The sequence below is a fragment of the Armigeres subalbatus genome, chromosome 3 (assembly GCF_024139115.2).
Source record: "Armigeres subalbatus isolate Guangzhou_Male chromosome 3, GZ_Asu_2, whole genome shotgun sequence".
NCBI lineage: Eukaryota > Metazoa > Arthropoda > Insecta > Diptera > Culicidae > Armigeres > Armigeres subalbatus.
Window position 1 is genome coordinate 399,823,965 of NC_085141.1, and position 288,358 is coordinate 400,112,322.

Sequence of the window (288,358 nt, forward strand, 5' to 3'; positions counted from 1 at the left end):
ATGCCTTCAAGGCTTTCCGTAAACACGGAAGGTCTGAGCTTTTTGAAGAGTATTTGAGGCTTGAAAGAAAGCTCAAAAATCTTCTCAAGGCTAAAAAACGTAGCTACTGGCGACGTTTTGTCGAGGGACTATCTCGAGAAACCTCAATGACAACACTTTGGAAAACGGCCCGCAACATGCGGAACCGCATTTCCACCAACGAGAGTGAAGAATACTCCAATCGATGGATATTCAACTTCGCAAAAAGGTCTGTCCAGACTCCGTACCAGCAGAACCGCTATTTCGAGAATCAATCACTGATCCCGGTTCTTTGGGTGGACCATTCTCAATGCTGGAACTATCTATGTCTCTTCTTTCATCGAACAACTCTGCTCCGGGATGCGATAACATCAAATTCAATCTTCTTAAAAACCTCCCAGATATCGCAAAAAGACGATTACTTGACTTGTACAACTGTTTCATGGAGTACAACATTGTGCCACCAGAATGGCGACAGGTCAAAGTAATAGCTATTCAAAAGCCTGGGAAACCAGCGTCTAATCACAATTCATACCGACCGATTGCCATGCTATCATGCATGAGAAAATTATTGGAGAAAATGATCCTTTCAAGAATCGACCATTGGGTCGAGCAAAATGCATTACTGTCAAATACTCAGTTCGGTTTTCGAAAAGGTAAAGGAACAAATGATTGTCTAGCGTTGCTCTCTTCAGATATACAGCTGGCCTATGCGCACAAGGAGCAACTGGCTTCAGTCTTCTTGGATATTAAGGGCGCTTTTGATTCTGTTTCCATAGAAGTACTGTCAGAAAATCTGCACAGTAGTGGATTACCCGTTATTTTGAATAATTTCTTGTACAATTTGTTGTCAGTAAAACATATGAACTTCACACTCGGCACTCTGACAACTTCCAGAAATAGCTACATGGGCCTTCCCCAAGGTTCATGTTTAAGTCCCTTGCTTTACAATTTCTATGTTAAAGATATTGACAATTGTTTGGAAGGACAATGCACGCTTAGACAACTTGCAGATGATGCCGTGATCTCCCTAAGAGGTCCATGTGCAGCTGTCTTGCAAGGACCATTGCAAAGTACCCTAGATAATCTGACTGTTTGGGCCAGACATTTGGGGATCGAGTTTTCACCGCAAAAAACTCAGTTGGTTGTGTTTACTAGGAAGCGGTACCCTGCTCAACTGAAACTAAAGCTGTTGGTTGAATGATGACATCAATCAATCTTTATCTTCTAAATACCTTGAGTCTGGTTTGATTCCAAATGTACCTGGAAACCCTATATTGATTATTTGATAGAGAAATGCCGGAAAAGGATCCATTTTCTACGCTCTATCTCCGGAACATGGTGGGGTGCTCACCCGGAAGATCTCATCAAACTCTATAGAACGACTATTCTCTCTCTGTTTTAGAGTATGGCTCTTTCTGCTTCCTCTCAGCAGCTGATTGCCACCTGATCAAATTGGAACGAATTCAGTATCGTTGTTTGCGTATTGCCCTTGGTTGTATGCATTCCAACGCATAACATGAGCCTGGAGGTACTTGCTGGAGTCACTCCTTTAAAGCACCGTTTCTGGGAACTCTCACTTAGAATACTGATCAAATGTGGAACAAGTAACACACTTGTCTTGGAAAATTTCGATAATATGCTTGATCTGATTCGTCAGTCAAGATTCCTGAGGGTCTACCTCACCTACATATCGTCAGATCTTTGTCTTCCATGTTATAATCCACCTCGAGCCCACTTCATCAACGACAGTTCCTCAATTGAATACGATCTGTCCATGAAACATGCTATTCAAGGAATACCAGATCACCTTCGACACATATCTATTCCCCCTATTTTTTCCGAAAAATATGGACATGTCAATTGCAACAACAGATACTTCACTGATGGTTCTCGCATTAACGGATCCACTGGCTTCGGTGTTTTCAATGAAAATTCAACCACCTTCCGAAAACTTCAGGAACCGTGCTCGGTTTATGTTGCTGAGCTGGCAGCAATTAACTTCGCTTTGGGGATAATTTCCTATCAGCCCGTAGACCATTATTTCATCTTCTCGGATAGTCTTAGTTCTATCGAGGCACTCCGGTCGATGAAACCTGTTAAGCACGCATCTTACTTTCTTACAAACATAAGAGAGCAGATGCGTGATTTGGTCGAAAGATCATTCAAGATTACCTTTGTATGGGTCCCGTCCCATTGCCTAATCTATGGCAATGAGAAGGCGGACTCGCTGTAAAGGTGGGCGCACAGGAAGGTGAAGTTTATGATAGACAAATCTCGAACAACGAGTTTTTCCCATTAGTCCGTCAGAGTACTCTCCAAAAATTGGCAAATGAATTGGTCACACAATGAACTTGGACGGTGGCTATTTTCCATAGTTCCTAAAGTTTCTGCGCGAGCGTGGTTCAGAGGTGAGGACTTAAGCCGAGGCTTCATTCGCACGATGTCGAGGCTTATGTCCAATCACTATTCACTAAACGCACATCTCTATAGAATTAACCTGGTCGATAGCAATCTTTGTAGGTGTGGAGCCGGTTACGATGACATCGATCACGTAGTTTGGTATTGCACGGAAAATGGCGCCTCAAGAGAACAACTATTGGATACCCTTGTGGCCTGAGGTAAACAACCCTTCCGGGAACTAAGAGGTGTTTCGGGAGATCGCGATGTGTTTTATTTGCAGACCATCTATACCTTTCTTTGCTCGTCTGACATCAAACTATAATACTTCATTTTTTTTCTCTCTCAGTTTTGTTTCATGTCTCTGTCTTATTATTCCGTGTACCTTGAAGCTCTGGCCATCCGGAAGATGCTCTTTGAAGAACCATAACCCGAGCACAACGCTACGCCAAACCTAACATGACGTCAAATCCCCGGATGAGCAGCTGAAATACCTCAAACCTAAATCCCAACCCCGTCCATCCTCAAATTACGAAATCTAACCTTGAGTCGCCACTAATATCTTGGTCTTTGTCCCTTTCCCTTACTAACAGTTGATAATAAGATGATATCGATTGTAAATATCATTAAGAGTCTCGGCTCCGTTAAGTGTTATACACGCCTGAGCCTGCCAAATAAATACAATAGTTAAAAAAAAAAGTAACTGATGCTTCTTGAGCACAGGGCCAGCGTGGCCTTGTGGCGGAAGGGTAACACTCCCGCTTCAGCACATGCGATATCCGCGGGGGTGGATGGTAGTTGTCCCGAGACAAGTCGAATCGACCGGTTATATACCGGCGCTAGGGAGAGAATTAATTCGTCGAAGTTACCTGATGTTATCTCGAGACCGTACAGTAACCTGCTGGTTATGACGGCGTCCGCTACCCGGAGCCGTGTGCGTCGATCGCTTCGGGTGCGCTTCCTCGAAATGAGTTTAATCATATTGGTACGTGTTCGGCAGGCTTTCTTTATGTTGTTGAAGTGGGTTTTGAAGGTAAGTTTTCGGTCGAAAATCACTCCTGGTAACTTGACGCTTTTCTTCACTGGAATAGTGTTTCCATCGAGGGTGATCGGACGTTTGGGAAGGTGATGATTGGACTGGCAGCTGTGCACCCTGATGCATTTTTTGGCAGCCATTTGGAGTCCCGCAGCTTGTGCCCACTTGGCGACGCGATTTACTGCCGCCTGCGCCTTCCTCCTTACTACCTTCGGGTGCTTGCCGACAGCTACGAGTACGATATCATCGGCGTAGACGTCCTAGACGATGATGTAAATGTCCTTCGGTAGGTTGATGAAAACTTCGGCCATGGCGACGAGGAAAAGGGTCACGGCTATTACTGAGCCCTGGGGGACGTGATAGCTCCGAGCTGCACTCGGAACGATCGTTCGAGCAGAAAGTTCTTAATAAAAAGTAGGAGGTTACCGGAAACCCCCCAGGACGCCAGTTTTTTTAGTACTCCCGGGGTCCACGTGCGACTGTAGGCCTTTTCGATGTCTAACGAGATCATCTCAATGTGCTTACCCTTGTTGTCCTGTAGGATTTGGGCTAGCGATGCCAGGTACGTATTGGTACCACGGCCGGGACGGAATGCGTGCTGCCTACTGTCTAGACGGCCGGTGCTTTCCAGATATTCCGTCAATCGCCTGTTGACTAGCCGCTCCATAATTTTCGACCCCACGTTTGTCAGTGCGATGGGCCGGTAACCGCTCGCCTCATTTGCTTTTCCGCTGTTTTTGGGGATGGGGACCACCATACTGGATCTCCATTCATCCGGGAAAGTACCGTTTAGAAACTCCTTATTGATTGCCTCCAGGAGGGTTATCTTCCCGCTCGGGGGGAGGTTTTTGAGCATGGGGTACCCCATGCTGTCGGGCCCAGCCGATTTACCCTTACCTTTCTTCAAGACGAAGTCGAGTTCAGCTAGAGTGAAGGGTTTGTTGAACTCGTCCCCGTTGGTAGATGAGACCTGGAACGCTTGTATCTCCGATGATGGGTTGGAATGTTTCTTCTTGAAGGCCTCCGGGTATTCCGCGAATGAAGATTGTTTGCCGAAATGGTCGGCCAAGGCGTCGGCGATGATGACTGGATCCTGCTGTACCGAACCGTTGATGGAAAGCGTAATGCCCCTGGCTCTGAGTTTGCCATTAAAGCAGTTAACGCGTCTCCAAAGTTCGCTGATCCCGTCGAGGAAATCGACCCAATATTTCTCTTTTGCTTCGCGGATAACTTGCCTGCAGTCGTTCCTAGCTTCCTGGTAGCTGGTGCGGAGACTCTCCAATAGGGGGCTGTCCGGTGCTAGTCGCTTTTGGGCCTTTTTGTACGCACGGAGTGTTTTGCGTCTGCTCTTGATTGCAACCTTGGTGGTCTCACTCCACCAGTGCGCAGATCTTCGCCCTGGGTTAGGGCTAGTTTTTGGTATGGCCTTCTGCGCCGCTTGGAGGATGGCTGTGGATAGCTCGATGACGGTAGCTGGCGGGTTAGCTTCGAGCTGTTGTTCGACCTCTCGTTGGTACACGATCCAATCGGCCTTGTCATATAGCCAGCGTAGTCTGTAGGAGATCTCCGTAGGTCTGCTGTTGAGCGCCACGATGATCGGTGTGTGATCACTCCCTCGTGGATCACCGTCGGTGGACCAGAGTAGCCGGTCAACCACCGAGTTCGAGGCTGCGGTTATGTCGATGGTTGACTCAACTCTTCCACGGCAGAAGGTTGGGGAGCCGTCGTTGAGCACTGTAAGGCCAGCGTCGAAGATGGCAGTTTCCCTGGCGTTGTTGAAACGACTACGGTGCGGATAGCTTGTCCAGGATTTTTGTTACCTTAACTTTCAAGTTCTGGAACTTTCCGCTGGGAAGGTACGTCGAAACGATGGTAACCGGAAATGGTCACTCGATACGTACCGCAATCATTGGGAATTCCGCGACTACTGGGATTTCGGCAGCGGGGATGTCTTCCAGGATACCTACTGCAGCAGACTGGTATATGTTTTGGTTCACCTTGGTGAACCAATTGTACCGGCCACTTAACGTGCGGTTCATGGCGGTAGGTGAAGTCCTGTGGATCTCCTGCAGTGCGATGGCCACGGGTTCGGAGCTGGCTACCAGAAGCTCCAGATCGCACAGATTGTTCATATAGCCATTCATGTTTCATTGAAGGACCAGGGTGGTGGAACGATGACTGAGACTTGGGTTTTGCGGTGTCTGCTGGTGGTTGCTGGTGGGCGGGGTTGCGGGTCCGGAACCCACAACCAGCAGAGATGAGGGAGGCGACGGGAAAAAATTGGTGTTGGACCAGGTTTGTGGCGGAGGTGTGCTCCCCCCAGAGCTCTTCCGGAGGCAGGTCCCTCGCCGCGGTCAACTGTGGTTGTGGTGGCGATACTCACGTGGGAAGTACCAGGTAGGATGACGGCATTGGGGCCGTACCGTTTTTTGTGGAGTACGTCATAGAGATCGGCGGTTATATCAGCTTCTAATGGAGGGAATGCTTGGGCTTCGTCCGAGAGTGCGGCGCTTGTGCTTTGCTCTTGACTTGGGCTTTGCGCTTGCATTTGACTTCCCTCGTTGTCCGTCGGGGGTGCACTTTGCGGCCCGAGTACGCCAAAGGTATAGATTTCGCTTCCCACGTAGTCCTTTTTTAAAGCAGGGATAGCTTCGGAGCGCCGGGGGTTGTCCGCCAGTTCCGGTTGGGGTGTAACGTCCGCACTGGCGGAGCCCCGACTACCCGGGTGCTCGTCTGCTGTTTGGACGGTGTCCTCATGATGTTTGGCTTCGTCCGCAGTTGCGGCACTTTTGCTTTGCGCTTGATCTTGCTTGGTTGGTTTACAGGAGGATCGAACGACGATGCTTCCGGTCCCAGTGGTTGGAAGCAATCCTGGGCAGGGATGACATCCGAGCGTCGAGGGTTGTCCGCCGGGAGGGGTGTAACGACCGCACTGACGGGGCCCCGGCTACTCGGACGTCCATCTGCGGCTTGTGGACCACTCTCTTGGACGTGGGACCGGGAGGAGATGGGCAGGTTGGTGGGTGCTAGGTTCGTGTTGATGATTCGAGTAACTGGTACTCTTGTGTGAGACTCAGCTTGCTCAATTCTATGGCTGGGATTGTTGGTAGGGTGGGGGTTGAAAAGGATGGTAGGGAGGGGTCTTGTTGGTTTTAGCTGTAGAATTCGGATGGCAAAGCTGAGCCTTTAAATCACTTACTTAGAACTTTTGGGCTTTGCACCACGCTTAGCCTTGGGGTTGGCTGTAGTGTCGCTGCTGTCGCCGGAATCACGAGACGTCCAGTCCCGTTTTGGCGTTTGTTTGGAAGGTAGCGTGTCCATCGTGTCCGATCCGTCACTGAAGATATCGTAGGAATCCGGTGGGCTTTGCGTTTGGTTGTGCTTTGGCTTGTTCTTGCTGGGTCCTTGCTCCTGTTTCGCCAGGATCCGAAGTCTTGCGATCAGCTTGTCTTTGGTGTCGAGATTTTCCTGCATCTTGATCATTGTCTCGGTAAGGAATGCCACTTTCGCAACCAGATCCTCGATTGTACCGTTCTTCTGGGTTGCTTCCAGGCGGCCTCCAACGCCGGTGGGTTTGGGTTTGGTAGCTGCTTGTAATTCGCTTACCTTTTTCTTCAGCTCCTCGATTTCCTTGTCCTTGCTTGAAATGGTGACCTTAGCGAAGGTACCAGTTTGGCCGGAACCGGACAACGCTTCAACTTCACGACGAGCTTGGGGGTAGGAGATTCCCCGGTCAACCTTAACCCGTTGCACCTCAACCTCTTTGGCGTAGAGGGGGCACTTACGGCTGGATGTCGGGTGGCTGTTGCATTTGCAGAACTTGCAACGTTGTTGGTCCGGACATGGTAGACGAGTCGCTGTGATGTTGTCTTCGTCGGTTGCCATGGCTGATTCTTGCTGGTGTTGTTGTCCGCAATTGCCGCAGATTTGTACGGCGCTGGAACATCTTCTGCCTGTATGCCCAAATTCCCAGCAGCGGAAGCAGCGCATGGGGCTGGGATAGTAGTTCCTTGTGGCACAGCGAGTCCATCCGAAGTGGATGTGTTCGGGGACTTGTGTACCGGCAAGGGTGAGGACGATGGCTGGGGTATTAACGAGCTTACCTTCGGCGTCCCTACGCTTGATGCGGTATACTTCCTTCACTCCCTGGTCGCGGAGCTCCGACAAGACGTAGTCATCAGGTAGGTCTACCGCGTCGACGCATGATACCACACATTTTGACACATTGAGTGTGGGATGTTCAACCACGGATACTGGGGTCTCGTCGCATAATTTCGTCATCCGTAGTAAGCGGCCGAATTGTGTTGCGCTGCGCACTTTGAGCGCGTAGGACGCTCCACGATTCTCCTTCGTCGCGCCGTCGATAGCTCCGCCGAGGTATGACTCGACCGAGCGGCGGATCAGGAACGGGTTCGAAGGTAGCGGTTTGTCGATGCCTTGCAGTCGCAGAATTTGTAGCGGTCCGGATGTGCCGGCGGGATCCATGTATTCCGGTAGTCTCCGGCCGGTGTATTCGCCGTCACGGCGATTTGTTGCTGGATGGTTGCCATTATCTAAACCCCCTGTGTCTCCTAGGCGGTACCGTCCGGTCGATTGTCCATCGATTTTGCCATTATTGGGGCCCCCTGGGTCCCCTAGGCCGAAGGAGAGGCCCGTGGCCATCTCCGTGAAACCGCGCACGCGCCGCCAACGGGCACGGGCGGTTGAAGCACACTTTCAAATAACACACGTGGCGTGTGTGCACTGACGAGTCGAAAAATCGAACGCGAAAGCACTAACTACCACGCGTCTCCACCACGGGGCGAGAAAAAGTATGGGAGAATTGTCACTCACCGGATCTCGGATATCTCCGATGGCCGCTGTCCGATTGGGCCGGAATCGGTTTTGGGCGGTTAAGTACTTCGCCCTTAACGCACTTCACCGCACTGAAAATTGTTCGAAAACACGCGTCCCACCAGCCGAACTGGAGCGTCACCAGCCGAATGACGTCACTGAAAAATGGGATCTCCGGTCGCCGCTGGCCGATTTGTCCGGAACCGGGATCACCCGACGCGGCACTTCGCCACCGGTGCTCCCACCGATTTTTAGACGGGGCTGGTCACGGGAACGGCTGTTATCGCGTTTTTTCACCTGAATTTTTTTCGCGTCCTACCAGCCGAAACTGGTAGCGTCACCGCCGAATGACGTCACACGCGAGACGGGAAATACGGAAAAAAGCACGGATTGCGTCCGGGACCTGTTTTTTTGCCAAAATATGGCCGAACACTGTTCACCACTTCACACGCGGAACGAATACTTTTGGCTGACTGTCAACCGAATTGCCAAAAAAAAACGCTCGGAAAAAACTCACGACGGGAGGAGAAGCACGTCTGTACTTGTCGCTTGCTTGGACTGAACTGAAATGCTCCTCCCGGCCAAACTGAGCGATTAAATCTCCTCCTTAGGCAGCTGCCGTACTCACGTTCGAGCTGCGCGTAGAATGCGCGCTTCTCATCATTAGTGCTACCGGAATGTAGGCTATGGACGTTGATTATGCTGAAGTTGAAGAATCGGCCTTTGATCCTCAACCTGAACATTCTGTCACTGATCGGCCACGGTGCGTGTACTTCCGATGAAGTTGCAAGATTGCCAGTTCCACAAACCAAGTATCCAATCGCTAGTCCCTTTTTCTCGCAGTGGTTTTCGCCGATTGTTCCTGTAAGTATTCTATCGCTGATTGTTCGTTGTTTGTTTTTTTTTTAATGTTGGCTTGCGTTGCATGAAACAACCCCCCTAAATTTCCGAAGGACCATGGTGTACTTTTCACGGGAGTCCCCATTTGGGTCTCTATCCCTATTTCCGGGCCCCATATAGGGGCCCACTTTTCTAAACCGGAATGTAAAATAACAACGTAACATAAAATTAGTCGCGAATTTTCAAATTTAGCGCCCGCTAAATTGTTACACTATATCGTTATTTTGTAAAACGTCACTCATAATGCGTACCGGCGTACAACCAGAAATACCTATTAAAAGATTAAATCTGAGTGGTGCAATCAAAAGCTTTCATGTTGTTCTGTTGATTGCGCTATTTGAATTAATTCATGAAAAAAATGTTACTTAGGTCCTTTTGAAAAGTTAAGCGAGATTTTTTGTGAATGAAAATCCTATTGTTTTTCTTCTGTAAGGTACTCCAATAGAGGTCTTCCAGAATCCCTCAGCAGAGAATTCCATTAACGATTATGCTAGCGGGCCCTCCTTAGCCTAGTGGTAAGACGCGTGGATTCAAAGCAAGACCATGCTGAGGGTGGCTGGGTTCAATTCCCGGTGCCAGTCTAGGCAATTTTCGGATTGGAAATTGTCTCGATTTTCACGATTTCATGGTGTAAGAAGGCAAAAATGGTACCTTGGCTTAGAAACCTCGCAGTTAATAACTGTGAAAGTGCTGAATGAATGAATTCTAAATGTGATACTAAGTTGAGTGGCTGGTCAAGTTGGAATGCACAATCATTGAGAAAGAAGAAAAGAACATAATACATATGTTTATAAAGTCGCTATACCTAAAATAGAAACCACCGTTGAAAAAAAGGGGCGCTATTCTAAACCACTGAGAGAGCACCTGAGCGCTAAAATAAGAATAGCAATGAGGACTCCCATGGAGGAGTTAATAACGAAGAAAAATCCAGCAACACCATCTGGTAATCTCCATCTTTGACAGTGAATTTATAACCAAATTATTGCAAGTATTGTTATTTGTAACACCTATTGATATAATTGTTATACAATTTTGTTATGACTAACTGGTCGGGATGCACTTAACCTTTTGTAAATCAGAATGATGTAAATTATAACAAACCATTAAATTAAGTAATTAGCCTTGAACATTAATCGAATCATGATATGAATTTCTATTGTACAATTTTTGTCCCATGTTCCCTATATCTGTTGCGTGTATGCTCCTGTATCTGAAACGCTATTGTTCTGAATTTAAAATTCTGTTTTCACACATACCTACAATAGCAAAACTTACAAAAGTGTGAAAGCGAAGAGAAGATCAGTGATTCTTTGTAATCGGGAATTGCGACAAGTTCAAGGTCACTGAGAATAACACTATCCAACCACGTTGCTTTAGTTTAGTAGATCTTCATCTTTTATAAAATATGTCGTGTTAGGTCGTAAAAATGTATCTTTTAGATTTTGTGCTTACACTGTTTTTACTAACGGCAGTAAATCTATCGAGCCACAATGTGCGATGTGATTTATCAGCTGAAGAAGGCAACGATTCCCAAATTGGTGACGATGAACTGGATGGGTTGAAGGAGGTATTTTACCGTAATCTAATGGCAGACATGCGCATGGAGCCGGGAAAAATAGCGACAATCACCCCAGAGCTCGAAAACCGCATGGAAGAACGCATTCAAAGTTTCCTCAGGGCTACGGATGGAATGGCAAGCAAAGTACGTCGGCGTCGTCAAGTCGTTCATGATATACCGATGCATACCACGATGGAACAGCAAGCAAGAGCAAACGTTGCTTCTCATGAGGAAATTTATGCCGAAACTGCTGAAGGTAAGTAAACTCTTTAATATACAACATACATTATTAAAAATACATCCGAAAACAAATTGAATATTTTTAAAACAATATAACTACTCATGCATACAATAAATCAACTACACTACATTCTCTGGTAGATCAAAACCGAACAGTTCTTTTCTAATGTATCCGCTATCGTGTTTGTCCAAAAATTTCATGAACAAACTCATACTCATAGGAACTTGCTCATCATTTTGACCGTCAACTTCGGTGAACAGTTCCTCGCGGAAACCTTGAAATCTCCGTTTTTCATCCACCAAAACATCATCACTAGATGATTCCAGTTGCTCCAATTCCGATAGCTTTAGCTGAATGTGTTGCCATTTAAGAGGTCTTATCGTTCGCCAGAAATCTTGCGTATCCTTTTGATGACCCTCCACGCAAATAATCGCCGGTTTTCCTGGTCTAGAGAATCCGGAAAGATCGAGATCTCGTGCTGTCTTTAGTATCGTTTGTCGCTTGGTTTTGCTCTTGAGATGATGAGAATAAATCCAAAGCCGTTCAAAAACGACGCCTCGCGAACTTTGTGATACGTTGCTTGATGGTTGTCCAAGGGACTTTGACGGATCATCAAATTTGGTTAACTCTTCGAAATTATCTTGAATCCATGAGACTATCTGGAAGACGTATGGTTCGCTCTTATCCAACACTTCTTGATAGATGTATTGTTCTATTCTCTCGGTGATCGATCTTTCTTGATCTCTGGGAAAACGGGCCGAACGAACCACGACCAGTGGAATTTCTATAGCAGGATAGAGATGAGGTAGTTCTATACGGATCTGCACCTTCTCCGCGTCCAGTAAAGGTAGATTTAGTTGATAGTCCAACTTGGCGTTCAGTCTTTTCGTTTCACCCTCAATGTACGCGTTGATGTTATCCACGAAGCTGTAGTTATCGACATGCAGCTCGCCCGGATTGCAGAATATCGAGGATAACATGTGGAACTCATCTAACTGCTGGCGAAGGCACTTCAGCAGCATTTCTTCTTGTAACCGTTCGGCATCCATTCTGTGGGATATATGAAAAAAGCTGTATGAGATAGATAAAATATGCAATTAAGAAGTATAATTAATGACGTCGTGAAATGTACAAGTTTCTTTTTCAAACCGGCCTAATAGATTTGGAACTAGAAATTAATTACACTTAAATAAAAATGAAATGGTTTGTGTTCGTATTCACATAACTCGATAACGGCTGGATGAATTTTCCTTATTCCTTCAGCAGAAATCTTCGTTCTAGTTTTCGACGGGTTTATATGATATTTCATCATGCGAAAATCCAGAGTAAAGTTGAGTGAAACGTGAAAAACTAGAATTAAAATTTGTATTCTTTTTCTTACGGGCAGTTTACAACGCGCATTTTTGCCTACTATGCATGCCAACGTCTGCTGGGTCAACTAGTACTAGGCTGACCAGATCATTTTGGTGAAAAAAACGGGACAAACGCGCTTGCAAAAACTTGTGATAAAATTTAAGAACTGTGGAAATTTCATTTTCATTTAGAAATATTTTAGAATGAGTCATTCACCACCATAAAATTCTATTGTATTAAGTTAGTTGTGGAAAAATACTGAACTACAAATATTTCACTATTCATAGGGACGCTTTCAATATTGAAAAAAGTAGAATTTGGAAATTTCATTTTGATCACTCTTAGTTATGCATTGAAGATTTTATTATTGATCAATATCAAAAACTTTTCCAATTCTGAACAATTGAAAATAACAAACAATAGTCAAAGTATCCAGCCTAAGGTTTTGAAAAAATCCCTTTTTCATGCATATAAATATGTAAGCGGGAAAAAAAAATCTGCGGGTAAGAATAACGAGAATCTAAACAAGAGAGGAACATTCATAAAATGTAATTTTAAACATTTCCATGAATATGGTTGGCGGATGAGATATAAATGTCAAATCTAATCAATTCGCAGTCCTTATTGATCGAAATTGATTTAAAAGATGCTTAAAGTAGCCTCACATCTTGGCAATCTTGTCCATTGATTTTTCTCCCATGTGCTCCCAAAAAGGCGAGACTCATGCGATTTCCGCCGGATTGTATTTTAAATCAGGCCGAATTTCAAATTTTTCATAACGGAATGTCATAATAAATCCCGTCCACACACATGGAAGCGAAATTTGCAGACATGCTTCTGATTTGTAAACTAGCTTTGAAATACGTGATGACCTTAAATCTGGCCTTTAATCCGACCAAATTTTCCCTCGGTTTGAAACTACCTTAAACTCGATATTGTTCAGTTGATTTTTAAATTATTTTTGACGTAAACTACGTCTAAGGGGAAGACTCAGATACAGGGTGTAAAACCGAAATTTCCAAATTCGAGACCGTCACGAAATTAGGATAGATTTCAAACGCTAATAGCGTCTTTATCTTTCGATGGATTTTCGACATTTGCTTATCAATCGATTCAGAAACTCTCCAGCAATTTGCCTATTATATTGATACTATTGATTATCAACGTTAAACTATTGAAAATGTTGTTTCTTTCCAAACCGGGTGAAAAATTCAATTCCGTTCATAAATCCCCAACACGGACATCAGATTGCAGTAAGGTACGGGCCTTTTGATCCACTGCTTCGTTTTCCCTGTGTATAAAAAGCCCCGTGTTTCGCGTGCGCGCGTCATTTTCATTCTGGATGTCACGGCGAGCGGACCAGGGCGTCCAGAAGCGGTCCCAGTGACAACGGCTGTCTCAGCGGTGTGGTGGTGCGGATGAAATTTTTTCGGTCGGTGGTGGTGGCGGTCGTGGAAGCAGCAGCACATCATTTTCATCCGTGTCCCATCTTCGGCGGATCTGGCAATCGACGGCGTTCGTTGAGTCGAATCATCGGATGGCGGTCGCGCAGCCCAGTGGCTGCTGTTAATAAGGCACAAAAGTGGCAATTATTCGGTTCTTTTCAGGACCATCATTATATTTGGGAGAAAGGTTAAGTTGAAATAATTTTCATAAAGTGCAAGTGCAATTCTTCGGTGAAATTTTCTAGCGTAATTCGGAGTTATATGAATTTAGTGATTGAGAATGTTGATATTAGACGAACTTTCTTCATAGAACAAAGCATAATTGTTTGGCATCGGTAGCGGAATCATAGCATTAGTGCCGGTCCGAGCATAGGCTGTCATCGGAAGATTGCTACAGCAATTTATTCACTAATGTGGCGTTTGCAACGATTTGGATGTTGTCGGCACAACATGAAATTTTCCCGCGAGACTCTAATTTTGTATTTTTCCTGTTGATGATTGAAAAAGAAATCGGTTCCGAGATGAACTTTATTCAAAGCGCAACGCTAACGTCGGTAGTTGAATCCCAAGCAAGTATCGGAAGAAGACCATGCAAACAATTGATTCGCATTATGACTGAAGAAAATTGTATGGCGTCAGTATTGATGCTTGCTACAGATTTTTTGACGTAAACTACGTCTAAGGGGAAGACTCAGATACAGGGTTTAAAACGGAAATTTCCAAATTCGAGACTGTCACAAAAATTAGGATAGATTTCAAAGGCTAATAGCGTCTTTATCTTATTTTCGACATTTGCTTATCAATCGATTCGGAAACCCTTCAGCAATTTGCCAATTCTATTGATACTATTGATTATCATTAATGCTTAATTTTTTTTCTACAACAAATATGATTTTGAAAAAGTATCACCGGCGCGTGCTTACTCGCAATCTACATGCTGATACATTTACAGTTACATCAAACAACTGAAAACCGAAATACGCCACTCCAAAATTACGAGGTGACAATGTTAGAAAGAGACAAAAGATAGGAAAAATAGCACGGTGTGTAGTGCCTCCCCGAGTCACCTTAAGGGAAGATCCTTTACCTACGTAACGCAAAAATTGGGCATTTTCAACCCCCCCTTCTTATGTCACACTTTTTGTATGAAGCATCTAAAAATTATGTATGGGTCGTCACACTTCGCCCAACCCCCTCCCCCCCTTTAAGCGTTACGTAATTTGTGGACGCTCCCATGAGCCACTTTCATTGATGGTAGTCGATCGTTAGTACCTCATTTCAAACATCATATCATATCATAGCATATCAAAGAATATTGTGGCCAAATTTCATAAAATTTGGTCAACAAAAACCCCCTGACAATAATAGAACAAAACCTGCCAAAGCCGTCATTCCCTATTTTCGGACAAGAAAATTTAATCTGAACGCTGCTAATGTTGATAACGACGACCGCGCGACCCACACCATCGCCGGGAATAACATTTCCGGTAGGAGCTCCGCCGATGCCGAAGGTGGTACCACGGTCTGCTCTCCGCGACACCTCGAACGAAATGGCTCGCGCGCGAAAGAGCTGCTTTCTTGTAATCAATAAAGTTGAACCTGTAGCCACGCCCCTTTGGGGGGTGTGTGACGGTTACACAATATTTGCAGTCATACCGGACAACAAAGAGGCGGGACTAATGAGCCATCTTTATTGATTATAAGAAAACTGCTCTCCCGCGCGCGCGTGGCCCATTCCAGTTCGAGACAGCAGCACGTACGGACGTGTTTTTTGTTCGCGCATTTTGACGTTAACTACGTCTAAAAGAAAGCCTCGGATACAGGGTGCAAAATGAAAATTTCCAAATTGGGAACCGTCACGAAATCATGTAAGATTTCAAACGGTAATGGCGACTTTACCTTTCGACGGATTTTCGAGATTTTGTTATTAATAGATTTCGAAACTTTCCACCAATTTGCTAATTGTATTAAAACTATTCATTATCAACGGCAAAATATTGAAAATGCTATTTCTTTCCAAATCAGGTGAAAAATTCAGAAATTATCAATCCCGTTCATAAATCCCCAACACGGACATCAGATTGCAGTAAGGTACCGGCCTTTTGATCCACTGCTTCGTTTTTCCTGTGTATAAAAAGCCCCGTGTTTCGCGTGCGCGCGTCGTTTTCATTCTGGATTTCATGGAAAGCGGACCAAGGCGTCCAGAAGCGGTCCTAGCGACAACGGCTGTGGTGGTGCGGATGAAATTTTTTTGTTCGATAGTTGTGGCAACAGCAGTACATCTTTACATTCATGTTACAAGCAGCATTTTTGGATCTGGCAATTAACGGCGTGCGTAGATCCGAATCATCAGATGGCTATTGCGCAGTCCAGTAGTTGTTGTTGGTGAGGCACATAATTGGGAATTAATCGGATCTTTTCAGAACCACCATTATGTTTGGGAGGAAGGTTAAGTTGAAATAATTTGTCTATAGTGCAACCGCTAGGAACTAGAAAATTTTTCAGTGAAATATTCTAGCGTGATTCTGAGCTCAATTATATGATGTTTGTCTAGCACTTAACTACTCTTCTTGCTGTGGATTTAATTTTAAACAATGATTCAGTGATTGATAAGTGATTGAGAAAGTTGATATAGAACGAACTTTTTTCATAGAACAAAGCATAATTGTTTGGTATAAGTAGCAGGCTACCTACTAGAATTATAATCTTGAGGGGAAATTTCACTTGACTGTTACTGCTATCCACGCGAATAATTATCGGCAGCGTCTTTTTATAACGCGCGCTTGTAATTCTGCTACCGATGGAAAACAATCTGCCATCACCAAGCAATTAAGTTTTACTTTGAACAAAATTCATCTCGCCTCAAGTTGTGACTTAAGAGCTACTTTCTCTGATGGTAGCCAATCATTAGTACTTCAGACAAGAAAATTTAATCTGAGCGCGAACGACCGCATGAACCACACCATCGATGAGAATGAAATTTCCGGTAGCAGCTCCGCCGAAGCCGATGGTGGGACTACGATCTGCTTTTCGCGACATCTCGAACGAAATGCCTCGCGCGCGCGGAAGAGCTGCTTTCTTGTAATCAATAAAGTTAAACCTGTAGTCACGCCCCTTTAGTAAGTGTGAGACGGGTACACAATATTTGCAGTCATACCGGACAACAAAGAGGCGGGACTAATGAGCCATCTTTATTGATTATAAGAAAACTGCTTTCCCCGCGCGCGTGGCGTTTCATTTGAAATATCGCGGAGAGCGGTCCCAGCATCGGTAGAGATGCCGCAAATTAATCGATTACTTCGATTAATCGATTATTTGTTGTGATAATCGATTAATTTTTAATCGATTATTTCCCAACGATTAATCGATTCAATACTATTAGATTTCGATTACTTCAATTAATCGATTCATCGTTATGATAATCGATTAATTTTGATTCGATCGAACGTTCGATCAAGAATTGAGAGTAATCGATTAGTTACTAATCGATTAATCGAGATTTTACGACATCTCTAAGCATCGGCGGAGTTGCTGAGCAAATTTTATTCCAAATACATCAAGCTCTATCTGGTAAAAGGGCGAATGTCGCAAGAGAGAATTCTCTTCGTCGACTTCCCCTCTTTTGAATAAAAGTGACAAGCAGGGGATTTCTTTGCATTTTATCACCTCAGAATGCAAGTTCGCATTGTTTTCTGTCGTTCTGAGGTGAAAAACCAAAAAGAAATCCGCTGCTTGTCACTTCCATTTAAAAGAGGGCAAGTCGACGAAGAGAATACTCTCTTGCGACATTCGCCCTTATTCCAGATAGAGCTTGACATATGAGATATTGGAAAATCGGTTCTTTTCAGGACCTCCATTCTATACAAAGGAAGATTGAGGCGAGGCGAACTTTTTTCAAAGTGCAAATTAACCGCTTGGAGACGCCATAAAGTTGCCTGGCGTCCGTAGCAGAATCACGAGCGCGTCGGAGGGAGATGCTACAAATATGTATTCGCATGGATGATTCTTATTTGGTTTTGTTATTCCAGCCTATGGCGTGGGTCGTGTGGTCGTTAGTGATTCGAAATATGCATTATTGGGAATTAATCGATTCTTCTCATGGACACCATTTTAAACATAGGAAAATTGAGGCGAGACGAATTTGTTCAAAGTACGACGTCGTAGCAGAATTACGTGGCCGTTCGTAGCAGAATAACAAGCGCGTATTGTAGAGAGCTGCTGCAAATATGTATTCTTGCACTGGAACTAGATTTTTTATTTCACCAAACTGTTTTACGTAGTTTACGTCGGGCGGTCGTGTCTTGTACACAACCCTTATGATTTTTTATGCCGTCGTTTTTTTTCAGTGGATGATTTCGAAATATTCAGAATTATTCTGAAAGACTTTGAAAGAATCAAATGATTGAAAGATATGTGGTAAAGCAGATTTGAAAAAAATGATTTTCCCACTTCGAAAGATTCAAAAAGAATTGCTTACCAAGTTACTGATTCCGTTCAATCCACTGATGAAATTGGCCAAATTTTAATGCCTCCGGAATAAGCAGAAAAAAAATCATTGAAAAAAAACTGTATGAAAAAATCTCCCGGAGAAGCACCTGTTGTCATTAACTGTTAATAACAATAATTAATAATGTATGTAAAAATACGGTGATCAGCGTTGACAATGGGTCTGGGGTGAGAATGGTTCAACGCCCTCACCGAAAGTCTGGAGGTCGGATAAAAAATTGTTCAAAAAGGCTCTTATAATTATTTTTTTCTTGTCCTATTCTATTCTATTCTACTAGCATTCCATGTAGTTGGAACCAGGGTTGAAATATGCCAAAGTCAATTTTTTTTACTAGTACATTTGTTTGGTAGGCTCAGTCGTGTGTGACACTTTGCGGAGCCGCAATTCTCAAGTATGGTATTTTTACATGGTATATCATCTTATCTTAACAAACAGTTAGTTGGGAGGGACACAGACCATAATACTCGTGGCGACTCAAGGTTAAAAAACTTAATACAGGACGGACGGGGTAGGAATTTGGGTTTAGGTTATTTCAGCTGCTCATCCGGGCGTTTGACGTTAAACGTTGAAAACGATTTTGCGTGGCGTCGTGCTCGATTTTGGTTCATCAGGGAGCATCTTCCATAAGTCTCGACATCGTGCGAATGAAGCCTCGACTTAAGTCCTCACCTCTGAACCACGTTCGCGCAGAAACTTTAGGAACTATGGAAAATAGCCACCGTCCAAGTTCATTGTGTGACCAAATCATTTGCCAATTTTGAAGAGTACTCTGGCGGGCTAATGGGAAAAACTCGTTATTCGAGATTTGTCTATCATAAACTTCACCTTCCTGTGCGCCCACCTTTGCTAGCGAGTCCGCCTATGCCAAAGTCAATGCAGTGAAAACATAGTATACGGTCAATCTTATCTTTTGTGAGTAAAAATTTATGTTGATAGAGTATAGTAAGTTAAAATAATTTTCATCTTTGCTGCTTATCCGATACACACTTCCTATAAAGCTTGACTCTCGTACAACAGTGTAAAATTGGCACATTTTAGATAATAGGGAAAATTTTATTGGTATTCTATTAAATGAATCAAGATGGGACAGCAAATATTTTTAAATTGAAAATAGCTTTAATTAAAAAAATATATTTTCGATTGCTAACTCTTTTTTTCGAAGCGGGTTTGGTATAAATCTTTAAATATAAAATATGTATAGGGGAAAAGGTATCGTTGTGGTATGTTCTATTGTTGTGGTACTGTTAAAAAAGCCCAGTCTGGGTATAGATAAGATGTACCAGTCGTGGTCACAGCACCAGTTGTCGCATTATGTAGTGCATTATACACCAAGTGACACATCATATCACCAGAAAACATTTTCTGATCAGTAAACAATATTCATTTGACACGATAAAACTTTCAATCTTCTCCAAAACAAACAAAACATAATTGTTAAAAAATATTTTGCCTATTTTTTTCTTCCTTTGCACCAGTTTTCGCACAAGTGGTCCTATTATGGCCAAACCCAATCCCGTAAAGCTGGTAGATCACTTTTACGTAGTGTTTTACGATGTAAGATCTACCAAACCGAGCCCTAGCTTAATCCATTTTCAAGCTAGGGCAATAAGTTGTGCTATTTCAAGGATTTATCGTATTTAGTCCTCTCTACCAATTGCAGTTTTTGAATTATAACAAAATTAATTTTACCCTGCACATGGTTGAAATACTCAAATTACTCTCGTTTGAGGCTAAATGCAGAGGAAACAGATTTTCTAGCAATTAGTTATAAAACCAGGGCCCATCGACCTAGGCTGAACTAACTGATGGAAAAAGTTCGAGTGCGCAGGGTTCTATAGATGTACTAACTCTTCATGAACTGGTAAACAATGGTAGTTCGAGGAACACACGGAGATTCTTGCTACTGAACAACTTCTCCAGATTGAAATGGTCTTGTAGATGGAGCTAAATCCCGAGTTTTTAGCTTTACTGGTGATATTCTAGAAGCAAGACAATGATGTGGCTAGGGCTCCGATGCATGGTCAATTAACAGTATTACTGTTCTGTTTTCTCAAGGAGAGATTTGATAAGGGGCGCGCCTTCAATGAGATTGTTCTCTGTGAAGAGTCTAAATAGCGGGACCGTGTCATGTACTATTGGGAAAACAAAACAATAACTGTATCGAAACCGATACTTCATTGCTTCTCAATAGTAGTGGAGTAATCCGACATGCACTTGAACACTAAGGATACGGGGAATGCTACAATAGGTCTAACAACTGGTCGCAGTGGCACACCCGAACAGGGAAAAAATGGCCAAACCCATGAGAAAACAATGGAATTTGCCATAATAGGAACCAAAATTAAGAATAGTGCCACAACTGGTACATGCGTTCCTATTATTTTTATTTATTTATTCAGACTAAGGCCGAAGTGGCCTGTGCGGCGGTATATAAGAGTCTTCTCAATTTGTCTCGGTCCATGGCTACACGTCGCCAACCACGCAGTCTACGGAGGGTCCGCAAGTCATCTTCCACCTGATCGATCCACCTTGCCCGCTGCGCACCTCGCCTTCTTGTGCCCGTCGGATCGTTGTCGAGAACCATTTTCACCGGGTTACTGTCCGACATTCTGGCTACGTGCCCGGCCCATCGCAGTCGTCCGATTTTCGCGGTGTGAACGATGGATGGTTCTCCCAACAGCTGATGCAATTCGTGGTTAATTCGCCTCCTCCACGTACCGTCCGCCATCTGCACCCCACCATAGATGGTACGCAGCACTTTCCTTTCGAAAACTCCAAGTGCGCGTTGGTCCTCCACGAGCATCGTCCAGGTCTCGTGTCCGTAGAGGACTACCGGTCTAATGAGCGTTTTGTAGATTGTCAGTTTGGTACGGCGGCGAACTCTATTCGATCGGAGCGTCTTGCGGAGTCCAAAGTACGTACGATTTCCAGCCACTATGCGTCTCCGAATTTCTCTGCTGGTGTCATTTTCGGCAGTCACCAGTGATCCCAAGTACACAAATTCTGCGGCAAAACTTCCTCCTTCCAAATCTTGGTAATGACCCAGTGCAGCGCTCTAGCCAGTGCCTCACCACCGTGTTTAAATAGCTCTCCTGGTAGTTGGTCAACCCCAGGAGCTTTGTTCTTCTTCAGCCGGCCAATCTCCTCCTGGATTTCCTGGAGATCCGGAACAGGTAAAATTATGTCCTGCGCGCGTTCTACCAGGTCCATCACCATACCGCCATATTCGTCTGCCACATCGCCATTCAGGTGTTCTTCGTAGTGCTGCCGCCACCTTTGGATCACCTTACGCTCGTTCCCTTTTATGTACTTACACATATCAGGCTGTGGCACGTGGCCCTTACGTGAACGGTTCAACTTCTCATAGAACTTTCGTGCGTTATTAGCGCGGTACAGTTGCTCCGTCTCTTCACAGTCTCGATCTTACTGTTGGCGCTTTTTCGGAAAATTAAGTTTTGTCTGTTCGCCGCTCGTTTATATCGTGCCTCGTTCTCCCTCGTCCGGTGTTGCAGCAATCTCGCTTATGTTGCATTCTTCTCTTCCACTAACTGTTCACATTCGCCGTCATACAGTCGTTTCTCTGATCCGGGGGCACCGTGCCAAGTGCAGCGGTTGCGGTGCTACCAATGGTGGATCGAGTATCTTCAAGAGACGCTGCGCCTAGCTTCCGTTGGGAGTGCCACTTCCAGCTGCAGCGCGTATCCTTGGGCTAGTCTACCGTCTTGTAGCCGCCCAATGTTAAGCCGCGGCGTCCGACTTCGACGCGTGTTGTACATGTAGACCGTCGAGAGTTTTGAGCGCAGGCATACTGTAACGAGGTAGTGGTCGGATTCAATATTCGCACTGCGGTAGATGCGGACTTTCGGGATGTCGGAGAAGAATTTACCGTCGATTAGAACATGGTCGATTTGGTTTTCCGTTTCTTGGTTAGGTGATCTCCATGTGGCCTTGTGGATATTTTTGCGGGGAAAGAAGGTGCTTCGGACAACCATTCCGCGGGAGGCTGCGAAGTTTATGCATCGTTGGCCGTTGTCATTCGATACGGTGTCTGGAGACTATCCGTTCCGATTTTTTTTAAACCTATTTATATGATCTAAATATTTTTGAAACTAACTTGAAATATTTACAACATTCAAAAAACCAAAAATTTATTTCCAGCTGAACGTCGCTACCTCAAAGGCTTTCGCGAACGAGGATCCGTTCCGGTTAGCTTTCCACTTGATATCTGCCTTTTGAAAGTGGGGCGATCCATCTTTGCTGCGTCGTTACATCTCCGAAAGTCGAAGGACACCTACACCAACCACACCATTGTGACGTTCTACAAACGGCATAACGGCCAGTTCCACAAGTACATGGAGTACACGGCTGCTCAGGCGCGTAATTTCGATTGCATTTCGCATGCCTCGCTCGGGTTCGTTGCTGTGGTTAACTACTACAATAACACCGACAATTTGGACTCCCCGGACGCTCATCCCGGGTTTGAGGAAGGGTCACCCGTATTCAAAATTCAGGAGGATGGCACTACCGAGATCATTCAAAAATTTCGTCAATCCAACCAGAACACTGTCCACATGTGGACAGCTGGTAACCATTTCTATTTAACTCACACGTACATTGACTTGAACGAGAATGATGACAACGTTTGTCCACTGTACCGCTGGACCGGGTACCACTTTGACGTGATCGATGAACCGGCATGCTACAATTCGATCCACATAGAACCATTCTCGATCGAGCAGACTTTGTACATGGCTATCGCCAATCAGATGAATGACGAATCCGTCGAAGAAGACACATTTTCCGATATTTATCGGTTCAATTACGAACAGCAGAAATTCGAATTCCATCAGAAGATCTACATCTACTCGGTGTCCGATATAGCATATTTCTTCCTGGAGTTGGGGGACACTCGTGAGCATTATCTAATAACGGGGAACTCCCGTGCCGGCAAGGAAACCGAAACTCATAAGCTTGACTACGATCAGCACTCGATCGTGTATAAATACGTCGATGGATATTTCGTTCCGGTACAGAAGATCGAACTGCATCGAGTAAAGATGTTTCTTCCGGTTATGGTAAGTAATTTTATGTTTATTTTTTCACATCACATCAATCAATGATTATTTCAGCATGAAAATGGTGAGTTTCTTCTACTGATTCGCTGCATTGGGAAGCCACTACTAATCTACGAATACGATGGTTGGAAGTTTGTACCTTCGCGAATTGATTACACACGAAACGCATTCAGCACAGGAGTTTCTTTTATGCGTGTCTATCGGCATATACTGAACACAAGCCTAATCGTGATAGCCAACAAGCATAACTTTGGAAATACAGCAAATTTGCTTTCCCCGATCTACGGCGTTGAGAACAATCTCAGGGATGTCTACGGGCAATTCGTTTCTTGGTGTAGCCAAACAACCGATCAGTTGGAGAACGTCAATTTAGAAGACATTTACAACAAGCTTGTTGCACTACCGAAAATTTCTGGTAATGGTGCAACGATCAACAAGGATGTCGAAATAAAGGGATCAAGTGTGGAAAAGATGATGACCAAAGTGCTGCACACGAAGGAGTTTATGTTCAACCAAGAGGCGTTCGACTATTTAAACAACGTAAATAGACAACTGCAAGCGCTGAAACAGAAGGCGTCACAGCTGCGCAATTTAGTTGAAGGCAGTTTGAAGCTCAGTGAAGCGATGGAAGTGCGGGGCGATGTAAGAGTACCGCAGGTGATCGCGTCCGGTGGATTAGTGAGAGATCTTCAAGCGAAGAATGTCAACGATGAGCGAGTGGTTGCTAGAGTTGCGAATCAAACCGAACACGAAGATGTTATCAATGTTGATCGGCTGGTAATCGAGGACAGATTGGCTGTGAAGTTTCTAAATGGCTATGCAAGCGAAACGTTAATTCGTACGACGGATGATTTGCGGTATTTGGAGGGATTAGATTTGCATGCAAAGGAGGTTGAAGTACACGGAGAGTTGTTTGTAGAAAAAGCAATCGATGGAGTTCACGTATCTACGGATAATGTTCTACTTCGTGGTGTAGATCAAGTATTCCAAGGAAGAACCTTAAGGGCTACAAATTTGACGGTAGGAAACCTTATAGCAAAAACACTCAACACAACAGACGTTGGATCGATTATGTCATATCTGGATCGAGCAACAGAGTATGATGTTGCCCAAAAAAGATCAGCGGAAAGTTATCCAAAAAAATTTAAAGAAATTAGAGTAGAAGATCTTGAAATCAGTGGTCTTGTAAATGATGTTGACATCAGATATATAGATAAAAATGCGTTAAAAGTCGTAGGTGATCAAATTATCACTGGAAGCATAAACTTCGATAACATCGTGACGAAGAAGCTAGAAACACCTAACAAAAGATTATCCGGTGTAGACCTAAATTACCTAGTCATGACCGTACCAACTGCCGAACAACAGGATTTTACCGTCCGGCAAGATGTGCAATTCATAAGCCCGGTTTATATGGAGAATCTTCATGTTGATGAACGCATCAACCATATCAATGTAGTCGACGACCAATTGCAGGTTTTGTTGAAAAATCCCAAGGAACCGCAGCTCATCACTGGAACCAAATCTTTCGAAAACGTACAGCTTCAGGGTCCTATTCACTTGCAGGGAAAAATTAACAGCAGTAGTCTTAGCAAATTGAACCCGGTTTCTACAATCACTCAGGACCTGTATCTGGAAGGTGACTTCGAAATAACCGGAGATGTAACGATTGGACGCCTTTTGAATACTTCTAACATATATGGGGCTAGTCAAACGTTCAATTTCTACGATTTGTACCGTCATGGTCTGCCGCTGAGCGCAGTTGCTACCAATCAGAACTTCGTCTTCAAAGAACCACTCGTAGTGCATCACGCTTTTGCTTATAATCTCAACGGCGTCAATCCCAGCGATTTTGTTCCTGTCCCTTCCAACAAACTCCAGATAATCACCGGACGAAAGATATTCAACGGTGATCTAACGATTCGTGGTAATAGGATAGATGCTGCCGTGATCAATGATATCGATTTGAATCTTCTGAACCAGACGATCCTTAAAAAGACTGGCGATCAGGTTGTTGAGGGATCAATCCATTTTAAGGAATTAATTGCATCCACTGTGGCGACCAAGAAAGCCCTGTTTGAGGAACTGCCTCTGAGCACGCTTCTCACTGTTAACACGAACCAAAGAATCAAGTCGAAAGTACGTTGCGTGAATTGCAAACTGACAATTCATGGTGACTTGAACGTCGGCAGATTAGTTCCACTCAATAACTCAAGGATATTCGGCTATGATCTGGATTCAATATTCTCCGACACACTGCAAAAAGGCTATGCTCCGGAGGAGTACGTTGCCGTAACTGCCGGCAAGAGTTTCTACAATGTGAGCGTCGGCGAGCTGATTCTACTCGATCAAGCAACTATCAACGGAGTTGACCTCATAGGGTTGAAGAAAATCAACGATCCTTTGGAGAAGGACGTCATTGTAGAGGAGACTTTGATATTGAAGAATCCTTTACACGTTCGCAATGTGTACTTTAATGGATCGATCAACGGAATCCAGCGAGAAGAATTCGGTCATACGTGGCTTTTGAATGAGTACAATCAAACGTTTACCACACCGCAAATATTCGAACATGTTGCCGCTGAGGGAGTGATTGTCGATGGTTATTTCAATGGAATCAAGGTGGAAGAACTGGTTCCAGATCTTTACTTTTTGGATCGTAGCGAACAACTACCAGAAGCTATTTTCCGTAAGAACTGTACTGTGTACTTTTGTAGATTGGTGTACAATAATTTGTTTCTATCCCGCAGACGAAGGAATTGTATCCTATCAGCCAATTGTCGTCAAAGGGTTGGTTTCCGGGTTGAACCTTGCTACAGATGTCCTATTGAACAACTCCCCAAAACGGCAATATCTGAAGGACGTAAGAATTGATGGCAATCTGATTTGTTCCAGTCGAATTCACGTTGAACATAATTTAAATGGAATGAACTACGCCAAGATGCGTGAGTTTGCAACATCGAGCGGCACCGACAAACCGATAAATGTGAATGTTCAAGGGAATGTACACTTCCAGTTTCAACCGCTGGTTGCACAGTTGAATGGGTATAACTTGGAACAACTTCATCGGGATGTCTGGTTGACGAATCGGGAAGAAATTTTAACGGGTTCGTACCGTTTTGAGAATGTTAACTTTGCCAACTATGTTCATACGAAGGTAACATAGCACCACGTCATCTCGATATACTACATAATTTATTTTAATGTTATTCATTTATTTATTAGGGTCCAGTGAATCAACTAGATTTGGAGGAGATCGTGCATACCTACATGAGTGTGTCGAAGCTACAGAACGTGTCCACGCCGATTGTTTACAAGGGACCGGTGGAGTTCCAGAAAATAGCTACTTACGACAGTATCGTCCTTGAGGGACTGCTAAAAGGGACGAAAGAGTGAGTAATTGTTATTATTTTAAATTTAATGAGACTAATCATTAATCCAACAGAAAATATTGAGCGATTTGAAACTTCTTGAATAATTAATTAGAAAATAACTGTACTGGTGTCAATGTAAGTGAAAAGTACAGGTTTGTGATTTTGATTATACAATCGACTCTCTACATCTCGATGTTCTATATCTCGATATCTCTCCCTATGTCGATGGTCGATTGAAGGGACTGACCCTTCAATCTACATACATTTGAGCTTTCTACATCTCGATAACCTCTCGATGTGTTCTGATCATATTTTGTTCAGGATTCACTCTCCTTATGTCGATATGTTCAAATTTTTAGGCTACTAAGACCATCTTTGGACAATAACAAACACATCAACAACAGGAAACGACATTTGTTTTGCTTTCGTTTTTCATAGCAACGAGCTTTCTTGCATCTAGTACCCATTTCAATTTTCCTTCCATTCCTCGATCTCTCCCTTTCTCGAAGGTTCCTTCAGTATCGAAAATTTCGGAAGAAAAAATTTCGAAAAGTTTCAAAAAGATAATTATTTTCCAATTTTTTTTTAGATAACACCAGATCTCGACGTTTCATGCATTTCTAAGACATTTGGCAACAAAAAAAATCGATATCGAAAAAACTTCAAAATGCCAAGCTATTCAAAAAAAAATCGAAATAACACCAGATCTGACGTTTTCTAAGACATTTGGCATAAAAAAATCGATTTCGAAAATATTTCGAAATCCCGAAGTAACTTTTTCAAAAAAAATGAGGTGGCATCAGATCTCGACGTTTCATGTATTCATAAGACATTTGGCATAAAAAAAATCGAAATCGAAAAAACTTGAAAGCATTAGCATTAGCATTGTTACGGTGTAATTCGTAGATTGGACACTAGTGATACTCATGTTTTACTTTTGAGATCCTTATCTAGAATGCTATCAGAAATCAAGAAGGGGAGTGGTCCTTGATTCCAGTCTTAAACAAAAATAACAAAAGCATGAGGATTACTACTCCTGGCCACGCCCATCTTCACCGTAACTAGGGAGAGGAAGGAAGTGTTGATGTAGTACTTACTTAACGAGAGGCCACCGACTTAGCGACACCCTCATAAGTACCACGGATAATGAGAAAGGTAATCGTTGGATCAGGATTTGCCTGAAGCAGGAAATGTAACCATGGTAGATCTTACCCCGTAACGAAATCGAAAAAACTTCAAAGCGCCAAAAAGCCATTTAAAAAAAATCGAGTAAACACCAGATCTGACGTTTTCTAAGACATTTGACATAAAAAAATCGATTTCGAAAATATTTCGAAATCCCAAAGTAATTTCTTCAAAAAATATGTTGAGATAGCATCAGATCTCGAAGTTTCATGTATTTATAAGACATTTGGCATAAAAAATCGTTTTGGTCAAACACTTGACGAAGTCCGATTGAGCTGAAATTTTGCATTGGAACTTTTTTCGAGGAGATGTAAGTTTTGAGCACTACCCGTTTTTTTTTAATTTGATGGTCAAATTTTTCCCATACATTCCATTGGCACTCAGCGTTACGGGGGGCTTCCCGGGCTTGGGCAACAGCACCAGTTTCTACTGTTTCCAACGGTCTGGAATGTTCCCTTCATCCAGGCATCGCTTAAGGCAACTCCTGAGTCATCCTACACAGCTCCTCATAGCAGGCTCTCTTACTACGTTTGATCTCGTAGTTTAGAGCTCTGCTCGCTGTCTTGAACACCTGGAGTCTTTCGATCCTGTCCACCTCGGTTCTAGCACGTCGCAATTTTCTTTTAGTTCTAAGACAGGTGCAGCGAAGATCAGCAATCGTGTTCGTCCACCAATAAACCGGTTGGGATAGTCCTTCTTGGCATTTTTATGCCACTAGCTCGTGTCAGGACATTGGATAACTCGTCTTGAGCCATTATGGATTATGCTTAGGCCAAGAGTCCGATATTCCCATCGTAATGATTCCAACAGTTTCGGGTTGAACCTCTCGAATCTCTGATCAAATAGGACCACGTTCAGTCTCGCTAGCGACTGTGGTAGGATATCCTCAGACTCAGGCTACTTATAGCAACACCCGGTGAGAATTCAATATGTTTATGAAGTCGCTTACCTAAAATAAAAATTCCGTCGGAGAGATAGAGCGCTATCCTAAAATAGATAAAACGCAATAATAAGAATAGCGATGAGGACTTCCGTGGCGGTGAGCTAAATCTTTAAAAAAATATTCGTGCTTGCCCACGCATTGAAGTCACTTGCTTCTACTAATGGTTTCAGACCAAGTGCACCTACAAGACTATCTAATTCTAATATCCTAGTAATATACTGCTCTGTATTCCATCTAGAAAGGCAGTAGCAGCTACAAAAGTAAACACCGTTTACTTTGACTATTAGGAAACCCTCATCGCCAGGAGATGAAACTATTTCCTGGATTGGGTGCTTCCCGCATGTCCAGATTGACACTGTTCTGGACTTGTCCGCAATCCAACTGCCGTTCCCAGCAGGGATGCAATACGGGTCCGATAGCAGGGCAACATCAGTCTTGTTCTCATATACCGCCCGTGTTAGCAACGCTTGCGCTGCCTCGCAGTGGTTGAGATTCAACTGAGTTACCTGCATGTCCGAACCCGTTTGGGAGCCGGACAGACCAGCCCACCGGATGTGTGTTTGTTATCTACGCCATGTGCGTAGATCAAACACCTCGGTGCAGCCTGCCAGATGTGAGCTTTGTGTCCCTCAGCTCCACACTTTCGGCATAGCCTACTACGATCTGGATTCCTTGCAGTCATATGACTTATGTCCAAAATCGAAGCACTTAAAGCTGGTTTATGCTCACTGACCAATCCACCTTGAAATTGGCCTTATCTTGAACCTTTTTGGTACTTGTAATGTGGCAACCTACGTTTCTGCTCGACCATTCTTTAACCGAATCTCCTAAATTTCGACGCCACACTGATCTCTCAGTGCAGCCACCAGGTCTCCGGCTTCAGTTATTTCATCCAGGCCCCGACACTGAACTACTTCTACCATTAGCCAGCACCTCTTGTCAACTTTTTATACGCAGCACTCTTCTGCGCAGCATCCCGCTTCAGGACGAAAATCATCTCACCCATCTGGGTTCTGAGAATACAGTTGACGTCCTCACCCATGCCGGGGAGTTTTTCATCGAGGCCCTAGTACATCGGCGTAGCTTTTGTCCTCGGATTTGACAACAATTGTCTCGCCAGTTGAAATGTAGTTCCATTGAGTACTTTTAGCAACACCCGGTGATAATTCAATGTGTTTATGAAGTCGCTTACCTAAAATTGGAGAGATGGGGAGTTATCCTAAAATAGAGAAAGCGCTATAATAAGAAAATATCGATAAGGATTTTTTTCATGCCTGCTAGATTTTTTAAATAAAAATATGTTTGATTTGTTGAGTTAGAATTTGTACATTCTCAAGAATATCTTCTTATCAAGAAAAATATGAAAGTCGAAATAACTGACTCGAGTTAGGATTTTTCCATCAAAAGTAACATGGGACAATTATGCGTAGAATCGTGTTAAATTTCCATTAATATATTTTTTCTCTCGGTGGCAGCTAGCGGTATTCACCTCCTATATACATATCTCGTGTAAACCGCGATTACGCTTATAAGCCAAAGTAAATAAAGCCTTCTTAGCTGATTTCGAGCCCAAACTATGGCAAACTACCACGGCAATCATGTAGCGGAAGCCTTCATCTTTCTGCTAGTGATGTTGGCACGTGAACGAGCCAGCATGAGCTTAGAATAGTCGATACAAGGCTTTGTTTACGTTTGACTTGCCCTAATCATATGTTCAATGTTTTCACATGCATGCCTCCAATGTTTTCATTCAAGAAATCAGCAGCTACGATAAGATATTGTTCATATATTCATCTAAATATTCCAGTTCACTGTTATTTTTACTTCTTAGTACCTATATCACAATTCTTAAGCATAACTCTTTCTAATATTTAGAATATAATGACAGCACCGCATTTTAATAACTTTTTTATTACCTGGAACTTTTACTAAATCCGTAATCGACTTCTAGGACGTTGGTAGGCTCGAAGATGTTTCACGTAATGCAATAAAACGACACTATAATATTGATTACATGAAATAAACATAAAATTGATAAAGATCCTTCCCCAGTAGATAATGCTTCAATTCGATGTGCTTCAGTAAAGGTGTGGGCCAAAGTCCTCTAAGTCTGTATTAGTCGAAAAAATAATGTAAACATTGCCACCCACAGTGGGCGGGCGGAATGAAACGTCACGTCTGTTATAAAAATTGTACTGAGTATACCAGACGTGACGTCACATTCGGTCGCCTTCGGCCATCTTCGGCAACCCAGCTGAGAGTTTCTCTCTCAAAAGAGAGAATTTTCGTTGAACAAATACTACTTCAGGGTTTGGGCCACACCTGTAGTAAAGCACATCGGCTTCAATTCATATACAGATAACAGAAAACAAGAAGCGCGTGTCGATCTGTCAAAATTGTGTGTTCTCTGAGAGTCTGCGAATGTTGAGAGTTTGAGAGTGCCACGCTAAATATTGTCGATTTACTTCGAAATATTTAACAACTACTGTGGACCCCCGATAATTTGCCCGATTTTAGTTTGAACACTTAATCCACATTCTATAACACAGTGAAGCAATGGGTTGCAATCAAAATTAAGTTTCAATGGAATCAGTGTGATGAACAAACGGAGGTTCACTAAAATAAAAAGCTATGACCGAGATGTGATGTTCCCTAACGTTTTCACCACGCAATTGGGATTTTGCAACAAAACTCATGTTCATCTGAAAACGACCACAAACCGGTGTTTCGGCCCGAACGTCCGGTAGCGTACAGTATGGAAAGTGCTGTGGAGGAGGAACTTCTTCGGTTGGAAAGGTTGGGAATCGTGAAGCAGGTTGAATTTTCCGATTGGGCTGCCCCGATTGTTGTCGTCAGAAAAACAAACGGGACGGTTCAAATAGGCACTGATTTCTCAACAGGCCTGAATTCAGCATTGCAATCGAAATGCTACCCTCTATCATTGCCCGAAGATATTTTCTCGAAAATGAGCAATTGTAGGTATTTCAGCCACTTCGATCTATCTGATCCCTACCTACAAGTCCCAGTTGATGAAGAAAGTCAGCAACTTCTCACCATTAACACCCACAAAGGTCTATATCAGTTCACGCGATTATCACCCGGTGTGGAATCCGATCCGGGGGCCTTTCAGCAAATAATGGACAATATGCTTGCTGGTGTCGACCTGTGTCGACTCTGCCGTTGGTTATTTTGATGACGTTTTGGTGTGGATGACGTGGACGGACGAAGGAGGAGCATCAACAAAATCTGCAAAAAGTGAAGTGAAATATTTAGGTCAAATACTGGATGCAGAAGAAGAGAGAACCATCCATCGTTCACACCGCGAAAATCGGAAGACTGCGGTGGGCCGGGCACGTAGTCAGAATGTCGGACAGTAATCCGGTAAAAATGGTTCTCGACAACGATCCGACGGGATTAAGAAGGCGAGGTGCACAGCGGGTAAGGTGGATCGATCAGGTGGAGGACGATTTGCGGACCCTCCGCAGACTGCGTGGTTGGCGAAGTGCAGCCATGGACCGAGCTGAATGGAGAAGACTTTTATCGTCTGATAATAAAAAAAACTGGATGCAGAAGGCATTAGACTTGACCCAGATAAGGTGGCAGCTATTATCAGCATGCCACCCCCACACGATGTTTCAACTCTACGTTCGTATTTGGGCGCCATAAACTATTATGGAAAATATGTTAGGGAGATGCGTGCGCTCCGGCAGCCAATGGATCAATTACTAAAGGTCGATACCAAGTTCGATTGGTCTCCCGCCTGTCAGAAGTCTTTTGATCGTTTTCGGGAATTGCTACAATCACTGCTGCTGCTTACTCATTTCAATCCATCCATGGACATCATTGTTTCGACAGATGCATCATCTGTCGGTCTGGGAGCGCGCATTGTTCACAGGTTCCCTGACGGAACCGTGAAGGCCGTCTACCATGTGTCCCAGAGCTTGAGTGCAGCTGAAACAAATTATAGTCAGATCGAGAAAGAAGGCCTAGCGCTCGTGTTTGCAGTAACCCGGTTCCACCGAATGTTGTTTGGGCGAAAATTCATTTTGGAGACCGATCACAAACCGCTTCTGCAAATATTCGGTTCGAAAAAGGGCATACCTATCTACACAGCCAACAGGCTCCAGCGGTGGGCCCTTACCCTTCTACTCTACGATTTTGAAATCTACTACGTGTCGACGGACAGTTTCGGTCATGCCGATGTCTTGTCGAGGCTCATCAATAATCATGTCCGCCCCGAAGAAGATTACGTGATTGCCTCACTTGAACTAGAGCACAATGTTAGAACCATCATCAATGAAACATTGCAAACATTCCCCCTCTCATTCAAGGTTATTCAGGGTGCAACCAGAAGTGATGCATGCATACAACAAGTCATCCGCTATGTCAACGAAAATTGGCCATCAAAGAAAGAAACCATCACTGGTCCTGGAATCCAGCAGTTTTTCCTACGTCGTGAATGCCTTTCCGTCGTCGCTGGATGCCTCATGTATAGATTAGTGATTCCGTTAGCCTGTAGAAAGAACGTGTTGAACGTATGCGGTGTTGAACGTATGCGATCCATAGCTCGTCAGCATGTATATTGGCCAAACATCGACGTCGATGTTACAATTTTTGTGCGTTCCTGCAACGAATGTGCAAGTTCAGCCAATACAGACCGGAAAACCAACCTAGCATCGTGGCCCAAATCAGCCAAGCCATGGCAACGTTTGCATTTGGATTATGCTGGTCCCTTAGATGGGAATTTCTTTCTCATTCTGGTTGATTCCTTCACAAAGTGGCCGGAAGTAATTCGAACGAAGGACATCACTACTGCAACCACCGTACGACTGCTCCGGGGGATTTTCTCAAGGTACGGACAGCCAGAAACTCTGTCAGTCAAATGGACTTGCAGAGCGATTTGTAGATACGTTCAAACGATCAATAAAGAAAATCACCGCAGGGGGGAAAACCCTTGACGAAGCAATCGATAGCTTTTTGATGTGCTACAGGTCAACACCTTATCGCAGTGCTCCGGATGGAAAATCGCCAGGAGAACTCATTTATGGAAGGCCGATGCGAACATTCTTGGAACTACTTCGACCACCAACGCCGTATAACAAGCCAACTAACGACCAAGAGATGCAGTTCAACCGCAAACACGGAACGAAGGCTCGTAATTATCTTCCTCAAGATCTCGTCTGGGCTAAGGTTTACTCAGCAAATAAGTGGACTTGGCAACCGGGCAAGTAATTGAGAAACCAGAGTAATATCCAGCAACAATCGATTCCTACTCGTCAGTCTTCAAGAATCCGAAGGCTGCCTGTGAGGTACGAACCGTACAGCCTTTATTAACAGGGGGAGGTGTTGGGAGGACAACCCTATCTCAATGTCGAACGCAATCGAACCCAATGAGGCTCTACCGCTGACAGCCGTTAGCGTGTGACAGATGTCATCAAGCGTTTTGGTATGCGCCGATTCATCGTTGGCAACCGTCAGAATAGTGCGATCGTCGGCTCGTGTAAACCACGTTAACTTTTAATCCGTGTTGAACGTTACTGTTAATAAATAAAGTTATATTTTAATCATATTCGCGAGTCGTTACCGAACAATATCACGTATCGCAACATATTGAAATCTTCTCTCACAGGACAGGCGTTCCTGGCGTGAGAGGTTCCACCACAAATCATGCATTTAGCATCCATGTGACAATGTTTGGTTCCATGACCCCACTTTTGGCACTTACGGCACTGAGTGGGGTTTTGGAAAGTTCCCCCAGACCTACACATGAGACAAAATGCAGGCTTTTACCAAGCTTTTCATATTATTTAGTTCACTTTTATTGAAGTGAACCACATAAAATTCTTGAGAAATACTTTTTAGAAATTCTTTTTCATCTTAATTACTTGGATTGGTGAAAATCCAAGTTGAGAAATTTCAATTTTAATCTCATCCAGTGATTTATCATCACTAGGGAGATCTTTCAAGACGACTTTGAACAGTCGCTCAGTTTTGTCGTCGTACGTGAAGAATCATGCCTCAGATAAATACCGAACAAGACGTTTGCGATCGTCAAAGGATCCCGGCAAAACGCGGCAGTCACCCTTCCTAGCAATCTGAAATGAAACCTTGATCCCCTGGAGGTTACTCAAAATCTCATTCCGTAAGCCAGAAAACTCGGTAACAGATACCACAATTGGCGGAATCCTTTGCTTTTTTCGCATGAATCGAATCACCTGGGCTAGAGGTTGATTCAATTTGCTCAACTTCGTCATGAATCAAATCAAACTGATTGCTCAGTTCGATAGGAGAATAATTATTTTCAATGTTAGAGTTATAATGAATATCTGAAATCTCCAGCTTCCTTTTATTTTTACGCGCTTTGGCAGGACGGTCTTAAAACCTTGTTTCTTAGAAGATGTAGATGTAGCACGTGGCCCTTGCATGAGTGTGTCGACCTGCTGTAGCTTTTTATTCTGTAAAAACGATTTTTGACCTGTTCAACGCTCCTCACAATTTCTCTGTCTTTCAGATCACGAGGAATCAACATTGAAGAATTCGACAAATATGTCCTCAAAAAAGACGTTGATCAAACCATCACCGGCAAATGGGTCTTCCACGATGCTGAAGTTTACGGTAATTTGCATGCCATTTTCTTATCATTTAGGTACCCATGAATTTTTTGCACATTCTAGGAAACCTTAACTTGAGCACTCTCAACGGACATGACCTCCGAACGGACATTCTCTTGAATCATGCTGATCAGGTAACCTTCTCTGGTGTCAAACGGATTGATAACCTTCGGGTCCACAACCTTCGATGCTCTGAACCGTGTTTCATCCAAGGGGTGGACTTCGCCGAATGGTTCGCCAACTCAGTACGTCTGGATCGGAATCATACCGTCGAAGGGATCACCTACCTTGAAGGGACCACCGTCCTAGGAGGCATCGAGTCGTACGGTCCCGTCAACAATGTTACTTTCGATTCGCAACATTTGCTGCTCAAATCGATTCCACAAACGCTGGAGGGCTCCGTATATCTCAAAACCAAATTTCCAGAGTATAATTTGATTTACCCATCGTCGATTGAGACGCTTGAAGTAAATACGATCAATGGCAAAGATTTTAATCAATTTATGGAGAACTTGGTCCGCAACGAAAAGGGCTCGATCACAATAGATACTCCAATAACATTAGTTCAAAATCTGAAGGCAAAGAATGTTGAGACGGGGGATAGTAAAATCTTCGGCGTGAACATAAACCAATTGCTACAGGAAGTCGAGTACGGCGATCAGTTAAGTAAATATGAATCTAAGCTGCGTAGCCTACATATGGTTGGTCAATCATTGGTGGAAACATTTAGAAGTATGTTCAACTTTACATTCATTATTGATAGCATTTAGCTTTAAAGATTTCATGTATTTCAGCCAAAACGCCTTATCTAAGTCACTATCAGCCGATGAAGATTCTGCCTGGATTTTTCCGCAGCTTAACAACCATTACATTACCTCTTTCACCGATGCCAGTAGAACTGCTTGCAGTACTTGTGGATGATGGGAACCGTACGGCTGTTGATTTCTATAGATGGAATAAAAAGGAATCTAAATTTAGTATTGCTAAAGGTAATAAAATAACTTACTTTTCATGAAAAACTCAAATAATTCACTTCTTTTCTAGGTTTTCCGTCCATTTCCTTCCCAACCCTTCTGATCACCAACATGAAGCGAATCATCCTCAACGGGGTACAGAATTTATTCGTCGAGTACTACGACCAGCATCGTCAAATCTATCGACAGTCTATTCTTGACCTAGAAGCACCAGACTTTCTATCACCAAAGAAGACACCTAAGTTCACCTCTATCTATGAGTTCAACAGTTCACGTCCCATGGACATTGTGGCGTTCAAAATACTGGACCTGGATTGCGTCGGACTCTACACACATCATATCGACGGAATGAACGTATACTGTCTTCGCCTGGAGAATCTGGTGTACTACCTGAAGTTCCACCAATTGCTCGCTACCCCTGCTGTCAAACAAGCTCTACACCTGGATGGGCGATTGATCGTGTTGAGCAGAGACAATCTGTTACAAGTGTGGCGGCCCCGTGCCGAATACAAGTTAGGTTTGGTTCAGTTGATTAAAATCGCTCACCCCACTTCTCTGACTGTGGCAAAGTTCGAGCAGCAATTGTTCATTGCTATAAACTCGGAACAAGCATTGACGGATGCGTACGCACATCACGGCTCGATTGAGATCTGGCGAGATCTACGACCGCAGCATCCCAATAGTACCTTCACCAAATATCAAACCATTCTGACTAAGGTGCCGAAGCAGATTCAGTTCTCAGTCCTGACAACCACTTCGGAGCTGATGCTGTACACCTTGACGGAGAATCCGTTTCATCCGTTGATGATCTACCGATACGAAGGAGTTGCCGGATTCCGCGAATATTTGACTAGTAACGCTTTGCGAACCAGTAGCAAGAGGTTTACGGTGATTAAGATGGATCGCAAACAGCGGGAACTGTTGGCACTGGTTGGAGATCGAGAAGTTACTTGGATAGAAGCGGTCATTAAAGGAAGGTAGGATGTTTTAACACGTTGTAAATGTGTACGCAAAGGCGTACTATACCGTGTTTCGTTAATTAGTGTTGTAATAAAATTGTTTATTTTTTGTTGAATATATAAATATTATCTTCATTACTAAGAATACTGGAAAAAGGACTAGCAGCAAAAAAGCATGAAATGTATGATTTTTTTTTATAGAAGTGAGGTGACGAACCAACTTTTTAGCAAAACCCAAGCTAAAACCCAAAATAAAATAATGTTCTGGTGAGTGTCAGGGGCATTTAAATGCTTTCGTAAGGTCTAGTTAGCTCATTAAGCACGTGTTCATAGCCAGCTTTAAAAGCATATGATCCAGGCTAGAATTTTTTTTTCTCGGGCCTATGGTGCATTTTAAAACGGAACAAGTGTTAGCACTATATACCGGGGATATATTTCGGATGGAAATCACATTTGCATATAGTTATTCTATTGAACAAGTTTATTCTTTTCTAAAAATAACACACCAATTGCCTTGGTCATAATAGCTTTCCTCCACACTGATTCCAACAATCTCCCGACACAATCCAGACAGTTCAGGCTCTTCAAACACATGGTAATATCTAAGAAATGTCACTTTCGTTTCCTTCTCCTGCCGTTCCACGTCACGCAACTTCCAGGGCACCAACACATCCTGATGCTGGAACTGCGTCCTATTGGTGTGGATCGGTAGACCTGTGTTCCCTTCCATGCTATGCTCTACAGAAGTCGGAACCGTTTCTAATTGGACGCCCCGGGATATTTTATTGTTTTGCTTGTTCTGGCGCAGATAACTCGATTTCTTGGCATTAGCTTCCTGGTTCTTGGCCCAAACGTAGATCAATGCCCGTCCTCCAGCTCTCAGAACCCGACACATTTCCTCAATCGCCTGTTTGCGGCGTTCCAACGATGCCAAGTGGTGAATAACGGCGATACAAATGCACGCATCCGCACATCCCGATTTGAATGGCAACGCAAGGCAATCGCATTGCACCACGTTAAATCCTCGTTCCGTGCAAACCTTCAATAATCCATCGCTTCGATCGCATCCCAAGCCAATGACGTTGGTATTCAACCCCAGATATTTTCCATTACCGCATCCAATATCCAACAAGACCGACCCAGGGCGCAGTGATTCAAGAAAACTAGCAATCCGTGGCCATGGTGAATGTCTCGTTTCACTGAAGTGTTTTGCTATTTCGTTGTAGACTCTGTGAACATTTTCTAATTCCAGCTGGGCGGCGTTTTCTTCAATCTGGTCAGTCCTGTCCTTAGTTTCTTGCTGATAGGTGTCACACAAGAAGTGGAACTGACACCGACAAGGACTATCTTTAAGCTTACGAAATGTAAAAGATATTCTAAGTTCACGTTTTCGAATCGAAAGACCGTTCTTCGAACGAATGGTATCTGTCTTTCGAGGCGTTATAGCGTGAGTCCATCCTAACCGACTTTCACCGGTCATTAATAACAGTGATCTCCTTGGAAGATTCACATTTAAGCTTCGTCCTTCGTTATTACGGAAGTCCATTACGATATCACTGCCAAGGGAGAGTGAAACGATTGGCTCGTGAAACGCACTGTGCGTATCAACATGTGGAGGAATGCCTTGTCCCGGTTCGTATCGATTAACCGTCATTTGCTCCGGCACATGCCATTCCAGTTCTGGGTGAAGTTCCTTCAATTTCACCCACAACTGGTCGCAAATGGAAGGAATTTTACGGTGTAAAGGTTTTGTACGGTCTACGTTATTCGTTCCATAAAGAAACTCATATCCGAAGTGTTTGACACGGCGATGTTTCAGGCTGTTGTCCATTTCGCCCCAATCAACTGACTCTAGCAATTCAATTTCGAATTTTTCGTCAACGAAGTCCGGAATCAGAAGTAACCCAGGTGGACAAACATCCTTCACTGATTCAATTGCATTCTCCGGAAACCCGACACAATATGACAGTAGCAGAACACATCCATCCTGACCAAGAGTTGCCACCCCATTCATGGACTCGTAAACGGTTCGGGATTGCTGCGGTGATCCAAACCGGAGAAAGCAATAGGACTTACCAGCTGGAAACAAGATGTCTTCTACGTTCGCCTTACCACACTGAAGTATCTCCTCCAGGAGCATCTCCTGCTGTAGACCGGTTGACAACCCAGCATTGCAAACTATTATGCACTAAAATATAAAAGTTTGGTCAGTTTTTTTTTTACTTTGTTTCGAAAACAAATTGTAAAACCTCCGTTGGTGCATCACTAAATTTTAAATTAATTTCGCGCTCTATCAGAAACTGACACCGTTTGATTTTACGATGAATCTTTTTTTCTGCATTTTTAGACAGTCCCATTTTGTACACATTCAATTTGTTATAAAATTTAAAAATTACAAAATAAAATTTATGGAGTCTTTATGCGAGTTTTGTTTACTTCAAAGTAAATAAGAGAGCATCCATAAATTACGTAATGGAACGTACACACGCGGTCAAGCAGTTATTGCACGGTAACCGCAAAATACTCAATAATTAGTACAAAATACGCATTTCGGTGACCAACTTGGACTACCCAATAAATGGGTATAACTAAAAGATATTTTAGTTACTAGATAAAGATTGTCGCTTCGGTTCCCTTTGTTCTGCTGTCCGAAACATGTGTGGTACATACCTGTCAAATCGTATGGATTTTCCTTCTTTGACATTTAGCTCCCCTATCCTCGCCAGCAAAAGATGTTCCGGACAGCGACGACAGCGACAATCTTTATCTAGTAACTAAAATATCTTTTGTATAACTCTTTTACTCATTAATGCGTATTCCAGCTATACGTCAAAAATTGCGTACTTTTAATTCCTCCACGAAATACGCTCATGAGTGATATTAACGCATTTTCTGTAAACAAATGCATGCATGGCGAGGCTGATCATCGTCCGAGTGCCAGCGAGGGACTCTAAGAGAAACTGTGCACCATGGTCCACCGGAAATAAGGAGGAATGGTCCTCCGGAAATTTAGGGGGTTTGGTGTCAGGCCCTGCAAGCCAGCCTTTAAAAAATCATAAGCAACGAACAATCAACAAGAGAGTACGGATCGGAACCATCGGCGAAGACCACTGCGACGAAAAGGGACTAGCGATTGGAAACTCGGTTCGTGGAACTGCAAATCTCTCAACTTCATCGGGAGCACACGCATACTCGCCGATGTGCTTAAGGACCGTGGATTCGGCATCGTAGCGCTGCAGGAGGTTTGTTGGAAGGGATCAATGGTGCGAACGTTTAGAGGTAATCATACCATCTACCAGAGCTGCGGCAGCACACATGAACTGGGAACAGCTTTCATAGTGATGGGCGATATGCAAAGGCGCGTGATCGGGTGGTGGCCGATCAATGAAAGAATGTGCAGGTTGAGGATCAAAGGCCGGTTCTTCAACTTCAGCATAATCAACGTCCATAGCCCACACTCCGGAAGCACTGATGATGATGAGGACGCATTCTACGCGCAGCTGGAACGTGAGTACGACAGCTGCCCAAGCCACGACGTCAAAATCATCATAGGAGATTTGAACGCTCAGGTTGGCCAAGAAGAGGAGTTTAGACCGACTATTGGAAAGTTCAGCGCTCACCGGCTGACGAACGAAAACGGCCTACGACTAATTGATTTTGCCGCCTCCAAGAATATGGCCATTCGTAGCACCTACTTCCAACACGTATCGGTACACCTGGAGATCACCACTGCAGACAGAATCACAAATCGACCACGTTCTGATTGATGGACGGCACTTCTCCGACATTATCGACGTCAGGACATATCGTGGCGCTAACATCGACTCTGACCACTATCTGGTGATGGTTAAACTGCGCCCAAAACTATCCGTCATCAACAATGTTCGGTACCGACGACCGCCGCGGTACGACCTAGAGCGACTGAAGCAACCTGATGTCGCCACTGCATACGCGCAGCATCTCGAGGCAGCGTTGCCGGAAGAGGGTGAGCTCGATGGGGCCCCTCTTGAGGACTGCTGGAATACAGTCAAAGCAGCCATTAACGACGCAGCGGAGAACAACGTCGGGTATATGGGTCGAAGTCGACGGAACGATTGGTTCGACGAAGAGTGCAGACAGATTCTGGAGGAGAAGGACGCAGCGCGGGCGGTCGCGCTGCAGCAAGGTACCCGGCAGAACGTGGAACGTTATAGACGGAAGCACCAAAACCATTGAAAAAACAATTGAAAAATATTTGAATCTCGTGATTCAATCGTGGTTCAAATCTGCAGAAAATAGAACGGAGCGTTATACCAGTTTTATTTTTTTGACAGTTGACTGGTATAAAAACTGAATCTACACACTTAACCAGGGTTCTGTTGTTCGGTAAAAAAATTTACAGATCTTGCTCAGTAATTTACGATTTTACTGAGATATCAGCAAACCTAATGTCAAAATTGATATTTTTACCGGTGACACAGTTTATGGGAATAAAAGTACTGAAGACCGCAAAAAAAAACTACTGACTGCTTCGTCAATTAGTTTTTGTTCGTCTGTACGGTAAAAAAAATACTGAGACTGACCGTAAAAAATGAATTCTACTGAATACCCCATCAAATATACTTCCAAAATTACCGAGCACAACTGTTAACCAGCAATTGCAACTTGATTACAAATCTATTCGCCATTTGCAATATGTTACGGTTTTATTCCTAGCGTGGTTTTGCTTGAGTTTACATATTTATGATATTTTCAAAAGTATTTTCATCTTTGATTCAGAATAAAATAATGTTGGAACATTGTGGAAGGATGGAGGAACATAATAGAATAACTATAAATATTTAGCAACATTTAAATAATGTTTTCCGGCATTTTGAGTGAAAAAGTGAATCGTAAATTCTTAAACCTTGCGATTCAAAGATCGCAATTCCTTCTTCCTTTTTTTCTATTCTTTCTTAATTCCTTTCCAAAGGAAAAAGACATTGCGATTCTAGAACTGCGTCATTTCCACCAAGATGTTCACATTAAATATCCCATTTGTTGTTGAACATAATACTTACTTATATTCTATTTATAATATTATTTTCTATTTTGAATTTCGATACAAAAAAAAATCATCTATTTACCGATCGATCGGTAATACATTTAAAGTTTTACCGAAAATATTGTTAAACTTTTACCGACGTCCTGTTAGTTTATTGACATTCACGGTAATGAAATTACTGAACACGTCGTCAATTTGTTACCGAACAAATTGTAATTTTTGACAGTTCATGTTATTTTTTAATTACTGAGCGTTCGGTAATCCAAAAAATTACTGGGTTGATTACCGAACGTTCAGCTGTTTGAAAACCCGGTAAAATTTTACCGACCCCAGTAATCTGAGTTTACTGTGTAGAACAGCTGCTGGGAAAATTAATGTTTCAGATTCATATTCAAACTGACAGCCCCGAACGATTTGAATCACTGCTGATTTTACTCTAACAGTAGCGCGACTGACAGGTGACCAAATTTGGTAGCGCGATAAGAGCGCTGCTACTTGATGAACTGTCAACTCTCAAACGTCACCGGTACGGAATACAGCAACCAAATTGAGAGCCGAAAATAGTGACCGATACGAAAGTGAGTGACGAAACTAAAATGAAACCCGAATAAAAAATATTATAGAAAAGCAATACAATTTATTGTAACATCACTATAAAACACAATAAATTTACAATAGATTTTATTGTATATGAAATAATAGAAATACATTAGAATGCATTGTTATGAACCATTCATTAAATTGTAAATGAAGTTTTCGCATTAGAACGTACGGGTTGTTAAGTATCGTAACTATACAAAATCTGAGATTTTTTCATACACTTTTTTTTGTCAAACAATCCAGCTTTCCATTTTTACCATAATGGCGGATGCTATAAATTTTTTGACAAGAACTGCTTCCAGACACTGAACTGAAATTCCCATTTAAGCAAACGTTGATATTCTTGTTACCAATGACATCCATTGAGTTGTTTATTTCACTATCAGCAAGCAAAATTTGCGCAAGATTGAATTTAATCAGATTCGAATAATTTAAAATTTGCTAATTTTCTTTTTCATTTCAGATTATATTTCTGAGTATTCCGAGTATGCTATGAGTCGAACTGAAACTCAACTAAATTTCAACAGTTTTTCATATTTTTGATACCAAAATTGTATGTGATGACAGAAAGTTTCCCGAAGTGGAGTAGGAACCCAACAGAAAGTTCTATTTTTTCACCTCTTTAAAATCAAGGCTTCCATAAATCTTTGCGCCCAGAATTTTCACAATAGGGGAAGTGCACCGGTTTTGGCCAACTTAGTGCCTAATTTGGCCAACCCTGGAAAATACATATTTTTCCAAAATAATCGATCAGTTGAGAGCAGCGTTGAACCGTGAGGGATATATCTTTTGATGGAACTAATAAAACCCTCGCGAATTGCTTTATTTTTTAAGTTATTCGCAAAATTGGCCAAATTATATGCACTAAATGTTCTAAAAACAATTGGAAGCAATGTTACATTAGAGAACTATGTTGACGTATTATATCCACGGTGTTGATACAATATGGACATCCATCAAGAAACTATATATCCCATTGTATACCGTAGAGCGTATGGTAATTCAATTGTTTACACTGTTGAGCCTTTGGTACACTTTTATCCGGGAAGCGCTGCGCGGGTGATTAAAATGCTCGCGACCGATAATGATGCTCTAACAAAAACGATTTTTTTATGTCAATTTTAAAGGTCAATTAAATACGATCTTATGATATTTTGCGCGAGATGTCGGTAAAGTAGATTGAAGTCGGTTTTGCCTTTTTTTGGGTTTTTGTCATTTTTGGTTTCGGTCATCTTCATCAAGATGAATACACCACTAGGTGTTCCAATCTGCCAAATTCACGCTTCAGCCATCTTGGATTTTAGTTAGGAGAGCCAGCCGGTTTGTTTATGTTTTGCGCCGAAAATGAATTTTTCACCCCCTTCTTCTTCTCGCCCATAAATTGGGCAGGCTGCAACACCTAGCTGTGTATTCATCTTGATCTTCATCACTTTCGTCAGTGCTTGTTTGTGGTTTTGTGTTATGCTTGTCCGATAAAATTTGAAAGCAAAGAAAATAAATTGCCTCGTATAGAAACTGATATTTTTGCTAAAATATCGCCGAAAATCAATCAGCAACATGCAGAACAACACAAAGAAAGGTATTTTACATGATCTCATCCATTTAAAGTTTCGGAAATCATTGTCCACCTCACCCCACCAGACAGTGTGAATAATATCCTGCTAAATGTTTTGGTGCTCTGCCACCAGGAAGGTATGGTTACGGAAGACGGTAGTGTGCTAGCGGAGGTCGTATTTCGTCGGTTCACCGCCGAAGTGTTCCGGCAGTATCGCCAGGATGTACGGCTGCGGGAGTTTCATGCATTGATGAATCGAACGAATTTCGTAGCGGAAGCCATTGCCGACCGAAAGGAGTACCAGATCAACGTTGCGAAAATGTTGGCTGAACAAGAGAAAATGCTTTCTGTAAAGCAGGAAAAGGCTAGTCAAGGTCAGTATTATGTTGCTACTTACTAGTGTAAAAGGACCAAAAGTGGATACCCTAGTAGTTGAATTATGCATAATTGGGCGAAACTATTTTCCAATATATATTAACGCGCATAGTACCTATATAATAAGTAGTATTGTTCGTAGTATAAAACATTTAAGTACATATATGACATTTTTCGTGGAAATCAACATTAAAAAGTCTGTGTTGAATTTGTCCAATAGTTGACCCTAAGGATCCATAATAGGAAATTAATTCTCTATAGAAAATCCTCCAAATGATTTTCAAGTTCTATTCTATTGCCTATATTCCGGAGATTAACCACCCGACTTGGACATTAATTTACAATGTTATGAAAACTATGAAAATTTATTATATTTAATATGAAATATGTACATTATGCGGAAGATATTGATTTGAAAAATGCATTGGAGATAACCACTTTCCCTTCGATAGGACCCAAACCCACTGAGGGTCGTGGGTTCGAGTTCCAGGTCAGATCGGACTATGGGCTCGGAAGTTATGGCCAAAATACCACTTTTTTATAGAAAAATTGAGTAAGAAAATGTCACTCATTTTTCAGGCACTTATCCTTGACCGATTTACTCGCAACAAGTTGCATTCAACGCAGACTACTCTCCCATTGTTTCCTATTTAAAATTGGCCAGATCGGACTATGGGCTCAAGAGTAATGGCCAAAATACTATTTTTATAATGCACGAGAAAGGCACCATCACCGCTAGGTGGATTAATCAGGGTTTTTTATTATTTTTTTTACAGAGTTGGAGAATGATGCAAGAAAAAAGCCTGCTACTGACAAAAATCCCTTCATTGCTAGTTTTCAGCATTATTCATTAATACGTGATGACCCGTACCTTGAAAAAATAACAACAGGTATTGAAATGACCTACGCGATCACTGTCAGCCGATCTTTGGATCCATCCTATTTGGTACAGGGCTACAGCTGCCTAATTTGCCGACAAAACTTCCTAAGCGCCATGGCTTACATACATCACATTTCCACGCATGGATCACCGTTGACTATCCAGGAAAGTGCTGATCTAAAGCGAACGAACAGTGCCCTCAACGTGACACTGCTTCATGATGAATGCCAACTGACGTCCACGTTGAAATTGGCTAATTTACAGAGTGAACAAATTATTGTCAGCGGAGTCTACATGTATCATAAACATTTCGAACTGTTCCCCATCAGTCTGCAAAAGGTTTTATTGGAGCCTGGAACCAACCAAGGTTTTCATATCCGGAACAGAATGTTGATCAAATCACATGACATGTACTCACTGCTGATTATGTACCGTTGTGGTGAGGAGCAGCGGGATTTGCTGGAACTGCACTATCTGCGAGTATATGAAATAAAGCGAGGCGGCTTCAAGTCTAACCACCGAGGAAGGTAATGTAATGTTTGATCAAATTGGTAAAAAAAATGGAAAATAAAGCGTGCACAATGATCAGTTTGTAACGCCATAATAATTGTTTTTCCTCAGAAATGATAGGGCCATTCGTGCGGGTTTACTTGGAGACTATCATCCACCAAAAGATTTGTGCACACTAGCGGCAAACAATTTTCAGCTGGTCTCGTCCTATACAAATACAGAGAAAAAGCTCCATGACGATATCCGGTAAGTTGAGTCTATTGATTGATGTCTATGTGTATTGTAGATTGATTAATTGATGTCCTTTTGTGATAGCACTTTCTATCACGCCGATTCCAAAACACGCCTGAATGCATCCAACTATACGCCAATGCTAGAACTGCTGACGCACATACAGGATCTTAACGTGCAATGTGACTTGGCACAGTATCGAGCTGATGATGCCCTCATCATTCCAACGTCAATGCCTCGATTGTATCGAATAGATACGAAGCAATTCACATCGCTTCCGGTAAATCTAGCTGAAGGTGATATCATTCAGCTGACCGTTAAAACATCTGGTACCAACAACACACTACAAGGTACAATAGCAAACATATTGTACGACCACATAATTGTTGAACTAGAAGATCGGGTGCAAGCCAATTGTCGTTTTCAAGTGAAACTGCAGGCTAGTCGGGTCGTTTGTCGTTTGGAGTTGCAGGCCTTGGACATCGTTCGACGACATGAGCTGGCACCACTGTTATTTCCTAGCAAAGCGCCAAAACCGGTGGCGCAGACGAAAACGATGTAAGTATTCCACGCACGGGATATAAACGTTTTTTGTCAATCGGTGCCCTATTCAAATGATTGAACTAAGTCGTTGAAAGAATAAGACAGTACATATAACTTTATCTACGCAGTAATAATAAGAGCCCACCTCTTTCCAGCACAACTTGGATGAATACCTGCATGGTGAACAATGAAGAACAACAAACGGCCGTCAGAAATATTCTGAACCGAGTATCGGATCCCTTGCCGTACATACTCTTCGGTCCACCAGGGACTGGCAAAACCACCACTTTGGTAGAAGCTATCGTACAAATTTGTAGTATCTGCCCATCGGCTCCCATCTTGGTAGCAGCACAGTCCAATTCTGCATGCGACGAGGTGGCCCTTCGACTGATGAAGCATCTGGCCCCGAACAAATTGTACCGATTTTACTCTCGATCCAGTGAAAAGCGACTTGGTGAAATTCCCGCGAAATTGCAGCAGGTGTCCAATCTGGCCAGTGGGAAGCACAGCTGGCCGACCTGGGAGGAAGTTTATGGAACAAGGGTTCTAATATGTACTCTCTCGGTTTGTGGACGATTGGTTCAGAGCAAAATTAGAGGCAACCATTTTAAATATGTGTTTATTGATGAATGTGGAAGTGCTTCGGAACCGTCTGCCTTACTGGCCATAGCGGGGATGGTTAGTTCCCGAGGGAAGCTGAATGCTAGCATAGTATTAGCCGGAGATCCATATCAACTTGGTCCAGTAATTCGAAGCAATCTTGCTGCCAAGATGGGCCTAGGGGTCTCCATGCAAGAGCGGTTGATGAACCTTCCTGTGTATCAAAAAGATCCATTAACAAACCAATATAACAATCAATTGATAATCAAATTGGTGAAAAATTATCGTTCACATGAAGCGTTGATTCGGTTTTCCAACAAACAATTCTACGATAACGAACTGTGCTGTCTGGCATCCGCTGAAGCTGTGACTTTAGCAGAAAATTGGCGTTGGCTACCCAACAAAACGTTCCCCATCATACTGCATACTGTTTTTGGATCGAATGAACGATCATCGAAAAGTAAAAGTTTTATGAATCAAACGGAAATCGATACGGTTGAGTTCTATCTCGACTTCATACTCAAAGCAGGCATCAACGAACGAAAAATCTCTCAAGAAGATATCGGAATAATATCGCCCTATCAGCTGCAGGTTCAGCGATTGAAGCAAATGTGTCTCACCAAACAGTGGCCGACCATAGAAATCGGGTCAGTCGAACAGTTCCAAGGACGCGAAAAACTTGTGATAATTCTCTCAACAGCTCGCTCCCATACCCCGGACGTGGGCTTTCTGAACAACGTGAAACGGCTGAATGTGGCACTGACTAGAGCGAAAGCGCTACTAATTGTAATCGGCAACAGTAACACGCTCCAGACTGATCCCAATTGGTACGAGTTTATCAAATATTGCACAACGAATCAGGCGATTGTTGGCAGATGTTTTGGCTTGGATGCGAAGCGAATCGTTGAGCAGACTAATCGTGATGCGATGTTCGATGCACTGTTCAATGTTCTTGTGTAATTTTAAATCATTTGAATTCTGGGAGGAAAGAATAAAATGATAAGTGTCAAATGTCAATTTTAATCAAAAAACAAAAAATATATTCATTTCCAATTTGTTACAAGTTAAATCCACCAAACGATAATATTGCAAATAATATAAACCGCGAACAGATACTAAACGCCAACTGGTACACCGCAAAATGTCGTAAAATCGTTTTGCCCAGGCTTTTGTTGAAACCCATTTTTCATGACTTTTTTTGTGTTGTCTGTAATATCTTCATGCCAACTCACAGGGAATGCATCTACGGCTTAACAAAAAGTTTGCAGAATTTGTGTTTTTTCTTTTTCTAATTCTTTTCCCCTTCTTGTCCCATCTCAGCAAATAATCTATCACGTAATCAATAAGAAACTCGTTCACTCACTTTTACCAGTTGATTCAAAAGTATTTATAAGATTGCTAATGGCGTTCAAGTTCGGGTGATTAACATCTAGGTTACTTCGACCTGGCAGCTAAAGTACCGGTACTACAAGTGTCAAATCGATGTTGGTGATGAAACCAAACATGCACTACAACATGATGCATAAATTATGGCCAGTTGAAGCTTGTTGAAGCATAAATTGGCAAAATAGTTTAAATGACTACAGCGCCACTAGTATTCTAGTACTTATGTTTCTACTCTTTTACCCTTTCAAATCATGCGGTAAAAAGTAGTGCAATAAAATGGGGGGTCGGGGTGTCAAACCAAAGTTGGTAATAAAACGAAACATGCACTACAACATTATGCATAACAAACCGACAAGTTTGGCTCGTGGAAGCATATTTTGGCAAAATACTTTTATTGACTACAGCGCCACTAGCGTTCTAGTATTTATGCTTCTACGGACCACTCCGACTTTTTCGGAAAATGACTCATACGACTCATACGACCTAACCTAAGTGGCATGCAACATAAAAGCAATAAGGATAACTGCGGGAGAGTGTTCCCAAACCGACCCCCCGTTCTATCTCACAGATGGCGTTGTCGGCGAGAATGCCTGTATTGGCAGTAGAATACTGCCGCAGCCTAATTTGGACGAAGGGAGCCATTTTCCAAGGTTGTGTTTTTCGGAGTTTTCGAGCCATATTGTGTTAAATTGATTTTTGGCTGCAGGAGATATCGGTAAAATATTTTTAGCGTGAGAAATTGAACGATAACAGTTGGACTATGATAAGCTTCGTAATGGATCGTTTTTGGAAGCGGTGGTTTTTGGAATATCTTCCAACGATCACAAGAAGGTCCAACTGCAATTGAATCATTTGTTTGAGAAACTGCATAAGTCCATTTTACACTATTTCGAGAAAACAACAAAACACTGTTTTTGAACAAATTTGCACCGAATCTTTCGATTTCTTCTATACAGATCAATAGTTTTTGGCAAAACTCAACACCCTGGGGCACTTTCAGTGCAAAAAATGAAAGCATTACTCCACAATTGCTCTTCAAAGTACGTGAACATATGTAGTTTCTCAAACAAACGAATTTTTTTTCATACATTCCTGAACAAAATTTTTTTTTCCTTTTTTTGCCAGAATACGTATTTTTGGACGAGGATTCAGAATATACAAAAATCTCATTTTGGCCAAAAATGTTACATATGCAGTTTCTCAAACAAACGGTTTAATTGCAATTGCATGGTTCCAGAATGTACGAGAGATGGAAGTTGGAGATGTGGTACCGTGCGGGACCGAAATCCGTCCACCTCATGAGATATCAATAAATTAAAGGAGGTTAAAGGTAATTAATGTAGAAATAATTAATCTTATCCTGTTCAGATACTTGACAGTAAGCTTCTAGGGCATAGAATTGGAAAGAAGGCTTTGAAATTAAATCTTGTAATCTTGTAATATCAACGCACCCTCTGACCATAGCCTATCTGCGTTGTATTTAAATACCGCTGAGCGATACGTCTACCGGGTAACACGTCCGGTGTGCACTGCACTAAGATCTCCTTAGATGCAACCGGACCGAGATCTTACTTAAGGCTCCGAAGGGTCCCGTTTCGTTGTGATATGTTGCCATAAAATAGTAATTTATACACTTGCTTTTCTAATCTACGGGAATATTTAAATTTACTAATGATATTGATTATTCACGATGTATCTAAATATGTGGCAAGTCAATTCATTCACCGAACAGATTAGAACGAGCTCAGTGCATTTAAAATATAAACGCAATACTTATCTGCAATTCACAGAGGATGTTGGGATTGTCCTTGAAGTAATCTCGTTGTGAACACAGACTTCCTGTATTGACGCTGGTTGTAGGTAGTATTAGTTATAAATACCACTCCTGATACCGGAACTATGAGTTTTTCTTGAAGTAAATTCTTCATCATTGGTCGTCTGGAAAGAGGTAGATAAAAGAATTGGGCCGCTTTCACTCGCCGGCCGCTTTCACTCGCTGGGGGCAGCAGGGACTATGTCCAAGGGCTTGACGATCCCTCCCCAGGCCATCTGCGAGTTGTGGGGCTTGCCTAGGATGTGGTGGGGTTTGACAGTGGGCCCTGTTAAACCTCTATAAAAGCTGCATGTATCCGCAAGTAGGCCCCACCAAAGCGACCGTGTGCCGCTCAAAGCGCACAAGCCCAAGTCCTGGTGTTAGGTGGGACGCTAAACAGCCCTGACACGACGGCCCTCCGACGAGACAGGAGGTTTGCGCTGGCCCAATAAGCCGCCTAGAAAACCAATCATTACGAACAATATAAGAGATAATGCGACTCGATATAATCGGCAAAGACCTAGGCGACGAATACAGGATCACGATTGGAAGCTTGGAACATGGAATTGCAAGTCGCTAGGTTTCGCAGGTTGCGACAGGATGATCTACGATGAATTACACCCCGCAACTTCGACGTCGTGGCGCTGCAGGAGATTTGCTGGGCAGGACAGAAAGTGTGGAAAAGCGGGCATCGAGCGGCTACCTTCTACCAAAGCTGTGGCACCACCAACGAGCTGGGAACCGGCTTCATAGTGCTGGGTAAGATGCGCCAACGCGTGATTGAGTGGCAGCCAATCAACGCAAGGATGTGCAAGCTGAGGATTAAAGGCCGTTTCTTCAACTATAGCATCATCAACGTGCACTGTCCACACGAAGGGAGACCCGACGACGAGAAAGAAGCGTTCTACGCACAGCTGGAGCAGACATACGATGGATGCCCACTGCGGGACGTCAAAATCGTCATCGGTGACATGAACGCACAGGTAGGAAGGGAGGGAATGTATAGACCGGTCATCGGACCGGATAGTCTGCACACCGTATCGAATGACAACGGCCAACGATGCATAAACTTCGCAGCCTCCCGCGGAATGGTAGTCCGAAGCACCTTCTTTCCCCGCAAAAATATCCACAAGGCCACATGGAGATCACCTAACCAAGAAACGGAAAACCAAATCGACCACGTTCTAATCGACGGTAAATTCTTCTCCGACATCACGAACGTCCGCACTTTCCGCAGTGCGAATATTGAATCCGACCACTACCTCGTTGCAGTATGCCTGCGCTCAAAACTCTCGACGGTGTACAACACGCGTCGAAGTCGGACGCCGCGGCTTAACATTGGGCGGCTACAAGATGCTAGACTAGCCCAAGAATACGCGCAACAGCTGGAAGTGGCACTTCCAACGGAAGAGCAGCTAGGCGCAGCGTCTCTTGTAGATGGCTGGAGAGATATTCGATCCGCCATTGGTAGCACCGCAACCGCTGCACTTGGCACGGTGCCCCCGGATCAGAGAAAAGACTGGTATGACGGCGAATGTGAGCAGTTAGTGGAAGAGAAGAATGCAGCATGGGCGAGATTGCTGCAACACCGCACGAGGGAGAACGAGGCACGATATAAACGGGCGCGGAACAGACAAAACTCTATTTTCGAAGGAAAAAGCGCCAGCAGGAAGATCAAGACCGTGAAGAAACGGAGCAACTGTACCGCGCTAATAACACACGAAAGTTCTATGAGAAGTTAAACCGTTCACGTAAGGGCCACGTGCCACAGCCTGATATGTGTAAGGTGTGTGAGGTGATCCAAAGGTGGCGGCAGCACTACGAAGAACACCTGAATGGCGATGTGGCAGACGAAGATGGCGGTATGGTGATGGACCTGGGAGAACGCGCGCAGGACATAGTTCTACCGGCTCCGGATCTCCAGGAAATCCAGGAGGAGATTGGCCGGCTGAAGAACAACAAAGCCCCTGGGGTTGACCAACTACCAGGAGAGCTATTTAAACACGGTGGTGAGGCACTGGCTAGAGCGCTGCACTGGGTCATTACCAAGATTTGGGAGGAGGAAGTTTTGCCGCAGGAGTGGATGGAAGGTGTCGTGTCCCATCTACAAAAAGGGCGATAAGCTGGATTGTAGCAACTACCGCGCAATCACATTGCTGAACGCCGCCTACAAGGTACTCTCCCAAATTTTATGCCGTCGACTAGCACCAACTGCAAGGGAGTTCGTGGGGCAGTACCAGGCGGGTTTTATGGGCGAACGCTCCACCACGGACCAGGTGTTCGCCATTCGCCAAGTACTGCAGAAATGCCGCGAATACAACGTGCCCACACATCATCTTTGGAAGGGGTAATACGAAGAGCAGGGATTAACACGAGTGGTACAATTTTCAATAAGTCCGTCCAGCTATTTGGTTTCGCCGACGACATAGATATTATGGCACGTAACTTTGAGAAGATGGAGGAAGCCTACATCAGACTGAAGAGGGAAGCTAAGCGGATCGGACTAGTCATCAACACGTCGAAGACGAAGTACATGATAGGAAGAGGTTCAAGAGAAGACAATGTGAGCCACCCACCGCGAGTTTGCATCGGTGGTGACGAAATCGAGGTGGTAGAAGAATTTGTGTACTTTGGGCTCGCTGGTTATTGCCGAAATGATACCAGCGGATAAATTCGGAGACGCATGATAGTGGCTGGAAATCGTACGTACTTTGGACTCCGCAAGACGCTCCGATCGAATAGAGTTCGCCGCCGTACCAAACTGACAATCTACAAAACGCTAATTAGACCGGTAGTCCTCTACGGACACGAGACCTGGACGATGCTCGTGGAGGACCAACGCGCACTTGGAGTTTTCGAAAGGAAAGTGCTGCGTACCATCTATGGTGGGATGCAGATGGCGGACGGTACGTGGAGGAGGCGAATGAACCACGAATTGCATCAGCTGTTGGGAGAACCATCCATCGTTCACACCACGAAAATCGGACGACTGCGATGGGCCGGGCACGTAGCCAGAATGTCGGACAGTAACCCGGTGAAAATGGTTCTCGACAACGATCCGACGGGCACAAGAAGGCGAGGTGCGCAGCGGGCAAGGTGGATCGATCAGGTGGAAGATGACTTGCGGACCCTCCGTAGACTGCGTGGTTGGCGACGTGTAGCCATGGACCGAGCCGAATGGAGAAGACTCTTATATACCACACAGGCCACTTCGGCCTTAGTCTGATTAAATAAAATAATCACTCGCCGGCCCGCAAAACATTAGTATGTATGTATGTATGTATGTAGTTAGCCACCATCTTGGCTGGAGTCTTGCTCTGCATGCGGTTTCACTTGACAGTAAGGTCAAATTTCAATATGATTTTGAATTCAGCATATTGCTGTATGAAGGGCCAAAAATGGGGGTGGTGGACCTGTAAGCAGAGACACTTACACGAAACCCACGGTAAAATGAGAATCTCCTTACGAGACGAGCCAGCTTCGGGCTGAAAGTCTCGATAATAAAGATAAAAAAAAAAATTAAAAAAAAAAAAGAATCTCCTTCCAGCAGAATGATCCAACAAAAAGAATAATGAAATTTGCAATACTTGTCAAGCTTTCCACGGGATGGTTTGTTAGAAGAAGGGCGCGTCAACTGGTTAACAACTGTTGGAGATAAAAGTAATAGCCGCTAACGACTAAAACTTTTCCTTCCTTGACTCCGATTGGCTACCACTTCATTGTCCAGTTGTAACTTCATTGATGCCCTGATGCACCCTTCCAACCCCGTCTCATATATTTAAAGTCAAATCAGTAATATTGTAAAGAAAATTTAGGCATATGTAGAAAATATATGAAATAGTGGTCTGGCAGATAATCCTGTAAAGCTACTGTGCTCCTACCAGGGACGGGAACGGTTGACATTTCTTTTTATTATTCATTCTGCCACACAGTCACAGAAAAACAAAACCACGGCAGCCGCAGCAGCAGCCACGACCAAGCAGACGACAGTCAGCACATGATTTTATTATTTTCTCTCCCCATAATTAATGTTTCTGTACGCTCATTTCACGACGTATGACTGTTTTAGGTGGTAAATGATTATTTCATTATTCCTTGGTCATTTTAGAGACTAGAACTAATGAATTAGTAATAACGGCTAGCATTCTTTCTAGGCTTTGCACCACAGGAAATTAAACTCGATTTTGTTCTGTTTGCGCTGCGCACGAACCGAAACAAGAAAATCTCATGCAAATGCTGATCGCACCGACGGCTCGACTATCATGCAGCAGCAAACAAACAGTTTGCCTCATCGACAAAAAATGTCACAATGAGGCGTACATTTTTTTTGGAAAACCGTTTCGGTTTGTGCGGGGCGTGAAATTTGACCGGATAAAATGTAAACATTCGCATAATCACAGTGTTTTACTGTACATTTCCCAACACTGGCTCCTACACCTCACACTGAAACATAAATTTCATCGTTAATTTAGGCTACATATAACTATTTCCTGTAAGCACAACTTAATGCGGTGGTGTTTCGTTTGAAGAATGCCGCTATACGGGACCTGGGGCCTATATGGGAAAAAATATCTCTGACGGCATGAGCATCCATTGAAAAAATGATAATAGATAATAAAATGAAACTTATGCATAATAAATAGAATTGTGATGAGTATACAATAATAATATTAAATATTTAGAATATAATATATTCAATAGCTTTGCAAGGCGACCAAGATTAAAAATTGCTGTTGTTAAAAAACGCGTGATTAATACAAAGTATACAGTATTATAATGAAATATCACAGACAAACAGACATAACACATTGAACATGCCGGCCCGCAAAACATTAGTAAGTAATTAATTTTACTACAAAGACAAAAATACAGTTCTGATAATTCTGCCTCATTAATGGTTATCATACATGCATATCTGCTATTTAACTTAACTAAAAACATATCCTCAATGTTTTATTGTGTGGCTTTCTCAGTCTAATTTAGTCAAAACGATTCGTTTTGTTTTGCCCGACGTTTGGCCTGTATTTTTGGCCTTTTTCAAGGGTGAAACAGTCTACCGTTTTTCGGTAGTCTACGAAAAACGGTAGACTGTTTCACCCTTGAAAAAGGCTAAAAATACAGGTCGAAACGTCGGGCAAAACAAAACGAATCGTTTTGACTAAATTAGACTGAGAAAGCCACACAATAAAACACCAAATCTTCCAGTCGTATTTCTTTTGCATATCCTCAATACTTAATAAAACGATAACTGTATATAGTTTCTATTATTGTCCATATATACCTACTATTCAATCTAGGATTCCAAATCGGATAAATTCATTCAGTTCCTAACTAAAAGCTTATCCTCAACGCTTTGGCTGTCAATAGTCTCCACAATATGAACCCTGAAGGTTATAACTTTGTTCAATCCTACATCTGTTTATACACTATACCCTTACAACGCAGAGCTTACACCCTCTCCTGGACTGTGTGACGCTGAAAACATGCTCCTAACATGTGATGCTTAAAAAATAAAAATAATTAAACTAATTACACTAAATCTTACACTTTGAGCGATCCCGGCTGACATTCGCGTCAAACAATGAGTTCCATGAGTGCTGATCACTCATGCTAACGCACCGAATCGGGGAAAAAATGCAATGTAACGCAGAGTTTAAACTCTCTCTTGCGCTAAGTAATGCTGAAAACCTAACTTCTAGGAATTTGATTCGTAGAAACAAATTATCTATACTGAAATTGTTGCGTGGCAAAATAAGTTATACTATTAGCAAATTTAGTTAAACCCTGACTACCCCACATTATACTGGCCCGTTTGGAGTCATCCAGTGGCACTTGGTCTTAACATTCGTTTTCTTTTTAAATTCTACAACATTTCATCACGCTTACCCCCCATATTAGTCATATGTACAACGAATGCTTGACCTATAATAAAAGACCGGAAGTAATCATGGGGCCAGCCACCACCAAGAAGGCTTTGAAATTAAAACAACAAAAATCAAAAACAAATCTCCACCCACCAAACGAGGAGTTTGTGCCGCCATTTTGTTTTCGGGTAGAGCATAATAAGGCAAAGACAAAGGTGCTGTTTGAACGAGATGGCGCCACAACATTTAAAGTAAAATGAATTTCCTTGTATGGACAAATCATCCGTTCTCATTAACTACGCATCGCATCAATATGAAACCTAGGTCAAAAAGCAACAAATATTTTTTAAATTTTTTGTTCCCACGACTTGTTTTACAGTTCTAAACAATAAAAGAGATTTCATTGTACCTCCATACTAAATTCTAGCTGTATACTTTCAATTCATTATTGGCAGTGGCTGATTTTCTACCCGCCGCAGCCACATCCAGGCGCTATAGTATATGCGCAAAATAGCCAGCAAGAGTTAGCCGCCAGAAATTTGTATGGCGAAAGACATCTAACGCTGGTTTTCTTAAAATTAGGAACTTTTCATGAAAAGCTATTTGGTACCGGTTATGTAGGAGGATGTCCGCTACTACGCCTACCAAATATTTTTTTGATGAAGGTGCTTAATTTTGAGAAATCGAACCTTAGATGCCTTTCGCCATACTGATTTCAGAAAGTTAACTCCTAATGTGCCGCTGTAAGCACGCTCAAAACAGGCGATTCATTTCTTCAAGACTGTTCTTCACCTCGTGTGTGTGGAAGGAACATTGAAAGCTTACGATATCGAACAGCAGATGTCATAAGTGTATATGCAATATTACATTGATACAAACACACACAGCAACACCACCTGTCGCCTGATAATGGAAATATTGCAATTATACCATCAGGTGTAGTGGCTGTTGTTAAAATATTTAGGAAGGGCCTCAAGCGGAATTTTTGCTAGAATGCAACTGACGATCTCCTATTGCACCAAAATTAACTGTTTTAATTTTTAATAAGGGACCGACTGTTTACTTCGATGACATTTACTTCCAGGGTGCAGCAGCCGTAAAAAGTGTAGACAACAACCTTCCGTGCACCATGTTTACGGTACTCGTCACTGAGTGGCGATACCGGTGTTTCTATCTGTGTTGTTAAGCCTGCTACTCTATGTTCTGAGATTTTCACATTTTCCACCATGAGCTCATGGAAGAATGGTAGTTGGAAATCGATAAAATGTATGGGAAAATCAAGTATTTTGCAAATTTATGGAAAATGGTGGTGTTTTTGAAGAAAGTAGTGATAAGGAATGAAGTATGAGGTGAAAAGATTGTCTCCTGCACTTAGATTGCACTGATTAGTAGTCTAATAGTGATGAAATTTCGATTTTACTACCATTGAAAAAACGCCATCTCTTGCATTAATTGTTTTGACTGGTACCTTATTGTGTTGTGGTAGTGCTGAAGAGTGCGCGCTCAGAAATAAAGAGTGGAATATGTAAGAGAGGAAAAGAGAACAAAAAGGGATATTTTATGGTATGCTTGTCAGAGCTACAAATAAAAGATCAGTTTCTGGTTATTCGTTGACTGATACAGTTGTTTCTTTTTTATAACGTCCAGAGAGATTAGTCCATCTGTGATTAAGTTTTACAGTCCACTCGATGCTGCTCCGCCTTGCTTTTAAATAAGTCTAGATTATTACAAATTGCTAATTGCAAATCATTACATAAGATAAGCGGAATACAAATCGAAGGGATCGCTTCTCAAGGTGCGTATCGAACTATTTACAGTGGTAGTTTCAGGGGTAGTTTAGTCAATCAGACTGTTTCAATTTAACCCTTAAAGGCGCAAGGCGATTTTTTTAGAATTCGTCGGAAATATTTTTAACGTAAATAACCATTGGAATTATTAACATTAAACGTATTTTCGGTTTGTTGTTTTAAAACAACATTGCGCATTTAAGGGTTAAATATTTAGTTAATAAAGTATAGTTGATTTAATTCATTATTTTATCATGTTTTTGTAGTTTTTAATGAGTAAATGTGAAACACTTCAAAAGTAGAAGCCTTCATGAGCCTGTGTCAATGACAAACGTTTTACATTTACATTCGATTCCTATTTTCTAATGACTTTGCTCAAGTGTGCGGATTTCGATGCCCCACGGTAGTGATCGCCGACGAGAAAGTTCGCAACAGCTGGACTAGAGGACGTGTTCTACGAACTTATACAGGAAGAGATGGTAAAGTGAGAAGAGCAGATATACAAACTGCTGGAGGAGTCTTGCAGCGCGCCGTGGCCAGACTTGCGTTGCTGGATGTTGGACAGTCTGATTACGCAGAAACGGAACTTCAGTCGTCATGCGGGGGAGGATGTTCCCAAAAAATGTTGCCCACGATACCCCTCGTTTGATCCAAATGAGCCAACGTAATTCCTCTCGGTCTGTCATCGACAAAATAAGAATAGGCAACAGTGGACAACAAGAACAGTTGGGAATAAAAAAAACAATAATTTTTTATCAACAAAAATGCAGTCATAAAGTGAATTATATATGTTTTTCTATTTCGGTAAATTTTCTCTTTGAAATAAATTTCTTATTTACTGAATTTATGATTATATGATAATATTTCCTACATAGATGAATTACATATTATATTTACATACTGAATCGGTTCTGTGGTTCAGTATTGCAACACTATTCCAGACAAATTGTAGGACAGGATATCTGATATGATTTGGTATATATTTTCATGAATATATTTATTTTTAGCTTTTTGGCTTCGAGCTAACTCAATCCAAGAACGAGTTTTTTGCTACGCGGATTGTCCGAAAAATAGTTTGACCACAATAGGGTTGAAAGTATGAATCAAAATTCGTCCTTCGCGACCCACCATTGATCAATCCACGACCCCCCTGGGGGTCGCGACCCATAGTTTTGGAACCCATGGTCTAGCGCATGTTAACAGTGAAGGCTGAAGATGGACGGACGGTGTCAGCCAGAGTACAGGCTGATAAATAACAATTACAACAAAATAAGGATTTATTGTGACCATTTCAGTTATGCATAGATTGGGATTTTTTGTCATTCTTCAAATAATTTAAAGTATTAAGTACGATGGTGGATACCAGCTGTATCGACTTGGACTAACATGAATAAGTTTCTTTTATACAATGTAACGACGAATGCATATTGCTTATTAGTTGGACAAGAAGTACCGCTCAAGCAAAAGTTTCCAGCCAGGCCTGTTTTATTTTGGTCTGTATTTTCATTTGGCTTCTCTTTCATATCGGCACGAACTGATTTCTTCGGATCCGAGTTAACTCTGACCTACAACCTTTTCTTCTTTTCATCACGCCTGTTGTTTCATTTTCTCATTCGCTTTAGCTTTGTGCGCATATGATTACTGCGTTCCCTTTCATTTTGCTTTGTCTTTTTCTTTCCGTTGTAAGATTTAGCATTAAGCGCAGCATGCTCGTGCACCTTTATCGATTTATCTAGTTGCTTATTATTTTTGTCATTCTTTCTGTCCAACTTCTTATTGTTTTTAGCTATGTCAGCCTTATTGGATTTTTCTTCACGTATCACAAATTTGTTAGCGTTTCCCGGTTATTTTGCTGCTGTCTGACTCCTACTTTTATCAATGAAAGCATTATTGCGTCGACAATATGTGATGAAAGTTTTCCAATTTCCATTCATCTGTAACGTGGTAGCATGACCAACAACAATCAACAAAGCCCTGGCTCGAGTGATCATAACGTTTAGTCGCCTGGGATCTGACAAAAATCCAACATAGGTGCAGCGTGATCGCACGGTTGACAGGATTATTACGGGCTTTTCCCGCCCCTGGTACTGCTCTGCGGAACCTATTTCAACATCTTTCCAGCCACGAGTATTACAGAGTTTTCTCAAATGAGACACTTGACCGGCGTATGGCGATATTACACCGATGTCGCATTGACGTACTTGGTGTCCGTTGATGCCGTGAGTCAGAATATCGTTCAGATAATCAAACACCAGTGCTGCTTCTTCGAGGTTGACCAAGCTAAAACTGTATTCTACTCCTTTCATGTAACCGGTGATCGAATGGAAAATGAGAGGACACTTGGGATTTGGTAGAAGATGCCATCCCAAAGCCCAGTGCGTAAGTTCTGGAGATGCTTTTGCTCGAAGTTGACCATCATAAAATGCATTGTTTGGGAAATTTAACAACATGGGATGGGACCGGAAGTTATTTCGAAGTTGTGTAATATATTGAGTGTCATATTTTATGGTTTTTCGATTCTTTGTGTATAAATCCAATGTCATCAAACGTTCCAACATTGAGATTTTATGATTGGTGTGTTTCAAAAAGTCATACATTATTACGGGACCTAATTGTTTTGGGTCACCGGCAAGGATAATGCTGGCATGAATTTCATCGTTGCAGGTTGCAAGTCCTCCAATTGAAACCATTGCCGTTATTTCCTTGGCACTTCCACATTCATCTAGAAACACATATCCAAAATGTCTGTCTTTGATATTCGCCTGTACCAAGCGACCAGAGGTGATCATTGTAGTCACTACAATCCTAGAGTGATAGATGTCCTCGTAGTAAGGTATATCGTACTCTTTGTCGGCGAAGTTTGAGTTTTGTAGAATGGTCTCATCGATGTCATCCACTTTGCGGAAGCTCATGCGAGAGAAGAATCGAAATACATGCTTCTCGGGTACATAGTTCAAGATGCGGGTTGTTATTTCATTAGCGGCAAAGTTGGAAGGTGCCACAACTAGAATATTTGTCGCTGGACGATGGATGTATATTTGAGCTATGGCTTCCACTAGTGTTGACGATTTCCCAGTGCCTGGAGGCCCAAACAGAACATACGGAGCAGGGAATGAAGTACGATTCACTATGCTTCGTACAGCCGTCATCTGTTCCTCATTAGATGCAATGTTAATATTAATCCAATGTAATCTGGAAATATTTAAAATCATTAGTTATAGTAGATCTGAGAAAAATGAAATTGAAAGACACTTTAAAATAACTTACGATGTAATCTTGTCTATTTGTTCTCCTTGAACTGCATTAGACCTAGTTGGAAACAGAATCATTTCTTTTCGACATTGAGCTAAACAATTGAGTGCTTGCTGTTCTAACTGGAACGTTACTTTGTTGAAAACAAATTCTATGCTAATAGCGTTTGCTACAGCCACGTTTGCTTCTTCAAACAAAATTAATATATCCTTTTCCTCAATTAGTTCCACTGCGCCCTTGTGTATTTTCGTTACATCACCTATCTTAACGCTCAATGTCACGTACTGATCTTCATTGATCAACGATGGTCGTATTTTGAATTGGCTAATCTGTAGATTAATAAAGCAATGTTAAAAAGATTAATCAATTGATCAACTAATTGAAAACCCTACGGATAGAGAGTACAACGTCTGATCGTATGAACTGCCATCATTGCGCCTCTTCACTTTCGTTAACATCTTCAGTTTCGGTTTGTCGATTCGATATTGTTCGAATTTACATATCAGATGTTCAGCTTCTATGCTATTCAGTAAACTAAGCTGTTTTTTGTAGTTATTGCTGTTAAGTGAGAATGGATCTTTGGCTTCCTGTAATTGGCGCAAGATTTGAAGTTCACTGGAACCATATGCACCTCGTTGCTTGAAATTATTTGCATGTAAAATTTTGATCGGAGTTGGGATGTTGTAGGAATTTAATTTTCGTAACCTAAGCGGAGTTCTGAAAAGATTTGTTCAAAATATTAGACCGTTGAATAATGTCTTCAAACTTCTAATAAAAATGCGAAAATAAAGACCCTTCTATTAAATATTATACTTACCCAACAGTTCGAGTTCGCTTTGCGCTTTTTCTATTGATGTGGTGTTGCTCAACAACGTCATACGGCAAGCGCGCACCTTCGTTAAAGTTTGCCGTTAGCAATATCGAATGAAAACAGTCACCTTCCGCCTGCAGGTACAGTTCATCTTGGTAATGAGAGCCCGGTCTCATTCGCAGTACAGCTCCTTCGACGAAAACTGGAGTCAATGAACAATGGCCATCGAAAATGTATGCGGATTTCAGAAGCAGCGTTATCGTGGAGGTATTTGTAATCGTTAATAGAAAGGTAGATGTGCTGTGATAGGGGCTTTGCTTGAGCTCCACTCGGAAGACTTCCCGTGAAATGATATAATTTCTAATGTCCATCTGCATAAGCGGCGCTAGCGAAAATACCGCACCATGTGAGTTTCGGAAGTGTTCCTTCAAAATGACATCTGATTCATAGGAAATTCGACAGAAGGGGCACATTGTTCTGATCTCATCCTCTGAGATGCATTCATCCTGTTTAGATGAGAATCGGATAAGTGTGGTAACCGGCTTAACATCCACATCGATGACAACTTTTTCAAATTCTTTTTTCGATGTGCTCCGTTTACTCAATTTGCGTTGCTTCTTCGATTTATTATTTCCTTTCTTTGGCCGTTTTTGAACTTCGTTCGATAATGCATCTGAGTCATGAGCTTTTTGGCTGGATTTCTTACTCTTTTTAGAGCGTTTACGGCGAGTTTTCGATACAACCACCTCATCTTCATCGTTTATTTCACGGATTTGAAGAAGAGGATCTTGCTCGCAATCTCCTTTCAAGCTAATTGGTTCCAGAATGATCATCTCATCACTCTCTCGCTTATCAGTTTTGATTGCGTCCCTTGAAGTAATGACCTCTGCTTCTGAATGGTCATTCTGTTCCTTAAAGGTTTGAACTAAAAAAACGGAATTAATGTACATACTTTACTATCCAAAAATTGTAGAAAAAAGTGGGTTTAGGGTTCTCTGGATAGGTACTACAGATATGTTCCGTTTTTATCAACACGGTCCGTGAGTTTCAGTTGGTAAAATCGGAACAGTGACAAAATCGGAATAATTTCCTTTGAAAATTTTTTTGAGCGAAGATTTGAGTAAATATTAGATATTGCTGGGAAAATGTTAGATTTTAAGGTTCTAACATTTTTAAATGCTAAGGGACTGTCCATAAACCACGTGAACATGCTAGTGGTGGCAAGGGTTAGTGAAAAAGAGATCAAAGTTATTATACATAGGTAATGTATTTTGATCATCAATGGTGACCGGTATAGACACTATAGGTTCCACAGACATGAGACCTATAGTGCCTATAGTGACCGGTTGACGTTCCTGGAAAGTAAGGAGTGCATCAAGGGAATATCCATAAATTATTGTGAGAGGCTGCTTGATAACCCTATCGTACATGCATAATGCATAGTGTTGTAGTCAGTACTGGAATAAGTCGTGATCGTCATAAGACAGAGAGCAAAGCGCCTTTTTCTATTTCAGGCGACCAAATGAAAGAATCGTGGGTTCTTTGATCAATTTCGCATGAAAGGCAGTCATGAAAGGATGGTGCGCTTTATTTTAAAATTAAAATTTCTAAATTATTGTTATGGATATATGCAAAGAATAGTGACTAGTCGATAAATTAATCATATTCCTTTAATTCACCGAGTTGAAAGTGGTAATAAACACAAAAATAAAGCAGATGTTGCACGCTTTCATGCCCTGTCACGGGACAAATATTTTTTGAGATTTTTATAACATGCCATTCATCCTTCACGTTTCTATAGATATTGAAAGGGGCAGATATGTAAACATCGCGTGACATCTCTCATTGAAAATGAGAAATTCCAGTACTGGTTGTAGTTTGTTTGGCGAAGTACTGGATTGGTGTTATATTTAGGAGTGATGCAATAAATTACACTGAGAGAAATTACTGGTTTATTATAATCAATTCAATCTTATTCAATCCTCAACACATAGTAATTATGCACTCTTCGTCCTCGATACATCCCTGATCTCCACGCATCAAAGCAGGCGTTGCTTTGAATGATGAAGAGTCATCCTCTTTGGTGTTCGAACTGAGGGTGAGCAGGTTGTGTGCTGGGCGACAGTGCGTGCTTAATACGGATTTCACAAATGGCGATCCTGCCAGGAGTCACTTTTTTTTCTTCTTCCATTTCATTTCATATAGTTGTTACTGTCACCCATCACACACAAGTGCAGTTGCAGTTAAATTAGTTACTAGGCAAAGGAAAACTACAGGTAGGTTTACGTTTTCAAAAACTGATACGCAATGATACGGAGTTTTTGATTTGCACGGGGGAGTTTTCCGAGAGCAAGATTGCTCACTGGTTCGATCCGGCAAAAAGGTACGGAGCCACTGGTGGTGGTTTCTCACAGTTGGAGAAAACCCGAGCGAGCCATATGGCTACTGTTTTTGATTTGCACGGGGGAATTTTCCGAGAGCAAGATTGCTCACTGGTTCGATCCGGCAAAAAGGTACGGAGCCACTGGTACTGGTTTCTCACAGTTGGAGAAAACCCGAGCAAGCCAGGGCTACTGTTTTTGATTTGCACGAGAGAGTTTTCCGGGAGCAAGATTGCTCACTGGTTCCAAAAACAAGGTACGGAGCCACTGGTGCTGGTTTCTCACAGCTGGAGGAAACCCGAGCGAGCCAGGGCTTCTATTTTTGATTTGCACGGGGGAGTTTTCCGGGAGCAATATTGCTCACTGGTTCCATCTGGCAAAAGGTACGGAGCCACTGGTGCTGGTTTCTCACAGTTGGAGAAAACCCGAGCGAGCCATAGGGCTACTGTTTTTTATTTGCACGGGGGAGTTTTCCGGGAGCAAGATTGCTCACTGGTTCGATCCGACAAAAGGTACGGAGCCACTGGTGCTGGTTTCTCACAGCTGGAGAAAACCCGAGCGAGCCAGGGCTACTGTTTTTGATTTTCACGGGGTAGTTTTCCGGGAGCAAGATTGCTCACTGGTTCGATCCGGCAAAAAGGTACGGAGCCACTGGTGCTGGTTTCTCACAGCTGGAGAAAACCCGAGCGAGCCTGGGCCAGGGACAGAAAAAATCATTTCAACTACACTCAAACAGCTGACATCCAACACACAACCAAGTTGCTAGCAGGGATGCCAGATACAATTTTTAAATGTCTGTGTTAATCTCAGTAAAATGTTTGTATTTGTCTGTATGGGGTTTCAGAGGTATACTGGAAATATAAAATTACTTAAGACGATCCCCACCGATGTGTATCCAAATGAGTGTCTAGTATAGGAACGAAATGCGTTCATATTTTATTTATGCATTTGTTCTCGCACCGGTTGTTTCTATCAAGGTTGTTGAAGTGCAATCATGCTTCGCACCGGTGGTGAATATCCGGTTGCTATTGAGGCAAACACGGAAATAAATAAAATCAGGAAAAAATTATTATTTATTTTCAAATCTTTTAGAACGCGCTCCAACTTTTGTAATATAAGTATGTGCGTAATGCATTTTGTGATTATCAGATTAGCTAGACACACATCTGCAAGGTGGCGCTAGCTTATATGCAATAATTTAGTGAAATGGATATCTCGAGATCTATAAGACTTAGAAAGATTTTGTCTTCTACAAAGTTGTTCGGGTAGCCATAACATTTATGATGGAGACTAGTTTAGATTGGAATTCATACGCATAGCGGCACTAGTGTATGAGAAATAACCTGTTAGGTTAAATATTTCTAAATCCGTTAGAGTTAGAAAGTGGCCATCTTCTACAAAGTTATCCGAATTATCTGTTAGGTTGGTTATTGTACGTGGATTTCCCTATTATTGGACCCGACCGTTCGAAATAGTAGCTCCTTGAACGGTCGTTGAAATCGCCGTTTTCACCTTCACACCCGTCTTCATAGTAGAATCTGTCAAAACTGACAATTCTGCCACATGATTTTTGCTGTTTCCCTCGGACTTCTCTTTCTTTTTCCGATGTTTTGATAGACAAGGAGCAAAAAACAAGGTAATCTATAAAACATTTATTGAGTTTGGCAAACCTTCCTGTAATAGGTAACGTTTGAAATAGGCAAGTGAACCGCCCTTCGAATCTATTGGTCAAGTAAATCCACAATATTATGTAAGATTTAAAAGGTTAGTCAAAATCAGAAGTTTAGTTTGAAACCGCAATACTCGTTGGCGCTCGAGTTGAGTCGAATCGAGTAAAGTACGAGACACTGAAGATGGCCTTACTGTAGAAGTCGAAATAAGTATCTGTCAAAGGTACAACCAAGTGGTGGAATTAAATGGAATTGTACGAACTCGTCTTATGACAAGGAACTATAGAATACGACAATATTCTGAAAATTCCAGATTTTGAGATATTTAACCTATCAGTTTGTTTCTTATACACTAGCGCCGCTAAGCGATTGTGTTTAAAACTAAACTTGCTTGCATCATGACGGTTTTCACCACCCGAATAACTTTGTGGAATACGGCAATATTCTAAAAAAAATCAGTTTTTGAAATATCTAACCTAGCAGATTATTTCTTATACACTAGCGCCACCAAGCGGTTATATCTTAATCTAAACCTGCGTTGGTCATAATGGTTTTGACCACCCGAACAACTTTGTAGAAGGCAGCAATATTCTAAAAATTACATATTTTGAGATACCTGACCTATCAGGTTATTTCCAATACACTAGCGCCGCCAAGCGGTTGTATTACTAACTAAACTTGCTTTCGTCATGATGGTTTTAATCATCCGAACAACTTTGTAGAAGACGGAAATATTCTTAAGATTTCAACTATCGAAATATCTAACCTTTTAGGTTATTTCCAATTCACTAGCGCCGCCAAGCAATTGTATTTCAAATTAAACTTGTTTTCGTCATGATGGTTTTGACTAGCAACCCTATAACCACACACTTAAATCATTTCACAAATTTCGGTGAATTTTGCTTCAATTCACCGAAATCTCAACAGCAGATTTGTTCGGTAATCATTTCACCGATTTTCCGCGGTATTTTCCTTTGTTCAACTGTCAAAACCACCAAAAAATCTGTAAAATTTTTACCGAACAGTTCTGCTGTTGAGATTTCGGTGAAATTTCACAGAAATCTGTGATTTATTTTAAGTGTGCAGAGACCGGCGGAGTGAAAAACTGTCGAAATGGCAACGTATGAAAATGCAATCGTGAAAATGATACTGGCAGCACTTGAACTTTTTGCTGGCTTCTTATGGATGCAAAAAGTAAACAAGTCGAAATGGAACCGCTTTTGACTATAGATAGTAGAATCTATAGATGAGCGAAAGCATGGCTGAGTTGATTTTTTTGCCCGTGCACTCGCGCATATGACGTCACAGCCCTTCACGTTTCCATTGAAATCGTGACGTCATGCTCGTTTGGAGACACGCTTGACAGTTAGTTTGGAGACAGTGGATTTATCTTCGCTCATCTATATATTCCACTATCTATACTTTTGACGGTTCAATTGGAAACAAGATGGCGTCTTCGCCGATCTCTTATTCTAGTATTTCTAGTTTTGACCACCCGAACAACTTTGTAGAAGCCGCCAATATTCTAAAAATTCCAGATTTCGAGATATCTAACCTATCAGGTTATTTCATATGCACTAGCGCCGCCAATCAGTTGAAATCCAAACTAAACTGGCCTACATCACAATGGTTTTGATGATGAATAACCGAACAATTTTTCAGAAGACGGCACATTTTTTATTTATAGTAGTTAATTTCACACACTTAAATCATTTCACAAATTTCGGTGAATTTTGTTATTCACCGAAATCTCAATAGTAGATTTGTTCGGTAATCATTTCACCGATTTTCCGCGGTATTTTCCTTTGTTCAACTGTCAAAACCACCAAAAAATCTGTAAAATTTTTACCGAACAGTTCTGCTGTTGAGATTTCGGTGAAATTTCACAGAAATCTGTGATTTATTTTAAGTGTGTATATTTCCGTGTGATGGTTTGGCAACGGTTGGAGCGGGTCGCCAAATTTGCCAACTCGCTATTCACCGAAGGTTGCGTTTACATTTCCCAAACCCGTTTACCAACGACCGGTGCGAGTTCGCGTCATGATAAAGGTTGCTATTTTGGCTTTATTTACGCACTGGTGGGGATCGTCTAAAACCATACATTTTTGATATCATTGAATATCAAGGCTTCAATAATCTGAAATTAGAAATAAGTTTTCGTTCCATGAAATAATTAATAATGTATAATAAAAATAATTGTAATTCATTTAGTTTCCGTTAGCGATTATCCAGCTGAGATTCAGCGGCCACTCTCCGTCTTTCGAGACCCCCGGATTCACAAAACGCTAATTTCAATTCTGCGTTTTCCGCCTCAGAGCTGCCTTCGCCCTCTCAATGAGTAATGGAAAATCATCAGGTCTCGATATGGTTCGTTATTTCATCATCAAAAACTTTCCCAACTCCGCCAAAATCTGGTTCTGGGGTTGATCAATCAAGCATGATCTGATCAAATCTTTCTGGATGAATGGCGGAAAAGCCTCGTTGTACCCATCCACAAAAACAACATTTCCTCTCGAGACGTCACAATGGACCGGCCTATTTTTCTGACAAGAGGTGTCTTCGAAGCCGTGGAAAGGTTTGAAAATCAGCGGCTGTAAATTAGAAGTCGATATTAGGTTCGGCTTTCGCTAACAAGCATTCCGCCCGGAATACGGCATTGGCACATGTTTCGCATATCTGGAAGATGTACTGCACAACGCCTACAATGATGGCAAGCACGCGGATCTAGAATGTTTCCAAGCCTTCGTCAGGACTTCTAACAGTGGCAAGAACGGGGATTTTCCGGCAACCTCCTTGCTTTTGTCCGGAACTTGGTAGACTCTGACAACCAGCAATAGCGCTCGAGGATACGTCCTCATTCCGCAGGTTGGGTGCCTAACCCATCTCAAACAAAAAGATTGTGGAAGTTCTCAGAGTCTCAATTGATCGGAGACTCTCGTTCCTTTCGCACTTCCGCGAACTCTAAGTAAATTGTGTAACGGTTTATTCCTGGAGTCATCATAAAATTATCAAAATAGTGAAGACGAACGAATTCTGCTTAAAAACTTGTCTTTTGCGCCAATTCCTGGAAAGGAATTGCCAAGATTCATTTTAATTTGCCCAGCTTGCTAGTCGGCCACGTCGTGGTCCGAAAACCGTTATTGCGGAATCTGTTCTCTTCACTTTCAATTTAACAATCGAGCAACATTCACTTTATTCATTCCTCAAAACTATTCCAATTCAAACTATCTCACCACATTTATACACAAAATTAAGTTGACTCAGCAAAACCAAAGAACCGACCGCATTGCGCTGCGAATCAATAACAAACACTAATTTTCCGATCGCATTTACACAATCTCACTTTAACTTACGTCGGTTCCAGTTGTGCGTATGATACCACTCGCTCCTCTCAGCCACACCACATGTTGCAAAATTATTTAATTCGCGAAGTCGAAGCAAATTCTGCTCTTCCCTCCTAAACATGGCCGCCATCTCCTCCTCTCTGTTGCTCTACTGTAAAAACCCATAAAGAACTGTCATTGTTTGTGTGAAGAATTTTGCTTCGACTTCGCGAATTACTCTTAGGCTGTGAACCGTTTCACCGATTCGTTTAACTTTTAGTTAAAATTTGACAGTTTGATGGTTATTTCACCGTGGTTAAAAATAACTCTGCTCCGGAGCATGGTTAGATTTGACAGTTCGATAGTTAAACTTTGTTCGCGAGAAAATTGGCGCCAAATCCATTTCGCTCCAGATAACCATCAATCTGTCAAAACTCAAATGGGTCGGCTTCGGAGTAAAATTTTAACCACGATGGGAAAATAACCATCGAAGTGTCAAATTTTAACTAAAAGTTAAACGAATCGCTGGAATGGTTCACAGCCTTAGAATTTCGGGCGTAGTGGGGAGGAGAGTGAGGAGGAGGAGTGAGGAGACTACAAGTCCCGACTCATGTTGATCGTTGGTGGTGGGCAGGTACACCGCACGACGGCTACAGCACGGCCAGCTGCGACTGCAAATCAAGACAAAATTTTCAAAACGACTTATTTGCTTTTGTAAACAAAGATTCAAACGACGATTTCTCGCTTAACTTTTCAAAAGGATATAAGTAACATTTTTTCATGAATTAATTTGAATACCGCAATCAAATGAACAACATTAAAGCTATTGATTGCACTATTCAAATTAATTCATGAAAAAATGTTACTTAGGACCTTTGAAAGTTAACGAGATTTGACGAATCTGATATTTCTCGACGCAACCAACATCATCAACAGGTAGCGGAATCCTTCCCTACCTATTGATGGTGTTGGTTTGCGGGTGAGCTATCAGATTCGTCAAATCGTCGTTTGAATCTTTGTTTACAAAAGCAGATAAGTCGTTTTGAAAATTTTGTCTTGAAATCAGCCTCCCATGGTCGATTGTCCTGACGGCAAGCAGCAAGCGATGATGACCAGCGATCCAAACCCATCTTGGGCTTCTGCTGCTGCTTGCTACCGCTGCTGCTAGTCGATGTTTGCCGATCGACGGGAACTTTCTGACCTCGATGTGACGAACGGCGGCTCTTTTATAGTGCATAGATAGAGAAAATGCGCTCTACATTGCTCGGTGGCAACGTTTGAATCGAATGTATTTTTTATTTACTTGAATGAGGATGGGCAAAATTGCACTGTGGCTTGAAATTGAAATTTCTTGAAACAAAACTGTTACAATTGTCGGACCAGATACAACATGGTTCGGACCTTGTCTCATCCTCATCGAACCAACAACAGGAGGTCTTACAATTCCTACGTTCGAGCCGCCTCAGAATTGTTACTCGCAGCACCAGCCGAGTCTGCCTGTGCCGAGGCTGGTGTTCTGTCTTTTTACCACCATGCGCTGGTGGCCATCTGCTGCTAGCCGGCTCGTTCGTCGCAGCCACTGTTGGAGAATACAAGATCCCTATCCTAGCTGAAGGGGGCCGGAATCGACACACTACGGCTTGCGGTGAATATAAATAGTTTGCAATTTCCGCAGGGGTGACCGTGGCTTTTAGAAGGTCGGTGTGGTTGAGTCACAGATATTTCCACAAACATAAACACAGGTTTATAGATGGGTAGTAGTAGTAGTAAAATTCTTCTTTATTGTTTCATTTTCTGTTCTACAATTATTTTTTACATGTACAGTGCTCGGCCGGCTTGGCCCTCCAACTTCAATTTTAAATTTTTATGTTTACATTGTTATTTAAGGGTTAAGATGATATATCATGACGGCGTTTGGGAGGCGCTGGTGTGTTTTGTTAAGTTTGATAACCTAGCTACTATGTACACTAATATTTACAAGAAGAAATTTGATAACCTAGATTGGAACTAGCGCCCTAATTGGAGCCTGATCCGAATGCAAGCAACGGACCCTAAACTTTTCTTTACACTCACCAAAGCGTTCATGTAAGGTTTTTATTCCGGCCAGACGGTGGACCTCGGATGTTCTTGTCCTGGGAGGGATGTTGAGGATCATCCTCAGGAATTTGTTTTGGACCCGTTGAAGTTTGAGGTGGTGGGTTTTAGCGCAGCTCTCCCAGACCGGCATGCCATATTCGATCATAGGGAGGATGATTTGCTTGTAGACAGCAAGCTTATTTTTCAGGGACAATGACGACCGGCGGTTGATCAAAGGGTACAGTAGTTTCAACAAGACGTTACACTTTGTCACCGTTTTGTCAACCTGTTGCCTGAAAATAAGCTTGCTGTCGAGGGTCAAGCCAGGTAGCTGGCCTCATTGGCCCATTCCACGGTCGTGCCATTGAGGATGATTTTACAGTCCCCAGGCGGAACAAGTTTAGGGGATTTGGAGTGGGGGAAAATGATGACCTGGGTCTTCGCCGCGTTGATACAGATCTTCCAGCTGGTGAGGTACTCTGTCAGGGCATCCAGGCCTCGTTGGAGTTTTGCCACTAGCGCTCTGATCACTCTACCGTTGTAGACGATGGATGTGTCATCTGCGAACAGAGACAGAATGCCGCCTTCTGGAGGTTCTGGCATGTCGGAGGTGGACAGATTGAAAAGCAGGGGCCCGAGGATACTGCCCTGGGGAACGCCTGCGACGATGTTGTGCGCATTGGAACTCGCTCCGCTGATTGAGACCCGGAATGTCCTTGCCGACAGGTAATTGTTGATGATTTTCACCAGGTAGCTGGGAAGATTGTAGCGTTGTAGTTTGTACACCAGGCCATCATGCCATACATTGTCAAATGCCTTCTCGACATCGAGTAAGGCCATGGCGGATGTTTTCGAGACAAACTTGTTCCGTCTGAGGACGTTGGTAACTCGGGTCAGTTGGTGTACAGTTGACCGACCGCGTCGGAAACCAAACTGTTCCTCGAGCAAGATGTTGAGATTTTCGGCAGACTCAAGTAACCGATGATGAATAGCTTTTTCGAATAGCTTGGATAACCCTGAGAGAAGGCTGATGGGTCGATAACTTTTGGGGGAGGAAGGATCCTTCCCAGGCTTCCGGATGGGGATGACTTTCGCTGACTTCCAGGACGATGGGAAGTAGTTAAGCCGGAGACACTGATTAAAGATCAGCGAGAGGTGCTTAAAGAACGGAGCACTCATGTGTTTGAGCTCGAGATTCAGGATGCTGTCGAAGCCTGGGGCCTTCATGTTCTTCGACGATTTGATATAGGCCGTCAATTCGTCAGCTGAGATCTCCGAGAAGTCGTTGGGAATCAAATGGATGTTGTTAGCATGCTCGTTGACGGCTGCTTCGTGTGGACTGACGATGTTCTGTCCAAGATTGTGTGAGCTGACGAAGTGACGACCTATTTCAGCGACCTTCTCTGCAGGAGTTATCAAGCGATCCTTAGAGCCATTATTGTCTAGTGGGATCAAAGGTGGAATGGGCCGAGGCTTGGATTTTAGAATTTTGGTCATTTTCCAGAACGGCTTAGCATAATCTGGGAGAGTGCGGATCTTATTCGAGAAGTCGTTATTTTGAGGTCCACCATTCTGGCTGATATTTTTGTGATTCGATTGCAGCGTGTTTTAAGCTCAGGCAGTCCAGTACGCTGAAACTGCCTGCGAGTGACATTCCGCAATCGAATCAAATCTTTGGTGAGTGTATCGATGTTTAAGGAGTTGCTTACCTGCCGAGCCGTCGGTACGTGTTGCTCTCGGGCCGCCGTGATCGCCTCCTCGATAGCGCACAGCTGGCGGTCGATACTTTCCGGCGTCTCCGGACGCACCTCGTAGTCGACGGTGTTATCGACGCACTGCTGGAAACGCTGCCAGTTCACTCGGTGGTAGTTCCGCCGTAACTGCTGGTGCCGATTGACCGAGGAGCCCAGTTCCGCCACCACCGGATAGTGATCCGAACTGAGCTCCTGGTATACAACCGGCTGCGAGACGTGGTCACCAGGTTTGTTACGTAGAGGTCGAGCGTTGCGTGGGCACCGGACCGACTCAGCCGAGTGGGGGAATCCGCCTCAGGATCGTGTAGTGGCCTTCATCCATGTCGTTGCTCCAGATGGTGCTGTTTCGATTGCCGCGACTGTTGCCCCAGGCTTGATGTTTAGCATTCAGGTCGCCGGCAATGATATACTCGCCTTGCCTCCGCGTAAGCTTTACGATGTCCCTCCGAAGGGCATGATCCATCGCCGGCTTTGGCTTGCGTTGGACAGTACGCCGCGATGAGCGCGATTGTGCCGACCGAAGTGGTGATTTCGACACCGATGGCCTCAATGACACTGAGCTGGAAACTTGGAAGCAGACGACAGTTGATGTTGTAGCGAAGAGCGATGGCCACACCACCTCCTCTGGTCGGCCGGTCGAGTCGCACGATGCGGAAGTCCGGGATGTTGATGTTCACCTCCGGTTTTAGGTGCGTTTCGGTGATGAACGCCACGTCTATTTCCTTCTCCTCAAGGAAATCCTTCAGCTCGATTGTTTTGCTCTTTAGCGAGCAGCAGTTCCAGTTGACCAGGCCCACCCTAGCAGCCATTTTCAATGATGAACATGCCAAGTGTGAAGACCTGGTCGAATCGGGTTTGCAGCCGCGCAGTCGAGTGGCGAGCTGCGCGAAGATCGGCATCAGTTGCTCCGGAGTGTACAGCGGGGCAGATTCTTCCGGTGGGACGGCTTCGTTCTCCGACTGCCGACGGAACCCAGGAGGAGGAAGCGGGGCCATTCGCTGGTGGATGGTGCCGACGATGCTGGAGCTTGGACCGATGCAGCTGCCGCTGCCAGTCGCTTGTGCGGCTGTAGCGGTGGGAGTATTGGAATCACACGACGGGGAGCCGGGATAGCTGGAAAGTTTACCTCGTTGATTACAGGAACACGGTTCTTCTTCGGAATGGTCCTGGTGGAAGCCTTCTTCCGGATTTCCAGGAACTCGGCTCGCTTTGGGCAGCCCTTTGTGGTGGCCCGATGTTTGTCGCCACAGTTGGCGCATTTGGGATCGGCCACCCATTTTGTCGCACTCGTCAGTCGGATGGGGTTCGCCACACTTGTTGCAGCGCGGCTTCATGCGGCAGTTCCTGGTGCCGTGCCCGAAATTGAAGCAGTTGGTGCATTGCGTGACATCGCGGTGCACTGGCCGATATCGCTCCTAGTCAACGACGGTGTAATTTATAACGCCAACCAGCTTCAGGTCCTTCCAGGTAGTGGAACCGTGCCCAGATGGATCAGGTAAAGCTGGTCGCGATATTTCCTCGCCTTGTCGTGACGAGCGATCTTGTGGACGGCTACTGGCTTCAGTCCGCAACTTTCAAGCTCTGCTTGGAGCTCTTTCTCCTTCATGTCGTGAAGTCCTCGCAGCAAAGCCTTGAGCGGCTTCGTGCCGGGGTGGTCGCGAGTGTTGTACTCATACTTGTGGACCTCGAGGAACTCCACGACGGATTGATGATGGTCCCTGTTGGCCGGCATCACTTTCACGCCCTCGCTGCAGAGCCGAAAAGTACATTTCAGCCCCTTAGCGATCAGCTGGCGAATTTTTGGGCGTAAATCCGGCGGATCGCCCTTCACAAACACGGGCGGGCACTTCTCCTTCCGCTCCGGTTGCACCTGCGGCAGCTGCGATTGCTGCTTCTTCCTCTTTTTCGGCGGATTGCCGGCGTCATCAAGCGGCAACGGCGAGAACACGTTGCGGGGGGGGGGGGTGCTTGGAGGGGTTACCCGCGCCTCCAAGAGCAGTGCGCTTAGGCACTTTTCCAGCGACCGAATCGGCCACCGAGTCTCCCATGACGGGTCCGGGAGAAAATAACGCCAACGCGACAAGCGAAAACGTAAACAGCGAAAGAACGAGAAAAACACTTCGAAAAAATGCTGTTGCTGTCTCGAACTGTGATTATAGATGGGTGGAGTCGGCAGCGGGGTCGTGGGGGGGGGGGGAAACCGGGGCAGTGATCACTGGGACCGGTTTCACTATCTCGGACCGCCTCCCAGATATGTGCTGTATTTTTTCGGCTGAAGCAGCCACGGCGCGTCATCTACTCGTCCAGGGAACCCATTCTCGTACTTTAAAACTCTGCCAGCGCCACATTCCAGAGTGATAAGCTTAAGCACTACATGATCCAAAGCATCTTAGCGAACATGCTCTCGAACATGACCTTCCCTTGGAGCGCCTGGCAACAACAAGGCGGATCTCCTTGCCGAAGTCGGACATCAGGGCCATCATTTTACGACATGCATCCCGTTTGGTGATGTCAAAACTTGCATGAAGAAAATCATTTGAGAAAACTGGGAAAAACTGGACAACTACATCCGTTTACCTCCGAAAAATTAAAGGGACCACATCGGCGTGGGCATAGGTTCCCTATTTTGAAGAACAGCAAATCATCTCCCGGCTTTGAATCGGACACAGGCGGCCCTTGCATAATTTCGCCAGGAGCCCTTTCTGTACTATCTGCAATGTCTGTGACGTTAGAAACTCTTTGGAGCATTTTGTCAGCGGATGCTTGAAAAATCAAGTGCTTCCATTCAAGTGTCCAAGTTCACCTTCGAATTACTAATAAAATCTTTATGAAGATTGTACAATTATTCCAAAGAATATCTTCTTCTTATTGGCATTACATCCCCACACTGGGACAGAGCCGCCTCGCAGCTTAGTGTTCATTAAGCACTTCCACAGTTATTAACTGCGAGGTTTCTAAGCCAGGATACCATTTTTGCATCCGTATATCATGAGGCTAGCACGATGATACTTTTATGCCCAAGGAAGTCGAGACAATTTCCAATCCGAAAATTGTCTAGACCGACACCGGGAATCGAACCCAGCCACCCTCAGCATGGTCTTGCTTTATAGCCGCCCCAAGTAACACAGTTTGTTGTATGAGAGTTAAAAATGCATCTTTCGAGCATATAGGTTTGTTATGTGTTGGTATGAAAAATCAGAAGGGTTACATACAAGATACGACCGCCCGACGTAAACTACGTAAAACAGATCATAAGATAATAATTTTGGTTAGAGCCTAGAGTAATTGAAATGTTGGCTTTTGCGCTCCCCTATGCTTGAACGACAACATTTGCTGTTTTGGTGAACCTCCTAAAAATTTCAACTGAATTGACTATAATTTAACTAAGTACGAGCAGTTTGAAGTTTGTATGGAAATTACTATAGAAATCGCCCCGTATGTGAAAGATCGTTTCGTGAGGCGGATCATTAACTATTTACGGGGTAAGGGGAAAGGGTATAGACCAAGATACTCGTGGCGACTCAAGGTTAGATTGCGTAATTTCAGGACGGTCTAGGTTGGGATTTAGGTTTGATGTATTACAGCTGCTCATCCGGGTATTTGACGTCATTAACGGTATGGCGTAGCGTCGGGCTCGAGTTGTGGTTCGTCAGGGAGCATCTTCCGGATGGCCATAGCTTCGTATTGCACAGAACAATAAGACAAAAACAAAACAAAAACGAGAAAGAAAAAAAAATAGGGGAATTAGACTTTTATGTCAGACGAGCAAAGAAAGGCATAGATGGCAATACCAAACTACTGATCGATGTCATCGTAACCGGCTCCACACCTACATAGGTTGCTATCGACCAGGTTTATTCTATAGAGGTGTGCGTTTAGTGAATAGTGATTGGACATAAGTCTCGACATCGTGCGAATGAAGCCTCGGCTTAAGCCCTCACCTCTGAACCACGCTCGCGCAGAAACTTTAGGAACTATGGAAAATAGCCACCGTCCAAGTTCATTGTGTGACCAAATTATTTGCCAATTTTGCAGAGTACTCTGACGGACTAATGGGAAAAACTCGTTATTCGAGATTTGTCTATCATAAACTTCACCTTCCTGTGCGCCCACCTTTGCTAGCGAGTCCGCCTTCTCATTGCCATAGATTAGGCAATGGAATGGGACCCATACAAAGGTAATTGTTAAGTACAAACTTGGTACGTCACAGCACCTACACAGTGTTATCAGCGAAGTGTCTACCTGGACTTCAGAACTTGCGCCAAAGATGACAACGCTGTCAGGGGAATTGTCAGCAATCGTAAACACAAACTAATGTGCACATCATGAAATCGCAACGTGAACTTCAACATTTATAATTTGTTATTCTGTTATTAAATACACCGTAATTTGTGCAATTAATCTGTACCAACTAGAATTGGCAGGTATATGAAGCCCTGTAGAAATTATGAATTGTGCCAATTATTAAATTAATTTCTAGATTTTCTACTGAGATCGAGGCTCGGATTGAGGTTACAAAACCCATATTTATCCAGGAATCTTAATTAATTTTCTAAGCAACAAAGGTAAACTACTTAAACCTAAAATGTACTTATTATCTAATGCTCAAGTACCCTAGATACATCGCTGTGCCCCTAACAAGTCCCATACACGAATTCAGGTCACGGGAAATTAAGTTTACTTGAACTCATGAAACGTATGTATAGAATAAGCCGCATAATCAAATAACCTATCCGATGTAAATTTCATTATAGGAATTTTTTAACCGTCCCTGAATAAACGAGTTAAGAAATCGGATATTGTCTATTATTGTTACTGCCGTAACAAATTAAAAATTCGTTTCCGTGCAAATCAAAGTGGGACTGAAATATGGCACTGCTTGCACCACCCGAACATAACTGTCCGCTGTGTCAATCCGATGACGATAGCCATATGGTTAGCTGCGACCGATGTAACGAATGGTACCACTTGAATGCGTCGGAGTGACGGACGATATCGCCAACCATTCTTGGGTTTGTCCGAAAATGCACGAAAACAGATGCCTTAAATCCGCCATCCAAATCTACTGGTGCAACGTCCAAAGCTTCGAAGCCTCAGGAGACTGAGCAATTAGACGGCCCTCGAAAATTGGCCCCACTGGTCGCACCCGCTCAAACATCACAACCTCTCCAGTTATCAGTAGACTTGCAGCTAAAAATGCTCGAAGAAGAACGTGCCATTGAGCGAAAATATCTTATGCGAAAATACCAGCTAATGATGGAAGCTTCCAGAACCGCGAATCATCCTACACACTCTCACTCGGATGACAGTTTTACAATCCACCATGCCACTCCTCTCCACTACGACCAGTTCCATCCATCGCACCCGAGCTCCATCTCCTTGAAGGTACAAGAGGAGCGAACGAGACAGCATTGCTGAATTCTAGCCAAATTGCTGCTCGTCATGCAGTGTCAAAAGAGTTACCCGTTTATAGTGGCGAGCCAGAGGAATGGCCACTATTTATCGCTACATATGAAAATACAACCAAACTATGCGGATACACGCCGGAAGAGAACATGGTCCGGTTACAACGATGTCTTCGCGGCAAAGCACTGGAGGCAGTCAAGTGCCAGTTATTACACCCGGCTAATTTGGAACACGCGCTTGCATACGCTACGAATGTTGTTTGGTCGTCCGGAAATCATAGTTCACAGCCTTATCGAAAAGATCAACAAAATTCCGGCGCCTAGAGCAGACAGACTCGGCACGCTCATAGACTTCGCCCTCGCAGTGAGAAACATGGTTGCCACCGTGAAAGCTTGCAACTTGGAGGAGCATCTATATAACATCACCCTACTCCAAGGCCTAGTGGAGCGATTGCCAACAATGGTTAAACTGAATTGGGCGACACACCGGGTACGGCTTGGAACAGTATCACTTTTAGAGTTCAGCGATTGGTTATATACCATGGCAGAAGCAGCAAGTACAGTCACGATGTCGCCTGCTACGTCTGTTTGTAACGATGCAAGATCCCGTCGAAGTGGCCATAGAGAGGATGGATTTCTAAACGTCCACACCGAAAACCAACAAAGGTATGTATCGCCACAACGACCGAGAGGTAACTGTGTCGTTTAGAACGATCTTGCAGTGCTACTGAAATTTGCCCAGAGTTTCCAAATATGAACCATTCCGATCGTTGGACTACACTACGCGAACACAAGCTTTGTAGAACTTGCCTTGGAACGCATCGAGGACCTTGTCGATGCAATGACATCTGCGGCAAAAATGGCTGCACCTACAAGCATCATCGTTCATTACATAATGAACGCAACGAAGCATTCAACGGCGCTGCTAGGAATCCTGTACAATCCTATGTAGGTGAAAACCCAACAACCAACATCAACTTTACCCAACAAAACTGTAATACTCACAGGCTAAACGAGAAATCGGTGTTGTTTCAATATATTCCTATTGCTCTACATCACAACGGAAACACAGTACATACCTACGCATTCGTGGACTGCGGATCCGACATAACATTACTCGAAGAGGATTTAGCCGCTGATTTGAACCTGCATGGTGAAAAACATCCTTTGTGCATCCGTTGGACTGCCGATCACTGTCGTTTTGAAAACTCTACCGAGCGAGTTTCACTCCAAGTATCCGGATTAGGAAACAAAACCCATAAGTACATACTACCTGATGTATTTACGGTAAAGGACCTGAAACTACCAACACAGTCACTCGACGCAAACAAACTGCGTAAACGATATAGTTACCTCAGAGGGCTATCCGTTGAATCTTACTTCAATGTTCGTCCCCGACTGCTTATTGGAATGAACAACATCCGGCTCGGTCATGCTTTGATAGCAGTGAGGGTAGAGAAAACGAACCTATCGCAACTAGAACACGTCTTGGCTGGACTATCTTTGGAACCTGTTCAGATGATCACCCCAAACCAGTAACCGCACCCTACAGCTTCCACATATGTTTGCACTCAAACTTCGGAGAAGATACGCTGCACGACGCGGTCAAAGATTATTTCGCCCTTGACAACGTAGGCATTACGGCACCGACAAAGGAACTGTTATCGGTAGAAGACGAGCGTGCTATGGCGATCCTACGTTCTAATACACACTTTGAATGTGGTCGATACACTACGCGCCTACTATGGAAATATGACGACATACGATTACCGAACAACAAAGCTATGGCACTTAGACGCCACGATTGCCTCTTGAAAAGAATGACACGTGAACCAGCCTTAGGTGAAATACTGAAGAAGAAGATAGCCGATTACGCGCAGAAAGGGTATATCCGCAAACTTTCGTCTGACGAAATACGGCAACGTGGCAATCGTACTTGGTAACTTCCGATTTTTCCTGTCTTCAACCCGAATAAACCGGGCAAAGTTCGTATCGTTTGGGATGCCGCTGCTGCTGTAGCTGGCACGTCGCTGAACTCCGTACTCCTAAAGGGTCCAGACCACCTGGAACCTCTGCCATTCGTACTGTATAAATTTCGTGAGCGCCGAATCGCTCTATGCGGAGACATCGAAGAAATGTTCCACCGTGTCAAGATAAGTGAAGAGGGTCAACAAAGCCAACGATTTTTGTTCCAGAACAATATGGATGTAAGTGAACCGGATGAATACATTATGACCGTCATGACGTTCGGCGCTACTTGCTCGCCTAGTAGTGCAAATTTCGTCATCAATGAAAACGCAAATCGTTTTTCGGAAGAACTTCCTACAGCAGTCGGAGCTATTCGGAAAAACCACTATGTGGACGACATGCTAGTTAGCATTAACTCTGAAGCGGAAGCTATACAACTGGCAAAGGAAGTCCATTTCATTCACCGAAAAGGGGGTTTTAACATGAGAGGTTGGATCTCCAACTCTCCAGCAGTCATGCAGGCACTGAACGGTAGTGACACCCCCGAAAGAAGTTTGGACTTCAACAAAGCAACCGCCATAGAGAAAGTATTGGGAATGTGGTGGAACATTGAAGCAGATCAGTTTCAGTTCAAACTTCGCACAGAACGCCATGTGGACCTGTTATCTGGCACAAAACACCCCACTAAGCGAGAAATACTCAGCATGCTCATGTCTATCTACGACCCTCTCGGTCTGATTGCGAATTTTCTCATGCCATTGAAACTGTTACTACAGGAAATTTGGCGATCAGGAGTAACCTGGGACGAACCGATTGAATCTTGTCACCTACATAAATGGAAGTTGTGGTTGAGCTACCTTCCGCGAGCTGCGTCTGTACGAATTCCTCGCTGTTATATCTCGAAACCATCATACGAACTAATGCACATCGAACTGCATACATTTGTGGATGCGAGCGAACTCGGTTATTGTGCCGTGTCTTATCTACGGGTTGAACAAGCTGACTATATTGAGTGTGCGTTAATAGGTGCCAAACAAGGGTTGCGCCGCTTAAATTTGTCTCTCATTCCGCGCCTAGAACTTCAAGTGGCTGTAATCGGCACCCGCCTCGCTAAGAGCATCCAAGAAGGACATTCCATTCGTATCGCACACCGTTATTTCTGGACAGATGCTGTAGATGTACTGTGCTGGTTGCGCTCAGACCATCGTGCATACTCAACATTTGTTGCATATCGTGTGAGCGATATTTTGGAGCACACTGATATCGCGGAGTGGAGGTATGTTCCAACCAAAGAAAACGTAGCGGACGAAGGCACGAAGTGTAAACGACAACCAAGGTTCGATGCAGAAAGCAGATGGACAAGAGGACCATCGTTCATTTGGAGACCAAGTATAGCCTGGCCCTTGGAACCATCTCTAAAAACACGACAGCATCAGAATTGCGACGGTGCATGCTGCATCATTCAGCAGTTCCATTTCTTCGCGATTGCTTACAACCAGAAGCTATTATTCTAATTGGAATCATTTGAGACGAGTAATTGCTTTAGTGACAAGGTTCCCACATAATCTAAAATGCAAAATTTCAGGTGAACCCTTTCTGTTGGCCCATTAACGCGCACAGAACTTCTGAAAGCGGAGCTGTTCCACTATAAGCGCGCACAAGAGGACGTGTATGCTGATGAAATGGCCTTTGAGAGCTCCTAGGACAGGTGACCAAACACTCCTGAAAAGTAATCGGCTATTCAAACTTGGCTCTACTATTGATGACGATGAAATATTACGTATTCATGGTCGCATCGATGCGTGTGAATATGTCGGAACCAATACTAAATATCCAATTATATTACCACGAGGGCATCCACTCACAAAGTTGGTGCTCCAAAGTATACATGAAATGTACCATCACCAATGTCACGAAACTTTTGTCAACGAGGCACGCAAGAAATTTACATCCCCTAAACTTCGTATGGAAATGCAAAAAGGTCCGTTCTGAGTGTCAGCGTTGTAAAGTACGCCGCGCGCAACCAACACCACCAGCGATGGGGAACCTTCCCAAAGCACGCTTAGCAGCTTTCATCCGGCCCTTCTCATACGTCGGAATTGGACTATTTCGGGCCCTTTCAAGTGGTAGTCGGACGTCGTATCGAAAAGCGTTGGGGAGTTCTAGTGACATGCCTTACAGTGCGTGCCATACACATCGAGTTAGTTCACAGTCTTGACACAAACTCGTGCATTATGGCTATGCGTAATTGTTTATGCGCGTCGCGGTGTCCCTGTGCAAATAATCAGTGATAGAGGCACTAACTTCATCGGTGCCGAAAAGGAGTTAAAGAAATCTTTAGCGGCGATTAACCAAGAGTCTATTATGAGAGAGTTCACAACACCGTCAACGTCGTGGGTGTTCAATCCTCCAGCTACACCACATATGGGTGGCTCGTGGGAAAGGCTGATACAATCAGTGAAAAAGGTCCTATACGAGATTCAGCCAACTCGCTTACCCAGAGACGAAGTTCTTAGGAACAGCTTGATAGAAATTGAAAACATAGTGAACAGCAGACCACCTACACACATGTGCCAATAGAGGGATGAATCATCGCCAGCGTTAACTCCCAATCATTTTTTGGTAGGATCCTCCAACGGACTCAAGCCTCTAGTGCCATTCGATGCCAGTGAAGCTGCTTTGAGGCAATCGTTCAAGACATCGCAAGTTCTCGCCAACTATTTCTGGAAGCGCTGGATTAGTGAGTATCTCCCGATTATCACTGGAGAACCAAATGGTTTGCACTAGCGAAACCTATCTCGGTTGGTGATATAGTCATCGTCGTCGATCCCAAGCAACCGAGGAATTGTTGGCCAAAGGGAGAGTGTTAGCTACGCTACTGCCAAGGATGGTCAAGTCCGACAAGCAACTGTGCAGACTTCTGGAGGATTTTTCAAAGATCAGCAGTTAATCTAGCGGTACTTGATGTAGGTGCAAATACAAGTGCGCTGGACCAGGGTCCAACCACTGGGGGAGAATGTTAAGTACAAACTTGGTACGTCACAGCACCTACAGTGTTATCAGCGAAGTGTCTACCTGGACTTCAGAACTTGCGCCAAAGATGACAACGCTGTCAGGGGAATTGTCAGCAATCGTAAACACAAACTAATGTGCACATCATGAAATCGCAACGTGAACTTCAACATTTATAATTTGTTATTCTAAGTTATTAAATACACCGTAATTTGTGCAATTAATCTGTACCAACTAGAATTGGCAGGTATATGAAGCCCTGTAGAAATTATGAATTGTGCCAATTATTAAATTAATTTCTAGATTTTCTTACTGAGATCGAGGCTCGGATTGAGGTTACAAAACCCATATTTATCCAGGAATCTTAATTAATTTTCTAAGCAACAAAGGTAACCATTTAAACCTAAATGTACTTAATATCTAATGCTCAAGTACCTAGATACATCGTTGTGCTCCCTAGCAAGTCCCATACACGAATTCAGGTCACGGGAAATTAAGTTTACTTGAACTCATGAAACGTATGTATAGAATATGCCGCATAATCAAATAACCGATGTAAATTTCATTATAGGAATTTTTTAACCGTCCCTGAATAAACGAGTTAAGAAATCGGATACTGTCTATTATTGTTACTGCCGTAACAGTAATCTTGAATGATCTTTCGACCAAATCACGCATCTGCTCTTTTACAGTTGTAAGAAAGTAAGATGCGTGCTTAACAGGTTTCATCGACCGGAGTGCCTCGATAGAACTAAGACTATCCGAGAAGATGAAATAATGGTCTACGGGCTGATCGGAAATTATCCCCAAAGCGAAATTAATTGCTGCCAGCTCAGCAACATAAACCGAACACGATTCTTGAAGTTTTCGGAAGGTGGTTAAATTTACGTTGAAAACACCGAAGCCGTTAATGCGAGAACCATCAGTGAAATATCTGTTATTGCAATTGACATGTTCATATTTTTCAGAAAAAATGGAAGGGATAGATATTTGTCGAAGATGATCTGGTATTCTTGAATAGCGTATTTCATGGACAGATCGTATTCAATTGAGGAACTGTCGTTGACGAAGTGAACTCGAGGTGGATTATAACATGGAAGACAGAGATCTGTCGATATGTAGTTGAGATAGACTCGCAGGTATCTTGAACGATGAGCCAGTTCAAGCATTATCATTATCAAGCATTATCGAAGTTTTCTAATACAAGTGTGTTACTTGTTCCACATTTGATCAGTATACTAAGTGAGAGCTCTAGTAACGGTGCTTTAAAGGAGTGACTCCAGCAAGCACCTCCAGGCTCATGTAATGCGTTGAATGCATACTGCCAAGAGAAATACGCAAACAACGTTATTGACTTCGTTCCAATTTGATTAGGTGCCATACTCAGCTGCTGAGAGGAAGCAGAAAGAGCCATACTCTAAAACAGGGAGAATAGTCGTTTTATATAGTTTGATGAGGTCTTCCGGGTGAGCGCCCCACCAAGTTCCGGAGATAGAACGGAGAAAATGGATCCTTTTTTCGGCATTTCTAATAAATAATCAATATGGGATTTCCAGGTACACTTGGAATCAAACCAGACCCCAAGGTATTTAGAAGATAAAGATTGGTTTATGTCATCTTTCAACAGCTTTAGTTTCAGTTGGAGCAGGGTACCGCTTCAGCAAACACTACCAATTGAGTTTTTTGCGGACAGAACTCGATCCCTAAATGTCTGGCCCAAACAGTCAGGTTATTTAGAGAATTTTGCAATGGTCTTTGCAGGACATTTGCACATGAACCTCTTAGGGAGATCACGGCATCATCTGCAAGTTGTCTAAGCGTGCATTGTCCTTCCAAACAATTGTCAATATCTTTAACATAGAAATTGTAAAGCAGGACTTAAACATGAACCTTGGGAAGGCCCATGTAGCTATTTCTGGAAGTTGTCAGAGTGCTGAGAGTAAAGTTCATGTGTTTTACTGACAACAAATTGTACAAGAAATTATTCAAAATAACGGGTAAGCCATTACTGTGCAGATTTTCCGACAGTACTTCTATGGAAACAGAATCAAAAGCGCCCTTAATATCCAAGAAAACTGAAGCCAGTTGCTCCTTGTGCGCATAGGCCAGCTGTATATCTGAAGAGAGCAACGCAAGACAATCATTTGTTCCTTTACCTTTTCGAAAACCGAATTGAGTATTTGACAGTAATGCATTTTGCTCGAGGATCATTTTCTCCAATAATTTCCTCATGCACGATAGCACGGCAATCGGTCGGTATGAATTGTGATCAGACACTGGTTTCCCAGGCATTTGAATAGCTATTACTTTGACCTGTCGCCATTCTGGTGGTACGACGTTGTACTCCATAAAACAGTTGTACAGGTCAAGTAATCGTCTTTTAGCGATATCTGGGAGGTTTTTAAGAAAATTGAATTTGATATTATCGCATCCCTGAGAAGAATTGTTTGATGAAAGAAGAGCCATAGAAAGTTCCAGCATTGAGAATGGTCCACCCAAAGAACCGGGATCAAGCGTAGATTCTCGAAATAGCGGTTCAGCTGGTACGGAATCTGGACAGACCTTTTTTGCGAAGTTGAATATCCATCGATTGGAGTATTCTTCACTCTCGTTGGTGGAAATGCGGTTCCGCATGTTGCGGGCCGTTTTCCAAAGTGTTGTCATTGAGGTTTCTCGTGATAGTCCCTCGACAAAACGTCGCCAGTAGCTACGTTTTTTAGCTTTGAGAAGATTTTTGAGCTTTCTTTCAAGCCTCAAATACTCTTCGAAAAGCTCAGACCTTCCGTGTTTACGGAAAGCCTTGAAGGCGTCAGATTTCTCGGAATACACCTTAGTACATTCATCATCCCATCCAGGAGTGGCTGTTCTTCTTATGACAGATGTACTTGTAACGCGTCGTTTCTGAGCTTCTAGTGCGCTTTTATGAATCAATTTGGTAAGGAATCGATACTCATCCAGTGGAGGAAGAATATCAGTTGATTCAATACCAATTTTACCGCCGATGAATTTTTGCCAGTTAATGTTTTCGTGAGGTCGAAAGGAACATTTACTGGCACTGATCGTTGATAGCCGCTTTTGATTGTGGTGACTATCGGCATGTGGTCACTACCATGGGGATATTGGATTACCTTCCACGTGCAATCTAATGATAGTGAATTAGAGCATAAAGACAGATCTATTCGACTTTCCTGACCTTGAGGTCCTATTCGAGTTACTTCGCCTGTGCTCAAAATATTCAAGTTGAAATCATCGCACAAATCATAGAGCATAGGCACTCTGCTGTGGTCTCTAGTTTCCATGTACATGAATATCACCCAGTATTAAAATTGGGATGATAAAAGAACGATTGCGCTCAAAATATGTCGACGATTATGAGGCATTTGGGGGAATATACACTGAAGCTATGCAAAAGGTCTTTATTCTTTACATTTACTTGGCAAGCGACGATTTCTAAACCATTAACAGTCGGAATGGGAATTCTGTAGAAAGTGTGACATTTTTGATTCCCAAAAGAACGCCACCATAATGATCATTCCGATCTTGGCGAATAATGTTAAAATCGTGGAAGTTGATTTCATCTTCAGAAGAAAGCCATGTTTCACAGAGTGTAAATATATCGCAATCGGAGTTGCGAATTAAAAACTTAAACACGTCCAATTTATGTTTCAGACTATGACAGTTCCACTGCAGCACAGTGATTGTATCTTGTATGGCCGTATTATCCATCGAAAGATACAAGTCCTGCAAGAAGGGCCATGAAACAGTCAATTGCTTCAGATAACTTTCTACTGTTGGTATAAAGAGGTCAATGAGTGGCCTCAATGAATTCGGAATATTGAACAAATTAAAAATGCGATCCACAAGGTCCTTAAAGGATATCAATCCTCGCTTGGACGATATTCTTTTCTTGGATGTGCGAGTAGCAGTTTTCTGCTCAGAGATATTCCTTGACTGATGTTTCTTTATAACATCAGTTTAGGCAATGGCGGGAATGTTTTACTGCAACATGGGTCAAAAGGAGCAGTAGAGACAGGCTGCTTCGGAATGTTAAATAATCCCCCATTACCATCAGATTTAGGCAAGCTTCTAGGGATGATTTTTGTTTTCTTACGGCGCAATCCCGGGGAAGACAGTTTCTTCCTCTTTTCGGGTAAAATATAGTTTGTATGAATCATCAATGGTCAATGATCATATTTTGTGTATCCTTCTTCTATCTATTCTTCCTTTGAGACAATATAACTTACGAAGAGGATGACCGATTTGCAAGATTTCCTCATTAATTGATTCGTATTGTAAATTTTAAAGGAAATGTTGGGGAAATTGTCAATTGTTAGGTGAGTTGGGAGAAAACCTAATGCGATCGCTCGACCGTTAAACGTAAAAACCCGAGCAACGCAAGGTACGTTCTGCTAATAAGGTATAAGAGGAAACATAATCCGGATAGTCTGAGTTTTTTTGTTAAATGGCTTATGTGTAGTAAGTGTAGTCATAGACGAGTTCAGTGGTGTTGAGGCTACCGCTTCTGCCTTATAAGTGGAGGTCAATCCCAGGATCGTCTCTTTCCTACTTAGTATTTCTATCTTAGTTCTTTCTGTGTTTCACGTTCTACCAAAACGATTCCTACTGTTATAACCTTCCACACAATTCTAAAACCTCCCGTGGCACCTATGAGAGGTCGTAGAGTTCTCTGCATCTTTCTTAAGTAGGTGTCCAACTAACCATCCTTCCCCTTCCTCAGCATTCGCAAGGACGTGGCCAGGACAGATCTCGAATATTGGGAAGAACATGGCTTCCATCCAAGTCATAGTAATTAGTCCTAAATCATTGTCTGTGGTAACGGATGAAAGTGATGCTACTCTCGTAAATAGTCTTGGCTTGTACCACCTACGAATTTGTGTGAATTACTCAATGCTAATGCTAATCACTAGTAAGTGTAGTAATATATAAATGGAAATAGTGGAGTATGATTATTAAATATGGAGAAATATTATTTTGAAACAAAAATCTCTACGATTGATATCAATAAGAGAAATTCGACTAATTTTTTGAGAGTGCTCATTGATGATGTCACACGATGTTCTTCTCAATGTCCGGGGCAAATCCTTGAGTCGAGACATCGTTGTTAGAGAAGGGATAGTTGGATTGTCGAGTACGACAAAGAAGCGCGGGTCGATAAAACCCGGTCGCGACAACTAGAAATCAACATATGCTAGCCATCCCAAGCAGCACAAGTCTAATGAAACTGGTTACAGTAACTTAATTGTGACTAAATCGGGTCACACATGAGCATTGTGTTATTTTATTACAATATAACTCCCACTGTCTGAAAGTGGCATTATGGATACAATATTCGTGCAGCCAGTTTATTAATACAATTGCAAGAATCTTAGATCCGGGAGCTAGAAGGTGATCGATCTATTGTAACTCTTATAGTCCGTTTCAAGAACGTATGCGTTCCGAAGCTGTACTGCCGTCATACGACGCATATTTGTTCCATGTTTGCTGGGATTCCCTTTATACATGGGACAGTTATGCGTATAACGGTAGTATAGTCGTACACAATAAGCCCCGCATGATTGATACATATCATAAGAATATTTGAAGTGCATTAACACTTCCTGAATCAAGATTGAATCCTTTTGATCCTGGCGCGAATTCTATAATAAAAATATAATTAACAATTTACAGTTTGTCATAAAATGGCTTATCATTTTCATAAGTTATATCCTTTAACCGAACCTGTTTGTTCATTTACATTGCGATATCGCATAATCACATTGCATTGCCCTTGCTTACAATCGATCATCCTATGCTTGCACAAACATGCGCGTGTATGTATATCACTTTTTATGCACTACATACCTATTCACTATACGTTACACACTACGCATTTCTTTTGACCGCGGTCAATGCTCCGGCTCTACTATTTGTACCAAACTGGTGCGAAACACCGCACAAAAAGGAGAGCCCAAAAGCAACCCCGCTGGACGACGACCGTAATGAAACTCACGTTGCGGACGGGAATAGGATGTGCTGCCAAAATGGTCCGATACCCTAGTTTAACGTTGTTAATCGGAAGATCCAATACAACTGGCAAATTGGTGGAGAGTTTCCGAGTCGATTGATATATAAATCTCAAAAATTCATCGAAAGATGATTGCGCTAGTAAACGTTCAAAATCTTACATGATTTCATGACGGTCCTCAATTTTGAAATTTTCATTTTACACCCTGTATCAGAGTCTTCCACCCCCCTGGCGTCCTATACTATCACAAGGGGTTTGACAATAGCCACCATGTCCACGGACGGTAGCTCATTACCGTCCGTTGTTATTGTACGAAAATAAACATCATGTGTTTTGTTTACTATTTGTTTTGGTTAAATCTGAAAATTGTTTTCAAAATAATTTGCAAGATTTACATCATTGACCATGGGAATTATGTTATTTGATGATAAAATATAATAAACTTACGAATTGGAGGGAATCTACAGGTGAAATCAAACGCTACACGAAATCATATTTCGTAACTTGTTCTCCCGCTCCGAATCAAACAAAAGATATTATTATTGTTTATACTGTGACGAGCATCACAGTTGAAATGGTCCGGGGATGCAAATCGAACAACATTCATTAGTGAAAATGAAATGAAATAAATAGTGTGCTGAAAGATGTTTTAGGATTATATTGACATGCCCATAATAACTGGTATTATTTTAGACCAAATTGAAAAAGTGTAGCCAACAATATTTTGGATAAAATCCAGTTGCTTGTAAAGGCACGATTCGGGAGAAGTACTTTTCAAAATGTATGCTGGACATATTCATGAAGATGTTCGCTACGCTGAGAAGCATCCCTTGCCACGGGGCTGGAGTCTTCCCCTTAGACGTAGTTTACGTCAAAAAATCGGGTGTGAATCGGGAAAAAGCGGTAACGCAGCGTCGCTGCGCCGATGCACACCTGCGTTATTTAACCGCTGCGTGCACGTGGCGTTGAAAAAACGCTACGTGGGCATCGAGCCTTAAAGTGATCGGAATTCCCATCGGACGTGGTAAAGTGAGGCTATTGCTGCTTTGATAGCACATGCTATTTGCATTGCGGCTAAATTTTGCTAATCTAAGAGCCTTAAACAATGATAACCAAAGTAGTTATTTTAGCAAGGTACATTATCACTGCTTATCGTAGGAGATTGGACAGTTTCGTCTTTTTCCTCATTGAACTTGTGCCGTATAAATTTCTGGTTTGGTGGAATCTGAAATGCCGCCAGGTTTTCGTCTTAAATGAAGTTCTGGATGAAACAAGCTAATTTATGTTAAATCTACACCATCTTTACCCTTACCCATTAGGCTTTCAGCGATCGTTTACGTACACGCACGTTTCACTCACACTTTTACTCGGTTTGTTTGCAACCACGAGCAGCTTTCACGGCAAAATCAAATGGGATTGTTTGCAATCACGACCTGCGTTCGTGTTGGTGAGAAATGTCGGCGAGACCCTAATACCCCTCTATATTAGAAATACTAGGATAAGAGATAGGCAAAGACGCCATCTTTGTTTCCAATCGAACAGTCAAAAGCGTTCTTATGCTGCATGGGCCAACTGTAAATAAAAGGTTTACAAACAAAATAAAAATATGTAGGAGATCAGAAAAGCATGCTCTTTATGTTAACCTATATAAATTCTCATATTTTTCTTTGTGTCCAGAAATTGGAACAATTTACAATTTTCGAATAACTTTTCAGTTATGAGATTTTTAGACTTTTTCCTAGCTCCCTGTAACCGGTGCCGGAAGGCTCAGAGAAACCGAAATGGCGGTTATAACTAAGACCACAGATAACAGATATTTAGGCTGGTATACCATACGTGTGTAAATAACCGCAACCGTTGATTCAAATGCATGCATCGAACATTTGGAGCGCGATAGGCAATCGTTTGGAGATGGCGCGATGATCATTACTGTGTAAAACGCAGCCTAAATACATCTGTCAAATGTATTGGCTGCGTTCGACGGTAACTTAAGCTATCAGTACACTGTTTGTCATAATGACAAATATTTGTTAAGTCAGCCTGATATCCATGTCGATTTCTGGTCAGTCTGTCAGATATCCGGATAAACTTGACAAATATTTGTCATCATGACAAACAGTGTACTGAGGGCTTTATCAGTTGCGTCTGTATGTATTGTCTATCCGGAACAAAGTTAGAACGCTTATTATACCGAAGTTGGATTTTTCTCTGAATACAGGCAACTTTCCCAACCTCGCAAATAGTGCGCTGGACTCGCCTAAAGATGCGCTAAACAACGCATCAATTAGTTTGACAGATAAAACTTCGGAAGAAGGTTCGGTTCGGAAGTCCCGACTTCCGAATTCTAAGTTGGTGCTACGCCGACAATACTTCCGCAATCAGTTGAGTAGATGGCAGTAGTGAGTCAACGTAAATCATTTCAAACGTTTACACATGGTTTTCAATCAAATTTGTTCTAGCTTAAATATTTATTATCTGTGCTTATACGTATAGGGGAATCATTTTTCACCGTACAATATTTTTCCTATTTTTTGCTTTACTTCCATGCAAATATATTTCGGACATTTCTACATAAAATAATTCTTCGACAGGGCATAACTCTCTTTTGATTTTTTGAAAACGAACGTCGTTTCATTCAACATTCGTCCATCATGACAAATTTATTTTCTGAAAATCTAAATTTTCGGGGAAATAAACAAACGCTAAATATCAATCGATTTTTCGATGTCCAGCGATAAGAATCGATGACCTAAGAAGTGATAAAGGGGAAGCAGTGTTTATCTATGAAATTCTTTGTCAAAACATATCATTGCACTGAGATCGTACTTTATCAAAAATTAGATAACGTTCCATGAATTTTCATATCGTTATTGCGATGAATTCAGTGGTAAAGATGTACCAGGGTTTATCTTTGAAATTGTTGGGAGCGTGAATGAAACGCACGCCTATCGAATACAAGAGCTTTTATTAATCAATCCTCTTTGGCACGGTTGCCAATTATTAAAATGTAATCATAACATATCTCTCTTTCTATTATAAATTGAAAAGCTTATTGTAAGTAGGTCACAACCTTCTAAACATCCAACGTGAAATCCTCGAACCTTTTTGGTGGAACCCTATTACGCTTAGGCCTTTCTGTCGCTACTTCTACGTCGGTATCGTGACATTTCGATGGCTGCCTGGCAGTCTTCACGTGGGCAGTGTTACGACGGTAGACTTGACCGTCAGGAGCTTCCAACACAAGGCTGTTTTCATAGCGATCAATCACTCTAGCTGGTGTCGGTAGAAAAGCTGAATCCAATTTATTTTGTGGTGCCATGTTCTTCATCCATACTTCCTCTCCAACGCGCACTGTCGACTCCTTAGCACCAACTCTTTTGTCACGGTAGTCCTTGGTTTTAAACTTCACGATACGATCCCGATCACGCATTTCATCATCCTCCGTAATTGGATCGTGAAAATGAGGAATTAAGTCACGGAACCTACGACCGAACATTAGTTGTGCCGGGGGTACATTAGTCACTGAATGTGGAGTCAGCGAATACATGTAGAGATAGTCCTGTATAGCTTCTTTCCAGTCTGTTCCTCGCTGCTTACTTATTTTAAGCACCTTCAGCAATGATCGATTTTGGCGTTCGATTTCACCGTTTGCACTTGGCCAGTATGGAGTAGTATGAGTTAATTTGATGCCATAATCAACGCAATAATCACTCAGCTCTTGGCTAGAAAAATTCTTAGCGTTATCGAATGTCAGCACGTATGGCAAACCCAATCTGGTGAACACAATTTTCAGGATCCGAATTACGTCGCTCGAAGTAGTTCTAGTCATTGGTTCAACGAACACGTAACGGCTGTATAGGTCAATGAGGACAAATAAATAGTAACCGCTTGGAAGGGGGCCTAAAAAGTCTCCCGCCAAATGCACCCAAGGAGCATTTGGAAGTTCCCTGATACGTAACGGCTCTGGTTTATCAAACGGTGCCACTAACTGGCATTCAACACACTCTTTACAGCATCTCTCTGCATCGGCATCTATAGCTGGCCACCATACCGCTGCACGAAGTCGCCGCTTCATTTTTTCTCGACCCGGATGTCCAATATGGGTCAATGCGATGACAGTTTCTCTTAGTTTCCTGGGAATAACGATGCGATCCTTCCTTAGAAGCACCTCCTTGGCGAAAACTAATTCCGACTTGAAAGGCGCGTACTTTTTTATGGAATCCTCCCACGTATCACTGTGAAGTGCCTTCCGTATCTCCTGTATTTCTAAGTCTTCCTCCGCCGCTTGAATTATCTCGGTCATGCTTAAGGCTGCGGGCCTATTCACTTCAACGATTGAGCAGAGAGTGTCTTCCGATGCTTTATCAAAAGTCTTTTCTCCAAGCGAAATCGAAAGCCGAGACAATGGATCGGCAATATTTACTTCCCCGGGAACGTGGTTAATACGATAACGATACTCCTGCATACGAAGCACCCACCCTTCTTGGCGTTTGTTCGGCATTGATGTTTCGTTGAAAATTCCAACCAACGGCTTGTGGTCAGTCAGAATAGTGAACTCGAGTCCTTTCAAATACATCTGGAAACGCTCGGTGGCCCAAACAACAGCCAATGCTTCCTTATCCAGTGTAGAGTACTTTTGTTCGGTTTTAGTCAAGCTTTTACTGGCAAAACTGATGGGCCTCAATTCGCCACGAATTCGCTGCAATAATACCGCTCCCAATCCGTGATCACTGGCATCCGTCACAAGGAACGTTGGGTTATGTATGCTATAGTATGCTAGATGCTGTGTTTTTGACATTGCCTTTTTGATTTTTTCAAAAGCACGTTTTTCCACGTCGGTCCAAATGAACTTGATTCCTTTATGGAGCATACTTCTCAGAGGGGCAGAGATCGTGGAGAGATTAGGAATGAATTTTCCTACGTAATTCACTAATCCCATAAAACTGCGCAGCTCCTTAGTGTTCTTCGGGTTCCTGAAACGTTGAATAGCTTCTACTTTATCATTCATGGGTAGGATTCCTTTTCCGGACAGTGAGTGTCCCATGAAAACCACAGACGTTTTACCGATTTGGCACTTCTCCAGATTTACTGTTAACCCGTGTTTCTGCAACCTCGCTAGTACAGCTTTTACCCGGGCATCATGTTCCGCTTGAGTCGTGGCGAAAATCAGTACATTCGTCGATTTCTCTTTGGAACACCTCAGCCGAACAATTCATCCCAAACATCAACCTCTTGTACCTATAGTAGGCATTAGGAGTCACAAATGTGGTGATCGCTCGGGAGGCTGGAGCGAGTTCAATCTGGTGAAATGCCTTCACCAAATCAATTTTACTAAAATATCTACATCCCTCGAGATACGGCATGATTTCGTCGAATGTTGGTAGAGGGTGGCGCTCCGGGATGATAGCTTTATTCGCTCGACGCATATCAACACACATATTCAAAGGTGCCGGTTCTATGATGTCTTGCCGCAGTAGGTCCCCCAATTTCTCTTCAACTAGCTTCTGCAACGGGATTGGTAGTCTCCTACATGGTTGTTGAACCGGGTCGACCGCTGCGTCGATTTTCAGCTCCTCCTTCGTCGAGACGCTAAAAACTTCTGCGTGGATCTCCAAAACACCCAACTCCATCGATGATTGCTTGCCCAACAGATTGCCTCCTTTTTCTGAATCTACCACGTAGATTTTGTGATGAACAGTTTTCGTTTTCGTCGAGATATCAGCCTTTATCACTTTATTTACCTTCAACGAACCATCTCCATAAACACGCAGCACTTTACTAGATTTCTGCACACTGCTAACTTTACATCCTTTCTTTTTCAGGTCTCTCCACGTCTTGCGGCTGATTACGTTCACGTGAGCTCCGGAATCGATGATCCAGTCAACTTTCACTCCTCCAGTGTAGCAAGTTACCTTATCATGATCAGTGCCAGTTGAACATATTTGCTGGATATCACTGCCGCTTTCTTCTTCCTCCGTGTCACAATCTTCCGATTCAGATTCACAACTTCTACGTGAATCAACTTGAAGCGCCCACTTTCTCTTTCGAGGCATACTTTTCTTGACGGACTTCGTTTTACACATCTTTCTAAAGTGTCCGACAAGCTTACATTTGTCACATTCTTTACCGTGGGCCGGGCAGTTCTTGTCATTTGCATAGTGACCTCTCTGGCCACATCGGAAGCACACTTCTTTTTTCTTGTATTGTTTCACTTCGTTAACAATATCCTGATCACTTTCTGTAGAAATTGCACATTTAGCCATTTGCTCTCGATTCCTTTGCACTGTTTCTAGGATTCTAGCTTCTTCGACGATGACGTCCACTGTCATTATTTTCTTTTTAAGAATAATTTCTCGTAGCTCGCTCATCCGACAGTGGTCGAAAATCTGCTCGGTGATCCGCATGTCCAACGCAGCGCCATAGTCACAGAGGCGACCTTGTTCTTTCAACCGGCTTACAAATTTATCCAAACTTTCGTTTTCGTCTTGCTTAAGGTTCCGGAAAACATAGCGATCGTATGGCACGCTTGCCATCGGTGCGAAGTGATTATCGAGGAGTCTAACTGCTTCATGATAAACGTCGGTGCCTACTGGTGGCGGTGCATCGTTTCCCGGTATATCGAAGAAAATATCTTGGACTTCCTGACCCGCAAAATGCAACAGATATGATTTTTTCCGCGATGGTAAAGCGATACAGTTTACGTCCATATACAGCTCCAATGATCTCTTCCATCTCCGCCATCTAGTTCCAATGGACGAAGTGTCCCTTGTGTCGAAAGGTTGCAAGGTTGCTTTTGGGGTTTCCATTGTTTACTTTTTCGCAACTTTGGCGTTTACACTGTTCCCCTTTAGATCACCGTAGTCACCCTCGCCTTTATGACAGGTGACGTACGTGACAGCTGCTTCTGCACGAGTTTTTCGTGCACTTTTTGTTGCCCCACTACTCTGTATCAGCTTTTCTAAAATCCGGAGCTTTTTTTTTTATTTGCTTGACTGCCTTTTTTCACTCTTAGTACTTTCTTTATTCGAATTTTTGTTTTTTCCGCGTTAACTTTTCACTCGCAATGTAATAGACGCGTTCGCCAGGACTTTAATCAATATGCTCTTCGTTTTGTTTTCCGTATTTGGCCGTAAATCCCAATTTTCGTCGCCAAAATGTTGGGAGCGTGAATGAAACGCACGCCTATCGAATACAAGAGCTTTTATTAACCTTTGCATCCCCAACCTCTTTTGTGCATCAAAATTTTGGGGATGTTTTTGCTCTAATTCATTCAATTTTTGACCGATTTGTTTGAAATTTTCAGATATGAACCGGAAATTATCATAGTTTCAGAGGATCGATCGATTGGACATGTCGGTCCACCGGTTCCGGATTTATACGGAATCCCAGTGGGGTCTGTCGGGTGGCCATATCGGACATTTTTGACTTTTGTGTTTGTTATTCGTACCAATATCGTCTCTTTATACCCGCATCGTGAAGAAAAATTGGTTTCAATGCTTCTGAATGAATTTGAAAGCACGATGGCCACACTGGAACCGGTTCCGGGGCTCTAACTGGGGACATATATCAGATTGCTTCGAAATGTATCATGAGGCATATCAATCATCGGCATTTTTTGGTGAAAGTTGTTTTGAAATTAGATTTAGATTGCTACTATCAATTACGATCCTTTTGATCCAGTTGATCCAAACATCCCGGGACACCTGGAACCAATTCCGAAGACCCTGTGGAAGACTTGAATCCGGTTTTTGAAAAAAAAAAACATAGCATGCGACATATCAAACTTCATGATTCACCATGACAAAAATGTAGGATAACATTTTTTAGATCTTGATTCTACTTCTGGCCAGCTCCGGGGTAGACCTGTGCGCCAGCACCGGTTCCATGGTAGACCTGTGTGCCGAATGAAATTTAATCGGTGGCGGCGTGATAAAAAAATAGCCAGCGGTGGTAGCGACACCGTTGGCGGTGTATCGCCGTAGAAATTTCTCCGGAAGTTCCCCCAGGTAAACTTATTCGGATAGGCGTCCCCCACCGATGGGGTTAGATAAAACGCTTTGTTCTCGCACATTTCAAGTTGGGGACCATATAATTTCGCACAGATGTGTAAAACAAGTTGAAATACATCATCAGAACCGGTGCCTCCCCGAAATTGGGGTTTATTGAAAAAAATAAAAATAAATCATGGGTTGTAGCACCGAATCAGTTCATTATCGTAACAGCTACCGAAAAACGTCTCTCGCGGTATGCCACCTATCGAGAGTATATACAGACATGATAAGTGAAAGATTTGCTCATTCTCATTTGGATTGAAACCCTGTCCTCCGGAAGTTTCTCCAGGAATTTCATCGGAAGTTCCTCCAGAAATTCCACCGGAAGTTCCTCCAGGAATTCCTCCGGAAGTTCTCCAGAAATTCCTCCGGAAGTTTCTCCAGGAATTCCTCCGGAAGTTTCTCCAGGAATTCCTCCAGGAATTTCATCCATGAATTCCTCCGGAAGTTCATCCAGGAATTCCTCCAGAAGTTCATTCAGGAATACCTGCGGAAGTTCCTCCAGGATTCCTGAAGGAACTTCCGGAAGAATTACTGAAAGAACTGCCGATAGAATTCCTGAAGAAACTTCCGAAGGAATCCCCGAGGTAACTTCCGGAGGAATTCCTGAAGTAACTTCCTTGGGAATTCCTGAAGAATTTCGGAGGAATTGCTGAAACAATTTTCTGAAGAATTTTTGAAGGATCATCCGAAGGAATTTCTGAAGGATCTTTCGAAGGAAATCCTGAACGAACTTCTGAAGGAATTCTTGAAGGAACTTCAGGAGGATTTCCTGGAGGAACTCCCGGAGGAATTCCTGGAGGACCTTCCGGAGGAATTCCTGGAGGACATTCCGGAGGAATTCCTGGAGGACATTCCGGAGGAATTCCTGGAGGACCTTCTGGAGGAGTTCCTGGAGGACATTCCGGAGGAATTTCTGGAGAAGTTTCCGTGGGAATTCCTTTAGGAGTTTCAGGAGGAATTCCCGGAGGAATTTCCGGAATAATTCCTGGAGAAATTACCGGAGAAATTCCTGGAGAAATTTCCGCAAAAAATTCTGGAGGAGTTTCCGGTAAATTCCTGGAGGAATTTCCGGAGAAATTCCTGGAGGAATTTTCGGAAAAATTCCTGGTGGAACTTCCGGAAGAATTCTTGGAGGAATTTCTGGAAAAATTCCTGGAGGAATTTCCGGAGGAATTCCTGGAGGAATTTCCGGAGGAATTCGTAGAGGAATTTCTGGAGGAATTCCTAGAGGAATTTCCGGAGGAATTTTCGGAGTAATTTCCGGAGGAATTCCTGGAGGAATTTCCGGAGGAGTTCCTGGAGGAACTTCCGGAGGAATTCCTGGAGGAATTTCCGGAGGAGTTCCTGGAGGAACTTCCGGAGGAATTCCTGGAAAAACTTCCGGAGGAATTCCTGGAGGAATTTCCGAAGGAATTCCTGGAGGAATTTCCGGAGAAATTCCTAGAGGAATTTCCGGTGGAATTACTGGAGGAACTTCCGGAGGAATTCCTGGAGAACTTCCGGAGGAATTCCTGGAGAACTTCCGGAGAAATTCCTGGAGGAACTTTCGAAAGAATTCCTGGAGGAACTTCCGGAGGAATTCCTGGAGGAACTTCCGGAGGAATTCCTGGAGGAACTTCCGGAGGAACTCCTGGAGGAACTTCCGGAGGAATTCCTGGAGGAACTGCCGGAGGAATTCCTGGAGGAACTGCCGTAGGAGTTCCTGGAGGAACTTCCGGAGGAATTCCTGGAGGAACTGCCGGAGGAATTCCTGGAGGGGCCTAACGAGGAATCCCTGGAGGGGATTACGGAGGAATTCCTGGAGGAACTGAAGGAGGAATTCCTGGAGGAACTTCCGGATGAATTCCTGGAGGAACTCCCGGAGGCATTCCTGGAGAAACTTCCGTTGGAATTCCTGGAGGAACTTCGGAGGAATTCCTGGAGGAACTTCGGAGGAATTCCTGGAGGAACTTCCGGATGAATTCCTGGAGGAACTTCCGGAGGAATTCCTGGAGGAACTTCCGGAGGAATTCCTGGAGGAACTTCCGGAGGAATTCCTGGAGGAACTTCCGGAGGAATTCCTGGAGGAACTTCCGGAGGAATTCCTGGAGGAACTTCCGGAGGAATTCCTGGAGGAACTTCCGGAGGAATTCCTGGAGGAACTTCTCGAGGAATTCCTGGAGGAACTTCCGGAGGAGTTCCTGGAGGAACTTCCGGAGGAACTTTAGCAGGAATTCCTGAAGAACTTCCGGAGGAATTCCTGGAGGAACTTCCGGAGGAATTCCTGGAGGAACTTCCGGAGGAATTCCTAGAGGAACTTCCAGAGGAATTCCTGGAGTAACTTCCGGGCGAATTCCTGGAGGAACTTCTAAAGGAATTCATTGAGGAACTTCCGGAGGAACTACTGGAGGAACTTCCAGAGGAATTAGTGGAGGAACTTCCGGAGGAATTCCTGGGGGAACTTCCAGAGATATTCATGGTGGAACTTCCGGAAAAATTCATGGTGGAACTTCCGAAAGAATTCTTGGAGGAACTACCGGAGTATTTTCTGGAGAAAGTTCCGAAGAAATTTCTGGAGGATCTTCCGGAGAAATTCCTGGAGGAACTTCCGGAGGAATTCCTGGAGGAACTTCCGGAGGAATTCCTGGAGGAACTTCCGGAGGAATTCCTGGAGGAACTTCCGGAGGAATTCCTGGAGGAACTTCCGGAGGAATTCCTGGAGGAACTTCCGGAGGAATTCCTGGAGGAACTTCCGGAGGAATTCCTGGAGGAACTTCCGGAGGAATTCCTGGAGGAACTTCCGGAGGAATTCCTGGAGGAACTTCCGGAGGAATTCCTGGAGGAACTTCCGGAGGAATTCCTGGAGGAACTTCCGGAGGAATTCCTGGAGGAACTTCCGGAGGAATTCCTGGAGGAACTTCCGGAGGAATTCCTGGAGGAACTTCCGGAGGAATTCCCGGAGGAATTCCCGGAGGAACTTCCGGAGGAATTCCCGGAGGAACTTCCGGAGAAATTCCCGGAGGAACTTCCGGAGGAATTTCAGGAGGAACAGGAGGAACTTCCGGAGGAATTCCTGGAGGAACTTCCGGAGGAATTCCTGGAGGAACTTCCGGAGGAATTCCTGGAGGAACTTCCGGAGGAATTCCTGGAGGAACTTCCGGAGGAATTCCTGGAGGAACTTCCGGAGGAATTCCTGGAGGAACTTCCAAGGAATTCCTGGAGGAACTTCCGGAGGAATTCCTGGAGGAACTTCCGGAGGAATTCCTGGAGGAACTTCCGGAGGAATTCCTGGAGGAACTTCCGGAGGAATTCCTGGAGGAACTTCCGGAGGAATTCCTGGAGGAACTTCCGGAGGAATTCCTGGAGGAACTTCCGGAGGAATTCTTGGAGGAACTTCCGGAGGAATTCCTGGAGGAACTTCCGGAGGAATTCCTGGAGGAACTTCCGGAGGAATTCCTGGAGGAACTTCCGGAGGAATTCCTGGAGGAACTTCCGGAGGAATTCCTGGAGGAACTTCCGGAGGAATTCCTGGAGGAACTTCCGAAGGAATTCCTGGAGGAACTTCCGAAGGAATTCCTGGAGGAACTTCCGGAGGAATTCCGGAGGAATTCCGGAGGAATTCTTGGAGGAACTTCCGGAGGAATTCCTGGAGGAACTTCCGGAGGAATTCCTGGAGGAACTTCCGGAGGAATTCCTGGAGGAACTTCCGGAGGAATTCCTGGAGGAACTTCCGGAGGAATTCCTGGAGGAACTTCCGGAGGAATTCCTGGAGGAACTTCCGGAGGAATTCCTGGAGGAACTTCCTGGAGGAATTCCTGGAGGAACTTCCGGAGGAATTCCTGGAAGAACTTCCGGAGGAATTCCTGGAGGAACTTCCGGAGGAATTCCTGGAGGAACTTCCGGAGGAATTCCTGGAGGAACTTCCGGAGGAATTCCTGGAGGAACTTCCGGAGGAATTCCTGGAGGAACTTCCGGAGGACTTCCTGGAGGAACTTCCGGAGGAATTCCTGGAGGAACTTCCGGAGGAATTCCTGGAGGAACTTCCGGAGGAATTCCTGGAGGAACTTCCGGAGGAACTTCCGGAGGAATTCCTGGAGGAACTTCCGGAGGAACTTCCGGAGGAATTCCTGGAGGAACTTCCGGAGGAATTCCTGGAGGAACTACCGGAGGAATTCCTGGAGGAACTTCCGGAGGAATTCCTGGAGGAACTTCCGGAGGAATTCCTGGAGGAACATCCGGAGGAATTCCAGAAGGAACTTCCGGAGGAATACCTCGCCACCACCGCCACCACCGCTGGCTATTTTTTATCACGCCGCCGCCGATTAAATTTCATTCGGCGCACAGGTCTACCTCGGAACCGGTGCTGGCGCACAGGTCTACCCCGGAGCTGGTTTGATATGTCGCATGCTATGTTTTTTTTTTTCCAAAAACCGGATTCAAGTCTTCCACAGGGTCTTCGGAATTGGTTCCAGGTGTCCCGGGATGTTTGGATCAACTTGATCAAAAGGTTCAAAATTGATAGTAGAAATCTAAATCTAATTTCAAAACAACTTTCACCAAAAAATGCTGATGATTGATATGCCTCATGATACATTTCGAAGCAATTTGATATATGTCCCCAGTTAGAGCCCCGGAACCGGTTCCAGTGTGGCCATCGTGCTTCCAAATTCGTACAGAAGCATCGCAAACAATTTTTCTTCACGATGTGGGTATAAAAAGACGATATTGGTACGAATAACAAACACAAAAGTCAAAAATGTCCGATATGGCCACCTGACAGACCCACTGGGATTCCGTATAACTCCGTAACCGTTGAACTGACATGTCCAATCGATCGATCCTCTGAAACTATGATAATTTTTGGTTTATGTCTGAAAGTTTCAAACAAATCGGTCAAAAATTGAATGAATTAGAGCAAAAACATCCCCAAAATTTTGATGCACAAAAGAGGTTGGGGATGCAAAGGTTAATCAATCCTCTTTGGCACGGTTGCCAATTATTAAAATGTAATCATAACAGAAATGCTATGCCAAAGTATGTCATTCCGTTGATAACATTCTTTACCTGAATTGAGATAACGATTCGTTAAGATTTATATCGTTTTTGGAAATAATTTAGAGTAAAGAAATATCGACAAAAATATTTAATTTTGTATAAAGAACTTCGAAGTAGTTTGACGAATGGTTGGTCGGGTATTGGTCCATATTGAGAAGTACCGAAAGGGCGCAGATTCGAATGATTCAACTTTCATATTACTTCTAAAAAAGAGTTTATTTCAAATGCCAGATCCCTTCGGACTATTGATGGGGAAAAGTACATACCATTCGTCGGTGTTTGTTTTATGAAGCTCCTTCCAATCCTTCGTGTAACCTGTAAAAAAAATAGATAAAATAGTATACGCAGCGAATGGATTGCAGTTTCAACAATAGTGCAAAGCAGCGTGGTAGAATTGCATTAAATCTTTTATTTGCCGGAATCAGGGTGACCACTCTAGTCGACAAAATAAATTCCCGGGTTTTTTTCCCGGTAGGATTTTCAAAATTTTCCCGGAAATTTTTAAAAGTGCCAGAGAGGGTTTTGATTATGTAAAACAATGTATTTTATTTGAACAAAGAGAATAGTTTCTTGGAATATAGAATGTACAACATTATGTTTATTTATCAATTCATTTATTTGATAATAATAATTGAATTCTAACATTCTAACATACTCATGACTCGCTGTAGAAGACTTCAAGTTCTAACTGCTATATTGTTCGAAAAGCTTTTGAGATATTGATTGCACTCTAGAATCTATGTGCCAGGAAAATAATGAAAAGCGCGCATATCGATGGTTTCGTGCAATACTGGCACAACTCAAAATACTTCACTTTTGACATTTTGATTGCAAAGCACAGTATAAACAGTATAAAGTAACACTTGACAAACACTCAGGTCGAAATCCACAATTAATTGGCAGGTTTTGTTCTATTATTGGCAGGGGGGTTTTTGTCGACCAAATTTTATAAAATTTTGCCACAATATTCTTTGATATGCAAAGAATGTTTAGGCCAAATTTGAGCCTAGTCAGTCATAAAAACCCCCCTGCCAATAATAGAACAAAACCTGCCAAAGCCGTCATTCCCCCTACCTTGAATTAATTGATTTTTTCAAGTTTATTTTTATAAAAACACATAAAAGTCAGGTCCTCTATTGTTTTGTATTCGGTAGATCTTATATTTTTGCAGTACCTTTGGTAAATCGTTCGTAGGCGCACCTTCTTAACTGAACTGTCCATTATTTAATTTTAAAAAGATTATGAAATATAGGTAGGAAGTTTGAACAGTTTGGTGTGTTAAAAATGCATCAAATAGCAGTATTGAACGACAAGCCACCATAAACTGGTACCTGGAAATCTGCGTAAATTGCAGGAAGCTCCCAAGGAATTCCAAAAATTTGAATAGACTTCATAAAAGTTCCTGAACATATAAAAGCAATGGAATATGGATTCTTCGCAATTTAATCAGAATATTTATTGTAAAAGTAGTAAGGATTGCTAATAAAATTTAAGAAAATTATTTAAAGCTCGTAAGACTTTTTTGAACAAACACTTGAAAATAGGCAGGAATTTGAAAAAAAAAAATTTGGGGTTGTATACAAGACACGACCGCTCGACGTAAACAACGTAAAACCAAATATAGTACACTGAACCAACTATTCCGCTCTTTATAGAAGAGAAGGAACCATCCCACGACAATACTACCCAGCTTTAGCAGCATCTCCCTCTCTATGAAGGAGTAGGGACTCCGCTGTCTAGCGGCTGGACCACCCCATTCATACAACCCAGTTCAATAATAGATAATACCCTAAAAGTTGGCAATTACCAAGGATTGGAACGCGCTGTATAGGGGATGCATGATGCATGAAAGAACTAAAATTTTCAATAGTTTAGCGTTGATAATCAATAGTTTCAATACTACTGGCAAATTGGTGGAAAGTTTACGAATCGATTGATATATAAATCATTAAAATCCATTGGAAGATAAAGGACCTATTATTGTTACAAATCTTACATGATTTCGTCACGGTCTCCAGTTTTGAAATTCTCATTTGACACCCTGTATCCGACTCTTCCCCTTAGACGTAGTTTACGTCAAAAGGCGATAAAACTTTATTAAATATCGTTTGAAGACCTAGCATTACTATAAGTCATTATCAAAATCCAAATAGGCCAAATGTTGGTGAAAACTTATGAGAAAGTAGGTATTGTACGTGGATTTCCCTATTGGACCCGACCGTTCGAAATATTCGCTCCTTGAACAGTCGTTCAAATCGCCGTTTTCACCTTCACACCCGTTTTCATATTAAAATCTGTCAAAACTAGTTTGCCCACGTGCTGTTTCTCTCGGACTTCTCTTTTTTTTCGATGTTTTGACAGACAAGGAACAAAAAAACAAGGCAATCTACCAAACATTTATTGAGTTTAGCAAACCTTGTTGCAAAAGGGAACGTTTGAAATAGGCAAGTGAACCGACCTTCGAAGCCATTGGTCAAGTAAATCCACAATAATTAAAGGAATTCTGATGAAATTATACTACTAAAAATTTAATCAAATCAATATTTAATTAAGCATTGTTTCGGGACTGATTTGTGATTCGATTCTGTAGAATGCAAACCTTTCCCTTAAAACTAATTCCCTTTTGTTATAGAGGAAAGCTTAATCTGTTGGATACAAATCATTATTTTCTCAGAAAATGCTCGCTTCAGAATAAAAATTCTTCAATGTATTTTCAGTGCGCACGCTCCTGCGGCTCTGGCCTGGCGTGCATTTTTTTAGACAGATTGATATGACATTTTTAAAATGCAAATATCCTTCTATTAGTTGCACTTAATTAATTAAGAATATATAATCGTCATTAATCAAAGAGCAGAACTTTTTGCACAAAATGTAGGACAACACTGTTTGCCTTCCAATGTTTGTTTACAACCAACAATGTTTGGATTAAAAAAAATAATAGATTTGAAAAAAAAAAAATCCCGACGACTTCATCAAATTCCCGGGGTTTTCCCGGTGATTTCAAATTCCCGGGTTTTTCCTGGTTTCAGCACTGCATTTACAACATTAATTCGAATTCAACACATTGAATCACGAGCTCGCCCAGCTCTACGGCGAACCCAGTACCCAGAAGGTAGCTAAAGCCGGAAGGGTACGATGGGCAGGGCATGTTGCAAGAATGCCGGACAGCAGCCCTGCAAAGATGGTGTTCGCTTCCGATGCGCTTCCGAGCGCAGCGAGCGAGGTGGGCAGACCAGGTGCAAAACGATTTGGCGAGCATGGGGCGCTTTCGAGGATGGAGAGATGCGGCCTCGAACCGTGTATTGTGGGGACAAATTGTTGATTCAGTGTTATCTGTTTATAGATGTAAACTAAATAAATGAAAAATGAAACATTGAATCAAGAAAGGCCACCACTGGGGTATAAATTTGGATTTTTTATTTTCTTCGGAAAATTCCTCGAAATTTTCTCAGGAAATTCTTCGGTAATTAACCGAGAAATTTTTCTGAATTTCCTCGGCAAATTATTTGGATTTTTTTCGGCAAATTTCTTTTATAATTTTCTTGAAAATTCTCCGATGTTTCCTCTGGAAATTCTTTTAATTTTTTTGAGCTCGTTGATTTTTAAAAAAAAATTCTCAGGAATTTCTTTCAAACTTCATCCGGTATTTTTTCATTACTATTTTGGCTATTTCTTGGGAAATTTTTCGAAATTCTCTCCAGAAAATATTCGAAATTTCAGCGGAAAAGTCTTCGGAATTTCATCAGAGTGCAGCAACCTAGAACAGTAATTATAGGTTTCTTGCCTCACGCGCCGAAATGTAGGCAATTAACTATCTATAAAAAGTTTTCAACAGTGCCTGACGAAATTCAATATTTCAATAATTTAGCGCTTTTATTCAATTGTTTTTAATAGTTGTGCAAAATATTAAAGAGTTTGTCAATCGATTGATACAAAAATCAGAGTCTATTATATATAGAGTTACGCAAAGAGTGAAGCCAAATCTACCTATTTTTTTTTTTTTTTACAAGGGAGAATGCATTTACACACTAACCCAGTACACGTGCATTGTAGTTGCCAAACTACCACACGGAAGTGTACTGGACTCGACCATACCGGTAATACCGACTAAACTCCCTTGGGCTCCACCATCGTTTCCCCCAGGAACTACCTCGCAGTACTACTTCTGGGGGGACGGCAGTACTAAGCGTACTCGCTCATTATCGCTCACACAGGCACTCGTCCCACGCGAGACTGACTTGGGTGCTCGCACACCATTCACTCCATTTGAGTCTTACTTGGATGCTCTCCCCGGCGCTCCGCTGCCATGCCTCGAGGTGTCAATAGCGGTAACTGCCTGGGCCTACAGATATTACGCTACGACACTCCTGCCTCAGCACGAGCAGATCAATCACACCACTACCGAAGCAGACCACACGCTACCCCTGCCGAAGCAGGACACTCCCCATGCACCACATGTGCACAACTGTAGGTGTGTGGGTACAACCCACTGCTACCCTGCCGCCGAAGCAGCTTCTCCAAAGACCATTCGCTCCATGTGACCCTTTTCGGGTGCTCACTCTAACACTCCACTGCCATGCCTCGAGGTGTCGAGAAGGTACCTCGACTCCTACCTCAGCATGTGCAGTCCATACCTCAGACTTCTGTTGCGCTTCGAGGTGTCGATAGCGGTAACCGCCTGGGCCCTACAGATATTACGCTACGACACTCCTGCCTCAGCACGAGCAGATCAATCACACCACTGCCGAAGCAGACCACGCTACCCTGCCGAAGCAGGGACACTCCCCATGCACCACATGTGCACAACTGTAGGTGTGTGGTACAACCCACTGCTACCCTGCCGCCGAAGCAGCTTCTCCAAAGACCATTCGCTCCATGTGACCCTTTTCGGGTGCTCACTCTAACACTCCACTGCAATGCCTCGAGGTGTCGATGGGATACCTCGACTCCTACCTCAGCATGTGCAGTCCATACTCAGACTTCTGCTGCGCTTCGAGGTGACAATAGCGGCGACACGCCATGACAACTCCTGCCTCAGCACAACCAGATCACTCACTCGGATCCCTGCCGAAGCAGCTCACGCGCTACCCTACCGAAGTAGGGACACTCCCCAACTCACTCTAACACTCCACTGCCATGCCTCGAGGTGTCGATAGCGGTATGTAGGGACCAATCAACGATACTACGCTACGACACTCTTACCTTAGCATGTGCAGTCCATACTCAGACTTCTGCTGCGCTTCGAGGTGACAACAGCGGTGACGCGCTATGACTCTCCTGCCTCAGCACAAACAGATCACTCACTCCCTGCCGAAGCAGCTCACGCACCACCCTACCGAAGTAAGGACACCCACATGCCAATTGGCACTCCCTGGGCTTGTGCTTTTGAAGCGGCACACAGTCGCTTTGATAGAGTCCGCTTACGGGCACTTGTGGTTTTTTGGGAGGGATTTTAGCAGAGCCCACTGCTAAATCCCACCACGCCCTAGGCAGTTCTCCCTGACTCGCAGACAGCTGGGGAGGGGTCGTCAAGCCCTTGGACATGGTCCATGCTGTCCCTGCTGTCCCTGCTGCCCCTACCTATTGAACTGTCAAACCGTCTACCTATCGAGCAAAGTAAACAAATGATTGTTGGTAAGGCGGAAGTATTGTTATCGCCTGATGATTATTATGGCGAATTAAAACTCATGAATTGAAATGTATTAGATTTGTTCTAGAAACAGCTTCAAAAAACTTCAATACACCCCCAATAAAGTTGCAACAAGAAACTCACGTGTTTGCACTCTGCTGGTGACTTTGGTTATCGAATTAAAAAGCTTTAGAAGTGATCAGTCCCGTGAAGTCACTTGAAGGGTTGAACAAAAAAATATTCATAAAGAGCATCATTCAGAATAAGAGTAAGAAGATCCTCTTTGCGCAATTCTATATAATAGACTCTGACAAAATCATCAAAATCGGTTGAAAGATGGCTGAGATATTAGCCCATATTTCCTGACCACTTTTCGTGACGGCCTCAAATTTGATTCTGCAGAATTTATTTATTTATCATCAGACTAAGGCCGGAGTGGCCTGTGCTGCACATAAAAGACTTCTCCATTCAGCTCGGTCCATGGCTGCACTTCGCCAACCACGCAGTCTGCGGAGGGTCCGCAAGTCGTCCTCCACCTGATCGATCCACCTCGCACACTGTGCACCTCGCTTTCTTGTTCCCGTCAGATCGTTGTCGAGAACCATTTTCACCGGATTACTGTCCGACATTCTGGCTACGTGCCCGGCCCACCGCAGTCTTGATTCTGCAGAATGGCCCCCCTATTTTCCCCGAAGGACGTATTCTACGTCAAAAGAATTTATTTGTAGTAACTATCGAATATAAATATGTTCGCATTAACGATTCCTCCCTGATACCGGTTCTAAGCTTCAATGCAGAGTACACGATCTTTGTTCCCCAATGACAGGTGTACGGGCCCTTGGTTTACAGTTAGTAAAACAGTAAGAGCAACTTCACCAGTGATACAAATCATCGATTTAGGACCGAACAGACACTTTTAATTTCAATATGTTTTGAACCATACTTTAGATCAATGAATAAAAAAATGCCTTGCACCAGTGGTCTAAATTCCAGTTCCAAATTTATTTTTATGCAACTTTTCTGCTATTTTATTTTGGATCTTGTATACTGCCATTATACGCATACTTGTCCTATGTTTGCTATGGGATTCCCTATATACATGGGACAGTTATGCGTATAACGACAGTATAGATGTTGGTCCATTTTTGGACCAGAATCCGTGTTGTTTGGAACAAGATGTATCGAGATGGTTGCTGGATATTTCAAACAAACGAAGCATGAAATGGAAAAAGATCAAAGTTTCTGCATCCAATACCTGGTAGCATTGACGATGGAAGAAGGATTGCAGTAACAGATTGAGAATGGCAGACATTTTTGCCTGCCATGTTTTCGGTTGATTTCAGAGCGGCGGTGGGTACATACGCACATGGGATCAATTTCTTCGCCCACGATGGCTTTCCGTACAGCATTTCCACACCGTATAATTGTTTTGTCGAGGATTCTGTGTTAAGTATGTTTAATGATATTGCAATACTGCTAATAAATATATAATATTTAATACATACATGATTTGATTATCGGCTTTATCGGTCAGTTCATGAACTGACAAATCATTCATTATAATCACGATCGTAAAATTTATAATATTTAATATACAATATTGAATATTTAACATTGAACATTGAACATTTAATATCTAATATATAATATCTAATATTTAATAGTTAATATTTTATATTTAACATTTAATATTTAATATTAGATATCAAATATTAAACCACATTAAATATTTAATATTTAATATTGATTAGGCCGATACAATATAATTTTGAAGATTTTCAAAACATTATTTAACAAATCCGTAGAGTTTTATTTTATTTTTGCCTTTCTCGTATACTAAGTTTACGCACACGTAAAGGCTATATGATCGCTCCAAAAACAAACTTTTTATAGAAGGCCCGGAGACCCATAGTGTTATATACCGATCGACTCAGTTCGACGAATTTAGGTGATGTCTGTGTGTGTGTGTGTGTGTGTGTGTGCGCGCACCCACGTACCAAAATATAGCAAAAGTGTCACTCATTTTTCGGGCACTTATCCTAAACCGATTTGCTCACAACAAGTTGCATTAGACACAGAATTCTGCCCCATTGTTTCCTATTTAAAATTGGCCAAATCAGACTATGGGCTCGAAAGTTATGAATAAAATACAATTTATTATTTGCGCGAGCATTAATCAGGGGTTTTCATTTTAATATTTATTTTTGAATATACCCCCCCCCCCACTTGACCATTCGGAGACCAGAAGGACAAAATGTTAACGGCCTTATTTAATATTTTATATTATTTAATTATTTTTATTCAATATCTAATATTTATTATTGAATATTTAACATTTAATGTTTATTATTTAAAATTTATCGTTTCGTATTTATTATTGAGCATTTTATATAGTATAATCCAGTAAAGAAGACAGATTCGATCAACTAACAAATTGATTTGAACCCATTTATTCCAAGAAAAATAATAATAATGCTGTCCAGCTTCGTGTCAATGAACGACAACAATATCTTTTTATACTTTTCCATCATGCTGCATTGCCTTTTTGGATAATGCAATTGTTTCCTTTTTGAAGAGTTTCAATTACAGTATTCGATACTTTTGTTTCTCCTTCTTCGTCAATCATAAATTGGTTATCCCCCAGTTCGCTGCATGTCGATAAATGATGGGTTGTCTCCCGATTGGGCACATAATAATCGTGTCACATTAGAGAAGCGCGTATGGATTATCGTATTAAAATTTCAAGTGTTAATAAATAAAGAGGTACGAACATAGTGAAGCGAAATCTACGCATACAGCTGCTAATCTGTTGTTTTATTGAATAATGTTAACAAGAATAAATGTTTACACAATTATAACATAACATAACATAAGCATTGGGCAGAACGACCATATACAGTAATATCCCGATTTTATCACCCCCCTGGTGAATTTTGGAGTGATAAAACAGGGTATGTGACAAAATTGGAAAAAAAATATTTTCTTTTTGCCTTTCTCGTATACTAAGTATACGGAAAGGCTATAGAACTGCTCCAAAACCGAACTTTTTATAGAAGGCTCGGAGACCCATAGTGTTATATACCAATCGACTCAGCTCGACGAATTGAGGTGATGTCTGTATATATGTGTGTGTATGTGTACAAAAATGTGAGCCACACTCAGCGAACTGGACTATCGAAATTCATAACTGGCGCCTTATGAATCTTCGACTGATTATTCCACCAACAGTGATTCTTATACGCAGTTACCTTCCTGAGTAAACAAGCGCCGATGGGCGTGTGGTCTACATACCGGCCTTCCGACCCCGACGTCCATGGTTCGAACCCAGTCTGCCGCACTTTACTTTTTTTCAAATGAAAATCATCATTCATAAGGCAACTTATTGAAATTCATACCGATTCCTTGTGGCAAATTTTCATAAGGCGTTTGATTGAAAATCATACCTCCATTTTCCTCAGTGCACGTTTTTGGGCATTTATCATTACCCGATTTGCTCGCAACAAGTTGCATTCGACGCGGAATGCAGTCCCATTGGTTCCTATTTAAAATTAGATCGATTGAACTTTGCGTTTCGGAGTTATGGCCAAAACACTGTTTTTACGTGCAAAAAAAAAGCAAAATGCTCCAATCTGGATTCGAACTCGTGATTTCTTGATCGGGAAGCGGCTACTACACCACAGCACCATCAATACACATATAGCATGTCACAAGATACATACAAATATAAATCATCGAATTGGGCATATATTCATTACCTCTATAAGCATCAGAGTTTATCCTGCTAGGGTACCGATTCCTATACTGGAAGTATTAATGGATCGAGAAAAAGAAAATATTAGCTTCTACCGTTGGTTATTGAAATATACAGTTTCAATACATTAACTTAGAGCAAGATTACCGGTGAAGAGTATAAGCCGTTTGGCAGCGCAGTATCATTACTTGACACTTTTCCGGTCGCTACTAATCGTGCTGCTAAAACAGTAGCGCAGCGAACAGGTGATCAAATTTTTTAGCTATTTGATGAACTATTAAACGTCACCTGTACGGAATGCAGCCACCAAAATGCTAACCGGAAAATAGTGACCAGTGCGAAAAAGAGTGACTGAACTAAAATGACAGCGTTGCGAGGATGATCAAAACACTCGCGCCCAGTAATGATGCTCTAATAGATAAACTATTGAAATCGCTTGGATACGCTGTTACTTTAATTGAGATAAAAGTAGATTCACTATTGATTCGAGGATGTTAATGCAAAATTATATTGGTATAATTGCATAATTACATCCAAACTAGTAGACACATATGTGTATAATAATGGGAAGTACTAAATAGTAATTTGGGGTGACCTTTTTACGATAGGATATCCGTAAAATAATTAAAAATTCTCTTCTCTGCTAAACGTTAGACATAACTTTTCTCATGTCTTATTGCTACCAAGCGCTAAGAAAAGCACAAATACCCTATATAACAGCCTGGAAATACTCCTCAGTCGTCATAAAGCAATTTCAAAAAGCATCGTGCTTTGTTTAACGCGTTCAACGCTTTCCCGTTCGAATGCGCCTAAAAGAAGGAATGGCAATGTGCCGTCGCGCAGTGGTGGTCCCCCATACAAATGCTCGACTAAACCTACGATTGCGCTTAAAATTTAGCAACAGTAATTTTGTAACGCTGAATTCATTTTGAAATTTAAATAGTTATCCGACATATGCTATGCTATCCAAAGACTTCCGGAAGCCGAAGACTGAGGAAAATGGACGTATGATTGTCAATCAAACGCCTTATGAAAATTTGCCACAAGGAATCGGTATGAATTTCAATAAGTTGCCTTATGAATGATAATTTTCATTTGAAAAAAAGTGAAGTGCGGTAGACTGGGTTCGAACCATGGACGTCAGGGTCGGGAGGCCGGTATGTAGACCACACGCCCATCGACGCTTGATTACTCAGGAAGGTAACTGCGTATAAGAATCACTGTTGGTGGAATAATCAGTCGAAGATTCATAAGGCGCCAGTTATGAATTTCGATAGTCCAGTTCGCTGAGTGAGGATCACAGCAGCGTCTTAATTCTAACCTTGAAACAGTAAATTTCCCGCTTTGGTGAAGCAAGGCGCAATTCGCCAAACTAACCACTACTGTTAAGGACAAAATATATATTTCAATGCATCATATCAGTTCTTTCCGAATCTTTCCCGATACAAAATTTAGTCAAATTTAATTTTCCCATACATATATGTTAAACCATCAACTTGAACCAAGTCACCAAAAATTAAATTTACCAACTACAATTAACAAATTGAGGAATTATCATTGACTAAATGTGCAAAATTAAAATAATATCAGCTTCACGAAAGAACGATTTGTTTTGGGTTTTGTCTTGCCGCCACTGTGGATCGGTCGGCTTAACCATCGTAGCATCAGCGGCAAGCCGTGCCTCTGTTCTATTTTTACGCATATGCATGCATCATTCTTTGTGACGTTCAATCAGCATATGGGAGCGCAGCTGGTGTGCGGGAAGACGCGGGACGCATGCGCATTCGCTTCAGTCTCTTGCCGTCGGATGAATATTGCCGAAGGAAGCATCACCAACACGTGCGGCAATGTTCTATTTTTAGCTCAGCTGGGTTGAATGTTGATCCGAGCAAATGAGATTTGGGGAAACTGGTTCATGAGTATGTATTACCTACGGAAAAAAAGAAAATTCTGGATAGCTCCCCGGAAATAACGCGCAGAGGGAAATCCCCGGTATCAATTCCTTGGATATAGCGTCTGCTGCACAATAAACTCGCATGCTTCTAATTTTATTGAATAAATTATGTCTTTTTCTATTCAGCAAAGCATATTTTCTTTTGTGCATTGAAGCAATAGAATATAATTTCCTACATATGTTTACTGTCTATTGAAACTCGGTGGGCAAGTTTGATTACTGCCAAGATAAATCAAAAGCTATTTTGTTTCTGCTAACAATCATTAAAGAAAACTGTTGAGTACATATCGATTCTCAACTTATGTATTTATGTTTCATTTCCTACCTCCATCATCTGGAAGTTCAGACCTGATTTTTTCAAATATTCCAAATAATCAGATGGATTCAATTATAGAAATGCCATGAATATAAATATAAACAATACACAGCATTAGGGTTCCATTGATTATTAGCATGGAAAATATTAAATACATTTTTTTAACGGCGCTTGAATTTTCTAGTATTTAAAATTTTTCTTGCAATGCGTATTATACCACACACCTAGAAAATATGAGTTTTGAAAAAAAAAAGATGGCTTACAGTGGATCGAACATAAATCCTCTGAATGAAAGCCTATCACGTTACCACTGAGCTATCTTTGTTTCTTGAGATATTTGTGTTCGAAGAACAAGAGGCTACGCGATTTGCAATAAATAACTATATTTTCACTACATCAAATCAAGACATAAGCTGCTTGTGCATACGTGCGGTAACGCACCGGGGGCTGTGCTTTGGTTCGGTGGCATATAATCTGAACCGATAAAAAGTTTAGTTATATCGGAATTTAAGTCATGTTCGGAATTTGAGTCAAAACGGTACGATTGAGTTTACGTCAGGTACTTTTTTGAATCCTCTGTAAATGCATTCTTCCTGGCGTTGCAGCAAATAACCCATATTGGCACAGTATATGTAAAAAATGGCTGGCATAACAATTAGTTTGTAAATCAAAAATATATTTTAAGATTTTGATTTTCTATGAATATTCACTTACTATATCTGTACCTTTTTGCTTGCATACCTTCTGTGTGGTTTTGATAGTTAATTCATTCATGCTATACATAAGTCCTAAATCTTGGACTTCGCTAGACCAAATAATTGGAATCCTGTTCATAGTGACAGCATGTCTGTTAGAAGAATTCAAATAAAAAGCACTCGGATTATGTAGGGAAAATGAGTTTTGGTAGGCTTCGGAGAAAATTTTCTATTTTGGAAGTCAGTAGAAAAGTATTTAAACTTTTCTATAATCCAAGTATGTTTTAGATAATTTAATAGTTTTAGTTCGATCATTGACAAACTACAATGACTCATTCCAGAGGTTAAATGTCAAAACGTGTTACAGCAGAGTTCTAGTGCGATTATTTTTCTATAGCTTTGCCTAATAGTTTGTTGTTTTAATTCAACTAATAACAGAGTTAAAGCACTAATTACTAATTCTAAGGGTCTGTCTCATTTGGAGAATTAAACTTAAAAGTGACAGTTCGAAAATTAAAAATTACCCCGTTATAAGAATGGCTGGTGCTACCCAGCAATTCCAACAGGACATCGATGGAAAATTATTCGATATCTGTCAAAAGTAATCTTGCTCTGCGAGCAGGGCTATTTGATAATTATTGAAATGTCACTTTTAAGTTTAATTTCAGTTTAATTCTCCAAATGAGACAGACCCTAAATGATAACAAAATTTCGATCAGTCTGTATAATAAGTTACTGCAACTAGCGCTACAACTCTGTTATTAGTGCAATAGAAACAACAATTAGGCAGAGTTGTAGAAATCTTCGCTCTAGAAGTCCTCCACATATCACTTTTGAAATTTAACTCTGGAATGAGTTATTTACAAATTACTAAATTATCGAAACTATATTACTAAATGATCGAAAACATCCTTGCTATAATCCATAACAAATTACACGAAGGTAAGCCACGATTTTCGATTTTCCGATATATGTTATCATTACGATATAAAGTATTGCACAATATGAGCTCAAGAATGCTGATTTTGGTAACACTAGCTCTGTAACACTAGCGTTATCTATCAGATTTTGTGCTTGAATCGTAAAGAGTGATCTGATAAATAATTTTGAATCAGTTTAGAAATTAAAATATTCAATTTTAACCATACATTCGTACCATCACTGTGAAATGCTCTCCATATAAAAAAAAAGCAACCATAGTAGAATTATCTTCAGATTTTTTTAAGTCGGATCAAATTCATAAATCTTGTTGAAAAGTGTTTGAAATGATAATGACAAAATGGAACTGCTCATCGGCAAAATTTACCTTTTCTTGTCAAAATGTTCATTCCTTAATCGATTCTTTTGGCTTATTTAAGGTCAACATTCCCAATTAACTATATTTTTAACGCCACTAAATATTTTTAAATTCAAAACAAAATCGAAAAAGTGCTGTTTTTTAAGATTGACCTGATTTTGAACGAACATTGGGTGTATTTTTCAGAACGGTTCACATGCACTTTTCGGTTTTTGTTTTCGATTTAATAAAAGATATTTTAGTTACTAGATGAAGATTGTCGCTTCGGTTCCCTTTGTTCTGCTGTCCGAACATGTTGGGTATCAAGCTGTCAAATCGTATGGATTTTCCTTCTTGATATTTAGCTCCCTATCATCGCCAGCAAAAGATGTTCCGGACAGCGACTACAGTGACAAGCTTTATCTTGTAACTAAATATTTTTTGCTTATCTTTTCAGTGAATAATATTTTTTATGAATTAATTTGAATACTGCAATCAATAGCTTTCATGTTGTTCTGTTGATTGCGCTATTCAAATTAATTCATGAAAAAAATGTTACTTAGGTCCTTTTGAAAAGTTAAGCGAGTTTTGATTTAATCAGGGGGAGAAGGCGGAGCACTGAATCCCTACCCGAATATGTGTGACATCTGGATTTGGCTCTAAACTGTAAACAACAGTGTTAATTCTCTACCACCTTTTTGTTAAGACGAGGCAATTTTTATGCACACTTTTGTTTTCGATATTTTATCAAAATTAAACACTCAATCATGCAGCAATACAACGATGTGGGATGCTTGAGATACCTGCTTGATTATAGGGACTCGAAAAAGAATTTATTTGCAGTAACTAACTGAATATAAAAATGTTCACATTAACGATTGCGCCCTAACACCGGTTCTAAGCTTCGATGCAGAGTACACGAGCTTTGTTCGCCAGTGACAGGCGTATGAGGCCCTTGGATTTAATAGTTAGAGGCTTAAAAAAATATGGGTTCTTTGGGAAAGTTGACCTTAAATAAGCCAAAGAATCGACTGAAATAATGAAACGAAATACAATTTTTGACGGGAAGGGTCATCTGAATTTTTATTTATATGAAGAATCATATTATTCAAAACAACAATTTCAAAAAAGCTAACTTATTGATTGGATGATAGAAGTCTGCTGGATTTGGCTTCAAAACGGAATGCACTCGAAAGTTTGATAAATGGAAACATTTGTTTTTCTCACCACTGTTTTTTTTTTGCTTTTCTCGTATTCAAAGCAAACGATACGAACTTTTTCTGAAGAAGTATGTGTATGTGCATGTGTGCAAAAAAATCTAACTCATTTCTCGAAATCTTGTCCTGAACTGATTATATAAACGGCTAATCCTGTCCCATTGTTTCGCATTAAAAATCAGCCCGAACTCACTATGGGCTCAAAAGTTATGGCCAAAATACAAATTTTTATACTATGCCTGAAACTCGATTTGTGCAATTGCACAACCTCATCACATTTTCCGGGCACTTAACCTCATCCGATTTGCTTGCAACAAATTGCATCCGGCAGCAATATGAATTTTCAATTCAATCTATCTTTATTTACGAGATCTTCGACCCTAGGCCGGTTCATCTGGTATAAATAAATGTGAAAAATAAGTCTTATTCACCAGTTGTTATTTTAGACTTTTTATATATGTTTATCAACTATTTTGAACGAGCGAGAAAGGCATCATCACCGCTAGGTGGATTAATCAGGGTTTTTTGATACAGCTTTCACTCGAAGACTTGTTTCTGATCAACATAATTATTTTGTTTTCTAAAATAGATTTGATTTAAGCACATTCTGGGCAATCGAATTCGTAATAGATTCAATTTTACATGTTAGATTTCTAGGATATTATTTTCTTGGATATTGTTCTATCCATAAAAATAAAATATTGGTGGAAGGGGGGCAATATTCCCTAGCTAAGCAAACACTGCTTTATTGTCTTATTTGTAACGCTATTCATGGGTATTTTTACATTATGCATCAGTTAAACGAGATAGCTAATTGATACCGTTCAAAAAATGTCAAAAATCTCAATCATATTGATAATATTCACATTTTAAAAAAGTGGTGATATTCTGTTGCCGGAAAACTCATGAGGCAAAACGCCTTTTAGCTGGCAGCTCCTAGGGAACAAAGCACCACGCGTCAGCAAATCAGCATTCTGGTATGGATAGTGCGTGGAGACGCAAGTACATTGTAGGTAGGGTGACCATATGGTATCCTAAAGGAGGACATGTCCTCCTTTTTCGTTAAAAACCAGATGTCCTCCTTTTACGCTAAAATGTCCTCCTTTTTGGAAATTTTGGAAAAACAGTTGCATGAATAACTATAGCTAAATAAAAATCTAGTCAAACAAACAATAATTCAACAGAAGTGCATTCTGTAACAAAATATTGCACACGTTAACGTTTCTGTTTTAAATTCTAAAAGGTTTTCTTTAAGTTTTGAAATAAAATAAAGTAATAATGATACAGAGGGTTCGACTGATGTTGGTGTATCGTCGGGAAAAATCTAAAACATTTGTTTTGATAATCCAAGACCAAGTTCGTTAGAAGTAACGAGCCTGGATTAAAAACAAGTGCACGTTATGAGTGCAGCCTCTTTAGTTAGAAGTAGCTCCAATAAAATAATGTAAATATAAAAAAACGAAATGCGTTAGTTACAGTTATACAGGGGTAAAAATATCAGAAGCATCGGAATTGTTAGAAATGGATCAGAAAAAAATGCATAGGGGTAGTAGGGGCAATATGAACATACGGGGCAATATGAGCCACCCTCATTTTGAGCTTATTGACAAGTTTTATCATGTAAAAGTTATATGATCTTCAAGAGGATGCTACAAATATGCATCAACGTGAAAACCGCATTAAAATTCAATTCAAACATGAAAATACACTTGAAAATGTAAATTTTCGCTGCATAGGCAAAATTATTATATGATTTGAAGTTTATAAATAAGGTTTTGACACAAAACTGATTAAAATACAGGTCAAAAATACACCACAATCAAAAGATATATTAAAATTGAATATTGTACACACATGTTTGTATTGATACAAATCTGAATTTATCATAAAACTTTTTTTTTTCCAAAACCAGTCTCTATGGGGCAATATGGGCATACCTGCACAGAGAAAGATATCAGGCCTTAAAATACGAACAAGTTCAAATTTCAGTAGTCAAATACAAGAATATTATCATATATGTAAGATTCATTACGGAAAAATTACAACAGCGCATTACTGCGATTGAAACAGAAAAAATGACCATTGGCCAATTGAAATGTGGCTGTTCAAACGATGAAGAGTGGCAAATCGGTTCAGTCTGCTGTTGTGCGGTTTTTTAATTTTATTTGGTATGGAATACTCACAACTGTTGTAGGAATATCATATTCTTCCATATTACGATACTTTTTTCGCCTAAATAAACGTTTTGGATGGGTGGCCCATACTGCCCCAAATGGTGGCTCATATTGCCCCGTATAGTCGGGAACACACATTGAAATCAATACATTTTCAAAAGTGCATTCCAACAATTTCCAAACGCATTTTTCGTCATTCATCGACGTTATATGAAAGGTAACATTCTCTAGTATAAGTCAACTACATTTGAACGATGTTTTTTGCCTTTCTCGTACAACTAAGTTGTACCGAAAGGCTATCATTTCACTCCGAAAACGAACTTTTGATAGAAGCCTCTGAGACACATAGTATTATATACCAATCGACTCAGTTCGACGAGCTGAGCACATGTCTGTCTGTCCGTGTGTATGTGTGTGTGTATGTGTGTGCACAAAAGCTATGAAAAACATTAGACAACTTTTCGTATAGTAATCCTTAACCGATTTTCTCGCAACAAGTTTCATTCGACAGGGGACAAAGCCTTGTTGATCACTATTGAAAATTATAACGATCGGTCATTGCGTTTGAAAGTTATGAAGAAAATGGTACATCGGACCATATATACTCCATATAAGGTTGGTGTCTCAACTAAATGCGAGAAAGGCACCACCAACGCTAGGTGGATTAATCTGGGTTTTTTAGCTTTTCAGCGCTTTTCGGAACGATTTCCTTAGGTGGCCCATATTGCCCCGATCACCCCTATGCTTCTCAAAATTTTCTACGAGTAAACACCTATCAAATTGCCTTTTAAACACATTGCACGGTATGCTTCTTGAATATATGAGGCAAAGAGCAGCCTGATGCCCTGCCTAGAATTGAATAGAAATACCTATAACAAATTTGAACAGTTTTGAGTTCCGTTTAGAACAGTTTAGATTTTGTTCAATTGAGAACTTTGTGGTCCTACAGTTAACGGTATCATTCTAATTCACATGCCTTAAATTGTGATTCTCAATGGCATTCAAGAAAAAAAATCGCTTGACAACTAAGTATCTTGTATTTGGTCCTTATAGTTCCTAATGTTCGGTCAGTTGTCTATTTTTCCAATAAACTATTTAGAATTGTAAACAATGATTCTTGTTAGATTTCTGAGGAATATCGCTGAAAATGCCAGCATAATAATATACAACATTTGTTGGCAACTAATTTTAAAATTAGTTGAAGCAAAAATCTTTCCTTTAAAAAGATGTTGCTGGTAGTTTATAATTAGAAAGCGCTTTATGTAGCCTATAATGATAGTCGAGAACGTTCCATCTGGACTTAATAAAGTAATCTGTTATGTCAATAAAATAGAAGATGTGTTGTATTTGCCTCGATTTACAAAAACTTCTTCTAATAGACTTTAGAGTGCAAAAATCTAACAAATATTCCTAATCATATAAAAAACTTAAAATCGATGGATCTTTTTTAATGTCCTCCTTTTTCAACCAAATGTCCTCCTTTTTCGCGTTTTGGGGCCTCTTCACCTGAATTTATTATTGATAAAAAATATCTTAGAGTATATCTTTCTGCATCATAATCGTTTATTACATTAGGTTAGTTGTGGAAAAATACCAATAAAAATAATGTCTTTGTTATACTCTTTAAAGCATTACAAGCGAAAGCACGAAGTATAAAAAAAAATACCACTTTTCAATGATTTGTAGAATTTTTAAATAAAATTTGAAATTGATATCAAAATGACCTAGTGACAACACAAACTACTGAAATCAGATAATTTTTCTGGAATGCGACTGTGTAATAAATATTAAAGGGTAAATCTTTTTGTTATACCAACTTCATTAAAAACTTTGAAAAGTTTTGAATGTAATTTGACGAAAATTTATTTTTTCCCGGTACATGTCCTGAATTCCCGGTTTTTCCTGGTGACTTCAATTTCCCGTCTTTTTCCCGTTTTTCCCGGTTCGGTGGCCACCCTATTCTGAATATCTTGTTGTGTCACCCACACTGAAACATCTATATGATTGTAAATACCTTGGTCAAACCATCTTGTCATACGTCAAAGAAGCGTAAACACACGTAACGCTTCAAGCTAAGAAGATGATCAAAAAATAAACTAAAGGTCTCTTTCATCTGGACCAGCAAAGATATTTTAGTTACTAGATAAAGATTGTCGCTACTGTTCCCTTTGTTCTGCTGTCCGAAACATGTGTGGTACATACCTGTCAAATCGTATGGATTTTCCTTCTTTGACATTTAGCTCCCCTATCCTCGCCAGCAAAAGATGTTCCGGACAGCGACGACAGCGACAATCTTTATCTAGTAACTAAAATATCTTTTGGACCAGCCATCAGAACAGACGTCTTTTTTATTAACTGACGACGAGGGATTTTTTTTGAACCATTTGTGAATATTAATTCAAAGTAGTGCAAAGTTAGCTTGTGCGTGACTGTACGTAGTGGCAGTAAATGTGCTAAAAAGTGGATTCTCGATAACAACGGTAGTAAGAAACGCCGGCAAATATATCGACGATCGCAAACGGCTGGCGACATTTTGTGAAAACGGTGCCATCTTTTTTCTCAACGGCGTCGGTGAAGCACGCCGGGGGCGGCTTTCGAGAGAGTGCTCTAGTTCCCCATAACAACGACGGTATCTATTAACCTCGCGACGAAATCTGCTCATCGAGTCGAAATTTCCCACTGTAACGACACTGGACGGCGACAGAAGCACCGATCGATACAAAAAGTGCTAGCGGTTCTTCTGCGAGTTGGTCGTCAAGAGCGCCGGATAAATCAGGCAGAGGCAGTTATTTCGTGGTAATCGTTCAGTTTGCAGTGGATAGAAGGCGTTTTCGTCGGAAGGTTAGTAAGCTAGAGGTAAATTACTTCTGAAAAAGCGTTCATTTTGTGGGGTGGGTGATTCCACTTTGTTTCTTTGTTCCTTAGTGCACATGGTGCAAGACAAAAGCAGAAGAATCCTTTGGTGATTTTAACCAATTGTTCCTTTTATCACAGGATTGAGACATTGTTTTGAAGTGTACTAAAAGTGTTTTCTTTCAATCCTTAGATCTCAGACAATAGAGGAAGTGTTCGTGCTACCAAGGAAGTATCAATCGTGGTCCGAATAATACGACTCCGCGTCGTTTTTCGGAGGACACAGAGTGTAGGGTAACTGCGACAATTGTCGGCACGGGCAAAGGCCTTAGGCAAGAGCCAATAACATCTGAACGGGTAAGTCGTTTTTGATCCTTTTATTCTATTCCGAGCCTGCAATTGAAGATTTTCCGTTACTTTTGTTCTTTTTATTTCTTTTGTAAGGAATTGAACATGAATGGAAATCAAATCCCAGGTGGCATGGCTTCTAGTATTGAGCCATACCGCAAGGGTACTTCCTTTTCAGACTGGGTAGACCGTCTGCAATTCTCTTTTGAGGCAAATGAGTTGTCAGAAGTTCAGAAAAAGTCGCATTTCATGAACTTATGTGGACCTTATGTCTATTCTCAACTGAAACTAGTGTTTCAGCAAGGAACATTAGCAACAGTTAGTTACGCTGAAATTGTAGTTAAGTTGAAACAAAGGTTCGACAAAACCGAACCAGATTTAGTTCAGCGATTCCGGTTTAGTCATCGCGTCCAACAACCAGATGAGTCAGCCGAGGATTTCGTCTTGGCAGTCAAACTCCAAGCGGAATTCTGCGGGTTTGGCGGGTTTAAGGACATTGCCATTCAAGATAGGATTTTGCACGGGCTGAGGGATGAGGCTTTAAAACAAAAACTGTTAAATGAAGAAAATTTGTCCCTTGAGTCCATGGACAAATTTATTACTACCTGGAATATTGCTAAAGACAATGCGAGGACAATTAATACGGGATTTCCTCAGGGGTCGAGAATTAATCAATTGCTCCAAGTATATAACACAGCAAGGGATAGCCAAATACAAACACCGGAGCGACCAAATCCAGTTCGGATACCCATTAGAGAAAGATTAGGTTTCCAGCCCTACAGACAAGGCAATCGAGACACACAATCATACAATAACATGAGACGTACTCAAGATTACAACAATAGTGCACAAAAGACAGTTAGATTCAACAATGACAGACGTAGAACAGACTATTCTAAAATGACATGCGACTTTTGTGGGGTCAAAGGACACATAAAACGGAAATGTTTTAAATTAAAGAATATGAAGAGGGATGCGGTAAAGTTCGTGGATGTTGCGAAAGAGGGTACGAGCGCAGAGAAAGACCTGAGCACCTTAATGGGCAGAATGTCGACGATTCAGGGAGCTGACGATGACAGCGATGATGATGAATGGAATTCAGGTGATTTGCAGTGTATGTGTGTTGCGTCTCTTAATAGAATAAGTGAACCATGTCTTATAAATGTCTCAATTGATGATCGTTTGGTACAAATGGAGGTCGATTGTGGTTCTAGTGTAACTGTTATGGGAAAATCTCAATATTTTTCGTTATTCAAAAAACCCTTAACTAAGAGTGATAAGCAACTACTAGTTGTCAATGGATCAAAACTAAAAATTGAAGGGGAAACAAATGCTTTTTGAATCTAAATGGATTGAAAATGAAAATGAATCTTTTAATTTTAAATACTGATTTTAAATTTATTCCCTTATTTGGCCGAAATTGGCTTGATGTTTTCTTTCCTCGATGGAGGAACAATTTTCTTAGTGATCAAATGGTGAATAGGGTAGATTCAGCGAACAAAGAGTGTATTATTGGGGAAATTCAAAGCAAATTTGCGAAAATGTTTATGAAAAATTTTTCAACGCCCATTAAAGATTTTGAGGCTGATTTGGTGTTAAAAAGTGATGTTCCTATTTTTAAAAGGGCCTATGATGTACCCTATCGGTTGAGGGGAAAAGTCCTGGATTATTTGACAAAATTAGAAAAAGAAAATGTGATTACACCGGTAAAGACTAGTGAATGGGCATCACCAGTTGTTGTAGTTATGAAAAAGAATAATGAAATAAGACTCGTAATTGACTGTAAAGTTTCTATAAATAAAGTTTTAATACCAAATACTTACCCTTTACCTTTAGCAGCCGACTTGTTCGCTAAATTGGCAAATTGCAAAGTTTTTTGTACGCTAGATCTGGAGGGAGCTTATACACAGCTAGCATTGACTGAACGTTCTAAGAAATTTATGGTGATTAACACAATCAAGGGGTTGTTCACATATAATCGTTTACCTCAGGGGGCTTCCTCAAGTGCATCGATCTTCCAACAGGTTATGGATCAAATTTTAGAAGGGATTAAAAATGTTTATGTTTATCTTGATGATGTACTCATAGCAGGTGAAAACTTGGAGACTTGTCGTGAAAAATTGTTTCTTGTTTTGGAAAGACTCGCAAATGCAAATATTAAAGTAAATGTTGAGAAATGCAATTTTTTTGTGTCAGAATTGCCATATTTGGGCCATATTCTCAGCGAAAACGGGTTACTACCTAGTCCAGACAAAATTTCAACCATACAAAGAGCAAAGGTTCCTAGAAATGTAACTGAGCTAAAGTCATATTTAGGCTTGATCAACTACTACAATCGTTTCGTGCCCCATATGTCTATCAAGTTATTCCATTTGTATAAACTATTGAAGAAAAATACTAAATTTGTTTGGGACGGTAATTGTGAAAAAGCTTTCCAAGAAAGCAAAAACGCACTGGTTAATACCAGTTTTTTAGAATTTTATGATCCATCAAAAGACATTATAGTAGTAACAGACGCTTCAGGCTATGGCCTAGGGAGGAGTGATTGCACATGTGATAGAAGGCATCGAAAAGCCTATTAGTTTTACTTCTTTTACGTTAAATGACGCGCAGAAAGGTTACCCAATTCTTCATCTGGAAGCTTTGGCCTTGGTTTGTACTATTGAAAAATTCCATAAATATTTATATGGGCAAAGGTTCATTGCTTATACTGATCACAAACCATTGATAGGGATTTTCGGCAAAGAAGGAAAAATTCCATATTTGTAACAAGACTCCAACGATACATACTTGAACTCTCGATTTACGATTTTGAAATACGGTACAGACCTTCTGCAAAATGGGAAACGCGGATTTTGTTCGAGATTCCCATTAGAGCAGAAGGTTCCTATTGAGTTAGACCATGAGTTAATAAAAAGTATAAACTTTGGTGATGAATTACCCATTGATTTTGCTTTGATTGCCAAATGGACAAAGGACGACGAGTTTTACAACAACTTATGAAATATTTGCGTGATGGATGGCCAAAAAAGTTGGATAAATGTCTTATGTACGTTTTTGCAAATCAAACTGATTTGGAAATTGTTGAAGGGTGCGTTTTGTACCAGAACAGGGTGGTAATTCCACATAAAATGCAAAACGGAATTTTGAAGCTTTTACACGCCAACCACGCAGGAATAGTTAAAATGAAACAATTGGCAAGAAGACAAGTGTACTGGTTTGGCATTAATAAAGACATTGAAAAGTATGTATCGAATTGTGATGTATGTGGAAGTATGGTAATAGTACCAAAACAAAAGTTTTATCCAACTGGAAACCTACTACAAGACCCTTCAGCTGAGTTCACATTGACTTCTTTTATTTTTCTCACCACACTTTTCTACTGATTGTTGATTCTTTCTCAAAGTGGTTGGAAGTAGAATGGATGAAGAAGGGCACGGATTGTGCAAAAGTGGTGAAGAAATTGGTAGCTTATTTTGCTAGATTTGGTTTACCAGATGTACTGGTATCGGACGGTGGTCCTCCATTCAATTCATTCTCATTCACAGCATTTCTTGAAAAACAGGGAATAAAAGTTTTGAAAAGTCCAGCCTATAACCCCTCCAGTAATGGGCAGGCGGAACGGCTGGTGAGAACTGTTAAAACAGTATTGAAAAAGTTTTTATTAGAACCAGACTTGCAAGATGTTGATTTGGAGGATCAGATAAACTTATTTCTAATGAATTATAGAAATAATATTGTTTCGAGTGATGGGCAACTTCCCTCGGAGAAAATATTTCTTTTTAAGCCAAAAACGATTTTGGACCTTTTGAATCCAAAAAAGACTTATAGAAATTATTTACAAGTACCGCAAACTACAAATATAAATGATGACAAAAATGTGTCTAATATGCCGAGAAAGTCGAATGACGGCTTAGACACACTGACAGAAGGAGATACTGTATGGTATCGAAATGTTCATCATCATTTACCGAATAAATGGATAAAGGCAACGTTTCTCAAACGTTTTTCTATTAACACTTTCCAGATAGCAATTGGAAGCGCTCTCACCATGGCCCACCGAAGTCAGCTTAGGTGCTACAAGGGGCAAACTCCGCAGCCGAGACAAAACGTGTGGCTGGGAGTCGGTACGGGTGGTAGAGATGCTACGGTCGAAGAACGAACTGGAATTGAAGAACGAAACCAAGAGGACACCGAAGAAGTTAACGCTGGAAGCGGCTCTGATGATGAACCATTCAGGGGATTCCCTATGGTTCCGGCAAAGGCCAGAAAGCGAAACGCGACTTCGGCGGACTTGCCGAACGTGTGTCTACGGCGATCGAAGAGGATCCGCAAGCGAAACGAAGATCCGGAGTTCAGTTATTCGTAGAGTATAAGTTCAAAGTGATGAATTATCGATAAAGTGAATTGATTTAGGATTTAAGTTCATTTGAAGTTGTTAAGTTTGATAAATGATATTTCAAGTTCGAATTTTTGAAATATTAATACTAATGTATTAATTAAAAGGGGAACAGCTGTTGTGTCACCCACACTGAAACATCTATATGATTGTAAATACCTTGGTCAAAACCATCTTGTCATACGTCAAAGAAGCGTAACACACGTAACGCTTCAAGCTAAGAAGATGATCAAAAAATAAACTAAAGGTCTCTTTCATCTGGACCAGCCATCAGAACAGACGTCTTTTTTATTATATCTGACGCCATTTTGCTTGGTATTAATCCATCCGGGGTCGCCTTCGATCATCCGCCATCGTAAATCGGGGATTTTGGGAAAAAGTTCATCGTTCTCCCTGGCGACAATCCGCCGGACACACCAAATAACGCCGAACGCCGCCTTCGGCACTAGAACGCCGCCTTCAGTGCAAGGCAGCCGTCACCAACACGAACGCCGCCGCCTTCAGTGCAAGGTAGCCGTCACCAATAGGAACGCCGCCGTCGTCGGTACTCGAACGCCGCCACCATCACGAACGCCGCCGCCTTCCGTATAAGGTAGCCGCCACGAACGCCACCGTCTTTCGTACAAGGTCACCGCCCCGAACACTGCCGCCTTTACTACAAGGTCGCCGCCACGAACGCCGCCGCCTTCACTACAAGGTCGCCGCCATCAACACGAACGCCGCCACCTTCACTACAAGGTCGCCGCCATCAACACGACCGCCGCCACCACCACCACGATATCGCCACCCCAAGCATACCCTAGTAATAGTGACGTCCTTAGGGCCCGATAGGTTAATAAAACACGGATACAAATTTCATCTATTTGCTTCAAAAATATACATGTTTATTTCCAAAATGGTAATATGTTTGAATCAAACATATTTATTTTTAAAACCAAATTAAATCCCTGTTTGTTTTATACCTTCACTAGTGGGCAGCCCCTCGCTCGCTCTTGCAAAAGTAAACAAACACTCGAGTTCGGATCGGATCCGATCGGAAGCAGCAGAGGCAGCGATGCCAGATCTACGGAAATTTCCGTAGATCTACGGAATTGAGTGCTTTCTACGGATCTACGGATCCGTAGATAAAAACTACGGAAATTTGATAATTTCTGCGGAAATCTACGGATTTTTTTACTAGCACACTTTTAGTTTCAATTGATCTGGTTTCAAATTTAGATCAAGTTGAGTAAACAATATGTAAGTTCCTGATATAGGTATGGGTTTCTATTTAGAGGGAAAGACCGTTACAAATATTTATTGAATGTTATGTCTTATTGGTCTCCGACAGGTCAAGGGGAGATAATAGTAATTAATATTAAAATGAAAAAATCAAAAACTCATTGGATTTATTAAAAAATGTTATAATAAAATGAAAATTCTAAAAAAAATGGAAATTTCACTGTTGCCCCCTCAATTTATTAATTTCAGACTAAAATAAGACGAGGGGGCATGCTTTTTTAAAAACAATTGTATCGTCTTAATTCAATTTTAAATATGAATATATAACTCACAGACGAAAAAATAGGCTATACTAAGCCTTAAAGTGGATTTATCCGTAGAAAATCAGTTATCCGTATCAGAGTTGAAGAGAGATCAATTTCCACGTTGATACCGTAGATTATGAAAGCAATCTTGAATTTTCTGATCGATCATTGACCGAGATTACCACTGCCTAAAATCCAGAAAATAATTCTTGTGCATGATCCATGAAGCTTGTTGCAAATAACTAATTCATTCAGTGAAATCGAAGATCCTATTTAAATTCTTGAATAGCACTCTTGCTCTTGTGTTATAATCCTGAAGATAAGTTTGAACAGCCGTGTGTGCATTGTGCAATCTTTGTGGAATTTAGGATCCACCTTCGACCAGTTGGAAGTCAGTAAAGGAAGGTGGAGTCGGAAGTCCTTCGAATCGTATAGTTTCCCAATAATCCGGCTCGAAGGACCATTATATTGAATTACCGGAACCTTCTCTACATAGAGAGAGATAATTAGAGTACGCTGCCAAACATTTATTAAACATTTTATTACATATACATAATTGCTTAAAAAAAATATATTGGCGGAGTTCAACTGAGACACAATGGTGCACGCGACCAACTAAACTGAATATTTTTCCTCAAATTTGTTTGCTTACGCCAAAATTGTTCTGATTTTTTCGCCAATTTATATAAATCCTGGAGGAAATTCCCATTTGACATTTCAATGTAAATTCCTTCGACAAACTCTTCAGGGATTCATCCGGAAGTTCCCTAAGGAATTATTTTAGAAACTTTTTCGGAAATTCCTTTAGCAATTCTCTCAGAATTTCCTTTAGGAATACTTTTCGAAAATCCACTCAAGTTATACTTCGGAAAATCCATCAATAATTCATTTGCGAATTCCTCCAAAAATACTTCCGGGAGCTGCTCCAGGAGTTCCAAAATGGTTTCAAAAAATTCGCAGGTAATTGCACATTTTTCAAGAAGTTCCTTCGGAAAAGTTCGAAGTAAATTTCTCCAGATGTTTCTTCGAATGTTTCTAAAGGAAAATTCTTCTTAAAACTTTTGAATGTCGAACATTCTTCTACAAAACTTTGGAAGTTCCTTGGAAGAGCTTCGTCCTAGAATTTTCTAGATGAAATTGCAAATGAACTACTGGATAAACTTCTGAATAAATTGAATTTTTCATGTAGCGATTTCAATAAAAAAAATAATAAAATAATTTCTGAATTAATTCCTGTAGATATTTCTGAAAATATAACTAAAGGAATTTTTGGAGGAATTCCCTTAATAATCCTTAGAAGAATTTCTGAACAAATTTCCGGAAGAATTCTTTACGGTACTTACTAAGGTTGTCCTATAGAAATTTCCGAAGGAATTTGTGGGAAGTTAGTGGAATTCGAAAGCAACTCCTTTAGGAGGTTCCGAAGAAGTTTTGAATTCATTTGCGAAGGATTTTCCAAAGGAAGTCCTGTGGGAATTTATGGAATATTTAGAGGATTTCTGATAGAATTCAAAAAAACTGAAGGTATGCCTGAAGAATATTTTGGGTGACTTACCGAATTAATTCCTGGAGGTTTGTCCCATAGAATTGTGTAAAGTATTTACAGAAAAATGTTTAGAAGACTTTCCAAAGAATTTCTGGATAAATTTACGAAATAACACCAGAATGATTATTTCAAGATTATTTTCGAGGGTTTTCTGGAGGAACTCTTGGATTAAATAGAAGTTTGGTAAAGGATGGATTGTAATCCTGATATTCTGAGGATTTTCTTCGTTTGCAATCTTTATTTCAGTGTCAAAATAGGGTTTTTTTTTACTTCTGTACTGGATTAGTTATAGTTCTTATGCTGACGCCAAGTTATGAATGAACTCATTACGTCAAAATTGTTGGTGAACCAACATTACCACAACTATGGCACCGCCTGCGCTAAAGCTCAATAATTTGAAATGTGAAAAATAAGAAGTCCATAATATTAAACTGATTCTATGTTAAAATTTTCAACAGAGTTCAATAAATAAAATGTAGGTAGTATCAGCGATGGAAACAGTTACTGTCAAAAATATGTATAGCAACTGCCATTACGGCGAATGTGGAAATGTGTGTAGAGGGCACTATGACTTGAATCTATTTCTGTTTGGATTTCCATGAAAGTACACAGACAAACCGACATAACACTGATGAAATTCCTATCGACCATGTGCTCAACGGTCGTTTCAAATTCAACTGATGACGAATTTCCCAACCAGAGGCGCACGCATCGTATATCTTTGTATTTGACATCTCACACTAGCGCCTTCTAGCGTTGACATTGTTGTACTAAACTTCATTTCGTGCAGTATGCACGTAAGGTGGTGGTAAAGTCATTATGCGATGTTTATCTGAAGTTAGAATACAACAAAACCAGTAACTATAAATTTTGGACGGTTAGTTGTTATTTTTTTTGCATTGAGAAAAATTATAGATCTGTCGTGTGATGTTTTAGCGCCGAATTAGCGACAGCCAAATTTTTTTAGCTAATCTACGGAATTTATGTTGAAGAAATCTGGCATCGCTGAGCAGAGGAGTAGAAGCAAGAGTAGAAGCAGATGTTTTCTTGCTTCCAAATTAATGATAAGGATGTTTTTTAGGTACAGAAAGGTAAGTAAATTAAATATGAACGTTTGGAATTGTGAAATCTGGTAGTCAAATGCTACCAGAATATGAAAATTAATTGGAATTGATATCAAAATATAATGAGTGGTCGAACCAAAACAATAATATTGATGTTTGCTTCAAAAATTTAGCTGGTTGAAACAACTTGAAACGCACATTTGATTCAAAAAAGCTTTCGTTCGTTTCAAATGCAACAATATGTTTGATCCAAACATATTTATTTTTGATGCCAGAACAAACTGAAGTTATGTTTGGATTTACCTAGAATATGTTTGTTCTTAACGTAGTTTTTTCTGCGTGAACCAATATTATGTTCATTTGTAAAACTGTGGTAGGCAAAATTATTTATTCGAGCGCATCCATTAAGTGTTAAACTTTTCACCTCCATTGTTTCCGTTCCCCGGGCTCGAAAAGAAGAAGCCTTAGATCGGTCAGAAATTATTTTTCTTCAGACGGCTTTTGAGACCCCTATTAGGAAAAGCTTTAATTCATAGTTTCTTTTACCCAGGTTTTCAACACGGGTATGCGTTTCGTTTTCCGTTGAATTCCTGCGGATCAGTGAGTTCCTCAGAGTGGGTATTGGGAAGGGATTACATTCTAATTGGAAATACGACCCTGAATGAATGTCAAATCTTATTGACGTAAAAGATAGAGTAGTTTAATCCTTCGGGAAAAATAAATCCTTTTCTAGGGGTCTGTCTCATTTGGAGAATTAAACTTAAAAGTCTCGCGTGATTTTTGAAAACGTCGTAAGTCCAAATGAGAGACTCTCTTTCATTACGCTCTCTTTTGCTTATATCTAGGCTAGTTTAAAAATTGTTGCAATATTTTCACCTCAGCACACTAGACAAAGCTATTTTCTTCAGGTCGGTGCTGGAAAATCCAATGTAAATGTTAGTATGGCTTTGTAATAATCGAAAGAGAAAGTAAACAAAGAGAGCCTCTCTTTTGGACTTACGACGTTTTCAAAAATCACGCGAGAAGTGATAGTTCGAAAATTAAAAAAACACCCCGTTATAAGAATGGCTGGTGCTACCCAGCAATTCCAATAAGACATCGATGGAAAATGATTCGATATCTGTCAAAAGTAATCTTGCTCTGCGAGCAGGGTTATTCGATAATTATTGAAATGTCACTTTTAAGTTTAATTTCAGTTTAATTATCCAATTGAGACAGACCCTAGATAACCCGAATAAAAAAGTCCAATAGCATTACAATAGAAATTGTTGTAACAATACGATAAATTAAATTGTAATTACAATAAACTCTATTGTTGTTCACAATAGAATAACAATTAAAAATATTGTTTTCCACCATAAATCCTATTGTAAATGGCTGTTTTGCAATAGAAAATATGGGTTGTTAGTTACCGTAACAATAAAAAAAATCTCGAACAAATTTTTGCCATTACAATAGAAATTATTGTAATTCTATTGTCAACATTTTTCTGTCAATAGATTTTATTGCTCGTTTATTGGAACAACAATAAGGCAATTTAATTGGTACAATAGAAGAACAATAGAATTGATTGTTCATCAATAAAATGTATAGTAATTTTATGATATTTTAATGTAATTCTATTGTATTTTCTATTCGGGAAGGCAGAGGTGATTAAAAAATGAGTGTCTCATTGCGCATCTTGACTCGACAGTTTCTTTATACGACATTTAACTCTTAAATGCGCAATATTATTAACAACAAACCGAAAATGCGTTTGTTAATAAATTTAATGTGTATGTTAAATAAAAATCTGAACGTATTGCCTCTCAGGTAATTGCAACAGTCACAAAAAACAACAGAACTCTGTTGTTTTTTTGTGACTGTTGCAATTATCTGAGAGGCAACACGTTAAAAATCGTACGTACCCACCATATGCACCTGTCATGAGAATAAAAGCTGATTTGGTTTTGAGCGCAAAAGAATTTTAACCAGGCGGTTGTCTTGATGTTTACCCTCCAGTCGAGGCTGCATGAGTAGAACTACCGAAAAATAAAATTAGATGTTTGATGTGTAACAATATAGTCCTTTGTGCAAGGAGTATGTTTTTACAGTTTGTCAGGTTGACTACCCAATCTATCCTGGCATCTAACCAAACTTAAACTATCTTCCAAAAATTTTGACGCATTTTCGAAGCTTGTAATGCGTGCGTTAGCAAAGTTTGGGTCGTGCTGTTATTAATTTGTTTCATTTAAAGATAAAATAAATTGTTTGCTATGCTACTTCTGTTTTATTACAATTCAATAATTTTGAAAGATATTTCCAAGATATATTTCCAATTTACGTTTTTGGACCTGGTCCAAATAATAGATAGTGGAATATATAGATGAGCGAAGATAAATCCTCTGTCTCCAAACGAACTGTCAAACGTGTCTCCAAACGAGCATGACGTCACGATTTCAATGGAAACGTTAAAAGAAATAATAATTTCAGTTTCAACGAAATGTACGGTTCAGGGGCCACCCTGTTTTTAGCTCAAGAAAGGCTCGTCTCTAATTTTTTGTTCTCAGACTTTGGGCCTGTTCATTATTTCGAAAAACGTTTTTAAGAACCCCCACCCCCCACTCACCTCTATGCGTAATGCGTAACAAATGCTATTTTTTGAAAACGATCTTAATTTTAGTAGAATTTGAGGGACAGTGCAATAAATTATTATCTATTGTATATATTTTATGCTTTTTCAAAGATAATCAATATGTTTTCATGTCCATGCAAATAACTTACGCGTAACAATATTTCGAAGGACCCCTTCCTCCTATATTTTAAAACAACCCCCCACCCCTATTGCGTTACGTAATATTTGAACAGAACAGGCTAATATTTTCAATTGCAATGCAGAGAATGTTTGTTTCAAATATTGATTTAAATTAGAGAATTTCAACCAAATTATGTAGACATTTTTAAATAGTAACAATGCTTTTTGTTGGATTATTTCAGAAAACTTCTCAAGCATACTCCCATTATTAAAAATACCAAAAAAAAACGATTTTTCGATGCTCATCAATATTATTTTTGGTTGTCTGATTTAACCATGTGCCTACGCTACTTTTCTCGCAAAATGAAAACTTACCGAAGCTATCAGCTTTTCAATATTTTCCATAATAAAACTCATTATATATAAAACAACTTCACAGAATGTCATTGATGATTATATTAAGTATAGAACGATAGTTCTGATATTTCTATGCAGTAAAAATTAAATTTTGCAAGCACCAAATTTCCATCTATCACGCTACGCACCCAAATTTTATCTCGAACTCGGAACTGAAAAATTGTCGCCTCCGTCGGTCGGGACGCCGTTGCGGTTGTGTTCGAAGAAGGAAACTAGGGGTGTCCATTTATCGAAGGATTGTTCGCATGTTTCGAACAAAAAAAAAATACTATCCAGAGATAACCATCATTCAGAATCAGTGATAAATGGGAACATCTTTCTCCAAAAGTAAATCCCTACGCTTAACTTTTCAAAAAGACCTAAGTATTATGTATTATGTTTATTTCTACGATAGCCTGTTAGCTTATAACTTTATCTCAGGTCAAGGAGTAACATTTTTTTCTTGATTTAATTTGAGTACTGTTGGCCGGAGAAGGGAACCCCCTCACAAAGAATAACAACTAGAGTTCCCTTTCTACACCACGGCAGGCTACTGACTGATAATTCTGCCAGCAGCTGCAGTTCTCTTTATTTTGTTCAACAATAGGTATATACAATAATCCTTAACAAACTTCCTTAATCTATACCACAGAGCAACTACAACTAACCGGCGCCTACCTCCTATCCATCTTCGATCTACAGCAAAGCGTCGCAGACTACCTGATATTCCAACACTCCTCCTTAGTGTGCACGCCTCGCAACTCTCCTAGCTCATCCTAACATCGAGCCTCCGCCCAGAGCTCCTCCTCGCTGGAATAATTCCTCCTGGTCCAAATTCGTTGCCCGTACAAATGGCCTCCACTCCGATGTTTGTACGACAACCTCTCCAGCACATGCGCCTGCACAAGTGGCCCGACTCCGAAGCTTGCACAGCGCCTCTCGATACTCTGCCGACCAGCTCCTGAATGTTCCGATCCAAAGCTCCTCCTGGACTGACCAGCCAGCATCCTACCGAACGTTCCAACCTCCTGATGAATTCCGTCCGGCGCTACCCAAGGCTTACGTGGCTGATCCATGATCCCACAGCGCCACGCGACTTATGCGGCCGATCCATGATCCCACTGCGATAACGTCGACGGCCATAACATCCCACTAAGATGGAGAACGGGAATCGTTCCTGGGCCCATAACCTGTTGGCCTGAGAGCAAGGAGGGAACCCCCTCACAAAGAATAACAACTAGAGTTCCCTCTCTATACCACGGCAGGCTACTGACTGATAATTCTGCCAGCAGCTGCAGTTCTCTTTATTTTGTTCAACAATAGGTATATATGTACAATAATCCTTAACAAACTTCCTTAATCTATACCACAGAGCAACTACAACTAACCGGCGCCTACCTCCTATCCATCTTCGATCTACAGCAAAGCGTCGCACACTACCTTATATGCCAACAAGTACTATGCATATAAAAGCTTTCATATTGTCTGTTGATTGCAACATTCAAATTAAATCATGAAAAAAATGTTACTTAGGTCCTTTTGAAAAGTTAAGCGAGCCTTGTCTATGGAAAAATTGTTAAAAAATCATGTACGTCCAAACAAAAGATATTTTAGTTACTATAGATAAAGATTGTTGCTGTCGTCGCTGTCCGGAACATCTTTTGCTGACGAGGATAGGGGATCTAAATGTCAACGAAGGAAAAGTACATACGATTTGACAGTTTGATACCACACATGTTTCGGACAGAACAAAGGGAACCGAAGCGACAATCTTTATCTAGTAACTAAAATATCTTTTGTCCAAAACAAAGCAGAACCGATGTTTTCTGATATATTGTTATAAATATTATCAATTCAGTAGAAAACCGAATTATAGCCGCTAACGAAGTTTAGATTTCGGAAGTGGTGCGCTGTGTAGCGCAACTCCAAGTGAAAACAGTGCACCACTTCCGAAGTTAGGACTCTCAGGGTTTAACGTATGGATTGTGAGAAAAATCCAATTTCGTTAGCGGCTATAATTTGGTGAATTGATAATATTTTATATCATAATAAATAATTATTAACATGAAAATTTTGGCCATGAATTTGAATGAAATTTATGCTGTGCGACGCCTTCCATGCATTGCATTTTGGATTGGCGCGCGATGACGCCGACTGCCGACTGATCGTCATCGTTTCTCGCCATTATTCGTTTCGTGCACGCCGGTCCGGTTGATTTATAGCTCTTTTGCTGGTGCATTTTGTATCTCAATTTTTCTTATCGGCTTCTTTATTATTATTATTTTTGCAAATTCAAGAGGAAAACTGCTGAATGTTTACATTTTGATGATTCATATTTCAATAACCAAGTTGTGGAGTAAATGTTGATGAATGTGTTCTGAAGTGCTTTAATACCTATCTTATCGAAGGTGCGGATACTTAAATAAGTTTATTGTGCTCAATTACAAACGTTGAATATGGAACCAAGTTCTGGTGAGTTTAGTAAGTACCAATCCTTTGTGTTGAATATTTTTCTGAATGTCGCACTGGCGAAAGCTGATTATTTTCTATCGTTTATCTTTTATTCTAGCTTATTTCGTCTATAGCCAGTATTCAGTCTACACATTTTTTAGCACCTAATGAAGACTAAAGATGTCGATGTTTGCAAATTTTATTATCAAATCATTTGATACGATATTAACTAACCAAGTTTTGAACAGACTATAAGATGATTTTTTTTATCACGATATAGGTAGCTCTTCATTGATGTCGTTTAACATTCGTCCAATCATTTGTTTTTTTCCGTTTGTTATTTCGAAAGAAATATACAAACGCCAAAGTATCATCGATATCTCGATATCCACTGATATGAATCGGTGATAAAGGTGCAGCGGTGTTCATCAATGGAATTTTTTGTTAAGATATTTCATTTTGTTGATATCAAGCTTTATCAGAAATCGTTTCTTGAATATTTTTATCGTTATTGCAATCATAATTTATTGCACATGAAGTAGAGGTGCTCATTTTTGAAACCCTGTGTCAAAGTACATACATTTCGTTTTTTATTATATGTACTTTAAATTTATTTAGATAACGATTTATTAAGATTTATATCGTTTTTGGAAATAATGTGGTTTAAAGAAATACCTATGAAATTATTATATTTTGTATAAATAACTTTTAAGATGTATGACGAATGGTTAGTCGGTGTCCGTGAGGTTGGCGACGTTAATCGTCTAGACGCATTGGCTATGGAACGTTTGTTGGATTACCGCCCCAGTAAGAAGTAAAAAAATCTCCACCGGTCCACTGGGTGTTATGTGTCGTGTCCGTTGTCTAGATGTTCAGTGTTCAATCTGTACGACCACGACCTCTGGCCGAAGACGGTGTTCCTGTCTTTTTTAATTAGATGATTAGGTATAGCTCATGACAATACAATAATACGATAATTCAAGCATAATTTTTCATAAGGACGTATGTAACAAAAGTAAACAAAACGAGGTATTTAATACAACATGACAATCAAACGCGACTTTATATAATACGCAACGATTTTACTGATAAAATTCTTTAATTTAATCTTTTTACAAATCGACGTATGTAGAATTTTCTATTTTTGAAGTCTCACTGTTACTTACGTCGCTTTAACATATGGGAACTAAGAGCGACCTATGCACCAAATAAGCAAAACAAAACAAAACTGCAGTTGCGTCAATCGTGCACTATGGAAAACCGACCAATGTACAGCGACGTATGGGCAGCATACCGGTGTATGTATAATTTTATCGTTTTTCACAGGGAATTAGAATGAACTGAGCTATGATGTGAAGCACGTTTACTACGTGTCATGTATTAATGCATGCCAGTGGAAAAAGTTTGGAAAAAAGGTTTAGTTTTAAAACAGTTTTAAAAAACGTTTTGCCAACTTTCTGCAAAAGATTTCTCGAATCCTCATAATTGTTACATACGTCGTAATGAAAAATTATGCTTGAATTAGTTCCCTATTTCCGCTTCACAGCCAATTCAGATTACGTTCTTTATTATGTGTTGAAGTGAAGAAGAGAAATTCAGTTTATGAACAGCGAGGTGAAGCGGCCCAGGGCCGAAAACCTCATTATTAATAATAATAATAATAATAATAATTTATGAACATTGGCATCGAATTACGATTTTAATTCAACTTTTGTGGTGGATTAATATTTTGCATTGGTCCTAAATTTATTCTAAATATGCAAATCATTCTGCTGCAACCTTATCATTATTAAGTACTAATGATTCCTCTATATGCAGACGAGTTTGAACCTACAAAAATATGTACATGTGCAAATGCAATGTAAAATGAATGTGTGATAAATGTATTCTAAAAAAATAAGGGTGATAGAATGCATTTAGCTATTGTTGTACATATTCCTGACTCGTCATCAAATTTAATCACTCACCTTCGTTCAAACGATTCAAATGGAATGGACTAAGTTTTTTGGGGAGTCCCCGGCAAGCCGAACATTCTGAATATGAAAGGCTACAGCGAAGCATCAATGAGAATAAATGTTCGCGCAGACATTTGGATAGATTTTTCACCTCATCTTTTAGAGTGCTGAGTAATTTCCAAACAAACGTTCTTGAATAATGAATATTCAGACACTTACGCCCTACTAAGGTAGTCGTTTTTATTGTAATCAAAATAAAACGATATCTAATTGTTAGGTTTAAGAAGTAAGAAAAATATTTTTTTTTCAATTAATTTTAATAGCTAATTATCTAATACATGCATTCATCTCTTAGACTAGGTGTTCCGTGTTTTCTTAACACTTTCTTAACACTATCATCCTTATTTCCTTATCCTTAATTGCCTCTGGCAGTTAGAATTTTTCCTCTGGTTGAATTGAACCATGTAGGAATTACAATGCAATAAACTTAAACTAAACTTCACCTAATTTATTCAAAGGGTACAATCTAATCGTTGCAATAGAAGACTGTAACGATTTATCTAAAATTGGAAATTATTTTGTTCGACATTTGTTGCAGTGTCTCAATATAAGAAGTTCTATGAAGTTCATTGGTACTATAATACCACGGAGGCAACTTCAGAATCATTTTCAAAATTTTATTTTGAGTCCTCTGAAGTGCCTCCTTTCTGGTATTGCAGCAACTAGTCCATATTGGCACAGCATACAACATGGCAGGTCTAAAAATTTGTTTGTAAATCAAAAGTTTGTTCTTAAGACAAAGTTTTGATTTTCTGTTTATAAGTGGATATAGACACTTAATATATTTGTTACATTTGGCTTGAAGGCTTTCAATGTGATTTTTGAAAGTTACTTTTTGGTCTAACAGAAGTCCTAAATATTTGGCTTCGCTAGACCAATTAATTGGAACCCCATTCATAGTGACAATATGTCTGCTAGAAGGTTTCAAATAAGAAGCTCTCAGCTTATGTGGGAAAATTATAAGCTGAGTTTTGGAAGCATTCGGGGAAATTTTTCATTTTCGCAAGTAAGTGGAGAAAATATCCAAACTTTTTTGCAATCTACTACAAATGACATGAAGGCTTCGCCCTTTGGCTGAGAGGCCCGTGTCATCTGCAAACAAAGATTTTTGACACCCTGGTGGTAAATCAGGTAAGTCAGAAGTAAAAATGTTATACAATATGGGCCCCAGTATGCTGCCTTGGGGAACACCAGCTCTTACAGGTAATCTATCAGATTTAGAATTCTGATAGTTTACCTGCAGTGAGCGATCTGATAAATAATTTTGGATCAGTTTAATAATGTACAGAGGAAAATTAAAATTCATCAATTTTACAATCAAACCTTCATGCCAAATGCTGTCAAATGCTTTCGCTATATCAAGAAGAGCAACTCCAGTCGAATATCCTTCAGATTTGTTGAGCCGAATTAAGTTCGTAACTCTTAATAACTAATGAGTAGTTGAATGCCCATGGCGAAAACCAAATTGCTCATCAGCAAAAATATAATTGCCATTAATATGAACCATAATTCTATTTAAAACAATTTTTTAAAACAGTTTGGTTATTTAAGAAAGAAAACTGATTAAGCGAAGCCTCAGCTGGATTTTTGTAAATTAACCAAAAAGGATAAAGAGCTCTTAGGAAGTTTTTTGTAAGTATGTAGAAAATACCATCATCACCCGGGGCTTTCATATTTTTAAATTTTCTAGTAATAGATCTCACTTCATCCAAATTAGTTCCCAACGAAGGGTCAAAAACATTCTCTTGGTTGAGAATGTCTTCGAAGCTCCGTGTAACCTGATCCTCAATTGGACTAGTGAGACCTAAACTAAAATTATGGGCACTCCCGAACTGCTGAGCAAGTTTTTGAGCCTTTTCGCCATTTGTTAATAAAATTTTATTTCCCTCTTTAATCGCAGGAATTGGCTTTCGAGGTTTTTAAGAATTTTCGTCAATTTCCAAAAGAGTTTCGAACTGGGATCCAACTTCGAGACATTATTCTCAAAGTTGGTATTTCTCAGAATAGCGAAACGTTTTTTAATTTCATTTTGCAAATCTCGCCAAATAACTTTCAACGCGGGATCGCGAGTTCTTTAGTATTGCCTCCGCCTCACATTTTTAAGACGGATCAGTAGCTGAAGATCGTCGTCAATAATAATGGAGTTGAATTTAATTTCACATTTAGGAATTGCAATGCCTCTGGCTTCGACAATTAGATTTGTCAAAGATACGAGCGCATTGTCAAAATCACTTTTGGTATCCAAAGGAATATTAACATTAAAATTCCTATCGATATATGTTTTATATAAATCCCAATCAGCTCTATGATAATTAAAAGTAGAGCTGATTGGATTATAAATAGTGCTGTCCAATGAGCAGCTCGAAGTAGCTCGAAGTTGTTCCTGTCACGCTCATGCCCGTTTGTTGACAAAAAAGAACGAGCAGGACGGGAACAACTTCGAGCTACTTCGAGCTGCTCATTGGACAGCATTAATGGCTTCTTGTGAGATTTCAAATGTCACAGGAAGGTGATCAGAGTCAAAGTCAGCATGAGTTACCAATTGTCCACACAGCTGACTTGAATCCGTTAAAACTAAATCAATTGTAGAAGGATTTCGACTGGAAGAAAAACAAGTAGGGCCATTAAAAGAGATCCAAATTATTTTAATATGACAGAAATGATCGTCTTGACAGGTGCTGTCAAGACGATCATTTCTGTCATATTATAATTTGGATCATCCCAATGGCCCTACTTGTTTTTCTTCCAGTCGAAATCCTTCTACAATTGATTTAGTCCTGGTTTGAGAGTCCTGGTTTTAAATACGTTTCAGTTATAATGGTCATATGCACATTATGAACTGTTAGGAAGTTAAATAATTCATCTTCCTTACCCTTTAGAGAGCGGGCATTCCAATTTAGAACTTTCACACAATTATTTGGATCCATTAAAACGGAGTCCGATAACAATTTTTTGTGTGTACTTTATACCAACCTGAACAGCTTCAGGAATGGTATTTGCTTTGAACATTGCATCAATCATGTGATGCAATTGTTCAGTTAAAAAATCAAAATCGGAAGAAGACATGCTACCTGAATCGGCAACATGCCCGTTATTTTCCGTTGGGACATGGGTATAAATCTCATTTTGAGAAGAGAAATTTTGTCTACCAGCAGCGATGTTTGCATACGTAGGTACATTGGAAAAATCGGAATTTACTGAAGTGCTTGCTACCCGTTGAGGAGCAGCAAAATTTGTTCGTGAATTGTGGTGGGTATGAATTGCTTGACCGATAACTGGTTTCGAATTTGAGCGTTTGAAAAATTTCTACCCGTGGAATCTGGGATCCGATTGGAATTTTCCGGCATCAATTTTGCACAGGAATTCAAAACTTTTTTGCGTGAAGGGCATTCCCAGAAATTGGATTTATGATTGGGCCCCCACAATTTGCGCACTTAAATTTATTGGAATCTTTTCTCACAGGACATGCGTCCTTGGCGTGAGAGGTTCCACCACAAATCATGCATTTAGCATCCATGTGACAATGTTTGGTTCCATGACCCCACTTTTGGCACTTACGGCACTGGGTGGAGTTTTGGAAATTTCCTACAGGCCTGCGGAAATGTTCCCATGTAACACGGACATGAGACATAATACAGGCCTTTTCCAAACTTTTCATATTATTTAGTTCACTTTTGTTAAAATGAACTAAATAAGATTCTTGAGAAGTGCCCCTCTGGGAAGTACCAGAGCGAGATTTCTTTTTCATCTTAATTACTTGGACTGGTGAAAAGAGGATCGTAGTGTGCTGAGCCAAGAATCGGACGTGAAAAATTTGTGCTGTCAATTTTGTCGTTTCCATCTTATTCATCATTGTAAAATAATAGTTATATTATACGAGGATTGGAAAGTGATTGTGATGGTTCAATTCAAAACTGAATACTGCATTGAATCCTTGATTGAATCGCGTTGTGTCCAGACATGCTTCTACCCGGAAACCAGATATCGGGAATTAGGTTCGGAATTTTCGTTTCTGCTGATGGATTCAAGACTTCGATGGTGTCCTTGGTGCCAAGGTGGTTTTTTAAATTTGCGCCTGGGTCGTTTAGGTGTAACAACGATCACAAATGGAGTACCTTTATCGATTCTTGGAAAACTCATAAATCAACGATTATCATCGCATCACGGAACGATTTCGGTGAGGTCAAACCAGTTCTTTAATATTTTTCTATCTATTACGTATTTTTATCTCTATTAATGCGTTTTATAATAACTTAAAATTCATCACTATCTAAGTGTATCTATTGCTTTCAGCCGTCTGTTTCCTTAGTAAAAAGCTCCAGACGGTTAATGAGCTACAACAAATCTTGGGTTGAATCCATGGCTTGTCTTTTTCCTACTGTAGGTCTAATATCTATCTATAAATTATCTCTAATAAATATCACTCTAGCACAAATATCGAGTAGTGACGGTTAACTAAATCAAGTCTTAACAAAACCTTACTCCTGTTCCAATGAATATTTATCAAAACTTGTATCTTTAAGCGTTCCATCCATGTACAACTTCTGTGTCACTGTCAGTTCCCTTCAAAACTTAATATCCATTGCTAAATAACCTTCTGCACAAAAAGCGAACTTAAACTATAAGTAATTACCGCAATTTAAAACTAATATAAAACGATTGGCCTGGTAGTAATTTTAAATCCATTTTTACCCAAGTTGTGTATTCTGTTTTTGCATTCTGTAAACAGTTACCTTCACATGATATTTCCCAATTCGAGAAAAATATAGTGCCGGAATGTAGTGGATTATTGAAGATGAATTGGAGTAAGACAAATCCGATTTACGAAGGTAAATTTCCCAATACATTTATGTTTATTCTGGCCTTTGCATGCATTCTATTTGACTATATTCAAATCTTTCTTCTCAATGCCTATTTCAAATATATCTCTTTTGTCAACTATCTACCTCGCTTTCCATTTTGTTAGTAGAAAATACATTAAAACCTAAAACATAGCTAATTCATAGAAGAGTGGTAGAAATGCTAGTAGTTATTAGGTCGGTAAGTCGGTAAATAGATCAGAGTGCGTTTTTATTAGATATGCAGATTATTCGCGAGAATCAGAAGCTTTTTATCTGCTTGTGCGGTCGATATGTGAATAGATTTAATTAATCGCAATGCTGTATTTGAAAACATGCCTCAGAGACGTTTATTTAGGAGTATCAAATTTTCTGTCGGAATTGGGTGAAAAAAAGTAGATCATGTTTGTTTGTTGCTTGAAAGACAAATGTACAGCATTGATAGGTCACGTACAGTCGTGATTTATTTAGTAGGCAGAACAGTCGGCCGGTCATCACATAATTTGTTCTGCTTTGTACGGTTAGCAGAACGATCGCCCGATCATCGAAATGTAGTTCTGCTTTGTGCGGGTGAGTTAATTAATTAGAAAGTGAAGATTCAGTTCGCGACAGTAAGCAGAACGATCGGTCGGTCATCGAAAAAGTTGTTCTGCTTTGTGCGGTTAGCAGAGATCGGCTGGTCATCGACAATTTTGTTCTGCTTAGTGCGGTCGGTAATTAAAATAATTAGTGTTCGTTCGATTATGTTTTGAATTCATCAAACTACACTCTATACACGGCAGACCGTTTACCAAAACGAACCCTGCCACATTTCCTACCCTTTATATCCAACATCCCAGTGATTTCTCGTGGAAGTGCAGATGACTCGCCGGCTTCTATCAAAGCGAGTATCACGTCAACAATTTCCTTTCCTTTCCTTTCCTTTCCAATCATTAATTGACCTGCATTCGGACACGGCCGGCGCTGGTATTGCTTAGTTTTTCGGTCACCAGTTCTTACACATTGGAGATGATGTTAGTCCCAAACTTCATCTGTTTGTTCTCTGTGTAATTACAGCTGACCTGGCAATAACGGAGTAGCAACCGTGGGCGGTCAATCATGCTCATGCTCATGCTCAATTACTTGGACTGGTGAAAAGTAATTGAGAAATTTCAATTTTAATCTCATCCAGTGATTTATCATCACTGGGGAGACCTTTCAAGACGACTTTAAACAATCGCTCAGTTTTGTCGTCGTATGTGAAGAATTTATGGCGCTTCTCAGTTAAATACTGAAGAAGACGTTTGCGATCGTCAAAGGATCCCGGCAAAACGCGGCAGTCACCCTTCCTAGCAATCTGAAATGAAACCTTGATCCCCTGAAGGTTACTCAAGATTTCATTCCGAAAGCCAGAAAACTCGGCAACAGATTCCACAATTGGCGGAATCCGTTGTTTTTTCGCATGGATCGAATCACCTGGGCTAGAGGTCCTAGATCCGAGTTCCTCAAATTCGTTATTAATCACATTTAGATTTAGAAGGAGATCTGAAGTCTCCAGCTTCCTTCTATTTTTTCCGCGCTTGGGCAGGACGGTCTTGAAACCTTGTTTCTTTGAAGGGAGTGGAGAATTCAGAGACTCCCCCTTCCTCTTGTTTTTATTAATGCTCATTAAAAACTTCCTTCCGCAAAGAGAGAAAGAACCGCACAGCACGAAAGCACAATGCGGTCTGAGTAAAAAAAAAATAGTATTTTTTCTAATAACAAGACGGTGGATCAGATGAAAAATTGTGGGTCAACGGGTGAGACCGCAAAGGGTTTCAGCTACATTCGTAGAACGTCCGGAAAAGGATTTGATGTTCTTAAGAATAATACACAGGGTGGCCACTGAACTGAAGTTTTATATCGACAAACCAGAGAGTAAAAAGCTATCTAACTGAATTCTTGTTTATTTCTTAATACAATTTTTTTTTTAACTGAATTCTTGTTTATTTCTTAATACAATCTTTCTGGTTATTATTTGCATTTTATTTGAATCCTAGGATTCATAAAATTCCGTTTGACAGGGTTTGGAAGGTTATTACATTTACTTGTCGTGAGACGAGTTTGTACAATCCCATTTAATTCCACCGCTTAATTGTACCTTGACAGATACGTATTTCGACCTCAACAGTAAGGTTGTCTTCAGTGTCTCGTCCTGTACTTGACTTTGAGTCGCAAGTCGAGTCAAGTACGAGACACTGAAGACGACCTTACTGTTGAGGTTGAAATACGTATCTGTCAATGTTCAATTATGTGGTGGAATTAAATGGGATTGTACAAACTCGTCTTACGACAAGTGAAGACATTCCACTAAAAAGCTCAAAATAATTTTCCTAACAGGTTATTACATTGTTATTTTTCTATTAGGATGTATATTGTTATAACAACAAGGTGTCGACTACCTGGAAAAACCTAGAATTATCAGGACAATCTGAAAAAATCAGGGAATTCTTGGGTCTATCGGTTTTGTTCCCCATGTTCCGAAACCGACCCCCTTCCTGTAGTCCAGAACTGACGACGAGAGTGCAGACAGATTAGCCAACAGCGCCATCTGCGAGAGACACCAGAGAATCAGTACACTCTCCCCACAATTATGGAACACTTTTGCCAAAAAGTAATAATATCACAATAAAATTCACTATTTTCAATGGAAAGTGAATTTATATCAGCAATATTAGATAACTAACTAGCAACCCATCATAATTTTAACTGCCTTAAATGCTTAAAAAGCTTTAAATTTGATTTATTCGAGACAAATTAAATTGATCAATGTTCCATAATTATGACCATGACAAAAATTTCCCACATTATGGAACAGTTTAGTATTTCCTGTATAAATCGCTTCTTAATCATTTTTTTTGTGTCGACATCCACGCTCAAAAGCAATCATTGTAGGTTACTGTTACATTGTAGCAATGGCATTGGCAGTATGAACGAATTTGTGGTTAATATTTGCATTAAAACCCAATTCCTGGTGTTAGGTGAGACGCTAAACAGCCCTGACACGACGGCCCTCCGACGAGACAGGAGGTTTGCGCAGGTCCAATAAGCCGCCTGGAAAACCAATAATTACGAACAATATAAGAGATAATGCGACTCGATATAATCGGCAAAGACCTAGGCGACGAATAAAGGATCACAATTGGAAGCTTGGAACATGAAACTGCATGTCGCTAGGTTTCGCAGGTTTCGTTACAAAACGCTCCTTATACCGGTAGTCCTCTACGGACACGAGACCTGGACGATGCTCGTGGAGGACCAACGCGCACTTGGAGTTTTCGAAAGGAAAGTGCTGCGTACCATCTATGGTACGGTGCAGATGGCGGACGGTACGTGGAGGAGGCGAATGAACCACGAGTTGCATCAGCTGTTGGGAGAACCATCCATCGTTCACACCGCTAAAATCGGACGACTGCGGTGGGCCGGGCACGTAGTCAGAATGTCGGACAATAACCCGGTGAAAATGGTTCTCGACAACGATCCGACGGGCACAAGAAGGCGAGGTGCGCAGCGGGCAAGGTGGATCGATCAGGTGGAAGATGACTTGCGGACCCTCCGTAGACTGCGTGGTTGGCGACGTGTAGCCATGGACCGAGCCGAATGGAGAAGACTCTTATATACCGCACAGGCCATTTCAGCCTTAGTCTGAATAAATGAATTTGCATTAAAACGGCATTGTTTACATTCGCCGCCATCTTGGACACGAAGTGTTCCATAATAAGTTTATATGCAATCGATTGGATGTTCAGTAATTTTGTTCTAATCGAACCTATTTTACACGGGTAGATCAAACAACCCAAATTTTGAGTTGTTTTCGATCTGGCATCTCTTTCATTTCATCCTTTGATATCATAAACAGAGAAAGGAAACCACCTAACGATAGCAGTTCGATGGAGGAAGCCAACGCTAGGTTAAAGGGGTTGAATTCAAATTTAGGTTGTTTAAACCTATTTGAACTTAACATTAAGTGGAAACAACTTTCCTGGTTTTCCTGTCCTGTAGCTATAAAGGAAATGATCCAAAATATCTAATCCAGTTAAGACTTTTTCACCATCTCCATTTCATTGAGATTAGCAAGCACATCATTTTTACTCTGACTTCTTAGGAAAATTTTATTATCATCCCTAAGTTCAAAACATTACATTTTTCTAACCAAACGTATGGCAATGTTGAAAAAAGGCCCTCGTGATCTGCATTTACTCTCTCTGAAATCCAGATTTCGACACAAGCATTGCTGGTGCACCATCAGCTCAAACTCCTTAAACTTTTTTCCACTGCAAGCCACCAGATTCATAAAGCTTTTTATTGTAGTCATGATTTTGTCGCTTTTGGTTGTATTTTTCAAATCATTACAGAATAGAAACATTTCTTTTAATTATTACTCACAAAAAGGAGTAATGCTTTGCAAAGGTCCCCTAGGTATGGTCTCGCGGACCCCAGGGGTTCGTGGACCACCGGTTGGGAAACACTGGTGTATTAATATCTACAACTGGTTGGCTTTGTGGCGTGTTAGAAGTAATTGAATGTTGAGAAAGTCGTTAACCATTCCATAACTGTGGGGGTAGTGTATGGGGCCATCCCCTACGCAAGTGTGAATTGCACGTAAGACGACTACGTTTGCGGAGCTGATGTAGGGTAAGACGGTATAATTGACGATGCCCCCTGGCCAAGACACCCCTGTGAGATTTCTAGAAAACTAGAACTTACTAAGGTCTGTCTATAATCCTTTGGCACCTTTAAATATTTGTAAGACCATCATTCTACGTTAATGTGGAAGTATTTTTGTGTTACATATAACATAATAATGGAAATAACTTTCAATGTTTGTTTGCTCAATATAGGTTTGTAATATAGGCAATTGTTTATGATGTGTATCATACTAAGGCGAAACCAAACGATTGAACCGAGAAAGGCATCGTCACCGCTAGGTGGCAGTGGGCTTCAGGCGTGCCCAGTATGCAGAAGGTTGCTAAAGCTGGAAGGGTACAGCCAATTGCCGGACAGCAACCCTGCAAAGATGGTTTTCGCTTCCTACCCGGCAGGTACAAGAAGGCGAACGAGGTTGGCTGACCAGGAGCAGAACGACTTGGCGAGCATGTCGGGCAACCGTGGATGGAGAGATGTGGCCTCGAGTTGTGGATTGTGGCGTCAAATTGTTGATTCAGTATTTGTCATAAGACGAGTTTGTACAATTCCGTTTAATTTCATCACTTGGTTATCATGTGCCAGTCATCCAGAAGACTTGACCAATGACCTCGATGATTACGCCTGAGGCCCACTGCCAGTTCATGTTGCTGCTGTAGACTTCGGCATAGACTTTATCGCCTTTTCGGAAGTCGCGAGGAATTGTGCCATGTTTTCGATTGAATTACTCGATATTTTTTTTATTATTTATTCAGACTAAGACCGAAGTGGCCTATTCGGTATATGAGAGTCTTTTCCATTCGGCTCGGTCCATGGCTATCATGGCGATCATTCACCTCCTCCACGTACCGGCCACCATCTGCACCCCACCATAGATGGTACGCAGCACTTTCCTTTCGAAAACTCCAAGTGCGCGTTGCTCCTCCACTCGTCCAGGTCTCGTGTCCGTAGACTCTACGTAGACGCGATGTTGAATAGCAGACACGAAAAACCATCACCTTGCCGTAACCCTCTGCGCATTTCAAAGGGACTCGAGAATGCCCCTGAAACTCTACTGAACTACGCACATCACCCGATCCACCGTCGCTTTGATCAACCGTGTCAGTTTATCAGGAAATCCGTGTTCGTACATTATCTGCCATAGCTGGTCCCGATCGATTGTATCATATGCGGCTTTGAAGTAGATGAATAGATGATGTGTGGGCACGTTGTATTCGCGGCATTTCTGAAATATTTGGCGAATGGCAAACACCTTGTCCGTGGTGCAGGGTTCGCCCATAAAACCCGCCTGGTACCGCCCCACGAACTCTCTAGCAATTGCTTCTAGTCGATGGCATAAAAGTAGGAGTACCTTGTAGGCGGCATTCAATAATGTGATTGCGCGGTAGTTGCTACAATCCAGCTTATCGCCCTTTTGTAGATGGGACACACGACACCCTTCATCCACTCCTGCGGCGAAACTTCCTCCTCCCAAATCTTGATCCAGTCAAATGATCCAGTGCAACGCTCTAGCCAGTGCCTCACCACCATGTTTAAATAGCTCTCCTGGTAGTTGGACATCCGTAAGGCCTTTGTTGTTCTTCAGCCGGCCAATCTCCTCCTGGATTTCCTGGAGATCCGGAGCTGGTAAAATTATGTCCTGCACGAGTGCTCCCAGGTTCATCACCATACCATCATTTTCGTCTGCCACATCGCCATTCAGGTGTTCTTTGTAGTGCTGCCGCCACCTTTGGATCACCTCACGCTCGTTCGTAAGAAGGTTCCCGTTTATGTCCTTACACATATCAGTCTGTGACGTGGCCATTACGTGAACCGTTCACACTTTTCATAGAACTATCGTGTGTTATTAGCGCGGTAAAGTCACGATCTCGATCTTCCTGCTGGCGCTTTTTCCTCCGGAAAATCGAGTTTTGTCTGTTCGCGCCCGTTTATATCGTGCTTCGTTCGCCCTCCTGCGGTGTTGCAGCAATCTCACCCATGCTGCATTCTTCTCTTCCACTAACTGCTCACATTCGCCGTCATACCAGTCGTTTCTCTGATCCGGTGCAGCGGCGAACCGAATATCTCTCCAGCCATCTTCAAGAGACGCTGCGCCTAGCTGCTCTTCCGTTGGGAGTGCCATTTCCAGCTGCTGCGCGTATTCTTGGGCTAGTCTACCGTCTTGTAGCCGCCCAATGCGTTCGACTACGACTACGTGTTGTACACCGTCGAGAATTTTGAGCGCAGGCATACTGCAACGAGGTAGTGGTCAGATTCAATATTCGCACTGCGGTAAGTGCGGACATTTGAGATGCCGGAGAAGAATTTGCAGTCGATTAGAACGTGGTCAATTTGGTTTTCCGTTTCTTGGTTAGGTAATCTCCATGTGGCCTTGTGGATATTTTAGCGGGGAAAGAAGGTGCTTCGGACTACCATTCTGCGGGAGGCTGCAAAGTTTATGCATCGTTGGCCGTTATCATTCGAAACGGTGTGCAGAATATCCGGTACGATGGTCTATGGTCCGATGGTTGGTCTATACATTTCCTCCCTTCTTACCTGTGCGTTCATGTCGCCGATGACGATTTTGACGACCCGCAGTGGGCATCCATTGTATGTCTGCTCCAGCTGTGCGTAGAATGCTTCTCGTTCTCGAACTCTTTCTCGTCGTCGGGTCTCCCTTCATGTGGGCAGTGCAGTGTTGATGATGCTATTGTTGAAGAAACGGCCTTTTATTCTCAGCTTGCACATCCTTGCGTTGATTGGCTGCCACCCAATCACACGTTGGCGCATCTTGAATCCCACCTGACAACAGGACTTGGGCTTGTGCGCTTTTAGCGGCACACGGTCGCTTTGGTGGGGCCTACTTGCGGATACATGCAGCTTGTTATAGGAGTTTAACAGGGCCCACTGTCAAACCCCACCACATCCTAGGCAAGCCCCACAACTCGCAGATGGCCTGGGCAGGGATCGTCAAGCCCTTGGACATAGTCCCTGCTGCCCATGCTTGCTCGTTCTGATATTGATTTAGAACTACTGGCTTTAGATAGTTGACGTTGACGCTTTAATAGATGCGTAGTCGATAATGTCGGAAAAGTGTCGCCCATCATTCAGGACTGATATTTTTCGACTGCAGTTTTGAAAGTTGGCTTCTCAGTCATGACAAAGCCAATACACTGTTGGGGGTGAAAATGGGTCATTGTTCTCACCGGAAGCCTGGAGGTCTTATATTTTAGTCTTCTTGCCCTCAGATACATTCATTCCATTCTACAAGCATTCTAAGTAGTTGAAACAGTGACCCATTCTCACCCCCATTTGACCCATTATCACCCCCGACGACGGTATTTAATTTTGTCCAACGTTTTGGTCCGGTCATAAACTGAATGTTTAGAGCTCTATCGTCAATTGTAGTTCTGCCGTTTCATCGATTTTTGTTGAAGTCGTTTTCAAGCGGTTTTTGGGATCTATGAGGTTTTTTCACGCGTTTTTGTCTTTCTCGTACAACAAAGTTTTTATTTACGCGGTAGTAAATATCCACCGCGTAAAACCTGGCTTCAGTGCACAAACAATAAAAACCTTTTATTTCATACTCCACAGTACCGGTTCTTAAAAGACGAAGTCGCCCTCCGGTACCGAAACGGGACGTCGAAGATAATTTCGATCATTCCAAGTTTACGGCTAAACGTGGCAAGAGCAGAACCAAGCCCTCCGCTTCAGGGACAAAGGGAAGACCCAGCAACGAGACGCAAAATGTTCGTTCGAACATTGTTGGCCGCGTGGAACGCCATCGCAATGCTGGGGGCCACATGCGGCGCTGCATCTGCCGCTGGATCATGACGTACGGTCGCTGGCTGGATCCATACGAGTTTGTGATGAGCTACAACGACGGACAAGGGTGCCCCATTTGTCGTGTGAAATTCCGATCGGAGGACTCTCAATCGGATCACTTTGACATGCACGGTAAAGAGTTTGCCATATTCGCCAGAGATGGGGATCGCCGCGTTACTCGCTATGCTTTTCGCCTGGAGATTAAGTATTTGCCGAGATACTCGCGGATGAGTATTCGCATCGAAAACGATTCGAATGCGGTTCTAGTTTTGCGATCCGTCTACCTACTGCAGCTGGACAAACGGTTAGATGCGACTCTGGGTGGGCCGCTCAGAATGGCACCGGGTTACACATATGAAATTGACCACACCATTGAACACTGCATTCCGAATCATGTCTATACCGTCATTCTCGTGGCAACCGTGGCTTGTAGTCGGGTGGAACTAATAGAGCAATATCACGTGCAGATGCTGAAGAGTACAAAAATTGTTGGGTAAGTCGCTGCTGATAGGCGGTTGAGGGTCATTTCTGGGAATACAAATCCATGATTTCATCTAGTCGAATATTAATTTAGCGTTATATGCATACTATTCGACTTGTACCGACATATGTACCTAAGTAAAGTACATATATACGAAAAGGATAGCATGCACAAAACTTTAAATGGTATATCATGGACCTATTTATTGTGAAATGTTGTACATCTATGCGCTGCGAGTAAACTTATCATAAATATTTCATTGGTACCACAGGAAACCTTTGAAAATGGATATTTTGCCATACCACCACATTCCGGATTATCTTATAGCAATTTACAAGAATAATTTTGAGCACAGTAACAACTTCAATCGTTTGGCAATGCTTTGTTTGGAGAATCTTCGGTAAGTTGTTTCAGTATTAAGTTAAGTTCCATCGATGAAATATTTTGTCTAAATTTTATCCTACCAACAGACAATTCATCAAACAGGGTCTAACACCGACGAATTACATCGAACAGCTTCGGCTTCTGAACATGATTGAGGACTACGATTTGCAGACCATTTTTTCCACCTACACGATCCACAATGCCTTGGTTTCCCCGGCTGAGCAAAACCGACGGTACATTATTTCGGTGGACCAGTTCCAGGTGGCCCCGGCCATGCTGGAAATTGACGGGTACGTTCGGATCACAGTGCAGCGAAGCAGTGGGCCTCGCGGTGCCATTTTGGAATACGTCAATGGGTACATAGACGCGATCAGTGAAGATGATATTGTGGTAACCATGCAGCAGCCGGTTCGTTTCCATCTTCCGTGCAAGGTGGAGTTTCCGTTGAATCGAACTCAGTACAAGTTGGAGTACAACGCGTTAAATCTAATTAGCCGAATCGATTTGGAGAAATTTCTGTTTACGAAATCTCTGCCCAAAAAGAAGAAACCCGTCAGACAGACCGAGTAAGTAGCTACACATGTTTATATCTCTTCCATTTTTTGTCTATCAAACCTAATCGTATTCTTTATTCTCAATATCCCAACTAAAGTGCCTGGGGAGCGGGTTTTCCTGTTTTTGTTTTAGGTACCGGTATAGAATCTCCGGTGAAACAACAAATGGTATCTGTTACCAAGGTTTATGACTGTGCGGACAATTTTAGGAAAGCAACCATTATTTGCACTACTTTTACTACATCGTAACTATGCTGAGGATGGCTGGGTTCGATTCCCGTTGCCGATCTAGACAATTTTCGGATTGGAAATCGTCTCGACTTCCCTGGGCATAAAAGTATCATCGTGTTAGCCTCATCATATACGAATGCAAAAATGGTAACTTGGCTTAGAAACCTCGCAGTTATAACTGTAGAAGTGCTTAATGAACACTAAGCTGTTAGGCAGCTCTGTCCCAGTGTGGGAATGTAATGTCAATAATAAGAAGTAGAAGACTACATCGTAAACAATAATTTCTCGACTTAGATTTTAATATTTATTCCACGACTTACGACTAACTAACTAACGACTAACTTGTTATTTTGTATTACCTAACTCTCGTAAAGCAAAGAGATTTTTTGGGATTTGTGATAAAAAATACAAAATTAGGACGAGGTCTTTTATACTTTCGAGTGCTGATCATCTCCAAACTGATAAGTTGGCATAACAGATAACTGATCTGAATATCCAGGTTTTTAGCTATCCATGCGATAAACTTTGAATCACCCCTTTCTGACATAGACCTTTTTACGAGAAGTTTAAAATTAGCTGATTTTACCGTCGATTGACAGTGTCTCCAAACTAGCGTGACGTCATTCATTTAGTTAGTTAACATCTAAACAGATAACACTCGATCAACAATGTGACGCTACAATACACGGTTCGAGGCCACATCTGTCCATCCTCGGTTGCGTCCCACACTCGTCAAGTCGTTCTTTACTTGGTCAGCCCACCTCACCCGCTGGGCTTCACGCCTTTTTGTGTCTGCTTGGTCGGAAGCGTACACCATCTTCGCAGGTTTATTGTCCGGGATTCTTGCAACATGCCCTAGCCATCGTACCCTTCCAGTTTTAGCTACCTTCTGGATATTGGGATCGCCTCAGAGTTGGGCAAACTCGTGGTTCATCCTTCGCCGTCACACACCGTTCACTTGTACACCGCCAAAGATGGTCTTAAGAACGCATCTTTCGATGCCCAAAGTGTTTGCAAGTCCTCCTCGAGCATGGTACAAGTTGTATGTCCGTAGAAGACTACCGGTCTTATCAGCGTTTTGTACATGACACGTTTGATGCGGATGTGATTCTTTTTTTACTGCCGTTTCTTCTGGATCCCGTAATAGACCCTACTTCCACAGATGATGTGCCTTCGTATTTCACGACTAACATTATTATCAGCCGTTAGCAAGGATCCAAGTCAGACGAATTTATCGATCATCTAGAAAGTATCCATCGCAAAACTGCTTCCCAGCCGGCCCTGTCGTGCTCGGTTCCGCCCACTAGCATGTATTTTGTCTTCGATGCATTCACCACCAATCCTACTTATATTTTTGACGTTTCAGGTGGATGTACTATTTTGCCACCTTTGCAAATGTTCGGTCGACAATGTCCATGTCTTCCGCGAAACAAATAAATTGACTGGATCTGTTGAAAATAGTACCACCAGCTGTTATGCAACGTACACACCAGTTAAGCAGTTCGACGAACATTGACTCCGCCCCCGAAAACGCTTTGGTTGCTGCTTTGTTTGAACACGTGTGAAGTTGTTCGAACAACCATTTGACAGTTGGCGGCTCGGTTGGGAAAAATTAAAACGGTTTGATTTTGGTTTGAGTAGTCGGGGGTGGAGTCAAGATTCGCCGAACATGTTTGAGTATTTGTAGTGAAGTTGCACAAACCCCCATATATTTTTGATGGTTGGTGCTCAAGTTGGCGCTTCGGTCGTTCGTGTGTGATATTGTTGGTCGAATAAATTGATTGTTCGTGCCGCTGTTGGTAAAACTTGATGGATGTTTGATCAAACGCGAGGTGGAGTCAATGTTGGTCATACTGCTTGACCGTGTGTACGTTCCATTATTACGTTCCACTCCACCTCTCGAACGACCGAAGCGCCAACTTGAGTACCAACCATCAAAAAATATATGGGGGTTTGTACAACTTCACTACAAACATGTTCGGCAAACCTTGACTCCACCCCCATTTTATTTATTCAGACCGAGAAGGCCGAAGTGGCCTGTGCGGTATATAAGAGTCTTCTCCTTTCGGCTCGGTCCATGGCTACACGTCGCCAACCACGCAGTCTACGGAGGGTCCGCCAGTCATCTTCCACCTGATCGATCCACCTTACCCGCTGCGCACCTCGCCTTCTTGTGTCCGTCGGATCGTTGTCGAGAACCATTTTCACCGCGTTACTGTCCGACATTCTGGCTACGTGCCCGGCCCACCGCAGTCGTCCTTGTCTTCCGCGAAACAAATAAATTTACTGGATCTGTTGAAAATAGTACCACCGGCTGTTACACCCGGATCTCCGCATGACACCTTCTAGCGCAATGTTGAACAACAGGCACGAAAGTCCAGCACCTTGCGACCTGGAGTTTTCGTCCGAAATCTTCACACAGTTTTGCAAACCATCCATCGTTCTTTTGATCAGTCTGGTAAGCTTCCCAGGAAAGCTGTTTTCGTCCATACTTTTTCATAGCTCGACGCGGTCTATACTACTGTCGTATGCCGCCTTGAAATCGATAAACAGATGGAGGATTTGCCGTTTAGTAAAGATCTGGTCCGTTGTCGTGCGGCCATCAACGAAGCCGGCTTGATAACTTCCCACGAACTCAATGAATTCTCCCTCTCAAATAATAAAATAAAGCCACAAAAAACCTAGGAGGCGGCGACAGAAAACGAAAATAATAATTAGGGGGAATGACGGCTTTGGCAGGCTTTGTTCTATTATTGGCAGGGGGTTTTTATGACTGACTAGGCTCAAATTTGGCCTAAACATTCTTTGCATATCAAAGAATATTGTGGCCAAATTTTATAAAATGCAGTCAACAAAAACCCCCTGCCAATAATAGAACAAAACTTGCCAAAGCCGTCTTTCCCCCTATGTGTTATTTGTATTAAAAATATGTGTTTTCCAGTTTCATTACCCTTCTACATTATAGAGCATCTTTCCTCGTATTGATAACATGAAAATGATGCTTACTGATGCTACAATCGTTATTGGCAATCGTTTTCCAGTTCTATTACACTTCCACATAATTGTCGTGACGTTCAACTGCCATTACTAACAATAAAAAAATGAAACATAATATCGCAACAACAATATGACTAAAAGAATAACAGACTATTTATGATCAATCATCTCTCGTAAACAAATGATGTGAATCGGACGCTCCCTAATGCCATGATCTACGTTGGTAATCATGCTGCATGGCCATATGGCGACCTTATCCCACTTTCTTCTACGTGAGTAGTTGTGGTATTGCTCTGTACTTTTATGTTTCACAAATATATAAAACTGTTAACATAGCGTTTTGGAGCTTACTTTAAAACCCTATCATTCTCTTTTTGTGTATCTTTTTCCTGTGATGGAATCGTATGTTAATCCATCAAAGTACTGTTTAACTTAAAATAGTTAAAAATTCTCATCTTGACCTCGAAGGAATGTCAGTTCTAATCGGTTTTTCTACGGTGTAGGTTCCGTTGGTTCCAACCGACTATCGCTAACAACCGGGAGCAAATGACAGCCATTCGGAACATCATTAATATGACTTCCTTTCCGGCCCCGTACGTACTGTTTGGACCGCCAGGAACCGGTAAAACTTCCACCATCGTCGAAGCTGTTCTTCAAATATGGAAGAATCAACCAAAAGCAAGCGTACTAGTAGCCGCGTCGTCTAACTTGGCGTGTGACGAAGTCACCAAACGGCTGAGGCAATTCATACCCGAGGAGGAAATATTTCGATTCTTTTCTAGATCTTGTGAACGTAATATAGACAATATTGACATAGGAATACTGGAGATATCGAACTTAGCAACTGGCATATATGAAGTTCCGTCATATGAACATGTCTATCGCTGTCGTATCACCGTCAGCACTGTCACGAATTGTGGAAGATTCGCACAAGCTCATATAAATTCTACGTTTTTCGATTACGTATTTATTGACGAGTGTGGTAGTGCTAAAGAAGTATCGGCCTTAGTTCCCATAGCAGGCGTTTGCACCGAAGGTCCTAAAATCCAAGCGAGCGTAATCTTGGCTGGCGATCCAAAACAGCTGGGACCAGTGGTCCGCACCGAGTACCTGAAACAAACCGTCCACAATACATCGCTGTTGGATCGTCTCATGTCCCAAGGCATCTACAAACGCCATAAGGGTCAATATAACCCACTTGTGATCACAAAACTCTTAGACAATTATCGATCCCATGGAGCTTTAATCCACTACTCAAACGAATGGTTCTACGATGGTGAATTGCGAGCATGTGCTGCTCCGGACCTCGCGGACTGGGCAGTTGGGTGGAGCTACCTTCCGAATCCAGTTTTCCCGATCATTATGCATTCCGTTGTCGGTGTTACTCGTATGGACCGCCAGTGTTTGAGTTCATACAACAAGGAAGAGGCCCGCTGCGTGCTGCACTACATTCAGAAAATTCTCTCGGATGGAATCAACGATCGACAGATACGCGAGGAAGACATTGGTGTTATTACGCCATATTCGAAACAGGTGAGTACAAACATAATCAAAAAGGCAAAAATAGAGTTTGAACGAAGGAGAAAGCGAGGTCAAAAAGGTTGGTGCACTACGTTCAGACCATGTGCTTGTTCAAAATTATCTTTCGGGTAGGGTTTGAATCCTCCTCCTTGAAAGTCTCTCACTTATCATTTCTACATATACGATATGTAGCAGCAAAAATCAACACTTCTGTGTGGGGGCTGCCTATCCGATTCTGTTTTTTCGCACTTGTATTATACAAGTTTGATAAAGTTGTTATCATGACTTGTTATAATTCGGAGCAGTTTTTCCTTTCTTTTATAGTTGTTCGTTATCTATAGAGAGCGATTTCAGCAAACCCTGCAATTTCATAATACTTTGTCTTTTCTCCAGTCGAACTCGTTGTTCATTGTTGATAGATAGTGCGCTCTTATTTTATGGGAGCAAATGATCTATATTAGATTAGATTAAACATACCGGAGTAACAACTATGGAGCAAGTCAAAGTTTGTACTATATTTATTAAGGTTCCAAGAGAATTTACCTGACAGTTTCAAATAAATGTACACAGCTAGGTGCTCGTACGTGATTTTAAGTGAAAAACAGAGTAGGTATATATGCCACCAGTACGGTACCAGAAGGTAAAGAAAACATATTGAACGAGAAAAAAAAGGAAACAATATAATAGATAGATCAAATATGGAAAAATAACAAAGGGGAAATGAAGCTGCTCATTTATATTTACTGAACATCTCACTCTGTTGTATCTAATTCAAATATCCCTTTTTCCCGCAACAGGTATCATACCTAAGACATGGTTGTCGCAACTATGGCTGGGAGAACGTGGAGGTTGGTTCCACGGAGCAATACCAGGGGCGCGAAAAACCTATCATGATCTTGTCGACGGTGCGATCGCAACGCGACCACGTAGGATTCCTGTCCAACAGCAAGCGGCTCAACGTAGCCATCACTCGCGCCCGCGCTCTGATGATAATTGTAGGCAATCCTGACACGTTGCAGCGTGATCCTCATTGGTATCGTCTGTTGCGATACATATCAGACAACCAGGGTGTGCGAGGTGTGGAATTTCAGCCTAAGCAGCCCGATATTGACTTGTCTGGTCAACCATTTTCGTATGCCATGGAAGAGGAAGATTTCGCTTAATTGTTTGTTTTTTCGTCTTACTACGTTGAATAACGATGTTCATTTGCAGTATGTTTTGTTCCATTGTTGAATTCCCTAAAGTACAATGTTAATTTATCAAAGTGTCGTTGATGCGATCGTTTATGTTAGTATATTTGTGTTGAGTTCGTTTTAAAGCAGAACATCGATATATCATTCATTTTACCATTATAACCATTAAATGAAATAAATTTATTTTTCCTTATATAGGTAAAATGTGTAAAATGCCCAACCTTCTCACAGACCAGAAAACATGTTTTTGCTGTTGGTGATTTAACAAATTGGCGTCCTGTGAAAATTTAATAAACGCTGTCGGGATTACGCTATTTGAGTTGCATTTGGTGAATTGGTAAGTATTTTAGGTAAAAATAAAACATTAGAAACTAACAGTGATTGTAAATACGTCGATTATATATAAACTAGGATTAGAGCAACTTCACCAGTGATACAATTCATCGATTTAGACCAAACATTGGATCAATGTAAACATTTTGAGTTCGCACCAGTGTTTCATCAAATTTGGGCTCTACACCAGTTTGGTCTGACTTTGAATTAGAGTGCTCATCTGATTCCTTATCATATTCTGAGTGTCCTCTGAAAATTTGAGCTTATTTGGATTAAAACTGATTTAGCACAAGCCGTTTCAAGTTTGCATGCAAATTAGTATGGGGAAATTTATTTTTTCATTATACTGTTAATGACGCTTCTCCATTAAGTTCCACGGAGTTCCTTCAATAATTCCTCCAGAAGTTCCTCAAAAAATTATTCCGGAAGTTCCAACAGGAATTCCTGCGGAAGTGCTTCCAGAAAACTCCTCCGTAAGTTCCCCCAGGAGCTCCCTCTAAATAACTCCCGTATAAAGGGGGAGGGAAGAATATCATACCTTCATACGGGAGTTTGTGATGGCACATATCGCACGACCTTCCTTCTGTCAAACTCCCGTATTAAGGGAGAGGGAAAAATATCATACCTCCATACGGGAGTTTGGCAGAAGGAAGGTCGTGCGATATGTGCCATCACAAATATTGCCCTCCGCTCGCTTTCTAATCGACTTTTATAGGTAAAAACATTCTTCATGCCTGCCGCATCCTAACGGAACTTTTAATTCTACACTTTCGCCTCTAATTCTATCATGAACATGTACGTCTATGTTTGGAAGATGACATTAGCATTTCCATATCATTAATTAATTTCAGTAAATCTTATATCGGTGAAATCTTATACTGTTCTCGAAATCAATTTTCGAGTCAATTTTCAAAAAAATATCTGTATCCAATAACCAAAATCGATCCTCTATTTATTATTATTATTTATTCAGACTAAGGCCGAGGTGGCCTGTGCGGTATATAAGAGTCTTCTCCATTCGGCTCGGTCCATGGCTACACGTCGCCAACCACGCAGTCTACGGAGGGTCCGCAAGTCATCTTCCACCTGATCGATCCACCTTGCCCGCTGCGCATCTCGCCTTCTTGTGCCCGTCGGATCATTGTCGAGAACCATTTTCACCGGGTTACTGTCCGACATTCTGGCTACGTGCCCGGCCCACCGCAGTCGTCCGATTTTCGCGGTGTGAACGATGGATGGTTCTCCCAGCTGCTGATGCAACTCGTGGTTCATTCGCCTCCTCCACGTACCGTCCGCCATCTGCACCCCACCATAGATGGTACGCAGCACTTTCCTTTCGAAAACTCCCAGTGCGCGTTGGTCCTCCACGAGCATCGTCCAGGTCTCGTGTCCGTAGAGGACTACCGGTCTAATGAGCGTTTTGTAGATTGTCAGTTTGGTACGGCGGCGAACTCTATTCGATCGGAGCCTCTTGCGGAGTCCAAAGTACGTACGATTTCCAGCCACTATGCGTCTCCGAATTTCACTGCTGGTGTCATTTTCGGCAGTCACCAGTGAGCCCAAGTACACAAATTCTTCTACCACCTCGATTTCGTCACCACCGATGCAAACTCGAGCAATCGATCCTCTATATCATTTACTAAATACTAAAACAGAGAAATACTAACTCAAAACGCAATCTAGTTTCCATTGTAATGTTTTGACGTCGGTTTTGACATATTGCTTTATACTAACATATTATAATATACTAACTTTGAAAACTCCAAGTACAAACAATCGAATTTGTAAACCGAAACTTCAAATCCCGTCTCACTAAAAAAAAAATCAAAACTGACAAATCTTTTAGTCGATTTTTAAATTCCGTCTTCAAACAGTTGAAATTCAATCACCCAGCACATTTTTCGGAGCTAACTTCTAAATCCGATCATTATCTAAACCTGTCATGTACAAGACGTTAAATGTGTCATGTACAAGACGTTAATAAGACCGGTTGTCCTCTACGGACATGAAACATGGACAATGCTCGAGGAGGACTTGCAAGCACTCGGAGTATTCGAGAGACGGGTGCTAAGGACCATCTTTGGCGGTGTGCAAGAAGAATGAACCACGAGCTCGCCCAGCTCTACGGCGAACCCAGTATCCAGAAGGTAGCTAAATCCGGAAGGGTACGATGGGCAGGACATGTTGCAAGAATGCCGGACTGAAACCCTGCAAAGATGGCGTTTGCTTCCGATCCGGCAGGTACGAAACGGCGTGGAGCTCAGCGAGCGAGATGGGCAGACCAGGTGCAAACGACTTGGCGATCGTAGGGCGTATTGGAGGATGGAGAGATGCGGCCTCGATCTGTGTATTGTGGCGTCAAGTTGTTGTTCAGTGTTATCCGTTTAGATGTAGACTAAATAAATGAAATGAAATGAATCTAAACCTAGAAGTCGTTTTGTCAATCCTTCCACCTGATTCTTCTCTTGGGTTTTGATTTCTGCACAATCATTTTATTCGGATTCCTGCACGTAACGCTTGTTCTAGACTTCTGGTCCTACACGTTCAAGATATTATTTCCACTGCGGAGATCTGCTCGCTCCGACAACATTCATTCGAACTATCGGAGGGATGCTCGCCCGAGATTTTTTTAAATTCAACCTTAGAGACCAGCTTGCTTCGACATTTTTTTCAACCTCGGAGACCTGCTCGCTACGGCTTTTTTTTATCCAACCTCGGAGACCTGCTCGCTCCGGCATTTTTTTTTTTACTACCTCGGAGACCTGCTTGCTCCGGCTTTTTTATTTAATTCAATCTCGGAGACCTGCTCGCTTCGGCAATTTTTGTTTAAATCATGAAGACCTGCTCGCTGTCGTGACCCGGACGAGGTTTCTAAGCTCGACCGTTCGTCGCAACAATACTCAGCAAACTGAACTCTGTTATCGATTCGTTCCAACACGAACGAAAAACCGGAAACACCTTTGCGTTACCATGCTGCACAAGATAACCCTATACACCCTGATCAAAATGAATCAATAAATGAGTACATATCGTTACAAGGAAATAATCTCAGTGGTATTTAATTTTGCAATAACTCCTCATTCCAATCTTATCCACTACATTCTTTCCCTCCTCTACTCTGGAGACGTATTAGAAACTTAAAATACCTATGAAGTTTGAGGAAATATCATTATGGATTCCTTTTAAACCAATATGGAATTACCCCCTTTTCAAGAATTAAGAAAAATAAGCGAACGACTCTATATGATCCCAACCTAATTCAAAACCAAGATCAATCCAAATCAAATCTAAACACAATCTAAATTGAATTTAATTTCAATCCAAATCTAATCCAAATTTAATCCAAATCCCATCCAAATTCAATTTGGATTTATTCGCATCAAATTCAAATTAAATCCATAATCCTACCGGCTGCGTCATTGTCGTGACCCGGACGAGGTTTCTAAGCTCGACCGTTCGTCGCAACAATACTCAGCAAACTGAACTCTGTTATCGATTCGTTCCAACACGAACGAAAAACCGGAAACACCTTTGCGTTACCATGCTGCACAAGATAACCCTATACACCCTGATCAAAATGAATCAATAAATGAGTACATATCGTTACAAGGAAATAATCTCAGTGGTATTTAATTTTGCAATAACTCCTCATTCCAATCTTATCCACTACACTCGCTTCATGATTTTATAGTTTTTTTCTTGTATTAAATTTAAAAACAACATGAAAAGTTTCCACACTACTACTAGCACATTATTGGAATGTGGCCAGCATCCATTTATATGTGGTAGTTTGAATAACCGAACTATTACAAAATTCCTACCGACTACGTATGTCGTATCCCAGCCGAATTGGTTGGGCGAATCCGCCATTGAATAGCGGTGCGACATTCCGTCTCTAAAATCGTCAGAAAACATAAAATCAATCTCCTGTCGAATGCAACTTGTTGCCAGACAATCGATTATGGATATGTATGAAGAGTTGTCTAACGTTTACCTTTGCTTTTATGCACATTGCACACACATACACGCGAAGAGACAGGCATTTAAAATATCGGTGTACGGCCGCCATTAAAAATTTTTTTAATTGTTCTGTATTAATCCTACGTAATTGTTGAAGATCAAACCATAAGAGAAGAGAGTAGGTTCGAATCCTACCGACTGCGCCATGTCGTATCCCAGCCGAATTGGTTGGGCGAATCCGCCATTGTAATAGCGGTGCGACATTCCGTCTCTAAAATCGTCAATAAACTGACGGTACAAGTCACCTCGGACAGAAAATCAATCTCGAATGCTGCGATCTCACCAGCACTCAAGCCCCAAACGCAATACAACGGAACGGCGACGGAAACGGCAAATTTGACAGAAAATATATGGACTAACTGTCAAATTTTCCGTTTCCGTCGCCGTTCCGTTGTATTGCGTTTGGGGCTTCACTCTCGCACACCAGCATTGATGCGCTCGTATATTGAGGCACTATGTCGCTCAATAATCATGTACGTATTACAATTACAATTATTTAGGATACTAAAAAATCAACAGTACCTCCGGATACTACATCCATGTACATGATTTACGATTTAGATATGTTCATGATCCATGTTCTATTTTAACCAACTCATTCTGGAGTTCAGACCATCTGGGTTACCAAGGGCCAAATTCACGAGGTGTGTGGCTACCTTTAGCGGGGATATTGCTTACCTTTCTTTTTAACTGCGCTTTTGACGCAACTCCTTCAATTTGATACCCGTAGATTTCAACACGGCTGATGCGGTCGCCATCGATTTGGTACGATCGTTCCCTACGTTATCGTTTCCTTCCATTTCGCCGTCGACAAAATTTCGCTGCCGTCGCTCCGCCTGACAGTACTCTACGATCGCACAAGATAGCCGGAATCTGAAACTGGAATAAATCAACACTACCGGCAGCGGGCAGACACGATGGATTTGTGTTTATTTAACAGCAATTGGATCAGTATTGAGTAGTTGATGGCATGAGTTAACTAACTAACAAAATTCACAACTATCCAAACCCCTACGCGTAATCTTGTTTTTGGTGATTTGAAACACGATAAAATAAATTATTATTTATTGTATATTTTATGCTATTTCAAAAATAATACATTTTTTTAAATTTTTTAAAATATTTTTTCTCTACGCAATTCATTTGTTACGCGTAACAATATCTCAAAGGACCCCCACACCCTATATTTTGCGTAACAAATCGTAACAAAAATTAAACAACCCCCCACCTCCTACCGCGTTACGTAATATTTGAACAGACCCTTTTGACATAAGGTTTTACATCGAATAAACATAACCTCAAAAACTCAATCGAATGAACTCAATTTGACATTTATCGGTGGTAGGTTCATGAGGTTCATCCTATCTCCCGCAGCAAGCGGATGAACCTTTGTTTATATACAAACCACCGATACCTGTCAAATATGGCAGAAATTCACCAGGACGCAGCCGTGGCTACATACGTGTGACGTCACACTGTGAAACCATATACCAAGACACAATCCTGGGGGGTGCCCCGTGAATTTCGACAACTTTTTGTTTCCTGCACACTTAAAATAAATCGCAGATTTCTGTGAAATTTCACCGAAATCTCAACAGCAAAACTGTTCGGTAAAAAATTTACAGATTTTTTGGTAGTTTTGACAGTTGAACAAAGGAAAATACCGCAGAAAATCGGAGAAATAATTACCGAGCAAATCTGCTGTTGAGATTTCGGTGAATTGAAGCAAAATTCACCGAAATCTGTGAAATGATTTAAGTGTGTGGGCCAGTCTAATACATACTAAATGGAAATCACTCCTTCTCACTAGCGACGTCTGTTGCAAAAATTGAAAAAGCTGGTGATTCATCGCATGCAACAAGGCACCGTTTGTTGGATAGTTTTAATTCTCAGTGTATTGTTGTTTGTGACGTTTTGTTCAGAGTGTATGTAATTAAGAGTGGCGACACTGTCAGAATTGGAACAAAATTCATCTGTCATTCCCATACAAAATCGTGTTCCAAACGAGCAGGAGACCTGTCAAATGCGGCACATGTCGCCACTCTTAATTACATACACTCTGGTTTTGTTGATATTTGGGACGTTTGCGAAAGAAAGTGTTCCAGGGATGAACAGTTTTTGATTATTTTCTGTATTTTTGTGTGAAAATATGCTTTGATGACTTGTACTACCATCGTCGTAGCTGTTTGTTTATGGCAAGGTATTTATTTTGCGATTCTTGGGATGCGGGATATTTAGTCAAAATGTTTTGATTTTGTTTTTCTTCTCGTGAATTTCGTATTATAGATGGAGTCGGATTCAGAGCTTTGTCGTCTGTGCCTAGTTCCGGTTGATCCGGCTGCGGTAGTGATTCTTAATCAGGCGGAAAAAATGATTGAAGCTATTCAACAAATAACTAGTATTCAAGTAAGAATCTCGCATGTCAATATCGTTATTGTAATTAGTTGATATTGTTTTTCTTTCAGGTGATTATTGACCCTGCGTGTGATGTATTCATGTGTGATCAATGTCAAGCCTCTCTTGATATGTCCCGGCAATTTCGATCTATTTGCATCCAAAATGACGAGATTTTTAGAAAAATGCATGTGAAACATGCAATTTCGATGGCTGTCGTTAAGGATGAACCCGACCACTTTGAATCGGAATTTGTACAATGCAAACTTGAAGAAGAACCTGAACACGACGAAATAATCAAGAAAGAATCTGATCAAAATGTACAAGATGACTTATCGTCTTCCAAACGAAAGAAACCCAAAAAGCCGCGTAAAAAGCATAGTTCAAAAGACCTGATCAGTGGCCCTTCTTCCAAAGTGCAGTGTCATACCTGTGGAGCGTTTATCAGTAGACACCATTTGTCGAAACATCATCTGACCCATGAAAAGGACCGACCCATGTTCGCGTGCGAGAAGTGTCCTAAAAAGTACACCGAGCGGCGCAAGCTGAAGGAACACATAACGATCGTTCACGAGGGAAACATTGCTCACACATGCGACCGGTGCGGGAGGACATTCCACCGATCGGAAACTCTGCGGCAACACTATCTAGGTGAACATACGAATTTGAAAAAGTAAGTACTTTGTTCAATAAGATACCATTCACATCACATAGAGAAATTGACATTTTTCATCTGAAAAAGGATGTTTAAAATATCCATTGAAAACCTAACGTGAATGATTGGCAATGTTGAAGCAAAACACTAGGAACTAGAATTAAAAAACTTATATGCCGTATCAGTATTTGTATGTTTTTGTATCTACAATAAAATTCTTGGCATTTGTTTTAGATATGAGTGCAAAATTTGCGGAGAGAAATTTGCTCGGGCGGCCAATCGCGATTATCATTACAAAATGAATCACACGAGTCTGAAACCACATGCCTGTGAATACTGTGATAAATCGTTTAAAAGAAGGTGAGTCAGATTGTATGTAGTACCACAGTTTGTGGTAATACCTGGTAATACTATTCATGGCATAATTAACCTTAAATTCTTTCCAAGTCATGATTTGACGCTTCACGTTCGGACCCATACCGGTGAGAAACCGTTCAAGTGTGATCTGTGTGATAAAAGGTTTGCAAAAAGCTATAACGTTGTGATTCACAAAAAGTCACACAAAAATGCTGAATTGAGAAAGAAAGCTCAGATGGTGGCGGAAAGTGCGGGACAAGGTTTAACTTTCGGCATGGCTCTTATGGAGTGAATTTAAAATGTACTATTGTTAAATATATGTTATGTTTTAAAACTTGTATTTCTTTGTAGATGACATCTTATCCTGAATTCGCGCCTTAATCTTCTTCGTGGCAATCGTGGCTACTATAAAGCTCAAAATTCGAAAAAAAAAAAATTATTTTTCATTAGCAAATAGTAACTCTTAACATGAAACAAAGAACACGAATCAGAAGATGGAATGTTTTATTATATTTTATTATATATTACATTAGAGGAACTGCTCCTTGAATTCATACCATGTATCCAAATCAATACCATTCGAAAACATAGAATTGATGCGCAAATTGTTTTATTTCTCACTAGCAGACCCGACGAACTTCGTTTCGCCTAAAATTGATTTACTCTCTGACTCTTTGATTAGTTCTCGAGTTAAGCAGAAATTTATGCTTCATTTGTATGGAAGCCACCCTTTCCAGAAGGAGGAGGGGTTTCAAACCCTTCCAAAACTACCACATGCCAGATTTGGTTCCATTTGCTTCATTATTTATCGAGTTATGAAGAAATTGGTGTTTAATTTGTATGGGAGTCCCCCTTTCCAAAGAGGGGAGGGGTCTCGAACCATCTTAAGAACCTTCCCCGGCCCCGAAAACCTCTGCATACAAATTTTTACGCCGATCGGTTCAGTAGTGTCCGAGTCTATAAGGGTAAGACAGACAGAAATTCATTTTTATGTACATACTAGCAGACGAACTTCGTTTCGCCAAAAAATTGATTTATTTTCTGCTTAGTTCTCGAGTTTTGCCGAAATTTCTGTTTCATTAGTAAGGGAGCCCCCCTCTTCCAAAGGAGGGAGGGGTCTCAAACCATCTTAAGAACCCGCCACTGACTCTGAGAGTATCATGGAACGCCATAGTCTCTGAGAAGTAAGCAAAAACAAGGTGTCAAGTACACAAAGTCACATGGGTTATGGAAATACTGATAACCACATCGACCACATCTGCATCAGCTGAAAATGGAGACTAAGCCTTTTTAAATTAAACTGACATCGGTGATCCTTTCCAGTTTCACAGTAGGCGGTATCAGGTATCAGGTATCAGAACGTCGGCTCAGGAGGCACGTTCCCCTCAATTTGGGAGATTTGTGCCATCGCCTTCACTGGCCTTTCTCATCATTTACCTGACGGAAAAGGAAGTAAAAGGGGAAAGGAAGAGGAAGTGAAGTTGGGAAGGAGAATGGAACCATTTATAGGAAAGTCAATTATGTAGACTCACACGCATTCAGCTAGGGACTAAAGAGAGGTGTCACAAAAACACAGAGGACGTAACAATGGACGAAGGTCAAGAACCAAACACAGAGTACACTGTGAAAAACGCATAATGCGAATCCATATAGGTAACATACACAAAGTACATTTAAAAAAACGCATAATGCGAACCCATATAGGTGACAATTTGTTGAAAACTAAGTAAAACACATATCCATAACCCCACTCTTATTTAACCTCACGTTGAGATTGAACAAGAGTAGCCGAACCCGAACGTCAAGGACGAGACACAGAGTACACTGTGAAAAACGCATAATGCGAATCCATAAAGGTAACATACACAAAGTACATTGTAAAAAAACGCATAATGCGAATCCATATAGGTGAAAAATTTGTTGAAAAACCAAGTTAAAAACATATTCATAACCCCACCCTTATTCAACCTCAAGTTGAGATTAAACAAGAGTAGTTGAAGCCAAACATCAAAGACGAAACACAGATTACACTTTGAAAAACGCATAATACGAATCCATATAGGTGACAAACACAAAGTACATTGTAAAAAACCGCAAAATGCGAATCCATATAGGTAACATACATAAAGTACATTGTAGAAAAACGCATAATGCGAATCCATATAGGTGACAATTTGTTGAAAACTGAGTAAAATACATATTTATATCCCCACTCTTATTTAACCTCACGTTGAGATTGAACAAGAGTAGCCGAAGCCGAACGTCAAGGACGAGACACAGAGTACACTGGGAAAAACGCATAATGCGAATCCATAAAGGTAACATACACAAAGTACATTGTAAAAAAAACGCATAATGCGAATCCATATAGGTGAAAATTTGTTGAAAAACTAAGTTAAAAACATATTCATAACCCCACCCTTATTCAACCTCAAGTTGAGATTAAACAAGAGTAGCTGAAGCCGAACGTCAAAGACGAAACACAGAGTACACTGTGAAAAGCGCATAATGCGAATCCATATAGGTGACAAACACAAAGTACATTGTAAAAAAAAATGCATAATGCGAATCCATATCTTCTTCTTCTTCTTAATGGCATTACATCCCCACACTAGGACAGAGCCGCCTCGCAGATTAGTGTTCATTAAGCACTTCCACAGTTATTAACTACGAGGTTTCTAAGCCAGGTTACCATTTTTGCATTCGTATATCATGAGGCTAACACGATGATACTTTTATGCCCAGGGAAGTCGAGACAATTTCCATTCCGAAAATTGCCTAGACCGGCACCGGGAATCGAACCCAGCCACCCTCAGCATGGTCTTGCTTTGTAGCCGCGCGTCTTACCGCACGGCTAAGGAGGAATCCATATAGGTGGAAGTTTATTGAAAAACTAATGTCGTTTTCGGTTTTAGACCTGGGTCAGGTCCGACCCCGACTCTGAATAACCGAACGAAAAACGAATCGGGATCGAGTCAGTATGATGGTGTTAGTGAGATCTCAAGCCCTATCATCTGTTTTGTTTTCAATTCGCACTGCCAGCTGATAGGCAGAAATATAAATATTTTATCAGATTTTATACAGATTTTATCTTTTGAATTTTGTTATTAGTGTTATTTTGTTTCTTATTATATAAATTGAATGGGGAAGTCAGATTTTTCTTCTGTTAATTGTTTATTTTAACAATGACAGTTAATCCATCAATAAATTTATGTGATTAGAAGCTTGTGATGAATGGCGACGGCAATGTAGATTGCCGTGAAGGAATTTTGGCGCTCTGGAACATTTCCGGTAATTGTGCCAATCCGTGTTTCCCGATAAACTGTTATACTGGTTCTAAGTGGCGTTCTGGATAACAGTGATTGTGTTACATTTGAATTATCAATTATGCCATTCAAATGTAATAGAACAAGAAAATATGGAAACACTTTGTAAAAAATCCAATAGACAATTTATTGAGATTTGGGGCCTTTTATTTTAAAACAAAGAATCAAATCGCACAAGAGTTGTCTAACATTTTTGTATTTTCCTCCAAAGAGGGGATCCTTTGGGATAAACCGCGATTTCGCCAAAACTGCAAAAACCAAATATACAAGAAAGGCAAATATTTTTTCTCAACATAATTTTCCACTACATAACAGGAGATTCAACATAATAAATATCAACAGGGTAAAATATGTTTTGTCGGTTTTTTAACGAATTACAACTAAAAATCCTTCTTCCACTCTAAAATTATGCTCAATTCGTATAAAACTGTTCCTAAATTTACATTTGAATTTATTTTCTGTCATCTGGAGTGTTACTAGGTAGCAAATATACCCTCTGCAAGGTGAATAATTAATAAAACTATTGTAAATAATCAGAAAAACGTACCATTTGTTGATGGCAATATAGTTATCACTGCCATATAAAGGGTTAATACATTATGTTTATATTCTTCAAATCCTTAACCTTAAACAAATTATTCACAGAGCTGCAATAACGAATAAAATAATGGTATGAACATTTTGGTATAAATAATAATCCGATACTCCGGTACGCTATTTTCCCATTGAGAGAACAATTATACCTAAAGCATATAATCGAATACACAACGTAATAGTGAATAAAAATCATCAAAATTTTTAACCATCATTTTGTTTATAACGGAGCTACCGTCTGAAGTAATCTGCAAAAAATATGTCGGTATCTGAACCCATTTCACCATCAGAGAAACTTGAAGACAACACACAATTAAAATAATCCCTTTTACGTGCAAGACAGCAACAGAATTGATAAATTCAACAAATGAAACAAAAACGATTAAAAGTCAAATACCCATCCGCACCCTTCCGTGACTTTCATGTTTTCATTTTCCTTTAGCGTAAACATAAACACCTGTTTGACAGTTTGTGTTCGAATGTATTGGTGAACCTAGGTTCGATCTCGATAAATCGGCAGAGCGAACCTCGTTCGTTTTGGGTCGGATCTGGTGCGGATCGCGATCCAACCTGAACGAATAACCGAACGTTTTGACAGCTGTTAGAGCGGATCCGGGGCAGAACTACATAGGTTCGACCCAGCAATAACCGAAAACGACATAAGTAAAACACATATTCATAATCCCACACTCACGTTGAGATTGAACAAGAGTAGTCAGAGCCGAACGTCAAAGACGAGACACAGAGTACACTGTGAAAACCGCATAATGCGAATCCATATAGGTGACAATTTGTTGAAAACTAATTAAAACACATATTCACAACCCCACTCTTATTTAACCTCACGATGAGGTTGAATAAGAGTAGCCGATTATCTCGGAGAAGTAAAAAGTCAACTACGCCATAGCTCCGGTTAGCGCAGCGAGGGCTAAAATACTGTGAAGGGGGCCCTGGTGCTTCATAGGCTCCGTTTGCGGATAGGTTCTTATTAGACCCCCCTAACCATTCATTCGTAGGCACGGTAAGCATAAAGCCGCATCACACCGAGAATTAGGGGTCACCTGTATGGTGGACTTTTACCACTGGAACAGGCAATCCGTAATGTTATTCTTAGCCAGATAACCAGCTGCCGACACCACACGGCTATCTAGGCTGTTCGTGGAGAGAAGTTGACATTGGAGTCCCCCTTTCCAAAGAGGGGAGGGGTCTCGAACCATCTTAAGAACCTTCCCCGGCCCCGAAAACCTCTGCATACAAATTTTTACGCCGATCGGTTCAGTAGTGTCCGAGTCTATAAGGGTAAGACAGACAGAAATTCATTTTTATGTACATACTAGCAGACGAACTTCGTTTCGCCAAAAAATTGATTTATTTTCTGCTTAGTTCTCGAGTTTTGCCGAAATTTCTGTTTCATTTGTAAGGGAGCCCCCCTCTTCCAAAGTAGGGAGGGGTCTCAAACCATCTTAAGAACCCGCCACTGACTCTGAGAGTATCATGGAACGCCATAGTCTCTGAGGAGTAAGCAAAAACAAGGTGTCAAGTACACAAAGTCACATGGGTTATGGAAATACTGATAACCACATCGACCACATCTGCATCAGCTGAAAATGGAGACTAAGCCTTTTTAAATTAAACTGACATCGGTGATCCCTTCCAGTTTCACAGTAGGCGGGCAATCAGTGGAGAATGTTGAAAGCTTCCAATATCTTGGTAGCCAAATGGCGTCAGACTGCGGTACCAAGATCGACATAGGCGCACAGATCAAGAAAGCAAGGGTTGCCTTTGCGAGTTTAAGAAATATCTGGGAAAACAGGCAGATAAGTGAACGCACCAAAATACGAATTTTCAACTCTAACGTAAAATCTGTGCAGTTATACGCTACCGAAACATGGTGTGTATCAGTGGATTACACCCCTTCAGGAACATTGAAATTTAATCTAACTTCTCTCAGAATGCAATCATCACAAGCGTCATATCCAGGTGCAGTGAAACAGCTACAGTAGGGCCCCTTCAAAGCATCCATCAAACATAGTGCAATGGAATAATAAAATGTAGATAAACTATGTAATTAGGTTAACGACAAGTACTCCTGTCAGTGGTAGGAATGGAAAAAACATTGTGCACGTACCGATTTCTTTGGACAAATAGTCCCCGCCATATGGTTCCACATTGAAAAACGTTCGACGTATGAACACTACATGCTTTAAAGTGGCACTAATTTGGCTGTTTCATTGCACTTCACGAAAAACAACATTGTGCATTCAAAATGCTATTATAAGATTGTGCCTCTCATGATTGCTTTGAGAATGCTTATTTAGAACAACCAGGTTTTTAAAATGCTTATATGCAATGCAAGTATAGTGCTGCTATAGTGCTTACTTTAATGCTTATTGGTTACCTGGGCAGTTTAATAATGTACAGATGAAAATTAAAATTCATAAATTTTACAATCAAACCTTCATGCCAAACACTGTCAAATACTTTCTCTACACACTTAAAATAAATCGCCGACTTCGGTAAAATTTTACCGAAATCTCAACCGCTGAACTGTTCGGTAAATTATTTTACTGATTTTCGGTGATTTTGACAGTTGAGCAATGGAAAAAATTACAAAAAATCTGTAAATTAATTTACCGAACACTTCAGCGGTTGAGATTTCGGTAAAATTTACCGAATACTGTAAAATGGGCTAAGTGTGTATATTGATGAATAGAGATCCTGAGTTACAGTATGTGACTCCCCCATTCTGGCGAGACTAGCTTTATGAAGCCAACCACGTCCTTGGGGGATAAGATCCATATGTCAGCAGGCCCTAAAAAGGGTTTGCTGAGAACTTTGAACCTACGTTGGGTGAGTGCACTGCAATAGCAGAGGATGTGTTCTGATGTTTCTCTCTCCTCGTCACAGAAGCGGCAATTTGAGGTTTGGATTGCTCCGATCTTTTGTAGATGGTATCTGCAGGGGCAGTGTCCAGTTATTAGACCGGTGTAGATGTTGAGATCTCTTTTGTTGAGACCTAATAGTTGTTGGGTTTTCTTGGGGTTAATCGTTACGAGCCTTTTGGATTGGCTCGTATGGGGAAGTGCATTCTAGTTTGATGTGATTTGACTGACCATATATTTGTTCAGTTCCATTTTTACAGAGCAGTCTGAGATCCCGCAGAAGGGCTCAGGGCCAATGAACCTTTCATTAGATCAATTCCTGGCTAGCTCATCAGCAATCTCGTTTCCCTCTAGACCCGTATGTCCTGGGATCCAATATAGGTAGACTCGATTGCGTATGGATAAGTTTTTCAAAGCCAGAATGCATTCCCACACTAGCTTTGAGTTACAAGTGTAGTTATTAAGTGACTTAAGTGCCGCTTGGCTGTCAGAGAAAATACATATTTTTGCAAATCTATACTTTCTCCTCAGGCATAATAACACGCATTCTAATATTGCATATATTTCCGCCTGAAATACTGTGGGCCACTGTCCTAAGTGGACAGAAATTTTTGTTGTAGGGCCATAGATTCCGGATCCTGTCAGATTATTCATTTCGAACCATCTGTGAAGAAATTTATAGAGCCTGTTGGAACGCTGGGTCCACCTCCTTCCCACTCCTGGCGGGAAGGAATGAACACATCGTAAGGTAAGTCATAATTGACTACCGTTTCCATCCAGTCACTACAAATTCCTATTGCGGGATTTATGGCAAATTCATTTAATATGCTGAGGTGACCCGTAAGGTCTCCCGACAGCAGTGTTTTTGTTCTCTTTAACCTTAGAGCACTTCCGCTTCCAGCTTTATGAATTGATCTAACCGGGGCAGGTGAAGCATTGCGTCTAGGGCCAAAGTGGGTGTACTACGAACTGCACCAGTGATGGCTATGCAAGCGGTGCGTTGGATTTTGTTGAGCTTAGCCCTTGCAGCAGCCTCATTAGTTTTAGGCCACCAGACAAGGGAAGCGTAAGTTGTCCTGGGACGGACAATGGTTTTATATATCCACATGATCATACTTGGTTTTATGCCCCATCTTTTACCAAGGGTTTTTGAACAAACCCAAAGTGTATTGAGACCTTTCTGCACAACTGATTGGAGATGAGAGTTCCAATTAAGCTTTGCGTCGAGTATGACACCTAGATATTTTACTTCACTTGAATAAATTAATTGTGTTTGATTCAAGAAAAGGGTTTCAGTTGTACCTTTCTCCGTTTGGTGAAAGGGATAATGGAAGTTTTGTAGGATTTATGCCTAGTTGATCCTTTTGACACCAGGAAAAAGTGTGATTTAGGGCAGATTGCATTCTTTCCACGATAACACTTTCGAATTTGCCTCGTACAATAATGACAACGTCATCAGCATGTCCAACCACTTCGAAGCCTCTTCTCTTTAAGCTGTCTAGAAGCTCATCCACCACCAGTGACCACAACAAAGGAGAAAGCACTCCGCCTTGCGGACACCCCCTTGTTGCTTTAACAGTGATGTATGAACCGCTAAGCTCAGAGGAGATTTTCCGATTAGCTAGCATAGCATGTACCCAGGTAACAATGCATGGGTCGAATTTTCTCCTCAACATTGCTGACCCTATAGACGAATAAGAAGCGTTATCGAATGCGCCCTCAATATCAAGAAATGCTACAAGAGCAATTTCTTTTGCATTAAGTGTTTTTTCGATTTTTTGAACTACCGTATGTAGTGCCGAGATCGTAGATTTTCCACTTTGATAAGCGAATTGTTTTTTTGACAAAGGCATTGCTTTCATAAATTTGTGATTTATGTACTCGCATAGTACCTTTTCCATAATTTTGAGCATTACAGAGGATAAACTTATCGGCCTGAATGCTTTGGGGTTGGTTTTATCTCTCTTGCCTGCCTTCGGAATGAAGACAGCCCGGATTTGACGCCAATCGTTAGGTATGTGCCCCAAAATCAGACTTGCCTTAAAAATCTCAACCAAGGGTGGAACCAGTGTTTTCTCCTCTTTTTGGATCAACGCTGGGAATATTCCATCCATGCCAAATGGCTCGAAAGATCTCACAGCCCTCTCAACCCTGGCCCGAGTGAAAGCTTCCTTTGCAACCTTTATTGCGTCTTTTTTAGATCCAGAAACCCATGATTGGATCTCTTGTGGATCTGAGACAGCAATTCCAGTGCCTTGGTCGCCGATGCTCGACTCAGGGATTGAATCAGGGAAGTGGATCTTTAACAATTCGCTCAGTGTATCGCTAGGCTCTGCAGTGAGCGAACCATCCGTCTTTCGGAGGCTCCCCACCCCATGGGGGGGTTTTTTTGAAAGAGTTTTTGGAATCTGGCCACTACGGGTGTATTCTCTATGCTTTCACACATTAGAATCCACGATTTCCGTTTGGCTGACCTTATTTCTTTGTTGTAATTCGTCAGGGCCTTTCTGTATAGGCTCCAATCGCCGGTTCGCTTAGCACGGTTGAACTACCTACGCGCAGTTTTCCTAAGCTTCTCAAGAGTTTTATTCCACCATGGAACGTCTCTACTCGAACTAGTTGATTTAGTTGGACAGCTCTCTTGGTAGGCGTTAAGGATTTTGTTTTAATGGATTTGGACGCATCTTCCAATTGTGTTATGGACTTGATGTGACTTTCTATGATGTACTCTTCGGATCGTAGGATAGCTGAGTAGGATTCCCAATCAGTTTTCTTAGGATCTTTAAACGTTTTTCCATCGTTAGACCCCCTTCCCATTCGAAGATGATGTGTTTATGGTCTGACATTGATATTTCTTCAGAAACATGCCAGTTTTTTATTTTATCAGAGATAGACCGACTACATAGAGTCAAGTCCAAAACTTCCTGACGAATGGAGTTTTCAAACGTGGGCTTGTCACCAACATTACAAATGTCAATGTTCTTGGAAGAGAGAAACTGTAACAGGTACTCACCTCTGGTATGTATATTGGTACTTCCCCATACGGTGTGATGTGCATTTGCGTCGCACCCTATGACGAAGGGGATGTTGTGTCGGTGGCTGTAGGCTACGAGCGCAGCTATTTCTGGAGGAGGGATTTCGTCCACGTCACCTGGGAAGTATGCCGAGACCACCAAGATCTCTCTACTACCTCTGGCGGAAGGTACCTCCATCCTGACCGCTACGATGTCCCTTTTTATGAATTTTGAAATTGGAAAGTATTTACAGTTGTTATGTAATAAAATAGCCGCTCTAGGAGAAAGCTGGCTGTCATCATATACCAACTTACATGAGTGTTGTGGAATACCTTGTATTCTGGATTTATTGACTCATGGCTCTTGAATGAGGGCCACGGTTAAATTCTCTTTGGTGAACCTCCGACAGAGCACACCCGTGGCGCTCTCAGCATGGTGGAGGTTCACTTGCAGAACTTTAGTCGCCATTTCCGGGGTTCCCGCTTTTTTCCGGACGACGACTGTCCGGCTTTGGATGTTGCGGATCATCAGGATGTCGTTTGATGTTACAGTTTGGGTTATTAGTTAATATTAGTTATTATTAGAAGGAATATTTGAAGTCTCCAGCTTCCTTCTATTTTTTCCGCGCTTTGGCAGGACGGTCTTGAAACCTTATTTCTTCGAAGGAAGTGGAGAATTCAGAGATTTTTTTTGTCTTTATTATCGAGACCTTCAGCCCGAGGCTGGCTCGTCTCGAATTCAGAGATTCCCCCTTCCTCTTGTTGTTAATACTCATTGCTGAGCGTGAAGACGTGACCTTCTAAGAGGTTTTCTCCTAGAACGGTATCCCTGCAGGATTACCACCGCTTGTCGGAATTTTACTTCCGCAAACGGGTCAACGTAAAACGAAGGCACGGGTCCAAGCAAAGATCGTAACGGGATCAGTAGGTACAAATAGCGCTGAGAAGCACTGTTGAAATTAAAATAGCTTTGGGTAGTAATATTAAAAGCTTCCTTCAGCAAAGGGAGAAAATAGAACCGCACAGCACGAAAGCACGATGCGGTCTGATGTACATTTCTTTCCACTTTTTACTCTACCGGACTCCGGTTCTTGTGTTGCTATTTCCAACCAGTGAAAGCATTTAGCGAATAATCTGCATGAAAACAAGATTTCCTGTAATATCAATAAGCCTTGACCGATATAACAGTCAATTCTCTTGTTGCAGTAAAAATTCTAGAACAAATTTATTAATTTCTAAAAGCATTCTAGAAGGTCTTGAAGAGTGCAAGCACCACCGCTTAAGGAAAATCTCGGCGGAAATAAGAAGCCCGCAGTCATCGACACCTAAAAAGGTTTCGCGTGTAAATGCACCGCTGATCTGCCGTAATCTGAAAAAGTTACGTATACGCCATTTTTCAAAAAGGTGTTTGTATTTGTATTTATTTATTACATCCAACTGACTAAATATTGTCTTATTGCACTCCTTATAGTATATTACATTTACAGAGCAAACATTTATAGGTAACACGAATTATTCAATGCATACAAGCAGCTTTACAAAACTCATTACAATAAAAAGCACTATAAACAATAATAATATAAATTCAATATTTTCAATCTCGTATCAACATTATCACAACATATACACTACATTTAATTACGTTTTACGAATTCGGTTTCCAAGTTTCATTTGAGCGGTTTAAGTTGCATTGCCAGAAAATTGGTCGGGGGGTGGGGCTGGTTGTTTTCCGAAGATTTTTTTTCACTGAGCGGTTTACAAATTGTCTAAACTTTACTTCGTTTGGAACTAATTTAACTATATCATTGCAGGTCGATAAAGGTGTTCTTAAAGTGCGTGATATCTTGAGACTAATTTCATTTTCAGTTGCACGTTTATCAATGTTTGTTAAAAACAACGAAAACTTATCACTTTCATTTGCGGTTTGTTGTGATAAATAACTAGCTATCTGCAGCCGAATTCCGAAGCTCCAAGAAAAAAATTAAAAATTTCTTTATAAATAGAGATTTTTAAATTCTCTTTCTCTTTCCAAAAATTTCTTCTCTTCATACCGTATTAGGCTTTCAGCGATCGTGTACGTACACGCACGTTTCACTCACACTTTTACTCGGTTTGTTTGCAACCACGAGCAGCTGTCACGGCAAAATCAAATGGGATTGTTTGCAACCACGAACCTGCGTTTGTGTTGGTGAGAAATGTCGGCGAGACCCTAATTCCGATAGACTGAAGAGAAAGAAAAATCTAAAATTTCTTGCGAAGAAAAATATTAGTTCACAAATTTGCCACTAGATGTCTTTTGACAATTATTTGCATACCGATTGCTCAAAACATCCTCATATCGAAACTAAAACTTGCTTTCGCTTATGGTTACCGAAATAATGAAGGGGAAAAATGATAAATATATTCAATCTAGTGATGAAAATATGCAGTAACAGCAACATTGTTGTTGTTTCCAACTGGCTGAAAATAACGAAAGCTCTAACTTCAATACCTCGAAAACACCGAATCATTAGCATTTGGCTCAGCTTTAGCTTAGCTTTAGCTTAGCTTTAGCTTAGCTTTAGCTTAGCTTTAGCTTAGCTTTAGCTTAGCTTTAGCTTAGCTTTAGCTTAGCTTTAGCTTAGCTTTTAGCTTAGCTAGCTAGCTTAGCTTTAGCTTAGCTTAGCTTTAGCTTAGCTTTAGCTTAGCTTTAAGCTTAGCTTTAGCTTAACTAGCTTAGCAGCTAGCTTTAGCTAAGCTTTAGCTTAGCTTTAGTTTAGCTAGCTTTAACAGCTTTAGCTTAGCTTTAGCTTAGCTTAGCTTTAGCTTAGCTTTGAACTTTAGCTTTTAGCTTAGCTTTAGCTTAGCTTTAGCTTAGCTTTAGCTTAGCTTTAGCTAGCTTTAGCTTAGCTTTAGCTTAGCTTTAAGCTTAGCTTTAGCTTAGCTTTAGCTTAGCTTTAGCTTAGCTTTAACAACTTTAGCAGCTTAGCTTTAGCTTAGCTTTAGCTTAGCTTTAGCAACAGCTTTAGCTTAGCTTTTAGCTTAGCTTAGCTTAGCTTTAGCTTAGCTTTAGCTTAGCTTTAGCTTAGCTTTAGCTTAGCTTTAGCTTAGCTTTAGCTTAGCTTTAGCTTAGCTTTAGCTTAGCTTTAGCTTAGCTTTAGCTTAGCTTTAGCTTAGCTTTAGCTTAGCTTTAGCTTTAGCTTTTGAAATCTGCGTACTTTTTATTATGATAGTTGATTGTGTACATATGTGTCATGATATTTGAATAATTCGGATGTTTTGGAATGTTTGCCTTGAAAAAATGTAATCAAATAATCAATCAAACACGATTCTTCTTCTTTCTCAATGGCTCTACATTCCATCTGGAACTTGGCCTGATTTTAAACTTAGCGTTCTATTAGCATTTCCACAATTATTTATTGAAAGCTTTTCTATGCTTGCCATTGCTTGAGTATGTATTTTGAGTGTTTATTAAGTACAATGGATGCATACCCAGGGAACCGAGAACATTTTCACATTATTTTACACACATTATGAGATTGAAGACTCAATTATACCGTCAAATTTCATCCCAGAAAAATCTCTTATCGAATTTCTCCCACCAAAAGTTGGAAGAAATTTAAATTCTCGTTTTCTTTTTTATCTGTCAAAAAATTTCTTCCACACTTTCGTCGGAATTCCAAAATAAGAAAATTTTGAAAATCTCTTCGAGAATCTCTTTTCTTAGAAGAGATTTTTTGACCGGAATTCGGCTGCTGGTTTCCCAATCACACCTGCAAGCGTTTGAGCAATGTTCGCTACTTTTCTCTTTAGGTCTTCGATCTCTTTTTCCACGGGATGATCCAGTACCAGTGGCTGCATCAACAACAGTACGCTCCCGCATTTTACAAAGCGAAGCCGTGCACGCATTGCAAATCCAAAAAAATATTGGTTGACAACACAGCTAGCGTGATACGATTTAGCGCAAAATCCTTCGCACACAGTATAAAGAGAGTTTATACCGATAGCGAGTGTGCATTTCTCACAATGGATTGCCATTTTGACACAAAACAAATATCCGACGCGATAGGTATTTAGAAGTTTTCTGAGCTGATTTACCAAGTACCGATACAATTTAAAATCTAACTTACTCTCGTTCAACAATTGAAGTGTTCGATTACCACAAAGTCCAGTCTCGCGATTTGAAACAGCGTAATCCGTTGAATTCTCCGAGACGATACAAACAAGCGACTGAATTTGCGAGCGAACAAAAAACGAGTAGTACTAATCGAGCTCTTTAACAGAAAAATAGAAAATATGTAGGTTGTGATTTGGCGCATACGTCACTTTTTCAGATTACGGGAGTGATGTTCCGGTGGTCAATTGTTAACAATAAAAAGAAATCTTTGGCAATGTCACTGTTGAAACGTCTCTTCGATGGGTTCCACTTTTCGTAGAATAAGAACTAAACCATCATGCTGTCGCATGACAATGTGTTAATTCTCTGTTGTTTCGGTTCGCTTTCACGTAGCGATTGCTATTCCCTGGGCGAAAACCAGAACTTTTTCCACCACAAATTTACAACCACTTCAAAAAGTTTGCACTTCTCAAAATTTCGCTCACGTTCGCAGTGGAACCCCGCGTCGTTGTTGTCACCGTTCGGGTTTCGCTGGCTACCACCAGACCAGAAACCAGTCAAGACCGAAACAAAACACGCTCCGTTTATCTCTTCAGAAGCAGTACACCGATCACACCACACGTAGAGTCCGGGGTTCTAAAATTAGAACTTATTTGACCTTATATATATATAATCAAATTATTATAATTCATCAAACTTTAACCATGTAGCAACTTTAGTCTTTCTATCGCAATTTGAGAGCTGTGACATCAGTGAATTGTACAAAAATTTCCATATCCGAAAGAATTTTTATGTGGATTATTTATATTAATTTCGTTGTAGACTCATAACTAATTATATGACAAAAGCTACAAAAAGAACATTAATTTTGTTGGAAGGTAATGCTTAGATCTAAAAAAAAAATAGTCCATTCTATCTTTTCTGGATCACTGTGGATGCTTGCTTGTTTCTGGATGTGGTTTTACAAGTACTCAACCTACCTCCAGCGAAAAAGAGTTCAACGAGAGTAACGGAAATGTGGAAGTGAAAGGAAAATATGCGGCTTACCCAGGAATCTTTTTCCCGAGGCTCACTCGCACGTATCCAGTCGGACTGTATTTGGTGCGGGACGGGAAGAACAGAAAGCGGAAGTCGGAAAATTTGTCTTTCGCTTTTGTTTCTTTTAATTTTCTCAACCGGTTTTTACACATTGGCTTGCAACTGGCGGAATGTTGTTGCAAGGATGAGAACGCAGTTCAACTGGGTACGACACGAAAAGACAACTATGGCGACCACGTGGCACTAACATATGCAAGTCAGGCACGAATTCGGAAAGCAAGAAAAAAAAAATTGTTCGAGCTCAGCCTAGAACTGCTACACACGACCCAATGCGTGCTAAATGTTTAATTTACACTTGAAGTATTCCTGGGAAAACACTTCGTGGTTGCTGGTTGAGAGATTGGAGGAGATCTGTAGTCGTCTGGAATAATTTGGATTTGGGATAATAAATATTATCCACTTTTTTTCATTAGTGGAAATTGATGTCAGAAGTAGTGTAAATAATTAGAGAATTCAATAATAAATACTTCTAATTCTAATTCTAATTCTAATTCTGCTATTTGACAAACATGGTTAAAGAACTAGAAGTTATACAAACGAAAGGAAATATGATGCGAATCCAAATTTGATTGATGCATGAAACACTAGTTACAGCCTGTAGTGCTTGATTGGAACAGCGCGAACAGCACAAGATTCATAATTGATGAGAATTATGCCACCTCTATTATCCACGCACTTTAGCTTAGTCATGGATGCGTACTCTATACAGTTTAAAATTTTCAACGAATGTGTAGAAGAAACGCAACATCCTGGGCAATGGGCATCGACGCAGTGTCCATTCCGGAGCCAGGACATACAGGAGTAGGTCCGATAGGAGTTCCCGGTGACAGTAGTTTTTGTTAGGAGGTAGCAGCATCCGCCTCAACACGAGTAGTGGGTGCCACCACTTTCGAACAATCGGAGCGAGGATGTTCCGGTTGCGACAGTGTAGAAGATAGGGAAGAATTCAAAAGGAAAATGGTAACGTTTGATGGGCTTGCTGTAGGAATCAAAAATTTATTAAAGCTAGAGCAATATCAGCATAAGACACAACAAAGCAAGTTCATATTTGTGGCCAGAGGTGCATCCACGCGCCAAGTCGTGGGTAGGACAAGTAGCTGAAGTTCCGATTTGGGCAACAGTTCTAGGTTCCAGAGGTTCCAAAAACCTCTGCATAAAAATTTTTACGTCAGTCGGTTCATTAGTTTCGGAGTCTATAATGTTCAGACAGACAAAAATTAATTTTTGTATATAGGGGGAATGACGGCTTTGGCAGGTTTTGTTCTATTATTGTCATGGGGTTTTTTATGACTGATTATGCTCAAATTTGGCCTAAACATTCTTTGCATATGAGGCATTCCACGGGGGCATGTCAGTCGATCCTGAGCGACCATTTCGAAAATATTTGAAACTCTGCACAGTTTTTCAATTTCATCTAAATCGTCATTTTTCGATATCAAATCTTCATATTGAGTCACGACTAACTTTTCAAAAGGGTGTATGTGAAAATGGTTCAAAAATATTTAAAAAGCTGCACAGCAAAAACGGAATGTTCGATTGTTATGATTTTTTCAGCAAAGTTAGACAACTAAATTGTGATTCTTAAGAAAATGCGCAATGTAAAAAAAAAATTTTTTTGCCTTTAAAAATATCATTTTTGTCACAAAAACTCAAATATCTCAAAACCCTATCTTTTTTCGAACGTAATTTTTTTAGGGAAAACGGTCCATTATATTAGCTATCTACCATAAATTCTACCATGGTGATGGTAAACTAATAAACAAAAAAGTTATGACATTTCAAACATTTCACAATTTTCACATTTAGTAAAAAAAAATTTTTTTCTGTGTAAGTTATTTCGAGAATTGCAGTTTGATGCAGATTTTATTGTTAAGGGACGTGATTTAAACAAGTTGTTTTCATGATATTTTGATTTAATTATTCATAGCATCTATAAGAAACTTAGACACGATCCAGTGTTGTGATCAAAAGTATTGATAGTGTCATAATTTTCATTGCACGTGACTGGTGAAAAATTCTTTTAATAGTGTTGAAACCTGTTGATAATAACGTTGATAGAAACATATCAGAAATGTTATTTTTAAGACAAAAGCTGCAAAATCAAAGATTTATATACACGTGTACGTCTATAGTTTACCTGCAAAAAATATACCTCTTAGAGAATAGACTTTATGATCGGGAGGAAACGGGTATCTTCAACAACAACAAATGCAAGATAGGTACATACCATGACAATGTTCACAAAAAAGCAAAAAAATTACTACTACTAAGGTTGTTAAAGATCTTATAGTAATTTTTTTCTTCAGTCAAGCAAATGACACCAAACTAGTCAGTAAAAACTTAAAAGTGATTTTGTTTATTGAAATATTACGAACAACATGAGTAGCCGCTTTCTCAACTGTTGTAGGCCGTTTGATGGAAAAAAGTGTTCAAAAGAGTTACGAAATCTCACCGAAAGCACCATAGATAAACTGAAAGCGACTGGTTATGCTCCAATGTCCACATTGAATACAAATTTACGCATTTGCACGTCCTGCCGTCTAAACGTTGACAAAAGAGCAATCTGTATATCATCGGTTGAGCAGAGCGCAGGAAGTTCGAAAACGACAGCAACTGAGGAATTGCCAGATGTATCGACAACAACTGAGGAATTACCAGAAGTATTAAGTGCTGAGAGCCTTGCCACCGTACCATCAGCGAAATCTGTTTCAACAAATCAATCGGAAGATGAGTGTATCCAAAAGGTCAACATCGAACGCTTTAACGAGGGCATAGCTGGGATAAAAGTGACTCCGATTAAATGGAGTAAGATGGACTACGTTTATTACCCGGAGAAAAATACCGTGAAATAAACGAAGCTGTACGAAGAAACCTCTTCAAATTAGGACCCGATGATGTGGAAAATACAGACTACGATGAGGTAATTATAAATATGAAGGAAAGGTTCTCGAATGCAGCCACGACAAGGAAAGAAAAATTATTGATTTTGTCGATGCTGCCAAGTTCGTGGTCTATTCAGGATGCCATTGATGAGTTCAAAACCAATAGAAATACAGTAAAAGAGGCAAAACAATTGAAGAATAACTGTCTTTCAACCAAAAATACTAGGTCTAGTACTGCATTAACAGATGAGACAAAAGAAATAGTAGTTCAATATTTTGAAGATGATGAAGTAAGTCGAGCAATGCCTGGTCAAAAAGATTATGTATCAGTAAAAAAGATGGAAAGCGTCACAATCCAAAACGATTAATGATGACGACTTTGAAAGAAGCGTACACACGCTTCAAGGAAATTCACGATAATATTAAAATAGGTTTTCCTCATTTGCAAGCCTTCGGCCAAGGCAATGTAAGCTTCTTTCCAATTCAGGAGCACATAATGTGTGTGTGCACAACCCATGAGAATATTAATCTTATTTTACATAGTTTGAAAAGAACCAATTTAACAAAGGATATTAAAATGTTAACTGGTAGTCTTTTGTGTGAAAATACAACATCAAATTGCTATCTACGATCTTGTTCGGATTGTCCAGATTCTTCATCATTGGAAAATACTTTATTCGCTGAGTTTGAAGAAAAATATATTGATCAGTTATCATTTGAGCAATGGGTGACCACGGATAGGTGTGACATAGAAACTATTGTAAAACCTGTAGATGAGTTTGTGTCATACTTGAAATTAGAAAGTTTAATCCCTCACGATTTCATTAAAACAGAACAATCCAGCTTTTTAAAAATACGAAAAATACATTACAAAATGGTGAATTTTTAGTCATTTGTGATTTTTCTGAAAATTACAGCTTTGTATTGCAAGATGAAGTGCAGTCCCATCACTGGAACGTACAACAAGCTACAATTCATCCATTCGTTATTTATTTTAATGGAAGTACGCAAATTGAACACTTAAGTTTTATTATAATTTCCAAAGATTTAAGACACGATTCAGTATCCGTAAACTTGTTCATTGAAAAAATGATTAACTTTTTACGCGTTGATAAGCATAAAGAAGTCAAAAAGATATATTTCATGTCTGATGGAGCAGCGTCGCAGTACAAAAATCGTAAGAATTTTTCGAGCCTATGTCAATTTAAATCAATGTACGGAATTGATGCAGAATGGCATTTTTGCTACATCACATGGCAAAGGTCCTTGTGATGCTATTGGAGGAACAATAAAGCGCATGGCCACAAGAGCAAGTTTAGCCAAAGAACGTGAGCATCCAATTAAAACTGCGAAAGAACTTTTTAATTGGGCAAATCGTAGAAAAGAAAAGATTTAACCAAATTATCATTTTGTTTTACTACTACTGAAGAGTACGATATAAAGGCTTCAGAGCTCAGCGAGCAATTTAATAACGCGAAAACGATCCAAGGAACCCAAAAATTTCACTGTTTCATTCCATTGTCGGAAAATAAAATTAAAGCAATATACTCAAACTGTGCTGATAATAATTCAAAAGTGTTCGATATTTTGAAAAATTTGAATAAAAATAAATAAAAAATAAGTATTAATAAACTGTTTTCATGATATCATAACCCATACCAAAATTCAAACCCAAAATTCTTAGAGTTTCTATAACAACATTGTGTAACTGCCACATTTAATTTAATACTTAGGATAATATTAATTCATTTTTATTTATTTATACATATAATATTTATACATATAATATACATAATATCGATGAATACATAAATATGGAATATCATACAAACAACTTGTTTAACTCACGCAAGGCCCTTAACAATAAAATCAGCATCAAACTGCGATTCTTGAAAAAAAAAAATACACGGAAATTTTTTTTTTGTTTACTATATGTGAAAATTGTGAAATGTTTGAAATGTCATAACTTGTTTGTTTATTAGTTTACCATCACCAAAGTTTTTGGTTAGAGAGCTAAGGTAATGGGCCGTTTTCCGTAAAAAAATTACGTTCGAAAAATGGTGGGGGGTTGAGATGTTTGAGTTTTTGTGACAAGAATGATATTTTAAAGGCAAAAAATTTTTTTTACTGTGCACATTTTCTTAAGAATCACCATTTAGTTGTCTAACTTTGCTGAAAAAATCATAACAATCGAACATTCCGTTTTTGCTGTGCAGCTTTTTAAATATTTTTGAACCATTTTCACATACACCCTTTTGAAAAGTTAGTCGTGACTCAATATGAAGATTTGATACCGAAAAATGACGATTTAGATGAAATTGAAAAACTGTGCAAAGTTTCAACTCAATAGAAAATCATGAATTAAAAATTTTCTTAAATTTTGATGCTGTTGCTTGGAATCGCTCATATCAAAGTCTATTGTGGCCAAATTTCATAAAGTTTGGTCGACAAAAACCCCCTGCCAATAATAGAACAAAACCTGCCAAAGCCGTCTTTCCCCCTAGAAGATTATGGAGACTTTCAGCCCTAGATATGATATGATATGATATATGATATGACAAACATTGCATTTTCAATCAACACCATGGACTTAACCACGAGCGTCTTCTTTTTCCACGATTCTTTTTCTTTTCGCTCGAAAAAATGACATCCGCTGCGGGCCGATGAACATTTGAGTGAATTCGAAGCTTTTAGTTCACCGGATGTTCACGTTGATGTTCATTTTTTGTAAACTTTGCCCTCAGATGAGGTTTTCTTCTTACTGAAAATCGACGCGTGACGTCATCGTGGTTTAGTCCATTTGCCGTTTGAAAACAATAGATGATTACCTGGAAAAGTAATGTATACACCAGGAGGGTGAAACACCTGTCATCCGCGCTACAATGGCACTCTACCCAACATCGTTTTTGGTACTTCTGTTTTTGGTACCCTGTTTCTGGGTAGTATACCCGAATGCAGCGCTCATTTTGGGTGATTGGTTTGTACGCAGTTAGTGCCAATTATCGGCAATTAATTTCTCCTGGCGAAAACTTGCAATTAGTTGAGGTACATCGAGTCTTTTGTGTTTGTATGGCTTCTTTATGTCGAAAAATAGCTCGTCGATACTTCCGAAGTTTTGTTAACATGAATTAAACAAAATTAAAACAAAAACATTGTACGCCATATTGAATGAATGGTGGGTAGGCGTATTAGCCTTCTCTTCAGTCCCCTGGTATACACACACTTCACTGACTAAAGAATCGCGATTATTTCGATAGAAACTACGCGTATTATATGCACACGATCCGTCAAACACTAATTTCAACATTACAGTCTTGTGACTAGAGGAAAAATTAACCCACGCATTGCTCGCCCAGTGGTTGCTGCACACTAACTGAAGATTGATTAGAGAACTGTTCATGAAATAAGCAAGAAGAAATTCTAGGGAATTAATAGCCATGCAATTTTTACGCGATTTGGTTTTGCCTTTTCCTGGCCTTTGGATTTAATGAATAATATAGAATCAAAAAATAAAAAGCGATCCCAGTGCATTTTGCTTTATAGGAGTATGTTCCCAAAATAATTGTTGAAAATATTGTCTCAGTCGTAATAAAATACATCAAATTAAATATTTTTGAATTTTGTACTTTCAAACTTTTGTCCCTCATACTTGTCCATTTGACCCCTTGTCTTTTGTCTAATGTAATGTAAATTTGTGTAGATCGTAGCGATAGTCTACCAGGAAACCGTATGATCGTCAACGATGACGTTTTGAGGAGTGCATAACTCTTTGCGGGCCAGATTTCATACAGGCTTGGAGATGTATGTGATTCTTTAGTTTAAAATTCTTTCAGGATTCTGCAAAACTTTTTCCCTTGGACTTGCAGTAATCCATTTAAATGTGCTATTAGACATCTTTGAACGCTTTAGGGATTAAAAGTACTTCCTGACAGGAGTCTTAAGGAACAATCAGTAGACTATTTCCTCATGATTCCAGAAACCTCTATCATTACTGTTTAAAATCTGATTAACTTTGAAATCTCCTTTTGCTAACACATGCCTAATACAGTAATATCCCGAATTTATCACCCCCATGATGAATTTTGGGGTGATAAAACAGGGTATGTGACAAAATTGGAAAAACAATATTTTCTTTTTTTTTTATTCATTCGACAAATATGAATCATTTTATGCCTTGGAAAGCCCAAATGCGTGAACGGTACCCGTTATTTCTTGTCGAAATTGCTTACAGAATATTTCCCAGGTACTCAGAAGTCGTTCGTAATAAACTACAGTCGGTTAAAGTTATTTCATGAAAATCAATGTTGTTTTTGGTATTATTTACGAAAATAAAAAGAATGACAAAATTTTTTGGGGTGACAAAATCGGGTCGAAAACGTGATAAAATCGGGGGTAGACAAAATCGGGGAGTGACAAAATCGGGTCAACACTGCATTAGATGTAATTTTTGTATACCTAGAAATCAAATCGACCAGACAGCATTGCAGCTAAAATAATTACCTAGATCAGCGGTTCTCAACCTGGCGTTCATGTACCTCTGGGGGTACCTTCGCCGGGCCCGGATGGCTGGAAAGCCTTCTTTCAAGGGACTGAGAAACCTGGTTTGGAAGCATCCTTTCACCCAAAATGCTCGGAAGGCTCTCTTAAAGCTCGGAAGACTTCTTCCAAGATGCTCGGAAGCCTTCCTTTAAAAGGCTCGTATTGGTTCGGTAGACTTTTTTTTTTCGAAATAATTCAATAGGCTTGGAAGCGTCCATTCAAGATACTCCAATGCCTCCTTTTAAGTGGCTAAGAAGCCGCCATTCAAGAGGCTCGGAAGGCTCAAAAGTGTTTATTCAATATACTTCGATGCCTCGTTTCAGAGGCTTGGATGCGTATTTTAAAGAGGCTCAGAAGCGTCCTTTCAAGATAATCAAAAGCCTCCTTTCAAGTGGCTTGGAAGCCTTCCATAAAATGGCTCGTAAGGTCTCCTTTCAAAAGGCTCGGAAGCCTACTTTCAAGACGTTCGGAGGCCTCCCTTGAAGGGATCATTCTTTCAAGAGGCTCGGAACCCTCTCTTCAAGAGGTTCGGAATTATTTTTCCAAGAGGCTTGGAAACATACTTTCAAGCAGCTCAGAAGCGTCCTTACAAGATGCTCTAAAGCTTCCTTTTAAGTGGCTCGAAAACAGCCTTTTAAGAGACTCGGAAGCCTTTCTTCAAGAGGCTCGGAAGGTTCTCTCGGAAGAAGCGCGGAATCCTACTTTCAAGAGGCTCGGAAGCCTCCAATAGTCAAAAAAGTTCTGTAGGAAGCTCGATGTATGAACTTAATTTGAAGTTTCAAAGCAAAAGTAAATTTGAGAAAAGTTTATGGAGAGCCAAATATTTCGTTAGTTTTAAGGTACATTTTTGCCTTTCTCGTATACTAAGTATACGTAAAGGCTATATGATCGCTCCAAAAACAAACATTTTATAGAAGGCCCGGAGACTCATAGTGTTATGTACCGATCGACTCAGTTCGACGAATTGAGGTGATGTCTGTGTGTATGTGTGTATGTGTCTGTGCGCACCCACCCAAAAAAATGTCACTCATTTTTCAGGCACTTATCCTGTACCGACTCGCAACAAGTTGCATTCGACGCAGAATACTCTCCCATTGTTTCCTATTGAAAATTGGCCAGATCGACTATAAGCTCAAGAGTAATGGCCAAAATACTATTTTTATAATGCACCACCACCGGTGGATTAATCTGGGTTTTTTTTATATATCTTAAGAACTACGATTATTTACATTGACAGCAAAAAAAAAAATGCATATCACACTAAGTTTATTTTACTGGGTTTCAGCAAAATTTCGCTGGATTTTCCTGTGATGTAAAACCAGCAAGACTTCCAGTAAAATTATTGGCGCGGATCATTCAGCAATGTACCATTTGGGTCAGATGTCAATCCGATAACTGAAAAATCAGCAAAAAATATTCAATTGTGCTGATTTCCAGTAAAAATGGAAATGATTATATTCATTCATTCATTTATTTAGTTAACATCTAGACAGATAACACTGAATCAACAATTTGACGCCACAATGCACGGTTCGAGGCCGCATCTCTCCATCCTCGGATACGCCCCACGCTCGCCAAGTCGTTTTGCACCTGGTCTGCCCATCTCGCTCGCTGCGCTCCACGCCGTCTCGTACCTGCCGGATCGGAAGCGAACACCATCTTTGCAGGGTTGCTGTCCGGCATTCTTGCAACATGTCCTGCCCATCGTACCCTTCCGGTTTTAGCTACCTTCTGGATACTGGGTTCGCCGTAGAGTTGGGCGAGCTCATGGTTCATTCTTCGCCGCCACACACCGTCTTCTTGCACACCGCCAAAGATGGTCCTAAGCACCCGTCTCTCGAATACTCCGAGTGCTTGCAAGTCCTCCTCGAGCATTGTCCATGTTTCATGTTCGTTTTCGATCGCAGTTTCTTCTGGAGCCCGTAGTAGGCCCGACTTCCACAGATGATGCGCCTTCGTATTTCACGACTAACGTTGTTGTCAGCCGTTAGCAAGGATCCGAGGTAGACGAATTCCTCGACCACCTCGAAGGTATCCCTGTCGTCTTCAGTGTCTTGTACTTGACTCGACTTGAAGAAAACAATCGCAACTTACACTATTTATACTACGCTAGGTACCTAATCTAATCTTATTTGCCTACTTTATTTACCTATACAGTAAATTACTTTATTTACCTATACAGTAATTTACTGTATAGGTAAATAAAGTAGGCAAATAAGATTAGATTAGGTACCTAGCGTAGTATAAATAGTGTAAGTTGCGATTGTTTTCTTCAAGTCGAGTCAAGTACAAGACACTGAAGACGACCACACAGTTGTGGTCGAAATACGTATCTGCAAAGATAACGAAAATTAACTGGTGGAATTAAATGGACAGTACTTAATTCGTCTTAGACGGTTTAATACATTCCACTAAACGAGCTTAATATATTTTTCTGACTGGATCTGTTGAAAATCGTACCCCGGCTGTTACACCCGGCTCTCCGCATGACACTTCTAGCGCAATGTTGAACAACAGGCACGAAAGTCCATCACCTTGCCTTAGTCCCCGGCGGGATTCGAACGAACTGGAGTGTTTGCCCGAAATCCTCACAAAATTTTGAGCACCATCCATCGTTACTGTGATCAGTCTGGTAAGCTTCCTAGGTAAGCTGTTCTCGTCCACAATTTCCCATAGCTCTACGCGGTCTATACTGTCGTATGTCGCCTTGAAATCAACGAACAGATGGTGCGTTGGGACCTGGTATTCACGGCATTTTTGAAGGATTTGCCGTACAGTAAAGATCTGCTTATATCTGCTTATATAAATGCTTATATTAGTAAATTGTTGAACATGTTCGAAAAACTATTTATAATCATAAATAGTCGGAACAGTTTCACTGGAATTTGATCTCCTATATAGGTTAAAGGTCCTTCCATAGCAATAGAAGTAACGATTCAGTCGATATTCTGGAAATAGATTAGATGAATTAACGTTTCAATAAATCTTGTATTGCTCTTTTAGATTATTGCATCGCCTGCGAAAACTAAACAAACACTTTGCTTTTGTCTTCTACGTGAAATATTAGCATTAGCATTGAGCAATTCGCACAAATTCGTAGGTGGTACAAGTCAAGACTATTGTATGAGAGTAGCATCACTCTCATCCGTTATCACAGATATTGATTTGGGACTAATCACTATCTCTTAGATTGAAGCAATGCACTCTCCAATAGTCGAGATCTGTCCTGGCCACGTCCTTGCGAATGATGAGGAAGGGAAGGATGGTTAGTTGGACACCTACTTAAGAAAGATGCAGAGAAGTCTACGACCTCCCATAGGTGCCACGGGAGGTTTTGGGATTGTGTGGAAGTTTAGGGGCCCGTACACTAATAACGTAAGCATTTTTTCTTGGTTTTTCAACCCCCCTTCCCCCATGTAAAGTTTCTCCCAATCCCAAATTTTTTATTTGTATGGAGCGTAAGAAAATGGCAGACCCCTCGCCTCCCCCATAAGTGCCTACGTAATGAGTGTACGACCCCTTATAACAGTAGGAATCGTTTCGGTAGAACGTGAAACACAGAAAGAACTAAGATAGAAATACAAAATATGAAAGGGACGAGCCTGGGATTGAACCCACGACCTTCTGCTTATAAGGCAGAAGCGGTAGCCACTAGACCACCGAGCTCGTCTTTTTGTCTTCTACATGAAATATTAGCAGTATACCAAAGATGTTATTCTGAAATTTAACTTACCAGGCATATTTTCATATTGAGAGTACACATTCTTGAGATTCGGCGTCCAATTATTAGCCATTTGTAAATTATTTTCCATTACAATAAAGTGGTTGAATTCAGCTCCACCACATTGGCTGGTATAGAAGATGGAAAAAAATCTTGACATTTGTTGGTTGACGTTCACAGATGGTAACGATTTTACTGAAAATTCAGTGATTAGAACGAGGATGAGAAGGTTTACTGAATCTCAGCAAAATGTTGATTTACTGAATGCATATCCGCAATTCATTTTGCTGGAACGAAATTTATATTTTTGCAATATAAATTTAAATTAATGCAAAAGGTCGAAGGGGTGCTTCTCAAGAAAAAGGTTGAGAACTGCTGACCTAGATAGATTATAGTTTTATACATCATAGATTATAGAACAACATCATAGAACATTCATGCGTAGGACATGTCCTACTTGTCCTACCCATTCCCGGCGCCACTGCTTGTGGCACATCGTCGAAATGCTTGACGAGGCATATCGGCAGGTCGCCGGGATAGTTGGACTTTACATGCCGAAGCGGAAATTGATGAGATTCGACAAGAAATCGAGACGTAGATGGAACATTATAGCAACCGATGTTTCATGACGAAGCTCACTTATGTTCAATGTTACGAATGTAGAGGAGGAGTTGTTAAATTTTGTAGCAGCAGTGGAGGCACATGTACAAGAACCCAATGCGCTGGAGGATCCGCAGCTTGATCTTACGTTATCAGAGTATCAAAGGTGTAGTAGTCCCGCAAGTTGACGGGTGCAGAAAGAAACTGTGAACGTTCAAGATCTTCCACTATTATATCTGGATTCGGCCCAGCACCTAGAAGACCTGTATATAAGGCTTGTTCGCGACAAAATCTGGACACATAACTTTAAGAATAAAAATAAACTGCTGTTGGTTTATTTCGGTACGTTTTTCACTTCAAATGGCTTCATTCCTTATCGATGCTTCGATGTATGCACGAAACTTGGTGACATTTGAATTTTCTAAGAAATAATACGTGCCGAATGATTTGACATCCTCAGTAGAATCTGTTTCGAGCTCGTATCCTTCTGGTGGCTCATAAAATCCGTTTTTCCACTCTCTGATGTTTTAGATATTGTCAAACAAGCATCGACATATTTTAAAACGCTTTGAGCAGTGTTCACATGAAAACAAAATGTTTTTAGTCAGTTTCTGGATCGAGAGACCCGAATTTCAATGGCGACTGCACACAATTCTTTCCGAACCTACAATTTCTTCGACGCCATTTTTCACTACGAACTTGTAACACTTATAAGAAATATATTTTCAGAAAGTACACACATACATTCATCAATCTACGAAATATTTCACTTGTTGATGTTCTATTTCAAAAGTTATACGTGTTTAAAGGTGTCCAGATTTTGTCGCGTACAAGCCTTACTGTGTATACTGTGCACTGTGCAGTAATTGAAATTGCCAGGAGTCTCGGTCCACGCATAACGCTAATAAGCGAAAATCAATTACCAGAGATTAGCCATATTAGGGGCCGTCCAGAAACCACGTGGTCATATATGGGGGGAGGGGGGGGGTTTGGAAAATGACCACGATAAGCCACATGGGGGGAGGGGGGTGTTGCTCTCGAACCACGTGGTTTTTACACGAAAACTTTTGGTGAATAACAATAGCGGTGTAAAAAATACAAATCATTAAAATTTAATGATTTAATCATTAAACGCAAAGCGCATCTTAGGGCCGATGCCCACGTAGCGTCTTTTCAACTCAGCGTTAAAAGACGTAGGTGTGCATCGAGAAAAACTGGTAACGCAGCGTCGGTCGCAACGCCGATGCATATCTGCGTTATTTGACCAACTTAGCCTTAGATCCTATTTCCATAAAAAATAAACGAAAAACAGGTTGCGATTCAGTCTCAATTTCCACAAAAAAATTTGGGAAAGAAAAATTAAAAATATATTTTTAAATTCTGCCGGAGATGGTTTTGGCATCACGCCGCCGACACTTTTGCATCAGCGGACTGCAGCTACAATTTTAAAAACTGTTCATGTTTTTTCAATAATCCAAGAAAAATCTTCAAAAGAATTTCTTGTGGATATTCAGGAAAAATCCAGTAAAGAAATTTCTTGTAAAAACTTTGACCTTACTTCATACAATCCTGATAAAGTGCTAGCATTTAGAATGTTTTTTGAACAATTCTCTCTGGAAAATTTTGCCTGGAAATTTTGCTACAAATTGGTCATGAAAAAAAAACAAAACATCTCCAGTGTAAATTCCAAAAAAAAATCCATTTGAATTCTGTCTGAAAATTCAAAACAGTCTCGTGGGAAATACATATAATTTTCGGTGGAAAAAAATGTTCATATTTTCATATATTTTTTTACATTCCAATGAATTTCTTCGACAAGTTCTTCAAAATCTTCACCAGAAATTCTTTTTCATTTCCAAAATAAGTTTTTCGAACATTTTAGGGAGTGCACTTCAAAATGTTCAGTCTCCAGTTAGCCTTACGAGCAAAGGCGTAGGATTGCCAATCCGGAGATGACGAGTTCGATTCTCGTTCCTGTCTAGGATGTTTTCAGGTGGGAAACATTGTCGACACCCTAGGTATAATGTATCCATCGTACTTGCTACATAAGATATATAATCGTGCAACGCCTGGCATTTAAAACTTTCAATTTATAACTGAGGAAATGCTGATAGAATAAACTAAGTTGAAAAACAGACCAACTTCCAGTTGGAAGAAGAAGAAGACTTCTAAATTTTTCAAGAAAAAATCTTCTGAATTTTCATAAGAAATTAAATAGCCAATGTCACAAGAAACACTTTGATATTACCGTTGATTTTTTGGTTTTTGGATTTTTGTTTTCAAATTTGGAATTTTGAAAAGAAATTTTTTACGCTCTTTGTGAATTCTATCACATTTTTTAAATTTTCCAAATATTTTTTTTATTCGAGGCATTATTTAGAATTTCCACGGAAGAGTCTATGAATTTCAAAAAAAAACTTTGGATTTTCAAAGAATAAATCTTTAGAATTCTCAAGGTTCGTGTTTTTTTAATTTGCACCATAAATTCTTCCAAAATTTCATGGCAAATTCATTCTTCTTCGGAAAGTCATTTTGATTTCTTTGTAGGTTCAGCTAAACATTGCTTTAAATCTTTACCATGCAAAGAAGCACAAGAAATGATTTAAAAATTTTAAAGAATTTTCACATCAGAAAATCTTTAAAATTTAGATTTAATTTTCTAAGGATTTCCTTTTGGAATTGCTTCTAAAGTAGAACCTTCACAAGTACTACAAAAGTGCAATTTTTTTCGTTATTTCCACTTGTAAAAACATCGAAATATCCTCGGGAAATTCATTATTGGTGTTTTAGATGAACTTTTTTCGATTTTCTACTGGAAAATCTTAGGAATTTCCATCGGAAATATTTTGGCATACTCCGAATAATTTCTTTTGGAAATTAAAAAACTGCTGAAAATTTCTAAGATTTTTTGAAAACGAAAAAATTTCCATTGGAAATTTAGAAGAATTCCTTTGAAGATTCATTAAATTTGCCCAGGATTTTGAAAAAAATCCTTAGAGATTCTGTAAAAAAGTAAGCTGGATTTTTTTTCTAATTTATACCGGAAGTTCTTCGGAATTTGATGTTTATTGGAATTTTCATCGTAAATATGCATTTAGGATCCTTCTACGGATTCTTCTAGTTCTTCAAAATTTCTACCGAACCTTTATTAGGAACTCTTCCACAGAATTTCGAAAAAAAAAGTCGTTGAAATACTGAAGATTTTTCCGTGGAGACTCCGAAGAATTTCATCTAACTATTCTGAAGGGTTTCCCTTGCAACTCCAGAATAATTATGAAAAAAAAAGTGGTAGTGTTCCAGAAAAAAACACTCCAATTCCTAAAACAATCTAGGGTAATAAATAGTGTTATAATAACGATTGAAATTGAATTCCAAAACAAATCTCAACCCTTTCAGGACGGATGGGTCATATATGTCCAGCGTTTTAGATTGTCTATTAAATCACAAAAGAGAGCTAGACCACCATTTTCTTCAGTAAAATTGTTCATCTAGATATTGGTTTTACAGAAAAAAATATGGGAGCTCAAATTTGACTGACCCTGAAAACTCAGTTATCCGAAACTTTGGGAAGATTTCGATTCTAAGAGCATGCAAATGAAGTTGAAATGTTTGAATCATTCTGAACACTCACATAAGATGGGTCATCCTGAACGTTAAGCCAGTGATTGCTCTCAAGTTCAGCCCACGACTTCTCGGGTGATCAATCATGACATTTGTAATGTCCTCATCATCGGTATGTACCCAATCCGATGAAATAAGCATATGATCCTAGATCTAAGAGACAAGGTACCCAAAATTATCTTGAGTCAACATCAAGCTGCACAATGACTATGCCTTTTTTGTAGGGCCTTAGAAGCACTGGGTTCACGGACTTGAATGATTAAGTAGTTCAAACATTACGACTTCCAGGACGTTTTTGAAACCTAAAAGTTTTGTATAACCTAAGTCGAGTCAAGTACGAAACACTGAAGACGACCTTACTGTTGAGGTCGAAATACGTATCTGGCAAGGTACAATCAAGTGGTGGAATTAAATGGGAAGGTACAAACTCGTCTTATGACAAGTAAAGACATTCCATTAAATAGTTCAACTTAATTTTTTTAGCTTAAAAGTCTGTAGTAGCTTGTACAAATAACAATTGTCATATCAACCCAATGGACCTACTGGGATATTATATCATACATCATTCATAATTTGGTTAATTGGATAAATCGAATGATCCGAACTCCAAAATGATAATTGATCTATAATACATGCATTCTTCTATGAGTCGCTTATGAAAGGACCATTGACTGAAGCATATTCGAGATATGGAATAAAAGTTCCTTGGGAAATTATTCGAAAGACATCAGAGTGACCGAGAAAATATGTTTAGTATGGCATCATTGGATTCCACGAGTCAATATCAAAATAAAATTTCAATGAAAAATTAGAAATTTTGAGGGATGACCCAGCTCTAGATTATTTATTAGAGAAAAATAGAAATTTTCCATAATAGAATTGGAAATTGCCAATAAAGAAATCAGGGTATGAGTATTAAATAAATATAGAATTACTGCAAATAATGCAAAATTTCCATAAACAGTTGAAAATTTTCCACAAAACAATAATAAATTAGCACTTGTAAAAGCAAAAATTGCAATTGCAATCACCAATAAAGAAATTAAAAAATATAGGGATATTTTGGAAAATTTCTAAACCATTACAAATTTTTCTCGAAATTTTTATAACATATTCGCGAGTCCGCATTTTTTTGTATCCTCCTGATGCATCGAAGGTATGCGAGTTCTAGATAACCTAATACCTGATACACATTACAACATGATAACATCATAAAAATATTCGAAATAATGAAAATTTATAATTTCCATGCTAGGTTTTAGTTTGATTTTGAATCAGTTGAAATTGTTGAATTGAAATCTTCAAAATTGATCGGATTAACCATGTTAGAATGAGAATTTTTAGTGAATCTGGCAACAGTGAAATCGTGCGCCACTGAAACTGCTTCAGAAGTGTTCAGTTGTAAGTGAAATAGTGAGAAGATGTGAGGGAGATTTTTGGGCAGCTTGAATTGCACACTAGAATGTAAGTTTGTTTGTATTACCGTTTAGAATTATGAACTAATAAGCAATAAATTATAGCTTTGAAGCTGTTCATTAAGGACACTGCTGTCAAGATGGTTTTATTCAAGTCAGAAACTCGCCCCAACAAACCATATGTTTTAGTTACATAGGGTTTTTTTTATTTTTGTACTTGAAAAAAAAAACCACGTGGTCAAAGGGGGGGGGGGGGGGGTTTTGCCAAATGACCACGATAGACCACATGGGGGGAGGGGGGGTGAAAATCTTCAAAAATATGACCACGTGGTTTCTGGATGGCCCCATTATTAAGTTTTGGGCTTAGATCTAGGATACCCTAGTAAAACACCGAACTGGGCAGCCTTACCTAAGAGAGAAGGGTAGTTGTGACGATTTCGAAGGAATGCTTGCCGTTGCGGTAGAAGAAGAAGACGTTCGCCAAGCAACCGGTTCCAGAGAAATTGGGCAGCCCCAGGACCTAATGGAGTACACACTTTCTGGCGGCTAAAAAATATGTCAGCCATTTATACTGATAACACGAAACGAATAGAAATAGCCATCATAACTATCGAAAGAATCAGCTTGAGACTAGGCCTTGATAAATGCCGTATCTACATAAAGGACGGGTGGTGCAAACAGAGGACTCGAGGTCTTTGAAGCGGAGATGATAACGGATATGATTCGTGGCGACTTGTAAAAATATCTGGGTTTCCGTTAGCTCATCAGTATTTTCCACACCGATGTAGCTGCACTGCCCATGATTTAATAGTTGGCGTAACAACCATTGCACTTTCGCATGTATTTCGAATTATTTTAGGACAAACATCGCGAATTTTAAACATTTCAACCAGTAAACATTTAAATGAGGCATATGGATCACACAATGTATCGATATTGCAGTGGTTGAATCATCCTAGTTAATGCGTAATAAGCCAAATTCGCTGACATTTTGACTGGTTGGTACGTCAACTATGAAATCATGGGCAATGCGAGATACGTAAGTTCTAATAGTCACGTGAATTGTGTCCCAAAGTCTACTTTGAAAGCAAGGAACATGGTCCGGACAGTGAACACGTTCGCTATTCCTCTGTTGACCCATAGTTTAGGAGTTGTCAAATGAAGCAAAACGATCCACAAATCTTTGAAAAATGGTCCACAAAAATTATATTTTGATCCCTTAAACTTAAAATTTGCGCAATTTTTATCGTGATGATGATCCATAATTTCAGTAATATGATCCATAATTTTGACCATATGATCTATACTTTTGTTTCTATGATCCATTAATTTGAAAATATGATCCATGACGCTTAAAAGAAAGCCAATGAAAATGTAATAATTGATCCACAAAATGTTTAAAATCTATGGATCATATGACCTAATTTATGGATCACTAGCAGACCCGACTGTAATGTATAGTATTATAGGGGTATTTCGGTACACTTTTATACGACTAGTTTGGTTGAGAGTTATTAAGCAAAAGAGACCTGCGAGAGTGGATTGACAGTTCATTACACTTTGAACTGATTATGATCAATATAAAATAAATACACTGAAAGTAGTCAATTCAACTACACAATAAACTGATGAAACACCGACAAACTTCGTTTCGCTTAAAATTGATTTATTCTCTGATTAGTTCTCAAATTATGCAGAAATTCCTCTTTAATTTGTATGGGAGCCCCCCTTTCCAAAGCGGGGGGGTCTCGAACCATCTTAAGAACCTTCCCCGGCCCCAAAAACCTTTGCATACAAATTTTCAAGCCGATCGGTTCAGTAGTTTCCGAGTCTATAAGGTTCAGACAGACGAGACAGAAATTCATTTTTATGTATATAGAAGAAGAAGAAGATATGTATATAGATTCCAATAAAATTTTGGATCAAATGACCAAAACTATGGATCATTTGATCAAAATTATGGATCATCATCACGTTAAAAATTGCGCAAATTTGAAGTTTTGTGGATCAAAATCAAGATCAAAATCTATCAAAATATAGTTTTTTTTATGGATCATTTTCCAAAGATTTATGGAGATCGCAGCAGCCTACGCGCGTGGATGGCTGCGGCTGAGTTTTCTGTCACGATTTTCAATTATTTAATTTGAACGATTAAACATCTTTTCAGTTTCCAGTGAATAATCTTTTTTTTTTGTGAATTCTTGATAGCTTTCATATTTGTGTACCTACTTTTTAAGAGGAGCTCTGATTTTATTAGGTTTTTGAGCCTTTGTGTAGTTAAATTTCGTGACGGGGTGGACTATCGGAACCTTTGAAGCAGCATACGGTTTTGACGTAGTGGTCTATTTTCAGTTTTGGAAAGCATCCCTTTATACGGCATACACAAGAACCCTTGGAGATGAAGTTAACATTTCAATTGTTACGGTGCTACGATTTTGAATATTCTTTTCTTGTTTTTATTTTATTTGATTTTATTTTTTTCGCAATGACGGAAGTTGAATTCCAGTAAAGATGATGCTCTCACAATTTTTCTTGCTTCTTTTTATCATACTGCATAAACAAAACTACAAACTGAATCTTTGAATTGACAACTTTACGCTGATGGCACAGCTATTTGAGATATTAAATTCATTACATTTATCACAATTTTACATGTTCCTCATATTACAATTCATGTTCCTCGTATTATCGACTGTATTCCATTTTCAAGGATGGACCTCCTCGGAGAAGCGGTCTTATTTTGATGTGTGCAAATTCTTAAATCTGAATGTAGTTTTATTGAGGATTATTTTTGCATTGTATACCTAATCGTTAGGTATAATACCTATTTGTACACTTCGGAAATCAGTTTTGCAGTACGTGAATTTTGATACGGTAAATTGGTTCATTTGATGATTAAAATGTGTAGGGTGTGGCCATCCCCGAGCAGGAGAAATTGGCTCAATAATACCTAATTCTGTTATTGATACCATACTCTGTTATGAACTGGCCCTGCATGGGAGGTGGAATACCAAAGGAATACCATAGTATTATTCGTTTGATATTGAAACACCTAAGCATGTAATGTCTCAAGTGTTCTGCATATGGGTTTTGGTATTGTTTTTTGGTGTTTTCTAGATCATACCAATTTCTGTTATCGAGGTCGTCGCTCCTGCCTTGAATATTTCTCGTATTAAATTTCAATTACTTTCTCTAAACCCCCGAACCTGTTAAATTTTGCCGAAAGTACAGTCTTAGTTTGACTAATATTGTGATAGAAACTTTCTGTTGCTTTGTTTTTGTTCAAATACACTTCTACTTTTATAACGGCAATAAATGGTGCTCATGGTTCTGGACAAATAATTACAAATGCATTAATAGAATCCATGAAGGGTATACATGTTAAAAAAACGAGCGATGGGTAATGTTTTTAACATAACCGCGAGTAGACGTAGGACTTTTATAAACGTAACGTATTTACATTTAACTTCTAACTTTTGAATCTATGGAGTTTGATGAATTATGAAACCAATTACTTTCCGTGGATGAGCAGACCAAATCTCTCTGGGCTAATTTTATTGTTCGTCATCCACCACCGCTGCCCTCGCTGCCTCTCGGCCTCTAGCCGTGAACTCCGAGCGATACGATGTGCGATTGCATCCATCGCAACCGACACCACTGCATCCGATCATTATCAAGCAAAGAATGCTGTAAACACAGCGAACGAACGAACGAAACGAAAAATGCGCGAGCGAAAAGCACGTCAGTACGCGCTGCTGTCACAAACTGTAATGTCTCGCACACGGCAGGCACTGCTTCTTTTATACACAAAGAAAATATTGCGGTGGGCCCGAAGGCCCGTGACATACCGCATTCTGATGTCCGTGTTAGGAATGCACGGGATTGGTTACATATGAAATTTTGCTGGCTTTGACAAGAATTGAAATTTTCAATAGCTAATCGTTAATAATCTTAAGTTTCAATGAAATAGGCAAAATGCTGGAGAGTGTCCGAGTCGATTGATATATAAATCTTAAAAATCCATCGAAAGATAAAGGCGCTAGTAACGTTCGAAATCTTCTCTTTGCTCTTCGCTGTAAGTCCTACGTCAAAACTAGATAAAAAAAACATACTTAAAACCCACACACCGTTGAAGAAATTTATTTGTGCGCGCTCGAATCAAAACTCAAATACACAATCGCTCACTTTAAACGATTGATTGTTTGTAACGAAATGCAAATATTCAAAATATCCGAGCTAATTAGTAGAATAGAAGTTGCATAGGTCACATCACTTTCCATGGTACATCCCGACCTATGTTTCTGATTACCCTACCCAACTAACAAAACTTCCTTCCCGTGGTAATTGTGAAGATGCAGAGGTATTCTCGGTCTCTAGTAGCAACAATTACCACACACTACTTTCCCTTCCTTTCCCTACTGACTGTAAGGATTATTGATCAACATATGCGAGCTGATGCTAAAACGTGCACTTCGAGAATAGATGGTAAACCCCAACCACTATTCACTTGGATCGAAGTGCAATTTGCACCAGCTCTGATCAATCATGGAGTAGCAACAATTGATATGTACAGTCAGTCTAAGCTAAGCTAAGCTACCCTAGCAGCACACATGCTTCACATAGGTTGCTGCAACTCATATGTGACCAGATTTAGTCACAATCAACTTGCTGCAACCATTTTTGTCTGACTTGTGCTGCTCGGGTAAGATATGCAGATTGTTCGCGAGAATCAGAAGCTTTGATCTGCTTGTGCGATCTATAATGTGAATAGATTTTATTAATCGCAATGCTGTGCTTGAAAATATGCCTCAGAGACGTTTATTTAGGAGTATCAAATATTCTGTCAGAATTCAGTGAAAACAAGTAGATCATGTTTGTTTGTTGTTTGAAAGACAAATGTTCAGCATTCAGAGGTCACGTATAGTCGTGATTTATTTAGTACGATCGGCCGGTCATGACATAATTTGTTCTGCTTTGTGCGGTTAGCAGAACGATCGCCCGATAATCGAAATGTTGTTCTGCTTTGTGCGGGTGAGTAAATTAATTAGAAAGTGAAGATGCAGTTCGCGTCAGCAAGCAGAACGATCGAACGGTCATGGAGAATGTTGTTCTGCTTTGTGCGGTTAGCAGAGAGATCGGCTGGTCATCGACAATTTTGTTCTGTTTAGTGCGGTTGGTAATTAAAATAATTAGTGTTCGTTCGATTATGTTTTGCATTGATCAAACTACACGCTATACACGGCATACCGGTTACCAAAACGAACCGTGCCACAATACCTACCCCATATATCCAACATTTCTCGTGGAAGTGCAGATGGCTCGTCGGCTTCTATCAAAGCGAGTATCATGTCAACATTTTCCTATCCATCCTCAATTGACCTGCATTCGGATTGCTTATTTTTGGGTCACCAGTTCTTACACATTGAAGATAATGTTAGTCCCAAACTTTATCTGTTGGTTCTCTGTGTAATAACAGCTGACCTGGCTATAACGGAGTAGCAACCATGGGCGGTCAACCATGCTCATGCTCGTTTTCCAAAGATTTATGGAACATTTGTCAAACGTTCATGAAAAAAATAGCAAGAATTTTATTGTTTTTCTTGACCATGTTTAAAGGAACATATTTTCCTATTAATTGCTAAATTTTAGCTTAGTTATGGATTATAAAATTATTCTTCATGGGAGGTTCCGCACGTTTTACGGAACAATCAGATGTTATTTACAGATCATTTTTCATTTTTTTTATGGATTATTCTTTTTTGTTTAACCCTTTATAAGGCAGTGGCAACTATATTGCCACCAACAAATAATATGTTTTTCTATTTATTAACAAGAGCTCTACTTATTATTTCACATGTAGTGACTTTATTTGCTTCCTAGTAACACCCCAGATGAATTTGAGCCATAAAAAAAATTGAAATGTCAATTTGAGAACAGTTTTTTTACGAACAGATCGTAAGTTTCGAGTGGAAGAAGGATTTTCAGTTATAATTCGTTAAAAAACGACAAAGATATATTTTTTCCCGTTGGTATCAATTATTTTGAATCTCCTGTGTTAGATTACTACGTGATTAGCGTGAAAAAAGCTTTGCCTTTCTGTATATTTGGTTTTTGGATTTTTGACGAAATTGTGTTTTTTTCCCAAGGGTCCCCCCTTGGGAGAAAAAACGCGAAAAAATTTTGTTTTCACTTATAATGCGTTTTCTGACTAGGACTCTTCACCAAAAAATGTAACGTACCTTGATTTGACTGGTTCTACGTAAAACCAAATTTTTAAAAATCTTTTTATATTTTTGTTGTTGCCTGTTTTCCCGCTTGCCGGGCAGTGGCAACTGTATTGCCACCAATGTTGTCCCGCTTCGCGGGCTGTGGCAACTACATTGCCACCATTGCCACCAATGTTTTACCGCTTGGTGGGCAGTGGCAACTATATTGCCACCAATTTTTCAATGTTTCTGAACTGTTTAATGTATAACAAACATACATTTGAGTTTAATACCATGTCAACATTGTGTCCTATTGTTGTTTTTGTTAATTTATTGTTTAGATTCGTCTGCCTTATAAAGGGTTAAATGCAAAAGTATGTTTTGCCGCAGAGAAATTCGGAGTCTCACAGTGGCTACGTACTTTTAGGGTGACCATATGGAATTTTTCCAAAGGAGGACAATTCACCCGAATCGTAGCGAAAAAGGAGGACATTTGTCGAAACTTCGAAACTTCGAACTATTTTTAAATTTTAATATACTTAAGAATATTATTTTTGTTAGAATTTTGCACACTCAAGTTTATTGGAAGTAGTTTTTGTAACTTGAGGCAAATGTGGCATCTTCTTCTACTTCATTAACATTTCATCTCCAGATGGAACATATTCGACTCTCATCATAGTCTACATAAATTTGATTCCAATTATAAATTGCAAGCACCATCTTCATAAAGAAAAGATTTTAGCTTCAACTAATTTTAAAATCAACAGTGAACAAATGTTGAATATCATTATGCTGACCTTCTCGGCGATATTCCACAGAATTTTATTAAGAAAAACGAACACTTGAGCACATTTTTTAATTTGGAGGTCTTTATGGCACTATGTGTTTAATTTTAATATTAATTTTTTTTAGATCGATAATTTCCATCAGCTAGCGAAAAAATAGAACTTTCATATAAGCACTTGATATTTATATTTTATATTGCAAAAAAAAAAACGAAGTGCTTCAGATAAATCTTAATAAATCAAATGAAGAAATTTAAAACTGTTAGAAATTAGGCTAAAGAAACAGATTTGATTAGTTCAGATTTCCATTCCGTTCTAGGCATAGCATAGCGGCTGCTCTTTGCGTCACATATTCAAAAAATGTACCGTGCGATGCGTTCAAAACGCAATTCGATAGATGAGAAGTAGGAGAACCGCTCCGTTTTCCATCCCACTGAACATATATTCATCTCATCGCGAAACAAAGAAATACGGCACAAATTTGTTGCTTATTTTTGCTAACATGCATGTTCACTGCTGTAAAAAATCACTAAAATTAGAAACAAATCAAATACTTTTTCATTGCTTTGTTTTTTTTTGTGGGATGAATCCGGAACCGTTAAAATGATCCGGATCTTTCAAGTGAGTGAATGATTCGAAGCTCACTTTTTGAAAGATCCGGATCATCAGATCTGCAAATAAACTAGTAAGGAAAAAACAATATAAACAGATTATTGCTTGTTCTATACAGATATTATATATGTTTGTGAGGGAGAGAGGGGTGAAATTATTGTCCGTACGGGTCAAAAGTGTGGTCCAGAATGACAACCGTTTCACTATTTTGCATTCTCCCTACATTTTGATCCAAAGATCCGATCCGTATGAAAGATCCGGATCATTAAACTGAATGAGCCAGATCTGATCCGTTCAACGAAGTGATCCGTTTTGCGCATCTATAGATCGAATAGAGTTTGCCGCCGTACCAAATTGACTATCTATAAAACGCTTATTAGACCGGTAGTCCTCTACGTACTCGAGAACTGGACGACATGGATTGAACTTAACATTTCTTTATCATTTAGTATTCAGCCAATAACTCATTCCTGAAGTGGAATTTTAAAAAGTGTTGTACGGCGGACTTGTAGCGCTATTTTCGCTCCACAACTTTGTCTAAGGGTACATTGCTCTATGTCTAATATTTACAGCGTGAAACGCTAGTATCATTTAGTGTACTCAATGATAATAAAACTAGTTATCATTTAGTGAAGCGAACGAATGTTGTTCAAATTACCTGTCTCTAAAACTTTAATCGTCGCTATAGAACTTTCAATTCTTAAATTTATAAATTACACTTTCATAATTTATGCAATTTTTTTAACCGAGCTTGAGATTTCCGGATATTCACCATTTTGAAGTTCTGAAACTTATTTTTGTTATGGTCAAAATTTTGAATCATACCTATTATTTATTTTTCAAGTATTAAGTCACAAATTAATGTAGTATGTCATCAAATGTAAACCAGCGAAGGGATGAAAAGCTCTCTAAAGAATGAAACATGTCATTAGTTCTTAACTACATATTTCATAATCATTATTTCCTATTTCCATTTTTAGGCACCATCGCCAATAAATAGATTTATCTGTTAAAACAAACTCTAATGTTTTCTGTAATTGACTGGGGTCAAAAATTCCGTGGCAAATTAGAAGCGACTTCCGCATTTTTTTATTCATCTGTCTACCTTACAATTGTTAACTCGATTTCATTGGTCTAGTCTATTTAAATTCAAATTCCGCAGGAAGTCATCGAACCTGCGTCAAGATCAGGGTTTGATTCGACTCACACCGTAGGACTTTGTCTTCTGACATTGTACATCGATTTTCCATGCTGAATGGAAGGTCGTCGCACCGCATAACCCCAAGAAGCACATTTTGGCATTAGATAATACGTAGAGGCACACAGGGCGTGAGCAAGTTCTTGGCCGCTCTATGGTGACAAATTTTGCTGCCCGACACCGATGCAAATGCTGCCCAATGGTGCGTGTCTCTCAAGAGACCGCTGCTTGATCAGGTGGAAAATCGTAAACATAATCGCCATTCGGTATAAAACAATCTGCCAGCAGAGCACCGATCATTAGTTGCATGAGAAAATCCGTCGCGTAACCAGTTGGAGCTGGAGACATAATCATGGATTGGAAGCTGCTGCTGGTTTTAGGTGGTACGATTATTGCTTGTAGCAGTAGCGCGACGCCACGTGCAAGTTCGTATATTTTCCGAAGTTTCGACACACCTCCCGGTCATGTGGTGTATTTGAGTCCTTCGTGGGAAGAACCAAATTTCCCAAAGACAAAAAAGTTCGAAAAAATTATAGTGAAGCCAAACGTCGATTTCGATAATAGTGAAGAGTTGATTAAGACGGATATCAGTGAGGAAGATGAATCAGAGTCGAAGGTGTTGCCTTTGAAGAACGCACATCATTTGGAAAACTCGGAAGAAACATACGGAGAAGAACAAAGCTCTAAGAAAGGTAGAAAGAATCGGAAAGGATACAAATCGAAACATTCATTGCAGAAAGGCAGTAAGGGCAGTTATGATGATGAAAATCATTCTCACTCGTATGACAATGAAGGTGATCGAAAGAAGTCTTATCATGATGAAGATGGCTACGAGAAGAATCATCATGATGAGGGGCATAGTGTAAAAGGCGGAAAGCATGGAGAGAAGAAATCTCACAAGAAAGGGTCCAAAACGACCGGCTACCATAATGTGTACCACAAGGATGAGTTTAAGAAGGAGCACATTTTCTACGACACTGCGGACCACAGTGGGAATTTCAAAAAATACGGATCATCACACAAGGAACACTCCAACGATGAGGAACAGTTTGCCAAGGGCGGGCATAACGAAGCGGCGCATGCCAGGAAGAAGTACTCCAAAAAAGGACATTCGGAGGACGGAAAGCATGATAGTAATCATCGCGAGTACAAAAACCAACGAGGTGATACCAAGGAGTACCGGGATGCGGAGGAGTACCAGAATAAAAATGGAAAATTGGGCTCGCTGGCTCATGGGTATAAGATTTACCATACTTGAGTGATCGTTTGGGATCAGATAGTGACGCTTATTGATTTTAAGTTATGCTATTTTTAAGTTTGTTAGTTATTGAAGATTAGACTACTCGAAGTAAATAAATAAAGCGACAAATAAACCTTGGTGAATTTTTATTACCGAAGCATTCTTCTTTTGATCCGCTGAACATCATGGAATGGAATGTCTTTATTTGCCATAGGACGAGTGATCGTCGAGTTAAGCACAAGACACTGAAAACGACCTTATTATAGGTCCTTGGTAGTACACGCAGTCGCGCTTTGGTTGTGTTGTTATAAGCAAGCTGGTTTCGAATGTGATGTTAATCCGATGCTTTCGAATCCGATGCTTAATGGCAAGTGAAAATGAGTTTTTTTTTGCATTGAGCATTTGTTTCAAATTTGATAAGATTATTATAGCTTTTACCCGGCGCGCTTTACTGCTTCCTAATAATACTTAATTTAAAAAACTCAACTTTCATCGTTTTAAATTTTTATTGTTTTATTCAATATGTGTACTAAATTTGGTTGAAATCCGTCCAGATGTTTGAAAATTACACTAAGTTCTTCGTTTGCTTTCAATGCTGAAATTCAATGAGCAGTACAGAAATTACATGAGCAATCAATTTCCTAGGCTAAAAACTCCCTCAATGTAAATTGAATGTATCATTTGCTTGAGAAACTACATTTAGGTAATTGCAAATTTTCGAGAAACGAGACAAAACCCATTATATTTGATTTATGCTACCTGCACGGAGATTTTCGTTTACCCATTAATGGGTACTTTTTTGTGCTATCTCTTTCTCTCTGCAGAAAAATTTAGCTATTTTTTGAAGTTCGGTGGCATAACCCATTAATGAGTATGCCGGCGAACGGTGTCTGACCTGCAGGACGAAGGTCATTAGGCCGAATGGCCATTAGGCCGAATCAGCAAAAAGATGCAAAAAGTGAAAAATGAGAAGTTCTTTCTTCACCATAGCCCTTCTTCCTTCTCTCGTCTTCCTTCTTCTTCCTTCCTTCTTCCTTCTTTCTTCTTGATTATTCCTCCTTCCTTCATCCTTCTTCTGTCTTCCTTCTTTCTTCTTCCTTTTTCTTTTTTCCTTTTTTCTTCTTCCTTCGTCCTTCTCCCTTCTTCCTTCTTTCTTCATCCTCTTCATTTTTCCTTCTTCCTTCTTCCTTCTCCCGTCTTCTTTCTTCCTTTTTCCTTCTTCTTTCTACTTTCTTCCTTCTCTCTTTTTCCCTTTTCCCTCTTTATCCCGTCTTCCTTAATTCTTCCTTTTTCTTTCTTCCTCCTTCCTCCTTCCTTCTTCCTCCTTCCCTCATCATTCTTCCTTTTCCATCTTCCTTCTTTTTTCTTCCTTCTTCCTTCTTATTTCTCCCTTCTTTCTTCTTCTTTCTTCCTTCTTTCTTCTTACTTCTTCCTTCTTTCTTTTTACTTCTTCCTTCTTCCTTCTTTCTTCTTCTTTCTTCCTTTTTTCTTCTCCCTTCTTATTTCTTCCCTCTTCCTTCTTCCTTCTTCCTTCTTCCTTCTTCCGTTTTCCTTCTTCTTTTTTCCTTCTTCCTACTTCCTTTTACCTTCTTCCTTCTTTCTTGTTTCCTCTTCCTTCTTCTTTCTTCCGTTTTCTTCCTTCTTTCTCCTGTCTTCCTTCTTCCTTCTCCATTCTTCTACCTTCTTCCTTCTTCCATCTTCCTTCTTTCTTCTTCCTTCTTTCTTCTTCCTTCTTCCTTCTCCCTTCTTCTTTTTTCCTTCTTCCTTCTTCTGTCTTCCTTCTTTCTTCTTCCCTCTTCTTTCTACCTTCTTTATTCTTCCTTCTTCCTCCTTATTTCTTCTTTCTTCCGTTTTCTTTCTTCTTTCTCCCGTCTTGCTTCTTTCTTCCTTCTTCCTTCTTCTTTAATCCTTATTCCTTCTTTCTTCTTTCTTCTTCCGTTCTACTTCTTCCTCGCTTCGCTCTGCTCACTTCTCACTCCCCAGTTCTTATTCGGCCTAATGGCCGTTCGGTTTATTGACCATTCGGCCTAATGGCCTTCGGCCTAATGACCTTTGGCCTAATGACCCAGCATCCCGCCGAACTTCAAAAATGGGTAAATTTTTCTGCAGGCAGAAAGAGATAGCATATGAAAGTACACATTAATGGGTAAATTGAGTTTCTCCGTGTGTAGATCAATACACACGAATTAAACGGAAATTAAACTTGAAAGTCACAGTACAAGAATTCCCGAATAATCTTGCATAACATACTTCACGGTGTAAAAAAATGGATTATTATCGAAGTTTCATGTACCTCTGATTTTTTTTCACAGAAAGTTAGGCAAGGTCATTAGAAATGAGCCACGGGGAGATTCAAAATATTTCATAGGCGATTTTTAAAAACAAGATGATTTTTATTGTTTTCTCCTCCAAAATACCGTATAAAAGTCAATTGATAACTCAGCAATGGATGAATAATAATAATTACTCCTCAAGTTTGGAAATATAGACATTTGTAGTTTTTCTGTATGGAGAACCAATATTTAAACGGATCTAAAATGATAAAAAATCATTTTTTTATGTAATTCAAACGTTTTTAAAGTATTTTTTTGTAATGTTTTGCGTGAATTACAATCTTTTTTCAGCAAGTATCATCTATCTCCGGCATCTATCCTGTTCTCTGTTAAATAAAATATCTGCAATTCTCTCTTTCGACATTTGCGCTAGATGACCTGCCCATTGAAGTGCGCCATAAGTTATGCCTATGCCCCACACGCTTTTTTCTGGCCTATCACTGAGTATTGTGCGTAACACCTTCCACTCGTAAAATTAGAAAGCTTTCTAGACTGCCGTAATTCATCAGCGGAAAAATAAGAGTATTATAAAGAGCTAATTTTGTTTCCGTCTGTATTTGCACGAGACTTAGTCCGGGAACTGGTTACGTAAGCCGAAGGTAACCTTATTCGTAGCAGAAATGCTCGCAGGAATCGTCTTAATCGGTCTACAAGCACTTGGAAGAGAAATATTTTTTCAACGCCCTCTAAGCAGCACAAGTCGTCAAGTAAAATTTGTTGCAGTTACCTAATTGTGACTAAATCTGATCATATATAAGTTACTGTGTGGTACTTGGGCTTCAAACACAACCTTCCAGCACTACCTCAGCACAAACAACATAAAAGTTATCTCTATCTCTACGCGCACCTATGTACATCGTCTTACGAGCTAACGCATATGCTTCTGGGTTTTGCAGATGAAATCGAGCTCATTGGAAACGATCGCAGAGGTATGGTGCATTCTTTTGTCTCACTGAAGATTGAAACGCTACGAATAGACATAACCATTCACTCTACCAATACGAAGTAGATTTTTACGGATAGAAATAGTATAAGAGGATATGTAGAAGATGTGATTGGAGGTGTTGAGGAAATTGTTCACCTTGGAATGCTTGTGAACTGGGACAATGGTCCCTGGTAATATCGTGGTATTTATAATGGTTTCATAGCACACTTGAAGAGTAAATCGCTATCTTCAAGAACATTATAAAGCTATAATAATTATTCGTGATGTTTCCCGTAAGGTTGAAAGACGTATTGTTGCTGCAAAAATAGTCTTCTAAGACGTAACTAACCAGTTTACTGCCCATTAAAGCATGAATAACCCCCTCAGATGTGGAACGAACAAATATGATACTGTCTAGCGTGTAGCAGCAGCGAAGTTTCCTTAACATACATTAAAAAATGAATTTCGCTGTGTACTAAAGAAACTATGAGACAGCGTATCAAGAGGAATATATTATGAATTCTATGAAATATGGCAGACTGACAATGGGCTGGCTATCTAGTACGATTGTTGGATGTAAAAATACAAATATAACATTGAGCAGAGAACTGGATAAAGGCTAGAAATAGATGATAATTGCTGGAAAAAGGTTGTGATTCATGCAAAAATTTAAAAAAATAACCAAAAAATACTTTTAAATTGCTTAAAATACAGAAATTAATGATTTTTCAACATTTTTGATCCGTTCAAAAATTGGGTTTCTATAAATAAATGTTATAAATGTGCATACTTTCAATTTTGAGGGTTAATTACCATGATTTATCCATTGCTAAGTTATCACTTGACTTTTTGTATGGTATATTGAAGTAGAATAAAAATTACTTTTTTCAAAAAATCCCCGATGAAATATTTTGAAACACCCCGCGGCTCATTTCTAATGAACTTGCCTAACTTTCTGTGAAAAAAAATCAGAGGTACATGAAACTTCGATAATAATCCATTTTTTTACACCGTGACTTGTATTGGTATAGGTAAGAAAGGGCATGAGTTTGATTTATGATAGGAAGAAGGAAAATGAAAAAGCTACAGTAAATTTAAAACTCACAGGCATATTATATAATACCTAATAATAAAAAATAATTTGTTTCAGTTGCTGATGTTTAGAATATGTTAAAATCTTGATATGATAAAACAACCTAAGTGTCAAGGGGAGGGGTGTAAGGTAAAGACGTTCCGTTTTGATAGCGAACTGTTAGTATGCTTCAACTGTAATTATGCGTTTTGCTAAGTACAATTGCATAAAGTTGAGAATTCAATTACAATGACTTACAATTCGGTGGCCTCGGCTCGCTCACCCCACTGTTCTATTTAATTGTCGACAATTGCGGCACCTAGGTTAAATTATTTAATTATCAATCGTATTTATTTATATTTTACTAATTTCTTACTTTTTTTCAGGTTTCTTTTCTTTTCAGGTTGCGAACGGATCGGAACACCACTCTAGAAATCTTTACCACGGACTACTTCCCTAGGAAACTACGGGTTTCTTGGATTAACTTTATAACTACTTGTGGAAACTCTTACCTTAACTAACCTCTTTTTACCGCGTTGGTTTATGTGCGATAGCTACAGTTCTAGCTCATGGTTTCTTCGAATTCTACAAAGTTTTTAGTGTAACTTATTTATCAGTTTAAGCACCGTTGAAATTAGAACACTTTCTTAACAAGTGCGCAACAAAATAACGGGATTTCAATTTTTAGAGCACTTTATAATAGCCAACTTATTGCACTAGCTTCTTTCTTTCCATTTGAACTCAGCAGCAAAAAGTGGTTTGGCGTGATCGCCTCTGACTCCTCAGCGTCCAGTGGCAAATATCTCAGAGGCCTTGAGTTTACCAATCTTTCTGCCTCCACGACCAGCGTTTGCTGCCCCTCGTCATCAAGTTACCTTCTGAATATCCTTCTTGCATGGCTGCCTTCACCGATTGAACCAACCGTTCCCACGCTATGTGTGGTGCTCCCGCCGGAATGAAATTCCATTTCGTGTTGGTACTTGTGAACGTCGTAAACAGCCCCTGGCTAATCTGGTGTCGCAGCACTCGGGCGGGTGGACTACCGATCGAAGTCATGGAATATTGTAGAGTTGGCGAATCTCATTAACCACAGTTTGGATTTTCCTTGCTGGCAACGTTGATGTAAATTTAACACCAACAACTCCGTAGCCCGGTGCTTACTTGGAAGGATAACGGGATGGATAACGTTGTACCATACGTCTTCAGCGGAACCGATCCGACCACGCTCACGTAGCAGGCCGCATTTGTCTTGCATCGGCATCAGTTTGAAAATTGAACTTTGCTTCCCGACACTCCCCTGTTACTTTTTTTGGGTGGTTTGTTAGACAGTGCAACGATCTCATCTGGGTAACTTTCCCTCTGCACCGCTTTGAAGATGGTTTCTTCTGCTAACTAAAGTTCAGTATGCAATACCTGCCCTGTTCTCAGCGGCCGCTTCTTGGTCGAATTGTTCACAAATCGGAGCATGTATGCTGTTGCTCGTAGCAGCCGATTCCAGGATGAGAACCGGCGAAATCTATAGGTGGCTCAAAGGAACAGTGATGCAATGATACACGACCGATGCCTGCATTTCTTCGTAAGTCGTGGCCACTGTACCCCTTGAACAAGGCCATTAGTTCTCCGGAAGCCGGAGAAAATTGGGTCCCTGGAACCATTTGCTATTGAGGTCAAAGTATGGTCCGCTACCCTATTTGGTGGCTTCATCCGCTGGCACGGCAAATGCTGGGTAAAGCGTACCATTGGTACTTCGCGTACATGAAGGAATAAAATAGACCCCATCTCGCGGTCCTTAGCCTCTTACCCAGAAATTCCTATCCCTACCTCCCGTGGTGCTGGCCGGGATACGAGCAACCTTAGGGAAGATCGGGTAACCAACCCCGGTGGGAACTATGGTCGTATGCTGGCAGGGAATAAGGGGTTTGCTCCTATCCGGAGGTGCAAATCTTATTGAGCGTCTGTTCTTTATGTCAGGATCGGCTCACAACAGCGTCTGTTCTCCATGTTAGGGGCGGCTGATCATCGTCCGAGTGCCAGCGAGGGACTCTAAGTGAAACTGTGCACCATGGTCCACCGGGAATAAGGAGGAATGGTCCTCCGGAAATTTAGAAGGTTTTGTGTCAGGTCCTGCAAGCCAGTCTTTAATAAAACATAAGCAACGAACAATCACAAGAGAGTACGAACCGGAACCATCGGCGAAGACCACCGCGACGAAAAGGGACTAGCGATTGGAAACTCGGTTCGTGGAACTGCAAATCTCTCAACTTCATCGGGAGCACACGCATACTCGCCGATGTGCTCAAGGACCGTGGATTCGGCATCGTAGCGCTGCAGGAGGTTTGTTGGAAGGGATCAATGGTGCGAACGTTTAGAGGTAATCATACCATCTACCAGAGCTGCGGCAACACACACGAGCTGGGAACAGCTTTCATAGTGATGGGCGACATGCAAAGGCGCGTGATCGGGTGGTGGCCGATCAACGAGAGAATGTGCAGGTTGAGGATCAAAGGCCGGTTCTTCAACTTCAGCATAATCAACGTCCATAGCCCACACTCCGGAAGCACTGATGATGATAAGGACGCATTCTACGCGCAGCTGGAACGTGAGTACGACAGCTGCCCAAGCCACGACGTCAAAATCATCATAGGTGATTTGAACGCTCAGGTTGGCCAAGAGGAGGAGTTTAGACCGACTATTGGAAAGTTCAGCGCTCACCGGCTGACGAACGAAAACGGCCTACGACTAATTGATTTCGCCGCCTCCAAGAATATGGCCATTCGCAGCACCTACTTCCAACACAGCCTCCCGTATCGGTACACCTGGAGATCGCCACTGCAGACAGAATCACAAATCGACCACGTTCTGATTGATGGACTGCACTTCTCCGACATTATCGACGTCAGGACATATCGTGGCGCTAACATCGACTCTGACCACTATCTGGTGATGGTTAAACTGCGCCCAAAACTATCCGTCATCAACAATGTTCGGTACCGACGACCGCCGCGGTACGACCTAGAGCGACTGAAGCAACCTGATGTCGCCACTGCATACGCGAGTTAAGTTTATACGAACGGATTTCTCTTTTTAAAAAAAGGTTACTTCATCATTCGCGAGTCTAAATCGAACTGATTGCTTTATTCAATATTGAAACTTATTACACCTCAAATGCTTACACTTGCACTTTCCGTCGTCATCGTCGTCGCACGCCGAAACTGCCAGGTTGCTCGATGTTACCATCCGTTCTGATGCCGTCGTCAGCATTCTGTAATGCCCTCGTTCTGGCGGCCCGTCGCCAACTCGTTGCGATGAGGTCGTCAGCTTTTTCTACCACCGCTGGGGTAGCTTCGTTGCTAACTCGTCCCTTCCTGAGAGATGAGGCTCCGTCTGAATCACATCCATCAATGTCGTAGGTTTGATCCTGGGTTGAATATCCACTATCGGTTCCTGTTTGATTGTGGCGTTAGATGCTTGTATCTTCAAGGTAGCTGATCTGTTGGAGAAAATTTTCAAAAGAATTGCGATACCGATTATCATGCAGGGGAGGGAGAGGATTCCTCCAAAAATGGGCCACGAAGGCCACTGGATGCTGGTGTTGTTCAATCGAATGTACTCCATTTCCTTTCTCATCTCTAGATGCAAACTATGTAGATGTTCCAAACTGAGGTTTGCTATTGTAAATTGCTTTTGTATTGCAAGACCGTCCAAAGGCAGCTGTATTGGACTTCCAGCTATATTCTGTATGGTATTAGAATAGCTGATGTTGTTGATGATTACTTCGCAATCGTGAAATGATATCAAAAATGTTCCAGATAACGTACGGTTACCGATTCCACAATTTGATGCGAAGGATATGTTTTTGTTTGAGTTCAAAATGATGTTTTCGTCATTTATAAATGTGACTTCCTCCTTAGGGTGGGTTCATGGTGTAGTTGCAGCTTGCTTGCTGTCCTGAGAGAAGGTTTGGTACACATTTGGATTTGTCCGCTTCTATTTGGTGGACTTTGTATATAGTTGCCTCTAACGAATTCACGATGTAGCTACCAGTTTCATGATGCAAATAGTTTCTTCTAGTCAAATGGATTTGCTGGTGACTAGCAGTGACGGGGAAGACGTGAATCTTGTTGAAAATCCTCGTATCCAAGATGGGGGTTTTTATCAGTAAAGTCAGCTCCTTGCTGTTGGTGGCGATCGTTGTATCTGCAAGGTTTAGTGCTTCCAAGACATTGTGAAGTGTAATATTTTGCTTGGATAAATCTTGGTACAATATTTCAATTTCATCCTGACTTAGTATTTTTTCGTTCAAAATCCCGGCTTTAGCTAAAGATATACTATCAACAATCTGTTCTAATTTTTCCGCTAGATATTTTAAGTTAAGAAACATATTTAGTGAATAAATCTCTAATGATTTAGCATTCGAAAGTTCTATTGCATCCTTGGTTTTGTAAACAAGTTCCTTCATTTGCAAATTAAGTGCCCTATTTATTCTAATCTGTTGATTATTGTTGCTAACAAGTTCGTTAATGGAAGAGTTTATTATTTTTAAGTCGTTTGCGTCCGGACTTCCTGCAATGAACTTCCAACCTGTTCCTAGACTATCCCAGCGCTTATGTCTCCTAGAAGGGGCCAAGTTTTTTAGTGTTTGATGAATTTTTGTCAAGTGAGTGGTGTGAATTGGTTGATTTTCAATTGATCAAATTGATTCCTAAGACTGTCGACATGAGCTTTCAGAGAGGTAACATTGAAATGATGAACATAGTAATGGGACGTAATTTGAATTCTTGCTAATCCTGAATGAAAGATAACAATCGGTAAATGATCTATTCTTCTAACATCCACTCTTGCTTCTGTCATTAGACACAAAAATATTAACATTCTGCAAAAAGAAGAGAAGAAAAGACACAAATTAAATTTTCCTAACCTTAATGTCATTCTTATGAACTTTTCTTCCATCATCCATAGTTACAGTACTTTTGTTAACTTGCTTAATTTTGGTTTTCTTGAACCGTGGCTTGTGTTTTATTCTTTGTCTTGCATTTTCGTATACTTCCTGGTTACATTCAAGTTCCGTAGCTTTCTTAGATTTGTTATGGAATTTCAAATCCTTTTTCTGCTTTTCTGTTAAGTTCTTAAAAACATTTTCTATGATTTCTGGGGTTCGAGGGGACGGAAGAATTATTTCAAGAGGGGTGTATTTTGTTGCACTATGGATGGAGGAGTTATACTTATTGAGTGACAAAAGGAGTAGGTCATTGACAGGTTTTCCGGGATTTTCATGTTTTGTAATTCTGTAGATTTCTAAGATTGTAGAGTGGAAACGTTCTACAACACCATTCATTTCGCTCCGTCCTGTAGCGGTAACATATGGTTCAATATGATGTGTGTTGTAAAAGTTTACCAAATCTCCGGTCATGAAAGATTTTTCACCATCCATAACTACTATTTCTGGGGGATTGTAATTTAAAAGGAGTTCCTTTACGGCAGGGACTATATCGACTGCTGCTCTTGACTCAACGTGTTTAATTTGCGCAAATTTAGAAAACTTGTCGATATAGGTAAGGAAGTGGTCACTTTCAAGGAATAGGATGTCTATATGAGCGATTTTGAAAGGGCATTTGGAATAGGTGTGGCCTGAAGAGGGAAGTCAATAGGGTTACGATTATATTTATTCTCGTGACAAATTTTGCAATTCATCACGAAATCCTTCAATTTTTGAGCAAGTTTTGGAAAATAAAACTTCCTCAAAATTTGTTGTTTGTTTTCCTCGGCACCACGGTGTGCTCTGTAGTGCTCCTGTCGGATGATGTTCCATTGTTCATCTTCCTCTTGCACATCTTGGAGGATCTTTTGGCTGAAACGGATTTTTAACAACCTCTTAGAACCAAAATGCTTCTTATAAATTTCCTGAATTTTGCCCATCAGTGTTTCGGTTGTTAACAATCCATTTACTTTCGAAAGATCAAAATGTGTTTTAGTACCTGTAAAATAGAATCATCGTTAATATCAGGTAATGTAATTTCGATTCTAGTGTAGTTAACAAATGGATTTGATACCTTTGTGTTGGTCGGCCCTCCCTCAGAATAACTTGATGTTTAAAGCCGTTAATAGGAGCCTCGGTAGACTCAATGTAAAAATCATCGCTATTCTCAGCAGAGTGTTGAGTTGCCGTCATGGAACAAACCATTCTACTTAGAGCGTCGGCAACTACATTGGTTTTACCTGGTTTATACATGATCTCATAATCATGTTCCTCAAGATACGATTTCCATTTTTAATTTAGCATTCGTGTTTTTAGGTGATAACGCAAAGGTGAGGGTTGATGATCGGTAATTACTTTGAATTTTGCGCCGCAGAGGTAGTTTCTGAAAGTTTTAAGTGCCCAATATATGGCCAGCATTTCTTTTTCCGGTACTGAACATCCTTCTTCCGATTTTGATAGGGTTCTGGATGCAAAATGTATAGGTTTGTCTTTACCTAATTCCCCCTGCGACAGGACGGCACCGATTGTATAATCGGAGGCGTCCGTAGTAAGGATAAACGGCTTGTTAAAGTCTGGGTAAATGAGAATATCAGATGATGATAGCAAGCTTTTCATTTTTGGAAACATAGTTTCTCCTTGTCGTTAAGTGATATTTTTCTGTTGGATGCGGGGCTTCTCTCCCCCCTTAAAAGGTTTGTCAGAGGTTTTGCGATTTTTGCAAAATCTTTGACAAATCTTCGGTAATATCCCATCATTCCTAAGAACCCTCGGAGTTCCTTTAGATTTTTGGGTTCTGGAAATTGATTAATTGCCTCGATTTTCTTTCCATTTGGTTTGATTCCCTCTGAGCTTATTATGTATCCCAGAAATTCTACCTTATGATGTAAAAATTCCGACTTATCCAACTGAATTTTCAATCCAGCCTCATTCAAAGTCCTGAATATTATGTCTAAATTATTTAAATGTTCCTCGAGGTCCTTTCCAAAAACGATTACATCATCGATGTAAACGTAACAAATTTTTCCAATGTGTTCTCTAAGAACATCATCGATTGCTCTTTGAAAAGTTGCGGGTGCGTTCTTCAACCCAAATGGCATTCTGGTAAATTCATACTTGCCATTATTGATCGAGAACGCTGTCTTTTCGATGTCACTGGCTTTCATCCGTATTTGATGGAAACCAGATGCTAAATCCAAAGTGGAAAAATATTTATTGCCTTTCAATTGGTCAATAACATATCCAATTTCAGGCAAGGATGTTATCGATCATTTAGTAATCTGCCTTCGATCATTTAGTAGTTTGTCAATAACTCATTCCAGAGGCTAAATTTCAAAATGTGTTGTATGGTGGACATCTAGTGCAAAGGTTTTTCTACAACTCTGCCTAACAGTTCGTTGTTTGAATTTCACTAATAACGGAGCTATAGCGCTAGTAGCAGTAACTTAGACTAAATGATTGCATATTTTGTTATCACTTAGTATAAGTATAGAAACTAGCACCGTAACTCCTTTAATAGTGGAATTCGAACATCGACCTGTTAAGGAGAGTTGTAGAAAAACCTTCGCACTAAAAGTCCACCATACAACACATTTTGAAATTAGGCTGGTGGAATGAGTTATTGACAAACTACTAAATGATCGAACGCAGATTACTAAATGATCGATAACATCCTTGATTTCAGGCATAGGGTAGCGGTCGGAAATGGTCTTTTCGTTCAGTTTCCTGTAATCGATGACCATCCTAAATTTCTTTTCACCAGATGCATCTGCCTTTTTTGGCACTATCCATACTGGTGATGTCCAAGCTGAGCGAGAAGGTCTAATTATTCCGTCAGCTAAAAGTTTGTTAACCTGCTTCCGAACTTCTTCGGTGTAAGCAGCAGGATACGGATACACCTTTTGGTGAATTGGTACATCATCGGTAGTGTTGATAGAACATTCTACTGTGGTACCGCAAGTAAGTTTTGTATCCGGTTGATGAAAAACTGCTGAATGAGCGCTCAAAACTTTTTGAAGCTTATCTCTTTCGTTAGTTGACAAGTGAGATATTCTGAATAAATTATTGGATGTTGGGTTTGCGGGGTTATATCGTGAAAGTGGGATACTTAAATTTTCAATGCCTTTTTTCAAATGTAAAACATTATTTTCAAGATCTACTATTGCGTTGAGTGCTTGTAAAATACCTGTTCCAATAATTCCTTTGAAAATGGATGAAACTTGTGAAGCAAAAACTGTGCAGAATGATTGATTTTGGGGTAGAAAATACAATGTCAATGGCTGAAGTTGCATGAAATTTACCACTAGCACTAGAAATTTTATCAGCGTTGAAATCATAGGGTCTGGAACTTTTATACTTGTAAGCTAGTTTTGGTTCAATTATATTTATATTAGCACCTGTATCTATGAGAAATGGAAAATTTCCGATACTGGTTTTCAGATAAATGTACGGAAGAGTTGGAGTTACCAACTCGGCTTCCATTCTAAAAATTGGTCTGAGAAGAAGTTGAAGGTTGAGGATCTTCTTCTTCTTGATTGATTTGATTTTCCTCAGCCTTCGGCTCATCGTGATGATGAACATCTGGCTGAGATTGCTCCTCTGGAATTTCGTCTTGATAATAGTAGTTGTCAAAATCTGTGCTGGGGTAGTAGTAATCAGGGTAGTAGAAATCATATGGATAACTGTATTCCAAAGGATGAGCCATTCGTTTAAAATTTGGTTGTTGATCGTAGGGTGGATGTGGTCTTTTTATTCCCATGGGAGGCCTATTGCCATAATTAACATTCCTAGATCGGATACTAGGATCTACTTCCATGGGTTCCGGTTTGGGAAGAGGTCTGTTAGGTTGCTGGAAGGGATTATTTTGGAATCTTGGTTGTTGGAGATGCTGAGGTTGGCGGACAAATGGAAAAATTGAGGTTGTTGGAAAAATGGTGGTTGATGGGAAAACGGTCGCATCTGGTGCATTGGATAGAAAGGTTGTTGGTGTCTAGAAGAAGTTGGATGGGGTGATGGTCTCCTTGGAGGGATTCTTGGTGGTTCGAGTTCTCTAGGTTTTGGAGCTTGAGCATTATGCTCATTTCTATAAGGAGCAGATCGAGTATCCATATTGAAGTAATCTAAGCAGAATTGATATGCATGATTCAGAGTTGTCGGGTTGAAAGTTTTTATATGGTGGCACAGAGGTTTTTCTAAACCTCGTATAAAAGAGTCGATTGCTTTTCTCTAAAATAATCGATATGAGAATTTGCATGCAAAAAAAATTTAGGTTCCGTTTGAATCTGTGCTATTATTGACGACAACAGTTCATTGACGCGAGAATAATAGGTGCCTAAGCTCTCGTTACTCGCTTTTTAATTGAAGTGAGTTCAAAATCCAATGTTTTCAAATCTCTCTTATCTCTATAATAGAGAAGCAGGGTGTTCTTAATTTGGGTCCAATTATGCATGATGTTGTTTGCATTTAGAATATCGGCAGCTTCTCCTCTGATTTTCCGTCTTACAGAGCGACCAATTAACTCAATTTGAGCATCTGTAGCTCCATGTGCCCGGTACATATCAATTACCCCTTGAACGTCTGCTAACCAATTGATAAGCTCAGTTGGTTTGCCATCGAAAGGTTGAAGATCACGCAAAAAATCGGGCAATCTCCCCAATTCGATAAATTGTTGCATGGTTAGCTGAATTGGAGCAGCATCTTGCTCTGCTCTCGCACCGTTGTTATCGCCAGCTTGAGCCATGTCAAAAACAAAATATAAACTTTTCACAGATTCCAAGTTCACTCACTAATCTTATTTAACACTTTCCCTACTAAACACTAATCTTTAATGTGGCTAAACACTTATATCAAAGTTGCAAAGAATCAAACACTTATTCAAAACTTTTTGGGTCACGGTTTGGGTCTAATTATATGTTCACTTACTCCTTGGATCACTAGTTAAAATATAAACGAAAGAATTACTTACATAGAGGACCTGGTCCTGTGTTTGGCCAACATTAGGGTCGTTGGTCTTGATGATGGCTGTCCTTCCTCAGTCGGGGGATCTGCAGGCAGGCACTTTTGGATTGTTCCGTTTTGCTCCTTCGCTACTCTGGTCCAGCCGTGCCGATCGGGTTTTCCTTTTGGAGTTTGTCCACAGTGTCCTGCAGGTCGCTTTGTGATATGTGCCTGGCTCTTTGAACCAGGGAAACCGGTACTGGAATCCACTAAGATTTTTGCACTTATCACTTTATACTATTCCCGAATAGGAGGATCTCGCCGGAGCCTCCAGTTAAGTTTATACGAACGGATTTCTCTAAAAAGGTTACTTCATCATTCGCGAGTCTAAATCGAACTGATTGCTTTATTCAATATTGAAACTTATTACACCTCAAATGCTTACACTTGCACTTTCCGTCGTCATCGTCGTCGCACGCCGAAACTGCCAGGTTGCTCGATGTTACCATCCGTTCTGATGCCGTCGTCAGCATTCTGTAATGCCCTCGTTCTGGCGGCCCGTCGCCAACTCGTTGCGATGAGGTCGTCAGCTTTTTCTACCACCGCTGGGGTAGCTTCGTTGCTAACTCGCGCAGTATCTCGAGGCAGCGTTGCCGGAAGAGGGTGAGCTCGATGGGGCCCCTCTTGAGGACTGCTGGAATACAGTCAAAGCAGCCATTAACGACGCAGCGGAGAACAACGTCGGGTATATGGGTCGAAGTCGACGGAACGATTGGTTCGACGAAGAGTGCAGACAGATTCTGGAGGAGAAGGACGCAGCGCGGGCGGTCGCGCTGCAGCAAGGTACCCGGCAGAACGTGGAACGTTATAGACGGAAGCGGAGACAGCAGACCCGCCTTTTTCAGGAGAAGAAACGCCGCCTGGAAGAAGCGGAGTGCGAGGAGATGGAACAGCTGTGCCGTTCTCAAGATACACGCAAGTTCTATCAGAAGCTCAACGCATCCCGCAAAGGCTTCGTGCCGCGAGCCGAAATGTGCCGGGATAAGGATGGGAGCATCTTGACGGCCGAACGTGTGGTGATCGAAAGGTGGAAGCAGCACTACGAGGAACATCTGAATGGCGCTGAGAGTATAGGCAATGAAAGTCAAGGCAGCGGAGGAGATGACTACGTCAGTTCAGCGGACGATGGAAGCCAACCAGCCCCCACCTTGAGGGAAGTTAAGGATGCCATTCAACAGCTTAAGACCAATAAAGCAGCTGGTAAGGATGGTATCGGAGCTGAGCTCATCAAGATGGGCCCGGAAAAGCTGGCCACTTGCCTGCACAAACTGATAGTCAGAATCTGGGAAAACGAACAGCTACCGGAGGAGTGGAAGGAAGGGGTTATATGCCCCATCTACAAGAAAGGCGACAAACTGGAGTGTGAGAACTTTCGAGCGATCACCATCCTTAATGCCGCCTACAAAGTGATATCCCAGATCATCTTCCGTCGTCTGTCACCATTAGTGAACGAGTTCGTGGGAAGTTATCAAGCCGGCTTCGTTGACGGCCGCTCGACAACGGACCAGATCTTTACTGTACGGCAAATCCTTCAAAAATGCCGTGAATACCAGGTCCCAACGCACCATCTGTTCGTTGATTTCAAGGCGGCATACGACAGTATAGACCGCGTAGAGCTATGGAAAATTATGGACGAGAACAGAGAAAGCTTACCAGACTGATCAAAGCAACGGTGGATGGTGTGCAAAACTGTGTGAAGATCTCGGGCGAACACTCCAGCTCGTTCGAATCGCGCCGGGGACTAAGACAAGGTGATGGACTTTCGTGCCTGTTGTTCAACATTGCGCTAGAAGGTGTCATGCGGAGAGCCGGGTGTAACAGCCGGGGTACGATTTCCAACAGATCCTGTCAATTTATTTGCTTCGCGGATGACATGGACATTGTCGGCCGAACATTTGCAAAGGTGGCAGAACTGTACACCCGCCTGAAACGTGAAGCAACAAAAGTTGGACTGGTGGTGAATGCATCAAAGACAAAGTACATGCTTGTGGGCGGAACTGAGCGCGACAGGGTCCGCCTGGGAAGCAGTGTTACGATAGACGGGGATACCTTCGAGGTGGTCGAGGAATTCGTCTACCTCGGATCCTTGCTAACGGCTGACAACAACGTTAGTCGTGAAATACGAAGGCGCATCATCTGTGGAAGTCGGGCCTACTACGGGCTCCAGAAGAAACTGCGGTCGAAAAAGATTCGCCACCGCACCAAATGTGTCATGTACAAGACGCTAATAAGACCGGTAGTCCTCTACGGACATGAAACATGGACAATGCTCGAGGAGGACTTGCAAGCACTCGGAGTATTCGAGAGACGGGTGCTTAGGACCATCTTTGGCGGTGTACAAGAAGACGGTGTGTGGCGGCGAAGAATGAACCATGAGCTCGCCCAGCTCTACGGCGAACCCAGTATCCAGAAGGTAGCTAAAGCCGGAAGGGTACGATGGGCAGGGCATGTTGCAAGAATGCCGGACAGCAACCCTGCAAAGATGGTGTTCGCTTCCGATCCGGCAGGTACGAGACGACGTGGAGCGCAGCGAGCGAGATGGGCAGACCAGGTGCAGAACGACTTGGCGAGCGTGGGGCGTATTCGAGGATGGAGAGATGCGGCCTCGAACCGTGTATTGTGGCGTCAAATTTTTGATTCAGTGTTATCTGTATAGATGTAGACTAAATAAATGAAAATGAATCCGCTGGATTGACCTTTGACGGCACCCACCGCCATTCATTTCTCCTACCCTGAAGGAAACGAACTGACGGTAATTCCTAGGGTCGAATTTGTTCCAGGCCATTATTGTTCTAGAATCTGTTCAATACACCATCCTGACAACGGTAACATTGAGCTCTGCTTTGACAAACTTCGACCATCGTACACCGAGGACACAACCTTGCAGCTCTAATCTAGGAATTGACCAGGGCTTCAGTGGAGCGATTCGATTTGGCGGCGATCAGACAACACTGTGTTCTTCATCTATCGCAGATAAATCGCACACGAATACGCTACCTCGCTTGCGTCGACGAAAATATGGAGCTCTGCATCATAATAGGTCTTCTGATCGGCATTGTGAAAATAACACCGCGGGATTCGTATCTCTGCGATATAATCAATCATTTGTACCTATCTGTGCCACTTAGCGTAGATATTCTCGTTGACTTGTTTATCCCACGCAGTTCCCGCTCGCCACAAGTCCTGGATCAATACTTTGCCGTGGATGATGAATGGTGACATCAAACCTAATGGGTCAAACTCAAACAACGTCATCACACACCGCAGAACCTGTCGCTTCGTCGGTCTAAAGGCTGATTGCATCAGCGATTGGACTTCCCCACTCATCTGAGTAGAGAAGCTCAGCTCGTCTTTCTACGGGCTCCACAGCATTCCGAGGACTCTTTCGGTCTTCACATCGTCGATCAAATTGATCTTTTGTCCGATTCAGTCTGTACTTCACCAAGAATTTCTAGAACCGCGCTACTGTACGACCGCCAATTGTGCAACTTATAGCCGCTGTTGCCGTGTACGAATCGTACTTCGCGGGCCACCTTTGCTACCTCCTCCCATGATGAAAAACTAGCCAAGTAATCGTCGACGTAGTGGTCGTCACTAATCGCTTTCGTCGCTTTCGGTTAAATCTCACTGTGTAGCTCCGCATTTCTGTTTGTAACAAACTGCGCCGATGATTGCGAACAGGTTTTTTCGAATTTGGCGTCGTCCATCACGTAGACCATTGGTTTCCCTGTCGTCTTGGCACGCCATAGGAAACGCTGAGAGTTCCTTTTTTCGGATCGGATTCGTATTTGATGGAACACAGAGACTGCCTTGCTGCTGCTGTGTTGGACGTACCAGTTCATGGTTAGGAATCACTTGATTACATTGAGCACTTTCCGACTGACGAGAAGTCTGAGACAATTCAACCGCACGCGAGGGATGGGTTCTCGGTTCTATCACAAACGCCCGAATGACACTCGCCCGAATTCCATTCGCCCGAATGACAAATGCCCGAATTCCATTCGCCCGAATAGACCAAACGCCCGAAAAGACCAAACGCCCGAAAAGACCATTCGCCCGAAAAGACCATTCGCCCGAATAGACTATATGCCCGAATAGCCCGAATAGATTGCCCGAATAGACTATATGCCCGAATAAACTCTTCACATTACTTTTTTTCATTCCTTTATTTATTTAGCAGGCACTCTGTGTTCGACGACCGCTACTGTGCCGAGATCTACTGTGGTATTATCGTCTCTTAGAATCCACACAGAATCTATTTTTAGATTACCTTTTGTCCATATCATCGTCCGTTCGTTCATTCATATCGTGAGTCCATGTAGATGCTTTGTTCCGTTTGCCATGTATCGAGTCCGTTGGAGGTATGCCTCCGAAAAAAGGGTCAGTTTGTCAGTCGCCTTCAGGTAGCTGTATTGGTCAGACGCGTTCCCCCATTACGCCGTACTACTGCTGCACTTCTGGCGATTGACGAGAGCAAATAGGAATTCACCCTTCTTTTCTTCATACATTGTTCTTTCTAAATATATTGAAGACATGATTTCTTCCCTAAGTATTAAGGTTCAAGCAAAATTCGTTTTAAAGATAACCAAAAACGACAGGTACTATATGACCACATTGGACGCAGAACCTTTCTTGCGATCGACTATCCATATGTTCTTCAACACATCATTCACAAGCCAGCACAAGCTGTTGTAAGCACAAGCCAAGATTTGTATAATTGACGGAACATTCTCAACTGCTCCACAACAATTTGCTAAAGTATTCACAATTCACGGAACTGTAGGCGAAGGTCAGCACCGTCGATTCTTTCCCTTGGCATTAATGCTAAAACACGGAAACGTATGATACAGCCTTTTGTTCATTGATGGAACGCAATTTATCAGTATACGTTAGATCCAGAGTATACAATACACTATTGGGTGTTAAGATGGCTGAGTTTAATGCTGAGGAACGTGTCTTCCCAAATTCAAGTTTTAAGGATGTTTCTTTCTCCTCAACCAATGTTTTGTTTTTAGAAAACATCAGCGATTGGGATTACAATCGGCATACGGGAAGAATTACAGACTTTAACTTGCCTATACAAAGTTCGTTACCTTTGCACTTTTTTCATGTTAAGATTATGCCTAACGTACTTATACCTAACGTAGCGGACTTATGCGAATTGTCGCAAATCAACGCACAAAAAGATCACTAGAGACCCACTTTTCTCCCCTTTACTATGATCGGTCTATGAAAAAACCCTAAACAGTATTCCTCGAATTTCCAATAACATTTTAGGGTGGCACAATAAGTGGAATACGCTTTTGAAACGAGGAAGTCCTTCGTTTTATAGCGTTCCAAAACAGTTCCAACTAGAAGAAAGAAATGCGACCACTGATACCCTACGACCATTGCAGGCTAAGAAGACATATAGAATGAAAATAGCAAAAAGAATGAAAAACTAGACAAACGTTCATATATTCCAGGTGATTGGCATATTTTTTCTTTTAATATGATTAGGAAAAATAACATGTTGTTATAGAATCTGGAAGTATACATAAATATATGACCTATTCGGGCGAATGGTCCATTCGGGCGAGTGGTCCATTCGGGCGAGTGGTCTATTCGGGCGAGTGGTCCATTCGGGCGAATGGTCTTTTCGGGCGTTTGGTCTTTTCGGGCGAATGGAATTCGGGCGAATGTTACATTCGGGCGTTTGTCATTCGGGCGAATGGAATTCGGGCGAGTGTCATTCGGGCGTTTGTGATAGAATCGGGTTCTCGGCTGCAAACTGGTTGAATTTAGTTCGCGTTCAAAGTTGTACGAACTGTCGTTAGCTGAGGGCTCGAATGTATCTCGCAGGTGCTCTCGAAATATATTGGAGGAATATATGTTTCTTCTGGGTGCGCGTAATTTCGCAGTTGGAATTTTGATCGTGGGATAATCGTGGGAGTATGGGAATGTTTGGTTGACTTACCGAGAAGGAGCCCGTTTGGCTCACCGAAACCTTGAGCGGCCAGATATCATCCGGCTGGAAGACTCCTCCAACTGCTCCGGCTTCGACCGGAAGCATCGGCAATGTCCGATTCGTTTTCGTAATAGCTCCGGTTGGACGCCGCATGTAACATGTTTCCTTTCAGCCTCCGGTTTTGGTTGAGCTTGTACTGCTCGTTGACTTGGCCCAATAGATTGCTTGCTGGTCTGCAGGTTTTCGAACAGCTTCCGACACATTTTCAGTTGGGCATGGAGATCGGTGAGTGGTTCAGGCGTTGGATTGGCGCGCTGCTCGCACTGCTCAATACTTTTCTTGAGCTCCTTCATTGTCATTTGAGAGTCTTTCTTCGCTTCAGCGCTTCCACGGTACTCGGTTCGAGCACCGAAAGAGGAATCGAAACCATAATCGGTGCAGATGTCCTCGGCGTATCAACTGGTGGCATCGAACGACGGGAAGCCTGCACTAGAGGAGCACCAAGAGGAGATGACAATGTAAGCCGCTTATTAGAAGACGGTGGAGTTGAAGTATCGACCACCAATAGTATGATTCTGGTCCGCATCGGCTTCTTCGAGCACTTTGTCGATAAGCTTCTGCTGCTCATCTGAATGACGGCGCTGCAGCTCTTTCTCCATACGGGTGCGCTCGAGTTGTTGTTGCTCTTGCTCTACCATCTGACTCAAGCAGACGGAAAACGCCGACTGGAGGCGCTATGTACGGTGATAGCATCGTTGTGTTGTCTGCCGGTACAGTGTCCGCATATCCAAGAACGATTTGTGATATTTTCATCCACTCCAGTGCAAGTGTAATGTTTCCTCTTGTCGCTGTGATCGTACTGGACCATGTTCTCCACTTCGTCCTGTCGTTGGCAGGCGACGCAGCTTGATTCCGTCTGCCCTACTGTTGGGTGATTGTGCTTTCGTCCTTCCATGGCAGCGAATTTTGAAGGTTTGTCAAGGGGAGGGGTGTAAGGTAAAGACGTTCCGTTTTTACAGCGAACTGTTAGTATGCTTCTACTGTAATTATAAATTTTGGTAAGTACATATGCATAAAGTTTAGAATTCAATTACAATGACATACAATTCGGTGGACCTTAGCTCGCTCACCCCACTGTTCTATTTAACTGTCGACAATAACGGCACCTAGGTTTAATTATTTAATTATCAATCGTATTTATTTATATTGTACTATTTTCTTACTTTCATTTCAGGTTGCGGACGGGTTGGAACATCACTCTAGAAATCTTTACAACGGACTACTTCCCTAGGAAACTTTTTTGGATTAACTCGGGTGTCTTGGATTAACTCTAACTTGGAAACTCTAACATTAACTAACCTCTTTTTACCGCGTTGGTTTATGTGCGATAGCTAGAGTTCTAGCTCATCTTCTTCTTCTTATTGGCATTACATCCCCACACTGGGACAGAGCCGCCTCGCAGCTTAGTGTTCATTAAGCATTACCACAGTTATTAACTGCGAGGTTTCTAAGCCGGGTTACCATTTTTGCATTCGTATATCATGAGGCTAACACGATGATACTTTTATGCCCAGGGAAGTCGAGACAATTTCCAATCCGAAAATTGCCTAGACCGGAACCGGGAATCGAACCCAGCCACCCTCAGCATGGTCTTGCTTTGTAGCCGCGCGTCTTACCACACGGTTAAGGAGGGCCCCTCCTGTTCTAGCATGTTCTAGCTCATGGTTTTTTTTCGAATTCTTCAAAGTTTTTAGTGTAACTTATTATCAGTTTAAGCACCTTTGAATTTAGAACACTTTCTTAACACTAAGTATTATTATTTTTCCCCTTTGTAATCCAGACCATACCCATCTCAGTTTCCTGGCTTCGAGCAAAACAATTAAAAAGCTTTTATTGATGGCCTTTGATCCCATTTAGTCACAATTTTTTTCTTAGCTAGGTATCCGCAAAAAAAATGCACAGTCCAAGGAGAGCAAACATCCCATGATTATCCCTTTTAACACCGGGAAGCCCGACGAAGCAACTTTGACCATTTGATATATCTTCCCACCTGTTCCATATCTAGCTGAACCACCAAACAAGTAAAACCGAAGGAAAATGAGACCGGACACCTAAGGATAATTGCTGCTGGAAGCCCGTCGGCTCAAGCTGGCGCAAAACATCGCAAAACCATGGCAACAACGTGTGAAAATTATCCGCTGTCACACCTCAGCAAGAGAACTTTTTCCCTTCATCCGAACAGCGTGGACGATTTTCACTCCACTCGGGGGATGAGGAAAATGGGATGCGGCGCTTCAGGTTGGTACTTTATGGGTCACTCCTAAATGAGCAGAGATTTGTCTTCCTCTTGTCATCGTTCATTTCTTGGATGTCGTTGCGTCAACTCTGTCACTTTGGTCACTTTGCAATGTAGAGCATGGCATAAAAAAGCCTTCGGTTGTTTCAGGTTGATGGTCGAAAAAAAACTCTCTAAATCACAGCAGGGCATGGTCTTACTATCTGGTAAAAAAAAAACCGAGTACAAAAAGGGTTGAATTAAATTGTATACATTTCATCCCCATCAGCGAAATTACCAACATAAATTAATTACGCTTGTCCCGTTCCCACCACAGTGCAGTGGTCCGGCCCGATGTCGTGTATGAAAGAATGACTCATTTTTTGCTCAGAATATGTAGCTCTCGAATGGCACCCCGAGCACATGCGGAGGTGGACTGTCTAATATAATTGATCGCGCATGAAAAGGATTGTAATTGTGATGATCATAAATCACAAGATGGATGCTGCGAGTTTTATTGGACATTTTTGCAGACATCATTTTGGGCATTAGATTTGGTTTGGGATGTTAAAATCGACGAAACTTTGCAGTTTTATAGTTTCTATCGCTATGATTAACGCTTTACACATATTATATAACTAATTGAAGTTTTACAGAATTTCGTTATGCTAAGCTTACAAAAAATGTACGGAAGGGACGATTTCGTGTTTCAGACTTAACTTAAAATTAATTTATTTTCTATTTTTTTTCGAACACATTATTTTCCATAACATCTCAAGTGGTTGGCCACTTGGCCCTTCAACTTTAGTTTAGTTTCTAATAATCTAATAATTGTTATTATTTTAATTTATAAAAGTTTATATAATTTGGGAAGCTAGCCTTAAAGAGGCATCGGTTAATATTTAAAATTTAATAACCTAACTAATATTTACACGAATATTTACAATAATATGTAATTTGATATCCTAGATTGGAACAAGCGCCCTAATTACAGTTTGGTCCGAGGATAAGCAACGAACCCTAAACCGATCTTTACACTCATAAAAGTGTTCTTGTAGTGTTTTTAATACCGGTCAGATGGTGGACCTCAGATGTTTGGATCCTGGGAAGGGTGTTGAAGATCATCCTCAGGAACTTGTTTTGCACTCGTTGGAGTTTCAAATGATGAGTTTTAGCGCAGCTCTCCCAGAGCGGCATGCCATATTCGATCACATGGAGGATGATTTGCTTGTAGACAGCTTGTTCTTCAGGGACAATGACGACCGAATAGGGCTTCCATTTTTCCCGGGAATCAACTTCCCGGGAAACGGGAAATGAAATAATAATTTCCCGGGATCCCGGGAAATAAAAAAAACTCTCGAAACTAATTCAAAATCGTAGTTTACATTTTGCCGTAAAATATGATTTTGAAAATATACAATCGACATTAGGGATGCTTGCTATTTTGTCCTAAAATGTTGAAAAAGTTGTTGAAAGCTGAGAAAGTTTTTGTTCAGTTCGAAAAGCGCTAACTCCTTCTACAAAACGTTTGCCATGTCATAAGTATCAGCATCTGCTCTGGCTCTAGAGTAAGATATGCATTGTCCTGATGAGCTCCGCTATGTGCTACTTTTCCATATTTTTTTCAAAACTTTTTCATGTTGTATTTACATTTTTTTTTTCATTTTTGGACAACGACGGCTTCGAGGGATTCTCTTCTATTATCGCCAAAATATTCCTAACACTAACTATTCTTATACTAGACGACTTGTTTTAGTTCATAGGTCAACTTTGAAGTATAAACCATTTTTATTCATGTACGTCCACTTGAACACATTTTCGACTTTGAATGTATTTAAAGCAGATGAATGAACTATTTGAAATGAGAATTCTTCCATTCGAAATAAAAAAGAGCTTTCAGGCGTGTGCTTGTTTGTCGTACTTTAATGATCCTGACTATAACATTTTTTCAGTCAAACTTTGCTTGAAATGCCGAACAGCACCTAAAACGCATCAAATTGCAAAAGTTTTGCGAGTATTTGTTGTAAGACAGTTGTAATGATCGCATACTAAAGACCTAAAATATGTGTTCCATCAAGTTCTGTTAGCCCACCAATATTATAAAATATTCAAATGAAATATTTCAGAAATATCTCAAAATACAAACGAGTCTTCGGAATATGTCTGAGTCTGCTCTGTTCGGGAGTTGAATCAAAAAGGATTCAAGGTCTTAAAAAACCTTTGACAATAATAGGACAAACCTGCCAAAGTGGTCACTGCTATTGCCTGAATATCTGCGAACATTGGTAGCTCAGCTGTTTCACCACAGACACTAAATTTTTAATTCGACTTCACAACGCTTACTGACGTTTGGACCTACTGAATAAACGAACGATAGATACAAACTGGTTCTTTGTCTCGCCTCCCTTTAACACGTGTTGGAATGCCGTATGATTCTGTAAGATTTTCAGTTCCTAAACTTCAAAAGTGAAATAAATAGTGAGATGATGCTAGTAAAAAAATGTAATTGATACCCCAAAATCCGTTATCATCAAATTAAAAAAATAAGAAAATTATTACAACATATTTTAGTTTGTTCATTTCCCGGGAAATTCGGGAAACTGATACATAAATCCCGGGAATCGGGAATCCCGGGAAATATGATTTCCCGGGAATGGAAGCCCTACGACCGACGGTTGATCAAAGGGTACAGTAGTTTCAGCAAAACGTCACACTTCGTCACCGTCTTGTCAACTTGTTGCCGGAAAATAAGCTTGCTGTCGAGGGTCAAGCCAAGGTAGTCGGCCTCATAGGTCCATTCCACCGTCGTGCCATTGAGGATGATTTTAAAGTCCCCAGGCGAAACATGTTTAGGAGATTTAGAGTGGGGGAAATAATAACCTGGGACTTCGCCGCGTTGATACAGATCTCCAGTTGGTGAGATACTCTGTCAGGGCATCCAGGCCTCAGTGGAGTTTTACCACTAGCGCTCTGGTCACTCTACCTTGGTAGAGCTTCCGGATGAGAATGACTTTCGCAGACTTCCAGGACGATGGGAAGTAGCTGAGTCGCAGACACTGATTGAAGATCAGCGAAAGGAGCTCAAAGAATGGAGCACTCATGTGTTTGATCTTGAAATTTGAAATGCAGTCGAAGCCTGGGGCCTTCATGTTTTGCCTTTCTCGTACAACAAAGTTGTACCGAAAGGCTATATGATTGCTTCAAAAAAGAACTTTTGATAGAAGGCCCGGAGACCCATAGTGTTATATACCGATCAACTCAGCTCGACGAACTGAGGTGATGTCTGTATGTGTGTATGTATGTATGTGTGTATGTATGTATGTGTGTGTGTATGTGTGTATGTGTACAAATTTTGTAGACACACTTTTTGGAACTTAGCATTATCCGATTTACTCGCAACAAGTTGTATTCGACGGGGAATGCGGTCCCATTGTTTGCTATTGAAAATTGGCTCGATCGGACATTGCATTTCGGAATTATTGAAAAATCATTAAACCGTCTAAGACGAATTAAGTACTGTCCATTTAATTCCACCAGTTGATTTTCGTTATCTTTGCAGATACGTATTTCGACCACAACTGTGTGGTCGTCTTCAGTGTCTTGTACTTGACTCGACTTCGAGTCGAGTCGAGTCAAGTACAAGACACTGAAGACGACCACACAGTTGTGGTCGAAATACGTATCTGCAAAGATAACGAAAATTAACTGGTGGAATTAAATGGACAGTACTTAATTCGTCTTAGACGGTTTAATACATTCCACTAAACGAGCTTAATATATTTTTCCGAAAAATCATTGTTTTTTCCCAAGGGTCCCCCTTGGAAAAAAAAATTCAAAACCAACAAAATTTTTTTTACGAAAATGAAGGCGATGCATTTTAACTAATGCAAAAACATGCAAAATGATCGAAAACATGTGATCTATTCTCCTAAAGAGCTTTTTTGACCTTTCTGATGTGATTCTTTCAATATATTTTATAATGCACGAGAAAGGCATCATCACTGCTAGGTGGATTAATCTGGGTTTTTTTTTATGACGTCAAGTATATGTCCTGGCGAACTATCTGTTTTAGTTGAATTTTTCACAACTTTGTCTGACAATGATGCTTCAGGCGACGTGGAGCGGTTGATGGTGCAATGAGATATGTTTCTGCAGTTGTTGATAGAAGGTACCAAATCTGATGAAAGCGCCTCAGGTGTCGTGAACTATGTGCAGGAACAACTACACTTGATAGATCTTCTGTCAAATTTTGTTAAGTATGTAAAGGTATTCATCACAATTCCGATATCTGCTGCTGCTCACCATTGCTCACCATTCTGATATCTGGGCTCCGAAGATGGAAAACCTATAGGAGATCCAGTGACAACAGCGACTGAATTCCATATCTCTACTGCACTTGTACAGGGACATGGAGAATAAATGTGGATGAAGTGGATAATAAATTTGTTTCCAGAAATAGCCAGAGAATTAAAAAAAATATATGTAAGCAGGGCCTCAGACTAAAATCAGCAGTGATTCAAATTGTTCGGGGCTGTCAGTTTGAATATGAATCTGAAACGTTCATTTCCCAGCAGCTGTTCTAGATTCATTTTTTATACCAGTCAACTGTCAAAAAATTAGAACTTGCATAACGCTCATTTCTATTTTCTGCAGATTTGAACCATGAATGAATAACAAGAATAAAATATTTTAAATTTCAATTGCTTCCGTGTATGAATGCGTAATTTTATCTACGGATCAATCCACTTTGCAATTACAGCGCTAACATAATTATTTAACAGCAACATAATTATTTAATTCAATTGAAATTCTTAAAAACATGAATGGAACACTGCTGGGTAAACCGGCGAGTTTGTTCTATTTTGCTCCAGATTCAAACTAGAATAGTGGTTGAAAATTTGGAATGAAACTGAATCACTACTGATTTTACTCTAAGCTTTTTTTTAAATCAATTGTTGTGATGTTTTCATTTCTCAAATTGAATAATTTCATACCTTTATGCCCCCCCCCAATAATTTCATGAAGTTAGCGCCTCTGGATCGTCCATGTTGGTTATGTACGATCTAACGTTGCATGAACTTTGGACCGACTCAGGATCGCAAAGTGGCCTTCCTCCATGCCATTGCTCCAGATGGTACCGTCTTGATTGCCACGACTGTTGCCCCAGGCTTGATGCTTCGCATTCAGGTCACCGGCAACGGTGTACTGACCTTGCCGGCGCCGCGTAAACTTGACAATGTCTCTCCGGTGGCTTTGGCTTGAGTTGGGCAGCACGCCGCGATTGCTGGAGGATGGAGCCGGCGGTGCTGGAGCTTGAACCGACGCAGCTGCTGCTGCCAGTCGCTTGTGCGGTTGTAACGTTGGGAGGATTGAATCGCTCAACGGGCAGCCACGATCGATGACTGGATAGTTCACCTCGTTGAGTCCAGGAACACGGTTCTTCTTCGGTAGGGTCCTGATGGAAGCCTCCCTCCGGATTTCCAGGAATTCCGTCCGCTTTGGACAGTCCTTTGTGGTGGCCCGATGTTTGTCGCCACAGTTGGCGCACCTCCATATTTTCGTCACCTCCGCTTCGGTCGAATGGGGTTCGCCACACTTGTTGCAGCGCGGCTTCATGAGGCAGTTCCTGGTGCCTGAAGCAGTTGGCACACTGCGTGATGTCGCGGTGCACTGACTGATACCGCTCCCAGTCACCGATGGTGTAATTCAGTGGTCCCCAGCTTGCTTACTATCGAGGGCCGCATTGAAATTTTGAACTGTTGAAGCGGGCCGCAGTATATTTTCAATATTTGTTTTTTTTTTATTTCAAACTAGCAGACCCGACGAACTTCGTTCCGCCTGAAATTGATTTATACATACAGTAGCCGTTCGTTAACTGCAACATGTTTACTTTTCAGTTAACGAATGCCGTTCGATAACTGCAATGCATTCTAGACGTCAAACGGTTGTCAATCGACGTCAGATGCAATAAAAGTGCATTCAAATGTGCAGCGCGATGCAGCTGTTATTGAGTCTGACATCAGTTTGAAGTTTAGCCGTTCGATAACGGCTAAACTGTTGCAACTATCGAATTGAAATTAAAAAGCATTGCAGTTAAATGACTTGCAGTTATCGAACGTCTACTGTACTATGATTAGTTATTGAGTTATGTCGAAAATTCTGTTTCATTTCTATAGAAGCCTTCTTTCCAGAAGGGGAAGGGGTTTTAAACCATCACAGACACATATCTTCCCATCCAAAACCTCCACATGACAGATTTGGTTCCATTTGCTTGATTAATTCTCGAGTTATAAAGAAATTGGTGTTTCATTTGTATGGGAGCCCCCCATTTAACAGGAGGGACGGGTCTTGAACCATATTAAGAACCTTCCCCGGTCCCAAAAACCTCTGCATAAAAATTTTTACGCCGATCGGTTCATTAGTTTTCGAGTCTATAAGGTTCAGAAAGACAGAAATTCATTTTTATGTATATAGATTTATTTTTGAAGCATTGTTCAAAATTTTTAATTAAATAAAATTTCAACAAAATATTTTATCACTGTGATTTTTTTTTTCAAATTAGGGTATCTGTACCTATATCCATCTCATTTGCAAGCATGAATGCAATAATCGGCAATAACGCAATAAAAGTGAACCTATTGATCAAAGTATAACAATTCACGAGCTTGCTCAGAGTTCAAAACTTGGCCAATATTCTCTTCTTCTTCTTCTTCTTATTGGCATTACATCTCCACACTGGGACAGATCCGCCTAACAGCTTAGTATTCATTAAGCACTTCCACAGTTATTAACTGTGAGGTTGTTAAGCCTAGTTACCATTTTTGCAGTCGTATATCATGAGGCTAACACGATGATACTTTTTATGCCCAGGGAAGTCGAGACAATTTGCAATCCGAAAATTGCCTAGACCGGCACCGGGAATCGAACCCAGCCACCCTCAGCATGGTCTTGCTTTGTAGCCGCGCGTCGTCCAATATTCTCAAACTATTAATTTCACTGCTTCAATTATTTTGAATAATTGATAAAAATGTCAGCATTTCAAACCTAGGGTAAAATGCCCAATAGTGGACCCCCTAGTAGCGAAATTTTGCTCTTCCTGGCATAAGGAGTGGAAATTTTCAAAATGGTAATTTTGCGTGATATCTAATATCAAGCTCTGCATCTCCTCTTCACGATACATACATAAAACACTCAAATACTCGAAGTTATTCGTTGAAATTAACATTTTAAAGTCTGACTGAATTCGCCCTATAGTAGACCCCCTGGGGGTCCGTAATAGGAAATTGCTTCCCTATAGTCGACACTTCATTTGATTTTCATGTCCCGTTTCGGGACGTTCTTCTTTCCTATTATGGACCCCCCAAAATATTCCTATAATGGACACTCTCGTGTTTATTTTTTATGGATTTGTAAAAAATCATCTAATTTTACTTTCCATAGCATTTCCAATGCATGTAATCAAATCATAGGACTGTAGGGTGGGTTCTCCCGATGGAATTTCATAGCAAAATGTTTACATTGTGCTGTAATAATGCAAAAATGGCTGCAGGGTCCACTATTGGTTGGGGGTCCACTATTGGGCACTTTACCCTATATCCATCTCACTGTAAATTTTCCATCCCATTTGAAAAACTTTCGATGTACCGATATCCATCTCAATTTTTGGTTCTACTTCACACAATCATAGTCATATCCGTGAAGCATAGACCTGTTTATATAAACAAACTCGAAATTTTTGTGCATATAGCGAATGACATTCGCATTAGATTTGTTTTGAATTTTCACAACGAGAGGATTGACAACATAAAGGGATGTGCGCGATACACAGATTTGTCTATTTACCAAAACACATCAGTTAGCGCATGCGCGTACGGTGCTAAGTCGACATGCATGCTGTGGTGCCATATTTACGGAATTCAACTAGACGCAAAACTAGTTATACAATGTACTGATTCTATTTCCAATCATACTTTCCGAAATATTTATTATTGGGTTAGGGAAAGTTTCTTCTAGTATTCGAATGTGATGCAAGGCCATATGAAACAGTTTTACTTTTTGAATTTCGAAGAAAAAAAGCAAGTAGCATATAATTCAAAGGTGATTCATTCGTTAAAATCCGGCAGCACTGAGTTATTTTGGAGGTGATGGATTGAGCTGAATATGTGGGCAAACATTTAGCAGTTCCGTAAAAAATTCATCCCACAGTTTTATAGCTTTCAGTAGCTATTTTGAGTGAATTTTATAAGTGAAATTGTAAATCTATTGTGCTGAAATAGTTATATGCAGTGATAACTAGTGGTTAGTGAAATATAAATATTGTATTTTAGCGAAAAAGTTGGACATCGATGAGTGTATTTCCGCTAGTAGGAAAAGGCCAGAGTGACGAATCGCTTTTACAAAGGTAAGAATTTCATCTCTCAATCAAGTGAACTTTACATTTTGTTAGAATTTTCATTAAATTAAAGAGATTTTAGCATATTGTTTGGAAAATAAATCTAAGTTAAACCCTTACGAATGTGTTTCAATAGTTACGTGGAACGAACAGTGTAAATATTGGCCGTTTTGATTAGTTAAAAAGTAGTGCTAGCAAAGTAGGATGAATATATGAACTGAGATGGAAATGGGAACAGTTCCCCTATATACTTATAAGGACATTTAATTCTGCAGCTTTATCGCCGTAGCTGACTTGAGGTCGATATTATTGTTTCTGCTCTTTCAGACTTGACAAGAGAACTTTTTTTGCAACACCATCTTTTCGGTTCAGTTGGCAAAAAGTATTTCAAACTATTTTCTAATGATCATTATGACCTTATGCATTTATTTTTATGTATGTTTCAAAAGTGTTTTGAAGCCAGGTGAACACTGAACATACCAGCAGTGTTGAATAGAAATTGAGTAAATCTGTATTCTGAACCTATGTAAATCTGTATTATGTTTTCTTATCGATTGAATTTTCTGAAACCTTTTCTTCATCAATATCGGAGCTTGTCGACAGTTGTTATTCAACGTGTTTCTTGGAATTAATAATCTAGTAATTTTTCAGTTAAATTTTGCTGAGCCCCAACGAGTTTTTAGTAATAACAACATCCTTATTACGAAGCAGTGTACGGCCACATTATTCTTACATGAAGTTCAACATTAAGCTCGTTTAAATCTGTGGAAAAAAAAAACAGACATTTGCAACTTTTATAGCCCGGGACAATAACATCGAAGTATGTTTGGCCTACATAATATTTATGAAGTGATGAATTTAATTAATCATGATGATAACACGATTCATGCGTTCTATATGGTTTTTCAACAACTTAGTGCTGCGAACTTACAGAATCCGCAAATGCAACGAAAAAATGGGCACAATGAAAAGCTAAAAAAGTAATGCTGAACAATGGGCCACATGTAGTGTATTTCCTGAAATCCTTCGCGGGCCGCAGGAAAAGGCTAAGAGGGCCGCACTTTGGGGATCACTAGTGTAATTTATAACGCCGACCAGCTTTAGGCCCTTCCAGGTGGTGGAGCCGTGCTCCAGAAGGGTCAGATAAAGCTGGTGGCGATATCTCCTCACCTTGTCGTGACGAGCAATCTTGTGTACAGACCGCATCGTGCTTTCCTGCTGTGCGGTTCTTTCTCTCTTTGCGGAAGGAAGATTCTGATACTACCCGAAGCTATTTTCATTTCAACGGTGCTTCTTAGCGCTATTTGTACCCACTGATCCCGTTACGATCTTTGCAAGGACCCGTGCCTTCGTTTTACGTTGGACCCGTTTGCGGAAGTAAAATTCCGACAAGCGGTGGTAATCCTGCAGGGACACCGTTCTGGGAAAAAACCTCTTAGAAGGTCACGTCTCCACGCTCAGCAATGAGTATTAACAAAAACAAGAGGAAGGGGAGTCTCTGAATTCTCCACTTCCTTCAAAGAAACAAGGTTTCAAGACCGTCCTGCCCAAGCGCGGAAAAAATAGAAGGAAGCTGGAGAATTCAGATATTCCTTCTAACTCTAATATCGGAAATAATTCTTCTCCAATCGAACTGAGCAATCAGTTCGATTTAATTAATGATGAAATTGAGCAAATCGAATCTACCTCTAGCCCAGGTGATTCGATTCATGCGAAAAAGCAAAGGATTCCGCCAATTGTGGTATCTGTTGCCGAGTTTTCTGGCTTCCGGAATGAGATTTTGAGTAACCAGGTTTCATTTCAGATTGCTAGGAAGGGTGACTGCCGCGTTTTGCCGGGATCCTTTGACGATCGCAAACGTCTTCTTCACTATTTAACTGAGAAGCGTCATAAATTCTTCACATACGACGACAAAACTGAGCGATTGTTCAAAGTCGTCTTGAAAGGTCTCCCCAGTGATGACAAATCACTGGATGAGATTAAAATTGAAATTTCTCAATTACTTGGATTTTCACCAGTCCAAGTAATTAAGATGAAAAGAAATCCCATTCTGGTACTTCCCAGAGGGCATTTCTCAGAATTTTATTTAGTTCATTTTAACAAAAGTGAACTAAATAATATGAAAAGTTTGGAAAAGGCCTGTATTATGTCTCATGTCCGTGTTACATGGGAACATTTCCGCAGGCCTGGGGAAATTTCCAAAACCCTACCCAGTGCCGTAAGTGCCAAAAGTGGGGTCATGGAACCAAACATTGTCACATGGATGCTAAATGCATGATTTGTGGTGGAACCTCTCACGCCAAGGACGCATGTCCTGTGAGAGAAGATTCCAATAAATTTAAGTGCGCAAACTGTGGGGGCAATCATAAATCCAATTTCTGGGAATGCCCTTCACGCAAAAAAGTTTTGAATTCCCGTGCAAAATTGATGACGGGAAATTCCAATCGGATCCCAGATAAGACGGGTAGAAATTTTTCAAACGCTCAAATTTCGAAACCGGTTACCGGTCGAGCAATTCATACCCACCACAATTCACAAACAAATTTTGCCGCTCGTCAACGGGTAGCAAGCACTTCAGTAAATTCCAATTTTTCCAATGTACCTACGTATGCAAACATCGCTGCTGGTAGACAAAATTTCTCTTCTCAAAATGAGGTTTATACCCATGTCCCAACGGAAAATAACGGTCATGTTGCCGATTCAGGTAGCATGACTGCTTCCGATTTTGATTTTTAACTGAACAATTGCATCACATGATTGATGCAATGTTCAAAGCAAATACCATTCCTGAAGCTGTTCAGGTTGGTATAAAGTACACACAAAAATTGTTATCGGACTCCGTTTCAATGGATCTAAATAATTGTGTGAAAGTTCTAAATTGGAATGCCCGCTCTCTAAAGGGTAAGGAAGATGAATTTTCAACTTCCTTTCAGTTCATAATGTGCATATTGCCATTATAACTGAAACGTATTTAAAACCAGGACTCTCCCTTAAAAGAGATCCAAACTATTTTATCTACAGAAATGATCGTCTTGACAGCGCCTGTGGTGGGGTCGCCATTGTCATTAATACACGTATCAAACATAAATTATTTTCTTCGTTTGAAACCAAAGTTTTTGAAACCTTGGGAGTTTCTGTTGAAACAAATTTTGGACAATTTTCCTTCATTGCAGCCTACTTGCCTTTTCAATGCAATGGGCAGCAAAAGAATTTGTTGAAAGCTGATCTTCAAATTCTGACTCGCAACAAATCAAAATTTTTCGTAATTGGTGACTTCAATGCCAAACACCGTTCATGGAATAATGCTCAAAGCAATTCCAATGGTAAAATTTTATTTGAAGATTGTTCTGCGGGATATTATACTATTCAATATCCCAATGGACCAACTTGTTTTTCTTCCAGTCGAAATCCTTCTACAATTGATTTAGTTTTAACGGATTCAAGTCAGCTGTGTGGCCAATTGGTAACTCATGCTGACTTTGACTCTGATCACCTTCCTGTGACATTTGAAATCTCACAAGAAGCCATTTATAATCCAATCAGCTCTACTTTTAATTATCATAGAGCTGATTGGGATTTATATAAAACGTATATCGATAGGAATTTTGATGTTGATATTCCTCTCGATACCAAAAGTGATATTGATAATGCTCTCGTATCTTTGACAAATTTAATTGTCGAAGCCAGAGGCATTGCAATTCCGAAATGTGAAGTAAAATTCAACTCCATTATTATTGACGACGATCTTCAGCTACTGATCCGTCTTAAAAATGTGAGAAGAAGGCAATACCAAAGAACTCGCGATCCCGCGTTGAAAGTTATTTGGCGAGATTTGCAAAATGAAATTAAAAAACGTTTCGCTATTCTGAGAAATACCAACTTTGAGAATAATGTCTCGAAGTTGGATCCCAGTTCGAAACCCTTTTGGAAATTAACAAAAATTCTTAAGAAACCTCAAAAGCCAATTCCAGCGCTTAAAGAGGGAAATCAAATTTTATTAACAAATGGCGAAAAGGCTAACAGCTTGCTCAGCAGTTCGAGAGTGCCCATAATTTTAGTCTAGGTCTCACTAGTCCAATTGAGGATCAGGTTACACGGAGCTTCGAAGACATTCTCAATCAAGAGAATGTTTTTGACCCTTCGTTGGGAACTAATTTGGATGAAGTGAGATCTATTACTAGAAAATTTAAAAATATGAAAGCTCAGGGTGATGATGGTATTTTCTACATACTTATCAAAAAACTTCCTGAGAGCTCTTTATCCTTTTTGGTTAATTTATTTAACAAATGTTTTCAATTGGCATACTTTCCAGATAAATGGAAAAACGCCAAAGTTGTTCCAATTTTGAAGCCGGACAAAATCCAGCTGAGGCTTCTAGTTATCCTTAATCAGTTTGCTTTCTTCAATAAGCAAACTGTTTGAAAAGATTATTTTAAATAGAATGATGGTTCATATTAATGACAATTCTATTTTTGCTGATGAGCAATTTGGTTTTCGCCATGGGCATTCAACCACTCATCAGTTATTAAGAGTTACGAACTTAATTCGGCTCAACAAATCTGAAGGATATTCGACTGGAGTTGCTCTTCTTGATATAGAGAAAGCATTTGACAGTGTTTGGCATGAAGGTTTGATTGTAAAATTGATGAATTTTAATTTTCCTCTGTACATCATTAAACTGATCCAAAATTATTTATCAGATCGCTCGCTGCAGGTAAACTATCAGAATACTAAATCTGATAGATTACCTGTAAGGGCTGGTGTCCCCCAAGGCAGCATACTGGGGCCCATATTGTATAACATTTTTACTTCTGACTTACCTGATTTACCACCAGGGTGTCAAAAATCTTTGTTTGCAGATGACACGGGCATTTCAGCCAAAGGGCGAAGCCTTCGTGTCATTTGTAGTAGATTGCAAAAAAGTTTGGATATTTTCTCCACTTACTTGCAAAAATGGAAAATTTCCCCGAATGCTTCCAAAACTCAGCTTATAATTTTTCCACATAAGCCGAGAGCTTCTTAATTAAAACCTTCTAGCAGACATATTGTCACAATGAATGGGGTTCCAATTAATTGGTCTAGCGAAGCTAAATATTTAGGACTTCTGCTAGATCAAAAATTAACTTTTAAAAATCACATTGAAGGCCTTCAAGCCAAATGTAACAAATATATTAAGTGCCTATATCCACTAGTTGCTGCAATACCAGAAAGAAGGCACTCCAGAGGATTCAAAATAAAATTTTGAAAATGATTCTGAAGTTGCCTCCGTGGTATAGTACCAATGAACTTCATAGAATTTCTAATATTGAGACATTGCAACAAATGTCCAACAAAATAATTTCCAATTTTAGACAAAAATCGTTGCAATCTTCTATTGCAACGATTAACTCCTTGTACCCTTAGTATAAAATAGGTTAAGTTTAGTTTAAGTTGAAAACATTGTAATTCCTACATGGTTCAATTCAACCAGAGGAAAACTTCTAACTGCCAGAGGCAATTGAAATGTATTAATAATAACTAAAAGCGTAACATAGCAAATAAGGATGATAGTGTTAAGAAAACACGGAACACCTAGTCTAAGAGATGAATGCATGTATTAGATAATTAGCAAATAAAATTAGTTAAAAAAAAAAAAAAAAAAAAAAAAGCGATCTTGTGCACGGCTACTGGCTTTAGTCCACAACTTTCGAGCTCTGCTTGGAGCTCTTGCTCCTTCCTCCGTCGTGGAGTCCTCGCAGCAAAGTCTTAAGCGGCTTCGTGCCGCGGTGGTCATGAGTGTAATACTTATACTTGTGGACATCGAGGAACTTCACGATTTTATGGTGGTCCTTATTGATCGGAATCACTTTCACGCCCTAGCTGCAGAGCCGAAATGTACATTTCAACCCTTTGGCGATTAACTTGCGAATTTTCAGAGCGCAAATCCGGCGGATCGCTTTTCACAAACACAGGCGGGCACTTTTCCTTCCGCTCTGGTTGCACCTGTTGCGGTAGCTGCGCTTCGGCACTTTTCCCGTGGCCGAGTCGGCCACCGAGTCTCCCATGATAATTTGAGATAGGACTACCTGTTGTCATCCGGCCTTGCCAGTTTCATTCCAGTATTTGCTGTTACAATCGGAAAATGATAATGCTAGTTGTTCAACGGATTCTTTATTTTTTTCGTTATTGATACTTCATTACTTCATCAGAAGGTCATAAAATGCATACGATAGGTTAAAGAACATCCAAAAACTAAAAGGAGGCAGAATTCACGCTTGAACACATGAATCCCGTCAAATCAATTCTTGTTATATTCTACATCTACACTGTGTTTCACATGATTATCCGATTTTTGAAGGATAACTTTTTTTTCTGTTGCGCCGAGCTTCATCAATTTGTTTGTATGGATTCAGGGGTTGAATTAAGGACAATTCTCACGAAATCCATAACTAAATGTGCTTGCGTTTTTAAGGGCATAACACAACTTTCATTTTTATTCTTTTTATTATTTCAGCATGCGTGGAATAATAAAAATAACAGTTGTGCTTGGCTACGTTGTGAAAGAGGTGCCCTAAAAACGGGAGTGCTTTAAATTTTTGATTCCGTGAGGATTGTCCATAACAATTTTTCATAAATAAATATTCCTCTGACAATATCTGCTACATTCACCATCTCACGAGTCACGGTGACAAATTCATATAATCTCGAAATAAAAGAACGAAGCACTAATTTTGTCGGATCTGTTTGTAAACCAAAAGTCGAGTCAAACACGAATACGCCTTATCGTTGAGGTTGAAATACGTATCTGTAAAGTTACAATCAAGTGGCACAATTGAAAAGGAAGAAGCCATTCCCCTCAAATGATCTAAATAATTTTCAATTCAAAATTACATTTTGTTACTGTATATTACAATATAATATATTGTAAGCCAAATCGCCTGTGCACAAGAGTGATTTAGTCAAGGCAAGTTTCCCTTTCCCTTGGATTGCATCCTGTCCGGTTCTGTCAGTGAGATTTCACCGATCTTGATTGTTCCGGTGGCCGCGGGTGCCACAGTGGTGTATTGTTTGTATGAGTTATTTTTCCACAAGACTTCCCTTGCTGAAGAATGGATCCCGTTGTCGCGTTCGGTTGCAGCTGTCGAGACGTGCCGGAAAGCGGATGGGAGGTGAAATAATGTGATGAAAATTAAAATAAACCGGAAACCATTCATTTATTCATAGCGCGATGTCAAAAGTGATCATTTTCAGTGGGCTGTGCGTTTGGGGAAAGGATAGGACGGGATAATGTTTCGCTCGTTCCAAAGGCCTCACACAGAGGTGTTTCCAAAGTTTTTGTAGGGTTTTCGCAAATAGCTCCATGAGTTGAACTGTGCATGAAGTATACAGACATTTATAAAAAGCGATTCTCGGCAGCGAATGTGACAATTTGTAACATTCTTAAAATATGCCAACTGCACAGTTTGCTGAAAGCATTGGTATCCCATGTGCATAGGTCACTGAATCGTTGGCGAGCCTGAATTATTTCTGATTGAATTCCCCAATTTCCGGTACGTTCTGGTATGTTGATTTTTTTGATTCGTGTACGCACATTTCTTTTTGTTCATATATAGATGAACTAACATGACACAATTAATGGAATTTCGGTTTTCACATGTTGAAATGGTTCGATATTCGATTTTATGTTAGGAAAAACCATCGAAAAGGTTTGGAAAGTACATTTTGAACCATCCTCCTTTTGATGTCATATATTAGCGAATGTGACGTGATTCCAATAATACTTCAATGCTGTTGTATAATTTGTATGCGCAGAGCTTTTCTCCAGTATGCTAAAACTAGATAGCACTAAAATAAAAACTACACCTCATCATAATGTATATGCATGAATAATGCACGCATTGTCTTCTCCTCTATGGCAGCAGATGTAATTTATATGTTTGCTCCAATAATAGGCTTATTAAATTTAGATGTGAACGTTATTTTTCCCATTTATGCAGTTATGGTTTTTCCCAATCCCTACTCAACAAAACGTGAGGTGAAGCTTTGAATGCTATAACGTTCGATTATTCTCTGAATTAAAAACGAAACATAAATTTGCAGTTGATTGCGGGATGGGTGAAAATAGATATTGGCATAATTTTGCATGCGCCTGGTTCCCTTTCTTTTTTCAATAAAAATAATCAATTACATTGGCTTCGAATGCTCAGGAGAGTTGTAAAAACAAAGAGTATTTTTTAGTATCGAAACTAAATTAGTAGCATATGCCAATGAAGATTTTAATTATACTAATTACAAATTTCTGGCTTTTCCTACTCTGCTTACGAACGAGTTTCCAAACATTAATTTACTTCTGCTTGAATAATCGTCGGACAATTTCCCATGTTGAAGTAAACATTTTCACTGTTGCAAGTTACCTCATAGGGGTAGTCAGAACTCAGGAGAGTTTACTACATTTTTTGAAGTTTTGTCGTTTAATTCATACAACTTTTAATATGCAGTTCCGTTCATTATTATTTATTATTTCAAAAAGTGGAATTCTCGAGCTTTATGTAGGAGTGGTCTGTGCTGCACATAAAAATCTTCTCCATTCAGCTCGGTCCATGGCTGCACTTCGCCAACCACGCAGTCTGCGGAGGGTCCGCAAATCGTCCTCCTCCTGATCGATCCACTTTGCCCGCTGTGCACCTCGCCTTCTTGTTCCCGTCGGATCGTTGGTATCGTTATCGGCGGTCACCAGTGAGCCCAAGTACACGAATTCTTCAACCACCTCGATTTCGTCACCACCGATAGAAACTCGTGGTGGGTGGCTTACATTGGCCTCTCTTGAGCCTCTTCCTATCATGTACTTCGTCTTCAACGTATTGATGACTAGTCCAATCCGTTTAGCTTCGCTTTTCAGTCTGATGTAGGCTTCCTCCATCCTCTCAAAGTTACGTGCCATGATATCAATGTCGTCGGCGAAACCAAATAACTGGACGGACTTCGTGAAAATCGTACCACTCGTCAATCCTTGCCCTTCGTATTACTCCCTCCAAAGCGATGTTGAATAGCAGACACGAAAGACCATCACCTTCCCGTAACCCTCTACGCGTTTCGAAGGGACTCGAGAATTCCCCGGAAACTCGAACTACACACGTCACCCGATGGCCGTCGCCTTGATCAACCGTATCAGTTTATCCGGAAATCCGTTTTCGTGCATTAGCTGCCATAGCTGGTCCCGATCGGTTGTATCATATGCGGTTTTGAAGTCGATAAATAGATGATGTGTGGGCACGTTGTATTCGCGGCATTTCTGCAATACCTGACGTATGGCGAACACCTGGTCTGTGGTAGAGTGTTCACCCATAAATCCCGCCTGGTACTGCCCCACCATCTCTCTTGCAATTGGTGTTAGTCGGCGGCATAAAATTTGGGAGTGTACCTTGTAGGCGGCGGCCAGCAATGTGATTGTGTGGTAAATGCTACAATCCGGCTTATCGCCCTTTTTGTAGATGGGACACACGACACCTTCCATCCACTCCTGCGGCAGAACCTCATTCTCCCAAACCTTGGTAATCACCCAGTGCAGCGCTCTAGCTAGTGCCTCACCACTAGCTAGAGCGCTGCACTGGGTGATTAAACAGCGTTTAAACAACTCTCCTGGTAGTTGGTCAACTCCAGGGGCTTTGTTGTTTTTCAGCCGGCCGATCTCCTCCTGGATTTCATGGAGATTCGGAGCCGGAAGTCGCATGTCCTGCGCGCGTGATTCTAGGTTCATTACCATACCGCCACCGTTGTCTGCCATATCGCCATTGAGGTGCTCTTCGTAATGCTGCCGCCACCTTTGGATCACCTCACGCTCGTTTGTAAGAAGGTTCCCGTTTATGTCCTTACACATATCGGGCTGTGGCACAGTTCCTCCGTCTCTTCACGGTCTCGATCTTCCTGCTGGCGCTTTTTCCTCCGAAAAATCGAGTTTTGTCTGTTCCGCGCCCGTTTGTATCGTGCCTCGTTCGCCCTCGTGCGGTGTTATAGCAATCTCGCCCATGCTGCATTTTTTCCTCAACTAAGTGCTCACATTCGCCGTCATTCCAGTCGTTTCTTTGATCCAGGGGCACCGTGCTTAGTGCAACGGTTGCGGTGCTTCCAATAGCGGATCGAATATCTCTCCAGCCATCTTCAAGAGATGCTGCGCCTAGCTGCTCTTCCGTTGGGAGTGCCACTTCCAGCTGCTGCGCGTAGTCTTGGGCTAGTCTACCTTCTTGTAGCCGCCCAATGCTAAGCCGTTCGACTACGACTACGTGTTGTACACCGTCGAGTGTTTTTAGCGCAGACATACTTCAACGAGGTAGTGGTCGGATTCAATATTCGCACAGCGGTAAGTGCGTACGTTCGAGATGTCGGAGAAGAATTTACCGTCGATTAGAACGTGGTCGAATTGGTTTTCCGTTACTTGATTAGGTGATTTCCGGACGGTACGTGGAGGAGGCGAATGAACCACGAGTTGCATGAGCTGCTGAGAGAACCATCCATCGTTCACATAGCGAAAATCGGACGACTGCGGTGGGCCGGGCACGTAGCCAGAATGTCGGACAGTAACCCGGTTAAAATGGTACTCGACAACGTTCCGACGGGCACAAGAAGGCGAGGTGCGCAGCGGGCAATGCGGATCGATTAGGTGGAAGATGATTGGCGGACCCAAATACTGCCAAACTAATATACTGAAGAGTAAAACAATGGATGAACTTGACGTATGTACAGATTTAACAGTTTTGTACTAATTCAATTGATTAAATTCGGCGTTCACAGGACTCATGAGAGCGATCAGCAATTCAACAGCACAGTAAACACAGCAAGGAAGTACTACAATGATACAACAATAGTGGAGTCCAGTTCATATCAAAAAATCTGCATCCATCAAATTGTCCTCAATTCTATCCAATAGAGAAATTTTGGGCGACAATTAAGAAGTTACTGAAGACAAAGGGAGCAATTGTCAGTGACATTGGTCAAATGAAGAATTGGTGGAGCAGCTAACCAAAATCAGGACTAAAATGACTAAAGATGGTGTGCGCCGGCTGACAAGCGGCATCAACAGAAAAGGGCGAGTCTTTCTTCGAATTAACGATACATGGTATTATTCAATTATTTATATGGAATAAAATAACATAAGCTCTGTTCCATTTTCAGAAAGCTTTTCTATTGAACGAAAAGTTTTAAAAATACACACATTTAAAAGTGCTCCATTTCTAAATGACCTGGTATTTGTCTCCTGGAAGTTATTGTCCTTGCATAACGGCTGATTGTTCGGACATACTGCAGGTCACCAAAACTGTCCTTAAGTTCGGAACGTCACGTTGTTCGTATGCCGGAAGAACGTTAAGCGAAGATAATATTTAGTAGAGAACCCGGAAGAGGACGCAGGCTTCGAGGAAGGCCGCGTACACGATGGCTTTTTGCAGTTGAAGAGGACCTGAGGACGCTCAATGTTCAGGGCGACTTGAAGCGATTGGTCCAAGATCGAGTCCAGTGGAGAAGGATACTCGGCGTAGGTTCATCGAAGAGCTGTAGCCCATCATGTATCAAGTAAGTATATATTGGAGCATTAGGTGACGGACAAACCAAATAATGCTATTATATAGCCAGTATAAAGCATATTTTCACTGTGATAGCGTTATTGTTGCATGTGGCTGACGTTTACCTGGAGAATCTACTGCGATGGCCGTAGATCGCAAGTTCTGAACTAATTGGCAGTTTGGATAACCCAGGATTACTCAAAACCATCTTACCATTTGGTATATATTAAAAACTTTTGGTATATATTAAAAAACCAGATATAAACTTGTTTGAAATAAGAGTAAAAATAACAGAAATTTGCACCGAAATATCATACAAACATCAGGTTTTGCCATTAACAAGAACTCATCAATATCTTGAGCTTTTAGTTTGTACTTGTTAATAGCAAAACCTGATATTTCGGTGCAATTTTTTTATTATTTTTGCGTGTTATTTTTACTCTTATTTCAAACAAACAATATCATGTTTGGATATCAATATCACGGCTGCGGCTTCTACCCGGGTTAGGTTAGCTCAAAACCATCTTACCATATCTCTCGATCTTCTGGAATATGTTCTGAACATGGTTAAATACATATCCAAGCTTGGAATGACGAAGAAAGCTAGCATGGTAACTGTAGATCGCAAGTTCTAGACTCAAGGACAGTTTGGATGATCTAGCACATCCCTAAAAATATGTTCAAACTTATTTTGTTATTTCTCCATTATTAATCACAAAAACAAATGAAGCATATCAAATTTACTGAATAATAGCTTAGAAAAATTTTGACCTGAAAGGGTTAAAGTAAGCTGTCAAAAAGTGTCTACCCCATCGAGAGATGTTGTGAGCATTTTGAGAGAAAACGTGAGTGTCCACGTGTAAACTCATACTAGAGAGTCCACCATATTATATGAATACTCAGTACTGCATTATTTTAGAGTTTCGCAGTCGCTCGTTCACCAATTTCTTAACGCAAAAAAAAAACACAGATTTGAACCCTCTGTGGTTTGTTTGTAACTTTTTCTTTATACCCACCCACCCCCATCTATGACCCGTAACGTCTTACTTAAATTTAATCAAAAATGATAAATTGGTATTTTTACTGAACTGTATCTCAAACTGTAGGTCAAATTTGAATGTAATTAGTAATTTCGTTTTTTTATAAAATTTTAATATCTTAAATGTTATCCGTAACAGAACTGGAAAAACCCTCCCACCCCTAGACAAAACGTAACAATTTGTAACGCAGTATTTTGTACCCACCCACCCCTTAAGGCGTTATGTAATTGGTGAATGAGCCCTTATGTAATGGTTATCAATGTGCCATATGTGTTGTATTCTCTGAAATCTTTCGCCGGCAGCAGAAAATGGCTTGGAGGGTCGTATGCGGCCCGCGGACCGCACTTTGGGGATCACTGATCTATATTATTTACTAGTTGACCCGGTAGCCGTTGTCCTGTATAGTAGGCGCAAATGCGCGATGTTAGTGCCTATGCGAAATTTCCACACGAATTTTATTTTTAGTTTTTCATGATTTATAGGGTAAAATGCCCAATAGTGGAGTTCCTAGTAGCGAAATTTTGCTCTTCCTTCCATAGCATTTCTAGGTTCTGCCGATAGAATTTTTAAGAAAAGTGTTTATATTATGAAGTAATAATGTAAATATGGCTGGAGGGTCCACCATTGGTTAGGGGTCCACTATTGGTCATTATTACTCATTTTTACTCGTGATTTTTGCATGGGGGAACATTTATATAAACTCGTCGGAAAATATAATGAATATATCTGTTGAAGGAATGAAGAAAGACCATCCAACCGGTTTTGCGGATACAAACACAGATCATTTCATTTTTAGCAGAGTTTGCAGAAATTGCTCTCAATAGATAACGAACAACGATAAAAGAGAGGCAAAAACTGTTCCGAATCATAACAAGCCATGATAACAAATTTATCAAACTTGTATAGGGACACGGCAGGTATTTCCGTCCATCGTCGTAGGGGCTAAAACCAACGAAAGCAACGTACATTTGCTAAAACTCCACTATAACAGAACGTTTCTCCTGAGCTTACGATTTGGTACGTATGAGTTTTACAAAAAAGCGTCTTTTTTATTGGTTTTCGAGACTATGACGAACAGACGAAAATACCTGCCGTGTCCCTACAAGTCCGAAAAAACAGAACCGGATAGGCAGCCCCCATAGAAAAATGGTGATTCTCGCTTTGTTTTTGCTTCTTTCGTGTTGGTTACTGCACAGCTGTGTAGAACAAGTTGAAATGCATCATCCGAGCCAGTGCTCCCCACATTTGGAGCTTTCTAAAAGAAATTTATCATGGGGTATAGCCTCCCGAATCAGTTTTCTATCATGACAGCTTGCGAAAAAAGTCTCTCGCGGTATGCTACATATCGATATGTATACAGAGATGATAAGTGAGAGACTTGTTCTTTCTCATTAGGATTCAATCCCTGATTTTTAGTTTCTTTAAAGGCAAAGTTCCTTTAAAGGTACGTTTTTTGTTTAATCAGTTTCTCGGAGCTTCGTCTAAGCGAGTTGCATTCGACAATTTTCATATCCTTCTGGGTCTAATAACATAAATGTTATCATGTTATCCAGATACTGATGACACACATTGAAAATTTTTACGGAATGGCACCATAGAATCTATTTTTTTTAGATGGAACACGTCCTTGTTTAGTAAAGTATCACTACTCAAAATTTTAAAAAGACCAAAATTCGACTGTGAGTAACCTTGGGATATAATGTTTTGACTCATAAGGGTTCCTATTTCCGTTTGGAAAAAACATCAGTAATGGCTGCATACCGTATTCCCGAAATCGATAGAGACTCCGGGGGGTGGGATTGTAGATTGTTGGCCACGCGTGTGACAAATCAAAAACATGTTTCATTTAATCTGCTCTGCAAATAACAGTAAACGGTTGGTAGCTTTCAACTATAATTATACTGAACAAATAAAGTACATGACAAACAACATAATTTTTTCGATCTCCGTTTTGCAATAAGTGTAAATAATTAATAACTTCGCTCAAATGGGAGAGCTGCTTAAATGATGACATGGCCATCCAACAGTGGCATTCGAACGAATGTGGTGTTATCACTTTAATTTGAAAATATTATTTCATGTACACCAGAGTAAGGTTGTAAAGTGCCATTTCGTTTCAATTGATAAATTTTTCGAAAATAATTTTTCAGTACCCTTAAATTAATATTGGAATTTATTTGAACGTATAAGCAGAATCAATGATGTTCCTTTTAATCTTCTATCTTCCTAAAAAACCTACGTTGTCTGTGCACTGGAGTAAGAGAAAATCTATGAAGTGTGACAACTCACAACAGGTTCAGATGCTTCTAATCTAATCGCATACTTGCGTAGCCAATACTTGAAAGCATACTGGAAAATGGCGGTCTCTGAATTCTGTCATTTATCTTTTTATACGGCAGGTCAACTATGCAGTATGTACCGCAGAGATCATTCCTAGATATTGAGCGACAAAAAGTCGAAATGTCAAAAGGTCGAAAGGACAAATCGTCGAACGGGATAAAAGGTCGAAAGAGGCAAAAGGTCTAAAAGAACAAAAGGTCGAAAGTGACAAGAGGTCGAAATAGATTAGAAACTGATCCGGAGAGAATAAATCTCGCACAATATAAGTTTCATTCATTTCTTAAATCAACAATCTCTAACAGAAATATCTAGATATTCGTAATATTGCTTCATAGTAATTACCCCTTCTTTGAAAATTGCTCATTCTTCAACTTTGATTGATGAGATGAGTGTATTATTTGTGCTTGAAGTTAAATGTATTTCACAAATTCCTTCTAATACACCCAACTTGTTATCGACTTGTTTTTGATTGACCTTTTGTCCTTTTCGATCTTTTGTGCCTTTCGACGTTTTGTCCTTTCGACCTTCCGTCTCTTTCGAAGTTTCGACCTGTTTTTCTTCCGACCCTTTGTCATTTCGACCTTTCGGCTTTTGACCTCTTGTCTTTCGACTTTTGTCCTTTCGATCTTTTGTCATAGATGCTTCAGGAATACCCAAATTCACCCAATAACATGAATCGAGGAAAGCGTGGAGCTCCCGTACCAAACGTCTCCGATCATATAATTTTCAGATGCTTCATTCAAAATGTGTGACAAATGGGGGGGTAATGGGAGTCGAAATGGTCATTTTTGCGGTACGCAATTAATGGATCTTTCTTCATAATGAATCAAATTGAAATACCGTCGTCGCCACCCCCGACAATGGGTCAAATTGGTGTGAGAATGGATCACTGTTTCAACTACTTAGAATGCTTTTAGAATAGATTGAATGTATCTTAGGCAGTACTGAGATTTTCTTTCATTGAGAGAGGTCATGCGATATTTACATTTTACTCTCTCCGCTTTTATGAAAACATAAACAATGAAAGAAAATCCGCTAAATTTTCTCGTATTTTTTTTTCATGAAAGCGCATCAAACTATTGTAAACAAGCTGTTTCTTTTTCAATAATGTTGCTTCTAACTCAAAATCAGGAACAATATAATGATTTTATCGACTAGCCATCGTTATTTGCACAGATCTATTAAAACTATTGTAAAATTTAAATTTTAAAACAAAGCAACAGTCCCATCATGACTGTTTGTAATGTGACAGCAGAACATTGAAGAAGTTTTCAAGTAGAAAACGAAATGCGTATCTGTTTGATACATAAAAATTAATTAGTGGAAGTAAATAAAAGAATAATAGTCTTTCAAAGGTTGTCAATCAAAAAAATAACTCACCACATAAAGGTCATTTGTCTAGGGGATCTATACTAAAAAATACGCTAGAACAAAACTACTTTAGTTCTCGATAAAACAGGGGGTGATCAAGTCTCCCCGGGGATCAAGTCACCCCACCTTCCCCTAATAATCTTCTTCTTCGTCTTCTTCTCTTCGTATCTTCTTGTCTGTGAATGGCTGAGCACCAGCCGAAAAGGAATCACCTAGGAAGTGTCTGTAGCAAGTCTTACCTCAACGTTAGTCTACCAAGGAAAGTGACATTGGAGTCGCGGTCTACTGTGACTATTCGAATGGTATTCGCAGCTTGCTGCGATGAGTATATCCAAATGGTGCTCAGGACTAGTACGTAGTTTATAAGGTGAACCAGTCAATGTTTAGACAAGTATATTAATAGAGTAGGACCCACACATCTGCCTTCTCCTCGAAAAAAGGAAGTATAGATTTTTTTTTCTAAAAAAAATTTTTTCTTCATTTTTGTGTATTAAGTGTGTTTCAACTAGAGGTTGTTAATGTGCGCAGGATTGGCATTTGTTAAGGTAGCCAATTTTTGTTTAGTTTGTTTTTCTGTTCATCGTCGTCAGCAAATGGGGGGTCCGTAGAGTATTTGTCTACACGTCTGACTCTCAATCAGATGGTCATGGGTTCGATCCCCACCCCCTCCACAGCCCTAAATACAGGGAAAAGTCAACATGACTATAAAAGAAAGCAAAGTCTACGGACGTAAAAAGAAAAATAACAACAAGTCTTATATGACAGACTTTCAAATAAGATATAAAGCAGATCACGATTTGTAAACTCCACGGAGTATAAATAGAAATAGGTTGGACATATGGCCTGCGATGCCGATCCAGCTAGGTGGGTTTGTGCGCGAAAGAAAAGCACCACCCAAACCAGAAAGAAGAAATCGTCAGCAAACGCAACCATAGCTCCCAAACATTAGTTATAACATCACGACCAACACACTACACTAAAGTCCACAAAATAGCAACTTTCAGACTTTTTTCAGCTTTTCTCATTTGAGCACTAAGTAATTCATATAAAAACCAAAATCCTTCTGGGAATATTCTAGGAATGCGTATGCAAGGAATTTTTGTTTCATCCTGAATGGAATTTAGTGGAGAAGTTGCCTCAACTACTCAGGCAGGAACTTTGCTGTTTCTTCGCAAACAGTTTCTTGCACAGCAAGGAACGTTCTATCAAACGATTAATTGTTGGGTACAATCAACATGAATGCTGACATGATCCGGAGAGTCGCAACAACTAGTCGAGTCAAGTACGAGACACTGAAGACGACGACACAGTCGACGTGGTCGAAATACGTATTTGCAAACATAACAAAACGTAGTGGAATTAAATGGTACTCTCCAAACTCGTCTTAGACGGTTGAGTCGATAAGTTTATAACACTGTAAGTCTCATTCTTCCTCAAAAAGTTTATCCTTGGGGCGAACATACAGATTTTACGTACACTTAGTGTTTTAGAAGACACAACCACCCCTCCCCTATTCCTTTAATCCAACGAAATTATTCAACAAAAGATACTTAGAGCAATTACCGTATTGATTTTAATCATATATTATTACTGATCACAATGTGGGCCCTCCTTTGTCGTGCGGTACGACGCGCGGCTACAAAGCAAGACCATACTGAGGGTGGCTCAGTTCGATTCCCGGTGCCGGTCTAGTCAATTTTCGGATTGGAAATTGTCTCGACTTCCCTGGGCATAAAAGTATCATCGTGCTAGCCTCATGATATACGAATGCAAAAATGGTAACCTGGCTTAGAAACATTGCAGTTAATAACTGTGGAAGTGCTAAATGAACACTAAGCTGCGAGGCGGCTCTGCCAATGTAATGCCAATAAGAAGAAGAAGAAGTACTGATCACAATTGAAAGTCAAGATAACTTGGGTTTTCCACTTACTCCATTTCACACGGTTAAGTTGAAAAATAACTCTTAAATTTCAAATCTATTTTTATAAATGTCAAGCGACTAAAATGGTATGAATTACTGCACAGTTGGTGCAAAATGGACTGTTTTTGAGAGCCCATAATGATTGAATGCATTTAGATCATTTAAACTGCTTTTACAAAAAGTTGAACATGAACTATCGATTTTTCTTTTTCCACTTCCCCCAGTGTACCTTATCTTATCTACAGCCTTCGATAAGATGAAACACTAATTCGCTATTGCACAACTGGACTGATTCGGAGTTAGTGGCAGTCTCCTGAACTGGCCTCATTCGCATCGCTTAGACTGTCATCTGACAGTAGCTATAGCGAAATGCACATCTAAAAGTTTTCGTGCATGTCAAGAGCCCTCGGTTGTCGTACGCATGACCTTAATTTTTTTTTGGAATTCATTACATCGTCGATTGTTAGCTTCCACAATTTCAACTTGATAATCTCGCTTATTGATGTTCTCTGTACCGAACAGTGGACAGCTCGGTCAAATGTTCTGTCATAAAGTTTTACCTAAAAAACAGCTAATCGTTTTTAGCTACGGATGACAAAGAAATAGAGCGAGCGAGTAAACCATGTGAAGGTCCTTGGTGTCATCCAAGAGTCGCAACTATCAATCAAGCAGCACATCGCATTCATCTTTTACAAAGCATCCAGAACTCCATACTATTTAAAATCTGTCTATTGCACTCTGGTGCACTAGACCCAACATCAACCAACGGTGCCGATAGATTAAAATCTGTTCAACGCCGTTTACTTCGAATCGCACTTTGCAGGCTATCTTGGCTGGATCCGTGTAATCTACCGAGTTACGGAAGCCGGCGTCTGCTGATCAACCTGAAGATACTTCGCTCAAGAAGCGATTATGGAGATATGCTGGAACAAATAGACTTGAGCGTCCTCCCACCGACCGCAACGTACGCTACGGCATGCACGGTGCTATTTAGACCTACAGCGGGTCTTCAACAGAGTAGCATCCCATTTCGATTTCCACGTCGCACGGAACATGTTACACCGATGATTTTTATCATTCTTCGGAGGAATTAATTGACCATAATAGTGCGTTGTCCAAATGCTCTTATACCTATTTTGTATTATCTCTTGACCACATATTGTTATTTGCAGACAATGAAGACAATATTAGAAGACGCCCCATGCTCGCTAAATAAATTTGTTGTAGATTTGGTCCGCCCACCTAGCCCACAGTGCTTGTAAATATGGTGGTCGCGACACCGCAGGTCATGACTAAATGTTTTTGAGTTATTACAAACCTGTTGCAGACCGGCCCATACAACTCATAAGGATATTTACCTTCATGTTGTGGTTAATCCTTGCACCACGTGAAATTCGCAATCCTCGATATTCTGTCTCCACACAGTCTTCGACGTAGCTGTGCCAGAAAACACACAATTTATTTTTCCGTTTAGACAATGCATATGTGTAGTTTAACGAATTGTTGAATGTTTTACTGTTGGCTTACACATTATTGATCCGCTTTAAGCGCGATTTTTTTACAATCCGCCTCTCTAATGCGCGATGTTCGTGATCCGCTTCTACTGCGCGATTTATTTTAATCCGCTTTTCTAATGCGCGATCTTCTTGATCCGCTTCTAATGCGCGATTTGTTTCAATCCGCTTTTCGGATGCGCGATCTTCCTAATCCGCTTCTAATGCGCGATTTGTTTCAATCCGCTTCTTCAATGCGCGATCTTCTCAATCCGCTTCTCAATTGCACGATCTTCCTGATCCGCTTATCAAATGCGCGATATTCATGGCCTTTTCTTGAACCGCTTTTGGTGTGTGACTAGAGTCCGCTCGTTAATTTCCTGATTATCCAAATTCAAGAAAACTGCGTTATTGAAATAATCCGCTTTCATAGATACGATTCTATCCACGACTTTTCTTGGCTCACTTATAATGCGCGACTTTATAAAGCCCGCTCAGTTAATATATAAAAAATGCGCGATTCCAATGATCCGCTTTCAGAACAAATATTTAATAACGCTTGATTTTCACTGTTCGTAGGTGATTCCTTTTCTAAGGTTCAAGATAAATTGTGAAAAAGTATTCAACAACTGGCAATGGATCGCCATTGTGAATGGCTGAGCACCAGCCGAAAAGGAATCACCTAGGACAGGGGTTCCCAAACTTTCGGATAAGCGACCCACCTAGCAGAATCCCATATTGCTTGCGACCCACCAGGTACCAAATGCATTGATTTTGTGAAATTAGTAAAAATGAGTTCGCGTTAGATTGGACAAATTATAATAAATTGCTTTATATCCCATTATTGTATTTGTCAAAAAATCGTCAATTTTTTGGATTGGATTTGAATGGAATTTGAATTGAATTTGGGTTGGATTTGGATTGGATTTAAAATTTATTCAGATTAGATTTGAATTGGATTTCGATTTGATTAGGATTCGATTTGGATTGGATTTGAATTAGAATTGGATTGAATTTTAAATAGATTTGGATTTGATTTAGTTTGGATTCGAATTGGATTAGGATTGGTTTGGGTTCATGTATCCGCAAGTAGGCCCCACCAAAGCGACCATGTGCCGCTCAAAGCGCACAAGCCCAAGTCCTGGTGTTAGGTGGGGCGCTAAACAGCCCTGACACGATGGCCCTCCGACGAGACAGGAGGTTTGCGCAGGCCCAATAAGCCGCCTGGAAAACCAATCATTACGAACAATATATTATCTTTTATAATGCGACTCGATATAATCGGCAAAGACCTAGGCGACGAATACAGGATCACGATTGGAAGCTTGGAACATGGAATTGCAAGTCGCTAGGTTTCGCAGGTTGCGACAGGATGATCTACTATGAATTACATCCCCGCAACTTCGACGTCGTGGCGCTGCAGGAGATTTGCTGGATAGGACAGAAAGTGTGGAAAAGCGGGCATCGAGCGGCTACCTTCTACCAAAGCTGTGGCACCACCAACGAGCTGGGAACCGGCTTCATAGTGCTGGGTAAGATGCGCCAACGCATGATTGGGTGGCAGCCAATCAACGCAAGGATGTGCAAGCTGAGGATTAAAGGCCGTTTCTTCAACTATAGCATCATCAACGTGCACTACCCACACGAAGGGAGACCCGACGACGAGATACAAGCCTTCTATGCACAGCTGGAGCAGACATACGATGGATGCCCACTGCGGCACGTCATAATCGTCATCGGTGATATGAATGCACAGGCAGGAAGGGAGGAAATGGGAGGATAGTCTGCACACCATATCGAATGACAACGGCCAACGATGCATAAACTTTGCAGCCTCCCGCGGAATGGTAGTCCGAAGCACCTTCTTTCCCCGCAAAAATATCCACAAGGCCACATGGAGATCACCTAACCAAGAAACGACATCACGAACGTCCGCACTTACCGCAGTGCGAATATTGAATCCGACCACTACCTCGTTGCAGTATGCCTGCGCTCAAAACTCTCGACGGTGTACAACACGCGTCGAAGTAGGACGCCGCGGCTGAACATTGGGCGGCTACAAGACGGTAGACTAGCCCAAGAATACGCGCAGCAGCTGGAAGTGTCACTTCCAACAGAAGAGCAGCTAGGCGCAGCGTCTCTTGAAAATGGCTGGAGAGATATTCGATCCGCCATTTGTAGCACCGCATCCGCTGCACTTGGCACGGTGCCCCCGGATCAAAGAAACGACTGGTATGACGGCGAATGTGAGCAGTTAGTGGAAGAGAAGAATGCAGCATGGGCGAGAATGCTGCAACTCAGCACGAGGGCGAACGAGGCACGATATAAACAGGCGCGGAACAGACAAAACTCGATTTTCCGGAGAAAAAAGCGCCAGCAGGAAGATCGAGACCGTGAAGAGATGGAGCAACTGTACCGCGCTAATAACACACGAAAGTTCTAAGAGAAGTTTAACCGTTCACGTAAGGGCCACGTGCCACAGCCTGATATGTGTAAGGACATAAACGGGAACCTTCTTACGAACGAGCGTGAGGTGATCCAAAGGTGGCGGCAGCACTACGAAGAGTACCTGAATGGCGATGTGGCAGACGAAGATGGCGGTGTGGTGATGGACCTGGGAGAAAGCGCGCAGGACATAATTTTACCGGATCCGGATCTTCAGGAAATACAGGAGGAGATTGGCCGGCTGAAGAACAACAAAGCCCCTGGGGTTGATCAACTACCAGGAGAGCTATTTAAACACGGTGGTGAGGCATTGGCTAGAGCGCTGCACTGGGTCATTACCAAGATTTGGGAGGAGGAAGTTTTTTCGCAGGAGTGGATGGAAGGTGTCGTGTGTCCCATCTACAAAAAGGGTGATAAGCTGGATTGTAGCAACTATCGCGCAATCGCATTGCTGAACGCCGCCTACAAGGTACTCTCCCAAATTTTATGCCGTCGACTAGCACCAACTGCAAGGGAGTTACAACGACGATGGATCGGGTGATGTGCGTAGTTCGAGTTTCAGGGGCATTCTCGAGTCCCTTCGAAACCCGCAGAGGGTTACGGCAAGGTGATGGTCTTTCGTGTCTGCTATTCAACATCACTTTGGAAGAGGTAATACGAAGAGCAGGGATTAACACGAGTGGTACAATTTTCAATAAGTCCGTCCAGCTACATATTTGGCTTCGCCGACGACATAGATATCATGGCACATAACTTTGAGAAGATGGAGGAAGCCTACATCAGTCTGAAGAGGGAAGCTGAGCGGATCGGACTAGTCATCAACACGTCGAAGACAAAGTACATGATAGGAAGAGGTTCAAGAGAAGACAACGTGAGCCACCCACCGCGAGTTTGCATCGGTGGTGACGAAATCGAGGTGGTAAAAGAATTTGTGTACTTGGGCTCACTGGTGACTGCCGAAAATAACACCAGCAGAGAAATTCGGAGACGCATAATGGCTGGAAATCGTACGTACTTTGGACTCCGCAAGACGCTCCGATCGAATAGAGTTCGCCGCCGTACCAAACTGACAATCTACAAAACGCTCATTAGACCGGTAGTCCTCTACGGACACGAGACCTGGACGATGCTCATGGAGAACCAACGCGCACTTGGAGTTTTCGAAAGGAAAGTGCTGCGTACCATCTATGGTGGGGTGCAGATGGCGGACGGTACGTGGAGGAGGCGAATGAACCACGAGTTGCATCAGCTGTTGGGAGAACCATCCATCGTTCACACCGCGAAAATCGGACGACTGCGGTGGGCCGGGCACGTACCCAGAATGTCGGACAGTAACCCGGTGAAAATGGTTCTCGACAACGATCTGACGGGTACAAGAAGGCGAGGTGCGCAGCGGGCAAGGTGGATCGATCAGGTGGAAGATGACTGGCGGACCCTCCGTAGACTGCGTGGTTGGCGACATGTAGCCATGGACCGAGCCGAATGGAGAAGACTTTTTTATACCGCACAGGCCACTTTGGCCTTAGTCTGAATAAATAAAAATAATTGGTTTTGGATTGGATTCGGGGCTTACATTTGGATTGTGTAGGACTTCATTCTATTTGCCCAAATATCGTATAACAAAAAAAGGCCGTTGACCTCGTCAGGTTTGTTGTTCTTTAATCATCCGATCATTAGTTAGAACCTAATTCAAAATATGGAATAGATTTGTGGAACAAAATAGTAACACAATTATGAATAAGGATTTTAGGAAGTGTCTGTAGGTCATTGCGCGCGGCAAACCTAACCTCACTATTTTGACAGGTACTGGTCCTGTTGTTTACGTCTCGGACTTAGAATTTTTTTGATCCAAATTAAATCTGCATATTTCACGATGTTGAAGACATTCCGTACATTCCGCATTCAAATATTGGTAATTATCGTAAAGTTTAGGTAATTAAAGATCAGAAAATCCGAAGAATGATAGAAGTATCTCAAAATTAAAATAAAGTCGTCTGTAAACAACAGGACCAGTACCTGTCAAAAGTCGTGTGTGACGTCACTGTGCAATGGAGTGTAGCACGTCTTACACGATCGCAAGTCCACCATTGGAGTCACGGCCTACTGTGATTATTCGGATGGTATTCGCAGCTTGCGGCGATGAGTATATCCAAATGGTGCTCAGGACTTACATAGTTCTTAAGGTGAACCAGTCAATGTTTAGACAAATATATTAAGGTGATTATACAGTCAAGCCATGTGGTGAATTTCAAATTCACCACACGATTTTCTACTCCTATTATCAAAAGTTCAAATCCAGCGTAATAGTTTTCGTACAATGCTGAAATTAAAGTCGATTGTTTATCATGAGTAAGCAAACGATCTACGGATGTTTCATCCCCATGGGCATTATGGTTCTCTTAATTCGTGCTCTTGAAAAATCACTAGAAAAAGCACGTGGTTTCCAAGATGGCCGATTTGTGGCTTTGTTGTATAACCACCTTAATAGAGTAGCAGCCGTTCTCTCCTATATAATTAAAATGAAATGGTCTGTGTTCGTATTCGCATAACACGAAAACGGGTTGATTGATTTTCTTTGTTCCTTCAGCAGATATGTTCGTTATCGATTCCGACGGGTTTATATGATACTTCCCCATGCAAAAATTACGAGTAAGGTTGAGTAAATCGTGAGCAACTAAAACAAAGATTCGTATGGGAATTTCGTATGGGCATTTTCGCCTACTATGCAGTAGAGATGGTCGGGTTTCACATTTTGCAAACCCGAACCCGACCCAAACCCGATCCATAAATTCCTTTCAAGCCCGAACCCGACCCTAACCCGAAACAAAAAATCTTATGAAACCCGTACCCAACCCGAAATCAACTATTTAAACCCGAGCTGGAGCCGAACTATTTTGTTGTCAGAAAACTCAAACTAGATATTTAATTTTTCTATTTACAACCAAAAAGATCTAGGCCCAAATAACGAAAAATCCTAAAAATTTACCAGAAACGAATAAAAAATATTCGATAATGAAATTCTTAAACCCGTACCCGACCCGAACCCGACATTGTACAAATTTCCCAAACCCAAACCCGATTCGATCCCGTCGGGTTCGGGTTCATGGTGACCAGCGAACCGGGAAAACCGGGAGAACCGGGAAAAACCGGGAATTGAAAATCACCGGGAAAGTATCGGGAAATATGCGGGAAATTTAATAACCACCGGGAAAATTTTCAAATCTGAATTTTTGTCTCTTTGTAAAAAAATAGTGCAGTAATCTCAAACATCATGAGAGAATTGGTAGACTCATTTGCTCATTCCATTCTATTTCAGAGTTTACAAATTTCTAAAGAAGGTCGTGTATTTATGAAGACCCTTCAATCAAGTTGACCAAAGTTGAGTTTCAGACATAGTAATTAATTACAACTCCGGGTTACTTATACATATCCGGAACATGAGCAATCAACTTTGATTGCACCGATTTTTTTGTATTAAATCTGATTTGAACTTTCCTTAATTTTTAATTATCTCAATCGATTCCTTTTAGGTTCTCTAATTTGTCCAAATAAATATATTTGGTATCGCTCCTCTTTTATTTCAAATATTGAAACATTTTCAAAGCCATTAAAAAAAGCTGAAAAACACCTTCGTTTTCAACAATAATCTTGTATTCAACAAAAAAAAATGTCTTTGACGATCCTCATGATGCATCAGAGTTGTGACGATGGAAATTTGATTCATAGTTACACATTATATTAATTCGTGACATCATATGAGGTTTAGGTTCGGTATTCTTGTTTACGGACGAACTATACTTTCAAACGTAAACAAAAATATGGACTTTCACATGTTCTTAGAAAATAAGGTTTATTATCAAATTGTTGAATGATCTGAATAAATGCGGGTTTTGAAAACCCGAAACCCGACCATCTCTACTATGCAGCACAACATCTGCCGCCCGACTAGTTAGGGTCTGTTCACAAATTACGTAACGCAAAAATCTGAGTTTTGACCCCTCCCTCCCCTCGTAACAAAAAGTAACATTTTGGCACCCCCTCCTCCCCAAATAACGCGTAACTAAGAAAATTTTAAAGTCAGTTTTTTCTTTCTCTGACGCATTTGGGTTTTGGTATTTGTTGAACACTGTTAGAATAGGAACGGCATATGATTAAAACCAAGGATATCAAGAATGCAGCTAGTAAAAACGAAAATAGAATTTGCGACCATGCCATTCAAATTTTAGTATACCGGGACTGTTCTATCGAGAAATACAATATTCGCTTGGAGTTTTACGTATAACAGTCCCGCTATGTGCTTGATTTCGGAAATGACTAAAACGACAAAGATAGACAAATCATTTTTAAATTGAACTGCTTAGGTTGAAGTTGAAGGTTGAACTGCCTATGTGGTTGAAGTGGTTGAGCTAAAATGCAATTGCTTAAAACGAAAACTCTCTGGTTTGCCTCTATTATCTTTGGCTTGGTTTTGGTTTGGAAAATCTAATCATGAAATACAATACCAATAAGAGCGTCGTTCCATATAATAATAAAATCTGTAGAAATCGTGAATATTCATCGTGAGACAAAAATGCCTCGAAATTTAGCAACAATCATTCAAACAAAATTCGCTGTCTTTTAGGATTCTCAAAAAAAAAACATCAAAATAGCCTGCTCTGATAGAAAATAAAAAACTTTAAAATAAATTTGTATTCGCGTTATTCCTAACAGCACACATGCTTCACATAGGTTGCTGCAACTCATATGTGACCGGATTTAGTCACAATCAAACTGCTGCAACCATTTTGTCTGACTTGTGCTGCTCGGGATGCGTAACATTTGGTAGTACCCACCCTCCCCCACCTTCTAGTGCAACAAAGCATAACGCAAGTTGGATATCCCCCCCAAATTTGTGAACAGACCCTTATACCTATATGAAAATGAAAAGATCTGTGTTTGTATCCGCATAACTAAAAAAACGGCTGGATGGATTTTCTTCATTCCTTCAGCAGGTACGTTCGTTATATTTTCTGACAGGTTTATATATTTCCTCAAGCGAAAATCACGAGTATCGTTGAGTAAGTCGTGAAAAACTAAAATTAAGATTCGTATGAAAATTTCGCAAGCGCAGTTCACGACACGCATTTTTGCCTACTACGCCTGCCGGGTCAACTAGTTTGAACCAAAAATCTATTGCAATTGTCTTTTTCCTGAAATTTTTTTCAAATGAATTTTTTTATGTAGTTTTCGTAGATCTACATTCCTACTGGAACTTGACTGTTTTTATAATTAAAATGTTCTCCCAAACATTAAATTTCAATACTGAGGTATGAGTTCGTATTTGTACAATTGGCAAGTAGAATTACACCATGTATACACCACGCCGTCGCAAAAAAAAACAATCCTTGTCCAAACTGAGATCGAACCCACTGTCTACAGACTAGCAATCCAACACCTTCGCTCGAGATGATAACTGGGGACCCCATAATAGGACATAAATAATAATAATTGACACACTGACACTCATAATATGATACCTCTTGCCGATGGTGATGATGGCGATAACAAATGAAAAATTCGCAAACATTTTCCAACAGCATCATTCACACAATGCAACAATAACCCGGAGTTCCCCGGAGGAAGGAAGTTTGTGGGCAGTTTCGACCAAACACGCACAACTAGCTGGGGGATTCTCTGTTAAGTTTTAATTTATTCATGTTCTCCATCATGACCACTATTTCTCACTGACCCACTCACGAGCTCCCAGTCACGCTTAGATCCGCACACGCGCCATCGTCGATCACAAAATAAGTTCTGTGCAGCACTAGATTTCGCTAGAATAGCTATATATGCTCCTCTATATAGAGCTTTTAGTCCTCCTCCGCCGTTGATAGCCCTCGCGAGCTGCGGTGCACCATGTCCCCAGTTGTGTTGTTGTGTAAAGAGAATTCGACAGTCCTCGCGCGGGCCGCCGATTAAATTAGTGCGCTCGAGTTGACCAACCGGCTGGTTATGGTGCCGAGCAGTAGCGCTAGGGTGGCCAACCACGTGAGCATGCCGTGCTGCCGGGCACGTGTCGAGTGCGAGCTGAAATAATCCCGGCATTTTCCGCTTTCCGGCGTGTAATCAACGCAGTGCATCTGTTTGATGAGAAAAACGAGAATAGTAAAAAAAAGTTAGATCGAAGGGACGAATGATAGAATTCATTGACGTATCAAGATTTTTAAAAGGGGTTTTAGAAACTTAACGATTCCATGAGAAAAGAATAGACTGGGAATAAAGTGCTCATATTGTGTTCAAAATTGGTAGCAATGATCTCTACCGCAACTAATTAGACCCGTATTTTTTTTATTTCACCTTTGGGATGGCCATTCTCAAAATATTTATATTTCACAAGCGCATTAGCGCTTAACCTTCCGCGCTACCAATTTCAATCATTCAATTCTCTGAAAAAAATATATTTTTAAAATTAGTTAAAGTGTATATCTTTCCAATGTGTTCAATGGTTTTCCCTCTCTAACTACGCCGATTGTATACAACGAGCAAAAAATGGGCACCGAGCTATGCGTTGGGAGCTTCAGCGTGGAATATTGCATTTTAAATGGTTAACATCGAACCGATGCGATGACGGTCGGTTGGTCGTCACATGGCGGGTTCAGTTTTGCCTTTCAACATTGTCGATAGAGTTTCTAGGAATCGGAATCCTTTATTCAGAGATATGCGGAAGTGGTCATTTTGAGCAATTGAGAACTGTCAAAATTTGTGCTATTTGAACATTGTTGAAGATTTTGTACATGTTTTCAATGAATAGTTTTTTAGGTCTAATTAGATTTTCTATCATTTTAGTGAACGAGAATCAAACGTAAAATCATCTCTTGTCTTCAAAAGGTCTGCAAAGATTGTTTGCAGAGCTAGCAACATTACTCAATGGCATAGACAAGTATTCGCTCATCTTTGAATGTAGGATACCTAGTTTAAACCCGATCTGGAAGCGACAATTTCGGTGTGGGTGATTTGCGTACATTTGAAAATTAGTTTCAAATATTAACGAATTCGAGACTAATTAGCTATTCCGTGCAAAGAACGTTCTTGAAAATGTTTTTTTCTGCTTATTTTCTAACTGAGTTGCAGCCACCGTACAAGTGGGCAGTGTTTACTGTTTTTCCATAACATGAAGGGAAACATCTATGGTTAAGGCCTCTTATGAGAGTGGAGCGGCAACTTTGCCCCGATATATCTCAGGTGTTTTAAGTCCGATTGTCATGATTCTTTCCAGTTACAATCTGTAGGATATCAGGATTTCGTTAGCGACTACAGATTGTAAACCCGTAGTATAATATGTCCCCCTAAGGCAATACCTTGATAACTTTTTACTTTTCAACGCAATTTATGCAAACTTTGTGTGAAGTCGCAAATGCATTACCCGTGAGTAGTCATATAAAAATATTACAGAGAACACGTAATAAAGCTTTTTTGAAAAGTCGTGAAAAAATGGATTTCAAAAAGTGCCTGAGCCTTAGCCAAAGACGTTTCATAGCCCTTCAATCGTATTTTATCAATCCCATAATTAAAAGTTTACAAATCCTTATGTGCTTGACATTAAAAAACCAATATAAGTGCATTTAATCAGATTTGAATCACATTTCAATAGTTTCCATATAATTTGGAAGCAATTGCTGCAAGCTCGCCGCGCTTGTGTCCAGTTAGCAAGGGCATATTGTCCTGCCGGTTGTATGACAATTGCCAGAAAGTCATTTGCCAGAAGGCGTTTTGCCAGAAGCAATTTGCCGGAATGGACCATTCCCCAGAAAGCCGCTTGCCAGAAGGCACCATTCTCCAGAAAGCCTTTCCCCAGAATGTACCATTCCCCAGAATGCACCATTGCCCAGAATTGGTTGTCACATATTTGTCATGCGCGCGTTTGCCCAGTATGCGCAATAATTCTTAACGCCATAAACTTTAGGCATAACTATGAACAGCGTTAAAAGAGAGGGTCATTTGGCGTAAGGGACATTTTTTATAATTTTGCTTTGTTATTGTTGTATAGTTGTTTTCTACTGAGGAATATACTGAGGTCGATAATAGAATTGAAAATACCTAATATGTACATAAGACGTATCCATACATAAGCCGAGTATAGCAGCTTGCCCGGATTAAGGCAAAAATGGCGGATGTGATCCTTTCTTTCAAATAGGTGTTTGCCCGGATTAAGGCAATGGTGGGTGTGATCCCTTCTTTCAAAATAGGTACATACCCGGATTAAGGTAATGGTAGATGTGACTCCTTCTTTAAAAATAGGCGCTTGCTCGGATTAACGCAATGGTTGATGTAATTCCTTCCTTTAAAGTAGGCGGTTTTCCCGGATTATGGCAATGGTGGATGTGATCCCTTCTTTAAAAGCAGGCGCTTGTAGGGATTAAGGCAACGGTTGATGTGAACCCTTCTTTAAAAATAGGCGATTGCCAGGATTAAAACAATGGTGGATATGATCCCTTTTTCAAAAGAAGGCGCTTTTCCGGATAAAGGTAGTTGTGCATGTTATTCATTCTTTAAAAGAAGGCGCTTGCTCGGATTAAGGCAATGGTGGATGTGGTCCCTTCTTTAAAAGTAGGCGTTTGCCTCAAATGAAGCAATGATGGATGTGATTCCTTCTTTATAAGTAGGCGTTTGCCTCAAATGAAGCAATGATGGATGTGATTCCTTCTTTAAAAGTAGGTGTTTATCAGAAATGGTGGATATGATCCATTTGTTAAAAAAAAGGTGCTTGCTCCGATTAAGGCAAGGATAGATGTTATCTTGGTGTCCTCCTTAGCCTAGCGATAAGATGCGCGGCTATAAAACAAGACCATGCTGAGGGTGACTGGGTTCGATTCCCGGTGCCGGTCTAGGCAATTTTCGGCTTGGAAATTGTTTGGACTTCCCTGGGCATAAAAGTATCATCGTGTTAGCCTCATGATATACGAATGCAAAAATGGTAACTTGACTTAGAAACCTCACGGTGATCAACTGTGGAAGTACTAAATGAACACTAAGCAGCGAGGCGGCTATGTCCCAGTGGGGATGTAATGCCAATGAAGAAGAAGATGTTATCCCTAGCAGCACACATGTTTCACATAGGTTGGTGCAACTCATATATGACCAGATTCAGTCACAATGAAGTTGCTGTAACCAGTTTCGTCTGATTTGTGCTGCTCGGGATCCCTTCTTTAAACGTAGGTGGTTGCCCGTGTCCGTGTTTGAATATGTCAATTGTGGATATGATTCCTTCTTTAGAAATAGACATTTTGCCTAGACTTGTAGATATAACTTCTCCAATGAAAGCAAATGGCGTCTAGTATGACCACAGATAACAGATATTGAGGCTGGCATCCGATACGTGTGTAAACAGCCGCAACTGTTAATTCAAATGTATTTTAAATTGGGACCGCGTTTGGCAATCGATTAGAAATGGCGCAAGGATCATTTTTATTGAAATCGCAGCCCGAATGCAGCTGTCAAATACATTGGCTGCGTTCGACGGTTGTTATTCCGCTGTGTTCGTATGTACTGCCGTAATCAGTTGAGTAGATGGCAGTAGTGCGCCAACGTATATCAATTCAAAAGTTTACACAGGATTTTCGATAAAATTTGTTCTAGCCTAATCTGTTATCTGTGGTATGACATAAAATGATATTATCCGATTGTAGATATGATTTAATTTTGAAATGAAGTCTGCGTCTGGAATGAGACGAAGAAATATGATATCCATTCGTAAACAGTTTGTTTGGTATTAGACAAATATGATTTTTTTTTTTGATAAATAGTATCCATCTTTGGGGCGGTTCAAATATGACGTCCACTACTTTTTGGGATTTCTAGACCCCCTCCCCCCCTCTGTCACGCTTTTTTGTATACCTAGTACATGTACTGTCACAAAATCTTAGACCCCCTCCCCCCCATAAAATCTGTGACATCATTTTTGAACGACCCCTTTCTGAAAATTGTCTAATATGTTAAATAATCCCTTTTATGAAAATTAGTTATCCCACAAATCCCTTTATTATTAAATAATGCCAAATCCACCAAATAATGCAAAATCACCTTCTTTATATATATTTTTTCTATTCTTAAGCCATCAATAATAATTGGAATTTCCAGTTTTACTATTTCTGGGAAATGGTACATTCTGGCAAATTACATTCTGGAAAATGGTCTATTCTGGTTAATGGCTTTCTGGCATATGGTCCATTCTGGCAAATGGGTTTCTGGCAAAAATCATTCTGGCAAATAGATTCTGGCAAATGGTTTTCTGGCAAATGTCATACAATCGTCCTGCCTACACTGGGGCGTTTTGGCCAGTGAAACATATTTTCGAAAATCGTAACATTTTTGAAGATGGAAGATGAATTTAATATCATATGAACCACTGAGAAAAGTTATTTTGTTGCCCAACTGAATGTTCCAGTGCAAGTTTTGCGGACAGTATGCCAGCGTCGCTCCAGAATGTTGAGCAAACAAACATTGAAAGTTACATCAAATCAAATCTGTAACTTTTTGTATTTTGCTATTATTTTCATTATGTAATACAAAAATACTTCCACATTCACATAGTATTAATGTTTTACAAATATTTAACGGTACCCAGTGTTGTCCTACACTCAAGGCAAAAAATTCTGCTCTTTAATTTTACTCCATCTAAATGATTTTATAGTCTCAACTAAGTAAGTTCAACTAATAGAAAGATATTTGGATTTTCTAAATGTCATGGCAAACTGTCAAAAAATGGACTCCAGAGCCACAGGAGCGCGCGCACTTAAAATACACTGGAGTGTTTTCACAAAATTCAGGATTTTTTTTGGGGATTTATATTGATTCATTTGGTATGAGGGATAATCGATAAACAAAAGTTATTATTTAAAAATCAACAGATTGAAAGCCGTTCGCTAGGGTACGAACAAGTATGAAGCGACAGAATGTGATTGGGAAGCATAGATACCATCTATTAAATAGCACACAATCGAGGCATGAGCAGGGTTCCTACTTCTCACTCATTTTCGCGAGCAATGTTTTATCCCTCACCGCATTTTTCACTGAAAATCAGTATTTCATTTTCTCTCAGGCTATTTTTCACCGAAAAATGTGTTTCCCTCACTCTCTCTATGGTGATAAATCGTAAATATTAAACCTCGGTGATGCCTACTTTTCGTTCACAGCCATCATCTCTTGTCGAGAGAAAAGTGTTATTTCCCTTGGCTGCTGAGTGAGAAGCGGGTGAGAAAGTTTTCGCTCACATCGATCTGTCAGTTTCAGAATTGCGTGTAGGTATCCATGCTGCAGCAAAATAAGCAGAAATTGCGTGTGCGTTAAAAATGGAAACGGTGTCAAAATCTAAAAAACGTCGGAACGTCGCTGAAGTAGTGAATGCGGTAACCAAAAAGTTAGCTTGTGGTGGATATCGCTGTTCAGTTGTCGATAGTTGTGGCTATACGCAGCTGACCTACAACGTAGGAAATTTTAAGCGACATATTCAAAAACTCCATCCAAAAGAGTATGAGGTTCTTGAATTAGGAACGTGCCAACCCAACCCTAATTCGGGGCGACAAGATCCGAAGATTCCTGTACGAATGAGCAAAGAGCGTCTGTTTGGTGGAGTCATAAAATGCGTAACAGTACACGGATTCCCGTTCTCATTCATACATCTGGAAGGATTCCGAGAAATTATTGATCCTATTTGTGTCGCCTTAAAGGTATCTGTTAACGACAAAAACCTTACCCAGTATGTAGAAAAAGTTGCTGCGGCCATAGATACACTAATCAAGGAAGAAGTTTGCGGGAAAATGTTATCCTTAAAAATCGATGCTGCTTCTAAAATGTATCGCAGCGTATTGGGGATCAATGCTCAGCTTATAACGGAGGAGGGAGATTACAGAAAATTGACACTTGGTAAGTAACTAAATCTTTCTGAAGTTTGATCTTAGGAAGGTATTGGAGTTCATTCAACTATTACGTAGCGCAAAGTTATGCTGTATATTTTAGACCTATCCCTTTCCCTTTTTTTGTATGAATGATTCAATTTATTTAGTACCTAGTGTAACGATTGAGCTGACTCCTTTCATCCCTCTTAAAATGTTATGTAGTTTGTCACGCAGTCCTTGAGTTTTTTGGTTTTGAAATACCAAGTTACAGGATAATAACGACAGATATTCCTGACAAAGACTCGTTTCATCACGAGATTCAAACCAACGGCGTTACCCTGTCGGAAATACCCAAGAAAAGGGTATTTCTTCTTCTTATTATTGGCATTACATCCCCCATAGGGGGTTTGCAATCTCAAGGCTTGGTGTTCAAACAGCACAGTTATTAACTGTGAGGTTTCTAAGCCAAGTTACCATTTTTGCATTTGCATATCATGAGGCTAACACGATTATACTTTTATGCCCTTTATGCCCAGGGAAGTCGAGGAAATATCCTACAAAAAACATTTCAAGAAGTTTTACTGCTCATAAACACATAACTGTCCAATGTGGATAAGAGTCCAAGCAAACATAGAACAGAGCAATTCTCTGTGAAATCATGATTTTTTATCGAGATTTCAATTTGGTATTTTTTGATTTCCATAAAATTTCGTATATGCATACTTTGCGATCAAACAGCATAATATGCATCATTGCTTTGCTATTTTGACTCTAGGCCTAAGTAAAAACACCTTGAACACTTTCAAAAAAGTATAACTTGACAACGGCTTTCCCAATCGTTTTGGTGTATTCGACAATATTTTAGATAATCTTTGGTGTTATATGAAAAAAAATATACACTGTGAAAAAAAATGTTAAATCATTGCAAATAAAACTTAAAAACGATTATCTCGAAACCAAATTTTTAATTTTTTAATAATTTTTAATATGTTGTAGCAGATAATACATGTACTTTTTTACACTATGGGTAATAGTGGAGAAATAATGGACAAAAAAGTTATGATTTTTTTTAAATAAGTTGGTTTTTTAAAAATGGTCGAAATATTTTGATTATCTATCGACTCGATTTTATGAAAGCACGTGAAATTTCCAATGTAAGTGTACGATTTTTTTTTCTAAGTGCTACCGTTCCTGATATAGGGTAAAATGCCCAATAGTGGACCCCCTAGTAGCGAAATTTTGCTCTTCCTGGCATAAGGAGTGGAAATTTTTAAAATATTAATTTTGCGTGATATCTAATATCAAGCTCTGCATCTCCTCTTTACGATACATACATAAAACACTCAAATACTCGACGTTATTCTTTGAAATTAACATTGTAAAGTCGGACTGAATTTGCCCTATAGTAGACCCCCTGGGGGTTCATAATAGGAAATTGCTTCCCTATAGTCGACATTTCATTTGATTTTCATGTTTCGTTTCGGGACGTTCTTCTTCCCTATTATGGACCCCCCAAAATATTCCTTTAATGGACACTCTCGTGTTTATTTTTTATAGAATGGTAAAAAATCATCTAATTTTACTTTCCATAGCATTTTCAATGCATGTAATCAAATCATAGGACTGTAAGGTAGGTTCTCCCGATGGAATTTCATAGCAAAATGTTTCCATTGTGCTGTAATAATGAAAAAATGCCTAGAGGGTCCACTATTGGTTGAGGGTCCACTATTGGGCATTTTACCCTACAGTGATTATAAGATAAAATATACCGATATTTTAATTTTTCAGTCGTTTTCGAATGTTTTTCTATTCTATTCAACCTAGAATCAAATTTTACGGAGTCATTGGTATTTATTGACAAATGCTAGTAATGGTTGACCATTTTCATGCTGTGAGGTTGTGGAAAAAATACTTTTCGAAGAAGAAAACAAACAATTTGTTTTTCTAAATACAATTTTAAAGTGAACCATCTATGAAAAGCATTGTTCAACTGTACTAATTTTTGATATATAGTATAGCAAAAAAAAACTACACAGTAGGTCAAGGTGGGCAAAAATTTAAACTAAAAAAATACAAAAGAACGTGTTTTAAAAAAAACGTTTTGGAAATCTTTCTGATTGCTAATTTGGTTGGTGTAGATTTGGAATTGGCCAGGCAACCCGGATAAACAATACCATAGAGTTGCAATAAAATATCATAACAATACAATACAACTTATTGATGAACTTTAAATTCTATTGATTTTATATCATACCAATTCAAGTTTCATATTGTTGTTCCAATAGACGTGCAATAAATTCTATTGCCAGTAAAATATTGGCAATGAAATTACATTAAACTCAATTGTAATGGCAAAAATTTGTTCGAGAAAATATCGATTTTTCTATTGTAAAGATACATAACAACAATAGAGGTAATAAACTATAGAGGACGATTGTCGCTGCGGTTCCCTTTGATATCGTTCCCAAACATGTTGGGTACCTATCTGTCAAAACGTACTGATTTTTCATTCGTTGACATTTAGTGCCCTATCTTCGCCAGCAAAAGATGTTTCGCCAATGACGACAGCGACAATCTTCCTCTATAGTTTATTACCGTCGTCAGGGGTGACAATGGGTCAAATGGGGGTGAGAATGGGTCACTGTTTCAACTGCTTAGAATGCTTGTAGAATGGATTGAATGTATCTGAGGACAAGAAGACAAAAATATAAGAAACCTTTTTGAACGATTTTGCTCTACGCCCTCCAGGCTCGCGGTGAGAGCGATGACCCATTCTCACCCCCCAGACCCATTGTCACCCCCGATGGCGGTAGCTCTATTATAACAACCCCTATTTTCTATTGTAAAAGTGCCATTTACAACAGGCTTTATGGTGGAAAACAATATCCTTTAATGTTATTCTATTGTGAGCCACAATAGAGTTTACCGTAATTACTATTAATTTCAGCGTACTGTTATAATAATTTCTATTGAAATTCTTTTGGAATTTTTTATTATTATGCCAAAAATAATTAAGGTTGAAAAATTCGGATTTGATTTTTTTTTAAGTAAAGAATTTTTTCTCCATCTTCTCGTACCATGAAAATGTGCAACCACTACTCCATAACTAGTATTTGTCAATAAATATCAACGGCTTATTAAAATTTGATTCTAGGTCGAATAGAATCGAAAAAAATTCAAAAAACGACTGGAAATTAAAAAAAAAGGTTTATTTTATTTTATAACCGCTGTATCTCAGAAACGGTAGCACTTAGCAAATCACTATTTATCGAACTTTCTTCATACATTTGTCCATATTAACTTCTAACGAGCTTAGTACCACCTAAACATTAACCGACTATGTTTTCAAAGTTTATGATTGGCCGCTACATGAAATATTTAGATGTTAATTGGTGTTGATGTCATCAAAACCTTTTTTCAGCCATGACAGAGTTGCACGATCGGCACACAGCTGTAAACTTGAAGGATGAACTGTACCATGCATTGGACCGCTTTGGCATTGATATTGCTCAGATATACAGTGTAACTGTAGATAACGGCCGAAACATGGTCAAAATGGTGAATTTAGTAGAGAAGGATGCATTGGAAGATTTTGATTTTTTTCTGGAAAACAGTGTCGATGAAGATATACAGAAGTTGCCTGAAAATGAACTTTCTGAGAATGAAGACGAACAGATACAAGAGTACGACGACAATATAGAATGTGTTCTGAACGACTTGCATGGTATAATCAACGGGCATCAAGTCGTATGCATTCGTTGCGGAGCGCATACTGCCCAGCTTGTAGTATCAGACGTGTGCAAGGAGCAGATATACCGGGAACAGATTAGAGCTATTACAAAGCTTGTTACAACTTTTCGGAACGCAAAGTATAAGAACTTTTTCGAAGTTTCCGGTGGGAAATATCCACCCATTCCAGTACCAACACGATGGAATTCGAATTTCATGATGAACCAGTCTCTACTCGAAAACAAGGATTTCTTCGAAAAACTTGGTCATGAATACAAAGAACTTGGTAAGTATACAGTTGTGAAACAATGAAAAATTACATACTTTTTAATCGATCAAGCGACGCGACGGTAGAATAAAAATTAGGTGTATTATGCATCCAGCACAAATCGGAAAAACCAGCGCTGTAAAACTAGCAACACTTCTTACTTCCGACAGTTGAAATAATTTGTGTCTCTGCATGATTCTAGCATAACATCAGAATAGATCTTTTCATGGAAACCAAATTGATTTTTATATTACACTAGCAGACCCGACGAACTTCGTTTCGCCAAAAATGATTTATTCTCTGATAAGTTCTAGAGTTATGCACAAATTTCTGTTTAATTTGTATGGGAGCCCCCCTTTCAAAAAGGGGGAGGGGTCTCGAGCCATCTTAGGAAGTTTCCCCGGTCCCAAAAACCTCTGCATACAAATTTTCACGCTGATCGGTTCAGTAGTTTCCGAGTCTATAAGGTTCAGACAGACAGAAATGTGCGAGCTACAAGTGGATAATTAGCTACCTAATCAATATTTGAATTGGTCAGTAATTATACGATACAATGTTCATGAGTGTTTTGTCTGTTTTTCTATGCATTTACGTCTGTGTATGCGCTTTGGCTTCCATTAAACTTTATCATATGATTAAGCTTGTAGCTTAAACAATATTAGAGATATGCAAAATAACAGAATACGTTTGTTGGCATTTATTTTTTTCATTGGTAGTATTCCCTATTCTAAATTGAGTCACTTTAGTCTTAAAAACTGTACCAACAGATTATCCAAACCTAAAAATACTTTCAATATATTTCTTATAAACCGTTCATGTTTCTCATATTTCTTTAAAACTTGGTTATAAATTATACTTTTCATCGACAGATTTAACGCCCTACTGGAATTTTATTGAGTCATTCGTGGAAGCGTTCGAACCTTTGTATGACTGCACTCAAGTCATCCAGAAAGAGAGATGTACTCTCAGTGATTTCTATGGTTACTGGATGGCTGCATTCGGTCGCGTAGCATCTCTGGAAAACAACATATTCCGAACGGCAATCTTGGAATCTATGGAATGTCGCGAAAAAGCCCTGTTCGATAATTACGCTTTCCAGGCATCGGTTTATATGGACCCTAGATTTTCATTCTACGGATCAATGATTTTTTCGTCGTCACAGAAAGATCGCATTGTCGTAAGCTCATCTCTTTCAACATATGTAATTTAATCTAATAATAGATTTTTTTTATTCAAGGAGTATTTATTGGCAGTGTACACCAAGATAAGCAAAAACTCACAATCAGCTGTTGAACAGTCTACCTCATCTCCAACCAAAGAAACATTGCCATCTACATCGCAGGGAAAGTTCAGTCTAAACAGTTATCTGTCGTCAAGACTCGGCGAAGGTTCTGTCACAGTTCCGAAAACAAATACTTTGGAAATGAGGCTACGAAATCTGCAATACCAGCCCCGAGTAGATGCTGATATTCAAGATTTTAGCATCGTGCAATACTGGGCACAGAAACGTTTTGAAGATCCAGAAATATGGAAACTCGCCAAGGTCGTATTCGGCGCTGCTGCGACACAATGCACCGTTGAGCGCGATTTTAGTCAATTTAACATTGTATTAACAAAACCAAGAAATCGAATCAAGGATGTAAATCTCGAAAATATTCTCAAGATCAGGGCTAACAAGAGCATGATTCAGAAAGCTCTTCCAGTAGCGTTGGAAAACTGAACTGAATCGTCAATCTATACAATTTATTTGCTGGATTTGGAAGTTACATACCATTCTATTGTTCTTTTATTATTCTTGATTCTGCTTCAATTAAAATGATTTAGCATTTGTTTAATATTAATTACCTTAATAGAAAGAAATTAAACGCAAAAACAAATTTTCAAAATAAATATACTGCCGTTAATATCAAGTTGAGCACATCTGTATATGTATGTCAATACAGATGTGCCCGACTTGCGGTTAGCGACAGTATAATGATTGAAGATTTTTTTAGTCTGTGCGTGTCTGAGTGTGTCTGTGTATGTGTGTATAAAACCGAATTGTTCTAAATCTTACACATTCTGAGACATTTAATCTTACCTTCTTACTTGCACAGCCAAGCGAAAGAAATTCTAAACTAAACTTTCCTTCATTATAATGGTTATATAACTTATGACTAAACAAACAATTTTGTAGACAAGATCATCCAAATTTTATCATATTCAGGGGTATCAAACCTAACAGCAAGTTTTTTAAAAAATATTTTAGGGTAGAGAACCATTTGGGCAGCACTCGAGCGCATTACAACCGAATTACTTGTTTTTTTAGTACATAGTTAGTTGCTGTCGATATCTAGTGATGTACAACCTGGAACGCGGTCGAGTTATTAACGTTGCGGACGGGAATAGGGGGTGCTGCCCAAATGGTCCCGCTCCCTACTTCTGTTGTCTTTATGAGCGGTTAAATTCTTAGTAGAAGCAGAGCCAAAGGCTCGTGGAGACGTTGCCTCTAATCCATAGAAAATTTAAAAAAAAAGTCAGCCCTCATGTGAACTGGCAACAGCTCAAGGCGGAGCGAGCAGTGAAGTCGGTTATTTGCACCACGGATTGTGGGGTAAATATGTACTAGTATACCCCGACGTAATATTATTTATACAGAAAGCCCAGCGAATATGCGTGTGACGGCACTTTACTTCGTAATTAAAATAACAGAAGCACAAATTGAAATAGCGGGACTGATTCAACTAATTTAGAAACCATTGTCATCGGACATTTATTCTTAATTTTCCTAACAAGAATTGTACTCATTTGTTCCTCTTCAATCCAACTTTATTGTTCGTCTCTGCGACAGAAATGGAAACATTTTTGGGTAAGGTACATTTAAATTTATGTAGTTGTTGAATACCTTCGAAAATGTTATTAAGTTTCGTTTTTAACTTCAAAACCACAAACAAATTATTACTTAATCATACGTCACAAAATTGATGTTCTACATCTTGTTCGGTGTGGCCCATGCCGAAACGAATTTGAGCTAACTTGGTCGCTGCTCTGAGGGGAAAGCATCTTTCGTAAATGTGTTATCTGGAAAGTAAAACATATAATTCAATTTAAAAAACTAACCTGAATCAACATCGGTTTCCACATTATTTGATATGCAGTACTTACATCATTCAGGCATGTCACTCCTCCGGTGGCTTCTTGCTTCCGTAGTTTAATTTTCGATTCAGTAATCTCGGGCATGTCCATCATTCAATGTAATTTTTTGACCGACTGGCGAATTCGTATTGACTAAAACAAGTAAGTTGTTAAGCTTTGTAATTGCTTTCGCTGTTTAAAAAAACTTACCAAGAAACGAAATATTCAATTAGTATGGCTTCAGTAACCTTTATTTTAAACACTGCACCAAGTAGTTAAAAAATAAAGTTGCTAATTACTTATAATAATTCGCAACTTTGTTGCATTCAGATTCAGCTCAACTTTGAATTCGTTTCGTATCGTACGAATGTTTATTTTTTTGACAGCTAAGATGAGGTGGCGAATGTAGCCAAACATTTTGAAAGGGGGTATTTTTTTACTAATTTGATGCACTCCAATTTTTTTTGATTAATGCTATTTACATATGTAATAAATCACTTTACGTTTTAATTTTGCACCATCTGATGATAATATTTGTTGATATTATGAATAATATGGTATGAACATGTAAAAACAGATTCTGTATAGATGTAAATATGATTGGTCACAATGAAATCGGCTTGTTCCAAATGTAAGGCTAGAATGAATTTTGCTTGTATCTCTTTCATCTAAATTCTCTCACCATGTAGTGAGCATCTCAGTGCACAGTTCATCAAGAAAAGTTTGACAAGTGAGACTCAGTTTTCGTTGTAGACTGGTGAAAAATGAGGAACGAAAAGAGAAGTGATGGTGAGTGATACCTTCTGCGAAACTCGCTTTTCCTTTCATATTGCGATTTTCGTTTCTCACTAATCGTGAAAAAAGGCTATTTTCTTCTCGCGAGAAAGAAAACTACGAACCCTGGTCATGAGAATCTTCTTGCCTAACGTCCTAGTTGGGGGCGGTGACGAATTTGGGGCTAAGGAACTTAGAGATTAAGGAATTTAGGTATTCAGGAATCTAGAAACTTGGGAATTTACGATTTTAGAAATTTAGAAATTTGGGAATTTAGCAATTTATGAAATTAGGGATTTAGGAATTTATTAATTTAAAAATTCAGGAATATGGGAATTTAGGAATTTGTGTGTTTAGGAGTTTAGGAATTTGGGAATTCAAGAATCTCCGTTGAATACCTTCTAGAGTTCTTCCCGAAACCCATCGTAGAGATCCTCAGGATTCCATTCAGGAGAATCCCATAGAAATTACTCCTGCAGTTCTTATATGAATTCTTCCTGAAGTTCAACCAGGAATTCCTCCTGGATTTCCTGAATGAGCTATACAAAGAGATGTTAGAGAGTTTCTACATAAATTCCTTCTGCAGTTCCTCCACGAATATCTCCTAAAGTTCAGCCAGAAATTCCCCCTGAGGAGCTGATTTACTGAGCTACAGCGGTGCTCGATTTTACTGAGCTCGAAAAAGAAAAACTTAGTGTGTATCCTTTTTGATATCGTCCTGAAAATTCTCCGGGAATTTTTCAAATTTAAAATATTGCTGCCGAATGATTTTTTTTTCTCTCATTTGTCACTCCTAAAAGTTGTAACCGACGTGAGTTATTCCAAGAAATCCTGGAAGAGAATTTCTGGAGGAACCCCAGGTAGAATTCCTGGAGGAGCTCCAAGAAAAAATCCCGAAAGAACTTCACAAGGAAACCCTGGAAAAGCTCCTGAAAAATCAAAGAAGAAATATTTGGAAGAACTACGGGAGGATCTTCAGGAGTAATTTCTGGAGAAGCTCCAAGAAGACATTTTTGAAGAAACTCCAGGAAGGAATCCTGGAAGAGCTCCAAGAAGAATTCCTAAGATTTATTCTGAATTTCTCCAGGAATTCATTCTGAATTTACCCAGGAATTCATTCTCACTTCCACCAGGAATTCATTCATATTTCCCCCAGAAATTCATTCTGAATTCCCTCAGGAATTCTTTCTGAATTTGCCCAAGAATTCATTCTCACTCTCACCAGGAATTCATTCTGAATTCCCCCAGGAATTTATTCTGAATTCCCCCAGGAATGCATTTTGAATTCCCCAGGAATTCATTTTGAATTCCCCAGGAATTCATTTTGAATTCCCCAGGAATTCATTTTGAATTCCCCAGGAATTCATTTTGAATTCCCCAGGAATTCATTTTGAATTCCCCAGGAATTCATTTTGAATTCCCCAGGAATTCATTTTGAATTCCCCAGGAATTCATTCTGAATTCCCCAGGAATGCATTCTGAATTCCCCAGAATTCATTCTGAATTCCCAGAAATTCATTCTGAATTCCCCAGGAATTCATTCTGAATTCCCCAGAATTCATTCTGAATTCCAGGAATTCATTCTGAATTCCCAGGAATTCGTTCTGAATCCCCAGGAATTCGTTCTGAATTCCCCCAGGAATTCGTTCTGAATTCCCCCAGGAATTCGTTCTGAATTCCCCCAGGAATTCGTTCTGAATTCCCCAGTAATTCATTCTGAATTTCCCCAGAATTCATTCTGAATTCCCAGGAATTCATTCTGAATTCCACCAGAATTCATTCTGAATTCCCCAGGAATTCATTCTGAATTCCCCAGGAATTCATTCTGAATTCTCCCAGGAATTCATTCTGAATTCCCAGAATTCATTCTGAATTCCCCAGGAATTCATTCTGAATTCCCAGAATTCATTCTGAATTCCCCAGGAATTCATTCTGAATTCCCCAGGAATTCATTCTGAATTCCCCAGAATTCATTCTGAATTCCCCAGGAATTCATTCTGAATTCCCCAGGAATTCATTCTGAATTCCCAGGAATTCATTCTGAATTCCCCAGAATTCATTCTGAATTCCCCAGGAATTCATTCTGAATTCCCCAGGAATTCATTCTGAATTCCCAGAATTCATTCTGAATTCCCCAGGAATTCATTCTGAATTCCCCAGGAATTCATTCTGAATTCCCCAGGAATTCATTCTGAATTCCCCAGGAATTCATTCTGAATTCCCAGAATTCATTCTGAATTCCCCAGAATTCATTCTGAATTCCCCCAGGAATTCATTCTGAATTCCAGGAATTCATTCTGAATTCCAGGAATTCATTCTGAATTCCCCAGAATTCATTCTGAATTCCCAGGAATTCATTCTGAATTCCCCAGGAATTCATTCTGAATTCCCCAGGAATTCATTCTGAATTCCCCAGGAATTCATTCTGAATTCCCCAGGAATTCATTCTGAATTCCCCAGGAATTCATTCTGAATTCCCAGGAATTCATTCTGAATTCCCAGGAATTCATTCTGAATTCCCCAGAATTCATTCTGAATTCCCCAGGAATTCATTCTGAATTCCCCAGGAATTCATTCTGAATTCCCAGGAATTCATTCTGAATTCCCCAGAATTCATTCTGAATTCCCCAGGAATTCATACTTAATTCCCCAAGGAATTCATTCTGAATTCCCACAGGAATTAATTCTGAATTCCCACAAGAATACATTCTGAATTCCCCCAGGAATTCATTCCGAATTCTCCCAGGAATTCATTCTGAATTCCCCCAGGAATTCATTCTGAATTCCCCCAGGATTTCTTTCTGAATTCCCCCAGGAATTCATTCTGAATTCCCACAGGAATTCATTCTGAATTCCCACAGGAATTCATTCTGAATTCCCCCAGGAATTCATTCTGAATTCCCCCCAGGAGTACATTTTGAATTCCACCAGGAAATCGTTTTGAATTTCCCCTGGAATATGTTTTGAATTCCCTCAGGAATTCGTTTTGAATTCCCCCAGGAATTCGTTTTGAATTCCCCCAGGAATTCGTTTTGAATTCCCCCAGGAATTCATTTTGAATTCCCTCAGGAATTCATTTTGAATTCCACCAGGAAATCGTTTTGAATTCCCTCAGGAATTCGTTTTGAATTCCCCCAGGAATTCGTTTTGAATTCCCTCAGGAATTCCTTTTGAATTCCCCCAGGAATTCGTTTTGAATTCCCCCAGGAATGCATTCTGAATTCCCCCAGGAATTCATTCTGAATTCCCCCAGGAATTCATTCTGAATTCCCCCAAGAATTCATTCTGAATGCCCCCAGGAATTTATCTTGAATTCTACAAGGAAGTCATCCTGAATTCTTCAAGAAATTCAACCTGAATTCCTCCAGGAATTCATTCTGAATTTCTCCAGGAATTCATTCTGACTTTCTCCAGGAATTCATTCTAAACTCTTCAAGTAATTCATCCTGAATTCTTCATGGAATCCATCCTGAATTTTCCAAGGAATTCATTCTGAATTCCCCCAAGAATTCATTCAAAATTCCCCCAGGAATTCAGTCAGAACTTCTCCAGGAATTGAGTCAGAACTTCCCCAGGAATTCAGTCAGAACTTCCCCAGGAATTCATTCTAAATTCCCACAGAAATTCCTTCTAAATTCCCCCAGAAAATCATTCTGCATTCCCCCAGAATTCATTTTGAATTTCTCTCGGGATTCATTTTTAATTCCCTCAGGAATTCATTCTGAATTCCCCAGAAATTCATTCTGAATTCCCCAGAAATTCATTCTAACTTCCTTCAGGTATTCATTTTGGATTCCCACAGGAATTCATTTTGAATTCCCCCAGGAATTCATTCTAAATTCTCCCAGGAATTCATTCTGAATTCCCCCTGAAATTCATTCTGAATTCCCCCTATAATTCATTCTGAATTCCTCTTAGAATTCATTCTGAATTCCCCTTGGAATTCATTCTGAATTCCCCCAAAAGGTCATTCTGAATTCCCCCAGTAGGTCATTCTGAATTCCCCCAGGAATTTATTCTGGATTCCCCCAGTAATTCATTCTGAATTCCCCCAGGAATTCATTTTGAATTCCCCCAGGCATTCATTTTGAGTTCCCCCAGGAATTCATTCTGAATTCCCCCAGCAATTAATTCTGAATTCCCCTTAGAATTCATTTTGAATTCCCCCAGGCATTCATCTTGAATTCTTCAAGGAATTCATCCTGAATTCTTCAAGAAATTCATCCTGAATTCCTCCAGGAATCCATTCTGACTTTCTCCAGGAATTCATTCTAAATTCTTCAAGTAATTCATCCTGAATTCTTCAAGGATTTCATCCTGAAATCTTCAAGGAATTTATTCTGAATTCCCCCAAGAATTCATTCAAAATTCCCCCAGGAATTCAGTCAGAACTTCTCCAGGAATTCAGTCAGAACTTCCCCAGGAATTCATTCTGAACTCCCCCAGAAATTCATTCTGAATTCCCTAAGGAATTTCTCCTGGAGTTACTTTAGGAATGCCTTGTGGGAGTTCTTTCAGGAAATTGCCCAGGAATTTCTCCAAAAAATGAAGCTCCACCAGAAATTTGCACTGGAGTTCCATCAGGATTCCCAGCGAACACAAAGTCGCATATGCTAGCGAATAAGTATACATGGTGGAGCCGATATAGGCGCATGCCTCCATTTGACTGCATGCAAAATGTACCTATATGGCCTCCATTTTGTACACTTATTCGCTATGATATACGATCTTGTGTTTGCTGGGTTCCCTCCTGAGTTTAAAAAAGAACTTTCTCCTGGGGTTCCTGCAGGGATGCTATATGGGGTTCATCCAGGATATCTTTTTTTCAGGAATCCTTCTTCCTACAGGAATCCGCCTATCGGTGGGAACCTGACGGCGATCCGTCATATATTGTCCGTTGAGCATGCGGGAAAAGGCGAGCGCTTCGACGCAATAGCCAAAAGCTATCAATTTATAGCAATCATTGGCTGGTGAACGAACACACTTCGAAACTGTGGGCTACAACAGAAAGCACGTGTTTGAAAAAAGTGAATATTGATGAGTGTGATTGATATGCAATTGCCTGGTGGTTGAACCGTATTTACCACATTACCACTAATATAACTTAATGAGGTGGTAGAATGTTCGAGAATTTTTGAAAAGAAGCTCAAAATAGAGTAAATAGGTGGATGGGCTATAGCCCCCCAGCGGGACTAGTTACGCCAATGGCTTGAGAAGTATTCTATGTAATCAATGCGTTGATTATATTAAAATAGTTTATAGGCCACCTCACGGAACGGTCTTTCACATAAGGGCCGATTTTCACAGTAATTTTCATACAAACTTTAAATGACGTGTGCACAATCAAATTTGCAAAAAAAATAGGAGGATTATTAAAATGACGAATGCAATCGTGTAAGCATCGGGGCCAAAAAAGTCAAAATTTGAATCACTCTACACAGTTAAAAATTCTGAAAATTACACGCCATGGAAATATTTAAACGCTTATTTTTGTGTTCAATAGCTTCTAATTTTACAACCAACTTTTTCTTGTATACAATATTGAATACAAGCTCCATAGTAACGACGACCTGTAATTTTAAAAAGTGATGGATGAATGAGT

General features: G+C 40.6%; 10 protein-coding genes, 1 long non-coding RNA gene and 1 pseudogene across 17 annotated transcripts in view; 6 read left to right on the forward strand and 6 right to left on the reverse strand.

Moving 5' to 3' along the window:
- The first annotated feature begins 10,363 nt into the window (after positions 1-10,363).
- LOC134226933 (uncharacterized) lies at positions 10,364-37,536 on the forward strand. Its single transcript, XM_062708061.1, has 9 exons — positions 10,364-11,001; positions 22,450-23,366; positions 23,421-26,055; positions 26,117-26,523; positions 26,592-26,758; positions 35,380-35,483; positions 35,543-36,211; positions 36,274-36,468; positions 36,524-37,536. The coding sequence occupies exons 1-9, from the start codon at positions 10,614-10,616 to the stop codon at positions 37,432-37,434; spliced, it is 6,393 nt and encodes a 2,130-aa protein (XP_062564045.1). The 5' UTR covers positions 10,364-10,613; the 3' UTR covers positions 37,435-37,536.
- LOC134226935 (RWD domain-containing protein 2A) lies at positions 10,994-30,935 on the reverse strand. The gene is made up of 2 exons (XM_062708064.1): positions 30,785-30,935; positions 10,994-12,036 (listed from the first exon to the last, which is right to left on the reverse strand). Exon 2 carries the CDS (start codon positions 12,033-12,035, stop codon positions 11,106-11,108), a length of 930 nt encoding a protein of 309 aa, XP_062564048.1. The 5' UTR covers position 12,036; positions 30,785-30,935; the 3' UTR covers positions 10,994-11,105.
- A 339-nt stretch (positions 37,537-37,875) lies between the features above and the next one.
- On the reverse strand, positions 37,876-39,865 carry LOC134226934 (alkylated DNA repair protein alkB homolog 8). The gene is made up of 2 exons (XM_062708062.1): positions 39,662-39,865; positions 37,876-39,600 (listed from the first exon to the last, which is right to left on the reverse strand). Exons 1-2 carry the CDS (start codon positions 39,767-39,769, stop codon positions 37,894-37,896), a joined length of 1,815 nt encoding a protein of 604 aa, XP_062564046.1. The 5' UTR covers positions 39,770-39,865; the 3' UTR covers positions 37,876-37,893.
- A 4,595-nt stretch (positions 39,866-44,460) lies between these two features.
- LOC134226937 (putative helicase mov-10-B.1) lies at positions 44,461-48,861 on the forward strand. Its single transcript, XM_062708066.1, has 6 exons — positions 44,461-44,614; positions 44,677-44,964; positions 45,742-46,372; positions 46,467-46,601; positions 46,671-47,144; positions 47,285-48,861. Exons 1-6 carry the CDS (start codon positions 44,593-44,595, stop codon positions 48,687-48,689), a joined length of 2,955 nt encoding a protein of 984 aa, XP_062564050.1. The 5' UTR covers positions 44,461-44,592; the 3' UTR covers positions 48,690-48,861.
- A 10,977-nt stretch (positions 48,862-59,838) lies between these two features.
- On the reverse strand, positions 59,839-165,500 carry LOC134226946 (putative helicase mov-10-B.1). 3 transcript variants are annotated; one of them, XM_062708082.1, is made up of 6 exons: positions 165,385-165,500; positions 103,611-103,659; positions 62,649-63,567; positions 62,224-62,548; positions 61,847-62,160; positions 59,839-61,771 (listed from the first exon to the last, which is right to left on the reverse strand). In XM_062708082.1, the coding sequence occupies exons 3-6, from the start codon at positions 63,473-63,475 to the stop codon at positions 60,424-60,426; spliced, it is 2,814 nt and encodes a 937-aa protein (XP_062564066.1). In that variant the 5' UTR covers positions 63,476-63,567; positions 103,611-103,659; positions 165,385-165,500; the 3' UTR covers positions 59,839-60,423. The 3 variants fall into 3 exon arrangements, with proteins under 3 accessions (XP_062564066.1, XP_062564064.1, XP_062564065.1); XM_062708080.1 differs by lacking the exon at positions 165,385-165,500 and adding an exon at positions 135,202-135,402; XM_062708081.1 differs by lacking the exons at positions 103,611-103,659; positions 165,385-165,500 and adding an exon at positions 70,047-70,188.
- On the forward strand, positions 137,401-165,569 carry LOC134226947 (putative helicase MOV-10). 4 transcript variants are annotated; one of them, XR_009983587.1, is made up of 8 exons: positions 137,401-137,703; positions 152,762-153,485; positions 153,745-153,873; positions 153,944-154,423; positions 158,143-159,172; positions 159,958-160,447; positions 160,552-160,690; positions 165,437-165,569. XR_009983587.1 is itself a non-coding variant. In XM_062708083.1 (6 exons), the coding sequence occupies exons 1-6, from the start codon at positions 137,679-137,681 to the stop codon at positions 160,321-160,323; spliced, it is 2,754 nt and encodes a 917-aa protein (XP_062564067.1). In that variant the 5' UTR covers positions 137,401-137,678; the 3' UTR covers positions 160,324-160,544. The 4 variants fall into 4 exon arrangements, 2 of the variants coding, with proteins under 2 accessions (XP_062564067.1, XP_062564068.1); XR_009983586.1 differs by lacking the exon at positions 165,437-165,569 and adding an exon at positions 161,660-161,807; XM_062708083.1 differs by lacking the exons at positions 160,552-160,690; positions 165,437-165,569 and having other exon boundaries at positions 159,958-160,544.
- A 1,185-nt stretch (positions 165,570-166,754) lies between these two features.
- On the forward strand, positions 166,755-168,446 carry LOC134226950 (zinc finger protein 892-like). Its single transcript, XM_062708086.1, has 5 exons — positions 166,755-166,906; positions 166,993-167,112; positions 167,172-167,773; positions 167,990-168,115; positions 168,203-168,446. The coding sequence occupies exons 2-5, from the start codon at positions 166,993-166,995 to the stop codon at positions 168,402-168,404; spliced, it is 1,050 nt and encodes a 349-aa protein (XP_062564070.1). The 5' UTR covers positions 166,755-166,906; the 3' UTR covers positions 168,405-168,446.
- A 40,569-nt stretch (positions 168,447-209,015) lies between these two features.
- LOC134224044 (filaggrin-like) lies at positions 209,016-210,068 on the forward strand. Its single transcript, XM_062703285.1, has one exon. It carries the CDS (start codon positions 209,053-209,055, stop codon positions 209,956-209,958), a length of 906 nt encoding a protein of 301 aa, XP_062559269.1. The 5' UTR covers positions 209,016-209,052; the 3' UTR covers positions 209,959-210,068.
- A 7,308-nt stretch (positions 210,069-217,376) lies between these two features.
- Positions 217,377-288,358, reverse strand: part of LOC134226949 (uncharacterized) — a 439,829-nt pseudogene continuing 368,847 nt past the window's right edge.
- LOC134224047 (uncharacterized) overlaps positions 268,668-288,358 on the reverse strand; it is a 94,848-nt gene continuing 75,157 nt past the window's right edge. For both annotated transcript variants that reach the window (XM_062703288.1, XM_062703287.1), the window contains exon 8: positions 268,668-269,117. In XM_062703288.1, the coding sequence (XP_062559272.1) occupies positions 268,953-269,117 (165 nt within the window). In that variant the 3' untranslated portion in view covers positions 268,668-268,952. The remainder of the gene's footprint in view (positions 269,118-288,358) is intronic.
- On the forward strand, positions 279,805-280,601 carry LOC134224045 (uncharacterized). Its single transcript, XM_062703286.1, has 2 exons — positions 279,805-280,045; positions 280,106-280,601. Exons 1-2 carry the CDS (start codon positions 279,857-279,859, stop codon positions 280,586-280,588), a joined length of 672 nt encoding a protein of 223 aa, XP_062559270.1. The 5' UTR covers positions 279,805-279,856; the 3' UTR covers positions 280,589-280,601.
- LOC134224046 (uncharacterized) lies at positions 281,655-282,364 on the reverse strand. The gene is made up of 3 exons (XR_009982819.1): positions 282,193-282,364; positions 282,013-282,135; positions 281,655-281,928 (listed from the first exon to the last, which is right to left on the reverse strand). It is a non-coding gene; the product is annotated as an uncharacterized LOC134224046 (long non-coding RNA).

Excerpts from the sequence above, each read along its gene's own strand:
- LOC134226947 (XM_062708083.1), top strand. The coding sequence starts at position 137,679 with ATGGAACCAAGTTCTGGTGAGTTTA. Across the intron at positions 153,874-153,943 it reads CTTTGTTTGGAGAATCTTCG|ACAATTCATCAAACAGGGTC; the intron begins GTAAGTTGTTTC and ends TCCTACCAACAG. Across the intron at positions 159,173-159,957 it reads TTACGCCATATTCGAAACAG|GTATCATACCTAAGACATGG; the intron begins GTGAGTACAAAC and ends TTCCCGCAACAG.
- LOC134226934 (XM_062708062.1), bottom strand. The coding sequence starts at position 39,769 with ATGGGACTGTCTAAAAATGCAGAAAAAAAGATTCATCGTAAAATCAAA. Across the intron at positions 39,601-39,661 it reads TTAGTGATGCACCAACGGAG|TGCATAATAGTTTGCAATGC; the intron begins GTTTTACAATTT and ends TTTATATTTTAG.
- LOC134224045 (XM_062703286.1), top strand. The coding sequence starts at position 279,857 with ATGGCTGCATTCGGTCGCGTAGCATCTCTGGAAAACAACATATTCCGA. Across the intron at positions 280,046-280,105 it reads CACAGAAAGATCGCATTGTC|GAGTATTTATTGGCAGTGTA; the intron begins GTAAGCTCATCT and ends TTTTTATTCAAG.
- LOC134226933 (XM_062708061.1), top strand. The coding sequence starts at position 10,614 with ATGTATCTTTTAGATTTTGTGCTTACACTGTTTTTACTAACGGCAGTA. Across the intron at positions 11,002-22,449 it reads TTATGCCGAAACTGCTGAAG|CTGAACGTCGCTACCTCAAA; the intron begins GTAAGTAAACTC and ends ATTTATTTCCAG. Across the intron at positions 23,367-23,420 it reads AGATGTTTCTTCCGGTTATG|CATGAAAATGGTGAGTTTCT; the intron begins GTAAGTAATTTT and ends TGATTATTTCAG.
- LOC134226946 (XM_062708080.1), bottom strand. The coding sequence starts at position 135,273 with ATGACATTCTGTGAAGTTGTTTTATATATAATGAGTTTTATTATGGAA. Across the intron at positions 62,549-62,648 it reads AAGCGAACTCGAACTGTTGG|AACTCCGCTTAGGTTACGAA; the intron begins GTAAGTATAATA and ends AAATCTTTTCAG. Across the intron at positions 61,772-61,846 it reads CAAATAGACAAGATTACATC|ATTACATTGGATTAATATTA; the intron begins GTAAGTTATTTT and ends AAATATTTCCAG.
- LOC134226937 (XM_062708066.1), top strand. The coding sequence starts at position 44,593 with ATGCAGAACAACACAAAGAAAG. Across the intron at positions 46,602-46,670 it reads AAGCTCCATGACGATATCCG|CACTTTCTATCACGCCGATT; the intron begins GTAAGTTGAGTC and ends CTTTTGTGATAG. Across the intron at positions 47,145-47,284 it reads GTGGCGCAGACGAAAACGAT|CACAACTTGGATGAATACCT; the intron begins GTAAGTATTCCA and ends ACCTCTTTCCAG.
- LOC134224044 (XM_062703285.1), top strand. The coding sequence starts at position 209,053 with ATGGATTGGAAGCTGCTGCTGGTTTTAGGTGGTACGATTATTGCTTGT.
- LOC134226950 (XM_062708086.1), top strand. The coding sequence starts at position 166,993 with ATGGAGTCGGATTCAGAGCTTTGTCGTCTGTGCCTAGTTCCGGTTGAT. Across the intron at positions 167,113-167,171 it reads AACAAATAACTAGTATTCAA|GTGATTATTGACCCTGCGTG; the intron begins GTAAGAATCTCG and ends TTTTTCTTTCAG. Across the intron at positions 168,116-168,202 it reads GATAAATCGTTTAAAAGAAG|TCATGATTTGACGCTTCACG; the intron begins GTGAGTCAGATT and ends ATTCTTTCCAAG.
- LOC134226935 (XM_062708064.1), bottom strand. The coding sequence starts at position 12,035 with ATGGATGCCGAACGGTTACAAGAAGAAATGCTGCTGAAGTGCCTTCGC.